General features: G+C 39.3%; 4 protein-coding genes across 6 annotated transcripts; all 4 read right to left on the bottom strand.

The window, feature by feature from the left end:
* Nucleotides 1–26,178: 26,178 nt before the first annotated feature.
* Nucleotides 26,179–35,785, bottom strand: TVP23C (trans-golgi network vesicle protein 23 homolog C). Of its 3 annotated transcripts, none has more exons than XM_058169657.1 (7): nucleotides 35,720–35,785; nucleotides 34,019–34,101; nucleotides 33,287–33,431; nucleotides 31,929–32,018; nucleotides 29,594–29,725; nucleotides 29,373–29,501; nucleotides 26,179–27,878 (listed from the first exon to the last, which is right to left on the bottom strand). In XM_058169657.1, the coding sequence occupies exons 1-7, from the start codon at nucleotides 35,729–35,731 to the stop codon at nucleotides 27,846–27,848; spliced, it is 624 nt and encodes a 207-aa protein (XP_058025640.1). In that variant the 5' UTR covers nucleotides 35,732–35,785; the 3' UTR covers nucleotides 26,179–27,845. The 3 variants fall into 3 exon arrangements, with proteins under 3 accessions (XP_058025640.1, XP_058025641.1, XP_058025642.1); XM_058169658.1 differs by having other exon boundaries at nucleotides 35,621–35,754; XM_058169659.1 differs by lacking the exons at nucleotides 33,287–33,431; nucleotides 35,720–35,785 and having other exon boundaries at nucleotides 34,019–34,089.
* Nucleotides 35,786–39,798: 4,013 nt separating this feature from the next.
* Nucleotides 39,799–69,156, bottom strand: FBXW10B (F-box and WD repeat domain containing 10B). Its single transcript, XM_058169660.1, has 14 exons — nucleotides 68,585–69,156; nucleotides 65,811–65,927; nucleotides 64,593–64,796; nucleotides 58,577–58,704; nucleotides 56,926–57,039; nucleotides 56,193–56,338; nucleotides 55,005–55,208; nucleotides 54,721–54,842; nucleotides 53,962–54,110; nucleotides 52,179–52,321; nucleotides 50,411–50,569; nucleotides 46,284–46,555; nucleotides 44,856–45,011; nucleotides 39,799–40,850 (listed from the first exon to the last, which is right to left on the bottom strand). The coding sequence occupies exons 1-14, from the start codon at nucleotides 69,123–69,125 to the stop codon at nucleotides 39,988–39,990; spliced, it is 3,318 nt and encodes a 1,105-aa protein (XP_058025643.1). The 5' UTR covers nucleotides 69,126–69,156; the 3' UTR covers nucleotides 39,799–39,987.
* A 7,776-nt stretch (nucleotides 69,157–76,932) lies between these two features.
* LOC131190557 (cytochrome P450 2C23-like) lies at nucleotides 76,933–100,502 on the bottom strand. Its single transcript, XM_058167894.1, has 10 exons — nucleotides 100,350–100,502; nucleotides 91,800–91,962; nucleotides 90,023–90,169; nucleotides 88,327–88,487; nucleotides 87,497–87,673; nucleotides 84,497–84,630; nucleotides 82,899–83,088; nucleotides 80,063–80,204; nucleotides 77,336–77,374; nucleotides 76,933–77,081 (listed from the first exon to the last, which is right to left on the bottom strand). The coding sequence occupies exons 1-10, from the start codon at nucleotides 100,500–100,502 to the stop codon at nucleotides 76,933–76,935; spliced, it is 1,455 nt and encodes a 484-aa protein (XP_058023877.1).
* Nucleotides 100,503–129,811: 29,309 nt separating this feature from the next.
* On the bottom strand, nucleotides 129,812–255,139 carry LOC131190556 (uncharacterized). Its single transcript, XM_058167893.1, has 25 exons — nucleotides 255,059–255,139; nucleotides 253,723–253,957; nucleotides 246,225–246,387; nucleotides 245,341–245,487; nucleotides 241,624–241,781; nucleotides 240,848–241,024; nucleotides 195,076–195,098; nucleotides 172,176–172,189; nucleotides 170,489–170,593; nucleotides 166,951–167,138; nucleotides 166,500–166,641; nucleotides 161,620–161,818; nucleotides 159,525–159,625; nucleotides 158,613–158,751; nucleotides 152,165–152,252; nucleotides 146,361–146,555; nucleotides 145,729–145,843; nucleotides 143,806–143,987; nucleotides 142,472–142,485; nucleotides 141,950–142,076; nucleotides 139,797–139,973; nucleotides 135,361–135,502; nucleotides 130,605–130,792; nucleotides 130,126–130,267; nucleotides 129,812–129,993 (listed from the first exon to the last, which is right to left on the bottom strand). Exons 2-25 carry the CDS (start codon nucleotides 253,897–253,899, stop codon nucleotides 129,812–129,814), a joined length of 3,285 nt encoding a protein of 1,094 aa, XP_058023876.1. The 5' UTR covers nucleotides 253,900–253,957; nucleotides 255,059–255,139.
* Between the last annotated feature and the right edge of the window lie 19,257 nt (nucleotides 255,140–274,396).

Raw genomic sequence — 274,396 nt, 5'->3', positions numbered from 1 at the left:
TGCCTTGTTCTCAGTAAAATTTGAAAACCATTTTTGTATATGTTTCCTTCGGCAAGGTACATGTCGTTCTTTTATCAAACGGTCCCACAAAGTTACCACACTCATTGTTTTCTCTCCAAAGATATGTGTCCCTTTGATTCAGTCTTGACTCTGGACAACTGCCTGAATTAAACTGCCTGCAATTTTCTTGGTAAGATTTCAGAAGCGGTTTGTCATTGCTTGCATCCTAGGGCTGAGAGAGGGAGGGGCTGGCCCAGGGTCACCCCATTGGCTCTGTGCCCAGGGTGGAACTAGAACTCGGGCCAAAATGGCTCCCCTCTTTAAATGTACCCTTTCCTTTACCAGTGCTTGAGCTTGCGGCCCACAGGTGTATGATGGAGTTTGTTTCCTGATTGCATTGATTGTATTCTTGGCTGCTATACATTTTAGGAGATACTTTGTATTTGGGTTTGTTATTTGTAATATGGTTAGCCATTCAGAGTCTTGTATTTTTATGAGCTTGTGATGGCTTTGTGTCTCCTTAGCTGCCCCCAAAATCTAAAATAATAGCCCTGAGATTTAGCCATCCTAGAAACAGACATGTGCATTCAGCAGCATCTCTGATGAAAACAGACCTTCTTGTGTTCAGCACTCCAATCTTAAAATAGCCTCAGTTCTAAAGGTTCCAAAACTATAACCAAATAAACGGATTCCGCATCTGCCTTCAGCTATCAACAACTTCTGCTTTTGGTATTGACATCCATCTAAATGAATGACATGTAAGTATAATTTGGGAAACACACATTATTTTGGTTGCTATTGTTTGACCTCAACATTTCAAGGTCAAATTTTATCCTCAACTTCAAATGTCAAAGATTTCAAAACTTTGCAGAGTTCATTTCAGCCTTAATTCAAGCTGATGGGGAAAAATGTGGAGCAGCTGAAAGTCCATTGAGAAAATCAGTTATCTATAAATTATGTTCAGGTATGGTAGCCAAAAAATGAATTTATAATAAATGTCCCTCTTTTTTATTTTTTTTTATTGAAAAAGTTTTACATAAATCTTTTCCCCCATACATCCCCCACTTCCCCCCCCAACCCTAACCCTTTCCCTCCCTCCTTCCCCATCCCTCCCCCAACTTCCCAGAGCAAATACAGGGTATCATATCTAACAATCATAAACTAAAATATGCTAATTAACATAAACTCCCATCCATCTTCTTGAACCCCAACTCCCCTTTCCATAAAAAAGAAGAAAAAGGAAAATATTAATACTAATACAATTACGTTCTGTTCATTTAAAAACTATTTAGTATTTTGTTATTTCAGTCCAATATTTTTTTTAAAAATCCCAAACCGTCTCCATTATATATATCTTTCAAAAATAAACTTTCAAATACACTGATAATTCTACCCTCTCATCTAAATCCATTAAATTTAAAATCCAATCTTCTGTAATGAACAATATCTCATCTTCCAATGTTGTAGTATCAAAAATTATTCCTCAGAATACCTTATAATCCATCAAATTTATATTATCCATCATACATAATAATAAGCATCATCTTTTTAGCTTATATATATTTAACATTTACCTCATATTCTTCCCCATATTCCCCACCCTATAAATTTCTAAACATTTTACAACCCATTTATCATACAATCCATAACTAATTATATTTCTTATCCCTACACAATATTACACTATCAAAGGGTTTCAATATATCTTATATTCCCTCAAATTTATATATCCATCATACCCTGAAAACTTTTATATTATCTAGTTTAACTATCCTTGCTAAAAGTAAATATGACTTATTCTTTCTACTTTTTATATTCAAAAATATCCCTTATAATTTACCCTATCCCATGAAAGGAAAGACTTTCCATTTGAAAATATTACTTCTTTACTCCTTGCTGTTTACGTTTAATAGTTACAATCATATTTTGATCCTCCCTTGCAGCTTTTTGTATTTCTTCTCCCAATATTACAGCCCCAATTTTAGGTTTTATTTCCTTTTTCCTTTTCCCCTTTTTTAACCATTCCCACCTCTCCTTCTATCTTAACTTCTAACAATGGCAAACTTCCAGCCTTTAATACTTTAGTATAAAAATCTCTTGCTTTAAAAACTGTATTAAGACAATATTTCCCACACTTATAGTTTACTGTTAATCCAGCTGGTACATTCCATCTGCACTGTATCTGGAGATTTCTAAGATGATCCACCAAAAAAGCATATTCTTTTCTATTTCTTAACATTTTAGGAGGAATTTCTTTCAATACCAATACCTCTTGTCCCAATATTTGAATTTTATTTTTATAAGAAACTTGTGAAATTTCATTCCTAATCTTCCTGGATGTAAAATAAATTACTACATCTCTTGGCAAGTGTCTCTGCTTTGCAACCCATTAATTAACACGGTAAATTTTTTCAATTTGGATTTCAAAGTCCACTGGTTTCTGTCCAATCAGCTGTGCAAAAGCCTCTGCAAAAATCTTTTTTAAGTCCTCTTGTCTATTTTCTTTCAGGCCTCTTACTCTCAATGCAGATTCCATAACTCTGTATTGCAATAAAACCCGCTCTTCTTCTGCTCTCTCCGCCTTAATCTGGAGCACCTCTATTTTATTTTTTAAGTCCAAATTAACTTGATTAATTTCTTCAACTCTATCATCCAATTGCTTTATAATCTCTGAAATGGCGTCTGAAACTCCTCTACTTTACTTTTTAAGTTCAAATTAGTTTGATCAATCTCTTCCACTTTTTCACCCAATTGTTTTGCATATTCAACCAGAGTCTTGATTGCTGCCTCCACAGCTTCTCTTATCTCTTCGTTCTCAGCTGCAACAGAATCTTTAATTTTCAATATTTTCTCCTCAATTTCCTTAATTTTTTTATCCCGAACAGCAATTTGAGCCTTCAGAAATTCCGTCAGCTCCTCTTATAGTTTATGTAGTTGAACTAACAGGGCTCCAACTTCCTTGAAGACAACAGGCTGTATTTGTACAGAAGCCATCTTACAATTTAAAACAAAGTCAAATCTTTTCATAAACACAGTATTTAAGATAAATTAGGTCAGTTGTATAATCATTCCAGCTTTCACTTTATAGTTTCTTCATATAAACGTATAATCCAGCAAGTTTAAGCAAAGTTACAAACGGTAACAATGTTAATAAGCACCTCTTTGTCTTTCACTTTCACACCCTTTATACTCAGACGCCATTTCCTTTCTTCTCAAACAGAATCCACACAGGGGGTTGATGTCTGGTACTTACATCTACCTTGCCTCCTGACATTGCTCTGTCTGGTTAAGTCAAAAATCCATTTAAATTCATTATTGATCACAGATGTGGACGTGGCATTTTGCTCTGCCAAAAAAAAAGACAGAGGCGTCCTGGATCTGGAGCTCTTCGGGCTACCAAGGGAGCTCTTCCCTTCAAGCCTCCAGGATCATTCCTGGAGCTTTGGGGGAAGCTCTATCTCCACCCGATTGCTCACCTTTCCCTCTTCACCTGGAGGAAAAGTTTCCAAGCCGCTAGACAGCTGATTTTTGCTGTCTTAGCAGCTCTACACGATCCAGGGCTGGCGGTCTAAAAATACCATCCTCAACGACCAGCGGAGCCACAGGAAGTTCAAATGTGCCTCTTAATATATGCAGATTGCTGTATTTATTTTCACACAGCATGTGGCAGCTTATACATCTCACAAAATTATGGAAAAGAGCTAGGGTAAACGATATAGGGTCTCCGGGGTTGGACTGGAAGACCTTCAAGGTCCCTTTCAGTTCTATTCTGATTGATTGATTGAAATATAATCTCACTGCAGATCTGCTTCTGGGAGAGGGAAAGATCATTCCCATTTCCCTGGAAAGTCCAAGGAAAGCAAGAAAAAAAAGTGTCCTGTTTTAAAAATATGATTAAAAGAAATAAGAAATACAGTCTTTCCCTCTTTTCAACAACTTACATTCCAGAATTGTCTTTATTCTACTTCATGGTCCTGTCTTTGGAAGGATCTCTGTATTTCTTATTTCAGTGTTTCTCAAACTTGGCAGCTTTCAGATGTGTGTACATCAACTCCCAGAATTCTCCAGTCAGCTTGGAGAATTCTGGAAGTTAGAGTCCATATGTCTGAAAGCTGCTAAGAGAAACACTATCTTATCTTGAGCTAACAACAGAAAACAAAACAAAAATGGTGGTTTTCACATTTCAGTACTTTTTTTCCCACTTAGACACTTTTTAAATTGTATTTAAAATTTAAAATGCTTTGCACAGTCCTATAGAAGACTACAGATGAAAGCATCAAAGGGTTATAAAATGGGTTTGGAAATTCTCTTCTGCCTTCTTTCACTGTTCATCAGTAACTTGGTATAAATAGGAGATACTGAAAGTAATCTATTCCAGTGATGCGGGACTGAATTGGGTTTCAAGGGACTTTTTAAAATTGCTGCTGTTGTTCTACGACAAGGGATGCAAAGTGACTACATAATGAAATCAATTTTATACATCAGGCATGAGTTTAACAGAGATGGTATGGTTGGTCATTTGACAGCCCATCAATAAAATTTTCTGGATTCGGAGAAAGGGAAGATGTTTTTCAGATGCCATTTATAATTAGAAAATTCCTTCCTTGGAAGAACATATAACACGGCCTAATTTAGCAACCATGAATATTAACATTTCGCAACAAATTACTTTTATTCTTTGATCTTGGCTTGAAATGATGTGGAACCCATTTATTCTGGTTGGTAAGAACAGTCTTGTGACTTAGAACCGAGTGAATTACATTAGGAGGCTTTCTGTGATAAACTACAATTAAATCAAACCATGTTTTAGTGTAAAATACTACATAGCCACATGTAAGCCACCTCCCATGCCCTGAGCATTCTTTTTGATCACAGAGACCTTTTCATTCTGTCCTGTTGGTGGTAGGATTGGATGAAGGCTAGGCATTATATACTCTCTAAATCAGGGTTATCCAACCTTGGCAACTTTAAGACTTGTGAACTTCAACTCCCAGAATTCCTCAGCCAGCAAAGCAAAGCTGGCTGAGGAATTCTGGGAGTTGAAGTCCACAAGTCTTAAAGTTGCCAAGTTGGAGACCCCTGCTCTAAATCAAGGGTGGGAAGCCTATAGTTCATAGATCCCTCCCAGATCCATTGTGTAATCCCTAGAACACCATCAAAATGTTTTGTGGTGCAAAGGTTTGCATTTGATAGCCAAATTAATGTACATAACAGATGTTGTTACCCTCTGTCAGGCTTAAGCCAACTATTTCACTCACCATAAATGCCTTAATGAAATCCTGTATGGAAGAAAGTCCAGTTGGATTTAGCATACAGGGCATAAGGTTTCATTGTAAATGAATATTTATAGGTCCCTTCAGTAGACTGATGCAAGGAAAAATGCAGTATTTGAACAAAAGAAAACCACAAGTATATTCATAATATAGATTCCATACTACTGAATCGAACATTCAGCTATGGAATTTTCATATATATACCACAGCATAAATGGTAACAAAGCCAGAAGGATGCTTGATGAATTGGATCCTCCTGTTAATAGCATTTTTGTGCCCAATCTAGTGTGTTATTTGCTCCCTAAATACTTTCACAGCACAAAATGTGTCACGGCTGAGTGGATTAGAGTAATTCCCACAATATAGTAGGTACCACATGAGACTCCTGTTACATTCAGAAAAAAAAAAGTCATTTCTAGCACCATTCTTGCAGGACTAGAGGTTTTCATCAGATGTATGAACAACATCAGAGGTTAAGAGTTGAAAATAGAACTACATGACATTCCAATTGGGAACAAATGCTCACCAATTTTGATCTCCCATATGCATATTTATTTCCTTCCTATAGCAAAATGGTGCAAAGCTCTGAACTCGAGTGTCAAACTTGATCGTGTCACCTGATGTATCATGATGTATCGTGACCTTTTTTGCCTTTGAGGAGCTGGGGTGGTTATGGCTTATGCGTGACACATCCGGCCCATGAGCCACCAGTTTGACAGGCCTGCTCTAGAACAGGGGTCTCCAACCTTGGTCCCTTTAAGACTTGTAGACTTCAACTCCCAGAAATCCTCAGCCTTGCTGGCTGAGGAACTCTGGGAGTTGAAGTCCACAAGTCTTAAAGGGACCAAGGTTGGAGACCCCTGCTCTAGAACATTACCGTTGAAATAATGGAGAAATTAAGTATTCTGTAGAAAAATAAACCTCTGGTTTTGCACTTTTTCAAGAGGTGGTAGGTAATATTCTCTACATGTGTGTTACTCACCCCACATTTTTTATTTTAAAACATCAGCCAAACTAGATCTCTAGATCTTCCTTTGCTAGGTTCACACAACTCACTGAAATAAGCTGAAATGGAGTTAGATAATTTGTTAATACAGAGTGTTGTAAGAACTGAAGCATTCATTAAGGATATTTTGTAAACAAGAGCATCACTTTAAGCCATAATGTTGGTTTGTGGTATGTTATAGTAGCTGTGTTAACAAAACACAGCTACTGTAACTTACCACAAAGCACATCCCATTGTGCGAACCCATTTCCAAGAAGATCCGAAATGGCTGAATTATTACTTGCCTGCATTTCAAAAAACACCTCCCTGGCAGAGAATGAAGTTCTCCATTTAATATGGAGCTATTTTTACAAAGATGGGCAAAGCAGACGGTAGAGCTTTCCATAGACGTAGCCTTGTCTGAGTTGCAAAGCATTTATTTATTTAAACCATTTATATCGTTTCCCCCAACTTATGAACAGCAACTCTGGGTAGTTAATGTAGGATTCAAGACAGAAAACAAAATAGCCAATGAACATTTTTTAAAATTACACAGTATAACACATGGAAGGCCAAACTGCAGTCATATCAACGTTCCCTGATCCATTTCAGGAGCCTGGCCCAAAACTCAGGGGAAACAGGTTTTTAAGACCTTACGAAAAGAGCAATAGCATCAGTGCTATCTTAATCTCGGCAGGAGTGCTGTTCCAACTGTTACCGATTTCATTGCATTCCTCCTCTTGCACCAGAGTAGCAATCCTAGCAGATGAGGATTCACTTCCAGCAACAATGTATTTGTACACTAGTCTATGTCTAATGGGACTCATAGATTCTTCTGGCATTCATTCTGCAATGCAGCTCCTTGCCAGCATTTCTCTTTCCATGAACTCATGCTAGAAACATTTCCACACACCCTTCCCTTGATGCAGGGTTCAACAGATCCAGGCAGAAGGGGGCTGTTTTTTCATTGACTGCTGCTGCTGAGGAGTAGAAAAGGAAAGCTTGGAGGGAGGGGTGTATTTTCTCTCCACCTAGCTTGTCCATCAACCGCAGAGATCAACTGAGCCCAAACACATAGCATTTTTCCCTAACTGGCTGTGCTTATTGTCTGAATGTGAAGGAAAGCAAAGGTTTTCTTCAGCTTTCCCTGGAAGATTCTATCTCAGTGAGAACAGAATAATGCCCGCCCCCATAACTGATCCATAATTCCAGTAAATGGAGGCATTTTTCTTATCTAATTCTTGTCTCGCAAAATAATCTAATCCCAGTCAGAGCCATTTCTATAACTGCAAGGAAACAAATACTGCATTTTCCTGAAAGACCGAGTCTCCTCTCCCCCTCTGCCTCCCCCCTGACATGCTTTCAACATGGATCATCTTAGCTTCAAAACAGCTATAATGCAAGCAGCTTTCTTGCTATTTAACCCAGTCTTTCATATCAAAACTTAGAGTTGATGCAATAACCATATATTAAAATTGACCTCAGTGGCAGGTGCGCTTACGGCAATGCTAATGAGGGTACAGCATCCTTCATCTTATCTGACAACAGCAAAGTAACAAGTTGAGAAGAGTTCAAAGCTCAGTTTCCAATGTGGAACATTTGGGATAGAGTGGTGTCCTTAATTTTGGGCATATTCTTTGATACTCAAACTCCAACAACAATTCATTTAAAAACAGGAGCAAGAACAATGGATAAATAGGTGTTTCTCTCTGCGTGTGTATGTTTGTGTATGTAATTTTTATTAAAGTTTTTTTAAAAGTAAAGGATTTTAAAAAAAATAAAAGGAAAGAAAGACGGAATTAAGTACAAAGAAAAGGAAAACAACTAAAGAAACTAAATTACTTTCAGCCTTCCTTTAATAGATATTAAGAAACTCACCATCCCCACTCCCTCTTAAACTATTCCGGATATCCTAAATCCATAAATGCTTTAACCTTTTTTCTTTTATCAAAAAATCCATAAAAGATTTCCAGATGTTCCAAAGAAGTATTTCTTGCTTTCTCCCGGACTAAACTGGTCAGTTTTGTCTTTTTTGCCAATTCTGACATTTTTCATAGCCCATTGGTCCATTGTGGGGATTTCAGTGCTGAATTTCAAGTGCTCTCCATCCTTGTGTGTATTATAGTGTATTGTGTCGATACCATATCCAAATTCAAGCTAAATAGCACTTTTGGTACAGCAAAACCTCTAATTGCCTGAGAGTAAAAATGTAGATTAACAGATCAAAGCAACATTCCCTAATCTGGTAACCTCCCAATCTGATGGGATTGCAGCAGAAATTCCCTCTGGTGGCACTGTGACATGGAATTCAGCACATCAATTCTGGAAGCAGAATTAGAACAAAAGTTGTACATCACCCATTTCCAGGAGACCTCTCTAGTGAGAAAAACATTCACATGTGTACATTCCATTCAGTTCAGCAAAGTTTTAAAATTATTTCATTAGATTATGTTTCTTTTTCCCCCACTGCCAAAATCCAGAGAGACTTTAACAACAATAAAATGTTTACCAGAATAAATGCATAAAAGATATTTCAGGTTTTAAAAAAATCTGCCTTTCTAAACACTTGTGGTTGAGGTATACTGTAAGTTACAAAATGAAACAATCCCCATGCTTTGTTTATTCAATTCAGTTTTGTTTGAATGCCTTTCTAGTGGAACTTTTAAAAAAAAATGAGGAAAACTTTTTTCACACAAGAGTTTTTGTCTCAAGAGACTAGTCTATTCTTCATTCTTCTTAGAAGAGAAACATAATGTGCATTTGAGTTCAAAGGATCAGGGTTACACAATGTTTGCTATTTAGAAAATGAACATATGGGAAATACTAATTTGAAAAAGGAAAAATAACCAGGGAATCTTTATTAATTTAAGGATACTCTAATTTACCAAAAAAGAGTAAATACTTTTTTAAAAAGGTAGAGAATCCCATAAAGGCAAACATTTTGAATAACCCAATTTTTCATAAGAACCAGGCAGACTGATCTTTAATGATAATTATTTTAATATTGTCATAATATTTAATCTAATAAATCATTCAGCCTTGGTTCAAATTGGTCCTTGCCTGCCCTTACCTCCTCTTCCTTACTGGATAATTTCTCTCATTATCTAACTCCAGGATGTCAAACATCCCAAAATTTGCCATGTACATTATCACATGATCAGTTGTGGTTGTGATGTTACCACTACTACCAATATCATCTTTGATTCTCTAGGAATTTATAACAATCAGAAATATTCTTTTAAAAAAATATTACAATGATCTCAGTCCACTTTGTTGTTGTTGTTTTTTTTAAAAAAGCCCCCAAATGGATACTACCATTTCATATTAACTGATGACTCAACTCAATCAAAAGCAGAATTGGAGAAATAGCAATAGCACTTAGATTATATACCACTTCACAGTGCTTTACAGTCCTCTCTAAGCAGTTTACAGAGTCAGCATATTGACCCAACAAACTGGGTCCTCATTTTACTGGCCTCAGAAGGATGGAAGGCTGAGTCAACCTTTAGCCTGGTGAGATTTGAACTGCCAAATTGCAGGCAACCGGCAGTCAGCAGAGGTAGCCTGCAGAACTGCACTCTAACCACTGTGCCACTACGGCTCAGAAAACAAGAAAAAAAAAGGCTCATTCATGACCTTATTTAGAGCAGCCCAAAGCTGTTTCTTTCCTCCGCTGCAATGAATTGGAAATTAAGCCATTTTAAGAATTTATTGTCCAGACTTCAGCTTTACAGATTTGGTAACAATACTGGCCAGATGTTATGTTCAGATCATTACCATGATTCCCAATTGGTAGATCCCCCTACTTATTTACCCCTTTTACTTGTGTTAGGAAAGAAAGGGCCAATTGTTTTCCTTTTTGTGGGCAGATCTTTGACCAGCTTGCAGTTTCAACTGATAGACTTCTTATGCAGAAGTTTACACTTTCTCCTTTGACTTCAGATCTGATACCAGGCGAATATCATGGTGAGAGTTCAAAAAGGTTTAACTTTCTCTTTGCTCCTTGAGCTAGAAGGTGAAACTCATAGGACGTCTGTAATTTCACCTTGAAACAAAGACTGCTCATGAATAAAAAATTTAAAAAAATAAAAGTTTAACTAGTCAACTGCTGAAACTGGTAAATAAAAGGCATCCAGTTATTCACTGATCTTCTCTGACCAGCTCTGGCTTGGCCTGATCACTATTACACTGATTACATGTGAGAAATTGGTAAACTACTGCTTCAGAGCACTGCTTATTGGATATGATTTATTTATATATATAACTGCAGAAAAAACAATTGCTACCAACTTGCCTTCCATTGAGGACCTGTATACTGCACGAGCCAGAAAGAGTGCTGTGAAACTATCTACAGACCCCTTGCATCCTGGACATAAACTGTTTCACTTCTTCCCTCAAGACAATGCTATAGGATTGCATGCCTGAACAACTAGACATAAAGACAGTTTTTTCCCACATGCCATCACTCTGCTAAACAACTAATTCCCACAACACTATCAAACTACCTAGTAGGGCTGTATTACTATTATCCTTCTCATCTTTCCTATTAGCTATTTCCTTATCTTCTTATGTGTTATGTATTAACGTTTGTACCTTTAAATATTTGAGCGGGAAATCAGCACGTTGCTGATTGGACGAAGCCTCCAGCAGAACTGTATAAAAGGAGAGGTTTTTCCCCCAGCCTGTTGCTGGGTTCACCCTATATTAAAGAGCTGTTGTCACTACCCTGGTCTCCAGCCTCGTTACTTCCAGAACTTAACATTGGCGACGAGGGTGGGATCTCGAGGCTGAGGAGAACCAGAACCGAGCTGAAGCACGATAGACCCGAACCCAGCAAATCCAGGGCAGAAAGGGCGAGATGGCCAGTTACACTCCACCCGCACCGTTCGACCCGGCTAAGGAGAAATGGGGAACGTATATGACCCGTTTCGAAAGTTTCCTAGAAGCCAACGAACTGCACGGAGTTCCAGACAACCGAAAAAGGGCTTATTTCTTAAGCCACTGCGGTCCGGAGGTCATCGACATCGCGGAAGCCCTGGCAGAGCCAACGCCGTTGCAGTCGGTGTCGTGGCCAACTTTACAGACTTTGCTAAGGAACCACTTCGCACCAACGCCGTCCAAATACGTGCGGCGGTTTGAATTTGGGGAGCGAAGGCAGATGGAGGGCGAGTCTATCGGTGACTACATGGCCGCCCTGAGAAGAGCGTCCAAGGACTGCGGATACCGTGACCTAGATGAGGTGCTCCTCGAGCAACTCATCCGAGGGGTCAAAGACATCCCCACGGCGACGGCTGCTAGCAAAGAGCAACCTAACGCTGGCCAACGCCTGGACGAAGCCAGAGCACATGAAATGTCATCCCAAGCGGCAGAGACGCTGCAGAAGCCGGTTCCACAAAAGGCGAGCGAAGGCAACCCCGTGCACCAGGAGGAGGTTCAGACCGAATCCGACGGTGAAGATGAGGAAGGGTCTGCCGCACCACGCGACAAAGGGGACCGAGACGAATGCGGAAGCTGCGGGGGTCAACACCAGCGCCAACGCTGCAAATTTAAAGACGCGACATGTCGGCGGTGTGGGAAGAAAGGGCACCTAGCTCAAGTTTGTCGAGCGGCCCAACCTTCCCGCCGAAAATTCAAATCGGCCAATCAGAGCGCGGAATCGGCAAGGCGACCCGCGATTGGCTCAAACAAAAAAGGCGCGGATTCCAACCAAACAACTGTGGTCATAGGCCGCGCCTCGACCAAAGTGGAGAAGAAGATCTTCACCAGGCCAAAAATAGAGGGAGTGCGGTGCCGGCTTGAAGTAGACACGGGATCAGCGATCACCATCATGTCCTGGGACACTTTGATGAAGTCGCTGCCGTCCGTCGCGAAGCGCCACCTGCAAGCACAACGACTACGAGTCCACGACTACCAGGGGAATCGCATCCCTGTTCGAGGGACCACCTCCGTCCGAGTCGAGTACGGCCCTCACAAGAAGACCCTGCCCATCACGATCGTCGAAGGAACTCTGCCCAGCCTGTTGGGGCTAGACTGGTTTCGTGCCCTGGGCATGGGAGTGACTGGCATCTACAGAAGTGACTGCAACTTGAAAGACATTCTCTTTAACGAGTTCGAAGATGTCTTCAAGGACTGCCTGGGCAAGTACAAGGGGACCCCTATTTCCTTCAATTTAGACCCCCAGGTAGCCCCCATTAGGCTTAAGGCGAGGAGAGTCCCTTTTGCCCTAAAACCGAAAATCGATAAGGAGCTGGACAAGCTCATAAATCAGGGGATTTTGGTGCCAGTCGATCACGCAAAGTGGGAGACGCCAATCGTCACCCCAATAAAGTCGGACGGGTCAATTAGAATTTGCGCTGACTACAAGGCGACGCTTAACAAAGCCTTACAGAAAAGCGCTTACCGGTTCCGTGGTGCAACACTTATTGCACTCTTTGGGGCAAGGGCAAGTCTTTGCAAAGTTAGACTTGGCCCAAGCCTACCAACAACTGCCAGTAGACGCCCGCACAGTCAAGCCCAAACGATTGTAACGCACAGGGGGCATTCAAGTGCACCCGATTGCAATTTGGGGTTAGTGTGGCACCAGGGCTGTTCCAAAACCTAATGGAACGACTACTGCAGGGCTCCCAGGGTAGTTCCTACTCTGAGAATTGGAAAACAGAAAAGAAATAAGTGGCATTTTGCTTAAAAGGCCTGTGATTTACTTTCTGGACAGAATGCAATAAATTCATCTCCAGAAAACATGATTCATTTCATGGGTGGAAATGAATTTCAAGAATTTATCTTGATAAATGGTTTGTATAAAAATACCTTCTTTAGTCACCTCCAAGCACCAGCAGGGTCTGAAAAGGAGCAAAACTCAATCAACTCTTTTCTGCTTAGAAGCTTGGAATGGCCAGTTTTTGTTTTATGAACTTTATTTATTTCCTGAAGTTTTTAATTTCATTGTGTGAGCTGCTTGTTCACATATTCCTATAGCGGCAAACAGAGGATACAAGATTCCATTTAAATCCCCTTGGACTGATTCAGAGCCTCTCCTTTTTTATACACAGCATAAAGTTCAGCCTCAACTTAGAAATCTGAATTTCCCCATCTATTAATAGTAGAAATGATTGGAATTGTTTCTCTCTCTCTTACAATGTTGATGACATTATCTGTAGCCCTTTATTAAGAATAATGTACAAAAAACTTCAGAGGAATAAATATGGAGAAGAGTCCTTTAAATTTTTATTTAAAAATGGGGAACATTGTAAGCATATTTTATCTTTCAGGATCAGGTGCGATATCCAGAAAGAAACAAGATAAGGTCCCTTTAATTGTTCATTTTGGTTCATGAAGCTGTGAACAAAGACATTAGACAAGATAAAAATATAATGGGATTAAAAAAGAGAGAGAGAGATAGAGATAAATTGAGAGCTTTTGTACCTGGCCGGATTTTGATTTTATTGGGTTCCTTAAAAGGGATTGAGTTTTTGATTGAAAAACTGAATGGCTTTGGCTTATTAGCAGGTGTTAGATTAAAAAACAGATTAATAAACAAAAAATAATGATCCTGGTGAAGTTCTGAATATACAAGTTCAAGAAGACATGATTAAAAAAAAAAACCTGGCTTTAATATTGAGAAAAGATTAAATATTTGGGTGTTACTTTGACTAATCTGAATACTATGTTATTTCAAAACGTGTTAAAATATGGAATGAAGTTGAAAAAAATATGTTGAGATCGGAAAAATTGCATTTGTCATTGCTGGGGAGAATTTTTGTGAACAAGATAAAAGTTTTACCTAGAATGTTATTTCTATTTCAGACAATATTTGGAATCGGAAGATTATGCACATCATTGGTTTTCCTATGTTCAGCTGATGGAAATATTTAAATTTGATAAGAACTATGGCTTTGAAAATGGGTAAGAATGAATTTGATGTGGAATTGTGTACAAATGAGGATCACATTACTGTTAAGATGTGTAAACTTTTATTGAAAATGAAAACAGAGGGTGAATAAATTAAAGACTGTATATAAGATGGGCAAAAAGTCTTGGAATTATACCTTGGTACCAGGGGTGAAATGTCCCGGATTGGACCGGATCAAGCGATCCGGTAGCGATGGCGGCTGCTGGTTCGGAGGACTGGTAGCAAAAATCCTTGGCCCCGCCCCCTGCCTCTGCTAAACCACACCATCAGCAGAGGGTTTTTTTTTACTTTTAAAAGAAGGTTTTGCTTCAGCATTCCTTTAAAAGTAAAAAAAAAGCCTTTGAGGATCCCGCCCCTCAGCTGAGATCGGCAGAGCCTTTAAACTTAAAAAAAAAATTTAAAGGCTATTCTGGGGATCTCACCTGAGTTCCTCATCAGCAGAACCTTAAAAAACATGTTTTCTGTAGAAAACATGTAGAAAAACTCTTTTTAAAAGAGTCTAAGACACTTACCTGATTACTGATCGACCTCATGGCTTTTTTCCCAGCCAGAAAGCCCCAGTTTCATTTTCAGCACCAGACAGAACTAATCTAACTTAGCTAATCTATTTCATCACTGAGTGATTAATGCTGGCTGGCTTTCCTGGCTGAGGAACTCTGGGAATTGAAGTCCACAAACCTTAATAATAAAATAAAATATTTGTGCAGCTTTCTGAGATTTGGTGTGTTTCTGTAGTGTTTCACTCTAACTACACAAACACACAAAATCTCAGAAAGCTGTATGTGGTATTGTGTGTGTGTCTGTGTGTGTGTGTGTGAGTTGTGTTGTGTTGTGTGTGTGTAAAGTGTGAAAGTTGGTTTTTGAGCTTTTTGTGGCTATGTGAGGTATGAAGTGCAGCTGCTTTTACATTGTATGTGAGTCAGTTTTGTTGTGTTGTGTGTGTGTAAAGTGTGAAAGTGTGTTTGGTACCTCATTGTTTTTTTATACTTTGTTTATTATTTTTATTATTTATTGTTATTGGCCACGCCCACCCAGCCATCTGACCACCAAGCCACACCCACCAATTAAGCCACGCCCACAGAACCGGTAGGGAAAATTTTTAGATTTCACCCCTGCTTGGTACCAATGGAAAAATATGTGAAAAAAGGGGTTGAAATTCACTTTGAATTATAGCCTTAAAGAGAATTTTAATAAAAGATATGTCACTGGTATTTGACACTAGATAAATTGTCAAAAATACAAAATGGAATTTCAAATATTTGTTGAAAATGTAATTAATCTGAGAGTACATTTTTTCATCTTTGGTAGACATGTAGAAAGCCAGAAAATATTGGAACCAAACAAGAACTGAAACCAGAAGTTTTTATTTTGGGTTAATGGACAAGCAGATTGAAAGATCTCATGGAACCTTGCTTTTATATATGATAATGATGACAAGATTCTATATAAATACACAATGGTGGAAGGACTTACAAATACCTGCATTGAAAGAATGGATGGCTAAACAGATAGAATTGTGGAGATGGAAAAATTGACAGCTTCAAATATTTAAAATTTAATAAATATTTTTTTTTAAAAAAAATCAAGTTACATTTATACATGGCAGGGCTGGGTTGCTTTGCCGAGTTATTTCAGCACTATTATAAATAGGTTCTTCTTTGAAAATTTCAATATAGTGTTTCAATCCAATAGAGGATTGTAAATGAGTATGTGAGCATGAAAACACTGATGTAACTTGCCTAAATCTCTATTTGCATGTAAACAAAAGTGCGACCTATTTTCGAATCTGACCTGACACTGTATTCATCTCCATCCTGAGTAAGATCACAGTAAGCTGTCCTTAGTTGTACTATTCTTACAGTCACATTTTCCCCTGTATTGTAACATTCTCCAAGAAGTGTCTCAAGGGGTATAAAGTCAATTAAGTTTCACTACCTGTTATCTTGGTAGCAATCAGGTGACCTGTTGCAGGTAGGATACCAGAGATGCTTATTGGGTGTTTGAGATTGATGCAAACACGCTGCTTCCATTCAGCCTCTTCTGTTGTCATTCAGCAATTCTTTCCCATAACATGTGGTCACAATTTGGGGTATGAAATATCACAAAACCTAAGAAATAATATTAGTGATAGGAAATTGTTTTATTGCAAAGAAAATGAAACAGATATGACTGTGTGGCTACCAGGATTTAAACTTAATTTAATCAAGACTTTTAGGTTACTATTTACATGCAGATAACAGACTGGAGTTGGGGGGGATTGGCCTAAATAGTGCAGTAATGCTAGACTCCACCAGCTTGCTTTTACTCTATAGCCTTTTCTGATTTTGCCCAAAGCTGAAAAACATGTAATACTGAATTGATGGAAAGAGGAGGAAATTCTAAATAAAAATCCTTTCTCCCAGAATAGGTTCTTCTATGAAAATGCTAATGATTCAGTTCCCTTCTTGATTCTTTTTCTTTTTTTACCTTTAATTCAATTTATGTTACAGTGTAGGAGGGACATACAAAGGAAGCTGGAGATGTAAAAAGGGAACAGCACATATTTATCGAACTCCACCCTCCCCTATCCCAGCTGTAATGTTATGATTGTTTGCCAACTCGGAAGATATGGAGGATGGAGACTTTGCTAGCAGAATGATGAATCCGCATACAGAAAGGAGGTCGAACGACTAGCCTCGTGGCGCGACCGAAACAATCTGGAACTGAACACACTCAAAACCGTAGAAATGGTGGTAGACTTTAGGAAAAACCCTGCCATACTTCCATCTCTCACAATACTAGACAACACAGTATCAACAGTAGAAACCTTCAAATTTCTAGGTTCTACCATATCGCAAGATCTAAAATGAACAACTAACATCAAAAACATCATCAAAAAAGGACAGCAAAGAATGTTCTTTCTGCACCAACTCAGAAAGCTCAAACTGCCCAAGGAGCTGCTGATCCATTTCTACAGAGGAATTACTGAGTCTGTCATTTGCACCTCTATAACTGTCTGGTTTGGTTCTGCAACCCAACAAGACAGACACAGACTTCAGAGGATAGTTAGAACTGCAGAAAAAATAATTGCTACCAACCTGCCTTCCATAGAGGACCTGTATACTGCACGAATCAAGAAGAGGGCCGTGAAAATATTTACAGATCCCTCACATCCTGGACATAAGCTCTTTCAACTCCTACCCTCAAAACGACACTATAGAGCACTGCACACCAGAACTAGGCACAAAAACAGTTTTTTCCCGAAGGCCATCACTCTGCTAAACAGATAATTCCCTCAACAATGTCAAACTATTTACTAAATCTGCACTATTAATCTTCTCATTGTTTCCATCACCCATCTCCTTTCACTTATGACTGTATGACTGTAACTTTGTTGCTGGTAATCCTTATGATTTATATTGATACTGATTGTTTCCTGATTGCTTATTTGTAGCCTATGACTATCATTAAGTGTTGTAGGATTAAGTTTTAAATTTGTACCCTATGACTATCATTAAGTGTTGTAAGTGTTGTACCTTGATGAAGTTATCTTTTCTTTTATGTACACTGAGAGCATATGCACCAAGAAAATTCCTTGTGTGTCCAATCACACTTGGCCAATAAAAATTCTATTCTATTCTATGCCATTATGCAGTGGTTCTGAACAGGTACAACAGAGGCACAATCCCAAGCAGTAATAGGAATAGGACAATTCATATTTTTTGGGGTGCACTCAAAGCTAGAGTGGTATCATTTTAATTCAGCAGTGAAAAAAGGCTATTAAGCTTTGAGATGAGATGCAGGCAGCTCCGAGCACTCAGATCCTGATTTAGATAATGACAACCTATATACAAATAATCATACAGCTATTGGACTGTGAGTCTTCAGAGCTTACCATAAATATTCGACTTTAGCTATGCCTGAATTTTCACATAAAATAAAACAAAGCGAACAAGCCATATGGAGACTGGTGAGTGAGGAGTAAGAAGTTCAGGTTGGCCAAAACAGAATTTGCAGTCCCAGGCTATGAAAATTGGGAATTCTGAATTCCTATTTCCACAACTGCAGATCTGCATCTGTTTCTGCTGAGTTAGATGGATTTTAAAAGCAGCTCCCTGGAAGATAACCAAGCCACTCTGGGAAATGCAGAGAAAATTAGCCCCCCCTCCCATTTTGCTGCTTGGTCTGTAATGAAAAAAATCTGGTCAAATAAGACTCCAGCCTGATTTTTTTTTAATAAGTCCTGTTAAGTAGGGAGCAGCACTCCTTCCTGAAACTGGACTCTTGGCACCTAAATGGGATTGAAAGCAGCTTGAAAGTCAAGCCAAACTGTAGGTCTCACCCTCACTTACACCCTTCTGGTCCCAATTCGCTTCTTTCCACTCAACCAGTAGCTCCAAGTAATAGTTCCACAACCATTTCCTGCTTTAGCCTCCATCTCAGCAGGAATGAGCTGGTCTTGGAGATGACAAGAGTATAAATAAAGACTATTTCTCTGCTTGGTATGCATTTCCTGTAACGTTCAGCAGCAAATGAGTGGGAATGGGATAGAGAATGCTAATACAAACCGACATATAAAGCAAAAACCGTTGCTCTCAAAGTAGCTACACATTTGTGTATGTCCCCTTTTTTCTGCAGCTCGACTTCCTCTGCTTCCCAGAGAGATAAAGTTAGGACTGGCATGATTGTCTTTTGACACTTTTCATATTTCAACAGATCTCTGGAGCCATGAGTGAAAGAAGGAAAAAGTGCCTTTGAAAAGTCTTTACAGTATAAAATGTCGCCATTTTCTAGCCTGCTGTGCCTGCAAGTTAGAATAGAAAGAAGGAATGTGGTTCCCCCTGCTGGTAAAGATTTTAAATGGCTCTGGATCTAATGTGATAAGGAATATACAGTTTCGAAATAAGAAGCCAAACAATAGTTTGCTTGTTTCTGGAATCCAGTCTACTCTGTTTCAGAAGTAGCCTTTTGCATGTCTGGAGACTCTCCTTCCCTTCCTCAAAAGATTGATCAAACAAATACTGTGCAGACCTGACTTAAGCAACATTTTGATACAGTTCTACAGAGGAATTATTGAGTGTGTCATCTGCACCTCTATAACTGTCTGGTTTGGTTCTGCAACCCAACAAGACAGACACAGACTTCAGAGGATAATTAGAACTGCAGAAAAAACAATTGCTACCAACCTGTCTTCCATTGAAGACCTGTATACTGCAAGAGTCAAAAAGAGGGCTGTGAAAATATTTACAGATCCCTCACATCCTGGACATAAACTGTGTCAACTCCTACCCTCAAAACGACGCTATAGAGCACTGCACATCAGAACAACTAGACACAAGAACAGTTTTTTCCCAAATACCATCACTCTGCTAAACAAATAATTCCCTCAACACTGTCAAACTACTTAGTAACTCTGCATTACTATTAATCTTCTCATGGTTCCCATCACCCATCTCCTCCCACTTATGACTGTATGACTGTAACTTCATTGCTTGTATCCTCACAATTTATATTGATATTGTTTCCTGATTGCTTATTTGTACCCTCTGACCAGTGGTGGGATTCAGTCAGTTTGCATCACTTGGGGGAACCAATTGTTAACTTTCTGAGCAGTTTGGTGAATGGTTGTTGGAAGAAATCATTAGGGCAGAGAACCAGTTGTTAAATTATTTGAATCCCACCACTGCCTATGACTATCATTAAGTGTTGTACGTTATGATTTGTGACAAATGTATCTTTTATGTACACAGAGAGCATATGCACTAAGACAAATTCCTTGTGTGTCCAATCACACTTGGCCAATAAAAAAATCTATTCTATTCTATTTTTACTTGATGGGCTGCAGTATGAGTTGGAAAGGTCAGAAGAGTAAATCTTTATAAACAGATTTAATACTTTTCTGAGAAGAGTGCTTCTCTTAATGATATATTTACTATTCTTGAGAGAATACTAGTTCTGTGCTACATAGGTAGATTGCAATTTGGAAAGAGAGCCAGGATCTGCTAGAGGTGTATTGCTTGTTGTCTTACCAATGAGTGCATTGCAGATTTTCCACTGCCTCTGTTGACATGTGGCTGTACTGATAATAATTTTATTACTGGATGGGAAGGCTGTCATTTAGCTCACTCTCATCCCATTGCCGCCTTCCTGAATTACTTACAGAAAGGTTTCCTTACTGCTCACCTTGCTATTCCTTTGCAGTACCTGTTGAGGACAGTGTTTGGTCTCCATTGATTGTTTCACCTCACACACACCCATTCACTTTTGATTGTCTATTTTTGGATGCAAAGTTAGCACTGTTTCAGAAGCACAGTAAACCGGTGTTCAGAAATAGCCTGACAGACAGGTAACAAGTGCAGGGCATTTCTATGCTTGTAATTTGTAAGTCAAGCCATTGACATGTAGTCCCACTAGTTCTAAGCACCTGGCTACATCCATCCATCCCTACCTCATCATGATTGATGGTCACTTTTTCCATGGCCAGATGTAATTTTCAATAGGAAGAGAAACAAAGCCAGGGGACCCCACCAATCACTTTCCTTAACATGTCCCACATTAAACCTGCAAATTGCTGGTTTCTTTCTGGGTTAGAAAGAGAGATCTGCAAAGAAGGCAGTGCCACTTCTGTCAACATGCTATTCTGCTTAATTCATGCTTTTTCTCACTAATTCAAAGATAGTATTTGAACGTGGCCACCAAGCTGTGCTCTTAATTTGTTTGATGCCAAGAGAAAATAAACAGTAGTAAACAGGAAGTTTTACTTTATGCTTTTTACATTGAACATCAACATTGCTTATTTTGTGGGGGTTTTTTACTTCTTAAAACTGCCAGAAGTCATTCTATTTGGGCATGATGATTCTTATACTCTAACAGATTGGACAGCATCCAATGGGATTAGCTGATGTACTGTAGTTTATTCCTTGCTTCACTCTTCCTCTATGTTGCTGCTTCTGATGACCACATAACGCCTTTGAAAGCATTGCTTCTGTTTCTATCATACCAAAAGTTCATCCAAAATCCTTTTTAATGTTTACATTCCATCAACTATCAAATTGGGTTGCAAATAAAGGCCACTGCATTCTCACATCATAATGGGATGTGTTGCTTCCCAATTGGCAAGAAAAGCAAGATTAGAAAAAGGCTATAATTAGCTGATGTTATTATTATGTGGGTGGGTTTTGTTTTTTGCTCTGAGGGGGAAAAAAGTACTCCTAAGGAATTAAGTAAACACCACCACAACAAAAGAAAGAGAACCAAAGCCCTTTCCAGCATGCATTCACAAGATTATACTATCATACTATTTACCGTATATATTTGCAAATGAATCCACCCTCGGATAAACAGCCCAATTTTCGGAGAATATTCTGGCACCTAAAATTCTCAGCTAATCTACAATTATCTCCAGGGTATTAAGAACATCCATAACGGGGGTCTACACGTTAGGGCTCTGCAAAACAGCTGCTGGTATTCTTTCCTTTCACATAATGGTATTTATGGTCATGTTACACATTTTTGGCACACAAATTCCCCAATATTGAATCTATTCCCTAAATTTAGCAGCTTCAGCCCCATCATAGAAAAAGTTTGCCAATCTGATATCAGTTTTACCAGAAGTGCTATCAATTTAATTTATATACCTCAATTCTTAAATGGAATATAATCATATTATTTATGCAGTAGTTTACAGCTGCTTAAATACCTCAGGGTTTCAGGGTCACCTTGCTAATTTGCAGTTCCCTCTTAAGAACTAGGCTCACTTAAATGAATTTAATCTGTCAATTCATTTTCAAGCACCAGCTTCTCTACCTGAGGTCAGTCCAGAATTCTACATCTTCAGCAGCCAATGATAGTAGGGATTGCTTTTTTTAATTTTGTAGAGGGGCAGCTGGCAGCACTTTGAAGGCCTCCAGGGCTGGCTATCCTTCCCTGCTACGAAGGTATAAAAAAAAGCAGGTGGTTGGAAATAAACTTTTTGTTCTTCTTAGCCATCCATTTTTCAAAATCTACCGTATTTTTCAGAGTATAAGGCACAGCTTTTTCCCCCAAAAAAGAGGGTGAAAATCTGGGTGCGTCTTATACTCCAAATGTAGCCTCACCCAGCCTCACAAATGGAGATTTCAGAGGCTGAAAGAAGCTTCAGAAAAGAAGCTCCCAAACAGAGCTTCAGAGGCTTTTTTTCTGAAGTTCTGTTTTGGAGGCTTTCAGAGGCAGAAAAAAGTTTTTTTCTGAAACAGTGTTTCAGAGGCAGGAAAAAAAAAAGGGGGGGGAAGGAAGGCACAGAGTTCACAACCAAGGAACCTGTTGTTAAAATTCACCTCTGGGAACAGCTGATTGTGGGTATTCCGGGAGGCCAATCCACCTGCCAATCAGCTTGTTGCTTATTTTCCTCCCCAAAAACTAAGGTATTTCTTATACTCTGGTGTGTTTTATACTCCGAAAAATACAGTAGATTACAGCAACATGAGATGCAAACATTCTAGAATATTTCCCCCTGCCCCCCCCTCATACTAGATAGAATAGAGCCGGGATGTTAAACTCAGGGCCTGTGGGCCAGATCCGACCCGCGGGGTGCTTAGATCTGGTCCGCGGGGCCACCCTGGAAACAGAAAAGGACCGGCCTGTGGTGCCTATACCAGAGAAAAGTCACGCAGCCCTCCCAAGCTCCGTTTTTGGCTGCAACAGCCTCCTGCAGCCGTCTGCCAATGAAAACATGTGTGGCCCTCCTGGGCTCCGTTTTTGCTAGCAGAGGGCTGCAGGATGTTGAGCTGGCCATGCCTACTCCAGCCACGCCCATTCCCCCCCCCCCCCCGGGTCAAACACAACCCTGATGCAGCCCTCAATGAAATAGTTTGACATCCCTGGAATAGAGGGTGTAAGGCTCAGTGGTTAAAGATAGCTGGCAAGCTGACAGCCTGGGTTCAAGACCTGAGCACTGCAGTGCGGTGAGCTCCCGTTAATTGCCTCAGCTCCTGCCCACCTAGCAGTTCGAAAGCATGCAGATGCGAGTAGATAAATAGGTACCAAAATAGGTCCCACTCAGGTGGCAAGGTAACAACATTCTGTGTGCCTTAGCGTATAGTCATGCTGGCCAAATAATCACAGAAGTGTTTTCAGACAATAGATTCCCTTATTTAAGAAACAGAGATGAACACCGTCCCTTAGAGTTGGACAAGGGAAACCTTTACCTTTACTAGAAAGTATATCACAAACCAAAGAACTGGATTTTATCTGAAAACTGTACCTTCTTTTAACAGAGAATTCTCAGCACACCTACCAAACTTCATGTCTTGAGAAATTAGGGAAAAGTCAAATCAATGGACAAATTTGACCATTATGAATTGAATAAGTGGATATATTCTGAGAACAGACTATAATAAAAATACTCTGATAAACAGATGCTCTCTAGAAAATTTGAACTACACCTTTTACAATGCCTTGCCATTTGTCATAATGGCTGGGATTATTTAGGGAAAATTCCTTTTTGTTAGAGAAAAATAAGGTGGAGATTTGTATGCATCTAATTCAGAAATTGCAGTTGGACAGACATACAGAAAGCATTTTTAAATGTTCATTTGTAGATGGCTATCTCACTATTATGCATACAAAATAATTTTTTTTCTGAAAGTGAACAAAACAGCTACAAACCTTATTTCCTAAATGATTTAAAATTTGAAACGTTTGCACACATATTTGAAAAGAACCTGAATTCTCAGAGAGGAGATTGGGGAAAAAGATCACGGTATCACTGCTGACATTAATTTCCTAACTCTATTTTATAAAAAGAGATTTGCCGTATGGCACCACTAGCATCTTGGACATACGTGCTTCTGTTACAGGGCTTTCCATGGGAAAAGATTGTCCCAGAACAGAAAGAAGACGGGATGTGGGGATGTTGACAGAAGAATAAGGCTGTCTGGATACTTCATCAAATAACTGTACTGAGGGAAGCATACATTGCGTATTAAGATGTCCATCTAGAAACAGCCAGAATGAAAAATGCTACCCATAATTATTGGAAAATGTGGTGAACCATCAGGGAAGGCAATAGTTTGTGTACAGGAAACACAAATGCATACTAATCTTGAAAAATTTCCAAAAGTAAGAATTATAGCAAAGCAACAATTATAGCTGAAAAGAAGCACAGCTTTGCCTTCTAATTTACAAATAAGAAAGGCAATTTAAACAAAACTGCTCATTTTGCAATGCCTTTATATACTTTCCAGGTGCAATTATCTTTGGAATACTATGTGCCAAGCCCCAGACTCTCTGCTAAAAGTATTATTGTAGAAATGGTGAAGGTGCAGAAAATGATTGTGGGTCTGGAACAGTTTACTTAAGAGGAAAGGAAGGTGACAATGTTCAAAGCTTTTTACATAGAAAAAAAAAGCTAAAGCAGGAGGTAATAAGAAAAATTCAACTCAAACTTGACTCAATGACTTCATGGATACAATACATCCACATAGTTGTCCTAGCAACAAATAGAAGCAGAAATTCAAATTATTGTTTGTTGTTATTGTTGATATCCTAATGTAGCCCACCTCTCTATTATTTCTGGGGATGGGGTCTCCCTTATAAGTAAGGGCTTAGATCTTACTTACAAATCTTGGCTTAGATTTTGGAAATCAACCAGATCAGCTGTGAAGAAGACATAATTACAGTGTAAATTTAGACATGCAGACTTCCAGGTTTTTCCCTTCAATATAAAAATTGATTCATTCCATAAATCTAAAATGTAGAAGAATCATGACAGAGAAAAGCATTCTACAAACATCTGTGCAATATAGTAGCATATAATACAGCTGGACAGTTAATTAACTTTAAAAAGCAACTGGGTAGATTTATACAGAATAAGGTTATCAATGGCTGATAGATATGCATTTATTATGTCAAACAAAGGCAGTCTGCTCTCTAAAATCAGGTTTGGCTGAAATCTGACCATCATTTGATGTATATTTGCTTGGCATCTGATGGGCAAGTTTGGAATATAGGATGATAGTTTATTTGTTTATTAAACTTATATATATCCATCTCACTATTTCAGCATGGTCCTTCACGTCTTACAACTATTGGGGAATTTGCCAGTAATTCAGTGTGCAATGTGAAAACTATTGCTGGGAAAGGTCCAGCAATGAAAAGTTCTTTGATATTATTAGATGACTTTGTATAGAAGAATAAGTGTTTTAAGAAGAAATTATGTTAAACTTTAGAAATGCAAAAAACAGAAAGATTGATGAGTGAGAAGATATGATAGGAAATATAAGCAGCAAAAAAAAAATGCAAAACTGGGAGATTCTCAAGAAGAGCAACTTGTGTAGGTTGTTACTTTAAAGCTTGAATACTGTTGATACAGTATAAGCAGAAATGAAACATCTCAAAGGTGATGTGATTCACACCCATGTAAGCACAACACTAACTTACTCTCTCAGTTAAATGGGTGAAAAATTTTCCTAGAAAATATTACATTTGCAGTGGTATGAATACTGTTTTTATGATATTCAATCTGTTGTGACTCTTTTTGGGTAATAATAACATTATTAGACTAGTTAATAAAAAATGAATTTGCCATATTAAGTCATTTACACTAGCGTTCACTGTTTGGGTAATCGAAGCTACTGAATACATCACTGAGGAATGCCAGCAACTAAAATGCTCAACTAGCTGCAGTGTCCAGCTAAGGAGATAAAGCTCAAGTTGATTTGCAAAATTATTAACGATGCACTTAAAAAAAGACTTGTGCATCTCTGAAACTACCGCAGCCTCTTTCCCAGAGAATGCAGTTGTGAAAAATGGAAATGGGCAGAACTCAAAAAGGCAAGGGAAACAAAAGACAAAGGGGGAGGACTATATCAGAGTACATTCAAAACATAAGCTTGTTAATCGACATGAAAATCACTACAGTGTATCACCTGAGGCACATGATATTGGCACACTAAATCAAACCCATTCAGAATTTTTCAGCTTTAAAAAAATATATTTCTTTGGAAAACAGGTTAAATTTGAAAGGTCCACAAACATGCACAATGCAAAGCAGAGATTTTAAATACATTATTTCTGTATTCCAAGAACCGTCACTTTTCATATCCAAATATGAACATTCATATAGAAACTTGCCAATCGCTTTTCCTTTTAAAAATGAACAATAAACCACCACTAGGCTTATATTCAGTCTGTTTATAATCAACACTTCTTTTCTAAGCTTAACTTATAAACTTCTGAACAGTAATTGTAATGCAGCTTCAACTCCTGTTTAAGCATCTTGAGAACTATACAAATTGATCATGTTTGAAATGAAGAATTGGATGTCCACCCAGTAAACAGCAGTAACTCAATAAACTTTAATTCTGATTTTGAAAACTATCTGTAGCACACCGTGACAAGCTAGGCCCTGTGCACAGGACTCACTCAAAGCAATGAATTTGCAGAAATCTACCACATTCTCAGTAGAGCCTAAATTCACTGAAGCATTGCTCACATTTGCAAAGAAATACTAGGCTAAATCAGTGGTCCACAACTTTTGCGGCTTGACGACAGCCCAGCTGGGGGAGGAGGAGGAGAAGGGAACTGGCCCACACAAGTTGTAGGCCAATGCACATGTGCCTGCAGCTTGACTTGCGCAAGCTGAGCTGCGCATGCATGTGAACATGCACCTGCCCACCACTCACACAGCCTGGTTCCAAATAAGTCATGGCCCGAAAGTGGGCCACGACCTGGGGATTGGTTACTCATGACCTAAATTATTCCAGTGGATCACCTGGGCTGATTTTTCTAGTAACATGAGCCGCCTAAATAGCTCAATCTCCTATTTCACCAGTTCTGAAGTTGCTTGTTCGGGTTCATTATGAATTGACACTAGCAATTTCAGAACAGTTCTTCTGTATCAGTAACTTGTTAAGTGGCACAAAGGGGCACACTCAAATCCTTCCTCTCTCTATAGGATGCTATGAATTGAGATCTACATCCTTGTAGGCTACGGTGGTTGTAGCCTGAGAATTCTCTTTTATTCAGATATTAAGCTGAAGGGAACTTGCCCTTGCTTCTCGGGAAATCTCAATATTCAAGAAGGTTCAGATCAAAACCAAACAAAATAGGAAAGTTATTTTTTGCCGATCAATAGGCATCAGTGTTTTTCTATTCTGATTGTGAAATTGGAACCCTTAGTTCTTCCTCTCAATTCCTGATCTTTAGCTGAAATTATCCAATTGTTCAAATTATCCAATTCAGATCTAAAATACTTGCTTAAAAATACCTGATCTTGCAATAATGTAGACATTAAGTCATCTAGGTTACATTCCATAGTTCTCACATGAGGAAAGATTGCTCAAGCCCTTATCATGAGACTTCTTGAACAAGCTGGATTTCAAACAGCAAAAATATTTGACTGCGAAGTTCCTGGGGACAGTTCTGGCTATTTCAGGAATGCAACGTTATAAATAGTCACAGATGTCATCACTATTTTTTTAACCTACTTTTAAGTGGAGAATTAATTAATTAAAGAGTCCAGCAGTCAGCTGAGTCAAGAAGAGCTCTGTAAAATCTAAGTTGTAAGAAATGGTAACAATTAACACTTCTATAAGATATTTAATTACAAAAATCCATACACAGATTATAAATTTCCTGTACAGAGCCCAAGAAATAGGGGTGTTTTTCCCCCCATTCTCCATAAGGACTGAAAATGGCAGGTAGTGTTTCTTCATGAACTTCAAGATACTGCTTGGTCATCCTTGGGCGTGGTCTGTAAAAGAAAAGTAAATAGCATTAGATCAGGACTCTACTGACTACACTTAAACTCTTTGAAAAATTGTGTTGTAGGCTGTACTTTATTTTTTATTTATTTATTTATTTGTTGAATACATATTAAATAATATATATAAGTATAAGATGAATTGAATACATAAAATGGATACAAATAAATGGGGACATTAGGACAGGGATGGTAGGCACACTGGTGCTCTTATGCACGCCCCTTACAGACCTCTTAGGAATGGGAGAGGTCAACAGTAGTCAGTCTAAGGCTAGAGTTGTGGGGGTTTGGTAAAGAAACCACAGAGTCAGATAGTACATTCCAGGCATTGACAACTCTGTTGCTGAAGTCATATTTTCTGCAATCGAGTTTGATGCGGTTTACCTTAAGTCTGTATCTATTATGTGCTCCTGTATTGTTGTGGTTGAAGCTGAAGTAATCATTGACAGGAAGGACATTGTAGCAGATGATTTTATGAGCTATGCTTAGGTCATACTGAAGGCAGCGTAGTTCTAAATTTTCTAAGGCCAAAATTTCACGTCTGGTGGCATAAGATATTTTGATACAAGCGGAGGAGTGGAGGACTCTTCTTGTGAAATATTTCTGGACACGTTCAATTGTATTAATATATGATATGCAGTGTGGATTCCAGACAGACAAGCTGTATGCGAAAATTGGTCTAGCAAATGTTTTGTATGCTCTGGTTAGGAGTGTAATATTACCGGAGAAGAAGCTATGCAAGATTAGGTTCACAACACTTGCCCCAATTCTGGAAAAAATATTCTCTGTACCACTTTCTGTGGGCAGACACAATGACTGGACCTTTGCCTAGAAAAGGCTATTATCAAAGCACTTGTAGAGTTTCTTCAAGGAAACAATACTGCCTAAACAGAAGATGGTTAAATGGAGTACATAAGGTTATTAAAATCATGAGGATCATCTAAGCCAGGGGTCCCAAACCCCTGGGCCGCGATCCATTACCAGACCATGACCCGTTTAGAACTGGGCCACAGAAGTGGGGGTAAGCACGCACGCAACTCCACTTGTGTGTGCAGTAAGCATGTACGCTGCTTGTGCAAATGGAGCTACGCACTCCCCTGCTGCTCACGCGGAACCATCCCCTCTTCCCCCTCCGCTGCTCCACCAAGCCGGAAAAGTTAAGAGACCGCTAGCCTAAGCTTCAGACCCTCAAATCAGATTTCTCAAAGATAAGCCATAGGTGTTCAAATTAACAGGAGAGAGCACTCTAAAAGCTTATGCAACATATTTCCTCAACAGGCCAAGGCAGAGCTATAACACATACAATCGAAACAAGCACCCATTTCATCTGTAACAGAACCTGAACAGATCAGTGTTGGATCTTGAATTATTTAAATCTCCAGGCCTACAAAAAGTAGCAAAATCAGGAAACACAAAGTTAGATAAGCACCAAGGCAAACGCTGGGAGAGGAGAAAAAAAGTTGCATAAATAAAATTCCGACGTACCTGCCGCAGGAACTGCCTTCCCAAGTAGAAAGTTGCTGCGCTGGTCAGGTTCTTCCTGCTACCCACTTTGCACCGAATATAGCCATAAAGATTAGCTCCTTGCAATGCTACACCCATAATTACCACTGCCTATAAAAGGAGAAGAAGATATGTAAGAGAAGCAAGGCCTCACTGTGCCCCAAGAACGAGCTTAGCAGGAAACAACTGAACATTTTACTCACCAGCCACTTAACTTTGAAAGAAAATAGGGCACTGAAGGCAAAAATCACCCAGAGTAAAGGACATGTGATTAATCCTAGCCAGAAGATTCTGGACTCTGCTTCTGAAATAGCTTTCCTCCCCTGACCAGATGCCTAAAAATGAACAGTAGTAGTATTTTACTTACACTGTATTTTATTTTTTTAATTAAGCATAAAGCAACATTACAAAAAGAGGACTTTAGTTAAATACTGAAAAATCTCACTGATATTACAGCTTCTGAAGCAGCAGAATCTAATTATTCTTTAAAGAAATCATGCAATAGAAGATTTTATATCTTTGAAATTGTATATTTCTTCAGAGTGGAAAAGAATGAAGTACCCTTTCACCAAAAAGGGGTATCAAGGGAGAGAGCCCTTCCTTGACCAACCCAGCACCATGTTACAAAGCCTCAGCTATCCCTGTCACCCTCTGCTCTGCAGGCCCTGCCATGCCCAGCTGGCCTTCACTGTCTTACTCCCACTGCCAACAAGACATGCCTGGTCTGGCTCTATGTGAGGCAGCCTCTGGCTTCAACAGGCCTTTCTCCCAACGCTGCTCATGATTTGGAGAATGGCATGAACAGCCTTGGAAAAAGGCCTCTCACAACCAGCAGTTGACTCACACAGGGCAGATCTCAACAGCAGTGGAAGATGGTGAAGGTGAATGTGGCAGAGGAATCTGGCCACAGTTTGGCGCTCGAGATGGCATTGGGCTGAAGTAGAGGCCCACACTCACCAGTGGTGCTGGCTGGCTGTCACTTCCGAAGGCCCCAAGCCACTACTTCAACCCCAGCATTGTTGCGTCTGCCAATAAATTTCATTGTGCAGGAGAGCCAAAAGGGCAGAGATGCCCCTGCAGTCATAAATGCAGGTAGGGTATTGCCAAGTAACTGAATTCTGATCATGTAACCATAACTTCAGGAACTGGGCCTAAGTACCAGTCATTCTCAAATACTTTGGCCACCTAATGAGAAGGAAAGACTCACTGGAGAAGTGCTTAATGCTGGGAAAGACTGAGGGCAAAAGAAGAAGGGGACGACAGAGAACGAGGTGGCTGGATGGAGTCATTAAAGCAGTAGGCGTGAGCTTAAATGGACTCCAGAGGATGGTAGAGGACAGGAAGGCCTGGAGGAACGTTGTTCATGGAGTCGCGATGGGTCGGACACGACTTCGCAACTAACAACAACAAACCAGTTGTTCAGTATCGCTGTAACTTCAGTCGTTGAAATGAATGGTTGTAAAGTGAGAACTACCTGTAAAGAACAGTAAATATCATTGCTTAAACAAGTCTTCACATGATGAAGACCAAAGGGAAACAAATATTTGAAAATTAACTGTAGCCTTTGTCAGCATGTCCGGAAACAGACAACACAAGAACTACAGTGATTCATCTTTACTACTTACTGTAGGATGTAGTAACAGAATCCTGGAAAGCCTGACAAAGTTTCTGGAGAACTGGTAGCAGAAATTTTGAGCAGTTTGGAGAACCAGCAAATACCACCTTTGGCTGCTCCCAGAGTGGGGTGGGAATGGAGATTTTGCAATACCCTTCCCCCAGGAGTGGGGAGGGAATGGGGATTTTGCAGTATCCTTCCCCTGGAATGGGGTGGGAATGGGGATTTTGCAGGATCCTTTGCATGACACGCCTACCAAGCCATACCCACAGAACCGTTAGTAAAAAAAATTTGGATTTCACCACTGCTGAGAACCTATCCTCAAACTCATATTAAAGGGAACACTTCATTTGCATTGGCCTGATGTATCTAAACATTTTCATGACTTAAGTTTGAAAAAACGATTCTCAGCGTGCCTAAAAACTGTTGCTTGTGTTTGGTTCTTTAACTTCATGTTGTTCCTGTACAGTAGAGTTTCTCAATTGTGACAACTTGATGAGGTGTGGACTTCAACTCCCAGAATTCCCCAGCCAGCTATGCTGGCTGGGGAATTCTGGGAATTGAAGTCCATACCTCTTCAAGTTGTCACAATTGAGAAACACTGCTGTACAGGAACTCTGAAATATATTGCTTGTATGATTTCACAATTTGATCTTACCTCATTCAATCATAATTCTTGAAAATAAGTTCAATAGTTTCATATAATTTATCTCACTGCAAATGAACATATTCTGTACACCTTTGTAGCCTAGTCCCCAAATCAGAGGTTAAAGCAGATTTCAAATGCACACAACTACTAACCCCAATAATTGTGCTGTGATTTGTGTGTAGTGACCTTGTATCCAATTCTGGAGTTAAAAGTGTTCTAAGCTGTACAGTATGCCATTCACAGCCATTCCCTCAGCAATAGGGGAGATATTTACCTTCCTGGCTTCAAACACCCAGTGACTTTTGCCATCATCATCAACCTGATTCCACCATCGGAGGCCAACCATCAACCTTCCTGTGACATTCTGGAGAGAGTTAAATACAGCATGAAAGTGCTTCCTGCAACAGCAATCATACATTTTGCTAAATAAGTTCCCCCAAATGCCGACACTGTTTTATACACAGAACTCTAATGAAACAAGAATCTCATTCCTGTTGTGCTGTTCAACAGTTTGACCATGAGCAGCTATTAGAGTCACAGTTCTAAGTGAGCTATCAATTGCTCAGCTTGCACTAGTATGCCCCTGGGCAGCATTCTTGGCAGTCCTATTAAGTTTACTGCAAATAGTTTCTTGGCAAGCAAAGTTATAATTTCACTAGTGACATGGAGACATGTTGTTACAAAGTCTCTTAGACCACTATCATGAACATAGGTTGTATGCCTTCTGGTTATTTCAAATGCCACAAGAATAGTTCACCATATGTCTTCCTGCCCAAATAACTCTGGAATGTTTATAACAAGTGCCTGCTTTAAAGATATAAAACAATTACATGATGGAAGTGCTTTTTCAAACATTTAAACATATTTGTAATATTATCAGGCATAAAAGTACAATAACACATATTTAACAATGTGAATAGTCCTACCTCACTTTGACATGCTCTCTAAAATACATTGTTATAACAATGATAGCATGACCAAGGAATAGAACTGGCCTCTATTTTGTATAAGGGAAAAGAGGCTGTTTTGTTCAATATCTGTAATAATGATGAGTCCTAAGCAAGCAAAGGGACAAATAACCCTATTTTTCAATTGGAACATATAGTGTACCCTCTTGAGCCCTTGTTAACACACAATCATGCTGTGTTAATTTCACTCTGAATTTAATATATAAATGTGCACAACTTCCATCTACAATGAAAAGTTCTTGCTTTTTCTTGCTTTTTCTGTTTTATAGCTCCATTCTGAGTTGTATAAATGCAAAAGAACTGTGCATGTTTTCCATAGGATTCCCATCCTCCCAGGTCAAAAACTCTGTAATAACTTATTATGCTTCTATAAAGGTTAGGAGAATAAATTTAAAAAGTGCTGTCTTCTTTGGTGGCAGAAACATCCCATAAACAGAACTCTAATGTTTCAATGAAAACATTAATTAAAATCCATAAAAAGTAGTTATAAAGTATTATAGAGAGCAAGCCTTCTGCATGTATATACAAGGATGGTAAAATGTCTACAAATAGAATAAAGCATAAAAATAGTCACCTGGTTATATTTGAATGTAAATGCAAATTTCCTTATATGTTAAGATGGAAATCACATTTTCGAATATCAACATCTTACAAAATGTCTTACCTTCACTGCCCAAAAGTCACACGACAGAAGTAAGATGATTGTCACCATACAGGCAATATAGCTGTTGCTTAACAATTCACAAAGTAAGTAGACAATTATTGCACTGACCCGAAAGAACAAGTGGAAAAAGGAAGCTATAGGGTGTCTGTAAAAGACATAGGAAGAAAATAATTTGGTTATCAAATTTCAGTGTTTAATCTGGTCAAATCAAGGTTTAGAATTTATGCTATTATTCCAATTTCATAAAGGCAGCAATGTTCTTATTAGCATTACTATATTATTATGATTGCTCACACAGTCAGCCTAGTTTAAACGGGATTTGGCATTTTTGTCCATCTATTGAGTTCTTCCCAAGGACCTGAGTTAGGTAGATGTTGTTTAATAGTGTTAAAGGTATTAAACATGAACAAACTAATTCTTTAACTTGAAACACCATACTCCACAACATCATTTTCTTGCAAATGTCTGCTGAAGGTAAAGAGATAAGTAAATATTGCAGTTCATTCTAGGTAAGTGTCCCGCTAGTTACGACAACGAAAGCAGAATCTATGCTGATATTAATGAAAATATTTTCAACCTATATACCTACACAGGATTTCACCATCATCATGGTTACTAAACCAAACTATATTTGCAGCTTCTTAGGAGAGTTAGGCCATGCCAGAACTTTTTTTCCCAACCATCACCCCAAAAGCCTGTTAAGACATAGCAGCCTCTTTCTTCCAGACTTACTTTATTTTTGATTTCTTGGGCTTTCTGGACATTTCGTCTTCTCCATCAAAAAGTGAAACATCTTCCGTCTCATCGTTACTATCCTAGAGAGATATACAGATTTTAAAAATGGGAATTTAAAAAAAAAAAAATCTATGCCATTTTGCAACAATTCAACAAAAAATTCCAACCTATGCTATTATGATGAAACGATGGGTGCCTGGAGGTGAGGGTAAGAGATAAGGGGGAGCAGATGATAAAACAAGCATTGTGACACAAGCTCCATAGCGGAACACAATGATTCTCCCAGGGTTATTATTGTGGGGAAAAATAAGAAGCAGGAGTATTAGGTATGTTCACAGGCTTGAGTTTTTATATATATTTTTAGTGGATGTGCGGTGGTGACATCCACCCAGAAAGCAGACCCAAACCCACACTGATCATGAAGCACGACCAAGGACCAGAAGCCAGACCGCAGCTGCAACATTAGCCATTTCAAACCCCTCCAATCCATACATGCAGCAGACTGACACCCACTATGAAGATGTAGCACCACCACAAAGCCAAACAACAGCTATGCAGCTCACCAGCTCAAATCCCCCTGCAACACAGACTAAATTGAGCACAACCAAGCCCCCACCCAAACAGGACACACCCCCAGCCAATCAGAGCACAAAAAACCCTCCATCCAATCAGAGCACAGCCAAGCTCCCACCCAATCAGTTCAAACCCCCACTAGCAGTTAAAAGGAAGAAACAGCTGCGATCACACATTGCTCCCAGAAGCACGAAGCTGAAGCCTGAAGATGACGAATGAGACTTCGTCGAAACGTTGCCAAGACATTTCCAATTTTACACGGGAGAAAACCCGAACAACCAAAGACCTACATACAAACACCTGCGAAAACCTCAGTGTATGTGTGTGTGTGTGTGTGTATATATATATATATATATATATATATGTTTTTTACTTTAAAACTCTATAGCAAATATAACTCTACAGCATTATAAATCAAAAGTTGGAAATATACCTAGTCAAATAACAGCTAAATAAAACTACTCTAAACTTAATGTCACGTATTCCAATTCACAGGCATGTAATACTGCAGCCAACCTGCTGTTTGTGTGATATCTTAAGGCCACCTTACTATATTTAAGTTAAAAATGACCAATGGGCACCAGCAATCGTTAAAAGAGTTCACTGTATGCTGCCGCCTTGCCGACCTCGGATTTTCGCACCCTGCAAGTCCTAGTCTTCATAATTTGCTAGAGTTCATCAGAGGATTTTATTTCGACAATTATACACAGTTTGATTTCAATTACACCCACATTTTATCGCCTGGGAGCCTTAGAAATGCAACTCCCCCACCCCAAATTAAAAGCAATATGCAAAAACATTTAACAGTTGGGGACAGGAAGAAAGAACTGCTTTGCGGGCATAAGCCCGGGCATCACAGGAGAAGGAAGGAAGGAAGATGAGGGCAAGAGCCAAGCTGGTCTTTCCCTCTTCTAACAAAGCAGCCACAATTTGTGCAGCTTGGGATGGGCTTCATCGCCATGGACTCATTTCCCGCAGCCACGACCTTGGCTTGGAAGTCCTCCACCAGGTCCTCTTCCAGCTCACCTCCCTCTCCAATATTAAATCGTCCCTTCAGTCCCGATGTGAGTAACCCACTCAGCGTCCCTGGCCCGCGCTAGGAAATAATAGCCCCTGAGCTCCCACCTGCCGCAACATCGCTTCCGCCTTCTGCCACGTCACAAGCAACTTCCCCAAGCATAGCAGTCTACGTCATCAACGTGCGATGGACGCCAGGCAATGCGGTAACATCTCCGAGTCCAATGAAAAGCCGTCAAGCGTTGACTGATAGATGTAGGGACAGATAGAGCGCCCGTCTCCGTTTGCGATTAGATTATCTCTAACCGGAGTACGAGAGGCTTCTTTAAGCCAGCTTTGCTGGCAGGGGAATTCTGGGAGTTGAAATCCGTAAGTCTTAAAGGGACCAAGGCTGGAGACCCCTGCTCTAAGCAATGTGTCTCAACCTTATCAGTTTTAAGATGTTGGGACATTTAACACCATGCAGGTCGTCCCTAAGGTTGATAAACACTGTTCCAGATCGATCCTCTAGAGCAGGGGTCTCCAACCTTCGGTACTTTAGGCCTGGAGGACTTCAACTCCCAGAAATCCCCAGCTTTGGGGAATTCCAGCTTTGCTCTAGAGAAAGTCAGGATTTAACAGGGATAAGATGGGGAAATGTGGCCCTAAGAATGAAACTTATTGCAATTAATCATTATGGTCTTTTAGCTCTTAAGCTTTAAGAATGGGGCTGCCGGCAGAGTGATTAGCTTTAATATATATAGATTATGTTAATTTAGCGCTATGCAGCTTTTGGTTAAACTCTCAAGACTGTTCTAATAGCAGTAGCACTTAGACTTATATACCGCTTCACAGTGCTTTACAGCCACTCTCTAAGTGGTTTACAGAGTCAGCATATGACCCCCAACAATCTGGGTCCTCATTTTACTGGCCTCAGAAGGATGGAAGGCTGAGACAACCTTCAGCCTGGTGAGATTTGAACTGCCAAGCTGCAGGCAGCCAGCAGTCAGAAATAGCCTGCAGTACTGCGCTCTAATCACCGTGCCACCACAGCTTCTAAATCTCCCAAACAAATTAGTTCATAGAGACAAATAATTGGTAAAGCAAAGGGAGAGATGTCTATGGAGATTCTCAGTCATCCAGGTCATAAGTGTCCCAAAGGTACTTTTTCACATTTCTTATAACTACTGGTGGGGTCTCTTCAGAGTTTCATATATACCATTGTCCTTCAGAAATTTTTTATTTATTTATTTATTTATTTTTGTCACAACAGTATACGTAAACATTGACATAAAACAACAACACATCATAAAAGAAAAAACATATGAGCAAAAGTATGCAACAACTATATTAATTTGATATAATGAAAGGGAACAATAGGACAGGAATGGTAGGCACTTTTGTGCTCTTATGCACGCCCCTTATAGTCCTCTTAGGAATGGGGTGAGGTCAATAGTAGACAGTTTTTGGTTGAAGTTTTTGGGATTTTGAGTTGAGACTATAGTTCACTTTGGCCTTTTAGTCATCTGTGTTCAGGATGAGTGTGCATCTTCCTTTATCAGCTGGCAGGATGGTGATGATTGGGTGTCTTCCTACAGATGTTACTGGTCTCCTTTCTTGAATTGTGAGGTTGGAAGGGGGTGTTTTTGTCTTGACAAAGGGACAGATGTTCTCGGAAGCAGTTTTTCTTTAAGGTTTTCCAGAGGTGAGTTTAGGTCTGTCTGTCTCTCCCTCCCCACCCCCTTAAGGCTAGGCCAGGAGTTTGGCTTCTATGTATCTGAAGGAACCAGCGATTGTACAGATGGAAGAGCAGCATGAAATTTTACTTACTTATCAAGGCTTTGCATCATTCCATAATTAGGTCTGCATCTGTATCAGTCTGAAAGCTGAGCTCCGTTATTTCTGGATTCATCCTAACACTGCACTTTTTTGAGGGAAGTTGCCTTTGAGTCAGTCTTCACTCCTGGCAATTGCCTGGATAGGTCCCTGCAATTTTCCTGGAAACGGGTTGCTCCTTAAACATTGCGATAAAGGTTGTTTCCATTTCACTCAGAAGCTCTGTACAGTCTCCGGGCTGGTCATTTCCCGATTGGCAGCAATTTTTTCTTCTTAAACTAACCTCCCTCCCTTCCCTGCAGATGTATAGGATTTGTAGTAGCATGCCAAGACTCAATTTCATCAGTATTTTTAATGCAACCAAGTATACAGATCTAGGAACTTTGCAGCTCTCTTCTTTTTCTTTTTTCTTTTCTTCTGTCTCTCTCCGTCTCTCTCTCTCTTTTTTGCTGCAAAGCACCAATGAAAGCACTGAACATGATTTAACAATATGGGAGGAGGGCCCTGATAAAATCAACTTGGCTATATTTAGAGTGCTGGATGGCCCCTACAATCTTCAAGGACACTGACAGATATAACAACCTATTTTTGTCTTTTTCTGTAATAATCTTGTTCCGTATTTTAGCGCCCAACCATTTATCTTCTGTGTAAAAAATCTGAGAAATGGATGTCTCTTTCTGTGAAAGATCTGAATAATGATGCAAACCATTGTTTTGTCATAATAATAGTGAATGCTAAGTATTTGAACATTTTTTTTCTAACAATCTGTGCTCTAAGGAAATATGTAGAAGAGTACAAGACCTATCTGCTACAATCTATTGGCAAAATAAAAGTTGTTTTTTTACATGACATCCCACTATGATGCCTATAAATGATATTTCTGTGCATACTATCTACTGCAGGGTTGTCAAACTCATGTTGTCAAGGCGGTGTCATGTGACGTATTGGGACTTTTTTCCCCTTTGTTAAACCAGGCGTGGACGTGGCCAGCGCGTGACGCATCAGGCCTGGGGGCTACGAGTTTGACAGCCCTGATCTACTGCATACTCGTGAAACATGAGAAAATAAATTTGCCTTTAAATATTTTCTATTAATAATTATATGGTTCAAAAAATAATGTCTTCCCTGCTATATATTTTTTTGTCCATGGCTACTCTCAAATAGTTTGCTTCATTCTTCCAAAACATGATTTTAACATTCTTAAGCATGATTTGCAGGCAAAATCCCCAAATTTGAATTATTATTTGAAGTTCTTTCCACAGTTTTGAGGAATGTAGCCAAATTAAACTACATGCGAGGAACAGGTAGGCTATAGAGATAGCTGACCTGATGCAGTGAAGTTGGGATTCAATCTTTCCTGCCAAGAGCCTCATCATTATTCCATCTGGGGCCACATGATGGTGGTAGAAAGGATCTTTGATAAAACGTGTTTAACTTCCATCTCATCTTTCTCAAAATGGTATCCATAGCATTTGCTCCTCCCATCTCCCATCCCCACTGCGCCCCAACAACTAGTCTGTGAGGTTGGGTGACCTGAGAAAATGTAAATAGGATTCTGGATCTCTCCAGTGCTAAATGTAAATAGGATTCTGGATCTCTCCAATACTTTAGCTTCAATACCACCCATCCTCCCTTGCCACCCAATTGCTATTTTTGAGGCCATTCTTCTCCTTCTGATCAACATATACTGGCTCGGAGTGATGTACAATACATTGCAGTGTTTTCCCAAGTTCTACCCAATTTTTGACTGTCCCAAGTCCCACCCAATTTTTGAATGTGTACCTAAGTTTTGATTGCATGTGTGCCTCAAAGGGGCAAAGCTTTGACAAATGCAGCAAGATCCTGCAGATGCTCCAGGTTTTTTTCATAATAGCTTCCCCCTCCCCTCAGGTATTAGGCTAAGAAAAAAGATATTGCTGGAAGTGTGATTTAGTTGCTCCCACTGAGCTTTTTATGTGAAGAGAAGGGTCACTTGCTGCAATTTTCTGTCTAGGAGCATGTGCAGTACTTCTACCCAACTGTGTCATTTGTGCAAATTATAATAAAAGCATTTGATTTTATCTCTGTTCTATTTTGCACCTAAGAACAAAGTCTGTAAAACAATGACTCTATAAGAAAGTATGGTACAAAACAAACACTACTAATTTCAAATTTTGAAAAATATGTTGTAAACATATAATTTTGATAACTTTTATAACTACACAGTGAAACAGTTACACTAAGATATCAGCCAAGTAAGACACCTCAGAAATGCACACATATAATTTATGAAGCAAAATTTATAAAAGGTATTATCAAACTTGTTAATAAACATTCATGAACAGAACAGGAACTTTAATAAAATGCAAATGTTGCAAACTGGAATTATTTTAGGAAAGGGAGAGAAACTTTTCATTTTTGAAAACAAAGAAGGTCTAATTGTTTGATATAGTACAGTTTGTCACAGTCTCCCAACAGAGGGAAATAGGACAAAGTTTCAGATCAGAGGAAATCAATAGTATATGTGCTGGAATTTGGCATTTGTTTTTTAGGGTTTGTCAGCTGTATTAAAGAAGTTAGCCTCAGATGAAAACATTATCTCCAAGTTCAGGAGCAGCAGTTCTGCCCTCCTTAGTGAAGTCATCTATAGGAAGACCTTTAATTTTCCTTACCCAAGCATTTTTACACACCTTTTCTCTATTTGCAATAACTTTTGTTTTGGTTGCCTGATACTCTGCAATCTTAGATTCTTCATATTCTTTCATTTGTTGTGTAGTCAGAAGTTGGAACCCAGAATTATAACGATAAGGATTTGCATTAAGGGCATAAAAATATTTTCTGCGCCGCAAAGTTACATTGGTATCAGGTTGGGCAATCTTCATTCGTGTTATTTTGATGGATTCAGCTGAAGTTGTAATGCCACCAATGATATTACTCTTAGCAACAGCTGGAGATGAGATGTTAAAATAAGCTTTTCTTCTTGACAAGCTGCTGCAAGACTTGGAACGTGTGATAGAGGGGGGAGGAATGAAGGATTTCACAGCACTCCCAAGCAAAGAATTCTTTGTGTTGAGCTGTAGCATTTTGGTTTCATAAGGTGAGGAAATCTTTTCCATACCTAAAGTGACACCAACAGCCTTTAGTTGTTTCACTTGGGTTGCTAGATCTATTGCCTTGTACTTTGAACTTTGAGAAGTTAGAGTTGATTTAGGCTGTAATTTCTTGGGCTGAACAGGTTCCCAAGCATCTTTAATGTTCACGTTGTATGCCATATTGGCACTGACATCATCCTGTTGATAGGCATGGTGTACTGTACTGACAGTGAGGAGTATCTGATCATTAGATATGGGACCAATAGGATGCCTCTTCTTTACGTGATTTAACAAAGCCTTGGTATTCTGACGAAATAAGGAAGCGGGTGGAGCTTCTGGTACTAATTCCTCATCTGTTTTAAAAAAGAAAAGAGAGAAAGGAGTTTAAAGCCTAAAATACTACCTACTGACATCAGGACGGAAGAGGACAGAACTTGAAGACAGAAAGCAGGGGAAACTCAGTAGAGCCCCCAACCTGGTCTTAAAAAACTGACATAAAAAAATACTTATAGAATTAGAAAAACCAGAAGCTTTATTGAAAAACCCAGGAAACTGATTTATTAATTTAATGAACGTATGGATCATCTTAATCACAGAGGATTATAAGATTTAAAAGCATCTGATAATGATAATAAAAAAATAAACATAGAAACCATCAACAGTAATACCCAATGGCAGGAAGAACAAAAATAAAACCCAATTAGCATTATAAGACAGGGATTCAACATCAGGGAACAAGTCATAGCTCACCCTGCCCCAGGCTCTATTGAGTGGCTGTATTTAAGCTGATGCCTGCCAAAGGAATGCATGTTCAATAATTCTTCCTATAGATATATATATGCTTATACCTCCTAATATTTACTCATATATATGTTTATATACTAGAATAGAATAGAATAGAATTTTATTGGCCAAGTGTGATTGGACACACAAGGAATTTGTCTTGGTGCATATGCTCTCAGTGTACATAAAAGAAAGAAAAGATACGTTCATCAAGGTACGTTCATCAAGGTACATTCATCTATATAATCTTTTTATATGATGTTGTGACAAAATAAATAAATAAATAAAATAAATGGCTACAGAATTATATACAGTAAGCAAACAATTCTGATATTTAAAGAACAGGAAATGCAAGGAATATGTTGCACTGAATTCATCCAGTCCAATGTTCCAATGCTTCTCTAACAGTTTCCTCAAATATCTATTTTTTTGGGAGGGTAATGCTTTGCAAATCATAATTGCAATCAGTGAGCACTTACCTATAGTAAGCTTATTGAATATGGTGAAGCTTATTTCCAACTGAGCATACATTAGGTCAGTGATGGCAAATCTTTTGGGCTTGGCCTGTCAAACGTCTGGAAAATGCCTGACTTGATTCTACTGATGTGTCATATCCCATACCCAAACAAAAAAGAATTCTCTATCTCCCCTTCATCTAGGCCTGGGGTCAGCAACCTGCGGCTCTGGAGCCGCATGTGGCTCTTTCACCCCTCTGCTGCGGCTCCCTGTGACTCAAAATATGTGTCACACACCGGCACGCAATTTATTGAGCTTTGGCCAACCATGGATAAATCCAAGAAAAGAAAAGTTTCAGAACATTTAATTCAACTACATGTGCTACTTTTGTGGCCACTCAAGAAATAGTCAGGCACGGGAAGTGTTTTGTGACTCCCGGTGTTTTCTTTTCTCTGGGAAACGGGTCCAAATGGCCCTTTGAGTTTTTAAGGTTACAGACCCCTGATCTAGGCTTACCTTGAACAATGACACTTGACAGCAGCACAAAGACTGGGCCTGAAGTCAAGGCCTGGGCTTTGACTTCAACCCTAGCATCACTACTGCTATTGAAAAAGAAAACCTTGTCCCGTACCCTAAAGCCTGTGAGCTTTGGGGAACAGTGCAATTTCATCATGGGCCAGAACTCCCACAGATTTACCATGTACTTTTTATCTTCAGTATTTTCTTTCTGTTGACAGCCTACTTGAGGCTGCTCTGGGTTGCCAAGGGCCTTCATTCTTGAAGTGGCTTCAGAGAAAGCACTTCCACATCCACTGCAGCCATTCTTGCATGACCTTTGCAGCCTCAAAAATCGCACAAGAATGGGGCAATAATATTTCAAGAATAGTTGTTGAGCATTGGTGAAAGCTGGCACGTCACTCAAAACATGATGTGTCATCTCTGACATGTATGTCCTAGGTTCTCCCTCACTGCATTAGATCATGGTGAAAGTCCACCATTTCATTTATAAAGTGTGAACTTGCCAATGCCTTATTTCTTTCTAAGATTCCTCTACCTCCCCATCTGCTCAATTTAGACTAGTTGTTCATCAAATTCCCAAGGCTATCCCAAGTAAAAGCAGTACTAATTGATATTAACATCATACTGCACTGTTCCTAAGATAAACTGCCATGCAACAAGCAGTTTAAGGTAATTTGGCTTGGTTCTTTATGCAGAGGTCAATAATAGGACCTACAGTAGTACCTTTATGGTTTGTCTGAAGCCTGAATTATATTTTGTGTATGATATAACATAATAATACATAATAGATTACTCTAAACATCAATCAGATTTTTGTCTTTGATAATGGTAGAAAGCTTTAAGCCTTGTGAAAACCCGGCAGACATTCAACAGGGCTCTTTATTTCTTTTGTCATTTTTTAAAAAGTGTGTCTATATTCACTTTTAAATACAATATGTACTTCTTGTGCCAAATTCTGTCTTTATCATTGTAAATAAGAATATTAGATAGAATAGAATAACAGAGTTGGAAGGGACCTTGGAGGTCTTCTAGTCCAACCCCCTGCTTAGGCAGGAAACCCTACACCACTTAAGACAAATGGTTATCCAAACTTCTTCTTAAAAACTTCCAGTGTTGGAGCATTCACAACTTTTGGAGGCAAATTGTTCCACTGATTAATCATTCTGTCAAGAAATGTCTCCTTAGTTCTAAGTTGCTTCTCTCTATGATTAGTTTCCACCCATGTCCTGCCCTCAGGTACTTTGGAGGATAGGTTGACTTCCTCTTTTTTGTGGCAACCCCTGTGATATTGGAACACTGCTATCATGTCACCCCAGTCCTTCTTTTCATTAAACATATTGAATTTCTTATATTCACAGTTGCCACAAAGGCAATAAAAGGCAATAAAAAGATCTCTTTGGCACATAGCCCATATCATTTTATTTATAATTCTAAAAGTTTTCATTCCCATTATGAGAACCTGGGTGCAGGGAAGGCTTGAATATCCATTTGGACTGAATGGTTCGTTTGGCATTGAATGGGGACAGCGCACATCGACATGGAGGGGAATGGAAAGAAAGCATAGGCACAGAGATGGATGAAGGTAAAGCTACAACAGAAGGGCCTAATGAATGGAATGAAGGGAGGAATAAAATTACCTTCCACATCTTTTAGCTGTTATTTGTTTTCTATTTTAAGGGAGAGAATTCAAAAAGGAAACAATCTGCGTATAGGAAGATGTGGGGTGAAAAGAGTTATCCTAAAAGGTTTTGATGAATGCCTCCAATTTCCACCTGCAAGACCAGACACGATGCTTAATACCCCCTGCTTCTTTAAGGGTATTTTCCATCATTAGCTGAATAATTAGTAACTTTGGCTTTGCATACTCAGGAATCCTAGCTTATAGCAGAGTGTTGGCAAATCTTTTTGGCACCGAGTGCCAGAACAGAAGCAAGCAAGCGCATTCGGGGGAACACCGGAAACCGGAAGAGCAGCTCCCCAGCATCCACATGTGGGAGTGCCAGAAACCAGAAGAGCAGTTCCCCAGAACGCATCCATGCGCTGGGCAGCTAAGCTTCTGGTTTCTGGCAAGCATGCGCACGCGAAGATCGGCTGGCCAGCACGCATGCATACACCAGAAACCAGAAGCTCAGCTTCCCAGCACGTGCATGTGCACCAGGGAGCTGCTCTCCTGGTTTCCAGCAGTCCCGCGCATGCGAAGACCAGCTGGCTGGAACCCAGAAGAGCAACGGGCAACGGCTGGTGTGCCATAGGTTTGTCATCACGGTTATAGCATAAAAATATATTGAAAAGAATAGTCATATTTTCTAGTTGCCTTTGATTTGGGAAAATCAGATAAGTCTATGCAGGCTTTAAGCCAATTTTCCATTTTTATTTTCTCCCAATTCTTTCTTTTCTTTTCTTTTCTTTTTTTAGAATACCCCACTTTGGTAAGAAATTGGGAGAGCATGACAGTTTACCCATTTTTTTTTTGTAACTTTCTATAATGTTGCCTATAAATTAAAAATGAACTTCATTCTGTTAAGGTATTAATCAGTAGCCTAAAGGTGGATATCAGTAACCATTATAACGTTTAAAAATAATACCCAAAAATTCTTTACCAGAAGTAATTTTCATTATTGTTGAAGACCGATGTTCCTTTAAAGTTTGATGGGCAAGTTCAGAGAGTCTGTGCTTTTGGTATGGATCCAGGGCCATGGCTGTCTTATCCTCTCTCTTCCGGGGTAAAGGAGTCTTCACAATTTCATAAACAAGGGCTAGAAGAGAATCGCATGGTTAACAGACCAAAATGTGATGCAAAAGAACGCCGTGGAATGATTCTAATTAAATATGGCCTCATAAGGTTAGAGGGTTAATTCCACAGTGGGATTTTGTAGAACAATGAGACTACATATTCAATGTATATTTGTGTGCATAAAGATCCTCAATAGGGCAAGTTTTGAAAAATATCAAATACCTTGGGAGAAAAGTTTACCAGATCTTTTCAGTCTTGAAAGAAATGTGAAAAGATAATTCATGGTGTTTGTAGATAAAACTTTTATCATACAGTTTTTCCGTTTCACTGCAGAATTTTATAAAAGATGAAACATAGGTTTTATATCTTTGGCTTGGAATCTATTTATCTTACTTTGTCTATGTTTTTTTCCCATTAAAATATATTACAGTATAGCAAAATAAAATACTTATACAATCGTTTAACTGATACTCCAAAAAAACCTGTCTGGAAGCATCTCTATCTTATAATTCCACTGTAATCTATTAAAACTTACTGAAATATCTCCATGAGAATTAAACAGGTGTAATACTTGGTATAAATAATGGGACCTGACAGAGTTCATTAAGTACAGAGCAGTTGTGGAACAGTGGTTAAAATGCAGTACCGCAGGCTAATTCTGCTGACTGCCAGCAGTTTGGCAGTTCGAGTTTCATTGGCTCAAGGTTAACTCAGCCTTCCATCCTTCTGAGGTTAGTAGAATGAGGACCCAGATAGTTGGGGGCAATATGCTGATGCTGTAAACCACTTAGAGAGGGCTGTAAAGCACTGTGAAATGGTATATAAGTCTAAGTGCTATTGCTAGTAAAACTTCAAAGTAATTCTACTTACTTTTGCTGACTTAGCAATTGCCCCAAAATATGCACAACTGCATCACTCTAATTATACTCATTCAGAACTGATTCACAGTTGTATAGAATTTGTATTGCCACTGGTTGGCAAAAACAGTGCATTAGTTACCATGTGATTATTTGGACGCTATAGTTCAATGTTTAGGTAATCAACCTGAATGCATTTTTCACTTTAACATAAGATGGAAGAACAGTCAGAGCAATCATATCATTTTCTTTCCTTCTAAGAGTACATTTGTAGATGGTATTTATCTTATTGATCCGAAGAAAAGACTTCCCGTTGACCAAGCATCCATTACCATCTGTTCACTCTGATAAAATTGTTGGCAGAAGGGATTCTTGTTGCCAAATTGCTATACAGTAGATACATACATATATAATTATACCTGCACAAATGTATATACCTGGGACACCTTTGGATAATCTTGTGGCATGCTGGGAAATATAATAGGAAAGTACTGTGTCATCAGCTTCTTTGTATAGCTTCCAATTTTTCTTTCTGGCTCTTTTCTCCCGCACAGATTTTGTATATGGAGGTGGCTTTATTTGGGCTGGTATGTCATGAAATTTGCTTATGACTGCTTGGTTAGGTATTTTATCAGAAAGTTGATTATGATCCCATTCTACTTCTTCAAACTGGAACAAGACCACGCTTCCTTCTGCGTTGATCAATAATCTAGGGGAGAAATTGGATGAGTGAGAAAACATTATGAAATCTGTTCACTGATTCAAGACAATGATTTGTAATGAAGTGGCTTCAGGTTGCTTACACAACTGTTCTTCCTTTCAATTAGGGCCCCCAAATTCTATTATTTAAAACTAGAAGGTCAACAATAATAACAATCATTGGAAGGGGAGGTTGGTCACTGCAAAATGAAGAGAAGGACTTTATTTTCTCCCCTTTTCTTCCTTGTCACAATCTAAATGAAAAATATTCCTCAAAAGCTGTTTTTGCATGGTCAAGGACATTTCCAGTACTTTCCTTCCAGTACTAACAGCTTTGGAGGATTTTTCAAGGAAAAGAGTCTTCTTCTGCAATTCCTATACACATTAAATAGGAATTAATTTATAGCTCACTTTTCCATAAATTGTCTTCTAAGGCAGCTATAAAAATGAGTATATAATACCAGATTGCTGTGTGAGTCACTCTAACACAATAGCAGTAACAGAAAACATCTTCTTGGTAGACTCAGGCTTGTCTAAGTAAAAAGACTTTGATATCAAAGGCTATCAAATAATCAGATAATTTTTTAATCAGAGAAATATTTTAATTAATTGTTATTGGGGACATTTTTACAGATTAAAAACAATACAAATTTAAAGAAAAGAGTAGGAAATAAAAGATGAAAGAACGAAAAAGAAAAAAGATATAATGATACAAAGATATAAAGAAACAGCTTCTAATTTTCTTTACAGCTATTGTAAATATATTGATATTTCAGTTCAGCATTAATATTTAAATTCTTTGTATCTGTGTATATTTTAATCTAATTTTTCTAACATTTTTACAAGTCCATCAGGCATTATAAAATGGCAATTCACATTTACCATATTTCCAGTATAAGTTTAGCACCTTTATACATTCCAGAAAGTTTTCCTGATGCCATGTATCAACAGAGCATTTTACAAACATTCTCTTTTAAATTGTAACATAATGTGAAGTTCAGTCCTTTCAACCACATATTTTCCCATTGATCCATCTGTATATTATAATTGAAATACTTAGCCCATTTTATCATACGCTCTTTAACCTGTTCTTCTCCTGTTTCAAATTTCAGTAAAACACATATATTTTTAGCAACTGGTTGGATGCCTGTTCTTCCCTACGAAACTATGTGATGGGGCTTGATAAATTGACACCTACAGCTTGACAATTAATGAGTAGTTACAATCGGCCTCTCCTCTCCCCTTCTCTCCCTCAGCCTTGCCCCACAGAAGCCTCCCCTATCCTATCCCTTGCTTGCTGCTGTAAAAGTAAAACTTTTGCATTTGGAGCAGATTTCTTTTCAGGTGGGGAGGGGGTGTAGAACTCCTCAGCATTAGACCGTGGTTTTTTTTTTAATTTACATTTATACCCCGCCCTTCTCCGAAGACTCAGGGCGGCTTACAGTGTGTAAGGCAATAGTCTCATTCTATTTGTATATTTACAAAGTCAACTTATTGCCCCCCCCCACCCAATCTGGTGTTAATAATAATATAGGAAATACTAATGCTCTGATGGTCATTTTGAAAAATCCTTTTTTAGTGAGCATCTAGAAGCCAAGAGGAACATACGTGGCAAATTTCAAGTTTGTAGACTTTACATTTCTGGAGATTTCGTGATTATGGTGTAAGTGATTTTTGCTTTTAAGTGTATAATGTTCATCATTTTCACATAATTCTGTTTCAAATTCTGTCTTTTATTGATCAGTTCCTAATATCCTTTTGTCTACTTTAAATCTTTCTCTTAACTCTACAGATGAAAACTGCTGGAAACTAAATCCTCTGTGTAGTCAATTCCTTCTTTGACCACATCTTATAAATTCTGTGCTGCTAATAACTCTCAATAGGTTAACCATTTCTGTCTGCTATTTCACAAAAGGCATTTTCCAGGCACAGCCTAAATTGTATCAATCCCATTTGTATGTATTCCATATCCTCAATAAGCACTTCTAATGTAATGATTGTTAAAATATACATTAACCTTAACTTTATCATATTATCAAAAATCATGCTATCCATATATCAGGTTGTGCTCTTTAAGTTCTAACATTCTCTTATTACTCAGGAACATCCATTCTTTCATTCAAACCAAACAGTAGGCTGCAAAGTGTAATTTCAGATCAGGCCATCCCAGTTCTCGCTTCTTTGCATCCTAAGTAAGTCTTCGTTTATTTCTTCCCATATGAACCTAGCTTTTTGCCATTGCTTAAATGGAACATCAGTTGTCAAAATTGGTATTGTTTAATACAAAAAAACAACAACATCACTCTAGGCAATGCATTCATTTTTATCCCAATGACAATTTTCCCCATCTTAACATATCCTCCTTGAATTCTTTCTTGAAACTTTAGTATAATTAGCTTGAAATAACATATACTGGTAATTCATTTTATTTTTTTCTCAATCTGAAAATCTCAATCTTGGTCTTTATCATTCTTTTTGCTCTCCTTTTTGTTAGCATCTTCATTTTATCATTATTAACTTTAATAGTTTAATTAGTTAAATAGATAAATAGTTTAATTTTTCATTAACATTTCTATTCTTTCCAAAGGGTCTTCCAAAATTATCACCAAATGCAATAATTTATATGTTTAATCTTCTCTCCAGCAATTCTCTCATCCCATTTTATGTTTCTATTTAATACTCCAAGGGTTAAACAAATAACAATGGTGACAAAGGATATCCTTGTCTTGTTCTGTTCAGGGAATTCCAAAGCCTATGACCTTCTCCCCACCAAATATACAGTACTTCAGCTTTTTGTGGGATGGAAAATCTCCTCTCAAAGATCTGGAACCAGGAAAATTTGGAGACCTGTAGTTAAATTGGTTCTAAATAGCTTTCCCCATAGCTACATTTTCCATAATGTGAACATGAAATGTAAATATGTAAGCTTAGCATGGGTATTTGTGATATGTAAAGGTAAGCGAGAGAGACTTCAAATGAAATTGGATGGCCTATTCATAGCAATAGCAATAGCAACAGACTTATATACCACTTCGTAGTGCTTTTACAGCCCTCTCTAAGCGGTTTACATTTTGCCCCCAACAATCTGGGTCCTCATTTTACCCACCTTGGAAGGATGGAAGACTGATTCAACCTTGAGCCTGGTGAGATTCGATCTGCCAAACTGCTGGCAGCTGGTGATCAGCAGAAGTAGCCTGCACTCTAACCATGGCATCACCTCGGCTCATATTAATAATAAGTGTAATACTGCTACACAATCATGGCAGCTATCTAAGATATGTACATTGTCAATTCTGTTAGAGGAAGAGTTATATTTTTAAGTTAGTTTGCAATACATTATGATTTTCTCCCTCTTTCTCTCAAAGAAATAACAGTCAAGAGAAAACAATACAAATGAAGGCAGGATTCAAGAATTTAGAAATCTACCACTTTTTCTTTAGAAATAATAGCTGTTGAAGGGAACAATGTTTAGCTATACTTGAAATCCCATAAAAAGTATTGTGGAAGCAGAAAACCCAAATTGACCTTCAATTTTACAGGAGAAGACTGAACTCCGGAACTTTTTATAGAAGGAAACAATAAATAAAAGATTCCCCCAAGACCTCAGTTTAAGTTACATTGATATGTTTTCTTTAGCTATTTTGTTTGAAAGTGTACATGGAAGGTCAATGCATCATTAACAGTCAGACTTTAAAAATATGTACCTCAGAAGTAACACCCATCAATTTTAACTTAACTTACTTTTAAGTATCTATAATTCAAGACTATGTTGCTCGGGGCAGGTTGGATTCATAGCATTTCCATATATCTCTTCTTTCATTGCCATTATTATTATTGAATTAGGAAATAAGAACTTTTAACATACCTGTTTTCTAAAATACAGAAGGACACCACTGGGTCACCTCTGCTGTTTCCTCTCATAACCCTCAGACAGATTCCAGAGAAAAAGTTAAATATGCGTATCTTCCCATCAGCACAGCCACTGATGACTCTGAGATAAATAAAGGCCAGCGATAGAACCTCCCTATAAACAAGATCAGCAATTAAAAACAAATGGTTGACTTTTTAATAAAGTTGATACATTATATTATTTTAAAGCAAATTTTATTGCAGTAATGTTTATTTAATATACTTAAAATTATCAACACTTATTTAAAAAGCCTACAGTATTGAAAGAAAAAAAAATAAAGATTCTTTCAGCATCACCATCTATCTATCACCATCTAGAACATAAGTATTAGGACAGGATTAACTTTTCATCCAAAGTTGAGTATAATTTTTTTTTACTTAGATGTGGTACAGAGATAGAACAAACTCTATGATAAAAAAGATGCAAAATTTCAGATTATGTTCTGAAATGGTTTCCTTATTTGATGAAGGAGAAAGCTATACAGCAGACTTACAAGACTGATGTCAGCCCTATTAGATAGACTAAAATTAACCCAACAGAATGGATAAAGCTACTTTTATTGAGATTGGCCATAATAACAGAATCTTCCAAGTCTGACTGTTCTAATTCCCTAATTCACTGAGATAAGGGTCTATATGAGACACTTCCAAATGTTATTAGATGTTCTAGACTTAAAAAATGTTTTAATACCTTTTACCTAGGCAACAAGACCTGAATATATCTCTGTTAGTGTCATCTACCTTACTTTGTACAGTGTGAAAAGCTAAACATTCATAACCCTTTAGGTGCCATCTATAATTCTGGTCCGCCCAGAGTCTGTTGGGAGTCCAATTCTGATCTTTCAGGTTCATCCTTCCTTTTTTTATGAATTAAAAAAATATTCAAAATCACTTGTCTTCACAAATCATTCTAAGAAGAAAAAGTGATTGTACTACTGTACCAAGAAAGCAATTGCTAGACAGAAATTTGGCATGTCTAGAGTGAAAAAATAACTACCAAAACAAATTGAATCTCTTAAATGAAAGCATTCACTGTATATTATGTGGGCTAAATAGGGAGCTGCCTGAATTAGGAATTTACATTAGTTTTAGTCCCATGTGCCAGTGGCATCTTATTCTAAATGCTAACAGCAAAAGGAGCAATAAATCAGAGTAGGGGGAAATGCGATGCAGAGAAAAGATTATTGCTGAAGCAAAGTGATGATAGATTAAAAGAAATATTTATCTCCTTCCTGCTTAGAGACCAATTAGTTATCAGTGAACTGTTCCAAGTGCGAAGTTGAAGGCAGGTAGATTCTAGTCAATGGTCTCCCAGCTTTCCTTGCAAAGATAATTTATATTTATTTATATTGTATATATTTATTGGCCATGACCTCCATCTGATTTTAATACTCCTAGATTGCAGGCCTCTTCTTCCAGGAACATTAGAACCATAATCAGAGTCAGGATTGGCATAATCCTTCTGAGCCTGTTCTTGTTTTTCTTATCTAGTTCCAGTCTCCAGTCTCTGGGTCGTGACCTTGACTGCATCTTTCATTCAGCCAGAATGAAGATAACTTCCTTCATGCCAGAAGACTATCTTTCTCACTGGTTTCAAGATTTATCTCCCTCTTTCATGGTTTCAAAATATCTCCCCCAGTGGCTTTAAAGCACACAATCCATTCTTTAATAGAGTGATTGGTAAGCTTTAAAATGCAAAATGTATTTTATATTAAAAGACTTACTTGGGATGTCTGAAAGCCATTAGACATCGCTTGTGTTTTCCCACCATGCTCCATGCCAAAATATATCCATCACTGCTTCCTGTCACAAGATGCCACTCATCAAATGACAAACATTTTACAGCACCTCGATGACCTTCTAAAACCTGTAAAAGGAGGATGAGGAAGAGAGGGGGGAAGGCTTCTCTTTATGTACTTTTGGTATAATTTCAGGCAGGGGTGAAATTCAGCAGGTTCTGGAGAACCGGTAGCGTAATTTTTGAGCAGTTTCAGAGAACCGGCAAATACCACCTCTGACTGGCCCCAGAATAGGGTGGGAATGGAGATTTTGCAGTATCCTTCCCCTGGAGTAGGGTAGGAATGGAGATTTTGCTGTATATCCTTCCCCTACCATGCCCACCAAGCCACACCAGGTCCACCAAGCCATGCCCACAGAACCGGTAGTAAAAAAATTTGAATTTCACCACTGATTTCAGGCATTCTTTTATTGTGGCTGATTGTTTACTTTGCCAGTAAATATTGAAGCTAAAAGTGTGAAAGGCTTTCCATAGATTTCTTTTGCTAACCCCCCACTCCCAAATATCAGTAAAGCTAGCCTCTTTATTGGATTACAAAATAACCAATGTAGTATTGTTTTTTCCTGCTCAGAAGTATACTGTATAAGAAGCATTTCTAAAGCTTTGAATGATTACTATTTATTGTGTGTAAAATGTTTATCTGATATTCTCTATACAAAATAAAAAGATGTTAGATATAAGATCCAGTAACAAACCTTTAAACTGGAATAAGAGAGTATGAATTACTGTTTCTCAACCTTGGCAACTTTAAAATATATGGACTTCAACTCCCAGAATTCCCAAGTCAGCAAGCTGCCAAGATTGGTGTACACTAGTATAAATAGTAATGCTGTATAACAATGGCCATAAGCATCTCTAGCCCATCATGATGTATTTCAGTTACAGATTTAATAAACAATATCCCCAGCAGATGTCTCTGAAGTGAACACATCCTTATTCCCACAGGAGTAGATGTTCCACATAAAATGAATTACATTTGAGAAGAATGAGCATTGCTAAAGAACAATGAGCCCTATCGGTAGGCATATTAACCACTGACTTTGCTAGAGAAAAAAAATAGAGAAGATAAAGCAATACTTTTGATTTCTCTTTGAGTTGGCCTTTCAGTTGCTGATACAAGAATGAAATTCTGTTTTTTTTTTCCTCCTTAAATATTTTTTTTTTTTGGAGACCCAACATTTTGGTCTTACAATACGTTAAGATTCCAAGATGAAACTTTAAAAACTTATAACTTGTTTGTGATAATCAGCTCACCAAGTTTTTTTTTTATTTATTTGGGGGGAAATTTGTTTGCTTTCTTGAAAACTTTTCTTGTATAAGAAGAAATCCTAGAGTATCATGGGAATCTCAAAACTGTACAAACAAGATCCCAATATTTCCAAATTAGTGATTTATACCATGTTATGGGACTATCCAGCCAGCTTTGTGATAAATAACAGTAATGAAGACAGACTTTATACCACTTTAAAGGGTACTGAATATGATTTAAATTACTAGTGGAGAATTGATTCAGGGCTGAGACCAATCTCTCCTGGGCATATCTAATTTATAGCATGATGCTTAAGTGAACTTTGCATTGAAATGTATTTTAAGAACTTTCTGTTTCTTCCAGTACTCCTGTCAGCTTGTAGGTACAATTGCACTGTTGGTTACTTATCTGAGTTTAAATGTGAAAGAAATGGGGCCAGACTCTTTTGGAAGATTCATACCTTGATTAGTACATACGACTCAGCATGCCAAACTTTCACGAGGCCCTTGTCACAGGAACTCACAATATGAACCTCATTCATTTTAGCAGCCCAAACATAAGCTTTGTGTGTGAAAGTTTTAACACATCGCCCAGTTTTCATGTCCCACACTGTAAGAAACACAAGAAGATGTAGTAATTTCTTAGCACGTTGCTCATCCTGTTTTCTCAGGAGTTGAGTTTCAATGCATTTAATGCAACTCAGTCCAACCTAGAAAAACTTCAGTAAGACTTGTCTGGGAGGTTATACATCAGAAACAGGTGAACAATGCATTTAGAAGAGGGGTTTGATTTATCTATTCAATGAAATTTGTTTTATTTTATTTTGAAAAATGCACTGCTACATTCCTTATACTGTGTTAAATCGTTGTAAGTGAGTGGTTCAGAATATGATGTCCAAATTGGCAGGGAGCAGAAGTAGCCTTCACTAATGCATTGCACCATCATGGCTGAACAATGAACCAAGTAGGATTTTTAAGCAAGGGAAATATGGCCTCACTGACTTTTGGGGTGTTGTTCTCAGCATGGTATGTCAAGCCTAGCGTAGCTCTTGGACTGAGAACATGCTTCTGTTTTATGTTGGAAAAAGTCATGATTGGCTCATTATCAGGTGAGTCTTCATTTATCATATAACTGACTAGTGTTCTTACTTTACCAACTTTAGCTGAGGTCATTGATTTTCCCCCCTACTCCTCTAAGAGGGATTAAAGCTGATATTCACATTTTGCTGTGCAGTCTTTGGATCCAGACACAAATCTGGTCTTGCACACATCCAAGCAAGTGATATTCCCTTTATGCCCCAGAAAAATCTTCACACAGGTTCCTTTTCTGATGTTCCACATTCTAAAAAAAGAGTTCAAGGGAATGGTAAATGAACACCATACAAACAGGAACAGAAAAAACTAGAATAAAACAAACTGGTCTTCACTGTTGCCCCAAATGGAAACTAACTGCTGAAAAAGGCAGATTAAACTGGGATAAAGAAAGAGCATTAAAAGCACTCACCTGATACTGAGATCATAGCTGCCACTCAGGAGGAATCCTCTGTCTTCATGGAGATACAAGGATCTGATACTACCAGCATGCCCAAAGAAGATAGGAGGGACACTTTTAATCTTCTCTATATCTAGAAAGCGGATTTTTCGATCTAAAGAACCAAAGGCCAATAACCTTCCAGCAGTGCTATGAATCACTCGGTTGGAATCCAGACTGAAGTAGAAAGCAAACATTAAATTAGGACCCTGATTTATTTTAACAGACATACTGTAATTTTTACATTCCCCTTTCCTTGTTTCCACTGGTGGGGTCTAAAATAACCCAAACTTACTGTTTCCAGACAAAGATGCTTCCACGAGCTTGGAAGGATAGTTCTTCCATGTGCTGTGGAGTTATATGTTTATGGGTGAGTTGATGAGATGTACTGTATCCTGATTCAGGTTTCAGCCACATACACACATGTAGTTTCTTGGGCATTTATCAGTTTTACTTTCAGGCAGCAGAGTTAACAATGTAGCAAGGAATATCAAGCAAAGCAATTTTATTTTCAAAGTGGAGTGTGCAAGTTAGTTCAAGTTTCAAAGTTTCAAAGGACATGATGGCTCAATGGTTCAATTCTGAGCTTGTCAGTTGGAAAACTGACAGCCCGGATTTGAGATCCGAGCACCAGGGTAAGCTCTCATTACTTGCCCCAAACCTAGCAGTTCAAACCAATTAAATGTGAGTAGATAAATAGGTACCACTTCACTCGGAAGGTATCAGCATTCTGAGTACCTTGGTGTATAGTCATGGAGGTCACATGACCAGGGAAATGTCTTCAAATAATGTTGGCTCTCTTGGTTAAAAAACAGAGATAAGCACCACTTCCTAGAATCAGACACAACTTGACAGGGAAAACCTTTACCTTCACCATTTTAAGAGCCAGGTCAAAGTTGTCAGCTAGTCTAAGGATTTAAAGTCCAAAAGTAGAATTCCTACATGGGATTCATACAGGAGACAGGAAGGAAAAGAGAAGCAAAGCAAGTCTCTTATATAGGCAGCAGCCAGATATCACTAATTAGAATGTTTAGTCCCTTGGCAAGTCACCTAATAGACTTTCTCTGTTCTGTTTTCCCTTCTACTCATCCAGAACCTGGCTCCATGACAAGATGAATGAGAATTGGATGAGGGTAAATAAATTCTATTTTAGACACATACCTGTTTATTAGAATACGAACATTGTAGCCACTGCAGAAGACATTCCTTTCTTCTAATTTTATAGTGTCTGTCTCCTGGCCATGATATGCTTTCTGCATGTATTCAATGTCTTCACTTTGACTTGCAGTTTGCTGCGGTTCATAATCCTTCAAGCAAAGCAAGCAGTGACAGTGATAGATGATGAAAAAGGGAAAGCAAATAGCATATATGGAAATATGTGACTTCCTAGTTAAGCTGGCAGAAGTGCTGGATTTCTTTCTCTCCCCAAATCTCCTCCTCCTTAGCTGCATAACCAGAACAAAAAGATCTACATATTCCCATAATTACACATTGACATTTCTCCCTTTGGAAAGAGAAACAGTACAGTTGAGGGCAGCAAAGCTCCACCTTTCTATGTTTGATAGTTTCTATCTGCCACATAGCAGTGAGAAATTATCATCAAAATGCCTTGAGTCTAATGTGCTGAACTCATTCATGAAGGTTTCTGGACAATAGCACAGAAGTAATTTGCCACTCAAATCTGCCAGGATTTGGTTTTCTGGGTTAATCTGCAGCCTTAGAATTCTTTGGTGATCTCTCATGCAAGTAAAAATTAAATTTATCCATCCTGAGCTCCCAAGCCCAGGCACAATTAACTAGGCTCTGCCTTCCATATATAATAACTATGTAAAATCCCAGAATTCCCCATCAATCAGTTCTGGAATTCCAAGAAGGAAAAACATCCACAATCTACCTTGAATTGCTTCTTAGTTTTGGTTAGGATTATATCACCATTTGCTGTTATGCGAGGAATAGCAACCTTTACTATTTTGGCATAGGTGGAAATTGCTCCTTTAGGACATAAGCCCTGCAACAGATAGCAAAATTGCAAATTCATAATACTGCACAGGATATACAGTTCCTTAAATAAGTATATTCCTGAAAAGGTAAATCCAAAATGCTACAAAAATATAGTAAACATTAAATACAGTAGATTGAAGAAAGCCATCTCTGAATTTGACCTTTCACAAAGGTCAAATTTAGAGATGGCTTTCTTCAATCTACTGTATTTAATGGTGCAGGGAGATTTTGGCACTGATATCATTTTGAAACAAGCCATCTAATTCAGAGCAAGAAAACAAGCAGTTGGGGACTAAGGTATAATTGTGGCCTCATCAAGTTTTCCACGTCACATTTACTGTAAGAGAGACAGACAGATTCAGTTGGAATAATGGCAGATGACTGGCAATAAAACAGAACCCTCTGACACACTTGAAGGGAGCATAGTTAAGATAGCCTTTTCTTCCTTCGCTCTTGCTCTTTGGAACATCGTACCTTTCGATGCAAGATCCACACCCTCCTTTTTGACCTTCCATAAGGGCCTGAAAACCTGGCTCTGCCAACTGGCCCAGAGCTCCAATGGGAATGCACCCTTCTAGAGGTGGTTATTGGATTAGGAAACACCCCACCTCTCCCCATGTATGTTGTGTTCCCCTCCTACCCATCTTTTAACAACGTTTATTACCATAATGGTGCAATGGTTAGAATGCAGTATTGCAGGCTAATACTGCTGGCTGCCAGCAATTCTATTCTGACCGGCTCAAGGTTGTCTCAGCCTTCCATCCTTCCACCGGTGAGTAAAATGAGGACCCAGATTGTTGGGGGCAATATGCTGACTCTGTAAACCACTTAGAGAAGGCTGTAAAGCATTATGAAGCAGTATGTAAGTTTAAATACTATTGCTATTGCTATGTTTTCTTTATTATTTTAATGTGTGGTAGTTTTAATGTTTATAAACCACCCAGAGTCATTTTTGGACAAGATGGACACCTCATAAATTTAATAAATAAAATTAGAGAGGGGAGAACTGATTGTTGCCTGAGCCAGTTGCTTTACTCTGCCTAATAGTAAAACTAGCCCTGCAATCATAATTTCCATTGTTAATTGGAGGAAGGAAATACCCACACTAGAGAATAAAATCATTGTAAATTCCTTTTTATGAACCTATAATCTCTTAATTCAGGGCAGAGTCGGGGCAACTGGATGGAGCTGAGCATTTATAAGACCCTACAATGCAAGGCAGATCTTTCATTGGGAATGAATACAATATTCATATGAATAGCAAGTCATTGAACATTTGCTAGATATAAACCCATTAAGTCAGGCAGATGTGTTCCAGGGAATACTCTTCCAGGTGTTAAGCTGATCAGCTCTCAAACTTAAAAGTTGCCTTCTCAGATGCAGCTTGAAGGAAGAAGAAGAGGACAATAGTGCTAAGTGGAAAGGAAGCTCTTTGGGGCCTGAAAGCTAAAAAGTCCTGTTCTTTTGTGAGGTAATCACAAGGAAGGAATTTTCTCCATGCATGTCAATGCTTGGGTAAGAGGAAATGAATCTACTATACATACCTGAAAAAAGGAAATCTGACTTCGGAGGGCATAATTTGCTATTACGTCACATTTAAGTTGTTTGACCAAAAAGTTCCAGTGTGGACTTACAGAGGCACATCGTGCTAAGGTTTTCATGTCTAACATTCCTGGAAAATCCAAAAGAAAAACATATTGATTTTGACCAAAATTACTATTTCTCTCTTTTTTTTCATCAGTTATGAGCCCCATCAGCTCAGTTGAAGAGCAGAGTAGCAACTGAGATTGCCAGTTTGTTCCCTGGTTACAATAATTTAAAAATGGTTTGATTATAGTAAAGCAGAATCCTCCCAGATTTATTAATCAGAGGCTGTTAATAAAGGAATTAGCTTAATAAGCAAGCAGCAAAATGTGTTCTTGGGATCTCTGAGACTTTAGAGCAGGGCTGTCAAACTCAAGGCCTGTGGGCCGGATATGGCTCATGGGATGCTTAGATCTGGCCCACGGAGCTGCCCTGGAAAGAGTGAAGGACTGGCCTGCGGTGCCTCTGCCAGCAAAAATGGGGCTTGGGAGGGCTGCGAGCAGCCCTTGCAGGCTCCATTTTCACCGCAGCAGCCTGTTGTGGCCGGAAACAGAGCTTGCGAGCCTGTTTGCACTAGCAGGGCACTTGGGCCACAACAGGCGCCCCCGACACGAGTGATGTCAAGCTGGCCCTGCCTACCCTGGCCCCCACCTACCCCAGCCCCCGGAGGTCAAACATAACCCTGATGCAGCCCACAATGAAATCAAGTTTGACACCCCTGCTTTAGCGCCATAATAACGAAAACAAAACTGAGATAAACATAGTAGGCTTCAGATTCTAAATTGAAGACTGATTCCATCTGCCATCAACAGTTTTAAAACAACAAATGCAACTATTAAAACTAGCCATCACTCTTACAAGCCTGAACAGTTTTCACACTTTCTCAGACTCAGCAGGGATGATTCTTGATGCTAGAATATTTTAGGGCTTCCATCAAGAAACAACTTTAAAGTCATGGCTGAATAGCTGGGCTCATACTGTAAATAATTCCTAAACCTCCATGTAGCTTGGATTATTTTTATCTTGGCAAACCTTGTTCCTATATATCTTATCTTTGCCCTGTTAACCTCTTTTACCAATCTCCTGTGTTGTCAATATAGCCCTTTTAGATCTCTGGATCTGGGAGAAATACTGGCCAGTTCACTCCTTGCTTTTCCTTCTCCAAGTCACCTTTGATTGCTTTGTTTATCTACTTGCATACTTGTTAATTTCTGAGGAACATGGAACATTTATAACTTATTCAGCACTGTTGCAGTCAGCTAGGAAGCTGGGTTGATTGAATGGGCTCCTGCAAGGAAAGTGTAATGTATTTGAATTTTAGGAGGGAAATTTGGGCGGGAAAATGCACGTTGCTGATTGGCTGATGCCTCAGCCAAAATACTATTTAAAGAGGGGTTTTTGCCTGTTGGGTTTCGCTGGGATCACAATAAACTACAGAGCTGTTGTCACTTGTATCGTCTCCTGCCTCGTCATTGCCCGAACCTAACATTGGCGACGAAGGTGGGATTTTGAAGGCAGTGAGACTAGGAAAAGAGCTGAAGGAGCGAATTAGTTTAAAAACCCAGCCAGTATTAAGAGCAGATACATAGCGATGTCTAGCTATACGCCGCCAGCGCCATTCGACCCAGCCAAGGAGAAATGGGGGTCGTACATGGCTCGTTTCGAGTGTTAACGAACTGCAAGGAGTATCGGATAATCGGAAGCGCGCTTACTTCCTGAGCCACTGTGGGCCAGAAGTCTTCGATACCGCCGAATCGCTGTCGGAACCAACGCCGGTACAGTCGGTGCCATGACAAACGCTACAGACGATGCTACGAGCACACTACGCGCCGGTGCCATCAGTTTGTACAACGGTTTGAGTTGAGGCAAAGAGTTCAGCGAGAGGGCGAATCGATAAGTGTGTACATGGCCACATTAAGGAAAGCCGCAAACCACTGTGAATATAGAGACTTGGAGGACTCTTTATTAGAACAACTCATTTGTGGGGTCAGGGACATCCGACTACAGAGGCGGCTGCTGTCGAAAAGCAACCTAACCCTGGCAATAGCCCAGGATGAGGCCAGGGCACACAAGATGTCCACCAAAACGGCGGAAACTTTACAAAAGCCGAACATGCCGAATGCCGCGGCGAAAGCAATGCCAGTCCACAGCGAAGAAATCCAGGCCGAATTGGACGGTGAGGAAGAGGAAGAGGTTTTCCACACCGGGAGGCCGGAGAGAGGTGACCGGGACAAGTGCGTGAGTTGCAGAGGGCAACACTAACGACAGAATTGCAGGTTCAAAGACGCGATTTGTTGGCGGTGTAAAAAGAAAGGACACATAGCTCAGGCCTGTCGAGCCTCCCAACCTCCCCGCCAAAGATTCAAACCGGCCAATCAATAGGGCGCCGGTTCAGCGAAGCGGCCAGGGATTGGCCAATTCAAAAAAGGTGCGAAGTTGAATCAGACCACTGTGTGAGTGGCCACACATCGACACGGCTAGAAAAGAAAATATTCACCAAGACATACATCGAAGGAGTGCAGTGTAAAATGGAGGTGGATACCGGCTCATCAATCACGATTATGTCTTGGGACACAATCGCAAAGGACCTGCCAGACCAGATGTCGCGAAACGCCAGCTGCAACCCCAAAAGCTGAGAGTGCAAGACTACCAGGGGAACTGAACCCCTGTTCGAGGAGTCACGTCCATCAGAGTGAAATATGGACAATTCAAGAAAACCCTGCCGATCACCATCGTAGATGGAAACCTGCCCAGTTTGCTAGGTCTGGAGTGGTTCAGAGCCTTGGGCATGGAAGTAACCGGGGTTCACAGAAGCGGAGTCAACCTGAAGGACGAATTGTTGAGAGAATTCGAGGACGTTTTCCAAGACGGCCTGGGCAAGTACGTGGGGACCCCCATCTCATTCAATTTGGACCCCCAGGTGGCTCCCATTAAATTAAAGGCTAGGAGGGTCCCATTCACCCTCAAACCCAAGATTGACAGGGAACTAGACAAATTAGTAAGCCAGGGAATACTAGTCCCCGTCGACCATGCAAAATGGGAGACACCAATAGTGACCCCAATCAAACCGGACAGATCAGTCCGGATTTGTGCTGACTATAAGGCAATGCTTAACAAAGCATTGCAAAAGAGTGCTTACCCCATTCCCGTAGTGCAACATTTGTTGCACTCGTTAGGGCAGGGACAGGTCTTTGCCAAACTCGATCTGGCTCAAGCCTACCAACAATTACCGGTAGACAATGGAACGGCTGAAGCGCAGACAATTGTCACACATCGGGGCGCTTTTAAATGCACTCGACTTCAGTTCGGAGTTAGTGTAGCCCCTGGGTTATTCCAAAACCTAATGGAGCGACTCCTACAAGGTCTACCAGGAGTAGTTCCATATTTCGACTATGTACTGGTATCGGCAGAAAACTTGGAAGAATTAGGGGTCAAATTGCGGAAGGTTTTGGGCATTTTCAGGTCTGCGGGGCTTAAGGTTAAACTCAACAAATGCCAGATAGGAGTTGAATCTGTAGAATTCTTGAGTTACCGGATAGATAAGGAAAGCATCCACCCAACGGAGAGCAAAGTGCGAGCCATTAGAAAGGCCCCAACCCCCAAAAATAAAACAGAATTACAAGCATTTTTGGGGCTTGTAAATTTCTATGCGGTATTTTTAAAAAATAAGGCAATGGTAGCCGAACCGCTACATAAACTGCTAGCGAAAAAAGCTGTTTGGACTGTTTGAGGCTAAGGCATTTGAAGGAGTTAAGAATCTATTGTCCAGCGATAGCCTTCTTATTCAGTACAATGGGACATTGCCACTAGTACTAGTTTGTGATGCATCACCCTATGGGGTAGGGGCTGTCCTCTACCGCCCCTACCCCATAGTTACCGAACGGTTCAGAAGCCCCTATTGCATATTTTTCCCGTACGATGACCGCAGCGGAAAGGAACGATAGCCAACTAGACCGGGAAGCCCTGGCTATAGTTTCTGGGGTTAAAAAATTCCACGAGTACCTGTTTGGGCAGCAATTTGAAATAGTCACAGACCACAGACCTTTATTGGGACTATTGGCGGGGGACCGTCCAACACCGGTTGCATTATCACCCAGGCTGACCCGTTGGACTATTTTCCTGGCAGCATATTCGTACAAACTGTCTCACCGACTGGGCAAGGATTTAGGACATGCGGACGCTTTAAGTAGATGCCCATTGCCAGAGACTATTGAAGACCCGAGCCCAGGGACGCCCGTCTTGTTAATTGACTCTTTGGACTCTGGCCCAGTCACATCTACGGAAGTGACTAGGGCATCTTACAAAGACATTGTCATAAGAACTGTGATTGGTTGGGTGCAGAGGGGATGGCCCACTGCACCGGGGGATCGTTTCAAAGAATTTACAAAAAAGCATTCGGAACTGTCGGTACAAGGGGGCTGTCTGTTATGGGGGGATAGAGTGGTTATTCCGGAGAAATTACGAGGGCATGTGTTGGAACTATTACATGTGGGCCACCCGGGGATTGTAAGGATGAAAAGCCTAGCGAGAAGTTACGTGTGGTGGCCACAATGGATAAAGACAGTAGTGACCAGGTAGGGAAATGCCAAGCATGTCAAGAATCAAGGCCACTACCCCCAACAGCCCCCATAAGGGATTGGGAGAAACCCCAGGGTCCTTGGTCCAGGATCCATATAGATTTTGCCGGGCCGTTCCATGGGCAGACCTTCTTAATTGTGGTAGATGCCTACTCGAAGTGGTTAGAAATTTTACTTATGAAAACTAAAACAGCGGAAGCTGTAATCACAGTATTGAGACATCTATTTGTGACACACGGGTTGCCCGACACTCTAGTATCCGATAATGGCCCACAATTTACGGCCACCCAGTTTGAGGGGTACTTGGCAGAAGAGGGCACTCGACATGTCCTCTCAGCGCCTTTCCACCTGGCGACGAACGGACTTGCAGAACGTTTCGTACGCAGTGCCAAGGAAGCGCTATCTAGAATTAGCCCAGGAGATTGGCAATCCAAAATTGATACCTTCCTGGCAGTCCAACATAGAACTCCCTGTGTGACCACCAGCCGCAGCCCATCGGAGTTATTAATGGGTAGAAGACTCTAGTGCCCCCTAGATCGGTTAAACCCAACATACTCCCCTGATGGGTACCAAGGCACAAAGGAAAAAAACAGAACAATGACAACAGGTGACCCGGTATGGGCACATAACTATAGTGAGGGCCCAGTGTGGCTAAAGGGAACAATTGTAGGAGTGACGGGCCCAAAGTCATACATAGTGGACATGGGGGATGGCCGAGTGTGGAGACGCCACATAGATCAATTACGAAAAAGAATACAAAACAATCCAGAAACCAAACAGCCAGACCCTGACTACCCAATATTTGAACCAACAGCTAAATGAATCAACTCCGAGGCGATCGGAGGACTTAGCTGAGTCTAAAGAAATCCAGCGACGCCAACCGGCTCCTCCAGAGGACAGCAGGCACGACTCTGCCAATAATCCAGGGCCGGATGGCCCAGAGGAGGAGCTGGGAGGAACAAACAGTCCCTCCGACCAGCTCGACTCACTCCCAGGGAATGAATTGCGCAGGTCAGAACGAGTTAGGAGACGCCCTGTCTACCTGTGTGACTATGTGGAAAAATAACATGCAAATGTTATGCAAAAAACTATGTAAATATGGTACAATGTGTTCTGGGAGGGGAGGAGTGTAATGTATTTGAATTTTAGGAGGGAAATTTGGGCGGGAAAATGCACGTTGCTGATTGGCTGATGCCTCAGCCAAAATACTATTTAAAGAGGGGTTTTTGCCTGTTGGGTTTTGCTGGGATCACAATAAACTACAGAGCTGTTGTCACTTGTATCGTCTCCTGCCTCGTCATTGCCCGAACCTAACAGAAAGCATCCCAAACCGGATGAGTGGGGAGGGTGGCTATTGAAGATAAGCCCTAGAAAGGTTGAAGAGATATAAGATCCTTACTCAAAATGGATTTTGATAAGTGGATAGGCAGATACCGGATGAAATCTCTGGATTTGTTGGGGGACTGCTGCGGAGAAGCAGGTGGAATGGTTGGGTGCAAAGTCAGCACTGCAAAGTAGTTAGTCTCATTTTCCAGATCATTCAGTGCTTTTTTGAAGACATTTTCTGATTGTTTGGACCACAACTTTTGTACACGGAGATTACCTGTGGTAAGGAAGGGGAAAAAAACAAGGTACAAGTTATACTGTGCAGGGGCAATAAGACATCAATGAACCCAAATGCAAAACCTGAGCAATTCCTAGATGAACTACTGGATTCCACATTGTTTACCATGTGCAATAGAGAAAACTGACATAGGCCTATTCCTCTTAGAAGAGAGGTTGAAGAGGCAAGCAAGCTAGAACCCTTCTTCCAATAAACCATTATTTTTTCAGTCTTGACAACTTTAAGATGCATGAATTTGTACTCCCAGAATTCCCCAGCCAACCTTCCAGCCCTCAACCAGTCCACACATCTGAAATTACCAAGTTTGAAAAACACTGCAAAAAGTATCACATTACACTTGTGTCAAATACCCGGAAAGCACTTCTGGGTTGAAAAAGAATTAGCTGGTGACATCATCATTGCTGATACACACCAATTGGGGGCTCTTTTCATGTCCCTGAAGGAGTTGGAGTGAAGGACAGGCACTCACCCTGCTCCACGGCAGCACTCGGGTCTCAAACAAACTTGTTGCTTATCAAAACAGTGTCCTAACTACACAAGCCACTGTGCTCCTCATAAACTATCCAAATCCATAGTCTTTGTCACCTTACTTGCTAATGCTTATTATCATTAAATGTTAAATCTATGTTAAGGGAATGTAAGAGGTATGTTTCTGGGGAGAAATATGCTGCATAATTCATTTCCTCTGCACAGGCTTTACCTGTACATGTGCAGTAATCAGCCATTGTTGGAACAAGTTATATACAGGTCTTCAATCTAATCCAAAATAAAATTTCTATTTCCTTATGAGAAACTCATGCTGACAAATAAAAAATATCCAGAAGTGGGCATAGATTGACCACACTGCACTGGGCATTTTTATTTTCATTTATTCAATATAAATAATAGTGTTATTATCCATATAAATGTGTTCACATGAAGAAAACTGCATATTAAAAATGACTTACATTATATATTGTATATGCTATACAGTAAAAAAAAATCAAACCATACCAAACACGCTGCTTGTTTTTGAAAGAAACTGGGCTTCAGCCATTTGGGAAAGCGTAGCAGATTTCACTGGGAGAAGAGGACGCATGTCAGATTTGCTCCACTTTACATAGTCTTCTTCTGTCATAGATTGAAAGATGAAAATAATTGAGCAAGAACAAAAGGAAAGTGAAAGCAGAACAATTTCACAAAAATATGGCTCCATATGGGAAGAGAAACCAACTTCTTGTTCTTCAGCTATTTCACTGAGATTTGGGCATTTAGCAAAAGCAATAGCACTTAGATTTATATACCACTCCATAATGCTTTACAGCACTTTGATAGGAAAAAATAATCTGATACCGTTCCAGACCCAACTTTCAGTCCCAGACAGTATGTCAGGCACAAGGAACGAGAATGACACCGTAAAAAGTTGCTTCTTTATTGTTGCTTACTTATTTATAAGCATCTCCCTAGACTAGTTGTGTTCTCTTGGGAACAGCCAGATAAAGGCTTCTAGTTGTGATTGGACATGTGGCAGAAAATGGAAATAAGGATGAGCTCACCACAGAACAGTCTGGCAGAAGTTCCCCTCGTAGGAGTTTAGAATAGAATAGAATAGAACAGAATTTTTTTGGCCAAGTGTGATTGGACACACAAGGAATTTGTCTTAGTGCATATGCTCTCAGTGTACATAAAAGAAAAGATACCTTCATCAAGGTACAACATTTACAACACAAATGATGGTCAATATATCAATATAAATCATAAGAATTGCCAGCAACAAAGTTACAGTCATACAGTCATAAGTGGAAAGAGATTGGTGATGGGAACGATGAGAAGATTAATAGTAGTGCAGATTTAGTAAATAGTTTGACAGTGTTGAGGGAATTAATTGTTTAGCAGAGTGATGGCCTTCGGGAAAAAACTGTTCTTGTGTCTAGTTGTTCTGGTGTGCAGTGCTCTATAGTGTCGTTTTGAGGGTAGGAGTTGAAACAGTTTATGTCCTGGATGTGAGGGATCTGTAAATATTTTCACAGCCCTCTTCTTGATTCGTGCAGTATACAGGGCCTCAATGGAAGGCAGGTTGGTAGCAATTGTTTTTTCTGCAGTTCTAATTATCCTCTGAAGTCTGTGTCTGTCTTGTTGGGTTGCAGAACCGAACCAGACAGTTATAGAGGTGCAAATGACATACTCAATAATTCCTCGGTAGAACTGAATCAGCAGCTCCTTGGGCAGTTTGAGCTTTCTGAATCCTTTTTTGATGATGTTTTTGATGTTAGCTGTCCATTTTAGATCTTGCGATATGATAGAACCTAGAAATTTGAAGGTTTCTACTGTTGATACTGTGTTGTCTAGTATTGTGAGAGGTGGAAATATGGAAGGGTTTCTCCTAAAGTTTACCACCATTTCTACGGTTTTGAGTGTGTTCAGTTCCAGATTGTTTTGGTTGCACCACAAGGCTAGTCGTATATATTGGTATATACCTTAAGGAATGCTGAACATAAGACAAAATATGGAAATAAAATTGTGAAAATAATACATTTTTTATTTATTCATTTATTTTTTCAAATGTATGTAGCTGCCCATCTCACAAAACAAGTCACTCTGGGTAGCATACAACAAATGTATTTTATTGTGGGGCCCTTGACACTCTCTGAATTTGGCTATTTTCTTGTAGAAATTTCATTATCCAATAGCAACCTCAGAAAGCACCAAGGACCCCATAGTTCAACCTGAGCTGCAAATATTCTCTTCAAAATTATTTATGAAACTCAGCAGTAGACAACATATGAACAGACTCCCTCCCAGAAATCCAGGTGGCACCCGCCCTCCCAGTATTTAGGAAGGTAATAAAAACGAAGTTCCCCAGAGCTTGTAAGGATTAGAAATTATCAACAGGAGATCCCTGTGAGTGTAATTTTGTTAATTCAACACAGAATAAAAGGCTGAAATGTTAGGAAAGATGGAAGGAAAAAAGATGAAGAGAACTATCAACAAGGTGGATGAACTCAGTTCCAGTAGCAATGGATACATTGTTGGGAGACTTAAAAGAACAGGTTGGGGATATATACTGGTGAATAAAATATATCTTTGTGGTCGCTAGGAGTAAAAAATAACTTGATGGCACACAATTTTATTTTTTGTATTGTGTTTTATGCTTTGCAGGAGTCTGGTGGGTGTGTGGTGTTACAAAAATTGAGAACATAAATTATTACAGGTAACTGCAATCCACACAATAATTTTCTGAATATCAATTTATGCTGCAGTCACATGATATATACAGTATATATCTATTTCCCATGGAATCATTCCGTTTGCACTCAGTGTATTTTTCCTTGAACAGCAGATATAGGATGGTATTATAGGTATGATACACAGCAATGCTGCAAGCTAACTGATGATCATTAGATATTCTGAGTGATGAAAATGGGATAATGCCTTGGGTGAACTTCATTCTTCATTTCTTTATTAGATTTTAATCCCATCTTTATTATTTTTATAAATAGTTCAAGGCAGCAACCATACCTAATAGTCTTCCCTTCTCCTATTTGCCCTGCAACAACAACCCGGTGAGGTGAGCCCAGAGAGTGTGACTGACTCAAAGTCATATTTTAGGCTTGCAGCTGCAGCCTAAATCAGGACTAGAACTCAGTCTCCCAGTTTTCAGCCTGGTGCTTTAACTACTAGACCTGATGGTGGAACATCGACAACTAAAACACTGGCCGTCCCCCCACCCCACCCCTCTCTGAATGCCAAAAATAGCTCCTACAGTTCTGGCAAATAGTGAAATTTACCTTTTTCCGCGTTTTCTGACATGGCATTCTCATGTTCAGTTAAGAGGATACGGATCAGAGTAGCAGCCATCAGCAACAAATGTGAATCGCACATTTGGAGCAAGAGAAGTATGTAGTTTGCTTTGGTCCAGAAACAGGCGCCCTCGAACCATCTCCAAAGATCCGCCATGGATTGCGCCAGTTTCTGTGGATCCATTGCCCGATCCAGAGAAGAAGAGGCTCTGAAGGTGGAGCTGACGCTGGAACGGGAATAGTTAAAGTCCTTGGTATCGATAGCCTGTAGGAGGTTCCATGAGTATTTCAGGAGGTCGTGGCTTTCGAATCGGTTGATGATCCCCAGCACGAACGACCTCTGAGTTGCTTGGCTGGCACGAACAAACCACTCTCGGGTGGAAAAAATCTTCCAGGACAAGATGCAGGATTTGCAGCGATAGCAAACCGGAACCAAGTCTGTTTGCTTCTCGCATCTTAGATCAGGGGTATACTTTAATTTATACTGTAGGATATCGGGCTCATCCTCCGCAACTGATGATGTCTTCATGGCAGCAATCTCTGATTCACGAAGGAAGTAAAATGCAACCAGCCTCCTTAATCTCCCCTTGCCGAACTCTAATTCTGTGCCAAGCAGCAGCAAGCCAAAACTGTCAATAAGAGTCCTGGGTAGTTTCTGTTGGTGGAACGCTTTTTTAAAAAACTCCTAGGAGACCCAGTTCCTACCGTAATTCTCCTAAAATATGCCAGAGTGGATACTTTTGCGGTAAGCATAGCATGTAAATTCCATTAGACAAAGAGCATCAACCAATTAATAGAAAGCAGGAAATGGAATTAAAAAACGACCAGCTTTAGAATTTAACGCGGTCAGATTGTCTGTTAACCATTTACTATCTGTTAAATGTCAGATAGATGTTGAAGATCGAAAAGATGGCTGTTAGATAACTGGGATAAATATTATCTTGGAAATCCTAAAATCCTTTGGGGAGAAGTCTTGGAAAGCCAGTACTATCCATTGATTCATTGTCTATAAATGAACAAATGGGAATTATTTTTTTCTCCCTCTGTCACATTCATTTCATGTCTTCTCTAAGGCAAATCAGAAACAAATCAGAATTGTCTCAGATTTACGGTTTGATGGTAGCAACAGTTCAAGATAGAGCCATTAAAATTATATCAATTTCAAAAAAAAGTATTTTTCCTCCCCCCTCCCCCCCTTTAAATGGGAGAAAGACCATTTAAAAGAGTAAATAAGGATGTTTCCCTTTGGAGAATCTGGCTGGCAGCAAGTAGTGGCTGAATAAGAGAAAGGCTTCCTCCATGAAATTGACATAGTTTTGATCAGGTACTGAGAAACTGGTCATATTACACCCTAACAGTACTGAGTACTAGTACTGAGCTCGCTGTAGTGTCTTTCTTTCCAAATTCTTAATCCCACATTTCTTATTACCTGCTCTCTTTCCCACAATGAGCCTCTCAATATTTTAACTCCAGTTTCTCTTTTGCTTCCCTTTCTTCCCCTTAAAGATCCCAGCAATTAATTAATTGGGGATCTGCTCTCTCCCATAGATTGACCATCACTTTTGATCTGACTTCTCACAGATTTATATCAATTTGGAATAGATTAATGTGGAATAGATGGTAAGATATGCTTTCACACAGGTGTATTCTAACTTAAAAACTCAACTCTAGCACAAGTTATCTGGTACCAATGTATTAAATACAGAACTATTGAAATGTTGTGACTGGAGGGGAGCAGCACAAGTGAAGTTCAACCAGAAATCCATCCATCACTAGAATGTCAGTTTTTCACCTCTGACATCATTCAGAAAACAATGGCTCACATTTAAGACTCTTACCATTAACAGTCAAAGATTAACATGTTATGACTTCACCTTGTCTATGATGCATTTTCTGCTTCAATTTTCCTCTGCACATCTATTATGTCTCTGAACGCTTTTACGAATAAGCATCACTCTGTTTTTATATGGCACCTAATAAAATTATGATTATGGTTTTGTTATGGGGCTACGCCCACATTTCAGTTGAAGGAGAAAGGACCATGAAGGATTAGAGAAACAAGAATTATTTTATTTATTTATCTGCGCAAATAGGTACAGACTTCCACTCATGTGGAAAACAAAGTCTGGACCCCTAGCACCACCCAAGCATATTCTTTTATAGTAACTGGTAGAGAAAGTAGCAAAACAGGAAAACACGAAGTTATACATAATTGGTTCAAAGTTAGGTTGACTATACATGGTAGTTTCATACACCTTCCAAGACATGAGACATCCTCTGACACGCGTCACTAGTCACCTTCAGTACCCTATTCTTCATTACCCTATTTTTACCCAGTATGTTCCAGGGGTTAAGACGTAAACAGTTACAGTATGTAGAAATATTCCTTCAAGCTTACAACACATGCCTCTGCCAAGCAAGATAACTTCTGCTTTTACATAAAAGTAATTTTCCATAAATGATTCAGAGTTATATGATCAGAGAGAAATTACCAAGAGTGTATCTTTTGGGGTTCCGGGTTACACAGGTATTGGGGTCCCTCTACAGTTTCTTCCAACTGTTTATTAGTTTTTCATATAAATAATTCACAATTAGTCTCTCAGAGATGAGTCCTTTTTATTAATCATTTCCAGTGGGGGTGGGGAGAACTATCTTCACATTTCTGTTTAAAATGTTCATCTTAGTATGAATTCAGCTTCATCCCTTTTGAGATTTTTTTTCTTTAGTCACCAGGTTATAAAATCCTGTAAAGTCGTTTGAAAAATTGTAGGTGTAGCTTTAGAAATTTCTGCTACGTCTAAGGTTGAGGAGATATCTGTAAGTTTCATTTTGTTCATATTGTTCATGCTTTTGGTTAAATAAACAAGCACAATGAGCATTCAGGTCAAAAACTTTTATTTGTTTTAGATAATAGTAAGAAGATACTCTCAGATTACATTTATTTATTTATTTTATTTTATTAGATTTTTATACCACCCTTTTCCCGAAGGACTCAGGGCGGTGTACAGCCAAGAATAAAAACTCAATATATATACAATTAAAACCAAAATTTAAAACAAAGCAAATTACAAAAAAGGCCGACATTAAAATTTGAAAATTTAAAAACCCTAAAACCAAGTAAAACCCAATTTAAAATTTAATAAAACTATTACGCCAGTCCCGCTTGAATAAATAAGTGTGTTTTTAGCTCACGGCGAAAGGTCCGAAGATCAGGCACTTGACGTAGGCCAGGGGGAAGTTCGTTCCAGAGTGTCGGAACTCCGACAGAGAAGGCCCTGCTCCTGGGGCCGCCAGCCGACATTGTTTGGCGGACGGCACCCTGAGAAGACCCTCTCTGTGAGAGCGTACGGGTCGGTGGGAGGCATAAGGTAACAGCAAGCGGTCTCGTAAGTACCTGGGTCCTAAGCCATGGAGCGCTTTAAAGGTGTAACCAAAATCTTGAAGCGCACCCGAAAGACCACAGGAAGCCAGTGCAGACTGCGTAGCAGTGATGTTACATGGGAGCCATGAGTGGCTCCCGTTACTACTTGCGCAGCCGCATTCTGGACTAACTGCAGCCTCCGAGTGCACCTCAAGGGCAGCCCATGTAGAGAGCATTGCAATAATCCAACCGAGAAGTGACCAGAGCGTGAGTGACCGTGCATAAGGCATCCCGGTCAAGGAAGGGACGCAACTGGCGAACCAAGCGAACTTGGTAAAAGGCCCTCCTGGCGACGGCCGCCAGGTGTTCATCAAAGGACAGCCGTCCATCCAGGAGGACACCCAAGTTGCTTACCACCTCCTTTGGGGCCAGTGACTCGCCCCCAACAGTCAGCTGTGGATGCAGCTGACTGTACCGGGGTGCCGGCATCCACAGCCACTCCGTCTTGGAAGGATTGAGCTTGAGTCTGTTTCTCCCCATCCAGACCCGTACGGCTTCCAGGCACCGGGACAGCACTTTGACAGCTTCGTTGGGGTGTTCCGGGGTGGAAAAGTACAGCTGAGTATCGTCAGCATACAGATGATAACTCACCCCGAAACCACTGATGACCTCCCCCAGCGGCTTCATATAGATGTTGAACAGGAGAGGCGAGAGAATCGACCCCTGAGGCACCCCACAAGTAAGGCGCCTCGCGGACGACCTCTGCCCCCCTGTCAACACCATCTGCGACCGGTCGGAGAGATAGGAGGAGAACCACCAATAAACGGTGCCTCCCACTCCCAATCCCTCCAACCAGCACAGCAGGATACATTGGTCGATGGTATCCAAAGCCGCTGAGAGATCTAATAGGACCAAGGCAGAGGAGCAACCCCTATCCCTGGCCCTCCAGAGGTCATCCACCAATGCGACCAAAGCCGTCTCCATACTATAACCGGGTCGGAAACCAGACTGGAACGGGTCTAGATAGACAGCTTCATCCAGGTACCGGGGAAGTTGCCATGCAACCACACTCTCTACAACCTTCGCCACAAAGTGAAGGTTGGAGACTGGATGGTAATTCCCCAAAATAGCTGGGTCCAGGGAAGGCTTCTTGAGGAGGGGTCTCACCACCGCCTCTTTCAAGGTGGCGGGGAAAACCCCTTCCAACAGAGAAGCATTTATAATCCCCTGGAGCCAGCCTCGTGTCACTTCCTGAGTAGCCAGCAGTAACCAGGAGGGACACGGGTCCAGTAAACATGTAGTTGCATGCAACCTCCCCAGCAACCTGTCCACGTCCTCAAGAGCCACAGAATCAAACTCATCCCAAACGACCTCAACAAGATCTCGGTTGGATCATCGCAATTTTGGTCCAAACTATCCCAAAGCTGAACGATTTTATCGTATAGATAACCGTTAAACTACTCAGCTTGTCCTTGTAAAGGGTCATCCCATCCCTCTTGATGAAGGAGGGAACGGGTCACCAGAAACAAGGCGGCCAGGCAGTTATCTGCTGATGCAATGAGGGTGGAAACGTAAGAACGTTTCGCCTCCCTCATTGCCACTAGGTAGGTCTTAGTAAAAGACCTCACTAGTGTCCGATCAGCCTCGGAATGGCTAGACCTCCAAGTGCTCTCTAAGCATCTTCTCTGGCGTTTCATCTCTCTCAGCTCCTCGGAAAACCAAGGAGCCAATTGAGATCTACGCCGGGTCAGAGGCTGCAAAGCCCCAGCTGCGGCCCGTTCCCAGGCCGCAACTAGTTCTTCAGTCGTGCCGTGGGCAAGATCCTCAGGGAACGGCCCAAGCTCTGTCTGGAACCTCTCCGGGACCATCAGGCGCCTGGGACAGAACCAACGCATTGGCTCCGTCTCCCTGCGGTGGTGGGCGGCGGTCCGAAAGTCTAGGTGAAGAAGAAAATGATCTGACCATGACACCGGTTCCATCACTCTATCTCCTAATTCCAGATCATTAACCCACTGACCGGAGATAAAAATCAGGTCTAGTGTGCCTCCCCCAATGTGTGTAGGGCCATCAGTTACTTGAATCAGATCCAAGGCCGTCATGGAGGCCTGGAACTCCTGAACTACCGTTGACAACAAGCTGACCGATGGCAAGTTGAAATCCCCCAAGACCAAAAGTCTGGGAATCTCAACCGCCACCCCAGCAAGCACCTCTAGTAGCTCAGGTGGGGCTGTAGTCATGTAGCAAGGAGCCAGGTACGTGATCAACAGACCCATCTGATTCTGATGGCCCCACTTCACAAGGAGGGATTCACAACCAGCTATCTGAGGTACAGTGGACTCCCTCGGCTCCAGACTCTCTTTAATCACAACCGCCACCCTCCCATCCCTACCTTGGGCCCTCGGCTGATGGAATGCACGGAAACCCGGAGGGCACAGTTCAACCAGGGGTACACCCCCCTCTGTGCCCAGCCAGGTCTCCGTAATGCCCATAAAGTCCGCTGACTCCCTCTGAATCAGATCACAAATCAGGGGAGCCTTATTAACCACGGACCGGGCATTGCAAAGCATTAGCCGCAGACCCAAGCTCTGAGGGTCCTGACCACCCGGGGAACGAGTAAGGACTGAGGGACCGGAGCACGTGATCGCTTTTAAACATCGAACACATGCTCCTAAAGAACGATACGGCCCCTTGCCTCCGCCATATCTGCCTCTCCCACTTACCGTACTGATGGAGTAACACTCTCTGCTCTGCACATTCCACTCCCCCCCTGTCTTCAGACCAACTAAAGTAATGCCGTGAGCACGTGCTGGGACTGGACATCCCCCCCCAATGGGTTTCCCCCAACACCCGCCCTTACCCTCCCTCCCCTTAAAAATTCCCTATTTAAAAATCCCCAAAGGCTCTTTCTCAACGCATGCCACCTCTGTGGGTCCCAAGACCCGTCATTGAGGCCGGCCCTAGGTAATGAGGCGGGCCATTCCTGCAAGGCGTGGGCACCTCGCAGGCGCAAGAGTTCATGTGCAGAGTATCGCATGAAGGAATAAGAGCGAAAGATAGTCATATCCTCAGATAGGCAAGGCAAAATTAATTGATGTTCCATCCAGTGGAAAGCCCATTTGTCCGATGGTAAATCAAAAGGGGGGTAAACAGTCCCATTGGAAACACTGAAATCAATTAAAAGTTATATTACATATCATTCAAATTATGAAACTCATTCTGTACTACGGCATCTGTGTACTTCAACAGAGACAAGAAAGTATTGATTAGATTTTGGTTACCAGTGTCACTAAAATGCTTTCATAAAAGGCTGCCAAACGGCTTTTTTTTTTTTTTTTACAGATTTAAAGAATAGATTTTATTGGCCAATGTGATTGGACACACAAGGAATTTGTTTTGGTGCATATGCTCTCAGTGTATATAAAAGAAAAAGAAAAAAATACCTTCCTCAAGGTACAACATTTACAACACAAATGATGGTTGTACAGATAGACCTTAACTTATGACCACAATTGAGCCCAACATTTATGTTGCTAAGCGGGACATTTGAGTTTGCGCCATTTTACGCCTTTTCTTGCCACATTTGTTAAGCGACATCACTGCAGGTGTTGAGTTGGTAACACCGTTGTTATGTGAATCCGGCTTCCCCATTGTCATTCCCCGGCTTGTCAGAAGGTCTTTTCCGGGCAAAATTTTTTATTTTCCATAATAATTCCCACAATTTGACCAGTGTACAATACAATCACTTATCCAACAATCGATCCTATACTCAAATTATGCTCAATCAGGCCTGCTCGACCGCTACTCCCTCCCTTAATCCTTTCTACCCTTCTCATCCTTCTTCTACTTTCCCCACCATCCTTCTCCTCGCTTTTCTACTTCCCCTCCTCTTTCCCACTTCTCACTACCATCCTTTCTAACCCTCTATCTTCTCCTCCTATCCTTTCTTCTCCCTCCCTTCTTTCCTACCTACCTACCTGCCTACCTACTTTCTTCCTTCTTTACTCCTCTTTCCTTACCCTTTCCCTTCGGGAGTAGTTACCGAGCAGTCCCGACTTTACACCATTCCAACTTGTTTAATTCTACCATTATTCCTGTACAATGGCAATCAATCAATTTATAATCTTCCGCTTCCCCCCTCCATTACCCCCCCCCGAGACTTCCCAGAACAGAATACAGGGTATTGTAACTAACAAACATAATCTAAAATATAACATAAAACATATTCCATTTCACACCATCACACTATCAATTCCCTTCTTTCTTAAACTCTCATACATAGCAATTCCTAACTTCACTCAAAAACTAATTGGTATTTTTTAATCTGATACTTATTTTGAATATAATCGATCCACTTTCTCCATTCCAAAATATATTTTTCTTGTGTACAGTCTTTCAAGTAGGTAGAAATTTTTGCCATTTCTGCTAAATTTGATACTTTACTAATCCATTCTCCAATTGTAGGTAAGTCTTCTTTCTTCCAATATTGTGCAATCAATAGTCTTGCAGCAGTTATTAAATTCAAAATCAGTTTTGTCTCTATAACAGTACAATGCCAAACGGCATTTTTAATGACATATTTTTAAAATAATTCTTAAATGTTAACTATTTTTAATTTATTTTAATTACATTCAAATGGAATAAATCTTAATATTTGGCATGGTTTCACTCAGTCTAAAATTGGTGGTTAAGGTCCTGTCATACCACTGAAAGGTTAAAAGCAATCTTTAGCCTGAAAATGTTTGTGCTTTTGTGAATCAGATTCTCTGGATGAAATCAAAATTCAAACATCAGTAGAAGTAATAGTAATGGTGGTGATGGTAATATTTGATATGTTCAAATGATATTTGAACATTTACTGAAATATATTTCAAAAGCTTTTACTTTTCAGCACACATTCATTTCTGAAACTTTGAACACAATATTAGAAATTTAGGGCTGGGATGGAAGAAAACATATTTTTGAGACAATTGTTAATTTATATTTTACATTTGATGGCCCGAATGTACCGATGCTTCCCAACCTGTCTACATCTTATAAACAAAGTATTTAAATCTATCTCTTTAGGGTCCATAGTCAATTCAAAAGTGAAGTTCTGGAGCAGATTGGTAAACAATATGAAGATTTTTTTTGTTTTGTTTACATTTATACCCCGCCCTTCTCCAAAGACTCAGGGCGGCTTACAGTGTATAAGGCAATAGTCTCATTCTATTTGTATATTTTTACAAAGTCAACTTATTGCCCCCCCAACAATCTGGGTCCTCATTTTACCTACCTTATAAAGGATGGAAGGCTGAGTCAACCTTGGGCCGGGCTTGAACCTGCAGTAATTGCAGGCTTTGTGTTCTTAATAACAGGCTGTACCAGCCTGAGCTATATTTCCACTATAGCCAGTGACTCTCCTGGACATACTCTCTTCCCTGTAAAAAGAAAAAAAGAAGATAAATAGGTGGAGAGAGTGTTGGCTATGTTCTCCATCTTGAGTTATTTCTAAAAATAATAAAGGGGGGGAATACAAATAAACAAACAAGTTAATTTTCCACTGTCTTTATGCTACCCAGAAAGTAAGGCTTCTTCTCAGATTAGTAGATCTACAAGAAAGACCAAATGAAGAATATAAAAGTGACATGGAAAGGCAAAGTATTACATGGCCAGTACATTAAAAAAAAAAATAGATGGCAAAGCAAGTAACAAGAAGACCTGACAATGACTAACAGCAGAAAAATTGAAGAAAGAGACTAATTCTGATTGCACAAGAACAAATGCATACCAAGCAAGAACTGAGAAGATGGCACAGACAGTAAATGCCAGCTCTGTAAAGAAGCTGAAGAAACAGTGGACTGCTTAGTTATCTGACGCAAGAAGATCACATTCTGTTCATGGAGTAACAGAATAGACTGATTACAAACAGTGGCATGACAAAGTAGCAACAAAGGTGCATTGGAAGATCAGGAAAAAATACCATTTATCTGCAAGCAAGAATTAGTGGGACCATAAAACAGACAAAGTAATAGGAAATGAAGACATTAAATTGCTTTGGGACTTTAGAATTCAAACAGATAAGCACCTGCCACAAAACACTCAAGAGGTGAGAGTTATTGATAAGAAAAACAAAAAAAAAGTCTTGATAATAGATGTAGCAGTACCTTGAGACAGCAGAATAGACCTGAAGAAAATCATGAAGTATAAAGACTGCAAACAGAACTAGAAAGTCTTGTAGCAAAAGAAAGCAAAGACCATAACAATGGTAACAGGCACCTTAGGTGCAATCCCAAAATAACTAGAGCACCATTTGAACACCATTGGCATTGACAAAAACATCATCAGTCAATTGCAAAAGGCAGCTTTACTTGGAACAGTTTACATCCTGCAATGATGCCTTTAACATTATCAGAAAAGAACATCTACCAATCCAAGGCCCTTGGGAAGGAATCAATAAGTGGACAAGAATGTCAAATTCAGTCTAAATACCTGGCTGACTGTGCAACCAACCATGATAATTAAAAAGGAACACAGAAAAACTTTCTTAACAGGCAAGACCTAACAATATTACCCAGACAGCTACCCTGTAGACCTAATATGATTTATATTCATGCTGGCAAAGAAAATTGTGCCATGGAGATGACATAATCTGGTTTCCTGAATCTTCCTGGAATCATAAAAAATAGGGAAGAGTGGAAGACTACAGCACTGGGAACAGGCACTAACTCTCTGCCTCAATTTCTCCACCCTGCAATAGGTGGAGCCTCTCCTCATTGCTTCATGGAGTAACAAAAACTAAGAGTAAGAAATGAGGAACTAGAAACAAGTCACTGAAATTTGTTTTTATATATGACAACTGCAGCAAAACTACTATAAGCCAAAAATTGGAAACATTACCCACAATGGAGGAATGGTTAGTGAAGATGATGGAACTTGCAGAGATGGCTAAATTAATTTCTTTGATTAGAAAAAAAGACAATAGCTATATTTATGGCTGTATGAAAACCTCTTATAGTCTTTTTTCATGAAAGAAAGAAAAAACTTACGGTTTCAATTATTTAGGAAAAAATGGATAATAGAAAAAAGTGAGGGTTTTTTTCCCAATTTTTAAGGAGGTAATTATAATCATACTTGTATATGCTGCAAAAGAAATTGGAAGCTTTTTAAAAATTTCTTTTCATTTTTTCTGCACTTTTGTTTTTTCTTATTTCTTTCTTTTTTCTTTTTAGGCTGTATAAACTTTTTTTATGTTATCTTTAAAACTGTTAATAAATGCTTTTATTTACAAAGAAAGAAAGAAAGAAAGAAAGAAAGAAAGAAAGAAAGAAAGAAAGAAAGAAAGAAAGAAAGAAAGAAAGAAAGAAAGAAAGAAAGAAAGAAACAAACAAACAAACAGTCAAAGGAATCATGATCAGGAAAACTGAAAAGAAGAAAATATTAATGTGCTTTGGTCCTATCATGATCTGTATTTATCTCCTTGCTCTATACTACTTGTGGCTTTTCAAAAAAAACAAAAAAACCCTCCTTTCAATAGAGGAGTTGATTAGCAGTCACTATGTATCTTCTGGTTCTAAAAACTTCACAAATTTTCCTTCATGATTGAATCAGATTCTCTCAGTGATTTCACCATTTACCTATGCATGTCCCGGACAGGCTCATCTTGAAACTAATACAGATAGTGGCAAGGGCAGGCAGGAAGAACAGCACCCATCAGCATAGGTGAAGTAACAGTTCAGCAGCCTTATAGGTCAGGGGTCTCCAACCTTGGTAACATTAAGACTTGTGGACTTCAACTTCCAGAATTCCTCAGCCATCAAAGCTGGCTCAGGAATTCTGGGAGTTGAAGTCCACAAGTATTAAAGTTGCCAAGGTTGGAGACCCCTCTTAGAGGTAACTGACCAACCTTGAAGATCCCAGATCACTAAATCAGCCATTTAATGATTAAATCAACGTTTAGGGGCATGTATAAGAGCATAAATGCCTACGGTCCCTATCCTAATTTCCCTTTAATTGTATTCATTTTATGTATTCAATTCATGCTTATATATATTATCTAATACGTACTCGATAAGTAAATAAATAAATAAATAAATAAATAAATAAATAAATAATAACCCCTCTGTTACCTGCAGAGAAAGGGAAGAAGGCATCCTTCTTTTGGAATTCATCATGCTTATCCAGGAAATGAGCTGGATCAAACTTGTCAGGATTGTCCCAGCAGAGAGGATCAAAATGCACTGAAGCCCACAATGGAAGAACAGTTGTGCCCTTCAAGGAGACAAGAAGATACAAAGAACAAAGGTGGGTTTTTTCCCATAAAGAAACAGGCTGCTCTTAATTCTTTCAAAAATGTGAATTCTTGGAAGATTAAAAAAAATAAAACATTGATGCAATTTACAAGGTTTCTCAATACCTGCTGTTGACCACTGCATATTCATATGTTTAAGACTTTACAGGGAATTATATTACTTGTATTAAGAACATAACAAGACTGAATTGTCTTCTATGTTTCACAAACATAATCTACATTTATCCCAATTTGTATTATTAAATTGTACAACTTTCAGATTATAGGTGGAATTCAGGGTAATTCCTAAATTCTGAAGTTTCACTGTTATGATCTAAGTTACCAAAACAAATCTAATCAAAAGTTGGAGTGATGGTTTTTTGGGTTTTTTTTGGACTCTTGGACTCTTAAATTGGAAAAACGTGATACTGGGAAGGCATTTTAAAATGCTGGAATTATTTATTTATAAAACTTATTCTGCTTTTATAATTGATTTATAACTAAAATGATAATTGCCCAGTGGTAACACTGAAATTTAAGTTGAAAGCACTATCTGCTGACAAAAGGAAAAACTATAAGTCTGGAAATACTTAAGAGGAGGACTGTGAAAATATCTATTGGATTATTCCAACTACCTCAGGATTACTGGAGATTTAAATATGAAAATGGGCAAGCTACTTAATTAAAGGGACCCCTGAAAGACTTCTGATAACCCCTGGGACTATTCAGAGGGAATTGACTGTTTACATTTGGGATATAAAGAACTGCGATCAGCTCACCTCTTGAAGGGCAACCTAAGGACTGAATAAACTGCTCTTGGACAGTTGAACAAAAGTGGAATTCTTTAAAAAAATAAAACAAAATAAGATGCTTTATAAGGAAGAAACAAGTGAAACATTGAAGGGGATCGTGTTATTTTTGCAAAACACAAAGGACATTATGGAGAAAGGATTTAAGGAGATTGTGTAAAAAAAAAAGGGAAATGCTATACAAGGGATGATGAGCAAAGATCAAGATGCCCAGGAAAGGGAGGAGCTAACAGTAGAAATGGAGGAAAAGAATCGGAGAATAAAAGAAGAAAACAAAGAGGAGAGAACAAAGAAAATAACAGTGATTGATGAATTGATGAATAAACCAGGGGAAAAAATATATTAAGTGGGTCGAAAAGAGAGTTGGAGATACAGGAAGGTACCTTTGAAAGGGAGATAGGGGCATGGGCAGAAATTGTGGAAACCAGGCAGTGGAGGAGGGTGGAAGTGGGAAAAATACTCAGATTGAACAGCCAAGAAGCAGATGTAGAAAGAGATAAAGATTTTAGAGAGGAATATGGGAGACAAGTCAAAAACAAAAAAACAATAGCAACTAAAGTATTGAAGTGAACAAAGGATGATGGATAGACGATTTTTTTTTCGGTGGTGTTTTGATTTGCTTTCCTTTCCTCTCTCTTTCCTTTCTCCTTTTTGTAGGTAGGTGACATGATTAGAAGTTAGCTGGATAGAAAGAAAATGTTTTTTGACAAAGGATGACATGATTAAAAGTTAGAATAAGAGATAGAATTAAGAGAAAATGGGAATATTAGTGTATTAGTGTATACACATATCTTGCGATATGATAGAACCTAGAAATTTGAAGGTTTCTACTGTTGATACTGTGTTGTCTAGTATTTGAGAGGTGGAAGTATGGAAGGGTTTCTCCTAAAGTCTACCACCATTTCTACGGTTTTGATTGTTTTGGTTGCACCACAAGGTATATGCAACACATATAATATAATATAATAACAAGAGTTGGAAGGGACCTTGGGGGTCTTCTACTCCAACACCCTGCTTCGGCAGGAAACCCTACACTACTTCAGACAAATGGTTATCCAAAACCTTCTTAAAAACTTCCACCAAACTATATAGAAAAATATTTTTATTGAATATAAAATTTTAACTATATTTTAAAGATTATATTTTGAATGTGGTTTTGGCAAAACTGTTGAGGGAGGGAAAGCTACTTCTGTAGGAATATATTTTTCCATACTCATTTCCATTCCATGTATGTATGTATGTATGTATGTATGTATGTATGTATGTATGTATGTATCTTCTCTCAAAATTAATTACCTGTTTTAAAAACTGGAAAATTTGCCTAAATTTATTATTCATTTTGGAAACAAATTATTAAAAATGCCTGCAGATATAAAAATGAACAACAGATTCAGTACTCCAACAAAACATTACTTTTCTTCTATCAGGGGGGCAGAATTTTAGAATCCAGTAGAGGCAAGCTAAATTCATTAATCCATCATTTTTACTGATAGTTTTGCATCCTTTTTCCATTCTGGGAGAAGATTTCCATAATTATATTATGAATAAAAGTTTAATAAGAAAACCATTAACCACCTTTCTAAATATCCTTAGTACCTTGGTGCAAGAAGAAAAGAAATAATTTTTATAACTAAGAACCTTAAGAGAAATCAATGAAACTCCACAAGATGGAAACTGTCTAGAACCATGAATAATATTTGCCTTTGCAAATAAGTAGAGTGTTCTGTAAAACCCAATGGCCTAAAATTCAAAAGATATTCAGAAAGCATATACAGCAATTATAGCAGAAGTTTAATCGTTCTGCAATTATAGATACATATCTATTGTATGTGCAAAGAGGATCCCAGACTTCAGGATTTTTCATACCTGAGGGATGACGTGTCCCTTGAAAATCACATTCTGGGTGGTTGTACGTGGGAAGGTCTCAGTACTCCCAGGTTGAAAACATAGAATCTCGTGAACAAATGTGTTGGTGTAGGGCAGCTTCACCTTATCCTCCATTGAGGGCTGGCGGTTTGGTCCCACAACATCATCGATTTCCTGCTGTATTTTTGCTGCAATGAATCATTGTTAAAGTAAACAATATTATTTTTAAACTATTCCAGTCCTAAATCATACTCAATCTTATATAGTAGATAATCAAAGATGCACAATGTGCCCTTAAAGAATACTTAAACAGGTTATCCTGTGCCACTATCCATTTACTTCTCCACTTTATACTTAAGGACAATGACTAGCAATTTTCTCTGGCTGGATGTAGAATTTAGGGAAACCACCACCAGTTCCTATGCAGAATGTGGGCTAAGCTCGTTGGGTGCTTTGAAAGTTCATTTTCTCACCCAATCCACTTCCCCACCTGTGGTAGAAAACATTTAGCTTATTGACCACTAGGTAAAGGTTTTCCTGTCCAGTTGTGTCTGACTCTAGGGTGCGGTGCTCATCTCTGTTTCTTAGCCAAAGGAGCCAATGTTGTCCAAAGACATTTTCTGTGGTCATGTGGCCAGCATGGCTATATGCCAAAGGAGCACAGGCAGCAAATCCTTCATCTCTTTAACTGTAAGGTAATGTTCATCCAAATTTATGTAAACTGGATGCAGCTGCTCCATAAATGTTCTTGGAGTCAGAGATCAAGAATGGTACTTTGGTGCATGAAAGAGGCTTGTTTTCTGCTAGTTCCACACAGGTTCTCCAAATGACTGCTCTGATCATAGAAAAAGGTAGGAGAAGAAAAAAAAAGCTATATTTTGAAGTTTTATCTGTACCATGTCACTTTCAAAGATGCACCCCATACTTTTTGAACCAAATTATGTCAGGAGAAAAACTGTGGAACCCCATCTTCCCCAAGAGCAGTGATGGCCATTAGGAAGGGAATTCTTTTCTGCCCAGTCTAGACAAATGCAAGACTATCACCTTTCAGGTACATTTTCTATTAAATGGATAGGCTAGTCAATTTCAGGGCTTCCATATTTCTCCAAAATGATTATTGACCTCTTAACCCCTAGAATGGCTGCTACAAGCTAGGGCAGAGCACAGGTAACATATCTAAATGATTTGCAACCTTCCGTGCCAGTTTGCCCTCTGATATTCCTTGTGGGAAGATGACAGGGAAGGTTGTAAATCAAGGGACTAAAGGACCTTACAACCATAATAAGAGTGAGCCAGTTGCCAAGTGTTCAAATCATGGTCATGTGACCAAGAGGTTGTTTGATGGCTGATCCTTGCTTTGAGGAGTGATTGTAAGTACCATTTGTTTATCTCTATCATAACTTTAATGGATTCTGAATGAGTCCTTGTGAAATGAGAATATCAGTATTTGAACTACGGCATGCGTTTTCAAACATTGTTAAAATTATTTCAATTATATTCAATTTCAGCATAAATTAATGGGGGATTGATAAATACTTCTGGTCCTCAAATTACCACATAAATTTTTGATGTGGAGGCCTTGTGGGTTATATATAACTTGAATTTCTGGGAACCTGGCCAGAAGGATAATACCATATGAAATAATATTGGCTGTGGTCTCTGTTCCAGCAATTAACAGCTCAAACACAGTCATGACCAAGTCTTCCATACAGATAATGCTAGAATTTTGTTCCTCTGTAAGGTAAGGTAGAAATAAAATAAAAAGCAAAAGTTCATAATTATGTCATCAAATTGTCCACCTACTTCTTCTCACTTTATTTTTTTTCTAGACCGATTTAGAGGGGAGGCAGGGAATAATCCAATAATCCTTCCCATTCTCTATATTAATTTGAATATCCAATGCAACTTAATAGATATTTGGATCAGATAGATCAATGTTTAAATGAAAGAGAAACAGCTAAGATGCAAATGAAACAGATAAGGTCTTTTTCTCTCCTGTATCATCAACTTTTCCCCAAACTCCTTCCAGTTATGCAGCCATTGTAATGCAAACGTTTCCTCTTATCTTCTTGCCATGGAATCTCCCCTGCATCTCCATCTCACAAATGGAGCTTTTGAAATTTGGCTCTGAAGCATTACCAGCATCCCAAACCAGCCATTCTGTCACTATTCAGCCTCTGAAATGTTTTTCCAAAGTTTGCCACTGAATTATAGTTTAAGTGCAATGATTGAATGACTGACTGACTGTATAACTAGGTAATTATTTAATTTGTTTGAAGGTAATTAATTCATATTCGGTTCTTGTCCTGGCTCCAATCATTTTAGGGAGCACATCAAAAGCCCATTCTCTACAGAACTGTCAGCCCCACAAAAGATAACATTCCTTTTCTCTACAGTTTACATACTACCAAATTGGCTTTGCTAACTCATGAACTAACTAACTAACTTGGACTGCAAGACGAACAAACAAGTCAGTTCTAGAGGAGATCAACCCTGAATGCTCTTTAGAAGGCCAGATCCTGAAGATGAAACTGAAATACTTTGGCCACCTAATGAGAAAGAAGGACTCACTGGAGAAGAGCCTAATGCTGGGAAAGATTGAGGGCAAAAGAAGAAAGGGACGACAGAGAACGAGGTGCTGGATGGAGTCACTGAAGCAGTAGGCATGAGTTTAAATGGACTCCAGAGGATGGTAGAGGACAGGAAGGCCTGGAGGAATGTTGTCCATGGGGTCGCGATGGGTCGGACACGACTTCGCAACTAACAACAAAAACTCATGAAATGATATAGACATGGGCTATGGCACCTCCTTAAGTGCTGAAAAGATCACTACAGGCAGATCCACACAACAGTTTCTTAAGGAGTTAAATTGTTTGTTTACAAATATAATTATTTCTAGAAGACCACTATTCCTAGCAGCTGTGTATTTTAATGCAGTATTTGTGGCACAGGAGAGAGACACCATATTTTTGCTTTCTGATGTCTTGTCTCAGCAGTACAAATTGTTCCCATCCTCAGAGGATGGGACCAGTAGTGAAATCTAAATTTCTTTCCTACCAGTTCTGTGGGTGTGGCTTGGTGAGCGTGGCTTGGTGGGGAGTCATGTGACTGAGTGGGTGTGGCTATGTGACTGGGGGATAAAAAGACAGAAATTCATTAACAATGTCCCGCTGGAGCAGGGTTGAACTAGATCAGGGGTCACCAACCTTTCAGACCTCAGGGACCACTAAATTCACAATTTTAAATTACGCGGACCACTAATACGATCTGCCTAATGACCGGCTGGATGGGCGCAGCTAGGTGGTCATGTGACTGGATGGGTGTGGCTAACTCAATGTCACTTGTGTCAAGGGGCGCCTCACTGGCCTCTTCTTGCCCCTCCCCTCCCACCCACTCATCACCTACCCACCTGGGCTCCTTAGGGCCCCAATAGGAAGCAGTTGTTGGAGCAAAGCAGCCACCAGGAGAAAGAGTTGGCAAAACAGCTCAGTTCAAATTGAATTTGACCGAGAAGGAGGTTCAGCAGAAGCACCTCACTGAGGACTAGAGCATAGGCTTTCCAAGCAGAGGGAAGACCTGTGGGAGTGCTAGGCCAGGTATCGGTGCCTGGAGGCTCAGCGGGCTGAGATGGTCAACCAGTTCCAGGCCATGATGCTGGAACAAAGCCCTCTGCCTCTTCACCACCAGCGGTGCTTCCCTCCAGCCTTAGCCCAAAGCCCCACACCAAGAGGTTGAAGCAGACCTCAAGTCAGAATTTCTCCCCCCACTGACCCCCACAAAAAGACCCTGAAGGGGGAAACTCTTTGCGGCAACACAAGCGTTCATTGCACATCTCCAGCCCAGGAGCCTTAGTTTGAGGACCCCTGATTTAGTGCAATATAAAAAATATTAATATTTTTTCTGCGAACCACCAAAATTTTTTCACAGACCACCAGTGGTCCACGGACCACCAATTGGTGACCACTGGACTAGATTGCCTCCAGGTCCCTTCCAGCTCTGGATTATCTTCTGAAGCTGCATCTAGTGCCAGGTTTGTAGTGCTTCCTTCCTCTCCTTTTTCCTTCCTTCCTTCCTTCCTTCCTTCCTTCCTTCCTTCCTTCCTTCCTTCCTTCCTTCCTCCCTCCCTCCCTCCCTCCCTCCCTCCCTCTTTCTTTCTTTCTTTCTTTCTTTCTTTCTTTCTTTCTTTCTCTCTTTCTTCTCTCTCTCTCTCTCTCTCTCAAATGAACCCCCCACCCCCCCATTTTTGCTTAGCAGGGTTCAGCTTTCTACCTTTAAAAAAAATGTTTTTAAAAGTAAAACAAAAAGCCTCTGACGATCAGGCACCTCAGCTGGGATCGTCAGATCATCAGGCAAAGAGATTGTTAAAAAATGCTTTTAAAAGTTAAAAAAAATGCTCTTATAATCATGTGGTTCAGCTGGGCATGGGGGGGTAGGTGCAGGGATTTTTGCTCCTGGTTCTCCGAACCACCGGCCACCATTGCTACTGAATCGGATGATCTGGTCTGACCCAGGAACATTTCACCTCTGGATGGGACACAAGTGCATAACTGAAGCTCTGCCCCTTTTGTACTTGTGCGCAGAACATCCTTGCAATATACCTTTTCTAATTTAATAAGGAAGCAATCAATATAATCTCTGGGATTGTCTGGATCCAGCGTCTTCTTGTGAGAGTCCACTCTAGTCCTTATGTAGTCACAAATCTTGTTCCAGTCAGAGACAATTCTATTGTGAGGTCCGGGAAGGAATTTCATGACATTTGGCATAGCGGCATATATCTGTAACATGGTGATAGTAAATGTTAGCCTTTCTCAGTTCATCTCTTTTGCTTTGCCTTCTGCGCATCTGCACAGAAAAAAATGGCTTCCCTATAAAGTGTCCCCTTAGTTCTATATTTAAAAAATAAAAATAAAATGCAAGACCAGTATAAACATTTTCACTGTAATGTGCAGTGCCTGCTAATCAAATGAATATAAAATATAAGGCTCATGGAACCAAGCCTATTTAGTTATATTTTTTTTCTCTTTAGTTATAGCTCCTCAACTGCTATTTGAAAAATAATGGAATGAAAGCTGAGGCGTTATGGAAGACTTAAAAAACAATTAGTTATGAAGGCCTCTGAAATGACAATAGTTAGAGCTTTGAGTAGTTAGCTGAGGAGAAACCAGGCTGAAGCTTTATGCATCTTGAATAACTCTAGAAAGAATCACTGCTAAGTCACAACATGTGAACTGATCAGGAGTAAGACAAACAGTCATTTGAAGAAAAGATGCAGGCGGATTCTCACAAACACATCTTTTAGGTCGCTTAAAAAAACCTCCAATTTTTGTAAGTTACTAAACTTACAAACTGAACTTACTAACTGAACCAACCCTCTTAGTCGTAAACAAAGAGAAAACTCTGCATGTAGAACAACATAAAGATGGCATACCGTTCCAGGAACACTCAAAAAAAAATTTAGGAATGCCTTCAAAATGTCCAATATTTGAATGAAGATTTTATCATTGTAAGAGAATTGTTTCCCAAAGACAATAGCACATATCACATTAGAAGCTGCTGTTGTGATGGTTGGGATTACATCGAAAGGCTGATCTGCAACAGCAAAAAGAAAGAAGAGATGATGTGACTGTGTTTTGCATCCCCCAAATCTTTTTCTCTAGTGACTTTGTGAATTTCCTTTACACTATATTCTGTTTAGACTTTATACACTTTTGGAATCTTTATGGTTCCAATGATACCTGGCTGGAAATTTCCAGTGTACAGCCTGGTTCTAATATATTATATCATGGTTGTAATTTGTGCCTCTCTGAAAGACAATGAGAGTGCAGATGGGCCATTTTCAGGAATTTCTCAATCCAATGAACAGACTCTGAAAGTCAGGATTCAAGACACACTATGTGCCATCCAGGGAGATTCCAACCCACTTTTTAACTTCAGAAGTATAACCAGAAAGGCAGAGTATTAATTCAAAAAAAAACAAGCATTTGTTTCTGAATTTAAAGATGAATAAATAAATACACCATCTCACAGTTTTGTTGTGTAAGCAATACAATACAATGCAATACAATGCAATATAGCTACTCTTCAAAAAGACCTTGACTTTGTGTCAGAATGGTCTAAAACCTGGCAACTCCAAATCTCAACCAGCAAATGCTCTGTCTTACACATTGGGAAAAAGAATCCAAACACTAAATACAAACTCAATGGACATTACCTTACAGATGACCCCCACCCAGTCAAAGACCTTGGAGTTTTCATATCCAATGATCTAAGTGCCAAAGCCCACTGCAACTACATCACAAAAAAGGCTTTAAGAGTTGTAAACCTAATCTTACGTAGCTTCTTCTCCAGAAACACTACACTACTAACCAGAGCTTATAAAACATTTGCTAGACCAATTCTTGAATACAGCTCGCCTGTCTGGAACCCATACCACATTTCAGACATCAATACAATTGAACGTGTCGAGAAATATTTTACAAGAAGAGTTCTCCACTCCTCTGAATATAACAAAATACCTTATGCCATCAGACTTGAAATCCTGGGTTTAGAAAACTTAGAACTCCGCCACTTTCGACAGGACCTATGTTTAACTCATAGAATCATCTATTGCAATGTCCTTCCTGTTGAGGATTACTTCAGCTTCAATCACAACAATACAAGAGCAAACAATAGATTTAAACTTAATATTAACCGCTTCAATCTTGATCGAAGAAAATATGACTTCAGTAACAGAGTTATTAATGCTTGGAACACACTACTAGACTCTGTGGTATGTACTCAAAATCCCCAAAGCTTTAACCAAAAACTGTCTACTGTTGACCTCACACCATTCCTAAGAGGTCTGTAAGGGGCGTGCATAAGAGCACAAACATGCCTACCGTTCCTGTCCTACTGTTTCCTTTCATTATATCCAATTTATATAGTTATTACATACTTATATATATGCTTATATATTATATAGTTACTTCATGCTTATGCTTATATATACTGTTGTGACAAAATAAATAAAATAAAATAAAAAACAAATGGAGGCAAGAACATTATGTACACTATGTTGTGCTTTACGCATAAAAGTGGGAAATAATTCTATAAATCAATCAAAATTGTTTGCAATGTAGGATCACCTTCAAAACTTTCTATCTTCTCCACCAAATAGCGAGCTTCTTCTGATATCCGTTCAGCCATCAATTTATTTCCCATTCCAAAATTCTTCAAAGTGGTGAGAGTAAAGCGACGCAGAATCTTCCATCTTTTTTCTTTACCAATAATCCCTGAAAAGATAGAAATTGCAGTAACAAACAACAGACATGGCAGCATTTTTTTTAAAGAACAAAAAAAGCAATTTGCCCAGTAGTCTCCTTTACCTACAAAAATCTGCCCTTCTCAAATGTAAAAGTAAACATGCATTTATTTTTCCTTGAGTTATTGATAGTTTGGCAAAAGGAAAAAGAATTCCATTTGCTCATGAGTTTGCACTCTACTTATTCAGATTATATCTTGAGCAATGTTACAAAGTATTATGATATCTATATTGAATATTTTAAAGGGATAGCTTTCTTTTTTCTGAATATTCCTGTTTACCTGCTTCCTACCAGCAGACATAAACAAAAGCCATATTTGAAAAACAAAAGTCCTATTTTCCGCTTCTTCAATATTTCCTGAAATTTGACATCTTCAATTCTGGAACTTGACAATAACTGGATGAGAACTGAATTACTGGATAAAGTTTGAAAAGGCCTCCTGATTGCAACAGCTACCTGCAAACTTTTAAGCTTAAAAGGTTTGAGTCTAATTTATAAAGTTATGCCCAACTTTGAAAGAGTGCCTCAATTCAACAATTTTTCAGTTAATTCACTCTCAAAGTAGATTTGCATATTAGTGAGATGAATATTTCAAGCAATAAATAGTATCTAATGGCTTCAAAGTATTTTGTAGCCTTTTGAAAAACCTTAGAGGTTTGATAATATTCCTAAATATTGTAGCTTTGGTATTGAAATGTATCTGAAAAATGGTAAAGTTTCCTGCCTCCCTCATTCCCATCTCCTTCCTTCCTTCCTTCCTTCCTTCCTTCCTTCCTTCCTTCCTTCCTTCCTTCCTTCCTTCCTTCCTTCCTTCCTTCTTTCCTTCCTTCCTTCCTATAAAACACTACTATTCCTATATTAAAATGTACTATTTGAGCTAAAATATATATAAAGTGATTGGAAGGCATCTAGTTGAAACTTGATAAAGTTAATGTCTTCTAAAAGATCCATCATTCCTATTATTTTTTATTATCTTTCAGGTTCAGGGATTTTACAATTTCCTCAAGATAATTGATGAACATTCCTTCCTAATCTAATTTTAAAACATTTTGAATCAGATTAGACTGCTGCTGAATCTGTCATCAAATTATGCCTGTGAAATTTCTAAAACAAATGTGACTAGCATTATCTGAGGCATTTTAAAGTGCATTGCTAGAAGTTTCTGTTGGTTTCTGACTGAATTTTTTTTACTATTTAAATTTTGCACTGGTCTTGTTTTAACTAGTTCATTTTTAAAGTTGCCTAAAACAGGACACTATAGCTGAGAAATCTGTTGTTTGTGAAGGGATATTGAATATAAGGTATAATTTCCCCCAGACCACCCAACTAGCCACCATATTATTTGGATTCTAATGCCAATCAGCTGAATGTGGAATAAATGACTTCAGTTGTGCTAATGTTTCTTAGGTTGATACTTTATCCTCTAACCAGAGTTTTGATTGAACAACTTTTCAAGTACCTCCAGGAGGTTTAGTGTTTTATTTTTCATTACTTTAAAAAAAATTACCACATCACTTTCTTAGAAAAAATGATATTTTTATCTTTCCTCTAGCAATTGGAAACTACATCTCAAATTAAAGTGAAAATAATCTGTACTCACGGTAGCCCTTGGTTATTTCATCGATCATAGGTATAGGAGATCGTCCTCCAAATTCCTCACTATGAGTTATCAGGGCATCTTTCACAGCCTCGAATCCACAAACTACAACCAATGGATTTGGTCCTAGCCAGATAGTAAAAACTGGACCATACTTCTTAGAAAGCTTAGGACAAAAGACATCAAATCAGTAAGTCAGTGAATCAGTAAGATTTAAGATCTCACTTTTGGATATCTGATTCAATTAATAGCTCTGAATACATATTCATATTTATCACTTAACTTTAAAAAGTTATTACCAATGTAAAAGGTAAATGGATAGACCTTTTCCTAATCTAACAAAAATAATTTCAAAGTACTATGTTATTTTTTATAGCCATTAGTATTAGAAATATCCTTTGGATCGAGGCTCCAGTGACGTCACCGCTCCTGCTGGGTGCTCTAACAGAGCACTCCATGTTAGAAGTTTGTAAAAGTCAGTGAAACAGAAAAAATCACTGTTCACTGAGCTTAGCATACCCTCTGGGAAAAAGGGGGTTATGCAGAGTTGTGGAAAAGTGGCAGGTCTGACAGGGGGTTTGCTCTTAAGAGCGAATTTTCCTGGATTTATGATCCCACCGAATTCCACTCCCTCCAACTTCAACACCCTCCTGTTTTTTATCAGGAAAAAGGAGTGGAGAGTCGCTTCTGCTCAAAAGGACTTATTAAATTGATTGATTTTCTAAGCAGACGGGAATTTCACAAGCGTTCGATCTTTGATGTAGAATCAGCACGGCAAGTACCGACTCCCTTTCTGAAACCTGAAACCTTTCTTTGTCTTTGATTAATTGACTTTTAAAATGGCGTCTGAAAGTGAAAGTAAAATTTTTTTAGTACGATAAAGTAGCGTTATTTGTGGATTGTTACAAACGGAGTTTTTTTATACTGAAAGGAGGGAAGGAAAGTTATTAAGTTTAAATTCCTGATTCTTTTGAAGACAGAATGGCAGCTAAACCTTTAAAGCCTTCTGGAAGAAGGGGATCTGAACCAAGTCTTGAGGATATATTGAAAGAACAATTAAAACTTTCTGAAGATAGGCAAAAAGAGATGATGGAGAATTTTAATGCAAAAATAAGAGAAGATATTCTCATGGCAGTTCAAGGACTGAGTAAAAAAATTGAGGGATTGGAAGGGGAAATGCAACAGATCTCTCAGTCAAATAAGCATTTAGAAGACAAAATGAAAGGTGTTCAGAAAAAAGTGGATCAAAATGAAGATCAGGTTGTGATATTACAATATAAACTTATGGAAGGAGCTCTTAGAATTCGTGGTATGCAAGAAGAGCGAGGAGAAGACTTAAGAAAAATTATATCAGAAGCATTGGCTGAATTTATTGAAGTGGAACCCCAAGAGGTAGCTTACCAAATTGATAAAATATATAGAGTTAACTCCTGGATTGCAAGACAGAGAAAGCTTCCTCGGGACATTGTGGTTTATTTTGTGAAAAGGACTATGAGAAATCAGATTCTGCAAGTTTCATATCAGACACCTTTAAAAATTGGAGAACAGGAGCTGAAGGTGCTGAAAGAGATTCCTTCAAAGATGTTAAGAGATAGGAAAATGAAAATAATACAGGACTCACGGGAAAGAGGTGGTTTAAGAATGCCTAACTTTAAACTATATTATGAAGCAGTAACCCTTTCAGTAATAAGTGACTGGTTTAACTTAACAGAGGAAAGAATTTTGAATATAGAAGGTTATGACTTATTATATGGATGGCATGCGTACTTATTTTATGAAAAAAAAGTGGATAGGGCTTTTAAGAATCATGTGTTGAGAAGTGCTCTTTTGCGGGTCTGGAAAAAATATTCCTATAAATTAGATTACAAGATTCCTATATGGGCGAGCCCTAGACATGCAATAGAGAATATAAATATAGAACAGAAACAGGAAATGATTACTTATAAAGAACTTTTGTATGCTGAAGGAGGTAGATTGCAATTAAAATCATTACAGGTATTAAATGAAGAAGGGAGGAATTATACTTGGTTTCAATATGGGCAAATAAGTGCTAGATGGAAAGAAGATCAAAAAATTGGTATAATGCAAAGGGAAGAAAATTTAATAAAGCAAATTAGAAATCAGACCCAGGAGCATATAAAGAGATTGTATAATGTGTTGCTTGAAATAGATTCGGAAAAGGATTTGGTAAAGGATTGTATGATAAAATGGGCACAGAATATTCAGGAACCAATAATGTTGGAAACATGGGAGAAAATTTGGGTTAGAAATGTTAAGTTTACACAAGCACAGAATTTAAGGGAAAATTTTTATAAAATGTTTTATATATGGCACTTAGATCCCAAAAAATTATCATGTATGTATCCTAATATCCAAGCGAAATGTTGGAGGTGTGATTGTGATGACGCTACATATTTTCATATTTGGTGGACTTGCAAGAAAATTAAGGTCTTTTGGATAAGAATTTGGTGGATTATTCAAAATGTACTGAAGAAGAAGATAAAGTTCCTGCCACAATTTTTCCTTTTGGGAATTATAACGGATTGTACAGGGATTGAGACTAAATTGATTCTGAATTTAATAACAGCAGCAAGACTGTTGATTGGACAATACTGGAAGAAAGAAGAGATACCTACAATAGAAGAATGGATACTGAAAGTTATTAATTTGGCTGAGATGGCTAAAATCTCAGCTTTTTTAAAAGACAGGAAAGATATTTAATTGAATGGAAAAAATGGATTGATTATCTACAAAATAGATATCAGATTAAGAAATATCAGATTGCCTTTGAATAATTAGAAAGTTATTTTATGTAATGGGGAGGGGGTTGGGAGATGAAAAGCTTTGGATGTGGTTATTTGGATTGGAAGGGAAAATTTTATTCTATGTTTGGTTTATGTATAACAATACCTTGTGATTGACCCGGGAAGCCGGGGGGGGGGGGAAGGGGTTTTTTTGGGAGGGAGGGGGGAAAAAGGGGGAAAATGTTTTTGTTTTTTAAAACTCTTTCAATAAAAAAAAGAAAAAAAGAAATATCCTTTGGATCAAGTTTTCCCAACTTGAAATTTTTCCACTTGAATTTTAATTTACTATAGTTAAAAACCTTGATGGCCAAGAATTATGGTAGCTGGTCCAAAATGCATGGTTCAAAAATGGTGCAGAATAAATTCATTGTGATTAAAAGAAACAGATTCATATTCAAAAGTGAATATGCTTTTACATTAGTGCTTCATTCTGGGTTCTCCATTAAATGTCACAAGTGTGACATTCAAATATCATGCTACAACATGCATTGTTTAATTCTGGTTTGTTTGTTTATTAAATTTAACTATCAAACTCTCAATAACTCTGTGCAATTTACAAGTAAAAATAAGGAAACACAAGAAAAAAATGCAGCAAAAAAAGTGACAAAGTTAGAGGAAAATGATCAAAGGAACAAGCATGAAAGAAAATGGGATTACATAAACCAAAGGGAGCTTCCTTGTCAAATGTCTAGGCAGAGAGGCAGATCTTTAAGGGCCTTTGAAATGAAGGCCATTTAGCTCTGAGTATTCCAGAGGGCAGGTAGTGCTACAAAGAAACATGACTGGAATGAGTCTAGATAATTGATTTCCTCTATGGTTCATATCACTTGCAAATTACCCATCATCTCAACAACCTTCTCCAGAAAGGGAACATTGAAAATATTGGATCTAGAATAGAATAGAATAGAATAGAATAGAATAGAATAGAATAGAATAGAATAGAATAGAATAGAATAGAATAGAATAGAATAGAATAGAATAGAATAGAATTTTTTATTGGCCAAGTGTGATTGGACACACAAGGAATTTGTCTTGGTGCATATGCTCTCAGTGTACATAAAAGAAAAGATACCTTCATCAAGGTACAACATTTACAACACAAATGATGGTCAATATATCAATATAAATCATAAGGATTGCCAGCAACAAAGTTACAGTCATACAGTCATAAGTGGAAAGAGATTGGTGATGGGAATGATGAGAAGATTAATAGTAGTGCAGATTTAGTAAATAGTTTGACAGTGTTGAGGGAATTAATTGTTTAGCAGAGTGATGGCCTTCGGGGAAAAAACTGTTCTTGTGTCTAGTTGTTCTGGTGTGCAGTGCTCTATAGTGTCGTTTTGAGGGTAGGAGTTGAAACAGTTTATGTCCTGGATGTGAGGGATCTGTAAATATTTTCACGGCCCTCTTCTTGATTTGTGCAGTATACAGGTCCTCAATGGAAGGCAGGTCTAATGGGGCACTATTGCCTCTTTCAAGGCAGAAGTCCCCTCCTCCTCAATCAAGGATGCTGACACCACACTAAAGACCCAACCATGAGAACACAGAATAGGCCCAGATGCCAAACTGATGGCAAAGAGAACTTTGCCAGGAAAACAAATACCAGATCATGCTGCCTCATTGTGGCAGAGACAGTTCCTTGGAGGGATGAACAAAGAATGTTGTGAGCGTATGCCAAACTATATATTTTCAGCAAAGTCATCCAAGGTGTGAAGGTCATTCCAGATGTCCAGCTAAAGCAAAAGGGCTCCAGTAAGATAGGAAGATCCTAGAGGCTTTTGTTCACTTTAGTGAGAAGGACAATTCATACTGTGTGGGATAATGCAATGGTAAATTACTTCTGCATTTTTATCAAGAAAATCATATCAATTAAAAAATATATAAAACGATTGACCATATACGCCAGATGATGGGCCCCTCATGTTATTGAGGAAGAGTTGAGGATCTTTCAGGGTACTAACGGTGTTTATGACATGACTAGATTAAAGCCTTCAGGAGTCTAGTTGCTGAAGTTGCCACACAGGAAAAAAAATCCAAATGTATAGAGACAGAATTACATAGGAACATAGAATGTAAGAAGCATGAACTTGGGAAGGCTCAACACAGGAAAAAATGAAATGACTAGAAATTGACATTTTAGGCATCAGTAAATGAAGATGAACTAGTTCAGAAATTTTTAGTCAGAAAATCACATTGTTTATTACACAGTACATGAAAATAAGAAGGGTCTTGCTTTTATTATTACAAAGTTTATAGCAAGAATATATCACACAACCAATGCCTGAATATTTATTAGACTTTATGGACAACTCTTCAGTATGACGATCATTCAAATTTATGCTCTAACTACTAATACAGAAAAAGAGAAGATTAATGGTTTTTATGATCAAGTTCAGCTGGAAACTGACAGAATATGAAAGTAAGATGTGCTGCTGATTGAAGACAGAAATGCCAAAGTTGGAAATATGAAACAGAAAAACATAGTTGGAAACTGAAGTGAAGAAGAAGATCCACTTATCAATTTATCCCATTTTAATGAATTCTTAGATAAGATTCAGTTAGTTAACAACCAAAAATGACACTTCTACACATAAGCATTACCAGATGGAGTATATAGCAATTAAACTGGGTATATTATAGCTAAAATGAGGTGGAGGAGCTGCATAATTGAAAAAACCAAAGAATACCAAAAAGAAGGATGTGTCTCATTGTTTATAGAAAGACCTTTAATAGTGTTGATCCCATCAAGCTGTAAAAAGTGTTCAGAGAAATGGGAGTTCCAGAATATCTCATTGTCCTCCTAAGAAACTTATATTCAAGTCACACTTGATAGATCAGATACAAAGGCCTTCGGAAAAATATTCAAATGCTGTGCTGTAGCTATACTTATCAAGATCAAACACATGTAAGCCATGTTGTTCTCTGTAATACTCTACATAAATGAAAATTTGACTTTGAAGAAGCAGATTAGGAAAAGTATTGATAATTTTGATGTTGGAGAAGATATCTGAGAATATTATGGACAGACAAAAAACTGATCATTGGATCACTAAACCAATAAACTCAGACTTTTCATTCAAAACATAAATCACCAGGCTCAATTTGTCCTACCTCGGCCACATTATGCAAAAACATAGCTCTCTGGAAAAGATTCTAATATTGGGAAAGATAGAAAGAAAAAGAAGACTATATGATCTCTAGAAGTTGAAAATGACTTGATGGCACATAATCAATCAACCAGTAAACTTGTGTTTACTTCAAGTCTTCTTCTAGTGATGTTCTAGGAGACTGTTCTGGTATTTCATTTCTCAGAGGTCCATAGTAAACCATGGTGCACAGGAAGGATTGGTGCAGAGGAAAAGGCCACATAGGGATTATATGCAGCTAAGAATATGGCCTCAGCATAACTGACCACCTCGAGGAAAAACTCAAATTTTCTCTGAAACACTAGATCAGGATGGGTCAATTCAACAGGAAGGGATGACACTCTTGAAACAAAATCAGAGAGTGATCTGTGTATGGTAATGGACCAGCGTCAATGACCTACACTTACAGATCACATCTCAAATTTCTCTTGACCATAAACAGATCCAATATGTAGGTGCCAGTATGCATCCGTCTACTGATATCCAGTTTCTTTCTTTCTTTCTTTCTTTCTTTCTTTCTTTCTTTCTTTCTTTCTTTCTTTCTTTCTTTCTTTCTTTCTTTCTTTCTTTCTTTTTGTCAGCAAGTACAAGGAAACAAGTAACAGTATAGATGTAGACATAGACTTTTTTCATGGATACATGAAAAAGATTGGTGCAAATAAAAGGAAATAAATAAGCAAAACATAGCCATAAACACATAAAATTAGTACATATAAATAGGAACAGTAAGACAGGGACAGTAGACATGCTGGTTACTTCTGCACGTCCCCTTAGGGATCTCTTAAAAAACATGTAAGGTACACGGTAGACAGTTTAAGGTAACAGGTATGGGGATTAGAGACACTAAGAACAGGATCAGGTAGAATGTTCCAGACATTTACTATTCTATTGCAGAAGTCAAGATTAGAGCGAATTACATTGAGTTTGAATCTTATGATAGCCCTTGTATTATTACAGTTGAAATTAAAGTACTCATTTACAAGTAGGGCATTTTGATAAATAATCTTATGAACTAAGCTTAGGTCAGAACATAGACAGCGTAGTTCCATGGTTGCCATCGAGGTTCTCCAATATGCTTGATCAAAACTAAGTCAGCCACATGATAATAAGTGATGAGAAACTAATCCAGGCATTCATAGTCCTTTAACAACAGTTAGGTCCCTAGATATAATTCACACAACTCTTAATGATTTTACAGATACGTTTCTTCAATGATGACCAAGTTTCAGAACTGTTTTAAAGTGATATTTTTAATCAAAAGGTAATTTTGGCTCTCTGTAAACAGAACAACGAAAAAGTTAATATAGTAGTCCATGCACCTACTTCTCTTGGAATTATTCTCAGTTTATCACATACAATTTATCACTGTATAAATTGTAGATTTGTGAATATAAGATTGAAAGATTAAAACAGATGCAAACTGAGATAAACTTGGCTGAGGCCAGAAAATATTTTTCAGTCATAGTACTGAAGTTACAGAACATTGTCACCATAAAAATTGGAAACTGGGCTCTTCAGTAATGGTCTCCTAGCAACTGGTGAACTCCAAACTTTGGTCAAGAAGGACTGAAAACTGTCACTCATGCATGAAACTATTATTGATATTATTGTTAAACTGTAAATGAATTTTTGTGTTACATTATCTGCTGAGCATAAACTGTTTAGGGGATTATACACTGTGAGGTTTTAATTTTTTATGACAGTTTGATAGTGCTCTAGCTATGAAAATCTGGAAAGATTTGTCAGCTCATGACATTATATTATAAATGAATACATACATAAGGAGTACTTGTAGAAGTGGGCATTTAGAGAACAGGGAAAGAGCATGTCATATAATTCACACTTTTATTACCATGGTTTGTTGAATAAACTAGACCTCTCTGGATTCCAGCATCTCATGAAGCCAAAACAATGATTTAATCCATGCTATTTGGGTTCATCCAAAGCAGGGGTGTCAAACTCACGTCATCATGGCAGCATCACGTGACGTATCAGGACTTTTTTCCCTTTCACTAAACCAGGTGGGGCAGGCCCAGCACATGACGCATCCTGCCCATGGGCTGTGAGTTTGTCACCCCTGATTCAAAGCCACATACAAGTCATCTATAGACAAACCACAATGTATGAATCCAAATTGTATGTGTTTTAGCTATCTTAAAAGGATGTAAAAATCATTAATAAAAATCAGACATTCTATTTAATGGTTTCTGAGATACTTCCCAGATTGTCCACTGATGTTGAGCATGGAACAAAAGTCTGATTTATAGATTAATCTAAATAATGCTGTGAAAGAACAGTTGCTATAAATTAACTAGTAATATTATATTTATTTTGTCCTGTACAGCATTGTGTTCCTCTTAATTATACCATTTACTTTCTGAGAAAAAATGTTTATGCTTAAACCTGCAACCAAAAAACAAAACAAAACATGCCAGATAGAAATGGAGTTGGAAGCATCTTTAGTAGGGGTGGAAATAAACCCAACATTTGAAATTCCTGTTTTACACTATATTCTCAAAATATGGGAGATTGTTACTCTCTCAAATGATTCTTAATATCTCTCCCACTAAGAAAGGAGTCATATCAAAGAAAGACTGTCTTACCTTTGGGTAGGATTTAAACAGAGGCAGAACATCTTTTTGCAATAGATTCCCCAGAAACAACCAGGGTGTAGGGCCAGGAGGAAACCTGTTTCTTTCTTGCTGAAACCGGAAGACCGAGAAGGTGAGCAGAAAAAGAATGAACAGTATTATCATCCCAAGGATCAGTGCCACCTGCATGTTTAGTCTTCTTGCCTTGATGGAGTGAAAGAGATGAGACTTACGGTTTGGAAAGGAGTCTGGGACACGGAGTGAAAGACCAGAGGCGAAGTCAATGTGATTGGTTCTTTAGCTTTCTCCCTTCCATTTGCCAATATGTCTTTGCACTTTTGCAGCCTATCAATCATTCCAGAACATGAAATGCTGTTGTTAAGTATTTGTTTTGATACCATGAGCAACTGAAGGATTATTCTAATGATATGTTTCTAACTAAATAAAGGTTATTTAATTTTCTAGCATGAAACAGGTAATCTTCTGATTGTGGGTAGACTTTGAATATAAAATGCAGCTAAATGGTAGGAGAGCAAGTATGAAGGGGATAGCATTGGACAATCACAATCTGGGCAAGGAGCTGAACTTGATAGATTTCTACAGTAAGAAAACTGTGGTGACTAAGCCAACTGTTGACAGTTCAGCCAGCAAAAGAAAGAAGTAGATGTACAAATGGGCCTATCTGAATAAGCACTGTGGGGAAAATTTATACATTTATATAACTATTAGAAATATTGTATAGGAAATCATATTAGTTAACATAGGTTTCCAAAACAGTGACTGATTAACAGCCTCTGAAATCTTTTTAAACTTACACAAACATAAGAAATATACAATTATTTCAAATTGTAAACATACATAAGTTAACACACAAAACTCAATTAACACAATGTAAACATAAACATAATTAGAATAGAATAGAATTTTTTATTGGCCAAGTGTGATTGGAATATGTAAACATAAACATAATTATAACATAATTCAAGTGAAAAGACCCAATCACATTACTTGATTTAATCAACTCCTTCTCAGGGGTCACATGCCCCTCAAGTTTCACACATCTAAACCCCTCAAGATCCACACCAAGGACAAGCTGCCTCTAAAACAACCTTTCTGTACAACGTTTCTTCTGTAGCTACCCCATAGGCAAATGTCTTTGCTTTTGTCTAGTCATTCAGGTCATGGTTGTCCCAAAGGTGCTTTTTCAAGAAGCAACTGGACTTCCTCTGTTTTTCCTTGAAGATATTTTGCTTCTCATTCAAGAAGTTGAAGTGGTCTCTTGCCTCTTGCAAAAGCATCTATGGGACCCTTTGCTTTTGAGAATAAATAATTCTCCTTTTCTCAGAACTGTCTGAATTTCATTTTGATTTATTCTTGCACAACCCCAGTTTGAGTTGGAAACCAAAATATTCTTCTGACAGCCTGCAAATAAAACTATCTTCTGCTCTCATCCTCTACAGTATCAGCTGGGCAGATAGTGGAGACATAGGAGAAGGAACAGCCTTTTGCACTTTCCAGATATTTGGAGTTCAGTTCTAAGATTGCATAACTAGCATAGTCAGTTTGGTCTAATGGTTAAGACACCAAGTCAAAAAGCAGAAGATCATGAGTTCTTATCCCGCCATAACCATGAAAACCAGCTGGGAACTGCTTATGTGCAAGCCTCTTCTGGCTACTGAAACTGCAGGATGAAGTTCCAGAAGCAACATGGAGCATCTCACCGAGGCAAATCACATCCCATCTGTTTCATGGCAACAAAATTGTGTTGTTTTTCATTTGTTGAAACAAAATTCAGTCATGTCACATAGGCCTTGAGCATTTGTTTTTTCAAGCTGTCTCTATGAATAGTCACAGAATCTAGTCAAGGGCAATACGCCATAGATTTGCTTTAAAATAACCCATGAACAATACAACAACAACAAAATATTTTTGTGGTTATTAATTTTTTTTACTCATTCATATGCAGTGAGCATATTTCTGCATGTAACAAATTGTCAAAACTATAGCAAAACAAACAAGCAACCAAAGCAATACGATTTTTGAATTTATCTTGAAATTCAACCTAAAGTTGTACATGCATGCCATGCATATACTAATTTTTTGTAAGCAACAGAGAAACATAATATTGCATTACATAATGCAATCTGAAATCTCAATAACATTAATGACACCACTTGTCGAATAATCATAGTGTACATGCCACATACCTTTCAGCAATCCGCTTCAGTCTTGTCCTCCACAAAAATAACCCCAAATAGTTTCTCTTTGCATGAACATCTGGTTTTATACCCCATGCTCTCCCTAATCTCCTCCGCTTCCTCTTTGTCCCAGCCAATAGTAGCAGAGGTAGAACTTGATGTTTGAACTTGAACTTCAAACATCATAAACAATCCCCCTGAAACAGCTCCATTTTATCTGGAATGTAGTATTGTAGAATTTTTTTTTTTTTTATTGGCCAAGTGTGATTGGACACACAAGGAATTTGTCTTGGTGCATATGCTCTCAGTGTACATAAAAGAAAAGATACGTTCATCAAGGTACAACATTTACAACACAATTGATGGTCAATATATCAATATAAATCATAAGGATTGCCAGCAACAAGTTATAGTCATACAGTCATAAGTGGAAAGAGATTGGTGATGGGAACTATGAAACGATTAATAGTAGTGCAGATTCAGTAAATAGTCTGACAGTGTTGAGGGAATTATTTGTTTAGCAGAGTGATGGCCTTCGGGAAAAAACTGTTCTTGTGTCTAGTTGTTCTGGTGTGCAGTGCTCTATAGCGTCGTTTTGAGGGTAGGAGTTGAAACAGTTTATGTCCAGGATGCGAGGGATCTACAAATATTTTCACGGCCCTCTTCTTGATTCGTGCAGTATACAGGTCCTCAATGGAAGGCAGGTTGCTAGCAATTATTTTTTTATTTATTTTATAATTATTTTATATTTTATTTTTTGTATTGTGATTTCAAAACTTTTGAAACAGTTGTTTTGTTCTGAGGTCATTAGTTTTTGAATTCCAACTTTTATGAACTTCTAACTTATTAATTAACTGTGCGTATATCTTTTTTCCTAGCAAAAAAGTTGATTTTTGACAAGGAAGCTCTTAATGTTTTTCAGGCAGAAAAATGGAAGAAGTATCAGTTAAGATCTTGTGCTAGTTGCTTAACAGTTGCTGAGCAACTTTAGCTGAGAATTTTACTACCTTGGACAAAGTTGTTTATCTATAAGACCATCTATTCTGCAATATCATAGAAGTTAATATATTATCAACATAGTAGTTCTAATGAACTTGGACAAAATGAGAAAGAGTTGTAATTCTCTCGCTTTTAGGAGATAAGCAATTAGACAGACATTTTTGCATGAATAAAAAACAATTGCACACATACTCGATAGAGAAAAAGAAAGCACAAGCCTATACAAAATAATTAGATTTATAGGAAAAAATGAAAGCTTGCCAAAATTTCTGTGTTAGTTTGATTGTACAGATTTTCAATAAAGGTACCACATACTATAATTTTGCATGGATTTTCTGTTGCATTGATGAAACAGTAATTAAAAACTCCAAGTGGGGTAACAGAGTCAATTTATTGTAGTGAAAACAGAAAAGCATGTTTTGCATAACTATTTAGTTATTTTGAAAAAAATTGGAATAAAAGAATAAATTTGCTACTATAAAATTGTGTTCCTTGTTAATTTACAATATTGCAGCAAATGGTCACAAAGCTTTTAGCTATGCTATTTATGATGTTACTGCTTCATTCATGTCAGACTATTTAATATCTAATGAAGGTAATATAATACTTATATTCTTCCAGGAATATAAAATGAATAATTTTATAAAGAAAAGGGTCTATCTTCTGGTGACTGGATGGACAAATCATAATCTTGAACTTTTTCCATTATACATGTGGTGGATGTATGTGTGTGTGAGAGAGAGTGAAATATAAAAATAATCAGTAGATAATACTCCCCTCCTTAAGTAACTATGGGTTTATCAAAACAAATTAATTGGGTCCATTATAACTAATTGATACTGAACATAACAGGATTCTTTCAACTTTTAGTCCAAATTTCAAATCATGAAATGATTTCTTATCTGTGCAGAGATAGCCCTAATAATCTGACCTTCAAAATATGAGTGTTCTTCTGTGAAAATTGCTTTCTGCTCTTTAAATAATTTAAACTGATCTTTAAACATTTAATTCCACTACTAATACTTGTAACAACTCATCTCTTTCAAATGGATCTGATAGCACTTTTCCATAGTTGTTTCCTATCCCATAGTCTATTTGGTTCAGATCAGCGGTGAAATGCACTTACCTTCACTACCAGTTTGAGAATGGGAGTGCGCATGCACGCTCGCTATGCTCACACCCACTCTTCTGTGCATGAGCAAACCCTTCTGTTTAATTGCACAGAGAGTCAAAAATGGGTCATAATGACATCCTGCTGGGTGGGCGGAGCCTCCTGCCACTGGTGCTACCGGTTCAAAGAAGCCGGATAGATCCGGCTGGATTTCACCTCTGGTTCAGATATTTGTTTATTTATTTTATTTTTATTTATTTTATTTTGTCACAACAATATATGTAGGTATCATACAAAAAGATTATATAGTATATAAACACATATATGAGTAAATATAAGGAGGTATAAGCATATATATAGGAAGAAGAAAAGAAAAACAATAGGACAGGAATGGTAGGCACGTTTGTGCGCTTATGCACGCCCCTTATGGTCCTCTTAGGAATGGGGTGAGGTCAATAGTAGAAAGTTTTTGGATAAAACTTTTAGGATTATGGGAAGAGACCACAGAGTCAGGTAAAGTATTCCAAGCACTGATGATTCTGTTACAGAAGTCATATTTTCTGCAATCTAGATTAAAGCGGTTGACATTAAGTTTAAATCTATTAGTTGCTCTAGTATTATTGCAATTAAAGCTGAAGTAGTCTTTAACAGGAAGGACATTACAATAGATGATTCTGTGAGTTAAACTTAGGTCTTGTCGAAGGCGACGGAGTTCCAAGTTTTCTAAGCCTAGGATTTCAAGTCTGGTGGGATAAGGTATTTTATTGTTTTCAGAGGAATGGAGAACTCTTCTTGTAAAATATTTCTGGACACGTTCAATTGTATTGATGTCAGAGATGTGGTGAGGGTTCCAAACAGGCGAGCTGTATTCTAGAATTGGTCTAGCAAATGTTTTATATGCTCTGGTTAGTAGTGTGGTGTTTTTGGAAAAGAAGCTACACAAAATTAGGTTTACAACTCTTAGAGCTTTTTTTGCTATGTAGTTGCAGTGGGCTTTGGCACTTAGATCATTTGACATGAAAACTCCAAGGTCTTTAACGGGATGGGGGTTGTCTGTAAGGTAATGTCCATCTAGTATGTACTTAGTGTTTGGGTTCTTTTTTCCTATATGTAACACTGAGCATTTGCTGGTTGAAATTTGGAGCTGCCAATTTTTAGACCTAGCGGTTAGATGATCAAGATCGTTTTGAATGATAGATGTATTGTCTGTGGTGTTAAATAGTTTGACATCATCAGCAAAGAGAACACAATTACTTGATTGTCTTACCCAGTTCAAGATTTCCAGTGGATTCCAGGGTCCTCCAACTTTAGCATTCCTATCACCCTTAGTGGTATGTGAAGGTAGATGCTTACAGTGCTGAGATAGTTAGAAGTGCACAAGCATAAACGATGTTTCTTTGCAAGTGATCAACAGAAGGAAGATGTGCAGGCAAACAGAAAAAATGTGCAACATAATAAATCCCTATGTTCTCTATGTATAAAACTTTAATGAACTGAGAAAAAGAAAGAAATTGCTGTTGTCAGTGTATATTTAAGAATTTTTCAAAAAATGTTTGGAATATGTCTTCCTCTATTTTGTAAGTCTCTTTTTGGATTCCATATGTCTAAGCACATACTAGTAATGAGAATGACATGGACTTTCATAAAATTGGACATAAATGGACCAATGCTTTTCAAACATTCCAACGGGATGGTGTGTTATGGAAATACAGTCAAAAAGATTTCCCTTGAGATGAAGTATGAGGGGAAAGTGAGGAAATGTGTGTTGTAATGCAGAAGTATAAAGTCTGCCACTTATGTACTTGTGCTGGAAATTTTGTCATTTTGGCAATTTTTACCAATGTACTTTTGATATGTGATTCAAGAAAAAGTGTCCCCAATATATAAAAGTACCTCAAATCTATGCTGGAGATGTGGACAATATGAAGGATCATTTTAGCATGCCCAATGAATAAAGCCAGGAAGTTTTGGTTTCAAATGCATATAGTGATACAAAGGCTTTTAAAGATTAACATTCAACTGAAACCATAAGTTTTTTGTGGCACTAGTGGATAGACAATTACAAAAAAGTAATGGAACACTGCTTTTGATAACTGCTGTGAGACTATTATATCACAAAAATGCAAAGATTCTGAAGTATCCACAATATAGGAATAGTTGGTGAAATTGGCAGAATTGGCAGAGATGGCAAAGTTGACTTGACAACTTTGAAAAAAGACAAGAACCAGATTTATTAGCAATCGGAAACTCTTTAGACGTTTTGTGGAAGAAGAAAACAAGAAGAAAAGAAATATTTTATTTTTTTCTTAATTTCTTTATTTTTCTATACATTATTTTTCACTTTATTTCTTTTCAAAACTTTGTATTGTTTTTATCTTGTAAAAATTCTTTAACAAAATTTATTTTAAAAAGAAAGAAAATGACTTTATGGCACATAATCAATAAGGAAACAATAAAAACAAATATACATAATTCTATGTTAAGAACATTTCATTGTAAATAGCAGCCTGATGCTGTGAACCCTTGTTTAAAAAAATGGTACTTGCTTTCTTTTCATTGTTAAATTTCATTTATTCCTATGTAAATAATGTTGAACATTACAGCATGCTGCTTTAGCAATAGTGTGACCCAAACTAGCAGCTGACTCCATTCTTTCATGAGCTTTCCAAATGAAATAAATTTAAAAGATGTTATCTAACAATGAATGAGCTGAAAATTAAACAGTACCTGCCAATCAAACAGCAGCACTTGGGAGTTGAGGAGGGACAGAGAAGTTGAAGGATCTATTTTGGATGAAGAGACTGAATAAACACAACCAAAGCTCAGGAATTAAAGTAAAGAACTAGAAGAAATGGGCGACTAGCAAATTAAAAAAAATAAAATAAAATAAAATAAAACAACTAAAATAATAAAATAAAATCTCTTTCTCCTAAGAAAGAGGCAGTAGGGAGGAGGCAGCATCTTAGAAATTTATTTATTTATTAGATTTATATTGCCGCCTATTTGCCCATGGCGACTCAAGGCGGCTTACAGAATATAAAAAACCACATTTAAAAAACAGTAAAACTCATAAAAAATCAAATAAATTAACGTAATAAAATCACCTCTGACCCCCACCTCCCACCCCAGTGACAGTGATCACACAAACCATTTAATGGGCTCCATCCCACTCTGGGTTCCCCAGGCCCACTGGCAGAACCAGGTTTTCAGCACCTTCTGGAAGAGAATTAGGGTGGGGGCCGTTCTAATCTCTGGGTGAATGATGTTCCAGAGAGAGGAAGCCACCACAGAGAAGGCCTTCTTCTGGGTCCCACCAGGTGTCTCTCCCTTGGGGATGGGACCAATAGCATTCTCTACCTTCCCACTATAATGGTTCAGGTAGATGTGACCGGCAAGAGATGGTCCCTCAGATAACCTGGTCCCAAGCCATGAAGGCCTTTAAAGGTGACAATCAGCACCTTGAATTGCACCCAGCAGCAAATCGGCACCCAATGCAGCTTCCACAGGAGAGGTGATATATGTGCATACCGGGGTCTGCACAAAACGATGCCGACTGCTGCATTTTGCACCAACAGGAGCTTCCAGATGCTCTTCAAGGGCAGCCCCATGTAGAGACGGGAAGTGACTAAGGTATGAGTGACTGTGAGTAGGGGTTGCCGGTCCAGGAAAGGGCATAACTGGGGCACAACTTGCAGTTGTGTGCCACTTGGGGAGAGAGAGAGACTTTTTTTCTTCCCTCTGACATGAAAAGTTATTCCAGCCATTTCCCTTAGATGGAGCCAAGATATAGAACAGGAGAAGAGTCATGAAGCCCACCCAGGAATAAACAAGCAGGAAAGACAAAGAAAAAGTAAAGACTTTGATAGAACAGACTGGCTATGGCAAACTCCTTCCCAGGCTGAAGGTAATCAACAACTGGCAGATGACCTGAATGAGTTTTACTGCAGGTTTGAAAGGAAACTACAGCCACCTGTCTCCACAACCCCCATCTCAGACACACCAACAACAGCAAAGCCTCCTACAACTGACCCCATTTCATTGGGTTCAAAACTCCTAGTGATCACAGAAAAGGAAGTGCAGGACCTATTTCACAGACAAAAGCCAGGAAAAGCTCCAGGCCCAGACAAGATAACTCCTTCTTGCTTAAAAGTCTGTGCTGACCAATTGGACCCCATCTTCACCCATATTTTCAATAAATCACTAGAGATGTGCTATTTTCCTTCTTGCTTCAAACGCTCTACTATCATCCCAGTGCCGAAGAAGCCCACTATCAAGGAACTGAATGACTACAGACCAGGGGTGAAATGCTCCCAGTTCGCACCGGCTCCCCCGATTAGGTAGCGATGGTAGCTGCTGGTTTGGAGGACCGGTAGCAAAAATCCCTGGCCCTGCCCCCCTGCCTCTGCTGAGCGCACCATAAGCAGAGGGGTTTTTTTTTATTTTTAAAAGTTTTTCTTCAGCTGAAACATGCCTTTAAAAGTTTAAAAAAAAAAACCTCTGATGATCGCAGGGCTGAGCAGAGATCAAAACCCTTTAAAAGTTTTTTTTAAAAAAACCCTCTTCAGCCGAAGGGGGGAAAAAAAGAAAAAAAACCCAGGATTTAAAAGCCTCGTCTGGCGATCCCAGAGGAGTTTCCTGATCCTCACAAGCTTTTAAACTCACTTTTTAACAGCCCCCACTTACAAGAGCCCCCACCCATGCCCAGCCAATTCTCCCTCCTCACTTACCTATAATTACTGCTCCTTTCCGGCTGCAACTGCATGCTTTTTTCAGCTACTGAAGAAACAAAAAAAAGCTTGCTTTGATTTCCTGCTTTGCTAGCTGAGGAACTCTGGGATTTGAAGTCCACAATAAAATAAAATAAAATAAAATAAAATAAAATAAAATAAAATAAAATAAAATAAAATAAAATAAAATAAAATAAAATAATAAAATAAAATAAAATAAAATAAAATAAAATAAAATAAAATAAAATATAATAAAATATTTGTGCAGCTTTCTGAGATTTGGTGTGTTTCTGTAGTGTTTCACTCTAACTACACAAACACACAAAATCTCAGAAAGCTGTATGTGGCATTTTGTGTATGTGTGTGTGTGTGTGTGTGTGTGTGTGAGTTGTGTGTGTGTAAAGTTTGAAAGTTGGTTTTTGAGCTTTTTGTGACTGTGTGAAGTGCAGCTGCTTTTACACTGTGTGTGAGTCAGTTGTGTTGTGTTGTGTTGTGTGTGTATAAAGTGTGAAAGTTGGTTTTTGATACCTCTTATTGTTTTTCATACTTTGTTTATTATTTTTATTATTTTTTGTTATTGGCCACGCCCACCCAGTCATCTGACCACCAAGCCACACCCACCAATTAAGCCACACCCACAGAACTGGTAGGGAAAATTTTTAGATTTCACCCCTGCTACAGACCAGTTGCTTTAACATCTGTAGTCATGAAAACCTTTGAAAGGCTAGTGCTTTCCTACTTGAAAACCATCATGGATCCGCTGTTAGACCCCTTGCAATTTGCATACGGAGCAAATAGATCAACGGATGATGCTGTTAATATGGCTCTGCACTACATCCTACAACATCTTGAGTCTCCAAAGACCTATGCAAGGGTCCTTTTTGTAGACTTTATTCAGCATTCAATATCATCATTCCAGACACTCTTCTAACTAAGCTAAACCAGCTACAGGTACCAGAACAGACTTGTAAGTGTATCACAAGCTTCCTAACAAACAGGAAGCAGCAGGTGAAGCTAAGCAAGATCACATCAAATACCTGTACAATTAGCACAGGGGCCCCCCAAGGCTGTGTGCTCTCCCCACTTCTCTTCTCTCTGTATATCAATGACTGCATCTCCAATGATCTATCTGTTAAGCTACTGAAGTTCGCAGATGACACAACAGTGATTGGTTTCATTCGAGACAATGCCGAATCCGCATATAGACGAGAGGTCGAACCACTAGCCTTGTGATGCAACCAAAACAATCTGGAACTGAACACACTCAAAACCGTAGAAATGGTGGTAGACTTTAGGAGAAATCCTTCCATACTTCCACCTCTCACAATACTAGACAACACAGTATCAACAGTAGAAACCTTCAAAGCACGAAGCTGAAGCCTGAAGTTGACGAATGAGACTTCGTCGTAACGTCGCCAAGACACTTCCAATTTTACGCGGGAGAAAACCCGAACAACCAAAGACCTATATACAAACACCCGTGAAAACCTCAGAAAACATATATATATATATATCTTCAAGATATGTTGTTTTATTTATGACAATGTTTGTGTATACTGTTGTGACAAAAAGAAATAAAAAAAAGAATATCAGTTAAGATCTTATGTTAGTTGTTTAAGTGTCGCTGAGCAGGTTTAGCAGAAATAGTTTGGTCTTTAAAATATGAGTGTTGTTTTGTGAAATTGCTTGCTGTTTTTCAAACAATTTCTACTAGTCTCCTTGAGAAACTTTTGCTTATGTCCCAAATGAAAACCTCTCAAAAAAGCCTACAAAAGATTTCAGAAGCTTAAAACAGCTATCATACAGTACTGAAACAGGACACTCTATCTGCACTGCATTCTCAATATATTCAAAGTAATACACTGTAATGCCCTCCCCCAACCATTTCATCCTACTATTAAACCCTTTCAATTGATAAAAAAGAAGTTTTAGAAGTTTAAAGCCTTGTATTTTCCGCTTCCCATTCAAGCATCTAATTCCTAATGCTTTTAGAACATCTTTTCTGCCTTAATGTGGTAGGACATGGTGGCATCTGTTGAGCAAAGGCTAGGCTTGTTTTACTGTAAGAGAATTAGAGAGTAGTAGGGGCTACATTTACATTCTGACTGCATGTTCTTGAATTCATATTTTGATAATGCATATAATCGGTAATTTACTTTTTTTTTCCATTTCCTGGTTTTTTTCCACAATCCATAGCTGGAAATGTCCTGTGTGCCTGGATTTGTTTCCTATTCCATAGTCTGTTGGGTTCAGATATTTGTATCTGATAGTAACATGTGAAAGTCTGAGTTTACATTGTTTGATGAAGATGTGGGCAATAAATGAAGTGTTTGTCTTAGCACAACTTTATTAACTTATGTCAGAAGAATAATTTCCCTCCTGAATGATTGTTTTACCCAGTTCAAGATTCTCAGCAATTCTAGGGCTCTCCATTACACCAATTTTGCATTCTTATCACCCTTAGTGATCTGTGAAACTAGATGCTTACAGTGCTGGGATAGTTGGAAGTGCACAGACATAAACAGTTTTCTTTACAAGTGATCAACAGAAAGAAGGTGAGGAGGGTAAAAAAAAAAGTGTTCGGCACACTAAATAACCCATATGTCCCCTATGTATAACATTTTAATGAACTGACAAAAGAAAACAAATTACCGCTCTCTGTATGTATTCAGTATTTTTTCCCCAAGAATTTTTGGCACATGTGCGCATCTACTTTGCAAGTCTTGTTGTGACTTCCATATAACTAAGCACCTATTAGTAATGAGAATGATACAGACTTTCACAAAATTGGACATAAATGGACCTACCATTTCCAAACATCCCAATGGGATGGTATGTTATGGAAATACAGTCACAGAGATATCCTCTTTAGGCAAGAACTGGGGTGTGTGTGTAGTGAGGAAATGGGCTTTGTGATATGAGGATAAAAACTCTACCACTTTTGTAGTCATGCTGTACATGTTGCCATTTTGGCATCATTGTGGTTTGAGAGACAGACACCAATGGATATGTACCATTTGTTGGGTCCCATTGTCAGCCTGAGAGTAAATAACTTTATTTTTGTGCCAGAACCATAATGCTGTTATCCATTCGTTATTTTTGTATTGTTATTATCTAATATGATTTTTGCAGGAGGAGTTAATCTTTTGTTTACCACCAAAGATCTTGCAATGCAGAAATAGTGCAGATACTGCTTAAGTCAAAATCATGTGTAAGGAAGAGACATAGAAAAGCAAGTATAGTATTGCTGGGGACCAATTTTTGTTTCTTTGTTTACATATTTATATGTGGATGTGTATAAGTGCATAGGGGTGACAGATTAAAATAGAATAGAATAGAATAGAATAGAATAGAATAGAATTTTATTGGCCAAGTGTGATTGGACACACAAGGAATTTGTCTTGGTGCATATGCTCTCAGTGTACATAAAAGAAAAGATACGTTCATCAAGGTACAATATTTACAACACAATTGATGATCAATATATCAATATAAATCATAAGGATTGCCAGCAACAAGTTATAGTCATACAGTCATAAGTGGAAAGAGATGGGTGATGGGAACGATGAGAAGATTAATAGTAGTGCAGATTCAGTAAATAGTCTGACAGTGTTGAGGGAATTATTTGTTTAGCAGAGTGATGGCCTTCGGGAAAAAACTGTTCTTGTGTCTAGTTGTTCTGGTGTGCAGTGCTCTATAGCGTCGTTTTGAGGGTAGGAGTTGAAACAGTTTATGTCGGATCCCAAATCGTTACTTAACCTCTGTTCTATTGCCCTCAGTAAATTTTCAAGATGACTGGTTATGTAATGCTTACAAATGAAGAGTGAAGGTATGTGCCCAAAGGGAATATTTCCTTGTTCCCCAGCCTAGGCACTAATTAGCAGATCTATTAAATATATAAAAAACTATTGCTTTTTTTACTGTTCCTCAAATCTTAAACTTCTGCGTATTTTCTAGTATTTTGATGTAGCTATCTTTGAATGATTGAATGAATGGTCATTAAATGAGGGTCACCTCTACAATAGTTCTTGTATTATCTAATCTACTTCTTTTGGATTTACAGTTTAACATTTGTAAGACTTTGTAGATGTTTCTAGACTACAAACTAATTAAAAAAAAAAACCTGTTATGTTTTTCCATACAGTTCCTGGTACTTAATAGTTTTCTCTAAACCAAGGGTGTCAAACTCAAAGCCCGGGGACCAGATCCGGCCCACAAGGTGCTTAGATCTGACCCACAGGGCCATCCTGGAAACAGCAAAGGACTGGCCTGCAGTGACTCTGCCAGCGAAAATGGAGCTCCATTTTTGCTGGCATGGGGTTGTAGGAGGCCGTTACTGCTGAAAACAGAGCTCAGGAGCCTGTTTTCACTGGCAGAACGCTCGGGCCACCAGAGGCTCACCCGACACAAGTGATGTTGATCTGGCCACACACACACTGCCCCCACCCCCCAGGTCAAACACAACCCTGATGTGGCTCTTAATGAAATCAAGTTTGACATCCCTGCTCTAAATCAACTGAGCTACTCATTAGATATAAAATTTCTATATAGATTACAAAGTATATGAATGTTGTGAAACTAAAAGAGAAACCCCAATATAGATCAAGATCAGATATTACCAACTTGTATAAAAGTCAACGTGTCACTTAGAAAGCAGAAGTATACCATTGGGCAGGTATATGGTGTTGCAAGCTTTCAGGAAAGTGCAGAAATATTTCTACAAACTGTTCTTGTAACTATGTGGCAAAGAGGAGGGGGCATCAAGAGTAACACGTGTATCCAGAAGGTGTATGATAAGAGTAGACCATATATGGGCTTTTGTTTATTTCAACCAATTAGGATAACTTCTTCTTTTTTCTTATTTTATTTATTTATTTATTTATTTATTTTATTTTATTTGTCGTAACAATATATACAAGCATTGCATAAAGGATTATATAATATATAAACATATATATGAGGAGAAATGAGGTACTATAAACATATATATACATAGGGGAAGAAACAATAGGACAGGAACGGTAGGCACGTTTGTGCTCTTATGCACGCCCCTTAGAGTCCTCTTAGGAAAGTGGTGAGGTCAACCGTGGATAGATTTTGAGTAAAGCTTTTGGGGTTATGAGAAGAAACCACAGAGTCAGGTAATGCATTCCAAGCATATACAATTCTGTTACAGAAATCGTGTTTTCTGCAATTTAAACTGGAGCGGTTGACATTGAGTTTAAATCTGTTGGTAGCTCTTGTGATATTGTTATTGAAACTAAAGAAGTCTTGACAGGAAGGACATTACAACGGATGATTTTATGAGCTAAACCCAGGTCCTGTTGAAGGCGACGAAGTTCCACGTTTTCTAGACCCAGGATATCAAGTCTGGTGGAATAAGGTATTTTATTGGTTTCGGAGGAGTGGAGAACTCTTCTCGTAAAATACCTTTGGACACATTACCTTATGGCAATGTCTGTAACCAAAAAGTATAAAAGATTATGTTTAAGCCATGCTCGATGCTCAGACCTTTGTTTTCCACCCGAGTGGGGGTCTGTGTCCTATTTGCGCAAATAATAAATTAATTATTGTTTCTCAGATCCTTCGTGGTCTTGTCTCCTCACTTTAAGACGTAAGTTTCCTACAACAAAACTAATTATGATTCTCTTTGGAAACAATTATACCAAATATGACTATATATTAACTTAGGGTAAGATTGCAGCAATTAAAATATCTCCTTTTTTAAAACTGCTATTTTTATTTCAAACTATTTAATTTACATTGTAAACATCCTAAAGTTCAGTGACAGAAAAATAAGCTTCTCTGTTTTCATTCAAAGTGGCCTGGAATAAATACATTTAATATATTTACATTTTAATATTTTTATTCCAAATCAGAAATTTTATCTGAAAGTATTTCAGCATAAATGCATGAAGACACTTTTAATATTTTGATAGCAAAATAAATATTAATTTTAGGAATGTTTTGCAGTTTTTAAATCAGACATATAATTTTGAGAGAGAAATATCAGAACAATCAAAATTTGTATGAAAATATCTGCTCCTAGTAGCTTTCCCTCCCTAACAGTTATGCAGAAACCATTCTTAAAATATCGTCTTTAAAATATAGGTAACATTTTATATATAATAAAAAAAAATTTCTATATAATATGATGTTATAAAATTATATAAGAAGGAAAGCAGCAATCACCTGCCTTATTTATGCCAGATTATGAAAGCTATAAATATAACAAAACATAATATGAAGGCTACCAGATGTGAAGTTGAAATCCCCAAGAACTGACAGCCTCAAGTCTCTATTGTCAACCCAACATATTCAGCAGCTCAAGGAGATATGATGCTGGGCAACTGGTAGTATACAAGCAGCAATCACAATTGTTCCCTTAAACCCAAATTCAACCAACAGCCTCACATGCAGTTTGCACCACAGGCCTCCAAGCCCTCAATTTGCATATGATAATGCCCAGCCTTTTCCCTCTTTCTAAAGTTTGAGCCATACACCCAGGAGGCACTTTTCCAAAAGAATAACTTCCCACTCTTCCCATTCAGGACTTGGTAATGCAAGCCAGGGTCGTTGCCACATACAGAATCAAATTTGGATGAAGAAAGATATATTGCAGATGGATTTGCCAATCAGCAGAAATAGCTGGATTCCAGGGCCGACAAGGGTCTGTCAGCCGTTCAAAGCAGATCAGACCACTTATATCAGACTATTGTGCAGATTGCTGTTCTTCCTCCTGTCTTACTACCCATTACACTTTCTCAAGTTTTATTTCTGCCCTGGACTCAGGGGAGGAGAGGGGAGGGGGGGTGAGAAGAGAGGAGGGAGGGAGGAAGGAAGGAAGGAAGGAAGAAAGAAAGAAAGAAAGAAAGAAAGAAAGAAAGAAAGAAAGAAAGAAAGAAAGAAAGAAAGAAAGAAAGAAGGCAAGCTGGCACTCATAATGACCTCAGCTTTTTGCCTTGTCTTGATTAGAATAGAATAGATTTTTTTTTTAATTGGCCAAGTGTGATTGGACACACAAGGATTTGTCTTGGTGCATATGCTCTCAGTGTACATAAAAGAAAAGATGCCTTCATCAAGGTACAACACTTACAACACTTAATGATAGTCATAGGCTACAAATAAGCAATCAGGAACTTGTCTTAATTATTTAACATGTGTCCACTGAATGTTTAATGTCTCGTATAAGGCGGTATTGATTCTTATTTTTGAAGTCCATAAACAAAGACTTTACATCTATGTCTTTGGTGTCCCCATCCTGATAGAAGGTGAACTTCTGGAGCAAGATGCTGAAGAACAAGAGCTCCATCCTAGCCAGGGCCTCTCCCGGACAAGCTCTCTTCCCTGCAATAGCAAGCAAAACAATAAGGTTTTATTTTGTAAAAGAAAGTTAGATGTATGAAGGCCAGAAAGACTTGCTAACTAGAAGCAGAATAACAGAGTTGGAAGGGCCTTGGAGATCTTCTCCTCCAACCCCCTGCTCAAGCAAAAGACTCTATACCAGTGATGGTGAACCTTTTAGAGACCGAGTGCCCAAACTGCAACCCAAAACCTACTTATTTATCGCAAAGTGCTAATACGGTGATTTAACCTGAATACTGAGGTTTTACTACTTAAAATAATGATAAACAAGGCAGAGTTCAGCTAATTGTTCTAAGTAAAACATGATAATGCACTTTTATGCCCCTTTATTTTTTTCTACTTTTGAAATATTACATTTAGCAACAATAAAAAACCCTTTTGTAATATCATTTCTCTTTCACTCCCTCTCCCTCTCTCTCTCCTCTCTCTCTCTCTGTTTCTCTCTGTTTCTCTCCCTCCCTCCCTCTTCCCCCCTTTCTTTCCCTCTCTTTCTGTTCCCCTTCCACTCTCTCTTTTCCTCCCTTTCTTTCCCTTTCTCTTTCTCTCTTTCCTAAAGTGACCAGATTTCAGCGATGGCAAAGTGGGACACCATTGACGGGGGGGGAGGGGGGGCTGCACATGCGTGCTGAGTCTTGCCATCTGCCTGAAGGAGGAGTAGTGGCTGCTGCTTCTCCACTCTTCCAGGCAGGCTCGGCTCTCCTCTCGGCTCTTCTCTTCCTCTCGGGTGAAGTCAAGCGGCGTCTCTCCTCCCTCTCGCGCCCCCTTCTCTGCCACTCCCCCTTCTCCGCCTCCTCCTCTTGCGTTGCCGCCACCCATTTTCAGAATGGGAGTGAAACAAAAAAAAATTGGGACTTTTTGGAATTGCCGCGGGATGCGGGACAAATTATTAAAAAGCGGGACTGTCCCGCCAAAAGCAGGACATCTGGTCACTATACTCTTTCCCTCCCTCGCTCTTTTTCCCTCCTCCTCTATGCCTGTTTCTCTCTCTCTCTTTCCCTCCCTCTCTCTGTTTCTTTCACTCTTCCCCCCCTTCTCTGCCTCCCTCTGTCTCTGTCTCTGTCTCTGTCTCTCTCTGTCTCTGTCTCTGTCTCTCTGTCTGTCTCTCTGTTCTGTTTCCCTCCCCCAATACTCCCAACAAAGAGTCAGTCAAAGGCCTTCTTTTCAAGTTTATTTACATAAATAAATGTTCTGGCCACGTCTACCCTCGCGCCTGCCAAGTCTCTGGAGATAACTAGGAAATTATAGATAAGACCAGAGTTACTTACGAATATATTCTTCCCTCCATTGAAACAGTTTGCCCGCACAAATTCACTGCTTTGTCCAAGACAAAAAGCCAGGAAGTCCCACCTCCTGCTTTATAGCCCCTGTGGGTGTCACTCCGTGACTCATCATTCTTTGACTTTGTCCCAATGCCTCCTCTGCTGCGCGCGCCGGTCATGTCTGCGCAGTCTTGCATCAAGCCAAGATTGTTCTTGGGGCGTTGCCAAATCAGAAGAAGGCCCGGGGGAATCAGGCCTTGCCAGCCCCTCCTTCTCTTCCTGGGTGGGTGCCAGGGAGGGAGAGGGCCCAGGGAGGGAGAGTCCCCAGGGGAAGCAGGCCTCTTCCTCACTTTCTGAATCATCCTCATCCAGGAGTCCGAGTCCGGGAACCTGGGTCACAACACTCTCTCTCTCCCACCTGAGGGGCTGGGTGGTGGGTGGTGGGAATCTGAAGTCTGGAGGCCAACAAGCTCAGGAGCAGCACACCGAACCTCAGCTGGCCGGCAGGGAATCCCAACACAGGCAGCTCTGCAGGAAAAGCAACTGACCAGCTGTCAGTTGCTTTTTTTTTTTTTGTTTGCCGAGCGAAGCCAAAGCAGGGTCGCATTGTGGCTCCGTGTCATAATGGGCTTCAAGAGGAGGGGATCCCATCTCCCCCGTCGTGAAGCGTGCAAGTGAAAAAGTTCAATCAATTCCAACTTTGCAAGATCTTTTTCTTTCGCAAGAATTTGGAATTGATTGAGTGAAATTTTTTTTTAGTCTCACTAACATTTGTTTTCCTGCAAATGATGGCGGGAAACATGACAGAGAAAGACAATGGAGCTGGGCTGAGGGAACGGCGCATGTGCCCACAGAGAAGGCTCTGTGTGCCACCTCTGGCATGCATGCCATAGTTTTTCCACCACGGCTCTATCCCATTCCAGACAAGTGGCTGTCCAGTTTCTTTTTACAAGCCTCCACCCACAACTTCTGAAGGCAAGCTATTCCACCAGTTAATTGTTCTTACTGTCAAGAAATTTCTCCTTAGTTCTAGGTTGCTTCTTTCCTTGATTAGTTTCCATCCATTGTTTCTTATTTTGCCTTCTAATGCTTTCTAAAAGAAGTTGGCCTCCTCTTCTTTGTGGAGCCCCTCAAAGATTGGAATGCTATCATGTCATCCTTAGTCCTTCTTTTCACTAGATTAGACTTACTGAATTCTTGCAACTGTTGTTCATGTTTTAGTCTCCAGGTCCCTAATCAACCTTTGTTGTTCTCTTCTGTACTATTTCCAGAGTCTCTATATTTATAATATGGTGACCAAAACTGGATACAGTATTCTAAGGCTTTATAAAATTCTACTAATACTTCACATGATTTTATTTCTATCCTCCTTTTAATGCAAATTAGGATTGCATTGGGTTTCTTTTTGGCTGCTGCCGCACAGCTTCTGATTCATATTTAACAGATTGTGCACTAGGACTACAAGATCCCTCTCACAGTTATTGCTATTTAGCCAGGTACATTTGGTGTTTCTTGCCTAAGGGTTAAAACTTTATGTGTCATGTAAATATAGTCTGTGAATAATGTCAGCAGAGATTCTGCCCAAGATAGGAGAGTTGTCTGGTCCAGCAGGCAGATATAAGCTATCTTCTTATCCTGGTTGGAAGCGGGGGTGAGGTTGAACCCCACCAAGCCAAGCTTTATTAAGTCTTCATCTGCTCACTTTTCAATTCTGTTATTTTTGTTGTGAAATATCCTAAACTTGTGGAAAAATGTTCTTCCTTCCAGGGGTGAGATCTTTTTTTTTTTGCTACCGGTTCTTTGGGTGTGGCTTGGTGGGTGTGGCTTGGTGGGGGATCATGTGACAGGGTGGGCATGGCTATGTATCCATGTGACTGCAGGATCAAAAGACAAAAACTCACTAACAATGTCCTGCTGGGAGCAAAAACAGACTCCCCCCCCACCGCCCCATTTTTTGGCTAGTACCCAACTGAGACGCGCGATCATCAGAAGCTTTTTTTTTAACTTTTAAAAGCATTTTTTTGGCTGAAGGAAAAATGCTTTTAAAAGTATAAAAAAAACACCTCTGATAATCGTGTGGCTCAGCTGGGCATGAGGGGGGGGAGGGATTTTTGCTACCAGTTCTCCCAACCATCTGCCACCACCACTACCGGATCAGGCGATCCAGTCCAAACCAACCTTCCTTCCTTCCTTCCTTCCTTCCTTCCTTCCTTCCTTCCTTCCTTCTTTCCTTCCTTCCTTCCCCCCTCCCTCCCAACTAAATCCCCAGTGGATGGCTGGACTAAATCCAGCCATCCGCTTTTTGGAGAGTGAGAATTTCAACTTGTATCTTACACTCGAGTTGCAAGCTCGTTATTAGGCCCTAGAGAATAGTTTAGAGATTAGGCCTTGACAGTACGCCCTAGAGAATAATTCAAGATGCTTATTTTAACCTAGAAGGAGCTTATGTAGTGTGATTTGAAATGTCCATATGGGGATGCTAAAGTTTCATCTTTGCAAGAAATTCAGTGGAACAGGCGAATTGTCAATTCTTTTCTGTGGCAGCTCCTACACTCTGGATCCAGGAGATCCAGGTAGCACCCTCCTTCCAATATTTAGGAAGGTGATAAAAATAGAGTTCCAGAGAACTTGCAAATATTAAAAGTTATGAATAGGATATCCCTGTATTAGTGTAATTTTGATCATTCATCATAGTCCTACATAAAAGGCTAGAATGTTAGGAAATTCAGATCTGCAAGCAAAGTTATAACCAGAAGCCAACATGGGTTTCTCAAAAACAGATCAGGCCAAACAATATTTTATTTCATTCTTTGACCAAGTGACTAAATTAGTGGACCAAATGCTGTGGACATTATATACTTGGATTTCAGTAAGACATTTAGCAAAGTAGACCACAACTAATTTTCAGTAAGTTAGAAAAATGTGGGACAGACACATTTGGATTTGTAATTGACTAACACTCAATCTGCAGTTTTTAATGGAGCTACATTTACATGTAGGGAAGTAAGCAGGGGATCCAAGGTTCTGTCTTAGGTCCCGTACTCTTCAATATTTTCAATTTAGATGAGGGAATAGAAGGGGAACACATTAAACTTGGAGACAACACCAAGCTGGCATAGCCAACGTCCCAGAAGATGGGCTCACAATCCAGAAGGATCTCGATAGACTTGAAATCTGACCCATATCTAACAAAATGAAATTTAATGGTGAGAAAAGTAAGCTTTTGCAATTTTGCCCAAACAAATGTACAGTATAGAACAGGTGGAACTGGCTCAATAGCAGTTAACTGCAAGAAGGATCTTGGAGTCCTAGTGTCTGCGTTCCAGAAAACCCTCCTTGCAGAAAAGACTCTGAAGTAAACATTTTTTACAGTTCTTTTACTAGCATAGATAAGCTGGCACAGTTGGTGAAAATCCGAATCTGGGGATCCGGGTTCCTCCCTCAGTAATACAAACCCTAAAATCCCCACCCTCATGACCCCTCTGCCGATCACATGCTTCAATCTTCAACCATCCCATCTCGAGACATCACTCCAGCCACTCCTTCCCCAGATGCGAGCCCAGCCTGACCTTGACCAGCAGGAAGAATGCAGTTATGTCTAATAATCTCTTGTACCACCACCACCCTGTGACAGCGTGTGGAAGCCTTTGGCCTATTATTGCTTCAAAAGCTGACACCTAATGGATAATCACTTAGATATGAGCCAACAGTGGGTTGCAGCCACCAAAAAAACAATGCAATCCTAGGCTTGCATTAATAGAGGGATAGAATCAAGATCATGTGAAATGTTAGTACTGTTTTAGAATGCCTTATTTATTTATTTATTTATTTATTTATTTATTTATTTATTTATTTATTTATTTATTTATTTATTTATTTATTTGATTTTTATACCGCCCTTCTCCCGAAGGACTCAGGGCGGTGTACAGGCAAAAATAAAACAGATAATACAATATACAATTTAAAAAGCAGATTAAAAAACTTATTTTAAAATTAGCCTGATAGGTTAAAATATACCAGACTAAAAAACCCCATTTAAAATTAATTAATAAAAATTTAAAATTAATAAAATTCAATTCTTGATAAGAATCACACAAACTGCATCCAGTTTTGGGTCACCACAATATAAAAAAGATGTAGAGACTGTAAAGAGTGCAGAGAGTGCAGAGAAGAACAAAGATAAAACATTTGAGGAATGGTTTTAAGAATTGCCTTTGTCTAGTCTAGTAAAAAGAAGGCCTGGGGGTGACATGATAACAGTGTTCCAATATTTGAGGGGCTGCCACAAAGAAGAGGGGGCAAACTCCAAAGCACTAAAAGGATAAGAAGAAATGGTTGGAAACTAAACAAGGAAAGAAGCAACCTAGAACTAAGGAGAAATTTCCTAACGGTGAGAACAATTAAACAGTAGGACCTGCATTCATAAGTTGTTGGTGCTTAATCATTGGAGGTTTTTAAGAAGAGATGGGATAGCCATTTATCCAGAATGGTATAGGTCTCCTGCTTGAGCAGTGGATTGGATTAGAAGACCTCCAAGGTCCCTTCCAACTCAGTTCTGTTATTCTGAAACACGGAAGGAAAGAGAAGAGAACTTCGCAAGGTGGATAAACTTAATTACAGGGCCGATGAATGCATTGTTGGGAGCCTTAAAACAACAGGTTGGATTTTTTTCTATGTATTTTATTGATGAACTGGAAATACTAATTTAATTGGAAGATTCTGAAGATTTTAGGAGTGGAATGGACTGATATATAATGGACTGGAAGAAGAATGTACTTTTTTGTTTCTGGAAGGGGAGTTAAGGTCTTAGAGAGAGGAGTGACTATGGATTATGACTTATGTTGTATTTTAATTTATGATTGTTAATTTTATACCCTGTACTTTGTTCTGGGAAGTCTTCGGGGGTTGGGGGGGGGAAGATGAAGGATCAATGTAAAGGAATGATTGAAGATATGTAATTAAGAAATAGAAATAATTTGAAATGAAAGTGGGGCTGCTCAGCTGCCATTTCAGAAGGGAATGGAAAGGGAGAGGAGTGAGTGAAGGAAGAAAGTAGGTAGGAAAGAGAGAGGTAGAAAAGGGGGAAAGGAGAGGAAGAAGAAAGGGGAAAGAGAGAGGGTTAGAAAGGGTGGAAGAGAAGAGTAGGGAAGGAGGAGAGGATGTAGAAAAGCGAAGGAGAGGAAGGATGAAGAAAGTAGAAGAAAGTAGAGAAGGGAGGAGGAAAGGTTTGTTAAGGAAGGAAGTGGTAGCTGGGCAGGTCCGAATAAGTAACAAATGAAAGTTAATGACTAATGTTGAATAAGAGACTATATATTGAATAGGTTGTTGGAAAATGGAAATAAAACTTTTTTAAATAAAAACAAAACAAAACAGGTTGGAGATAGATCATAATGGAGAAAATCTATCTCTGTGGTCACTAAGAGTAAAGAAGGACTTGATGACACATAATCATGTCTGAAATCAATTTTAATCATAATTAATTTTATTTTTATTTTATATTTTATACTTTACAGTCCATCACCAGGAGTCTGAACAGAGTCTGATGTTATAAAATGTAAGAACATAAATGATTCTTAGAGATAACTATAAATCACACTGTAACTTGCTTTCTCAATAAGTCTGATATCTTATGCTGCAGTCACATTATACTTACACCTTGGAATAGCTCCTTTTGCATTCACAGTATGTTTTCCTTCAATAGCAAGAACAGGATTGTAATGGGTTGTCTGCAAGAAAACAACAAAGCTCAGAGAGCGACAAGGACCCCTCATTTCAACCCTGCAGCTACAAATATTCTCCTCTATTGATTGTACCATTAAGCATCATACTTTTAGGATGCATGCACGTCAACTATAAACACCACCAGATCATCAGATAATTAGGGTGATAAAAACGGTTACAGTCCCTAGGTTTTTAATTAAATTCCGATAGTTGAATATCAAGATGCAGCGCATTCTCCCCCACCCCCAGACCCAAAAGCATTTCAGTGGATGCCAGTAATAGCACTTGCACTTCTGCCGAGATTGCGAAATTTACTTTTTCCCGTGTTTTCAGACATGACACGTCCGTGTTCACCTAATTAAGAGGATACTGATCAGAGTAGCCGCCATCGGCAACAAGTGTGATTCGCACATTTGGAGCAAGAGAAATATGCAGTTTGCTTTGGTCCAGAAACAGGCGCCCTCGAACCATCTCCAAAGATCCGCCATGGATTGCGCCAGTTTCTGTGGATTCATTGCCCGATCCAGAGCAGAAGAGGCTCTGAAGGTGGAGCTGACGCAGGAATGGGAATCCTTGGTATCGATAGCCAGTAGGAGAATCTATCAGTATTTCAGGTGATCGTGACTTTCGAATTGGATGATGATCCCCATTACAAACGACCTCTGATTTGCGTGACTAGCCTGCACAAACCATTAACTAGGACAATCTAGGTAAAAAGCCTCCGTATCTCCCCTTGCCTAGCTCTAATGCTCTGCCAAAACTGTTAATAAAAGCCGCAGCTCTTGGTGGAACGTTTTTTTTTTAAGCTCCTAGGAGAACTCAGATGCTACCGTAATTCTCCTAAAATGTGCCTGAGTAGAAACTTTTGCACTAAACTTAGCATATAAATCCCATTAGACAAAGCACAAGAAGGAATTAATAGAAAGCAGGAAAGAGAATGGAACAACAGTCAACTTCCGAATTTAACAATGAGATTAAATATCAGACAGTTGAGAAAGATTAAAAAGTTGACTGTTAGATAAGTGGGATCAATGTTATCTTGGAAGAAATTCTAAAATCCTAGATGCAGAAGTCTTGGAAAATCAATAATACCCATTGATTCATTTTCTGTATGAGAAGCTATTTCTTGAACAAAGGGAGAACACATTTAACCATCATTTCCCCTCTCTCTGTGTCACATTCAATTCATGGCTTTTCTAAAGCAAACCAGAAACAAACAACATAGAATATTTATTTATTTATTTATCCATCCATCCATCCATCCATTCATTAGTTTGTCAAACATGTACAAGATAGCAGGTATGAATATGAACATGGATATGAACAAAGGAAATGAATACAAATAAATGGGGACAGTAGGACAGGGACGGTAGGCACGCTGGTGTGCTTATGCACATCCCCTTTAGGGACCTCTTAGGAATGGGGTGAGGTCCACAGTAGACAGTTTAAGGTTGAAGCTGTGAGAGTTTGAGGATGTAACAACGGAGTCAGAGCATTCCAGGTGCTGACCACTCTGTGGTTAAAGTCGTACTTCCTAAAACGATTTGTACCCAGACAACACACTGTTCAACTGAGGTTGGAATTTTTATATACTATAAAATAAAATAAAAACTTATTACAAAAAAGAAAATAAATTTCTCCTTAGTTCTAGGTTGCTTCTTTCCTTGATTAGTTTCCATCCATTGTTTCTTGTTTTGCCTTCTAGTGCTTTCTCAAATAAGTTGGCTTTCTCTTCTTTGTGGCAGCCCCTCAAAGATTGGAATGCTGCTATCATGTCATCCTTAGTCCTTCTTTTCACATGTGTCAGAATGGTCGAACAATTGGCAACTCCAAATCTCAACCAACAAATGTTTTATCTTACACAATGGCAAAAAAAAAATAAAAAAAAATCAGAACACAAAATACAAGCTGGGCGGATATGACCTCATAGATGACCCTCACTCTGTCAAGGACCTAGGAGTACTCATCTCTAATGATCTAAGTGCCAGAGCTCACTGTAACAGCATTGCCAAAAAGGCATTAAGAGTTGTTAACCTAATATTGAGAAGCTTCTTCCCTAATAATATTGTGTTGCAAGCTAGGGCATACAAAACCTTTGCTAGACCAATTCTCAAATATAGCTCATCTGTCTGGAATCCGCACTGCATATCAGACATTAACACAATTGAGTGAGTCCAGAGATATTTCACAAGAAGAGTACCCCACTCCTCTTCTTATAACAGAATACCTTATGCCACCAGGCTTGAACAATTTAGAACTATGCCACCTTCAGTCTGACCTAAGCGTAGTACACAAAATTATCTGCTACAACATCCTACCTATATGTTATTTTATACATGTTCAACAAATAAATATTTTTATATATATAAAAAGTCTAAGTCTATTAAAGACTGTATATAACAACGCACACTGTTAAAGGGAAGTTATCTGACGATGGGCTCCAGCATGAGTCTGAAAGCTCAGAAGACAAAACCTCTGGTCTTGGTGTCTGACCCAGACTGGATTCTGCAACATTATCTTGGGACACATATTTGCCTTCATTCATGAAAGCTGATGTCCTCTCATTTGGTGTAAGGATTTTAATTTAATTTATTGTAATTAAAATCCTGACACTTTATACCATGAGGAAGATTCTGAAAGTTATTCAAGTGATTTATACACTTATATGTTGTTGTTTTTACCTTTTGTCAAAGAAAATAATGTTATCTAATACATGCTTGACAAATAAAATAAATAAATAAAATAAAATAAATAAATAAAATTCTGGTCTGGTTCTGAACCAGGTTGAGGAAGAAATACATTGGACGGGCTGTTTGAAAAGGAGGTAAGTTTATTTGATACCATAGAAGACAACAATTGAAGTTAGCTACAAATTTGAGGCAACGAGGCTGTTAATATTTATAGGAAAATTGGTCCTTGGTAAAGTGAGTGAATGTGTGTGTCATTTGAAATGTTTACTCTTGTGGATGATCTGTTCTGGTGGTGGGAAAGATGTCATATTCCCACCTGGCTGGGTATGTGGATTCTTGCCCTATTGTGTGTGCCTATGTGTGGAATCTGCAGAGCCACATGTTCAGAAAATCTCTGTGTTCTGAAGGCATTTCAATTTAATTAAGTTGTCAGTGTTCGCTATTTTTGAGGCAAAGTGTGTTTTTATCAGTTTCAGCATAAACTGACGAAAGGAGCATAAAGTGGACTTTTGCAACATTGTTTCTTCTAACTTGCAACCTTGTAACTTCTGGCTAGACATAGTTTATATTTTAGGACTGAAAAGTGTGTCAAGTATAATTGTCCATGAATATACAGTATGTCTGTGGAGATTCTCAGTTACCCAGGTCATAGTTTTCTCAAAGGTGCTTTTTCAAAAGGCAACTGAACTGCTTTTTTTGTTGAGGAAAAAGAAGACATCTTGCTTCTCATCCAAGAAGCTTCATTGTCCTTACCCTGGGCCCTTTTCTCCATAGGTCTTTCCTCTTCTCTTAAGTTAGAAACATAGAAGATTGATGGCAAAAAAATATCTAGTGGCCTATCAAGTCTTTGAATTTTTCTTGTGGTGTTTTTCTTTTCCCTTTTAATTTATTTACTTATTATCTTTCACTTTTTTTTCATTTGTATTTTATTTTTAATTTTGGTCGGATGATGAACATGTGTTTATCCCAAACATGATTAAACATAGTTACTGATGATTAACCTCCTACCTCCACTGCTCTTTCTGTAAAGTAATACTTTCTAACTTTACTTTTGAACTTCCTTCTCATTTATTAATTTGTTCTTGTTAAAATCGATATTCCTTCATTTCGGAGACTGAAATCTCAACTCATTAATCAGCATCGATACATTCTAATTTTGTGTGAACTAAAAAAAAATCCCCAAACCTGAGAGAGATGGGTAGAAACCCCTAAAAAAATGAATCGATTTTCTATGGACTATTTCTTCTGCCAAAACAAACTTGGTTAATAGTGAACATTCATATATCTGACCCTGTATAAAGATTTATTGAAAGTTTAAACTCTCTATAAGAATTTGAATTACTAATGTCCAAAGGAAATTGGCAGTAGATAAGAGTGGAAGGAATTCAAGGTGGGCTGGACTTAAATCTCTTTTGGGTGCAAAGGGACTCATGACACATATGACCCCTTCCTTTGACTCTGTCTGGTCTCATCTCCTACAAAAACTCAACACACACTAATTAAACCTTTTTTTTTTCTTTTGAAGAGAAGCAGTCCTTTGTAAGCACAAAGAACCGGGGTGGTAACTGCTGTACCTCTTGTTACACTTACTTAGCTGTAACTGCAAGGCTGGCAAAAAACCATCTGCCTCCTCTCATGGGCAACAGGCCCTGCTCAGGACCTTCTGCTAAGTTTTATGGAACTTTCTGGAGTTTTATGCAACTAAAGACTCAGCCTATGGCCCACTAGATAGTAAATGAAAAACCCAAGCTCCCCCTGATACCCAGCATGTTTCATCCACCTTTTTTGGGCTGATTGAACAGGTCTTGGGTCCCCATGAAATGAGTGAGACCAGCAAACCAGAAAGCCTCCAGAGAATGATTTTACCATGACAATAGACTGATAATGGTGTTCTCCAAAACTAGATCTATTATACCTGTCATAAGAAAAAAAGGTAGTGTGTGGTCTCTAGTAAGTGATTTGGATATGTCCAGTGATGGGATTCAGCCAGTTCGCAGCACTTCGGGAGAACCGGTTGTTAACTTTCTGAGCAATTGGTAAACTGGTTGTTGGAAGAAATCATTAGGGCAGAGAACCGGTTGTTAAATTACTTGAATCCCACCACTGGATATGTCCATATTTTCCATGATGGCCATAAATCCATGGACTTCATCAGACTCAAGGCTACCAAATGCAAAAGTGGAATCCTCATGAATCAATAGCCTCAGGATCTCTATTGTCAACCCAGCAACAGATCCAACAGCACAAGCAGGTATGATTATGGGCAATAGGAAATATGCCAGCAACAATCAAAATGGTTCCTAGACCCCAAATTCAACCAGGGGCCTCACATCCAGTTTGCACCACACACCTCTAAACCATCAATAACTTGCAGATGACAACTGCCAATAGGAGGTTCTTCTTCCAGTTCATCAAGTTTGTTCCTAGTGCCCATTACAGGATCCTATAACCTGGCCTTAAAGGAAGATAACTGAAACTAGACAATTGGATCACTCTCAACCAGTGAAAGTGACATCACCAGGTGAGGATCAACTCCAAGATCCCACCATATCTTCCCTTCCCCATTATATCCCAGTGTTCCTGCTCAGCCTCTCTCCCCAGATCTCCCACATCTGTTGCATCCTTAGGGTTAAGCCCTAAGGCTTAATACAAAATAAAACCAAGCTGTTGTGGACTAAAATGAAAAATGAATGGTCAGCCAGATGCTATTTGCTAAAACTGGAAGAGAGGAGCTAATAGGTCAACGCAAGTTCAGCATCCTGTTTCAAACATAGGTTATTCCACAACATAGTTTTCTCATAATACTTCTAAATGAGAATCTTGAATGTAAGTTGAAATCTTAAGTATGAATTATACATTGGTTACTTGCAGAACATAGCTTAGACAAACTTGTATGAAATATTTTAAAAATATTCTTAATTTGCCCATAAAACATTATGAGAGCAGAGGTAAGAATAATTATTTTGTCATAAAAAATAAAGTGTCCTTCACAATCATTGTCCCTGTATTCCATATCAGTTTTAACATTGCCTTTCAGAATAAAAGCTATCCCACATGCTTTATCTGAATATTTATTAATATAGGTCAGCCAATCCAATTTCCACATGTTAAAAGGAGCAACTTATAGGATACAATACGTGCCAGGAAAGAAGGGGAAGGAGAAAATGGAAATTGAGGGGAGAGGAAAAAGAAAAAATAACAGAAGAGAAAAGAGGAAGGAAGGAAGGAAGGAAGGAAGAAAGGAAGGAAGGAAGGAGGGAGAGAGGGAGGGAGGGAGGGAGGAAGGAAGGAAGGAAGGAAGGAAGGAAGGAAGGAAGGAAGGAAGGAAGGAAGGAAGGAAGGAAGGAAGGAAGGATGGATCTTGACTTCTTTCCTTGTCCTAATTATTGAGCACAAGGTTCCATTTAACGTTTAACAGCTCGTATAAGAGGGTATTGATTCTTATTTTTGAAGTCCATAAACAAAGATTTTACATCTGTGTCTTTGGTGTCCCCATCCAAATAAAAGGTGAACTTCTGGAGCAAAGTGCTGAAGAGCAGGAAGAGCTCCATCCTAGCCAGGGCCTCTCCTGGACAGGCCCTTTTCCCTGCAATAGCAAACAAGAAAACAAAGCTTTTTTTTAGTAAGTATACCTTCTGGAATTGTGCCTGATAAAAAAAATAACATGGATCAGGCCAGCATGTGGATTTGTAATACTATCTGTCCTAAAGGACTGTACCTGCTGAGAATGGCATGAAAGCATTTCTTTTCCTGAATTGGCCCTTTTCATCCAAAAAATGATCCGGATTGAAGTTCTCTGGAGTTTCCCAATGGAGAGGATCAGAATGTACTGTGGAAAGGACTGGCACAACAGCCATGTACTAGAAGAGGGAGGTGAAGAAATAGATGACATTAGTTGGTTTTGCTTCATGCAGAGAATAAAAAGCCTCATTTGCCACAAATAAAATAAGCCAGCAGGGGGCAATCTGCAAACATTCTGAAATGGAGTGAAGGGAAAGAGATTTTGTTTAACTAATTTATTTATTAAATTTATATACCTCCCACTATCCAAAGTGACTCTAGGCTTACAATTCCATAAATAAGGCATATTAATACATATTTACTAAACTGCCTTGAATATCATCTCTGGCTACTAACAGTCATCTTTTTCTTCTTCTGCACACTACCTTGATTAGTAGATTAGTATTATTGGCACACCTTAGGAATGTCGTAACCATGGAATTTTACATCACAGGTTGTTGCCCGTGGAAAGCTCTCAGCAGTCCCAGTCCGATAACGTTGAGCCTCATGGACCACAGCATTTGTGAAAGGCATCTTCAACCGGTCTTCCATGCTTGGAGTTTGATTTGTACCCACTGCCTCATCAATCTCCTGTTGCACCTTAGCTGTGAGACAAACATATTGAGATGAGATTGACAGCCTTTTACCAGGAGTGAAATGGTCCTGGATCGGACTGGCTCGCGTGATCCAGTAGCGATGGCAGCTGCTGGTTCGGAGGACCCGTAGCAAAAATCACTGGCCCCGCCCCCTGCCTCTGCTGAGCCACACCATCTGCAGAGGTGTTCTTTTTTTTACTTTTAAAAGCTGGTTTTGCTTCAGCCGAAACATGCCTTTGAAAGCAAAAAAAAAAAAAGCCTTTGAGGATCCCACCCCTCAGCTGAGATCAGCAGAGACTTTAAACTTTAAAAAAAAATATTAAAGTCTCCTGTGGCAATCTCACCTGAGTTCCTCATCAGCAGAACCTTACTTGTACTCTTACTTGTAGAAAACATGTTTTCTATAAGTAAGAGTAGAGATTCTAAGGCACTTACCTGATTACTGATGAATGCATGGCTCTTTTTCCAGCCCGAAAGCAGTTTCACTCTCAGCCAGACAGAATCAATCGCTTAGCTAATCTATTTCCTCGGTGATCAACTGGCTGGCTTTGCTGGCTGAGGAACTCTGGGATTTGAAGTCCACAATAAAATAAAATAAAATAAAATAAAATAAAATAAAATAAAATAAAATAAAATAAAATAAAATAAAATAAAATAAAATAAAATAAAATAAAATAAAATAAAATAAAATAAAATAAAATAAAATATTTGTGCAGCTTTTTGAGATTTGGTGTGTTTCTGTAGTGTTTCACTCTAATTACACAAACACAAACACACAACTACACAAACACAAACACAAACAAAAGGTTGACTCAGCCTTCCATCCTTTATAAGGTAGGTAAAATGAGGACCCAGATTGTTGGGGGCAATAAAAGTTGACATTGTATATAATATACAAATGGAAGAGACTATTGCTTAACACAGTGTAAGCCACCCTGAGTCTTCGGAGAAGGGCGGGATATAAATTCAAATAATAATAAAAAACCACACACACACACAAAATCTCAGAAAGTTGTATGTGGCATTTTGTGTGTGTATGTGTATGTGTGTGTGTGTGTGTGTGTCAGTTGTGTGTGTGTAAAATGTGAAAGTTGGTTTTTGAGCTTTTTGTGGCTGTGTGAAGTGTGAAGTGCAGCTGCTTTTACACTGTGTGTGAGTCAGTTGTGTTGTGTTGTGTTGTGTGTGTGTAAAGTGTGAAAGTTGGTTTTTGGTACCTCTTATTGTTTTTTATACTTTGTTAATTATTTTTATTATTTATTGTTATTGGCCATGCCCACCCAGTCATCTGACCACCAAGCCATGCCCACCAATTAAGCCATGCCCACAGAACCGGTAGGGAAAATTTTTAGATTTCACCCCTGCCTTTTACTTTTACTTTCTCATGCTGAGCATCTGCAGTCAGCTACCACTTGAACAGAAACATGTTTTCTAAAGCATATTTAGGGAAGACTCTTTTAGTCCACTAAGACTCATTTCTTAGTGGAGATCACTTTAATTTCTGTAGTGCAAGAAGAGGAGATTCTTATTGTGTATCTCTGTCTTGTGTCTTTCTTGATAAGCTGAAAACCAGCAAAGTGAAAAGTATTTCCCTATGAGATTTTAGAAGATTATAGTCCCTTCCCCCCAAAGTTGGAATAAATAGTAACCAGGAGAAAAAACTAATGTACTTAAATTAATTTCTTAAACTGTTACTATGTTATATGGGTAAATGAATTCATGGATTATGTCGTTGAACATGTATATATCCAGAAGGGTCTCCTAAGGTGAACAGGTCATGATGGATACTCCAGACTAACATTGATCACATCTGCCAACTTGCAGTAGACTAGTGTGTCAGAGTATAGTCTATTCCTTCCACATGCCCATATAATCTCAAAAATGTCCCTCATTCCTCAGATGCCCTAGGGCAACTACCACAGCAGCAGGAAGACCTGCCCAAAAGGCAGAGGGTGCTAAGAATTACCAGGTTAAATCAGGCCGACTTTGGACTTTGGACATAGGAATGATCAACATTCGAACAATGAAAACGGATGCAAGAGTAGAAGTAAAAAAGTAGAAGAAGTTCAATGCCAATTGAACTCAACGATATGTGTTGGGATATCATTAGATTATGTGAAACATGACAATAAGGCAAACATTTAGCTGAACTTGATAGGACTGGGCATTTACTCTACACTAGAGGTACTGAAGATGGACAATGTGGCGGAGTTGGTTTTCTCGTCAACCAAAAGCTGAAACACACTGTAGTAAAATTTGAAAATATATCAGAGTAGCCCAATGCATTGTTCAATTGAATGAACAATACAAGTTTCAAATCATCCAAGTTTATGCACCAACAATAAGCTATAGTGACGATGAGGTCAAAGACGTTTATGGCAATGTGGCCTGCCTTAAAGACAAAGAAAAATTCCAGTACAAAATACTAAAGGGTGACTTTAATGCAAGAATAGGAAGAACAATAATTGAAGAAAAGGTGACCGGCCCATAGGGAAATGGTGAACAAGTTAATAGTGGTGCAGACTAGTAGATTTTGCTGAAGGACAGGACCTTTATATCATGAACTCATTTTACAAGAAAAGGCTAGCAGAAAATGGACACAGAAATGTCCATCTGGGTATGCAAGCGAAATTGACTAAATCATGCCAAGTGGTAAAACCATATTCTGCAATTGTACTGTCATCAATCATTTTAATGTTGGAAGTGATGACAGTTAATGGTATGAGCTAAAATAAAGATAGACTATCGAAAAGAGCATATGAAAATGATAAAGATATAACAAAAAACAAAAATAAAGATAAGCTGTTAGAAGAGAACAGCAATTTTGAGATTAATCTATCAAATCACTTTGCTCTATTGCAAGATTTGGAAGAGATGAATATTATGGACCAAAATGAACCAAAAAGAACAAATAGTCAAAAACTCCTTGAACTATATATATAGCACAAACTGGAAAAACAGTTTGCACAGTCAAAAAACTTCAATGAAACTATCGAGTTAATGAAAAAAACAATGGACAGTGAAGAATACCGGAAGTTTCACTAATAAACTGAAGTACGCTGAACTTTGCAAGACCACAAAATATCCAAGAACAAACGCATTAATTTAACATGAAGCTTGTAAAAAAGGCAATTGAAGAAAACAAAGGGATTAATAGATCAAATGCAAGCTTATAAATACAAGAAACAAAATTTTTGCATTAAAACAGGAAGATGGCTCTGTGTGAAGAACAAGACAGGAAATGTTAAAAATAATTCTAACAGAATTATTAGATTATTAATTAATTAGATTAAGAATTAATAGAAATAAAATTCTATTCAGAGTTATGCAAAGATCAAGCTCACTCAAAAGTAACAACACCCATGAAAGAGGAAATGCCAGATATGCTAGTCGAGGAAGTATCAAGTGCCATAAAATTAATGAAAAATGGCAAAGCTTCAGGAAATGGCTGTGTTACAGTTTAAATCATGAAAGCTGGTAGCCACAGTTTATAGAAGGTACTAAGAAAACTGTATTTGAGATGCCTCAGAAAAGAAAAAATACCGAATACATGGAAAAATGCTGAAGTGATTCTTATTGTTCTGTCCCCCCCACCTCAGTCCGGGAGACACGTGAACTGACTCAATTAGCCAGCAATTTAGTCCACGGGAGCTCTCAGCTCTGGCAGCAAACTAGCGATCGTCTGCCAAGGTTTTCTTTATCTTCCCTGATGCCGGCGTCACAGAAGCTCATTACTGGAGCAACCAGGAAGTCAGGAACAAACAGCAATCCAGGCCAAATGCTCAGTCAAATAGTTCAGCTCAAGTTTTCTCCAGTCAGTTTGTTTTGTCCATCAAAAAGTAGTAGAGCAGCCCCTCCTGCTTTTATACCTTGTGGGTTGTGGCTCCATGACTCAGCACTCTCTAGGCCTGCCCCACCCCTTCTTTTGTTGTTCCCGCCTCTCTTGTCTATGAAACCTGGGATCTAACCAGGACTGATGGTCCACAGCTGGGTCTGGAAGCATTGCCTGGGCAGGGGGAGATACAGTCGTCACCTCCTCCACCTGGCCTGCCTCTGGCTCCTGGAGCTGAGCCAGAGAGGCCGGCCCTGCAGAGTGGAGCCCTGATGGCCCTTCTCCCTCACTCTCTGAGTCACTTTCTGGCAGGGGGCCAGGCCTGGGGGGGGAGCTGGAGCCACAACACTTATACAAAAGAAAGGGGCCAGTGATGATTTAAAGAACTATCATCCAATAATCCTTTCAGTCATCTACAAGGTTTTCACCAAGTTAATAAGAAAAAGAATAGTGAGAACATTAAACGATGGCATAACCAAAGCAGGAGGCAGCGTTCAGAAATGGCTACAGTAGAATGGATCGCATCCAGGTTTTTAAGCAAATCATTGAAAGGCACAATGACCTTGCCTTTGTGCATGGCTTTCAATGACTACAACAGGCATTTGACTCAGTATTTCAGCAAGCAATAAAGCAACTGCAATGAGTTGTACTGTTGAGTACAGCAGTTATTTAGTTTATTTTTTCCATGATTAACATTGAAAGCTCTAAGAGTACCGATATCTTTATATATTTCTGGGTATTTCTCTACCTTGAATGTGTTGCAATTTAGCCATTGCTAGGAGGCTGCAGAGCAAAGTATTGCTTGTAGTTACTGTCCCAGCAGTAAAGAGACCAAACACAGTGAATACAAGTTCTTCAGGAGAGTAGATACCCTCAGATGAGTTCTGGTCCTGAAAAGAAAATAGAAAGGAAACAGGAAGAATATAAATTCTACTTGGAATTGCATTAAAGTAATTCATGAAACTCTTCTTATTCATGAATTCATGAAACTCTGTCTCTTTCAATTAAAGAAAACTTCGCGGACTTCCGGTTTGGCACCGTAGGTGATGGCGGTGATCTGGATTATGTGGAATCGCTAGGACAGCTTAAATCTGCTGTCCAGCGGTTCGGAAAACCCCCTCTTCGGGAGAAGGAGAAGGTGGTGAGCTGAGGGCAGAGGTTGAATTTCCCTAAAGCCCCTGAGAAAAAAGGGGTTTGAAGGGTTAAGTTCCCTCCAGTAACCCGAAGTGCTCCAGATCCGAGGATTCTTCTGCTTTGGCGGAACCAATCACCACGACCAAACGCTGAGATTTATTTTGGACAATAAAGGATTATACCGGACAGAACGAAAGTGGGAGAACTTTATGCAAGTAGCCAAGCCGATTCCCCGTTACTTTGTAACAAGCTTGAAAACAGTAAAAAAATGGAGGCGAATTGTTAACAAGTTAACGAGTGGAAAGCGAAAGTGATACTTTCAGCGTTGCCGTCTGCAGTTGGTAATTTGCATGTTACTTGCTGCTTTTACTCTTTAACTCTTTGCTGCCTGCTGATAGAATCTAGGGGAGATTTTTAAATACTGCTTTAAAAGACTGTGTTTCTTAGAGGTTAAGAAGATTTAAAGTGAATATTAAGTTGGAAATAAATAAATAAATAATTTTATAGAAGATGGCAGCCAAACAATTAAAGTCTACTGTAACAAAGAGCTCTGGAACTTTATCAGCTGGTGCCTCTCTAGCTCATACAGCAGAGACTAGAACATTGAATTTAGAGGCGTTACAAGAGAACTTAAAAGGCTTTATAGAAGAAAAGTTTAAAGTAATAACTGATGAGATGTTTGAAATGAAAGAGCAGATATCAGAAATTAAAGTGGGAAATAAAGAAGTTAAAGAAGGATTTGTAATGGCAGTACGAAGTTTGGCAACGAATGTGATTTTATTGGAAGAGGAGGTTGAAGAAATTAAGCAACATAATTTAAAATTAGAAAATAAAATGGATGAATTTCAAAGTAAAATGGAAAAAACAGAGGATGAAATAGTTTTGATACAATATAGAAATATGGAATTTGCTCTTAGAATTCGAGGTTTGAAAGAAAATAAGGAAGAGAATTTAAGGAAATTTTTCTGAAGTATTTGCTGAGATATTAGCAGCTCGTCCAGCAGATGTGGCTTATCAAATTGATAAAATATATCGTGAATTCTTGGATAGCAAGGCAAAAAAGTTGCCAAGGGATGTTGTTATTTATTTTACAAACAGAACAGTGAGAAATCAGATTTTGCAAGCTTCATATAAGGGAGAAGATTCAGATTGCTGGTCAAGATATTTTGATATTAAAGGAAATTCCACCAAAATGTTAAGGGCTAGGAAGGAATTTGCCTTCCTGGTGAATGAACTTAAAAACATCAGATTGAATATAGATGGGATATTCCAACTGGTATAATAGTATATTATGCAGGAAAGTACATCGTTTCAATACAGTTGGAAAAGCAAGAGAATTTTATGTTGAGGTATTAAAAGTTGGAAGTCTTCCCCATTGGAAGCTAGAAGAAGGAGGCTGAAGTGAAGGAAAGAGAAGTGAAGCAGGTACAAGAACAGATTGTGATGGAAGAAGATTTATTACAAGTGTTGGAAATAAATAAATAAATAATTTTATAGAAGATGGCAGCCAAACAATTAAAGTCTACTGTAACAAAGAGCTCTGGAACTTTATCAGCTGGTGCCTCTCCAGCTCATACAGCAGAGACTAGAACATTGAATTTAGAGGCGTTACAAGAGAACTTAAAAGGCTTTATAAAAGAAAATTTAAAGTAATAACTGATGAGATGTCTGAAATGAAAGAGCAGATATCAGAAATTCAAGTGGGAAATAAAGAAGTTAAAGAAGGATTTGTAATGGCAGTACAAAGTTTGGCAACGAATGTGATTTTATTGGAAGAGGAGGTTGAAGAAATTAAGCAACATAATTTAAAATTAGAAAATAAAATGGATGAATTTCAAAGTAAAATGGAAAAACAGAGGATGAAATAGTTTTGATACAATATAGAAATATGGAATTTGCTCTTAGAATTCGAGGTTTGAAAGAAAATAAGGAAGAGAATTTAAGGAAATTTTTCTGAAGTATTTGCTGAGATATTAGCAGCTCGTCCAGCAGATGTGGCTTATCAAATTGATAAAATATATCGTGTGAATTCTTGGATAGCAAGGCAAAAAAGTTGCCAAGGGATGTTGTTATTTATTTTACAAACAGAACAGTGAGAAATCAGATTTTGCAAGCTTCATATAAGGGAGAAGATTCAGATTGCTGGTCAAGATATTTTGATATTAAAGGAAATTCCACCAAAATGTTAAGGGCTAGGAAGGAATTTGCCTTCCTGGTGAATGAACTTAAAAACATCAGATTGAATATAGATGGGATATTCCAACTGGTATAATAGTATATTATGCAGGAAAGTACATCGTTTCAATACAGTTGGAAAAGCAAGAGAATTTTATGTTGAGGTATTAAAAGTTGGAAGTCTTCCCCATTGGAAGCTAGAAGAAGGAGGCTGAAGTGAAGGAAGAGAAGTGAAGCAGGTACAAGAACAGATTGTGATGGAAGAAGATTTATTACAAGTGTTGGAAATACCTACGACGGGTTTAGATTCAAAAGAACAAAGGTTGACAAGAGCTGCTGCTAAACGCAAGGAACAAGAGATGAAGGCACAACAACAACTGGCAACTACTACAACGGAAACAGTGGGAGGAGCAAGGCCTAAAGTAAAATGTGATCTGCGGCTGGTGTTCCAAAAGTTTCCTTGACCGATAATGGCAATTAAACTATTATCTTGGAATGTTAATGGCCTGAATTCATCGCAGAAGAGAAGGAAAGTATTTCATTATTTGAAACAATTTAAAAATGACATTACCTGTTTACAAGAAACACATATTAGATCTTGCTAAATGTTGGAGATGCGATTGTGAAGATGCTACTTATTACCATATATGGTGGACTTGTAAAAAAGTTAAAGCATTTTGGATTAAAGTATGGTGGATCATGCAGAATATTTTGAAAAGAAGATTAAGTTTACTCCAGTTCTTTCTACTAGGAATAATTATGGACTATACAGCTATAGAGACTAAATTGATTTTGAACTTAATAACAGTCATAAGACTTTTGATTGCTCAGTATTGGAAGAAAGAAGAATTACCTACAATCGAAGAATGGACACTCAAAGTATCAAATCTGGCAGAGATGACAAAATCTCCGCTTACTTGAAAGACTATACACTAGAAAATATATTTTAGAATGGAAAATGTGGATTGATTATATTCAAAATAAGTATCAGATAAAAAAATATCGAATAGCATATGAGTAAATTTAGGAAATATTTTGTATTAGATATATTTTTGAAGGAGAGGGGAATTGAGAGTGTGACTAAGTGTGGTGTGACTAGAGATTATAATTTAGGAATTATTTTGGATTATGATTGTTAGTTTTGATACCCTGCATTTTGTTCTGGGAAGTCGGGGTGGGGGTGGGGGTAAGGGGAGGGAATTGGGGGTTTGGTAGAGATGGAGTGATGGTTAATGTACAGGGATTATTGAAGAAATATAATTAATGTAGGGTCGGGTCTGCATAGTTACCATTTTAGAACGGTGAGGGAGAAAAGAGAGAGTAGGAGGTAGGAAAGAGGAGAAGAGGAAGGAAGAGGGATAGTAGAGGGAGAAGGAAGGTGTAGGGTGGAGGGAGGAGCGGATGTAGATAAGAGAAGGAGAGGAAGGTTTGGAAAGTAAAAGAAGGTAGAAGAGGGAAGAGTGTTAAAAAGGGTGGTGGTGACTGGGCAAGCCCGACTAATTGTATATAACTGTACATGAATTATTTGGATGAATTATTTGATATGATTGTAAAAATAAAACTTTTTATAAAAAGAAAACTTCGCAACTAACAACAACAATAATCCTAGTAGAAATTGCTCTTCCAAGATCAATAATTGTATAAATTAGCATGTAAAGCAAATTTCTACAAATACACATTTTTTGAAGGGAGAAAACTTTAGAAACAATTATATCAGAAATAGTAATTTATGTCAACAAATGGCAATTTAAAGAAAACAAAAAAGAAGGGGGGATTCCATATTTCCATATTCTTTCATATGCAGTGAATTTATTTCATCTTAGATACACATTGGAGATATTTAGACAGTTATGCAGAGATGGTATCTGTGCCTACCTTCTCCAATCTATGAAGGAAGCAATCAATATAATCACGTGGGTTCTGAGGATCCAACGTTTTCTTGTGCAATTCTACCTCCTCACGTATATAATCGCAGAGTTTTTTAATCTCAGCAAAAATCTTGACATGTTTCCCAGGAAAGTATTCCATTATTTTTGGAAAAGTATTGTAGATCTGTTGCAGAGAGGAATAGAATAGAACAGAACAGGGCAGAGCAGAGCAGAGCAGAGCAGAACGGAACAGAATGGAATAGAATTCTTTAATGGCCAAGTGTGAATGGACACACAAGGAATTTGTCTTTGGTGTATATGCTGTCAGTGTACATAACAACACAAGATACATTCATCAAGAATCATAATGTACAACACTTAATGATAGTCATATGGTATAAATAAGCAATCAAATCATACTAGGAAACAATCAATATCAATATAAATTGTAAGGATACAAACAACAAAGTTACAGTCATGCACTCATAAGTAGGAGGAGCTGGGTGATAGGAACGACGAGAAGACTAATAGTAATGCAGACTTAGTGAATAGTTTGACAGTGTTGAGGGAATTATTTATTTAGCAGAGTGATGGCATTCAAGAAAAAACTGCTCTTGTGTCTAGTTCTTCTGGGGTGCAGTGCTCTATAGTGTAGTTTTGAGGGTAGGAGTTGAAACAATTTATGTCCAGGATGTGAGGGGTCTGTAAATATTTTCACAGCACTCTTTTTGATTCGTGTAGTATACAGGTCTCAATGGAAAGCAGGTTGGTAGTCATTATTTTTTCTGTAGCTCTAATTATCCTCTGAAGTCTATGTCTGTCTTGCTGGGTTGCAGACAGACTCAATAATTCCTCTGTAGAACTGTATCAGCAGCTCCTTGAGCAGTTTGAGCTTCCTGAGTTGGCATAGAAAGAACATTCTTTATTGTGCTTTTTTGATGACATTTTTGATGTTAGGTGTCCATTTCTAGATAAAATCTAGAAATTTGAAGTTCTCTATTGTTGATACTGCATTGTCTAGTATTGTAAGAGGTGGTAGTATGGGAGGGTTTCTCCTAAAATCTACCTCCATTTCTACAGTTTTGAATGTGTTCAGTTCCAGATTGTTTCAGTTGCACCACGAGGTTGATGTTAAAAAGTATACTTTTTTTAAACCATAACAGTGGAAGCTTAATGCCCCAAATATTCAGAGAGTAGCTTTCACTCTGATATTATTAACTATCAAACCTCAGCTAGGTGCCAAGACCAAGAAGACAAGTACCAGAAAAATTTCAGTAAGCTATCTTTAATTCTAGTGTCGAGTAAATACAGTGTCTTGGAACTACTGTATAGTAGGAATTTTTATTTATAATAAGTTAATTAAAGATGACTCGCTTTGAATACCGTTTCCCCCAAATATCTCCTCACCTAGGCTGAGTTCCTGGTAGGAGACCTTTTGTCAAGGGACTTGCCTGCTACTTTCCGAGCCTCCCCCACATCTCTCCCATGAAAGGATAATGGTGAAAATGGTGATAGTTCTTGAAGTGGAAGAGAAAGAAACTGGCTGTGGACATAAAGATAGGGGAAATGTCTAAAAACACCATGGTAAGAAAAGAGGCCCCTGTGCCTAATTTGATATGATGATTAGTACAGCTAATATTATTTATGGTTAAATGTGTAGCATTATACTTTTTAAAATATTATAATAGTATACCTTTTAGTTTGATTGTAATATTGATATTCTCCTTATACCACTAACCTAATGGATTGGGGGATAATAGATACTATTGTCATTTGTTAAAAATTACAACATGGAACAATGTTTGAGAACTAAAGGTAACTGTGCAGTCAAGGGGTGAAAAACTACAGTGACACATTGCTATTAGGACGAATCAGCCCATCCAACAAAATTTCATATTTGAACCTCCCTGACTAATTAAGAAATAAGTGAGTCCTAGAAACAATCAAGTGAAGGCCAAAATTTGTTATGAGAGAAGGATATGGTCTCCTGGGAAATAAGCCCAGCCAGGAGATGTCTAAATTTGGTTTCTTCTGCTTAGTAGCGCATTACATCTAATCTCCACATCTTTTATTTCAACATTTATACAGAGAGAAGAAGAAAAAACCACTAGTAAAAATGAATGTTTATGGCAGGAGGAGGATCAGAGAGAAAAAACATACCAGTCCTAGGAAACTAGTAAGAAATCTTATTTGAGACTTCATAATCTGCTGGTTCTCTATGAAGGTGTGATCTTTGTAATCAAATCGATTGCCAAAGACGACTGCACAGATCACATTAGAAACAGCACTTGCAAAATTCCTTCTTGGGTCAAAAGGTTGCCCTGCAACAAAGGCCACAGAAATTTATGAGAGGAAACAAAGAATGGGGATCTTCCCTTCCATAATTCTCATCACAAAACTGCAATAAAAATGGTTTGGAACAAACAAGTTATTCAAAAGTTTTAGTGGTAATTTTTGTTAATTAATATTAAGTAGTGGAGCTTATATGTAATTAAATTAAAACCTAGATCTTTAGGGTTTCTTCAAAAGCTTATTGCTGTTTTCTTCTGTCAAGAATTGTTTTCTACTCCTTCCTCTGCCTTTTTCTATTCATGGTGGGCTTTTCTTCCTTGATCCTTTCCTTCTTCACCTCAGAAGGTTCTGCTTCCAGTTTTAAGTCTCCTGACCCTCTCTCCCTCCCACCTTCTAATTTTGTTCTTTCTTCTATATATATTCTTTCTTTTTAAAAAATAATTAACCTATTCCTTTTTTTCTATTTCTTTTCCCTTCTGATTCCAGAGATTTGTCCATTAAAGATTAAATTCAAAGGAGCCACAAATCTCTAAAGGAATACTATTTATGACCATTTAATTCAGATCCACAGTGGATTTCAGTTCTCCACCCTCATGAAAACTGCCTACTGTTGTCTTTCCACGCCTATAAGAGCAAACGCTATTACCTATTTCATTCATCCATAAATTCCTTTGCTAGCTTCTGATTTTGCCTGATATATAATTATGTTGAAATGTATTTTTTAAACACGTTTTTCTTTTAACTGAGCAGTCTATTCCCTCAGCACTTTCTCCTTCTAATCTATCCAACTTGTTTTTAAAATAACCCGTACATTTGTCTATTTCTTTCTTTTAATCTCCTTCCAGAAAAGACTTGTCCACAGAAGATGGTTTTCTAAGGCATTACAATTCCTGAAAAAAAGTCAATTTTTAGCTGTCAAGAACCAGGAAAATCAGGAGATCCAGACAGTTCAAATGGGTATAAAAATTTGTTATAAGCTTAAGCTTTCTACAAGAATCTGAACTACTAACGGTTAAAGGAAATTAGTGGGAGATAAGAGTAGAAGGAATTCAAGGTGGGCTGAATTTAGATCTCTTGTGGGCCTGAAGGGATTCATGATTGATGATTTGTTTGACCCCCAACCTTGGGCTCAGCCTGGTCATCTCCTATAATAGTCTTAATTTAAATCCATATCACATCACAGATTTCCATCACTCATGCAGCCGATTCTTATCCATATTTTGCTTACCTCACTTTGTTTACCTATTTCCTTTATACATAATGTGTTTTGCTGATTGCTGAATTTGCTTGATACATGATTTAACATTATTTTCAAACCTTTAACATAATCATTCTAAAAAGAATCCAGGACTAATATGGTTTTTTATACATATAATTACTAATTTAATTAATTTTCTATTATCTACTGCATGATCCTTCAGTTACTACAACTACAATAAGATTTCACTTATTCTGGGCAAATTTTCAATGCCAAGGGCTGACACTGTATTGAAAAAGAAAGAAACTGCTTGAAAGCTTTATATTTCCTGTCTGTATTTTTGTCTTTTCTCTTGAACAACACTGTGTAAAGGGGCCAGGGATACTCATTGCCTATCTAAGTTTTTCTTTATTTTGTGCACTTAAGTGCAGAGGACTTGAGTTTCAGTTCAGAATCTAGTTTTTCTGTAACATCATACAGTGCAACAAACCCCTTTCCATTTTCATGTTTTAAATACACTTCCTACTATGAGAACAACTTTCAGTTTCTTTAGAGAACCTTTTTTGGCAGCTATTTCCTCCACCAGGCAAAGGGCTTCCTCCTGCACCCTTTCAGACATTCTTTTCTTCCCCATTCCAAAATGTCTCAAGGTGGACAGTGTGAACCGTCGCAGCTCCTTCCATTTCTTCTCATCAGTAGTATCGAGTCCTGAAATAAAAGACACCAAAAGGATCACAATGTCCGTCAAATCTCAGCTTTGGTGAAGGAGGATATTTAGATATAATGTGATGTTTCAGGTACTTTCCTTTTTCAACTCTTTGTCTCAATTATGTTTGAAACAGGGCACCGCATTGCAATAAATTATGCACCACAGAATGTTCTTTCCTCATATTTAATGTAAACCAGGCTTGATGTTTGAAATACTAACAAAGCAAACCACAGTTTCCATAAGTGCACCTGCATGCCTACCATCCCTGTCCTAATATTCCTTTTTACATACTCTTTTCATGTATTCAAATTATGTTTATACTTTTACCTCTTATCTTATATATGATTGACAAAATAGATAGATAGATAGATAGATAGATAGATAGATAGATAGATAGATAGATAGATAGATAGATAGATAGATAGATAGATGGTTGTGCTTTTTCAGGAGGCAACTGAACTTTTCTTGCTTTCTCTTTGAATATGTTTCGTTTCTCATGAAAGAAACTTCTTCAGCTCTGACTGAATGGTGGGGAATGGAAACATTTATATTCCTTGCAGACAGCTAGTCATCTGCGTCCTTTTAGAGAGTTGTTGAGGTTTATCTGTATCCTCAGGGTCACTTGAATAGTGCAAATGTTCCTGTAATCTACAATGTTTTTCTCTGGAAATCCGTTCATATTCCCACACATTTTGAACGGTGTTCATTCCAAAGTGCATGGCTAAAAGTCTATGGAGATTCTCAGTCATCCAAGTCATGGTTGTCTCAAAAGGACACAGATAAACCCCCAAGTGCCTCAACAAGTCTCTAAAAGGATGCAAATTACCAGCTTTCTCAAAGGAATATAAATCCGTTCATTCTCCACCATTTAGTCAGAGCTGAAGAAGCTTCTTGGTTGAGAAGCAAAACGTCTTCAAAGAAAAAACAAGAAAAGTCCAGTTGCTTCCTGAAAACGTATCTTATAGGGATAACCATAACCTGAAAGTCTGAGAATCTACATAGACTTCTATACTGAGATGCAATTTTCAGTAAGCAGAAGAAAATGGGAGTCGTTTTGAGTTCTGGATTTTTTTTTCTGTAGAGGCTTAATTGACAAAAATAGGTCACTTCCAATGACTTATCTACTTGCTTGCTTGTGTGCCAACAAGTTACTTAGCACTTAGTTACTAACACTTAGCAACCATAAGATTTCCTCCAACACAACCTATCCCTAATCTAATTCTTCAGGATTTGTAAGGGCACATTTGTCATCATTTTAACTGAGTCCATTGATGTTGCAGATGGCCATCCTCTTCTTTCCTTTCCTTCATCTTTCCTGCCATTATAGCCTTCTCTAGGGAGCTAGATTTTTGCACAATCTGTCTGAAGGATGATCATTTGACTCTGATCATTTCTGTTTTGAGTGGGAACTTTGAGTTGATTTGCTCAATGAGCTATTTGTTTGTTTTTCTTGGCTGTCCACAATATTCTCATCAAAGGTCAGAAGGATCAATATTCTTTCTATCCTCCTTATTCGAAATCTAAATCACCGAAATCTCCTCTTTCAAAAGCTTTTTGTGTCCCTCCAAAAGGAACGGTTTAGAGGTGAGATTATTCTTCTTTCATGTAAGGAACAACCACAATAGATTTCAGACGTGACCAGTGGAAGCGAAATGGTAATTAATAACAAATAAGAAATAAAAGAGAATCAACCTTTATTTTGGAATACTCATCTGTTAAAAGGCATATCAGATCGCCCACCAAATTCTTCTGCTTGATTTATCAAAGCATCTTTTACCACCTCATATCCACAAAGAGCAACCATTGGTTTTGATCCAATCCAGACAGTAAATATAGGTCCATACTTCGCTATAAGCTAAAGATAAAATTAGATGGAAACCAAGTTAATTAAATGATAAAGCATTTTTTGGTGGAATTATTCTAAAGCATGCTTGAAATAGTTCTTAAATTCACTATAGAGAGATCATGTTGAATCAAAGCTTTAATAATTCTTAAAACCTACAGAGTACATCAATTAGATTAGCTACATTGCTAGCTGATGAGGTGATGGGAATGAGATAATCAAAATTTCGACTATATAATACATTTCTGTAAGTAATCGGGTTCTTCAAAATATATGGTAACATGGTTTTCTTGTTACCACATATTTTAATCAACTTTGTAATCTCCATTGTGTGTTTATCATTGTGTGTTACAAGTTTATCAAACTGTTACAACTTTAAGTTAAAATTCCTACTGAAGATGACATAAGCAGCCAATAAAACTGGACTCTTATAGAATAAATCAAATTCCTTAAATTAGGAAAACGTGCATATATCTTTCAAAACAATAACCTGAAGCAGCAAAGAAGTACAATAGTTACCCAATCTTACCTTTTTAGAGGATTTATCTAGAGGTAAAACATCTTGCTGAAAGAGGTTCCCCAGAATAGGCCATGGAGTAGGTCCAGGGGGCAACTGCCCTTTTTTCTTGTACATTTGGAAAGATGAGAAAAGAGTGAGAATTATCGAGAGAAGAAGCAGAGCTCCTGCCCATGTCAGCTCCATCCTCTTCTGAGTTATTTTGCTCTTCAAAAATCCAAGAAGCTATTTAAATGAGGGAAAATTGAAAGAAGGAGCCAACTGGATCCCCAATCACATCTAAATTCTTCACTTCCCCTAATCTTTGCATAACTTTCTTGTTTACATTCATCTCAAATGGTTCTTTCACCTCTATTAGGATAGGAAAGTTACTTATCAACATTCTTTCCTTCGGACTGTGGACAAAGATAAGTTACAGTTTGTTTTGAGGGAAAATATGAAGTGTTTGTCAATTAAAAGTTGGACAGTTCAGCGGTTCGAATCCCGGGGTGAGCTCCGGTTACTTGTCCCAGCTTCTGCCAACCTAGTAGTTCAAAAGCACATAAAAAATGCAAGTAGAAAAATAGGGACCACCTTTGGTGGGAAGATAACAGCATTCCGTGCATCTTTGGCATTTAGTCATGCTGGCCACATAACCATGGAGATGTCTTCGGACAGTGCTGGCCCTTTGGCTTTGAAATGGAGATGACACCACCCCCTAGAGTCGGAAACAACTAGCACATATGTGCAAGGTGAACCTTTACCTTTATGAGTGCATATAGGTTGAGTTCAAAATATGGACATTTGCCTTTTATATAATTTTTCAAATTGTGTCCCCTTCAGAAGAAAAGCAGTGTCCATCAACAGTAAAGAAACATTCTGGAAGATTCTGAACACAAAAATGACAAAAATACATTATTTTGACACTGCCATTTAGAATTCAAAGTACATCCAAAAGTAATTTTAAATCTCATTATTGGGAAGAAAATATCTAATGCTGGAATAAATGGAAATAAGAAAGGAATTTACTAATTCCAGAATAAACTGAAATGGGAAATTCAAATATCTCTAACATAAATGACCTTCAAGGATTCATATGGGAGACTTCATTCTGGATTCCAGGGATTCTGTGGTTCACATAGCTCACCTCACAAAATAACCTAGTCTTGCAGTTTGAAGAAGAAAGATTTTTAATAAAATCTTTATTTTCTTATTTATCTGTGATCTTGGAATTTTTCCACCTTGGGTTAAATCTTTAAATAATAATTCATTTTAAGCATTCCCTCTTCTTTGCTGACTATTCAGCAGCACATGAAAAAGTAATTAATTAAGTTTTGCTAATTGAGCCCTGTGGAACTTAAACTTTTTCTTTCACTGGGTTGTCATGGCCCTGAATTCAATAATGATCATAAGTAAATACAATGACCTTTAACAGGGCGAAATGTACTTGTCCTGGAATAATGTCTGGGTCACCTGTATCTCCTAATGTCACATTCAATGTCTGGATGAGCCCACACTGTAATGATGGCCAAAAAGACTTTTGCACCTGTAGTTGATTTGGCTACGGTGGCACATTCCTTGATTTCTTTCTTAAGAAACTCATTTAATAGTACTTGGAAGCTTCAGACAATCCAAAATACTGGAAGAATGTTCTACTAAATTAAAACCATTAGCCATTATTTTGGGCGAGCCAAGGTTCTATTAGCATTCACCATACATCTACTGTATACCCAGTAGTGCCAAGCTCATCTCCATGGACATTTTCCAAATCCATTCCTGTAGCTTTCTCAGTTGTGCTCAGCAGCAGGAAGGTAGGTTCTTGTTTCCACATGTGGGAGTCAGACCTTCTCACTTGGAGATTTCAGCTGCACAGACTAGGTGAGTTGATTGAAATCTAGACTGGCTTAAACCAAATTGGTTTCCATTCTTTTAATGACTCAATTGGGAGACAGATTAGCTGTTAAAGAGACTTCAAGAAAATTGATTGAGGTTCTGATTTGGGCTGTTTGCAACCTCATAATTTGAAAAGTCACCAGCCTTAGGCTTCTGCCTTGTTGCTACAGGGTCCAGAAAAATTTCAGATGGAGGAAATATCTACCATAGCTTACTAGAACTTAAAGTGTTTGTCATAATTCCACCATTTTTCTTTTTTCCTGTTGGTAAAGTGAATAGTTTAATGTCAAAATTCAAGAAGATATTAAAAGAAGAACTTACAATGTAAGAGATGAAAAGGTTCCAAATGTAATTGAATAATTTAAGTTAACCACAGATGATTCTTGAGTGTTATTAATTACATAATGATGCAATGTAAGATGAAGGTGCCCTGGTGGTGCAGTGCAGTATTGCAGGCAAACTCTGCCCATAGCTTAGAATTGTCTCTGATGGGGATCATGGTTGGCTCAGCCTTTCATCCTTCCAAGATAAGTAAAATGAGGACCCAGATTGTTGGGGGCAATATGCAAATAATGTTCTACATTGTAAGCCACCCAGAGAGTGTTGTAAAGCACTATGGGCCATATAAAAGCCTAAATGCTATTGCTATGAAGCTGCTAGGCTGATTTTTACTGCCCTAAAAAGACAAACTAGGGGAGGTTAGCATAGGAGAGCATTGTCCCAGAAAGCAGGGCCCCATACTGTAATTGAGCTATTTGCATTCATCTATACCTAAAGATAGGACTTGGACTGTCCCTTTTTAAGCTGCAAAGGATTAAATACTTTCCTATTCCTTAATAATTTCCCAGAATGAGATACTGCAGAGCTGGGAGGGTACATAAGAATGTATTTGTTTATTTTCTGGATTGCTTCCAGAGCCAAGATTTGGATTTTTTCCCCTTGTTGCAGATAGACTCTAACTGTCCATTAAGGCTCTATTAAACATTGCCAAACCTTTTTTCTTCCTCCCCTTTCACCCTTATCAGATGTCATGTTAAAACCCAGTAAGCATGTTCTCATGACCCAGTTAGGATTATTAAAGGTAAAACACACATGTAAAAGGTGAAAAGTCACACAAGTTTAGATTTTTCTTACTGGACTGCATGGACATGCCCGGATGTTTTTGTGCAAGGCAGATGATGGGATTACTGATAAAGCCTGAAATGCAATGTTGTCTTGGAGGTAGCATAGCAAGTTAGGCAATTTGCTTTGAAAAAGCAAAAAATGTGCCTTTTTCCTAGGGCTAAGAGAAAATGATTTGCCCTAAGTCACCTAGCTGGCTTTCATGGCTAAGTTAAGACTTGAACTCATATATTTTTTACTTTCTAGACTGGTGCCTTAACCGCTAAACCAAGCTGTCCCTCTTATAAACGCTTGCCTTTTCCTTTTTTTAATTTTTTAATTTGCATTTATATCCTGCCCTTCTCCGAAGACTCAGGGCGGCTTGCACTATGTTAGCAATAGTCTTTATCCTATTTGTATATTTATATACAAAGTCAACTTATTGCCCCCAACAATCTGGGTCCTCATTTTACCTACCTTATAAAGGATGGAAGGCTGAATCAACCTGTTGTGTCTTGCCCGCCCTCAGAGCAGCCGGGGCCTTCTTATCTGCTCCCGAACACGGAGGAATGTATGCCTCCCGGCCCCAGTCCTGGCTCCATGCCCAGACAAACTGCAGAAGAAGGAGCACCTCCCGGCCCCAGCCCTGACTCCATGCCCAGGCAAACGGAGCAGCTAGACCCCTCCCCCTCCTCCACAGCATGTGAGCCTGAGGAGGGTTTATTACCAACAGCTGATTGGAGTGACCCTCGCATCAGAAGATTGGATAGGCGGAGGCAACAGAAGGAAGGGAGGGGCAGGCCTTAATGAGTGCTGAGTCATGGAGCCACACCCCATGGCCTATATAAAGGATCTGCTTTCTGGCAGTCTCTGAGTCAGGCAAAGTCGAACTTATCTTGCTGAAGTCACTTACTGGTCTCCTGCCTGCTCTGAGGACTTTGCTAGGACTTTGGGCAGAGCTGCAGAGGCAAGCCTGATTCGGATTTCCCTGACCCGGCCGTCAGCGGAGGAGTGGGACACGACACAACCTTGGGCCTGGTGGGACTAGAACCTGCATTGCAAGCAGCTGTGTTAATAACAGACTGTCTTACCAGTCTGAGCCACAGAGGCTCAGACTGGTTCCTTGATTCCAAGGAAATGTAAAACAAATTTAATATACAAATTTTAAGAATCACTTCTCATCTTTGATTCTGTCTAAACCTGGTATTCCTTCCTCAAGTCCGCTTTCTACATATAGTTACAAAATATTAACTTCCTTACAAGCAAAGCATATACAATTATGAAAATCAAAGCTGTAAGCATGGCAGCTCTGCTTATCCCTACATGCTGCTCATCCCTTACAATGCAGTGTACAAATACAAAAATGTTATGACCTTCTAAGTAATTCTTAATTGTGCAAATGTATCCTTTCTTAGCAAAAAAAGGTTGAAACTGCTCCTTCTTTTGACAAAGAAGCCCTTAGTAATTTTCACGAGAAAAAAAAAAATAAGGAAACTATAAGAGTTCCCCACTCCCCTCTCCCACTTGTTTCCTTCTCTGGATGTATTTGGAATATATTTAAACTTTAATGATTATTAATTTAAAAATGGAAATAGTATTAAACTAACAAATATGGGCCTTGTCTAGCTCAAAACTCAACAGATATTAATTAATTTTTTTTTTTGAAGAAAGACACTCTTTTGTGAGCAGGAGTTGGGGTAAATAACTGGCATGTCTCTTGCTAGAGCTAATTGGCCATAACTGCATGGCTGTGAAAGAACTACCTGCCTCCTGTCATAGGTCACAGGCCCCACCATCAGGACCTTTTGCTAAATGCATATTATGGTGGGTCGTAGTGACCCACACTACTACAGTTCAGCCAAAGTGGCCAGCTTGGGGAGGAATTCTTGAAAGCTGGAGTTTTATGGAACTTTATGGAACTTTTTTTCCAAGTAAGACCTCAGCCAGATGGCCCACTAGATCCTCAGTGAATAACCCAAACTCCATCTGACACCCAACAAGGTCCATCAAACACCTTGGATGGGCTGATTTAACAGGTCCCTGTCTTCCAGTGAGGTGGGCTGATGCTAGCAAACCAGAAAGTACCTAGAGAATGATTTCATAATGGCAATTGAATGAAAGTGATGTTCTCCAAAACTAGATATGTCACAACTGCCACAAGACAAAAATTAGTGTGTAGCCCCTGGTATGCATTGGATGTAATGATTTCGGGCAAGTCCATTTGTTGTCATGATGGCCATAAACTCCTGGACTACCTTAGACTCAAGGCTACCAGATACAAAGTTAAAATCACAATGAAGCAACAGCCTCAGGGTCCCTATGGTCAACTCAACAACAGATCCAGAAGCTCAAGCAGACATGATGTCGATCAACAGGAAATATACTAGTAGCAATCAAAATTTCTTCCTAAAGCACAAGTTCAACAGAGGGTCTCACATCCAGTTTGCACCACTGGCCTCCAAACCCTCAATAACTTGCAGATGACAACAGCCAATAGAAAGTTCTTCTTAATTTGCCCATAGAAAGGGAAAGGAAAGGAAAGGAAAGGAAAGGAAAGGAGAGGAGAGGAGAGGAGAGGGGAGGGGAGGGGAGGGGAGGGGAGGGGAGGGGAGGGGAGGAGGGAAGGAAGGAAAGAAGGAAGGAAGGAAGGAAGGAAGGAAGGAAGGAAGGAAGGAAGGAAGGAAGGAAGGAAGGAAAAGAGGAAGAAAAAGACCTTTAACTAGTCATAATCCTGACTTCTTTCCTTGTCTTAATTATAGAACACAAGTGTCTACTGAACATTTAACAACTTGTGTAAGAGAGTATTGATTCTTATTTTTGAAGTCCATAAACAAAGACTTTACATCTGTGTCTTCAGTGTCCCCACCCAGATATAACATGAAGTTCTTGAACAGGAAGAGCTCCAGGGCCTCTCCTTGACAGGCCCTCTTCCTGCAATAATAAACAAGAAACTAAAGCTTATTTAGGAAGTACACCTGCTGGAATTGTGCCTGATAAAAAAATATCATGGATCAAGCCAGCCTGTGGTAACACATCAAAATTGTTTCAGAAGAATGGTATGAAAGCATTTCTTTTCTTGAACTGGCCCTTTTCCTTCAAAAAATGATCTGAATTGAACTTCTCTGGAGTCTCAATATACTGAGGAGAGAACTGGCTCAACAACCATGTACTAGAAGGGGGAAGTGAGAAATCAGATGACATTAGTTGGTGTTGCTTCATGCACATTAGAAAGAGCCTCACTTGCCTCAAATAAAATAGGCCAGCAGGGGGCAATCTGCAAACATTCTGAAATGGAGTGAAGGGAGAGAGATTTGGTTTAACTAATTTATTTATTAAATTTATATACTTGCCATCTCTCTCTCCAAAATGACTCTAGGCAATTTACAATCTCATAAATAATGCATATTAATACATATTTCTTCAAATTGCCTAGAAAGATCTCTGATTACCTAAATAATCTTTTTTCCTTCTGCAGTCATCTTGATTAGTAGTTGTTACTGGTACATCTTGAGAATATTGTAACCATGGAATTTTATGTCACAGGTTGTTGCCTGTGGAAGGTTTTCAAGGCCCACAGTCTGATAATGTTGAGCCTCATGGACCACAGCATTTGTGAAAGGCATCTTCAACCGGTCTTCCATGCTTGGAGTTTGTTGATTTGTACCCACTACCTCATCAATCTCCTGTTGCACGTTAGCCATGAGAAGAAAAAAAAATCTGATGTGATTGACAGCCTTTTACTGTGTCATGCTGAGCATTTGCAGGCAGCTACCATTTGAATAGAAACTTGTTTTCCAAAGCACATTCAGGGAAGACTCTTCCAGTCAGGAAAACAGCTCCTCCTCAAAGTCATTTCTCAGTGGAGACCATTTCAACTTTTCTAATCCAAGAAGAAAAAATTCTTTTTTTTTAATTTTCAAAAAAAACTTTATTAAAATTTAAAATATTAAAATACGAATACAAATATATCTGTAACAAAAATATGTCCATGATAGTTGTACAATTCAACATCGTTCCAACAGTACAGAAATCTTGACTCTATTCATATATTCTCAGATATTCCTTGATCAAATATATGTAAACACAATTTATGTCTTATTTTGATCTATAAATTTCCTATTTTTATTTTCTCTCCATTGATACCAGTTTTCCCAGGTTGAGTAATATTCTGAGTCTTCCTTGTTATTTAATTCTATAGTAAATTTGTCCATTTCTGCACACTCAAAAATTTTCTGGATTATCGGTGTAGTGGACATTTTCCAGGCTTGTACGAGAACAATTCTCGCTGCTGTAATAATATGAATGATCAAATATTTAATCTCTTTAGGATATTTTCCCTTAATGATCTCCAGAAGAAACAGTTCAGGCTTCAATTCTATTTGGCAATGTGTAATTTCATTTAACCATTTTTGTATTTTAATCCAGTATTTTTTTATTTCTGGGCAAAGCCACCATACATGAAAAAAGGTACCTTGTGCTTTTTTACATTTCCAGTAGTTAGGGTTTAGATTGGCGTACATTTTTGCAAATCTTTTTGGGGCTAAGTGCCACCAATAGAACATTTTATACTGATTTTCTTTATATGCGGCAGATTTTGTTAATGTATAATTTTTCTTCCAAATTTTCCCCCAATCTTCTAACTCAATATTGTGTCCCACATTTTTAACCTAAGCTATCATTGGCCCCTTTACGATTTTCTCTTCCAAATCAAAATTTAATAAAAAAAATATATTTTAGATAGTAATTTTCCTTCCGGCCCTGTTAATTTATCTAGTTGTGTTAAATTTGGTTCAAATCCAAATTCCTCTATATCTTTTTTGTATATCAGTTGTAGCTGGAGATAAGGCCACCAATCTATAATTATTTCCTGCTCCTTTAATTCTTGGTTGGATTTTAATCTTCCCCCGTTATCCAAAACTTCATTATATTTTACCATTTTACCAATCTCTAATGGGTTAAGGTGAATCATTGCCTCCATAGTGGATAGCCAGCCCGGTATTTTAAAATAGTGCTTCTTCCTAATTCCCTCCCAGGTCTGTATCAGCGAATTTCACAATGTATGTCTATATAAATATAAATATTTCTTGTTTCTGGCATTCCATATGAAAGCATGCCACCCCATCTGAAGATCGTGTCCTTCCAATGTTAGAATTCTCCTGTTCCTTAAATTTATCCATTCCCTAACCCAAATCAAACTTGCTGCTTTATAATAAGCCTCCCACACATGGAGTCCAAAGCCACCTCTACTTCTCCTATCCTGAAGTGAAATTAATTTTCTCCTCACCTTTTTTCCTGCCCATACAAACGTCATAGTCATCTTATTTAATTCTTTTCAAAAAAATTCTTGTCTAGTTTTATGGGGATCATTTGAAATAGATAGAGCAATTTTGGCAAACTATTCATTTTAATTGTTGCAATTTTCCCTAATAATGACAGTTGTAACTTCCCCCACCTTTCAGATCTTTCCCTACTTGTTATATTAATTTCATATACCGTATATACTCGAGTATAAGCCGAGTTTTTCAGCACGTTTTTTGTGCTGAAAAACGTCCCCTCGGCTTATACTCGGGTCTATACGGCTTATACTCGAGTTTTTTTTTTAAGCCCTCGGCTTATACTGATATATCCGGCTTATACTCGAGTTTTTTTTTTCCTTTTTTTCACATTTTACCGGACGGCGCGGGGAAGCCCTGCCGGTGCAGTGAGAGGGCGGGGCGGGGGAGCCGCCAGCCTTCTCAGCTGAGGGAGGGAGGGTTTCCCCAACCGGTAGGTGCCTCATTTCCCACCCTCGGCTTATACTTGAGTCCCCAGTTTACCCCAGTTTTTGGGGTAAAATTGGGGACCTCGGCTTATACTCGGATCGGCTTATATTCGAGTATATACGGTAGTTATCCTTTTTTAATGCTGAGCATCTTGCTCTTAGCCAAACACCTAGATATTTCACTTTTTTTTACAATTTGAAGCCCCATTCTTTTCTCGAGTTCCCCCATTTGTTTCTCCGATAAATTCTTGACTAACATTTTAGTTTTTTCTTTGTTAATTGTGAATCCTGCAACCTCCCCATATTTCTCTATCTCTTGCAATAATATCGGTCCAGATTCCAATGGGTCCTCTATGACAAATACCATATCATCTGCAAATCCCTGCAATTTGAATTCTTCCTGTTTAATTTTAGTTCCTTTTATTCCACATTTAGTCTAATTCTTTGTAGTAGTGTCAGATCAGGATAAAGATCAGGATAAAGAGAAGAGGCAACCTTGGACAGCCCTGCCAAACTCCTTTCATTATCTTAAATAGATTTGTGGTCCCCCCATTTATTATTACCCTTGCCTTTTGAGTAGAGTAAATTGACTCAATCATCTTTTCAAATTTATCACTGAATTTCATGGCTTTAATTTGTTGGACCATAAATTCCCAATTCATGTTATTGAAAGCTTTTTGAGCATCCAGGAAGACAAGGGCAGCTTGTCTCTCTACATCGTAATATTCCAGTATATTAATTATTATTTTATTATTATTTCTAATTTGTCTCATAGGGAGAAATCCGTTTTGGTCTGTATGTATCTTCTCATTTAGAATTTTTTTATCCATTCCGTCATAATATTCATAAAAATTTTATAATCCGAATTTAACAGTGAGATTGATCTATAATTCCTAATTTGTTTATTGTCAGTGCCTTTTTTAGGGATTACAGATTTATAAATGTATGCCTCTTTCCATGATTCTGGTATCTTTGCTTCCCTCATTACATATTTCCAATAGTAATAATTCTATTGAATCTCCTAAGTGTTTATAAATTTCCCCTGGCAACTAATCTGGTCCTGGGGTCTTATTACTTTTTTGCTTCCGAATTGCTTCTTTAAGTTCAAATAATGTTATTTCTTTGTTTAGTACTGCCCTTTCTTCTTCTCTCAATGAGTATGCAATTTCTTCCTTCAAATAATCACTTATTTTCCCCTGTACTGTTTCTTCCTGTCTATAAAGCCTTTCAAAGAATTCTTGTGTAATTTTCTTTTTCTTCTCCATATTATTTTCCACGGTTCCATTTTCATCCTGTAGCTGATGTATTATTTTTTTCCTGTTTCCTTTTTTAATTGATAATTTTAATTGAATTTTAAACCCAAATCCCTGGTTTATTAGCATATTTAAAATAATTTTGTTTTGCAAATTTTAAATTTCTTGCCAATTCTTTTTGGTCCAAAATATTCAATTTATGTTTAACTAGGGCCATTTTATTTTTAGTTTGTTCATCCCCAGGATCTGTTTGCAATTGGTTTTCTAACTTTTTAATTTCCTCAGACAATATGTTAGATTCCAAAAGATTCCAAGAAGAGGAGATTCTTATTGTTTATTTCCATCTCTGTACCTTACTTGATATGCCGAAAACCAGCAAACCTAAAAACATTTCCACTTGAAACTTCTGAAGATTATAGTTCCCATCCAAATTTGCAATAAATAGTAATCAGGAGAAAAACTACTGTACTTAAATTAATTTACTAAACTGTTATTAAATATACACATTAATTAATACTTATGCCAACAGAATACAAATGACTTATTCCCTAAAAAATGATATATGTAGGATATGACCAGGTTGAGCATAAGGGTGGGGTCAAATGTATCATTAGTTTGGAGTCTCTATGCCCTGGAAGAGACCAAGTCCATCCTCCCTTGAATTTTGTTGACTCTTATCTGACACTAATTTGCATTAACCATAATAGACCAGTTTCTTGTAGAGGTAGCATGAAATAAACTCACAGTGCATTTTGAACTCTATTCTGCCTCTTGGCCTCTTGTGCCTGACAATATGTGAGAGAAATAAGTTTGGGGATGTTCTAGTTGCTTCAGTGTTACTGACTGTTGCTGGGCTGCTGGGCTACTTCTGGGTCACATGATCTTCATTTTTAGCATTCTTTTTTTTTTAATTTACATTTATATCCCACCCTTCTCCGAAGACTCAGGGCGGCTTACATTGTGTAAGGCAATAGTCTCATTCTATTTGTATATTTACAAAGTCAACTTATTGCCCTCCCAACAATCTGGGGCCTCATTTTACCTACCTTATAAAGGATGGAAGGCTGAGTCAACCTTGGGCCTGGTGGGGCTCGAGCATGCAGTAATTGCAAGCAGCTGTGTTTTAATAACAGGCTATCTTACAGCCTGAGCCACCCACGGCCCTGTGACAATTTCTGTGACAATTTCCTAACCAATCTCACAATCTCTCACTCCTCCTCCCATCCAGCAGCAGCAATTTACCCACCTGCTGAGAAGGGAATGGAAGGAGATTTCCAATGCTTCCTGCCACGTTCCCACAAGGAAACTCAATGAGGAAGCCAGCAGGTTGTCAGAAATCACACCTGCTCCCACCATTTTTTTTGCCTGCCCTTAGTCATTCTGTTTCTCTCTTTAAGTAAGGACATATTTCATAAACAATGACACAAAGGGGCACAGATTGTCTAGTGCTTTAATCTATGTGACTTCCAGGAAGATTGACAAGGCTACTTCTGGACTCTCATCCCAATTGGACTCTCATCCCAATTGCTATATACTGGACTGTCATTGAAGAAGACATGGACACTTCCTATTCCACTTTCCAAGTGATGTGATCAGAGAAAGGTGATTGGAATAGACCTCCTTAACTACTTGTTGAGATGGCCCACTAATATGATGTAGGATTGTTTTTACTTTTTTTGACACCAGTGGAGTCATCAACAAACAGGGTAGTTTCAAGCAGGAATTCCCTTGAAATATTCACTTGGTTTGGTGCTAATATCAAACTGTGTTTGTAAAGTACACTCTGCCCCACCACATAATGGAAGGCATACTTTTCCAGGTGATTTATATCCATGTCTATTACTGGAAAACCAACTGGGGGGAATTTGTATACCACCTCATTATTGGTTAGATTTTAGTATTGGCAGAATGGCAAAACCCAACAACACTGTTTTATTTTACTTTACACCTGATTCACTAATTTTGATGTTTTCTTAATATTTTCACCCATTGGACAAGCTGTGTATTCCTGGCTCTATCATTAGTTAATCTACTCTCTATTAAGTGCCTGATTTGATCCAGTCAATACAAATATTACAATTCTGTATCATGTTAGTATCACCTGCATGTTCCATTATTTGGAAGAATTGGACCTTCTCTTACAAGCCAATAGATGAGCTCTCTGCCTATCCTATGGAGAATTTTGTCTCATGGATGTTATGAGTCAGACTGATATGTGAAGAGTTGCATGCAGTAAGTCAGGAAAATATTGAGTTCTTAGGAACAGGCCAAACTCACCTGTATCGCTTTTCACAGGCTTTAGTGATGTTCAAAAAGACCTTTGCACATATAATAACTGATTTGGCCACAATAGTACATTCTTTGATTTCTTTCATAAGGACAGCAATACATTTAATAGTGTTGGAAGCTTCAGGCACTGCAAAATATTGGAAGGATGTTCTGAGAGATCTTACATAGTCTCTCAAAATTTACTTTATTATTTCTTTATTACTGAAATTTAATAGCAGAGAAACTCAGCAGAAAATTAGCTGTTCAATCCCACAAGAAACTAAATCAATGAGCTAACGCTGTCTTCATTAATTGATCTCATCTGTTATCAGTTATCTCTTAATGTTATCTGAACTTTTCCAGATAGAAATTTCAAAATAGAAATCAGCTTCTTTTACCCCACTCCCTAGATGTGGATATAGAGTCCCATAATTTCAAAGTCCAGGTCAGATTTTTCACGTATCTAACTAGATAGATTTTGGAAATGATCCATTAAAGTTTAACATATAGTGTTGTGACAATTAAGAATGTATAGCAGAGGTTAGATTATGGGGATTGGGGGGAGGACAGCTTCAGGAACAGTCACAACCACAAAAATGTGTTTCTTTGGTTTAATGTCAATCTTTCATTGGGTTTTACGTGTACATTATGTTAGAATGTTTGCAGACACATAACAATTCTAGGCTAAGACTTCTCTTGACTCTGCCCTTCTTCTCCTATACTGGTTTAGCATATACTCTCAAAATACTGGAAACTAATAATTTCCTAAACTATTCTTTAATCTCTCTCCCATTAAGAGGGGAATCATATCAAAGATTGTCTTACCTTTGAGTAGGTTTTATACAGAGACAGAGCATCTTTTTGCAGTAGATTCCCCAAAAAGAGTCAGGGCCTAGGGATTTAAAATCCCCTGCCTCTTACTTGGTGAAACATGAAGACCCAGCTTCACCTGCACATTTATTCTTCTTGCCTTGATGGAGTAGAAGAGATAAAATTTTGGGGTTGGAAGTAAGCTGCCAATTCTGAGATAAAGAGAATGACAGAGGCAAAGTTGTTTCTCTAATTACAGATTACAGATTAACAGAGTTGGAAGGGACCTTGTAGATCATCTAGTCCAACCTGCTGCCCAAGCAGGAGACCCTACACCATTTCTGACAAATGACAGTCCAATCTCTTCTTGAAAGTCTCAAGTGATGAAGCTCCCACAACTTCCAAGGGCAAGCTGTTCTCACTGTCAGAAAATTTCTCCTTATTTTCAGGTTAAATCTCTCCTTGTTCAATTTCCATCCCTTATTCCTTGTCTGGCCTACAGTGCTTTGGAACAAGGGTCTCCAACCTTGGCACCTTTAAGACTTGTGGACTTCAACTCCCAGAATTCCTCAGCCAACAAAGCTGGGCGTTGAAGTCCACAAGTCTTAAAGTTGCCAAGGTTGGAGACTTCTGCTTTAGAAAATAGCTTGACCTCTTCCTAATTTTCTCCCTTCCACTCCCCAAGTTGTCCTTCCTCTTTTGTTGATATGCCAGCTATCAGTTGTTCCAGAACATAAAATGCTGTCTTTAAGTATTTGCTTTGGTGCCATAAACACACTTGGAGGAACTGAAGAAGTACTCTGATAACAATGTGACTGTGATTTGCAAACTTTTTTACTGGTTTCCATCTATAGTGTTTGCTTTTGCAAGCTGTTTACACAATAACCACAATCCAGGCAAGAGCAATTCCACTGATCCACTTTATGTAACCCACAGAAAATAGGAAATAATATAACAATAGGAAATAATACATTTCTTTGGATATTAAATTTATGTTTGCTAATTCACAAGCAACATAAATTGCTTGTGGTTGCTTGTGAATTAGCAAACATAAATATTTGTGCATTTAGTAAAACTACAAGCAAACCAATCAAGCAACCAAAGAAATACAATCATTACATTTAAGCTGAAGTTCAACCTAAAGATATTCATACATGCCCTACATTTATTAATGTTTGGTAACTACAAAGAAACCTAATATTGCATTTGATTCTATAACTTCTGCTTTCTTTACCTAATCCCCTCCTCTCCCTCTTTGTCTCAGTCAAATAGCAGCAGAGGTGGAACTAGAGTTTACTTGTTTCCTACATGAGAAATAATATAGCTCAAAAGAGCCACATTTTTTATTTTATTTGTTTTTATTTTATTTTATTTATTTATTTACATTTCATATTTCTTAACCATCTGTCTCCCTCAATAATCTGTCTCCCTTCCCCATTATATCCCAGTGTTCCTGCTCAGCCTCTCTCCCCAGATGTCCCACATCTCTTGAATCCTTAGGGTTAAGCCCTTAGGCTTAATACAAAATAAAACCAAGCTGCTGTGGAATAAAATGAACAATGAATGGCCAGCCATATGCTATTTGCTAAAACTGGAAGAGAGGAGCTAATAGGTCAACGCAAGTTCAGCATCCTGTTTCAAACGTAGGTTATTCCACAACATCGTTTTCTCATAATACTTCTAAATGAGAATCTTGAATGAAGTTGAAATCTTTAGTATGAATTACACATTGATTATTTGCAGAATATAACTTAGAGAAACTTGCATGAAATATTTCAAAAATATTCTTAATTTGCCCATAAAATATTATCAGATCAGAAATAAGAGTAATTATTTTGCCATAAAAATAAAGTGTCCTTCACAATCATTGTACCTGTATTCCAATCAGTTTTAAGATTGCCTTTCAAAGTAAAAGCTATCCCACATGCTTTATCTGAATATTTATTAATATAGGTCAGCCAATCCAATTGCTTAAATTGCTTAAAAGGAGCAATTTGTAGGATACAATATGTGCCAGGAAAGAAGGGGAGCGAGAAGATAGAAATGGAGGGGAGGGAAAAAGAAAAAATAACAAAAGAGAAAAAAGGAAGGAAGGAAGGAAGGAAGGAAGGAAGGAAGGAAGGAAGGAAGGAAGGAAGGAAGGAAGGAAGGAAGGAAGGGAGTTGTCACTCATCATGATCCTGGCTTCTTTCCTTGTCTTAATTACTGAACACTAGTGTCCACTGAACGTTTAACGGCTCGTATAAGAGGGTATTGATTCTTATCTTTGAAATCCATAAACAAAGACTTTACATCTGTGTCTTTGGTGTCCCCATCCAAATAAAAGATGAACTTCTGAAGCAAAGTGCTGAAGAGCAGGAAGAGCTCCATCCTAGCCAGGGCCTCTCCTGGACAGGCCCTTTTCCCTGCAATAGCAAACAAGAAAACAAAGCTTTTTTTAGTAAGTATACTGTAATGTATCTTTAAAAGTTTTGGAGGGAAATTTGGGCGGGAATTAGTACATTGCTGATTGGCTGAAGCCTCAGCCAGAACTGTATATAAAGAGGGGTTTTTGCCGCTTGTGTTTGCTGGGTTCACTATAAACTAAAGAGCTGTTGTCACTCATCTGGTCTCCTGCCTCGTTATTGCCCGAATCTAACACTGGCGACGAAGGTGGGATTTCGAGGCAGCGAGGTCACCCAAAAGAGCTGATTTAACCAGGAATTAACGAACCCAGACAGTAAGGGGCGGAAAGCAGTGATGTCCAGCTACACACCGCCCGCGCCATTTGACCCAGCCAAGGAGAAATGGGGGTCATACATGGCTCGTTTCGAGTGCTTCCTCGAAGCGAACGAACTCCAAGGAGTCTCGGACAATCGGAAGCGAGCGTACTTCCTAAGCCACTGCGGTCCGGAGGTTTTCGACACCGCAGAATCGCTTTCAGAGCCAATGCCGGTACAGTCGGTACCGTGGCAAACTCTGCAAACGGCACTTCGAGCACACTACGCACCAACACCCTCAAAGTTCGTCCAACGGTTCGAGTTGCGACAGCGGCTACAACGCAAGGGTGAATCGATTAGTGTGTACATGGCGGCGTTGAGAAAAGCCGCGAACCATTGTGAATACAGAGATTTGGAAGACGCATTGCTCGACCAGCTCATTTGTGGGGTCAGAGACATCCGTCTGCGATGGCGGCTGCTGTCAAGAAGCAACCTGACGCTGGCAATAGCCCTGGACGAGGCCAGGGCTCACGAGATGTCCACCAAAGCGGCGGAGACCCTGCAAATGCCGAACGCGCCAGGGCTGGGCGAAAACAACCCGGTGCACAATGAGGAAGTCCAGGCGAATCGGAGGGTGAGGAAAGGACGAGGTTTTCCACACGGAAGGCGGAGAGAGGACCGGAGCGAATGCGTGAGTTGCGGGGGCCAACACCAACGACAACACTGCAAGTTTAGGGACGCGGTTTGCCGGCGGTGCGAGAAGAAAGGCCACATAGCGCAGGCTTGCCGAGCCCCCCAACCTTCCCGCCAAAAATTCAAACCGACCAATCAGAGCGCGGGAGCAGCGAAGCGGCCCGGGATTGGTCCATTCAAAAAAGGCGCGAAACTGAACCAGACTGCCGTGCGAGTGGGGCACGCATCAACGAAACTAGAGGAAAAGATTTTCACCAGGACATACATTGAAGGGGTGCCGTGCCAAATGGAAGTGGACACCGGCTCATCGATCACGATTATGTCCTGGGACACCCTCGTAAAAGACTTGCCTGCCATCGCGAAGCGCAAGCTGCAAGCCCAGAAGCTGCGGGTGCAGGACTACCAGGGGAATCGGATCCCTGTTCGAGGGGTAACGTCCGTCCAAGTCAAGTATGGACAGTTCAGGAAAACCCTGCCAATCACTATAGTTGACGGAACCTTACCAAGTTTGTTAGGACTGGACTGGTTCCGAGCTTTGGGCATGGGAGTGACCGGGGTCTTCAGGAACGAAGTCGACCTCAAACAAGAACTTATGAAGGAGTTCGAGGACGTCTTCAAGGACTGCCTGGGCAAGTACGAGGGGACCCCTATTTCTTTTAACCTAGACCCACAAGTTGCCCCTATCCGGTTGAAAGCTAGGAGGGTTCCCTTTGCCCTTAAGCCCAAGATCGACCGGGAGTTGGACAAGCTAGTAAGCCAGGGGATACTAGTGCCCGTTGATCACGCAAAATGGGAGACACCCATAGTCACCCCAGTCAAACCGGACGGATCGGTCCGGATTTGCGCTGACTATAAGGCAACGCTTAACAAAGCATTGCAGAAGAGCGCATACCCCGTTCCAGTGGTGCAACACTTGCTGCACTCGTTGGGTCAAGGGCAGGTTTTCGCCAAGCTAGATTTGGCCCAAGCCTATCAGCAGTTACCCGTAGATAGCAGCACAGCTGAAGCGCAAACAATCGTCACGCACCGGGGTGCTTTTAAATGCACCCGGCTACAGTTTGGGGTTAGCGTGGCTCCAGGGTTATTCCAGAACCTAATGGAGCGGCTATTGCAGGGACTATCCGGGGTGGTGCCCTACTTCGACGATGTCTTGGTATCTGCTGACAATTTAGAGGAATTGGGAGTACGGCTGAGAAAAGTTTTGGGCATTTTCCGGTCTGCCGGACTTAAGGTTAAGCTGAACAAATGCCAGATCGGGGTAGGGTCAGTAGAATTCCTGGGCTACCGGATAGACAGGGAAGGGATCCACCCCACTGAGAGCAAAGTACGGGCCATCAGGAAGGCCCCCGCTCCCAAAACAAAGCGGAATTACAGGCATTCTTGGGCCTGGTAAATTTCTATGCGGTGTTCTTAAAGAACAAGGCAACAATCGCCGAACCGCTGCACAAATTACTAGCGAAGACAGCTGTGTAGTCATGGGGAAGGGCGGAAGCCAAGGCATTCGAAGGAGTTAAAAACCTCCTATCCAGTGATAGCCTCCTCATTCAATACAATGGCACGCTGCCCTTAGTGCTAGTTTGTGATGCATCTCCCTACGGGGTGGGGGCTGTGCTCAGCCACAGATTGCCAAATGGGACAGAAGCCCCTATAGCGTATTACTCCCGAACAATGTCTTCGGCCGAGAGGAACTATAGTCAGCTAGATAGGGCAGCGTTGGCTATAGTCTCTGGGGTAAAGAAGTTTCACGAATATGTATTCGGTCGTGACTTCGAGATAGTCACAGACCATAGACCCCTACTAGGCCTATTGGCAGGCGATCGCCCAACGCCCGTGGCTCTCTCACCCAGACTGACCCGATGGACTATCTTCCTGGCGGCCTACTCTTACAAACTGCTTCACCGGCCAGGAAAGGAGTTAGGGCATGCGGACGCCCTGAGCAGATGCCCGTTACCGGAAACCATCGAAGACCCTACCCCGGGGGCACCCATCCTGCTGATTGACTCTTTGGACTCGGGCCCGGTCACATCCAAGGAAGTGGCCAGGGCTTCTTACAAGGACATTACGATAAGAACTGTAATTGGTTGGGTACAAAGGGGATGGCCCGCTGCGCCGGGCGAGCGTTTCAAGGAATTTGTAAAGAAACGAGAGGAGCTATCGGCTCAAGGGGGGTGTCTGTTATGGGGGGATAGGGTGGTGATTCTGGAGAAATTAAGGAAAAAGGTATTAGAACTTCTGCATGAAGGCCACCCGGGAATTGTGAGAATGAAGGGTTTAGCTAGGAGCTATGTGTGGTGGCCCTTGATGGACACGGAAATTAGTGACAGGGTAGGGAAATGCCAGGCCTGCCAGGAGTCTAGGCCACTACCCCCTACGGCCCCAATCCGTGAGTGGGAGAAACCCCAGGGGCCATGGTCGAGGATTCACATCGATTTTGCCAGCCCGTTCCACGGGCAAACCTTTCTAGTGGTTGTCGATGCCTACTCCAAATGGCTAGAAATCATCCTTATGAGATCCACGACGGCCGAGTCCGTGATCTCAGTCCTGAGACACCTGTTTATTACCCACGGTTTGCCCGACACCCTAGTTTCCGACAACGGCCCGCAATTCACGGCAACCCAGTTTGAGGGGTACTTGGCGGAGGAGGGCATCAGACACGTCCTCTCGGCGCCTTTCCACCCGGCGACGAACGGACTTGCAGAACATTTCGTTCGGAGCACAAAAGAAGCATTATCCAGGATAAGGCCAGGCGATTGGCAAACAAAAATAGACACATTCCTAGCCATCCAACACAGAACCCCCCGTAGCCCAGCAGAGTTGTTGATGGGCAGGAAGCTCAGGTGCCCATTAGACCGCCTAAACCCAGCCTACACCCCAGACGGGTACAAGGGGGCAACCAGTAAAACAAGAGAAATGGCAATAGGCGACTCAGTATGGGCACACAATTATAGCGAGGGCCCAACGTGGTTAAAGGGGACAATCCTTGAAATAACCGGGCCCAAATCATATCTGATAGATATGGAGGATGGCCGGGTTTGGAAGCGCCACATAGACCAAATAAGAAGACGAATAGTAAGTAATGCAGAAACAGATCAGGCAGGCCCTGACTACCACATGTTTGAATCCACAGCTGACTCAAACCGAGAAAAAACGCGGGACTTATCTGGGTCTGACGAAGTCCAGCGACACCAACCGGTTCCTCCTGACGACCGCAGGGATGACGCTGCCAATAGTCCAGGGCCGGATGGCCTAGAGGAGGAGCTGGGAGGAACTCACAGTCCCTCCGGCCAGCTCGACTCACTCCCAGAAAATGAACTGCGCAGGTCCGAAAGGGTTAGGAGACGCCCTGTCTACTTGCGTGACTACGTAGAGAAATAAGATGTTAATGTTATGTAAATATGGGTACAATGCGTTCTGGGAGGGAAGGAGTGTAATGTATCTTTAAAAGTTTTGGAGGGAAATTTGGGCGGGAATTAGCACGTTGCTGATTGGCTGAAGCCTCAGCCAAAACTGTATATAAAGAGGGATTTTTGCCGTTTGTGTTTGCTGGGTTCACTATAAACTAAAGAGCTGTTGTCACTCATCTGGTCTCCTGCCTCGTTATTGCCCGAATCTAACATATACCTTCTGGAATTGTGCCTGATTAAATAATCAGGCCAGCATGTGGATTTGTAATACCTTTCCCAAAGGACTGTACCTGCTGAGAATGGCATGAAAGCATCTCTTTTCCTGAATTGGCCCTTTTCATCCAAAAAATGATCTGGGTTGAACTTCTCTGGAGTCTCCCAATGGAGAGGATCACAATGTACTGAGGAGAGGACTGGCACAACAGCCATGTACTAGAAGTGGGGGGCGTGAGGAAACAGATGACATTAGTTAGTGCAGATTAGAAAGGGCTTCACTTGCCACAAATAAAATAGGCCAACAGGGAGCAATCTACAAACATTCTTAAAAGGAATGAAGGGGGAGAGATTTGGTTTAACTGATTTATTTATTAAATTTATATACCTCCCACTATCCAGGGGCAACTCTAGGCAATTTACAGTTCCATAAATAATGTATATTAATACATATTTAATAAATTGCCTTGAATATGAAGGATCTCTTCTTCTGCAGACAATTTTGATTAGTAATTATTACTGGCACACCTTGGGAAAGTTGTAACCATGGAATTTTACATCACAGGTTGTTGCCCGCGGAAGGTTCTCAAGGCTCACAGTCTGATAACGTTGAACCTCATGGATCACAGCATTTGTGAAAGGCATCTTCAACCGGTCTTCCATGCTTGGAGTTCGATTTGTACCCACTGCCTCATCAATCTCCTGTTGCACCTTAGCTGTGAGATAAACATATTGAGATGAGATTGACAGCCTTTCACTTTCTCAGGCTGTGCACCTGCAATCAGCTATCACTTTCCAAAACACCTCCAGGGAAGACTCTTTTAGTCAGGACAGTGGGTCCTCCTGAAAGTCATTTTTTAGTGGAGACAATTTCAATTTTTGTAGTGCAAGAAGAGGAGATTCATATTGTTTATCTCTGTCTTGTGTCTTTCTTGATAAGCTGAAAATCAGCAAAGTGAAAAGTTTCCATATGAGATTTTAGAAGATTATAGTCCCCACCAAAGTTGGAATAAATAGTAATCAAGAGAAAAAAACTATATAACTCAAAAATGGCCCTCATTCCCCAGAGGCTCAGCAGTGGGAAGACCTGCCCAAAGGCAGAGGGTGCTAAGACTCGCCACATTAAATCAGGCTGCCTTTGGACTTTGGACATAGAAACGGCCAACATTCAAACAATGAAAAAGGATGTTCAAGTAGAAGAACTGCTGATTGAGCTCAATAATATGCGTTGGGATATCATTGGATTATGTGAAATATGACAAAATGGCAAATGTTTAGTTGAACTTGATAGGACTAGGGCATTTTCTCTAGACTAGAGATAGTGAAGATAGATGTTGTGGCGGAGTTGGTTTTCTCATCAACGAAAAGCTCAAACACTGTAGTAAAATTTGAAGGTATAACAGACAAAGTAGCCCAATGTATCATTCAATTGAACAAACGATACAAGCTTCAAATCATTCCAGCTTATGCACCAACAATAAGCTATAGTGATGATGAGGCTGAATAGTTTTATGATGTTGTGGCCTGCCTTCAAGTCAAAGGAGGACAGCAATTTTGAAATTAATCTATCAAATCACTTTGCTCTATTGCAAGATTTGGAAGGGTTGAACATTATGGACAAAAATAAACAAATAGTCAAAAACACCTTTAACTATATATATATAGCACCACCGGAAAAACATTTTCTACAGTCAAAAATCCCTGATGAATCGATTGAGTTAATGAAAAAACAATGAACAATGAAGAATACTGGAAGCTTCACTAGAAGAAACAAATTAGTTTAACATGAAGCTTGTAAGAAAGGCAATTGAAGAAAACAAAGGGATTAATAGAGCAAATGCAAGCTTATAAATACAAGAAAGAAGGTTTTGCATTAAAAGAATAGAAGAATTGAATATAATTTTTATTGGCCAAGTGTGATTGGACACACAAGGAATTTGTCTTGGTGCATATGCTCTCAGTGTACATAAAAGAAACATTCTCTTTGTCTAGAACTAGACAGGAAATGTTAAAAATACCATGTTTTTCAAGTCTTATTTTCTTTTAGACTTGAAAATAAGCACTTGGGCTTATTTTCGAGGTGGTCTTACTTTTTTTGAGGTGCAGAAGGCCAGACTCAATGAGCTGGATGCACTGTGGATGCACCACTGCCTCCATTCTGAACTTCAGCATTCAGAATGGAGGCTTTTTAGTGAACGGGAGGAAAATGGGGAGGCGGATTTTCCTGCCTGCCATCCTTCCCTCAGTCTGTGCTGAGCTTGAAGAATAGATGACAGGCTGGAAAATCTCCCTCCCCATTTTCCTCCCGTTCGCCAAAAGGCCTCCTGCGAGCCTCCAAAAAGAGGGAAAAAGCAAAGCAACTGGCTGCAGAGCTGCTGGCTTCGGGGAAGTGGCCCAACAAGCAGAAGTGCTGCGCCCAGAAAGAAGGGCAAAAGTGGCATTTGCGCTGCCCCAAGGGGCTTGCGGGCTGCAGCTGCTGCCAGACAATTGCCCCCCCCCCACGCCCATGCCACCCCTCGTGCTGGCCATGCCCATCCCTCTGGGCTTATTTTCGGAGTAGGAGCAATATTAGGCCCACCCCAAAAATATTAAAGTTGGAATTATTATTGGGTGGGTCATGTTTTCAGAGAAACACAGTAATTCTAACAGAATTATTAGCTATCCTAGTGGAGAAAGTTTCAGTTGCCAAAAATCAATGAAAAATGGCAAAAGCTTCAGGAAATTACTGTTATGGTTGAAATGCTGAAAGTTGGTGGCTACAGTTTGCAGAAGATACTAGCAAAACTATACTCAAAATGCCTCAGAAAAGAAAAAAAATACCCAATGCAGGGAGAAATGCTGAAGTGATTCTTATACTTCAGAGCCAGAGATGATTTAAAGAACCATCATCCAATAAACCTTCTTTCAGTCATCTACAAGGTTTTCACCAAGATAATAGCAAAAAGAATAGTGAGAACATTAAATGGTGGCATAGCCAAAAGACCAGGCAGAGTTCAGAAGTGGCTACTGAATGGATCACATCCAGGTTGTTCAGCAAGTCACTGAAAGGCCAATGGATCTCAATGGAAGGTGATACAATAAGGGAAATTGAATGGCATGTTAAATGTGGTTGGTAGACATTTGGCAATCTAAGCATAATTTTTAAGAACAACCTCCACTTCTGGCTGAAGAGAAAAGTTTTCGATCAGCATGTGCTACCTGCTCTAACATATGCCAGTGAAACATGGACATTAACCTCACAATTGATACAAAAGGTCTGAGTGGTGCTTGTCATTGCTTGAAGCAGTATGGTTCAAATGTTAAGGATGATATCTTGACTTAAAAGATGTGGATTTATACTGATGCAATAATGATCCTTAAGAAAAACTATACTATATTAATTTAAAAATTTATACTAGGACTCCGTAAAGCAAGTACTCAATTAAAGTAACTGGTTGATCTGCTCTATGGCTGTGTGGGGGGAAAGGTTGCTGTTGTTAAAGCATTCAATCATATCTGCCTCTTCATGATCTAATGCAGTGATCCCCAACCTCTGTGGCTTCACGGACCGGCAACAGTGGCAGTGGGGGTGACAGGGGGGATTGGTTTTTCATGCACAACTTAGCTCCCACACTTTGCACACTTGCCCACCACTTCTGTGGCCTCATTTCCAAAAGTACTGGATCGCTGACTAAGGATTTGGGACCACTGATCTAGTGGATATTACTTCACTAGAATTACCTTCAAGTAATCTCAAGATTTGATGGAAGGCCCAGGTGTTCCAAGGGCATGTTAGATAACTAGAGAAATCTAAAAGTAAAACTTTCCGTAAGAAGATGTTGGCAAAACACTTCTCAAAATTTCCCAGGAAAACTTCTGAAATGCAACTGCAATGAGTTCACTTTACTCAACAGCATCTTTACTTTATTTTTTCCAGGATTAACTGTGGAAGCTCTAACAAATATACAAATAGAATGAGACTATTGCCTTATACACTGTAAGCCGCCCTGAGTCTTCGGAGAAGGGCGGGATATAAATGTAAACAAAAAAAAAAACTGTATTGACACATTTGTGAGTATTTCTCTACCTTGAATGTGTGGCAATTTAGCTATTAGAAGGAGGCTGCGGAGCAAAGCATAGCTTGTAGTTACTGTCCCAGCAGCAAAGAGAGCAAACACAGTAATCACAAGATCTTCAGAAGAGTAGATAACCTCAGACAAGTTTTGCTCCTGAAAAGAAAAAAGAAACGGAAAGGGAATGGTGAAAATTCTAATTTTCAAATTAGAAAATCTGAATCTGATTCAAATGAAATTCTTCATAGTGTCTTTTTCAATGAAAGGAAACTTAATTCAACCAGACTGACTTTAGAATATACAAAACCTTTTCAATTCTAAGGTATTTCTCAGATCAACATCTGATACGTGGAGGAAACAGCTTGCCTGTCTTGTCTACTCATCAAATATTTGCCACAAGAAATGCCCAGAATTAAAGACTGGACACTCTGAATTTGACTAAGGTTGTTATTTAGAGCTGGACTAAAGCAAGCCTTAAACTGTATGGTTGGGAAAGAAGATTAGATCTGAGCACAGAAGCTTGAATGTTATATCTGAGAGACTAATCCTAATAGAAATTGCTCCTGCAAGATCAATAATTATCTTTATATCACCCATTAAGAACGTAGAAATTGTGTAAATTAGCATGTAAAGCAAAGTTCTGTATGTAGTCATCCTCATAGAAGGGGGATAACTTTAGAAACAACTATGTCAGGAATACATGTCAACAAATGGCAATTTAAAGTAAACAAAAAAGAAGGGGGAAATAAATATTTTCATATTCTTTCATATGCAGTGAACTTATTTCATCTTAGATACACATTGGAACAGAGGTGGGTTTCAGCAGGTTCCGATCAGTTCTGGAGAACCGGTAGTGGAAATTTTGAGTAGTTCAGAGCCGGTAGTAAAAATTCTGACTGGCCCCGCCCTCATCGATTCTCTGCCTCCTGAGTCCCAGCTGATCAGGAGGAAATGGAGATTTTACAGTATCCTTCCCCTGCCACGCCCACCAAGCCATGCCCACCAAGTCATGCCATGCCCACCAAGCCACACCCACAGATCTGATAGTAAAAATATTTGAAACCCACCACGGCATTGGAAATATTTAGACAGTTATGCAGAGATGATATCTATACCTACCTTCTCCAGTCTATGAAGGAAGCAATCAATATAGTCACATGGGTTCTGGGGATCCAACGTCTTCTTATGCAATTCCACCTTCTCACGGATATAATCACAGAGTTTTTCCAGCTCAGCAAAAGTCTTGGTATATTTCCCAAGAAAGTATTCCATTATTTTTGGAAAAGTATTGTACACCTGTTGCAGAGTTAATGTTAAATAGTATACTTTTTTTAGACCATAGTGGTGGAAGTTAAATGTCCCAAATATTCAGTGATATTTAATATTTCACTCTGGTATTGTTAATTGTAAAACCTCAGCTAGGTACTAAGACCAAAAAGACAAGTACCACAAGAATTTCAGGAAGCTATCTTTAATTCTAAAAGGTAAAGGTAAAGATTCCCCTCGCACATGGTCATTCCCGGCTCTAGGGGGCGGTGCTCATCTCTGTTTCAAAGCCAAAGAGCCAGTGCTGTCTGAAGATGTCTCTGTGATCATGTGGCCAGCATGACTCAATGCCAAAGGCGCATGGAACACTGTTACCTTCCCACCAAAGGTGGTCCCTATTTTTTTATTTGCATTTTTTACGTGATTTTGAACTGCTAGATTGGCAGAAGCTTGGACAAGTAATGGGAGCTGACCCCATTACGCAACACTAGGGATTTGAACTGCTGAACTGCCAACCTATCGATCGACAAGCTCAGTGTCTTAGCCACTGAGCCACTGTGGCCCATCTTTAATTCTAGTGTCGAGTAAATACAGTGTCTTGGAAACTAGGTATAGTAGGAATTTTTATTTATAATAAGTTCATTAAAGATGACTTTCTTTGAATACCATTTCCCGCAGATCTTTCCTCACCTAGGCTGAGTTCCTGGTAGGAGACCTTTTGTCAAGGGACTTGCCTGCTACTTTCCTAGCCTCCCCCACATCTCTCCCATGAAAGGATAATGGTGAAAATGGTGATAGTTCTTGAAGTGGAAGAGAAAGAAGCTGGCTGTGGACATAAAGATAGGGGAAATGTCTAAAAACACCATGGTAAGAAAAGAGGCCCCTGTGCCTAATTTGATATGATGATTAGTACAGCTAATATTATTTATGGTTAAATGTGTAGCATTATACTTTTTAAAATATTATAATAATATACCTTTTAGTTTGATTGTAATATTGATATTCTCCTTATATCACTAACCTAATGGATTGGGGGATAATAGATGCTATTGTCATTTGTTAAAAATTACAACATGGAACAATGTTTGAGAACTAAAGGTAACTGTGCAGTCACGGGGTGAAAAACTACAGTGAAACATTGCTATTAGGAGGAATCAACCCATCCAACAAAATTTCATATTTGAACCTCCCTGACTAGTTAAGAAGTAAGTAAGTCCTAGAAACAATCAAGTGAAGGCCAAAATTTGTTATCAGAGAAGGATATGGTCCCCTGGGAAATAAGCCCAGCCAGGAGAGGTTTTCTGAAAACCAGTTTATGTTTTGCTGGATGTCTAAATTTGGTTTCTTCTGCTTAGTAGCTCATCACATATAATCTCCACATCTTTTATTTCAACATTTACACACAGAAAAGAAGAAGAAAAAAACCACTAGTAAAAATGAATGTTTATGGCAGGAGGAGGATCAGAGAGAAAAAACATACCAGTCCTAGGAAACTAGTAAGAAATCTTATTTGAGACTCCATAATCTGCTGGTTCTCTATGAAGGTGTGATCTTTGTAATCAAATCGATTGCCAAAGACGACTGCACAGATCACATTAGAAACAGCACTTGCAAAATTCCTTCTTGGGTCAAAAGGTTGCCCTGCAACAAAAGCCACAGAAATTTATGAGAGGAAACAAAGAATGGGGATCTTCCCTTCCATAATTCTCATCACAAAACTGCAATAAAAATGGTTTGGAACAAACAAGTTATTCAAAAGTTTTAGTGGTAATTTTTGTTAATTAATATTAAGTAGTGGAGCTTATATGTAATTAAATTAAAACCTAGATCTTTAGGGTTTCTTCAAAAGCTTATTGCTGTTTTCTTCTGTCAAGAATTGTTTTCTACTTCTTCCTCTGCCTTTTTCTATTCATGGAGGTTTTTCTTCCTTGATCCTTTCCTTCTTCACCTCAGAAGGTTCTGCTTCCAGTTTTAAGTCTCCTGACCCTCTCTCCCTCCCACCTTCTAATTTCGTTCTTTCTTCTCTATATATTCTTTCTTTTTAAAAAATAATTAACCTATTCCTTTCTTTCTATTTCTTTTTTCTTCTGATTCCAGAGATTTGTCCATTAAAGATTATATTCAAAGGAGCCACGAATCTCTAAAGCAGGAGTGTCAAACTTGATTTTATTGATGGCTGCATCAGGGTTGTGTTTGGCCATGTGGGGCTGCGGTGGGATGGCCAGCATGACGTCAGTTGTGTTAGGGGGTGCCTGTAGTGGCCCAAGCATTCTGCCAGTGAAAACGGCTCCTGAGTTCTGTTTTCAGCTGTGATGGCCTATTACAACCTTCTATCAGCAAAAATAGAGCTTGGGGGTGGGGGTGCATGTGGCCTCTCAAGCTTCATTTTTGCTGGCAGAGGCACCTCAGGCTGGTCATTCACTATTTCCAGGGTGGCTCTGCGGCCTTGAATTTGAGACCCCTGCTCTAAAGGAACAAATCATCAGTCATGAATCCCTTCAGGCCCACAAGAGATCTAAATTCAGCCCACTTTGAATTCCTTCTACCCTTATCTCCCGCTAATTTCGTTTAACCGTTAGTAGTTCAGATTCTTGTAGAAAGCTTAAGCTTATAACAAATTTTTATACCCATTTGAACTGTCTGGCCATTTAATTCAGATCCACAATCGCTTTCCGATCTCCACCCTCATGAAAACTGCCTACTGTTGTCTTTCCACACCTATAAGAGCAAAAGTTATCCACATTTTCCTTCCTGCCCTTAAATTACCTATTTCATTCATCTATAAATTCCTTTGCTAGCTGCTGATTTTGCCTGATTATGTTGAAATGTATTTTTAAACAGTTTTTTCTTTTAACTGAGCAGTCTATTCCCTCAGCACTTTCTCCTAATCTAACCAACTTTTTAAAAAAAATCCCGTACACATTTGTCTATTTCTTTCTTTTAATCTCTTTCCAGAAAAGACTTGTCCACAGAAGATGGTTTTCCAAGGCATTACAACTCCTGAAAAAAAGTCAATTTATAGCTGTCAAGAACCAGGAAAATCAGGAGATCCAGACAGTTCAAATGGGTATAAAAATTTGTTATAAGCTTAAGCTTTCTACAAGAATCTGAACTACTAACGGTTAAAGGAAATTAGTGGGAGATAAGAGTAGAAGGAATTCAAGGTGGGCTGAATTTAGATCTCTTGTGGGCCTGAAGGGATTCATGACTAATGATTTGTTTGACCCCCAACCTTGGGCTCAGCCTGGTCATCTCCTATAATAGCCTTAATTTAAATCCATATCACATCACAGATTTCCATCACTCATGCAGCCGATTCTTATCCATATTTTTCTTACCTCACTTTGTTTACCTATTTCCTTTATCCATAATGTGTTTTGCTGATTGCTGAATTTGCTTGATACATGATTTAACATTATGTTCAAACCTGGTTTAACATAATCATTCTAAAAAGAATCCAGGACTAATATGGTTTTTTATGCATATAATTACTAATTTAATTAATTTTCTATTATTTACTGCATGTTCCTTCAGTTACTACAACTACAATAAGATTTCACTTATTCTGGGCAAATTTTCAATGCCAAGGGCTGACACTGGATTGAAAAAGAAAGAAACAGCTTGAAAGCTTTATATTTCTTGTCTGTATTTTTGTCTTTTCTCTTGAACACCACTGTGAAAAGGGGCCAGGGATCCTCATTGCCTATCTAAGTTTTTCTTTATTTTGTGCACTTAAGTGCAGAGGACTTGAGTTTCAGTTCAGAATCTAGTTTTTCTGTAACATCATACAGTGCAACAAACCCCTTTCCATTTTTATGTTTTAAATACTTTTCCTACTATGAGAACAACTTTCAGTTTCTTTAGAGAACCTTTTTTGGCAGCTATTTCCTCCACCAGGCAAAGGGCTTCCTCCTGCACCCTCTCAGACATTCTTTTCTTCCCCATCCCAAAATCTCTCAAGGTGGACAGTGTGAACCGTCGCAGCTCCTTCCATTTCTTCTCATCAGTAGTAACGACTCCTGAAATTAAAGACACCAAAAGGATCACAATGTCCATCAAATCTCAGCTTTGATGAAGGAGGATATTTAGATATAATGTGAAGTTTCAGGCACTTTCCCTTTTCAACGCCTTGAAAAGGAGTTCATGTTTGAAACAGGCCACTGCATTGCAATAAATTATGCATCACAGAATGTTCCTCCCTCATATTTAATGTAAACCAGGCTTGATGTTTGAAATACTAATGAAGCAAACCAGTTTCCATCTTTCCATTCTTGACTGCTGTCATATGAAGAGAAGAATGAATGAGGCTATGAAAATCATGTCACAAGTTTCTGTATGTATGTTTTAGATAGAAAGAAATTCCTACACTAGATATGGAACTCTATATTGAGATATAATTTTCATTAAGCAGAAGAAAATGGGAGTCATTTTGAGTTCTGGATTTATTTATTTGACAAAAATAGGCCCCTTCCAATTGCTTATTTACTTGCTTGCCTGATTGAATACTAACAATTTTACTCTCAACTCTTAGCAATATTAGATTCCCTCCAACATGATCTATCCCTAACCTAATTCTTCAGGACTTGTAAGGGCACATTTGTCATCATTTTAACTGAGTCCATTGATGTTGCAGATGGCCATCCTCTTCTTTCCTTTCCTTCATCTTTCCTGCCATTGTAACCTTCTCTAGGGAGCTAGATTTTTGCACAATCTGTCTGAAGGATGATCATTTGACTCTGATCATTTCTGTTTTGAGTGGGAACTTTGAGTTGATTTGCTCAATGAGCTATTTGTTTGTTTTTCTTGGCTGTCCACAATATTCTCATCAAAGGTCAGAAGGATCAATATTCTTTCTATCCTCCTTATTCGAAATCTAAATCGCCGAAGTCTCCTCTTTCAAAAGCTTTTTGTCTCCCTCCAAAAGGAATGGTTTAGAAGTAAAATTATTTTTCTTGCATGTAATGAACAACCAGAATAGATTTCAGAAGTGAGCAATGGAAGCGAAATGGTGAAAAAAAAAGTTTTCCTCCGTCTTCAAAAAGCATGGCCAAATCAACATTTTGACAAAACTTCATTTCGAGTAAAACTTTCATAATTATCAGTATTAACAGCATTCAAATAATTTAAAATAACTTACAGAAAATTGAAGACAGCAATAACAAATAAGAAATAAAAGAGAATCAACCTTTATTTTGGAACATTCGTCTGTGCAAGGGCAGATGAGTTTGCCCACCAAATTCTTCTGCTTGATTTATCAAAGCATCTTTTACCACTTCATATCCACAAAGAGCAACCATTGGTTTTGATCCAATCCAGACAGTAAATATAGGTCCATACTTCGCTATAAGCTAAAAATAAAATTAGATGGAAACCAAGTTAATTAAATGATAAAGCATTTTTTGGTGGAATTATTCTAAAGCATGCTTGAAATAGTTCTTAAATTCACTATAGAGAGATCATGTTGAATCAAAGCTTTAATAATTCTTAAAACCTACAGAGTACATCAATTAGATTAGCTACATTGCTAGCTGATGAGGTGATGGGAATGAGATAATCAAAATTCTGACTGTATAATACATTTCTGTAAGTAATCGGGTTCTTCAAAATATATGGTAACATGGTTTTCTTGTTACCACATATTTTAATCAACTTTGTAACTTCCATTGTCTGTTTATCAGACTGTTACAAGGTGACTTTAAGTTAAAATTCCTACTGAAGATGCACATAACCCATAATAAAATTAGATTCTTATAGAATAAATCAAAGTCCTTAAGTTAGGAAAATGTGCATATATCTTTCAAAACAATAACCTGAAGCAGCAAAGAAGTACAATAGTTGTTGTTGTTATTATTGTTATTGTTGTTGTTGTTGTTGTTGTTGTTATTATTATTATTATTATTATTATTATTATTATTATTATTATTATTATTTATTAGATTTTTATAGTTACCCAATCTTACCTTTTTATAGGATTTATCTAGAGGTAAAACATCTCGCTGAAGGAGGTTCCCCAGAATAGGCCATGGATTAGGTCCAGGGGGCAGCTGCCCTTTTTTCTTGTACATTTGGAAAGATGAGAAAAGAGTGAAAATTATCGAGAGAAGAAGCAGAGCTCCTGCCCATGTCAGCTCCATCCTCTTCTGAGTTATTTTGCTTTTCAAAAATCCAAGAAGCTCTTTAAATAAGACAAGATTGAAAGAAGGAGTCAAGTGAATCCCCAATCAAATCTAAATTCTTCACTTCCTCTAATCTTTGCAAACCTTCTTGTCTATATTCAGATAAAATGATTCTTTAACCTCTATTAGGATAGGAAAGTTACTTATCAACATTCATACCTTTGAACTGTGGACAAAGATAAGTTACAGTTTATTGTTTTGGAGGGAAACATGGAGTGCAAGTAAGTTGAGTTCAAAATATGAACATTTGTCTTTTATATAATTTTTCAAGTTGAGTCCTCTTCAGAAGAAAATCAGTGGCCATCAACAACAAACAAGATTTCTGGAAGATTTTGAACTTAGAATTTAAAGTTCATCCAAATGTTATTTTAAATCTTGTTATTCAGAAGAAAATGGCCAATGTTGGAATAAATGAAATAAGAAAGGAATTTACTAATTCCAGAATAAACTGAAATGGGAAATTCAAATATCTCTGACATAAATGACCCTCAAGGATTCATATGGGATACTTCTTTATGGATTCCAAGGATTCTGTGGTTCATATAGCTCACCTCACAAAAGTCTTGCAGTTTGAAGGAGAAAGATTTTTAATAAAATCTTTATTTTCTTATTTATCTGTGATCTTAGAATTTTTCCAACTTGGGTTAATTCCTTTAAATAATATTTCATTTTAAGCACTCCCTCTTCTTTGCTGACTATTCAGCAGCACATGAAAGAGTAATTAATTAAGTTTTGCTAATTGAGCCCTGTGGAACTTAAACTTTTTCTTTCACTGGGTTGTCATGGCCCTGAATTCAAAAATGATCATAAGTAAATATAATGGCATAATGATGCATCATGGGGCAAATAAAGGCAAATGTACTTGTCCTGGAATAATGTCTGGGTCACCTGTATCTCCTAATGTTACATTCAATGTCTAGATGAGCCCACACTGTAATGAAGGCCAAAAAGACTTTTGTACCTGTAGTTGATTTGGCTACAGTGGCACATTCCTTGATTTCTTTCATAAGAAACTCATTTAATAGTACTTGGAAGCTTCAGACAATCCAAAATACTGGAAGAATGTTCTACTAAATTAAAACCATTAGCCATTATTTTGGGTGAGCCAGGGTTCTATTACCATTCACCGTACACCTAGTGCCAAGTCTGATATTGAGTGCCCACCTCCATGGGCATTTTCCAAATCCATTCCTGTAGCTTTCTCAGTTGTGCTCAGCAGCAGGAAGGTAGGTTCTTGTTTCCACATATGGGATTCAGACCTTCTCACCTGGAGATTTCAGTTGCATAGACTAGGTGAGTTGATTGAAATTCAGACTGACTTGAACCAAACTGATTTCCACTCTTTTAATGACTCAATTGGGAGAAAGATTAGCTGTTAAAGAGACTTCAAGAAAATTGATTGAGGTTCTGATTTGGGCTGTTTGCAACCTCATAATCTGAAAAGTCACCAGCCTTAGGCTTCTGCCTTGTTGCTACAGGGTCCAGGAAAATTTCAGGTGGAGGAAATATCTACCATAGTTTACTAGAACCTGAAGTGTTTGCCATAATTCCACCATTTTTCTTTTTTCCTGTTGGTAAAGTGCCTATGAATAGTTTAATATCAAAATTCAAAGAGATACTAAAAGGGTGAATTTACAATGTAATGGATGAAAAAGGTTAGGATTAGATACACTCTGATAGACTGTCTATTGAGGCTCTATTAAATATTGCCAAATCTTGTTTCCCCCTCTCTTTTCACCCATATCAGAGGTCATGTTAAGGGACAAAGTTGAGACTCAGTAAACATGTTCTCATGACCCAGTTAGGATTGTTAAAGGTAAAACACACAGATAAAAGGTAAAAAACCACAACTTTAGATTTTTCTTACTGGCCTGCATGTACCCTACAATGCCAGGATGTTTCTGTGCAAGGCAGATGATGGGATTACTGATAGAGCCTGAAATGTAAAGTTGTCTTGTAGGCAGCACAGCAGATTAGATATAACAGCTGAGAAAGAAAAATGTGCCTTTTTCCTAGGGAGAATGATTTGCCCTAAATCATCCAGCTGGCTTTCATGGCTAAGGTAAGACTTGAACTTACATATATTTTATTTTCTAGCCTAGTGCCTTAACTGCTAAACCAAGCTTTCTCTCTTATAAACGCTTGCCTTTTCTTTGGTTCCAAGGAAAAGAAAAACAAATTTAATATACACATTTTAACAATAACACCTCATCTCGTGCTGTACTAAGGAGTTCTAAATGCATTATTAAGGATAAATCCAGTCTAAAATACAAAAATTATTCCAACATTAACCCAGTCATCTTGATTAGTAGTTATTATTGGCACACCTTGGGAATATTGTAACCATGGAATTTTATGTCACAGGTTGTTGCCTGTGGAGGGTTCTCAAGGCTCACAGTCTGATCATGTTGAACCTCATGGATCACAGCATTTGTAAAAGACATCTTCAACCGATCTTCCACGCTTGGAGTTTGTTGATTTGTACCCACTACCTCATCAATCTCCTGTTGCATGTTAGCTGTGAGGGGGAAAAATATTTCTTCTGATGTGATTGACAGCCTTTTACTGTGTCATGCTGATCATCTGCAGGCAGCTACCACTTGAATAGAAACGTGTTTTCCAAAGCACATTCAGGGACGACTCTTCCAGTCAGGAAAACAGCTCCTCCTCAAAGTCATTTCTCAGTGGAGACCATTTCAACTTTTCTAGTCCAAGAAGAGGAGATTCTTATTGTTTATGTCCATTTCTATACCTTACTTGATATGCTGAAAAGCAGCAAACCTAAAACCATTTCCATTGGGACTTCTGAAGATTATAGTCCCCACCCAGATTTGGAATAAATAGTAATCAGGAGAAAAACTACTTAAATTAATTTACTAAACTATTATTAAATATACACATTAATTAATATTTATGCCAGCAGAATACAAACCTATTCCCTCAAAAACATTTAGGCCCATTTCCAAAGAAGGAGGGTAGAGCTATCAATCAATTTGGGGGGTATTGTAGATTAATATTTACTACATTGTCATTTTTGGAACCAGTGTGGTTTAAATATCAGGAATGATATGTTGAGTTAAAAGAGATATGGATTTACACTGATGCAAAACTGATCCTCAAGAAAAGCTATACTATATTAATCATTTAGAGTTTTTCAACTGGACTTTTCGTTTTTTCTTTGAAGACATTTTGCTTCTTATCCAATAAGCTTCTTCAGCTCTGACTGGGTGGTGGTAAATGGAAGAATTTATATTCTTTGCAGACAGCTGGTCTTTTGCATTCTTTTAGAGAGTCATTGAGGCCACTCAGTGGTGGGTTTCAACCAGTGTTACCACCCGTTCGCTTTGCACACGCGCTTCATGCAAACACATTGAATTTCAGAACAGCTGAGGCACGGCAATCTGCTCTGCCACGCCTATGAGCTGGGCTAAAAACGAATGAATATAGGTAGGTGTAATGCTGCATTCACCACCACTGCCTCATGGCCTGCCCATTGAGACCCAACTCGCACAGCTGCCACCTCTGTTGCTGTTGCCGCCTCATAGCTGAAGTGTCATGCCTGCCGCTCTCACAGTGCCTTGCGTAGCACAGTGAAATTTAGTGTGCTTCACAATGGGGGAGATTGGGTCTCCTTCTCCTCCTGGAGCCCATTACAATGCAGAGGCACAATGCAACCCTACCCTACTCTCCCCTCACAACAGCAGCAGCAGTGTGTTGGGTCAGCATGCAGGTGACCATGGCAGTGACCACAGCAGACCAGTGTCTCGGGGCAGAAAGCAGGTCGCCTATCTCCCTGAGCAATTGAGGCATGAAATAACTGGAAGTAGCTACCCGCTGTTTCCTGCTGCAAAAATATTTTTTTTAAAACCTGACTGTCAGGCGGCAAGACCCAGCAAGAGATGAGGCATTGGAGAATCAGACCTAGTCAGTTCTCTCTGCTGCAAAGCTTCCCAGACGTGGTTCACAGCTCTGAGCCCAAAGCAGTGGAAAGCGAGGGCTGCCTTGAGTGCAAATGTACTGTGATGAAAGCGGAATGCTGTTGCTACACAAAGGCAAGTACAGGGACGCTTTGCTCCCGCACTAAGGCTCTGGGTCAGCATTCCAACTAACTCCTCATTGCAATTCAGAACTCCAAGACAAAGTCCATCAAAGTAAGATTTTATTAGAGAAGTCATATTGGCACATCTGGGGAAAACCTGAATCTGAAATCCTATGTTTTCCCCCACCCACATTAAAACTCTCAACCTGCCCTGTCCAGTGACAGTCACATCACATGCCCCAATCACTCCCTTGTCTTCAGCTGCCACCAAACTTCGGTCACTCCCTTCCAGGTGCCAGAAGCCTGACCTTGATCTCATGTGAAAGAATGTTGTTATGATACATTCCCTTCGCTACTCTCCCATTCCCACTGTGGCAGCCCTGTAAGAAGAATCCAGGGCTGACATTCCGGCCATCGCCACTGCTGCTTCGGCTCACATGCACCAGCCCACCTTGCCACAACAGCCCACCTTGCTGCTATACTACTCCTTGTACCACCCTCTGCAGTGGAGATTTCCAGCCCTACCTGGAGAGAGTCTCCCTTCCCCAATGTTGCCCTTACCTTCTCAGGCCAGTCAAGGAGTGACTGGGACTGGCGAGAGATGGGGCCAGCCAGTGGTGAGATCAGCTGGTTCATCAAACTGCATAAAAAGTTAACAACCGGTTTGGTTGAACTGGCATGAACCAGCTGAATCCCACCACTGGATAAGCCCAGTCTTTAGCAATGGCCAAAAACACTTTTGCACACAACTAATTAGGCCACAGTGGCACATTTCTTGTTTTATTTCGTAAAGACAACAGCAATACATTTAAGATTACTGCAATGCTCTCTACATGGGGCTCCCCTTGAAGGGCATCCGGAGACTGCAGTTAGTCCAGAATGCGGCTGCGCAGGTGATAGAAGGAGCCCCTCGTGGCTCCCGGGTGACACCTATCCTGCGCAGACTGCACTGGCTACCTGTGGCCTTCCGGGTGCGCTTCAAGGTGTTGGTGATCACCTTTAAAGCGCTCCATGGCATAGGGCCGGGCTATTTATGGGATCGCCTTCTGCTACCGAATACCTCTCACCGACCCGTGCGCTCTCACAGAGAGGGACTCCTCAGGGTGCCGTCAGTTAGGCAGTGTCGTCTGGCGACACCCAGGGGAAGGGCCTTCTCTGCGGGGGCTCCCGCCCTCTGGAACGAGCTCCCCCCAGGACTTCGCCAACTCTCGGACCTTAGAACCTTCCGTCGTGAACTTAAAACACACTTATTCAGGTGCGCAGGACTGGATTAGATTTTTTAGCTTTTAAATTTTAAATTTTAAATTTTATACTGATTTTAATTGGTTTTATTATTTTTAGTTCAATTGGCCGGCTAAATATTTCATTTTAAAATTATTTCAAATTCATTGTCTATCTATGTATTTTAATATGGCTGTACACCGCCCTGAGTCCTTCGGGAGAAGGGCGGTCTAGAAATTTGATTAATAAATAAATAAATAAATAAATAAATAAATAAATAAATAAATAAATAAATAAATAAATAAATAATGGTGCTTGTAAATTCCAGGCAATCCAAAATACTGGAATAATACTGTGAGAGGTTTTGAAATTTACTGGTATTTCATTTCTGAAATTTAATAGCAGAAAAACTCAGCAAAAAAATTAGCTGTTCAGTCCCACAAGAAACTCTGAATCAATGAGGTAAAGCTCTTTTCATTAATTGCTCTCATTTGTTAGCTATTGTCTGTTATGTTATCTGAGAGAAGGATCTTGGACTCCTAGTAGACAATCACTTAAATATGAGCCAACAGTGTGCTGTAGCTGCCAAAAAAACCAATGCAATACTAGGCTGAATTAACCAGAGAGATAGTATCAAAATCATGTGAAGTATTAGTAAGGCCTTTTATAAGGCCTTGGTAAGATCACACTTGGAATACTGCATCCAGTTTTGGTCACCATTATATACAAAAAGATGCTGAGACTCTGGAAAGAATGCAGAGAACAACAAGAAAGATGATTAAAGGTCCGGAGATCAAAACATATGAACAACAGTTGCTAGTGGCTAGAACATATGAAGAATGGTTGTAGGAATTGGATATGACTAGTCCAGTCAAAAGAAGGACTCGGGGTGACATGATAGCAGTGTTCCAATATTTGAGGGTCTGCCACAAAGAAGAGGAGGTCAACTTATTTTCCCAAGCACCAGAAGGCAAGACGGGGCAGCCATTTGTCTGAAATAGTATAGGGCAGTGACGGCAAATCTTTTTTTCCTTGGGTGCCGAAAGCGTATGAGTGTGCACAACAGCGCATGTGTACATGCTGACACCCATAATGCAATGCCTTCCTGCAGACCCTGCCCCTGTGCATGCATGAACAACCCCCCCACTCCCCCCACGCAAGTGCGCCCCCTTCCCCCGCCTCGTGCATGTGTGTGAGACTCCTGCTTTTGTGCTAGCAGGCCCCCCTGAAGCCTCCTGAAACCAAAAACAGGGAGCAGGGGGAGGGGCCTGCACCCTCCATCCCTGTGCATGACCCCCCATCCTACACATGTGGATGTGTCTCCCGGCAGAGACCCAAAAATCAGCTGGCTGGCAGGAGGTGCGTGGGCATGCATGGTGGAGCTGACCTGGGCATCAGCTCCTGTGCCCACAGAAATGTCTCTGTGTGACACCTGTGCCATAGGTTCACCATAATTGGTATAGGGTCTCCTGCTTGAGCAGGGGATTGGACTAGAAGACCTCTAAGATCCCTTCCAATACTGATTATGATCTATGTCCTACGTTATCTGATTTTTTTTCAAAGAGAACCAAGTTTCTTTTTTCTACCACATGCCTCCCACCGACCCGTACGCTCTCACAGAGAGGGACTTCTCAGGGTGCCGTCCGCCAAACAATGTCGGCTGGCGGCCCCCAGGGGAAGGGCCTTCTCTGTGGGGGCTCCTATACTCTGGAACGAGCTTCCCCCAGGTTTACGCCAAATTCATGACCTTCGGACTTTCCGCCGCGAACTGAAGACACACCTTTTTATCCGCACGGGGCTGGCTTGAATTGAATTTTAAATGTCAAATTTTTATTAATTTTAAATGGGGTTTTTTAGTGTATGGTAAATTTTTCAAATTTTCAAATGGCATTTTAAATTGTACTTTGTATTGTTTGTTTTATTTTGCCTGTACACCGCCCTGAGTCCTTCGGGAGAAGGGCGGTATAAAAATCAAATAAATAAAAAAATAAAAAAATAAAAAAATACTGCCTGGATATAGGGTTCCACAGTTTCAAAGTCCATGTCAGATTTTTCATGTTTGTTACTAGGCAGGTTTAGGAAATGATTCATTCAAGTTTAAGAAGTAGTAGTGTTGTGAAAGATGAGAATGAATAGCAAAGAACTAAGTATGGGAGTTGGGAAGAGGACAGGTTGAGGAGCAGCCACAACAATAAAAGTAATGTTTCTTTGGTTCAATGTCAATTTTTCATTGGGATTATTGTTAGTACCTTACATTTTCATCTTTTGTTATTTGCATTTCTCTGGATTCTATCCTGCCATGTCGAAAAACTCTGTACAAAATGTGTGTGTAAATGTGAATCGCTAACAAAAAGTATGGATTAAGTAAAATGCATATTTGTACAAGAAACCATGATAATAGATGATACTATCATGAAATACAAATATGTAGGATGGAACAACCTAATATGGGAAAAAGGAGAAATTGAGAATAACCAATAATGGCTAGTTTATTTACCACTAAATATAATCTATTTGGCAGGAGATTGCATGCCTATGATTAAGGTATACAGGTAGTTCTCAATTTACAACAGTTCATTTAATGACTATTCAAAGTTACAACAGCTTTGTAAAAAGGGACTTATGACCATTTTTCACACTTATGACCTTTGTAGCATTCCCATGATTATGTAATCAAAATTCAGATGTTTGACAACTGGTTCATACTTATGACCGTTGCTGAGTCCCAAGATCATGTGATCACCTTTTGCAACCTTTTAACAAGCAAAGTCAAGATTCACTTAACAACCATGTTACTAATTTAACCACTGCAGTGATTCACTTAACAACTACGGCAAAAAATGCCGTAGTTGTTAAGAAGTGACGTTTTTGTTATCCACAGCCTCCAGAGCCTCTCTAGGAGTCTCTGGAGACTGGGGACAGCAAAAAATGTCACTTTCTGTCCAACCAGAAATGGGCCATTTCTGGCCTCCGGAGGGCCTCCAGGGAGATGGGGAAGGCCATTCTCCACCCCACCCCACCCCAGACTCATAGAGAGGCTCTGGAGCCAGGTGAGAGAAAAATGGGCCTACCAGGCCATCATGTATCAGGAGCAGGGGGTGGGAGGCAAGAGTCCCATGCACAGAGGCTGGGCACATAGAATTATGGGTGTGGGCACGTGTGCGCCCCACCCCACTCCCCGCGCATCCCCCTTCTGGCATGCGATGGCAAAAAGGTTAGCCATCACTGTGCTAGGGGCTCAATTCCTATGGGAATGATTATTATTTTGTTATTGTTATGCTTACCTATTTGCTCGGGGAGGGGGTGAGTTCTCTTTTCCATCACTAGTGAAGTCATTTATAACAAGATCTTTAATTTTCCTCACCAAAGCATTTTTATATACCTGTTCTCTATTTGCAACAACTGTTATCTTGGTTGTCTGATAGTCTGTTATCTATGGTTTGTTTTTTTATCTATATTTTTATTTTATTCAAGAGATGGTTAAAAAAGAAAATACAAAACTCCAAACAAAAAGTCCCACAGAAAACAAAAAGAAAAAGAAAAAAACGGGACAAAAAAACAAAGCAGTCCTCAGAAAAGGAGAGCTTAAACAGATATAATTTTAGATTTAATTCTAAAAGTCTTCCTCTCATTTCTATTATAAATCATGGGTGCAGAGAAGGCTTGAATATCCATTTTGTCTGAATGGGAACAGTCTGAATCTAAATGGAGGATGGAGAGAAGGAATGGGCACCGTGATGGATGAAGGTGAGGTTAAAACAGAAAGCAGGGCCTAGGGAATAGAGTACAGGAAGAAATGAAATCATCTTTCAAATTTTTGAAATTGATTTTAGCCAACAATTGTTTTTTTTTTTAAATTAAATTTTATGGGGGAGAATTCAAAACTCAAACAATCTATTATAGCAAAAAGTTGTGTTAAAAGAGTTATTCTAAACAGGCTTCTATGATAGAGTCTCACTCAAAAGCCACAAACTCTCAGTCCAGATCTATTATCATGGAGAGATCAAAATTGTTTAAATCCATAATCTAAATAGACTATTACTCTCAGGTATAACTGAGACTGTTGTGAAGGGCTGAATCAAAAGGACTGCTGCTGCAGCCCTCGCCACTCTCCCCTGCTGTTCCTTTTATGAGGAGGATAGGTATAGCCAAACCTATCCTGGTAAAACTTTGGGCCATAGAATGCCTAGGTTTCTTCATTGTCATGGTTGTCATCGTGTAGCAAAACAGCATAGACTTATATGTTACTATATAAAACATGGAAATGAGAGAGATGCTATAAAAGCCAATTGTAATGTGTGGTTATGATCAGTGTAGGATCCAATCATATTTTCCTGTTTCAGGACATATCTATAAAGGGTTTCGGCACTGCTCCAGAATCAACTCTGCATCTTGCTCATTAATGTCACCACATGATGTAACAGATATGTGGTAAAGACCTGGGGAAGTTTGGGGGGGACTATTCCTAGGGAATAGTGAGATAAGAGAGGCCATAGCCCACAGCTGCATAATGGGCAGGGAAAGACGCTCAGAGAGGACCCTTCCTAACTTCTCATGCCGTAAAAGAGATGGCAAGAGATTTGTACTATCAGACTTGCAAGACTGATGTCTGTCTTGTGTGCCCAGAGAGGGAACACAACCAGGTGAGCTGCTACTACTTCCCAGGCTACCTTAACAAAATCTTCACTTAAATGTGTTTTCTTTTGGAAACAGGTTTGGGAAATAGGAACAGATCTTCCTTCACTGCTACCATAATTTAGAAAGGTTGCTGAATAAACACTTCTAAGTCGAGGACTGCCTGTAATTTTTTAAAAATAAAAAAGAATGAAGTAACATTTGTTTAAGCAAGGGAAATATAACTCCACTGATTTTTGGAATGCAGTTCCAAAAGCTAGGTAAGTCAAGCCTAGTGTAGTCCTTTTATTTTGGAAATGATGATCATTCTTTCACGTGACATTTTTTTCTTCTTCTGATTCTTTTCCTTTCTCCTGCTCAAGCAAAGGAAACAGCACCAACAACACCAGGGCAGGGATGATGATGATAATGATGATGATGATGAAAGTCCAAGCACATCATGCTCAAGCTGCCCCTTCATCCGTTTTTCCTTGCCTCTCTAGAAATCTGCTTGATGGTTCTGCTTCCTCTCTAGGATTTGGCCTGATGTTTTAACCCTCAAGAAACCAAGATGAAGCCAATCTCCCCTAGGAATCTCTTTGATGCTGCCTGCATCTTTAATGAGGAATGAGGAGAGTGTTCATACAAATGGGTATGTAAAAGCGAGGAAGAGTGATGGAGGAGGAAGGGAGGGGACGGGGAGGGGGGAAGAGGGAGAGGAAACAGCTGAAAAAATGAACAGTGGAGGAAAAGGAAGGGGGAAGGAAATGTTCTGTTACTCTTTTCTTCTTGTTCCCTCCTGTTCCACTGTTCATTGCCAGGTGGAAGGCACACATGCTGTTGGGGGTGGCGGGCAGGGGAAGGGAATTGGCACTATGCACCAGTAGTGGATGGACTTCTGGAAAAAGCACCTCCCATTTCTTTGTTCCTTTGCAAACCTATTTCAGAATCACAGGTGTCAGAGCAGACAGAGAGCAGTAGTGTAAGGAGGATGGGTGAGGGAGGCCTTGGGAGGACCAGCAGAGGCTGCGTAGAAGTATTTCTCCACTCAGACGCTGATAATCTTCCCTGAATTCAAAGTCAAAGTGGATTCACTTTCCACGGAGTTTGTATGTGTGTGTGTGTGTGTGTACATATGTGTGTACATGTGTGGGTGTATATGTGTGTGTACATGATGTTTTATGACAGTTGGAGGTACTTTACAGGCCATAAAGAATCCTTTCCAAGGCTATCATAACTTTGAACTGTTGTTAAATGACAGGTTGTATGTTAAGGACTATCTCTTTTTTAACATGGCAACCAAAACAAATATTTCTACTTTTCTGATTTCATGGATTTCTGATATGTTTATTTTTTCTAATAATTTTTATTGAAGAATACAAATGCAAAGGTGAAAAACTAATGCAAACTAAGAATATAAACAGGAAAAAATAAGAATTGCAAAGAAAAACAAATGCAAACAACTTCAGTAACTTATCACATTCTTTGGTGTTACAATGAAAGATCTCTTCTTTCTATTCTCAGTTTTTTTTTAATTCAAAAAGTTTTACAGAAAATTTTCCCCCTTTACCCCCCCTTCCCTCCCCCTCCCTTCACAACCCCCCTCCCACCCCCCGAGTTCCCGGAAGGAGCACAAGGTATAGTTAAAAATAAAACAAACATATGCTAAAAAAATTTCATCCCGACTTAATTGTACCCCTACAATTTTCATCAGTTCCTAACTTCGAACTGATTGTTCCGAAAACAATCAAAAATAATACATCATAATCATTCAAAAGCAGTCTGATAACTCTTAGTCTGATATCTACTTTGAATATAGTCAATCCATTTTTTCCATTCCTTTAAGTATCTTTCTTGCATATTGCCTTTCAAAAAGGCTGATATTTTCGCCATCTCAGCCAAATTGGCAACTTTCAATATCCATTCTTCTATTGTAGGTACTTCTTTTTTCTTCCAGTACTGTCCTATTAGTAATCTTGCTGCTGTTATTAGATTTAAAATCAATTTAGTCTCAATTACTGTACAGTCCGTAATAATTCCTAACAGAAAAACTTGCGGCAGGAACTTTATCTTCTTTTTCTTTTTTTTTTCTTCTTTTTTTTTTATTGAAAAAGTTTTACAACAACAATTAAATTTTTCCCCCTCCCCCCCTCCCTCCAAAACCCCCCTCCCCCCCCCAGACTTCCCGGAGCAAACACAAGGTATAGTTCCTTAAACAAAACAGTCATACATTAAATTTTTAAAATCTAACACAATTATAATCTTTCTCTCTCACATAACCTGACTTCTTCCAATAAAATCAAAAATAACATCCTTCATTCAAAAGCAATCCGAAATTTCTTAATCTGATATCTATTTTGAATATAGTCAATCCAGTTCTTCCATTCATTTAAATATTTTTCTTGAGTACTGTCTTTCAAGAAGGCTGAGATTTTAGCCATCTCAGCCAAATTGGAAACTTTCAATATCCATTCTTCTATTGTGGGTAATTCTTTTTTCTTCCAATATTGTCCAATCAACAGTCTTGCTGCTGTTATTAAGTTCAAAATCAACTTAGTCTCAATCACTGTACAGTCCGTTGTTATTCCCAAAAGGAAAAATTGCGGTAGGAACTTTATCTTCTTCTTCAGAACATTCTGCATAATCCACCAGATTCTTATCCAGAAAGACTTAATTTTCTTACAAGTCCACCATACATGAAAATATGTAGCATCATCACAATTACATCTCCAACATTTCGCTTGCATATCTGGATACATACATGATAATTTCTTAGGATCTAAATGCCATCTATAAAACATCTTATAAAAATTTTTCCCTTAAATTCTGCTTGCGTAAATTTAACATTTCTAACCCAAATTTTTTCCCATGTTTCCAACATTATTGGTTCTTGAATATTCTGTGCCCATTTTATCATACAATCCTTTATTAAATCTCTTTCAGAATCTATTTCTATCAACACAGTATACAATCTCTTTATATGCCCCTGAGTTTGATTTCTAATTTGTTTAACCAGATTTTCTTCATTTTGAATGATACCAATTTTCTGATCTTCTTTCCATCTTGCCTTTAACTGTCCATATTGAAACCAAGTATAATTCCTCCCTTCTTCTTTTAATGTATCCAAAGATTTTAGTTGTAAATTTCCCCTCTCATTGTATAAAAGATCTTTATAGGTAATCATTTCTTGTTCCTGTTCTATATTTATATTCTCTACTGTGTGCCGAGGACATACCCATATAGGAATTTTGTAATTTAACTTATAATAATATTTTTTCCAGACACGCAGAAGAGAAATTCTCAACACATGATTCTTAAAAGCTTTATCTACTTTCTTATCATACAATAAATATGCATGCCAACCATATAATAAATCATAACCTTCTATATTCAAAATCCTTTCCTCCGTCAAATTAAACCAATTATTTATTACCGAAAGAACAACTGCTTCATAATACAGTTTTAAATTAGGCATTTTAATCCTCCTCTTTCCGTGTATCTTGCATTATTTTCATTTTGACTCTCGCTTTTTCCTTCCCATATAAATTTATTAATTCCAATCTGCCATTCATCCAAATTTTTATCTTTCTTAATTATTGGTATCATCTGAAACAAGAACAAGAATTTAGGCAAAACATTCATTTTTATAGCTGCTATTCTCCCTAACAAAGATAATTGTAATTTTTTCCAAGTATTCATTTCCTTCTGAATTTTTTTCCATAACACATCATAATTATTCTTATACAATTTTCCATTTGATGAAGTAAGAAAGACTCCTAAATATTTAACCTTTTTTACAATTTCAAATCCTGTTATTTCTTCTAGTTTTTCTTTCTGGTTCTTAATCATATTTTTGGTTAACACTTTTGTTTTATTTTGATTCACTTTAAACCCTGAGACCCTTCCATATTGATTAATTACATCCAACAAATATACACTCGAATTTATAGGCTGAGTCAACATAACAACCAAATCATCTGCAAATGCTCTGACTTTATATTCATATCTTCTAATTCTAATACCCTCTATCTCCCTTAACTCTCTTATCTTATCCAATAAAGGTTCCAAAGATAAAATAAACAATAAAGGTGATAAAGGACACCCCTGCCTTGTTCCTTACGCAATTTTAAAACTATCTGTCAAACTACCATTAATTATTATCTGAGCTGTTTGCTCTCCATAAATTGCCCTAAGTATTCGTATAAAACCATTTCCAAATTGCATTTTGTCTGTTAATTTAAATAAAAATTCCCAATGCAAACGATCAAAAGCTTTCTCTGCATCCAAGAATATAAACGCTGCGGAATCTGATTTTTCTTTTCCAAATATTCCAATAAATTCACTATCTGCCTAACGTTATTCCTCATTTGTCTCCCTTTTATAAAACCAGACTGGTCAGTGTGAATCCTTTGTTGTACAATTTTCCATTAACCTATTTGCCATTATTTTTGCAAAAATCTTATAATCATTATTCAAGAGTGAAATCGGTCTATAATTCCCAGGCTTAGTACAATCCTGATCCTCTTTTGGTATCAATGAAATAAAAGTAGTCCTCCATGATGGTGGTACTCCTCCTCCCATCAGTATCTGATTAAATAACTCCATAAGTGGACCAACTATCTCATCCTGTAACATTTATAATATATTGCTGTAAGTCCATCTGTGCCGGGATTTCCCTATTTTTAATTGTTTTATTACCCAAATAATTTCCTCAGAAGTTATAGGCCGATTCAACTCTTCCCTTTGTTCATTAGTTAAACCTTTAACCTTATATTCTTTCAAATATTTATCAATATCCATATTCAATATTGTATCTCTGGCATATAAATTTGTATAATATTCCAAGAAAGCTTTTTTAATTTTATCCTGTTGAAATCGCACTTTACCCTTGTATTCAATTCCTTCAATAATACGTGCTTTCTGTCTTTTCCTTAACATATAAGCCAACCACCTCCCTGATTTATTGGCATTACAAAAAGTATTATGTTTAGCATATTGTATATTGGTTGCCACCTGATCTGCCATTAACATATTAAATTGACTCTGTAGTATCTTTATCGCCTCAGTAGTTTTTAAATCATGTGGATTATATACCAATAATTGTTGTTTCCTCTGAATTTCCTCTTCTAAATCCCTACGCTGTTTTTGTAGTTTTCTCCTCTGTCTACTATTAATATATATCAAATTTCCTCTCATAAAGGCCTTGCTTGCGTCCCACACCATTTCTATCAAGTTCCTTACCCAAATTATAATCAAAAATTCTTTCATTTGTTTTTACATTGATTTACATTATCCTCATATCTAAACAAATTTTCATTTATTCTCCATGATCTTCTTCCACCTTCATATTGCAACTCCATCCATACCGGACTATGATCAGTTAAACACCTTGGAAATATCTTTGTTTTCCTAACCCTAGAAAGCAAGTCATTGGTAATTAATATAAAATCAATACGTGAAAAGATTGATGCCTATCCGAAAAATAAGTATAATCTCTATCATCAAAATTCTGCCTTCTCCATATATCTTTCAACTCAAAATCTTCCATCAAATCAAAAAAGGATTTAGGCAATTTTGCATGCATAGGAATTTTCTTAGAAAGAGTTCTTTTATCTTTTCTAATGTCCATTACACCATTCCAATCCCTAATATAATAAATGTTTTATAGTCCCAAAAGTCAATTTTTCATGTAACAGTTTATAAAATTTTCTTGTTGTTGATTAGGTGCATATATGCCAATCACAAGTGTCTTTTTTCCTTCTAAAATCAATTCAATAGCAATATATCTTCCTTGAATGTCCGTTTCAATTAATTTACTTGATATATTTTTCTTCAAATATATAACTATGCCATTTTTCTTATTCGGAGCAGAAGAAACAAAATGATTACCTAATTTCGAATTAATCAAATATTTCTGATCTGATAATTTTATATGTGTCTCTTGCAAACATATCACATCATTTTTAAATTGTTTCAAATAATGGAATATTTTTCTTCTTTTCTGTGCTGAATTTAAACCATTAACATTCCATGTCAAAAATTTATTTGCCATCACTGGCCTCTTGAAGCTTCTGAGCAATTAGCTGAAGACCCTCACTCTTCGGCTTGGCTCCTCCCACAGCTTCAGTAGTAGAATCCGTTCCTGTCTTTGAAGTCGTTCCTCCATCTCCTTACGCCTAATAGCTCCCTTGTCACTCTTTGTTCTTGAGATTGTTCTTGAGGTACTGATATCACAGGTGCAGTTTCAGCTTCCCCACTCTGTTTCTCTTGAAGACTTTTATCCACTGTTTCTACATCCACTTTCAATACATTAAAAAGAAAATCTTTTGCTTTCAATTCAGTATCAATTCGATATCTCCTGCCTTGAAAAAATACTGTTAAACCAACTGGAACCTCCCATCTATATTGAATCTGATGCTTCTTAAGCTCTTGTGTAAAAAACCTAAAATCCCTTCTATCCTTTAACATTTTAGCAGGGATCTCTTTCAAAACCAACATCTCCTGTTCTGCTATTTGCAATTTCTTTTGGTATGTAGCTTGCAAAATCTGATTTCTTATTGTAGAAGTTAAAAAATAAATTACAATATCTCTTGGGAGCTTTTTCTGCCTCGCTACCCAAGAATTAACCCTATATGCCTTACCAATTTGAAAATCAACTTCTCGAGGGTCCATGCCTAACATTTCAGCTAAGGCTTCTGATATAACTTTTTAAAGATCTTCTTCCTTCCGGTCTTGAAGACCCCTAATTCTCAAAGCCTTTTCCAACGCTCTATATTGCAATACCACCACATGATCCTCATTTTTATCCACTTTATTTTGAAGCTCTCCAACTTTATTATCCAAATACTGATTTGCTTGACTAATTACTTCTACTTTATCCTCCATTACTTCCAAATTCTTTGCCAAACCTTGAAAAACCATCAATAAATCTTCTCTAATTTTTTTATTAGTCTCTTTAATTTCTTCCCTAAGTTGATCCTTCACACCATGAATATTATTCATAATTTCTTTAAATCGCTCTTCAGAAACTCTGTTCTGTTCCTTTAATATATCTTCTAAATTAGTTTCAGACCCCCTTCTCGTCATGGGAGCTTTTGGTGGCTTAGAAGCCATTTTATTTTAAGTAAAGTCTCTAATTAGAATTATAAAATCTCAAAGTCTCAAAAAGTCTCCAATTAAAATTGTAAAATAAAAACTTTCACCTTGCCTCCTATGGAAAGCTTCTATTCAGCTAAAATCCACAAAGACGAATTTTGCTTTCTCTCACAAGCAGCCTCCAATCCACTTCCTCTCAGACGCCATTTCTTCCTTCACTAAGTTCAAGTGAGAAAAAGTTTTCCCCTTTTTTAAAAAGAAGTAGAAGTCAGCTCTCTTCTTGCTTCCCCAGTAATCGATCACTTGTATTTGTCCCGTCTGCTTTTAGTTATTCAAAACGGAATCAATTGAGCAGAAGTGGGCGTTTTCCTCTTGTCCTGCCTAATTAGCAGGATCGAGCCGAGTCTGGAGTATGGCTGGGTTAGGCAGGCACCCCTCCGAGACTCTGCATAAGAAAGCAGAGCCCCTGGGGCAATCTTCTGCTATCCAGCCGCTCTTGCTAATCTCTTTCACCCAGAGAAAAGCTTTGAAGCTGGCTAACAGCCGTTCTCCGCTGTTTACCAGCTTTTACAGAATCTCAGTTCGGGACGCCATTCCAGACGTCCTCCGGGGAAAACGAAACCACTGGAAGCCCTAACTTTATCTTCTTTTTCAGAACATTTTGTAGAATCCACCAAATTCTTATCCAAAAAGCCTTAATATTTTTGCAAGTCCACCAAATATGAAAATATGTAGCATCATCACAATTACATCTCCAACATTTTGCTTGCATATCTGGATACATACACGATAATTTCTTAGGATCTAAATGCCATCTATAAAACATTTTATAAAAATTTTCCCTCAAATTCTGTGCCTGCATGAATTTAACATTTCTAACCCAAATTTTTTCCCAACTTTCCAATAATATTGGCTCCTGAAAATTTTGTGCCCACTTTATCATACAGTCCTTTACCAAGTCCCTTTCAGAATCTATTTCAAGTAACACATTATACAATCTCTTTATATGCTCCTGAGACTGATTTCTAATTTGCTTTACCAAATTTCCCTCGTTCTGCTCTATACCAATTTTCTGATCTTCCTTCCATCTAGCACGTAGTTGCTCATATTGAAACCAAGTATAATTTTTCCCTTCTTCTTTTAGTACGTGCAAAGATTTTAATTGCAAATTACCTCTTTCAGTATACAAAAGATCTTTATATGTAATCATTTCCTGATTCTGTTCTATATTTATATTCTCTATTGTATGTCTAGGACTTGCCCACATAGGAACCTTATAATTTAGTTTATAAGAGTATTTTTTCCAAACATGCAGAAGAGCAGTTCTTAACACATGATTTTTAAAGGCCTTATCCACTTTTTTGTCATAAATTAAATATGCATGCCATCCATATAGCAAGTCATAACCTTCTATATTCAGAATTCTTTCCTCCGTTAAATTAAACCATCACTTATTGCAGAGAGAGCAGCTGCTTCATAGTATAATTTAAAATTGGGCATTTTTAAACCTCCCCTTTCCCGAGAATCTTGAATTATTTTCATTTTAACCCTAGCTTTTTTACCTTCCCATATAAATTTGTTAATTCCCATCTGCCATTCCTCAAGATTCTTATCTTTCTTAATTATTGGTATCATCTGAAAGAGGAATAAAAATCTAGGTATAACATTCATTTTAATAGCAGCTATTCTCCCCAGCAAAGATAATTGCAATTTTTTCCAAACAATCAACTCCTTCTGAACTTTTTGCCATAAAACCTCATAGTTATTCTTATACAATTTCACATTTAATGATGTAATATAAACCCCTAAATATTTAACCTTCTTTACAATTTCAAATCCTGTTATTTCCTCTAGTTTTTCTTTCTGTTGTCTGGCTATTCTCAGCTCTTATCAATAAAAAATGATAAAATAGCACTAATCAGGAGAAGCCATTAAGATTTATGAGAAATAATAACATACTGTATATATTTAATCAAATCAGTCTTGTATTCCTTCTTATATCTTGTTTGTTATCTATAAACAAACCTTTAGAGCCTCATCATTTGGCCCAAGTAAAAAATAGTCCATTAAGAGCTACCAGGAAAAAAAAACATATATTTTAATCTTGCAAAATAAGTCCCCTTTCTTTCCTTCCATTTATTTTTAAGATGCTTGATCTTTAATCCCTTCAAATAGGATCTTACAAGTTGGTTTCTTATAATTTTCTCTCTCTCTCAGAAACTATTTCACACTTTTATGACAGTTTTTTTGTTAATAAAAGATTTAAAAAACTGCTCAAGTCACTCTTCTGATTTATTATTTTTATGTCTCCTTTAATTAATACATCAGGCAATTTCATTCAGTTTCAGTGTAACATCATTTACCATATTATTCCTGTAGCCTGACATTTTAAAATTTATTTATTTATTTATTTATATTTATTTATTTGTCAAACACAACAAGTATAAGTATAAGCATGAAATAACCATACGAATTGGATACAACCAAAGGGAACATTAGGACAGGAACAGTAGGAACGCTGGTGCTCTTATGCACGCCCCTTACAGACCTCTTAGGAATGGGGTGAGGTCAACAGTAGAAAGTTTTTGGTTAAAGCTTTGGGGATTTTGGGAAGAGACAATGGAGTCAGGTAGTGCATTCCAGGCATTAACAACTCTGTTACTGAAGTAATATTTTCTACAATCAGGATTTGAGCGGTTCACTTTAAATTTAAATCTATTGCGTGCTCGTGTATTGTTGTGGTTGAAGCTGAAGTAGTCTTCAAGAGGAAGGACATTGTAGCAGATGATTTTGTGAGTTATACTCAGATCATGCTGAAGGCGGCGGAGTTCTAAATTTTCTAAACCCAGGATTTCAAGTCTGGTGGCATAAGGTATCTTGTTGTGATCAGAGGAGTGGAGAACTCTTCTTGTAAAATATTTCTGGACACGCTCAATTGTATTAATGTCCGAAATGAAGTGTGGGTTCCAGACAGGCGAGCTGTACTCGAGAATTGGTCTAGCAAATGTTTTGTATGCTCTGGTTAGTAGTGTAATCTTTCTGGAGAAGAAGCTACGCAAGATTAGGTTTACAACTCTTAAAGCTTTTTTGGCGACTTCCGGTTTGGCTCTGCTTCGTGCAGAAAGCAGCTATGATTTAGCTGCTGACTCCCTAGTCTGTAAAAGCTGTTAGGACATCGTAAATCTGAGTCCAACAGCTTGTATTCTTTCCTTCGGGCGAAGGAGGAAAGCTGAGCAATTAGATTTGAGGTTGAGATGCCCTAATCTGGTGGGAAGTTCTCCTTCTATAATCTGATAAGCTCCGGGCTAGGAGAGGCACTTGCCTTCATGGCAAACGAACGAAGCATCCAACCGCCACGACAAGAATTGATTTAATGATGGATTTAAACGTGGACGGAGCAAAAACTGGAGTTCTAACATCTGCTTGTAAGAAGATTGTGAAACCCTGAGGATTTATTGGCTGCGAAGATAGGAGAGAAGAAAGCAAATGGCGGTTTTGTGGAATGTGTGCTCTGAAAACGAAAGTAGAAATGCTTACTAACAGCTAGTGTTGAAGTAGAAGAAAGAAGATACATAGAAACATACTGACTAAACGGAAGATATGAGAATTTTATGATTTATATTTTTTCTCTTTTTGGGCTTGACTTGTTATATATATTTTAAATGGCTTTTAAGCAAATAGTGCCAAAAGTGTGTTGAAAAAGAAGATATATAGGAAGATACTGACTAACTGGAAGAAATGAGAATCTTATGATTTATATTTTTTCATCTTCCTTGGGATTATAGATTTAAAAGATAGGGTTTTTTTTTGAAATTTTCTTTTAAATTTTTTTTCTTTCTCTTTTTTGGTTTATTATTAAGCTATCCTTTTTTTTTTAAAATGGCCTTTAAGCAAATAGTGCCAAAAGTTATTAAAAACTTTGAAATTTCAGCTGAAATTTCTTCAGCTCAGATTCAAAAATTAAAAGAAGAAATCAAAAAGGAAGTAAGAAATTTTTTACAGGAGTTTTTGGAGAGTCATTTTTTAGAAATAGATCAAAAATTTGATGAAATAGAGAAAGAGATGTTGGATTTTAAGGAAATGGTGGAAGAGCAGAAGAGGGAAATGAAAATGGTAAAGGATGCAATTGCGCAAATATTAAGTTCTTGTATTCAGATGCAGGACGATCTTGCAGAATTTAATAAAACTAATTTAGAGCTGCAAAGGAAAATAGAAGATATTCAAAAAAATCAAAACAATTGGAACTTAGATAATAAGATGGAAGATATAAAGGCAAAGGTAGATAGGGCAGATGAAGAAAGAGTAATATTACAATATAGATTAATGGAATATGCTATAAGGGTGAGGGGGTTGAAACAAAATAGGAAGGAAAATTTAAAGGAGATTTTTACGCAAGCCTTTGCACAGATAAAGGGTGTGAAGCCAGAAGATTTTGAGATTAATATTGAAAGAATTTATCGTGTTAATTCTTGGTGGGCAAGACAAAATAGAGTACCTAGGGATGTGGTTATTTATTTTACAACTAAAAAGGTTAGGCATGAAATCTTGCAAGCCTTTTATAAAAATAAATTTCAGATATTGGGACAAGATATAAAAATGATGAAGGAAATTCCTCCTAAAATGTTAAGAAACAGAAGAGAATTTGCTTTTTTGGTGGATGAGCTTAAGAAATATCAGATATATTTTAGATGGGAAGTCCCAATGGGTTTGTCACTGAATTTTAGAGGTAGAAAGTATTTTCTTAATTCAGTTATGAAAGCGAGACATTTTTATATTAATGTTTTAAAGAGTGGGAATCCTTTGTTGTTAGATGCTAAGTTAACTGGTTTGGAAATGATGCAAAATAGAATGGGAGAGGGGAGGAATGTTTAAGATGTGAATATGATGATTATGGTTAATTTTTGGAATTGATTTGTTTAGGATATAAATTACAGGATTTTTGTTATTTGCTATTTGTATGGTATAAATCTATGGGATGATATTATTCAATTGTGAAGGATGGAAAGTGAAATTTATGAATTTAGATAATGTGGATGTAATGATTTTAACTGCTTACTGTTATATTGTGGATGTAGTTTAAATGATTATTTATTTTAATTGATACGTTTATAGATAGTAAAAGTTATGAAGTTAAGCTGGAAATATTATATTTGAGAGATTTTATTCGAAATGATATTTGATTGATGGAGTAGTATTGGAAGATTGGATATTAAATCTTGACAATTGAAGAAATATATAAGTGATGAAAATTTGAATTTGAGAAGCTGGATTGTAATTTAAGAAATGGACTTATGAAATTTGAAGGAATATATAAGTGGGTGAAAAAAATTGAACTTTAGAAGATGGACTAATTTTAAAATGGACTGTAAGAAGAACGGACATTAAATGTTATGGCAACTGAAGAAATATATAAGTGATAAAATTTGAGTTCGAGAAGATGGACTGTAATTTGAGAAATGGACTTATGAAATTTGAAGGAATATACAAGTGGAAAAAAATGAATTTGAGAAGATGGATTAATTTTAAAATGGACTGTAAGAAGAAGTAATATGTGAAGTTGGTATTGCTTCTTTTTTTCTTTTTATTATTCTTTCCTATCTTTTATTCTTAATGTGAGGGATCTAAAGTTTTAAATTTTAAAGGTGGGAGGTTATGTATATTTTGCATACTTTAGCTTGTGATTGTTGGTTATAATACCGGTATTTGCTCTGGGAAGTCTGGGGGAAGGGGAAGAGGGGGAAGGGGAAATGATACATGGATTGATTATTAATGTACAGTAATTTTGAAGATATGAAATTAAAAAAATTAAAATGATATTGGGGATGCTCGACTGCCATTTCAGGAAGAAAAGGAGAGGAGTAGAAGGAGGGAAGAAAGTAGGTAGGAAAGAGTAGAGAAGGAGGAGGGGAATAAGAAGGTTAGATAGGGTGGAAGAAGGGTGGAAGAAGGGAGGAGTGGAGGAGGAGAGGAAGTAGTAAAGTGAAGGAGATGAAGGATGGGAAAGTAGTAGAGGGTAGAGAGGGAAAGTAGTAGAGGGTAGAGAGGGAGGTTGTGTAGAAAGGAAGTGGCAATCGGGCAGGCCTGAATCAGTTATAAATAAAAATTAATGATTAATGATGGATAATAGTTTGTACATAAATATGATGTTGGAAAATGGAAATAAAAATTATTCAAAAAAAAAAAAAAGCTTTTTTGGCGATGTAGCTGCAATGGGCTTTGGCATTTAGGTCATTTGATGTGAAAACTCCAAGGTCTTTGACGGAGTGAGGGTCATCTACAAGGTCACGTCCATTAAATTTCTATTTAGTGTTCTGATTCCTTTTTCCAATGTGTAAGACAGAGCATTTGTTGGTTGAGATTTGGAGTTGCCAAATTTTTGACCCTACCAACACAAAGTCAAGGTCTTTTTGACTTTGTGTCATTTGCAAATCCATTTGCAGATCATCTTTCAAATTAGCCACAGTCTCTATTTTATTACTAAAATCTGTTCCTTTTCCACAATTTATTTTGAATTCCATTTTTATAGCAACAATTCTTAAGAGTAATTTCTGGGAGAATTTTCCCCAAAAATTCTTTAATTCTTCCACAAATAAGACTACTTCATTCTGTATTAATTGTTCACTTATAAATATAATCTTTCAAGTCTCTCTTGTTCCCTCTAACCAACCTCCTTATCTATTATAATGTAGGGTATTTCTTCCCTAATCAACAACTTTTTCTTTTTCTTTTTCTCAGGAAGATTTCTTACAGTTTGTTTCAAAGTTTTCATATATATTTTTGTACAATTTTAAACAATCCACAGGAAATATTCTTGTAATTAATTTCAAAAAGTTATTTGAAGCCTGTCAGAAGAATAATTTGGAGTTCCAACTCCAGCTGGAGTTGCTCAAGAACAAATCAAAATGAAATCAAGACAGCTGTGAGGAAAGGAGATTTATTTATTCCTCAAAGCAAAGAGGTTTGCCTATGGGGATAATTACAGAAAAAATGGAGTACAGAGAGGTGGTTTTATAAGGGACTAGTCCACAGACTTGAGGGGGTGGGTGTATATACTGCTGGTTCTATTGTGTGACAGCAAGCAATGTAGACTGAGTCCTATGGTTGAACTGTGAGTGTTAAAATTATATTTACATTATGTTAATTGAATTTTGTGTGCATTTACAATTTGAAATAAATGTTTAATTAATTTGTATCTTTGCTGTGAGTTTAAAAGATTTTGATATTATCGCTTGCCAGCTTTTCCATGCAACGTTTGCAACTTTGTTTCATTAATCAAATATTTGTTGGAGACCTGGGTAAGGGAGCATATGATTCCCTATTCAATATTTCTAACACTGTTATATAAATTTATAAATTCTTCCCACAAGTATTTCAGGTCCCTTAATGCAAAGGTTTCTGATACTTTTAGGACCTTATATCCAGCTTTAGAATTATAGATTTGGGCTGGTGAAAGTTGAAACAATATTTATTTCTGTTGCTCATTTAAATTTTACGTTTGATGGCCCGTAAGTAGCAATACTTCCCATTCTTCCTACAGTCCTTAAACAAATCCTCTAAGTCTACCTCTTTAGGGTCCATTGTCAATTCAAAAGTGAAATGCTGGAGCAGAATGGTAAAGAACAGGAAGACTTCCATATCCGCCAATGCCTCTCCTGGACATGCTCTCTTCCCTGCACACACACACACACACAAAATAAAGAAGATAATTAGTTAATTGTCAATTAATTAATCAGTGACTCATTGAGAAGGGCAGCTATAGCAATCAATTAATCAAACAAATATCCAAATTATTTATGCTACAGGAATAAGAGATATTATCTCAGAAAGAAGAAAGACATAGTGAGAAAGACATAAACTTTTGTTGAATGTTGCAAAACCTGTTCTGTTGTTTAATATTTTTTTAAAAAAAAATAACACAAGATTGAATCAATAGACAATAGCTTCCAGGGAAGATGTCCAACTGAAGACAGCTCCACAAAATAAGGAGCCACTTAGTAGGTTGCTTCCTACAACCCTCTCAAGATTGCCTAGGCTGTTTTTCCTTACAGCTGCTCCTTGCATTAAAAAAAAAATCATGTGGGAGGATGGAAATTGGGAGACAAGGGCATTTAGTGTATTGCCTCCAGCTGCAAATGGAGTCTTTCACAAGATGTTAAGTTTGTACTTCCCTTGCTAACCACTTTGTCTATTGTCTATTATTGCCTATCCACTGGAGAAGGAAATGGCAACCCACTCCAGTATCTTTGCCATGAAAACCCCATGGACAGTACAAAAAGGAAAAAAGATATGATGCCGGAAGATGAGCCCCTCAGGTCGGAAGGTGTCCAATATGCTACTGGGGAAGAGCAGAGGGCTAGTACTAGTAGCACCAGAAAGAATGAAGCGACTTTCTCAAAACAATCAGTCACATGGTCCAATGACGGCGCTATCTGATTGCCGGGTGACATCACTCCGCCTTCCCCTAACCAGGTGTGAGAATGTCCTTGGTTCCCAAAAGAAGGTATTTTGTTTTGGCTACAAGATCCCAGCTATCTATAATCTCTCCCTATCCCTATCCCTCAGCTGCAGTGTGGCAACACTGAAGCTGTCAAAAATCGCTTTAGTCAGGTCAGCTTCAGGGTTCAGTAGGTCCATGCAAATATTTTGGAGCCGCCCCTCCCAAATGATTTTGCAAAATTTTAGTGCCGAACTAAAAGCAAAAAACAAAAAAAAATACCATCGTGATCAGAGGCACCTCGTGAGATGCTGAATATAATAGCTAAATTTAAAATAGAAACCCTCTGGGAGGGAGCTGTGTCATCGCTGCATTTCCTAACGTTTCCAGACTGATCCAACGGTTGCTTTTTGTGGCTGCGTTTCGAACAAGTCTGCAATAATGTTGAAGCCAAAGGCTGTAATGTTTTAGCGCATCTCTTTTTTTCCTGAACGCATTTCATTCCTCCAGGGCTCTCTGCAGATTACAAATACCAACATTTGCAGAAGCCTAGCGTACATCACGAGGATGAGGATTTAGTGAGAGGACAACCCAAGCCTTTTGCATAGCAGTGTATTTAAACACACACACACACGGTTCATCTCCACTATCCATGGATTATATATATTTCTACAGGCAGAAAATGTCTATTCCTACTGATTAGTGTTATGGTCCGCCAGCAGCTTGAAAAGCTGGCAATGGAGTCATTGTATCTGGTGGTGAAAGGAAAGTCCGATGCTGTAAAGATTTTTTTCTCCATAGGAACCTGGAATGTAAAATCCATGAATCAAAGCAAGCTGGATGTGGTCAAACAAGAGATGACAAGACTGAACATCGACATCTTAGGAATCAGCGAACTAAAGTGGACAGGAATGGGCGAATTTAACTCAGATGACTTTCAGGTATACTACTGTGGGCAAGAATCCCTCAGAAGTAATGGAGTGGCCTTCACAATCAATAAAAAAGTAGGAAAAGCAATACTGGGGTACAATCCCCAAAATGACAGAATGATCTCAGTCCGAATCCAAGGCAAACCATTCAATATCACAGTAGTTCAAGTCTATGCCCCAACCACTGGTGCCGAAGAGGATGAAATTGACCGGTTCTATGAAGCCCTACAGCACCTGATAGAATTAACACCAAAAAATGATGTCCTTATCATCATGGGAGATTGGAAAGATTACCAGAATAACAAGCACGTTTGGCCTTGGAGTACAAAATGAAGCAGGGCACAGGCTGATAAAATGCTGTCAAGATAATACGGTGGTCATAGCAAACACTCTTTTCCAACAACCTAAGAGACGACTCTACACATGGACATCACCAGATGGTCAACACAGAAATCAGATTGACTTATGTGCTCTGCAGCCAAAGATGGAGAAGCTCTATACAGTCAGTAAAAACAGGACCAGGAGCTGACTGTGGCTCAGATCATGAGCCTCTTGCAAAATTATGCTTAAACTGAAGAAAGTAGGGAAAAGCACCAGGCCACTCAGGTATGAACTAAATCATATCCCTGATGAATATACAGTAGAGGTGACAAATAGATTTAAGGAATTAGATCTGATAGACAGAGTGCCTGAAGAACAATGGACAGAGGTTCGCAACATTGTACAAGAGGTAGCAACTAAAACCATTCCAAAGAAAAAGAAATGCAAGAAAGCAAAATGGCTGTCTGAGGAAGCTTTGCAAATAGCTGAGGAAAGAAGAGAAGCGAAAGGCAAAGGAAAAAGAGAAAGATATACCCAGCTAAATGCAGAGTTCCAGAGAATAGCTGGAAGAGATAAGAATGCATTCTTAAATGAACAGTGCAAAGAAATAGAAAAAAAAATAGAATAGAGAGGACCAGAGATCTCTTCAAGAAAATTGGAGATATGAAGGGAACGTTTCATGCAAAGATGGGCATGATAAAGGACCAAAATGGCAGGGACCTAACAGAGGCAGAAGAGATTAAGAAGAGGTGGCAAAATTACACAGAAGAACTATACAAGAATGAGCTTAACATCCCCGATAACCACGATGGGGTGGTCACTGACCTTGAGCCAGACATCCTAGAATGTGAAGTCAAATGGGCCTTAGGAAATCTGAGTAACAACAAAGCTAGTGGAGGAGACAGTATTCCAGCTGAGCTATTCAAAATCTTAAAAGATGACGCAGTAAAAGTGCTACACCCAATTTGCCAGCAAATTTGAAAAACTCAACAATGGCCACAGGATTGGAAAAGATCAGTTTACATTCCAATTTCAAAGAAAGACAATGCCAAAGAATGTTCAAACTATCGCACCATTGCACTCATTTCATATGCTAATAAGGTTATGCTTAAAATCCTACAAGCTAGACTCCAGCAGTATGTGGATCCAGAACTACCAGAAGTACAGGCAGGTTTTCATAGAGGCAGAGGAACTAGAGATCAAATTGCCAACATATGGATCATGAAGAAAGCTAGGGAGTTCCAGAAAAATATCTACTTCTGCTTCATTGACTATGCTAAAGCCTTTGATTGTGTGGATCACAACAAATTGTGGCAAGTTCTTAAAGAGATGTATGTACCAGACCATCTTATTTGTCTCTTGAGAAACCTGTATGCGGGTCAAGAAGCAACAGTGAGAACTGGACACAGAACCACTGATTGGTTCAAAATTGGGAAAGGAGTCCGGCAAGGCTGTATACTATTACCCTGTCTATTTAACTTATATGCAGAGCCCATCATGAGAAAGGCAGGGCTAGATGAAACAAAAATTGGAATTAAGATTGCCGGGAGAAATATCAACAACCTCAGATATGCAGATGATACCACTCTAATGGCAGAAAGCGAAGAGGAACTAAAGAGCCTCTTGATACGGGTGAAGGAGGAGAGTGCAAAAGTTGGCTTGAAACTCAACATTAAGAAAACTAAAATCATGGGATCCGGCCTTCTCAGTTCCTGGCAGATAGATAGGGAGAAATGGAGGTAGTGACAGATTTTATTTTCCTGGGCTCCAAGATCACCGCAGATGGGGACTGCAGTCAAGAAATTAAAAGACGCTTGTTCCTGGGGAGGAAAGCTATGGCAAATCTAGACAGTGTACTAAAAAGCAGAGACATCAACCTGCCAACAAAAGTATGTATAGTCAAGGCTATGGTTTTCCCAGTTGCAATGTAGGTCTGTGAAGGCTGGACCATAAGAAAGGCTGAGCGCCAAAGAATCGAGGCCTTTGAACTCTGGTGCTGGAGAAAACTCCTGGGAGTCCCTTGGACTGCAAGGCAAACAAACAAGTCAGTCCTAGAGGAGATCAACCCTGACTGCTCTTTAGAAGACCAGATCCTGAAGATGAAACTGAAATACTTTGGTCATCTAATGAGAAACAAGGACTCACTGGAGAAGAGCCTAATGCTGGGAAAGATTGAGGGCAAAAGAAGAACGGGACAACAGAGAACAAAGTGGCTGTATGGAGTCACTGAAGCAGTAGGCATGAGTTTAAATGGACTCCAGACGATGGTAGAGGACAGGAAGGCCTGGAGGAATGTTGTCCATGGAGTCGTGATGGGTCGGACACGACTTCGCAACTAACAACAACAACAACAAACCTAATCTTGTGTAACTTCTTCTCTGGTAATATTGTACTACTAACTAGAACAGTGGTAGTCAACCTGGTCCCTACCGCCCACTAGTGGGCATTCCAGCTTTCATGGTGGGAGGTAGAGGTTTTGTCCGATGCTGAAACACTTTCCTTTTTTTAAATTTAACTGACTTTTTAAAAAAAAATTCATACCATTATTTAAAAACATTTTCATTAGGTTTTCATAAAATTCCCCATGACAATTTAAATTTCTGAAAATATACTATTTGTATCACGTGTGCATAAGTTTAGTTGACGTTACTTAAGTGAAACTAAATGGCGCTATAGCACGACCACAAACAAAAGAGCCTTGTCCCAGGATAGCTTGCGCATCTCCCCCCACACCACCCAGTTGTAACAGACAAGCAGAGCTGGTAACCAGCGCCCCCCCAACCCAACTCATGATGTGCGAGAGGCATGTGCAGATGCCAATACACGGCGCATTACTGTGGAACTGGTGGGCAGTTAGAAAATTTTACTACTAACAGAGATACAAAAGTGGGCAGTAGGTATTAAAAGATTGACTACCCCTGAACTAGAGCATATAAAACATTTGCTAGACCAATTCTTGAATACAGCTCATCTGTCAGGAACCCGCACTGCATATCAGACATAAATACAATCGAGAGAGTCCAGAGATATTTCACAAAAACAGTCCTCCACTTTTCTGCTCGCAATAAAATACCTTATGCCACCAGACTCCAAATTTTGGGTTTAGACAATTTAGAACTACACCGATTTCAGTCTGACCTAAGCATAGTGCATAAAATCATCTACCACAACGTCCTACCTGTCAATGACTACTTCAGCGTCAACTACAAAAATACATGAGCAAATAATAGATACAAACTCAAGGTAAACTGCTCTAAACTCGATTGCAGGAAATATGACTTCAGTAACAGAGTGGTTAATGCCTGGAATGCACTACCTGACTCTGTGGCTTCTTCTCCAAATCCCCAAAACTTTAACCTTAGACTGTCTACTGTAGACCTCACCCCATTCCTGAGAGGTCTGTAAGGGACGTGCATAAGCGCATCAGCGTGCCTACTGTCCCTGTCCTCATCCTTTTTTTTATTCATATCCTTTACATGTATTTATAATTATGTTTACACTTGTATTTGTCATAAAATACATGCTAAACAAAATAAATAAATAAAATAAAAAAGAAGCAATGGGTGGAAACTAATCAAGGAGAGAAGCAACTAAGGAAAAATTTTCTGACAGAACAATTAATCAGTGGAACAACTTGCCTCCAGAAGTTGTGAATGCTCCAACACTGGAAGTTTTTAAGAAGAAGTTGGACTACAAGCATTCACAGATGACTTGGTTTTTATCCTAGAGGATCCATTAGAATCAATAAATATATTGATTGATAAGATAGGAGAATATGGCAAGGTAGCAGGTCTGAAAATAAATAAAGAAAAAACAAAGATTTTGACAAAAATATGTTAACAAAATACAAAGATGAATTGGCGGAAAGATCAGGGATGCAAATTACTAACAAGGTTAAGTACTTGGGGATACACCTGACAGCAAGATGTAGTACCTTGAAAGAAAATCAAGATCACGTGAAGTGTTAATACCACTTTATAATGCCTTGGTAAAGCCACACTTGGAATATTGCATTCAGTTTTGGTCGCCATGGTGTAAAAAAGATGTTGAGACTCTAGAAAGAGTGCAGAGAAGAGCAATAAAGATGATTAGGGGACTGGAGGCTAAAACATATGAAGAACGGTTGCAGGAACTCGGTATATCTAGTTTAATGAAAAGAAGGACTAGGGGAGACATGATAGCAGTGTTCCAATATCTCAAGGGTTGCCACAAAGAAGAGGGAGTCAAACTATTCTCCAAAGCACCTGAGAGTAGAACAAGAAGCAATGGGTGGAAACTAATCAAGCAGAGAAGTAACTTAGAACTAAGGAGAAATTTCCTGACAGAACAATCAATAAGTGGAACATCTTGCCTGCAGAAGTTGTGAATGCTCCAACACTGGAAATTTTTAAGAAAATGTTGGATAGCCATTTGTCTGAAATGGTGTAGAGTTTCTTGCCTGGGCAGGGGGTTGGATTAGAAGACCTCCAAGGTCTCTTCCAACTCTGTTGTTGTTGTTGTTGTTGTTATTAAAATAATTATGTTAAACTTAAGCAGCAGATTGTGTTAGACATGACAAAGTGGGAGAACTTGCAATTATCACTGATTGGAAGAATAACAACCGTCAAGATGAATATATTGCCTAGAATTTTGTATTTGTTCCAAACAATTCCAATTAAATTGGGGAAAGGATATTTTGAGGACCTAAATAAAAAAATATTGAAATTTATATGGCAAGGTAAAAAAGCAAGAATAAAATTGAAACTATTGCAAGATGTGAGAATCAGAGGACGCTTTGGACTACCTAATTGGGATTTATATTATCAATCAGCTAGTTTAATGTAGACCAAGGAATGGATAACTCTAAGAAATAATAGAATATTGACTTTGGAAGGACATGATTTGTTGTTGGGATGGCATGCTTTTCTATGGTATGGGGAAGCTAAAACACAGGGTCATTTTAAAAGACACTTTATAAGAGAGGCATTATTGTTAAACTGGGAAAAAATTAAAAAAAAACACTATTTAAAAATTCCAGTTTGGGTATCAACTATTGAGGCTTTTTCATATTCAGTAATATTCAGGAAAGAACAAATTGTTAGATATTGTGAACTGTTGAATGAAAAGGGTGAACTAAAAACGATAGAGGAATTAGAATTACAAGGTATAAAAATGAATTGGTTTTCTTATTTGCAAATTCATTCCAGATACGATAAAGATTCCAAAACAGAAGGAATTTATAATAATATGATTAATTTAGATAAAATTTTGACAGGTGCTGATGACAACCTAATTAGGAAATTATACTGTTATCTATTAGAATTTAAGTTAGAAAAACAAGTTAAAGAGACAATGATTGCTTGGGGGAAAATCTTTGGACATGGAATTGACTTGGAGGTGTGGCAAAAACTTTGGACTCAAAACTACAAAATGACAATGTCTACTGCCTACAAGAGAACTTGTACAAGATGTTTTATAGATGGCACCTACCCCCGACAAGAATTGCTAGAATGTTTAAGAATAAATCTGAAAAATGTTGGAAATATCACCAGACACCCGGTTCATACTACCATATGTGGTGGACATGTGTAGAAGCTAAAAGATATTGGTCTAAAATCCACACATGGTTGGAAAAGATGATTAAAAAACATATTGATTTCAAACCAGAAGTTTTTTTATTGGGAATTATATCTGAAACATATAATAGAGAAGTGAGATATTTGATTGTAAATGTTTTAATAGCAGCTAGGATTGTATTTGCCAAAAATTGAAAAAATGAAAGACTTCATTTGCAAAATGAAATTATCATGAAAATGTTGGAACGTGCAGAAATGAGTAAATTGACATTAGAAATTAGAGAACAGGAAGACAAACAATTTTATAAAATATGGGATCTCTTTTATCAGTGGTTAGAGAGATATGTTAAAGAGATTTAAGTAAGATTGTATAATGGAAATGTTAAATTATATAATTGAGTCTAGGGAATGAGATTGGAGATGTTTAATACTAAATTAAGAAAGCTGATTAGAATAGAGAAAATGAAATGTTATTCCCAATCGAGATTAATTGATTAAAATTTATTTATTTATTATTTATTTATTATTTAAATTTCTATACCGCCCTTCTCCCGAAGGACTCAGGGCGGTTCACAGCCAAATAAAATACACAATAATGTTACAATATAAACACAATTAAAATACAATTAAAAAACTTATTCAATTGGGCCGAAATTAAAAATTTAGAATAAATAATAAAAACCCAATTAAAACCCATAAATTTAAAAAACTAACCCAGTCCTGCGCAGATGAATAAATGCGTTTTAAGCTCGCGACGAAAGGTTCGGAGGTCTGGAAGTTGACGGAGTCCCGGGGGGAGTTCGTTCCAAAGGGCGGGAGCCCCCACAGAGAAGGCCCTTCCCCTGGGCGTCGCCAGACGACACTGACGTGCCGACAGCACCCTGAGGAGTCCATCTCTGTGAGAGCGCACGGGTCGGTGGGAGGTATTCGGTAGCAGTAGGCGGTCGCGTAAATAGCCCGGCCCTATGCCATGGAGCGCTTTGAAGACGTTCACCAAAACCTTGAAGCGCACCCGGAAGGCCACAGGTAGCCAGTGCAGTCTGCGCAGGATAGGTGTCACGGAGCCACGAGGCTCCCTCTATCACCCGCGCAGCCGCGTTCTGGACTAACTGAAGCCTCCGGATGCCCCTCAAGGGGAGCCCCATGTAGAGAGCATTGCAGTAATCCAGACGAGACGTCACGAGGGCGTGAGTGACTGTGCACAAGGCATCCCGGTCTAGAAAGGGGCGCAGCTGGCGCACCAGGCAAACCTGGTGGAAAGCTCTCCTGGAGACGGCCGTCAGGTGGTCTTCCAAAGACAGCCGTTCATCCAGGAGAACACCCAAGTTGCGCACCCTCTCCATCGGGGCCAATGACTCGCTCCCAACAGTCAGCCGTGGACTCAGCTGACTGTACCGGGATGCCGGCATCCACAGCCACTCCGTCTTGGAGGGATTGAGCTTGAGCCTGTTTCTCCCCATCCAGACCCGTACGGCTTCCAAACACCGGGACAGCACTTCGATAGCTTCATTGGGGTGGCCCGGTGTGGAAAAGTACAGCTGGGTGTCATCAGTGTACAGCTGGTACCTCACACCGAAGCCACTGATGATCTCACCCAGCGGCTTCATATAGATGTTGAACAGAAGGGGCGAGAGAATCGACCCCTGCGGCACCCCACAAGTGAGGCGCCGCGGAGTCGACCTCTGCCCCCCCGTCAACACCGTCTGCGACCAGTCGGAGAGATAGGAGGAGAACCACCGATAAACGGTGCCTCTCACTCCCAGTCCCTCCAACCGGCGCAGCAGGATACCATGGTCGATGGTATCAAAAGCCGCTGAGAGGTCTAATAGGACCAGGGCAGAGGAACAACCCCTATCCCTGGCCCTCCAGAGATCATCCACCAACACGACCAAAGCCGTCTCAGTGCTGTAACCGGGCCGGAAGCCGGACTGGAACGGGTCTAGATAGACAGTTTCCTCCAGGTGGAGGGGAAACTGATATGCCACCATACTCTCTACAACCTTCGCCGCGAAGTGAAGGTTGGAGACCGGACGATAATTACCTAAAATAGCCGGGTCCAGGGAAGGCTTCTTGAGGAGGGGCCTCACCACCGCCTCTTTCAAGGCGGTGGGAAAGACTCCCTCCAACAAGGAAGCGCTCGTAATCGCCTGGAGCCAGCCTCGTGTCACCTCCTGAGTGGCCAGCACCAGCCAGGAGGGGCACGGGTCCAGTAAACACGTGGTGGCATTCAGTCTACCCAGCAACCTGTCCATGTCCTCGGGAGCCACAGGGTCAAACTCATCCCAGACAATATCACCAAGACCGCCCTCAGACGCCCCGTCCGAATCGCCACAATTTTGGTCCAGACCGTCCCGAAGCTGAACGATTTTATCGTATAGATAACCGTTAAACTCCTCAGCATGTCCCTGCAACGGGTCATCCCGCTCCCCCTGATGAAGGAGGGAGCGGGTCACCCGAAACAGGGCAGCTGGGCAGTTATCTGCCGACGCAATGAGGGAGGAGGCGTAGCAACGCCTCGCTTCCCTCAGTGCCACTAGGTAGGTCCTAGTATAGAATCTAACTAGTGTCCGATCAGCCTCTGAGCGGCTGGACCTCCAAGAACTCTCTAGGCATTTTCTCTGGCGTTTCATCCCCCTCAGCTCCTTGGAGAACCAAGGAGCCGGTTGGGATGTGCGCCGGGTCAGAGGCCGCAGAGGCACGACACGGTCTAAAGCCCCAGCCACAGCCCGTTCCCAGGCTGCGGCTAGTTCCTCTGCCGTGCCGTGAGCCAGACCCTCAGGAAGTGGCCCAAAATGCTGAGAGATGTACTATATTGATAAAAAAATAAGATTAGATAAATCAGTTGCAACAAATATGGTGATCTGCACAAAGACTGGTAATCAACCCACCGACGCAATGTATTTGAATTGAAGATGGTTTTATGTATGTGTGTTTGTAAAAAATAAAAAAGTTTTTATAAAAAAAAGAAGATGATGTTGGATAACCATTTGTCTGAAGTGGTGTAGGGTTTCCTGCCTAAGCAGGGGGTTGGACTAGAAGACCTTCAAGATCCCTTCCAACTCGGTTATTCTATTCTATTCTATTGTAATCTATTCCGATGAACTGCTAATACTTTCCAGGCTACTTAAACAAACTCTTCACTTAAATGTTGTTTTCTTTTGGAAACAGATCATAAGTCTCTTCCTTCACTGCTATCATAAATTACAAAGGTTGTTGAATAAATGCTTCTAAGTCAAGGACTGACTGTAGTTTTTAAAAATAAAAATGAATGAAGCAACATTTTTTTAAGCAAGGGAAATATAACTCCACTGACTTTTGGAGTGCAATTCTTAGCTTGGTAAGTCAAGCCTAGTGTAGCCCTTTTATTTTGAAAATGGATGGTGTGACATAAGGGGAATATTATTCTTTCAGGTGACATTTTTTCTTCTCCTTCTGATTCTTTTCCTCTCTCCTGCTCAAGCAAAGGAAACAGCATCAACACCATCAGGGCAGGGATGATGATGATGATAATGATGATGATGATGATGATGATGATGAGTCCAAGCACATCATGCTCAAGCTGCCCCTTCACTCACTTTTCCTTTCCTCTCTAGAAATCTGCTTGATGGTTCTGCTTCCTCTCTAGGATTTGGCCTGATGTTTTAATCCTCGAGAAACCAAGGTGAAGCCAATCTCCTCTAGAAATCTCTTTGATGCTGCCTGCATCTTTAGGAGTCTGCTCAGGAATGAGGAGAGTGTTCATACAAATGGTTATGTAAAAGCGAGGAAGAGTGATGGAGGAGGAAGGGAGGGGAGGGAGAAGGGGGAGGAGGGAGAGGAAGCAGCTGGAGATCAAAGAAAAAAATGACAGCGGAGGAAAAAAAGGGGGAAGGAGATGTTCTGTTACTCTTTTCTTCTTTGTTCCCTCCTTTTCCACTGTTCATTTCCTGCCATCCAAGCGGAAGGCACAAATTTTATTTTTTTATATTTTTTATATATTTTATTTGTCACAACGGTATATATAAGCATAAGCATGAAATAACTATACGACATATAAGCATATATATAAGTATAAGCATGAAATAATTATACGAGTTGGATACAATCAAGGGGAACATTAGGACAGGAACGGTAGGCACGTTGGTGCTCTTATGCATGCCCCTTACAGACCACTTAGGAATGGGGTGAGGTCAATAGTAGATAGTCTTTGGTTAAAGCTTTTGGGATTATGGGAAGAGACCACAGAGTCAGGTAGTGTATTCCAGGCATTAACAACTCTGTTACTGAAGTCATATTTTCTGCAATGAAGATTGGAGTGGTTCACATTAAGCTTAAATCTATTGTGTGCTCGTGTATTGTTGCGATTGAAGCTGAAGTAGTCTTCAACAGGAAGGACATTGTAACAGATGATTCTATGAGTTAAGCTCAGGTCATGCCGAAGGCAGCAGAGTTCTAAATTTTCCAAGCCCAGGATTTCAAGTCTGGTGGCATAAAATATTTTGTTGTATTCAGAGGAGTGGAGAACTCTTTTTCTTTTTTTATTTTGTCACAACAGTATATGCAAACATTGACATAAAAACAGCAGCATATCATATAAACATATAAACATGTATATACGATAAAATCGTTCAGCTTCGGGACGGGTTGGACCAAGATTGCGGTGACTCAGGTGAGGCGTCCGAGGGTGGTCTTGGTGACATTGTCTGGGATGAGTTTGACCCTGTGGCTCCCGAGGACATGGACAGGTTGTTGGGTAGACTGAATGCCACCACGTGTTTACTGGACCCGTGCCCCTCCTGGCTGGTGCTGGCCACTCAGGAGGTGACACGAGGCTGGCTCCAGGCGATTACGAGCGCTTCTTTGGTGGAGGGTGTCTTTCCGGCCGCCTTGAAAGAGGCGGTGGTGAGACCCCTCCTTAAGAAGCCTTCCCTGGATCCGGCTGTTTTAGGTAATTATCGTCCGGTCTCCAACCCGCTTGGCGAAGGTTGTAGAGAGTATGGTGGCATATCAGTTTCCCTGCACCTGGATGAAACCGTCTATCTAGACCTGCTCCAGTCCGGTTTCCGGCCCGGTTACAGCACAGAGACGGCTTTGGTCGTGTTGGTGGATGATCTCTGGAGGGCCAGGGATAGGGGTTGTTCCTCTGCCCTGGTCCTATTAGACCTCTCAGCGGCTTTCGATACCATCGACCATGGTATCCTGCTGCGCCGGCTGGAGGGATTGGGAGTGGGAGGCACCGTTTATCGGTGGTTCTCCTCCTATCTCTCCGACCGGTCGCAGTCGGTGTTGACAGGGGGGCAGAGGTCGACCCCGAGGCGCCTCACTTGTGGGGTGCCGCAGGGGTCGATCCTCTCGCCCCTTCTGTTTAACATCTACATGAAGCCGCTGGGTGAGATCATCAGTGGTTTCGGCGTGAGGTATCAGCTGTATGCGGATGACACCCAGCTGTACCTTTCCACGCCGGACCACCCCAACGAAGCTATCGAAGTGCTGTCCCGGTGTCTGGAGGCCGTACGGGTCTGGATGGGGAGAAACAGGCTCAAGCTCAATCCCTCCAAGACAGAGTGGCTGTGGATGCCGGCATCCCGGTACAGTCAGCTAAATCCGCGGCTGACCATCGGTGGCGAGTCATTGGCCCCGATGGAGGGGGTGCGCAACTTAGGCGTCCTCCTGGACGAACGGCTGTCTTTGGAAGATCATTTGACGGCCGTCTCCAGGAGAGCGTTTTACCAGGTTCGCCTGGTGCGCCAGTTGCGCCCCTTTCTGGACCGAGATGCCCTGTGCACAGTCACCCACGCACTCGTGACGTCTCGCCTGGATTACTGCAATGCTCTCTACATGGGGCTCCCCTTGAAGGGCATCCGGAGGCTGCAGTTAGTCCAGAATGCGGCTGCGCGGGTGATAGAGGGAGCCCCTCGTGGCTCCCGTATAACACCCATCCTGCGCAGACTGCATTGGCTACCTGTGGCCTTCCGGGTGCGCTTCAAGGTTTTGGTGACCACCTTTAAAGCGCTCCATGGCATAGGGCCGGGTTATCTACGGGACCGCCTACTGCTACTGAATACCTCTCACCGACCCGTGCGCTCTCACAGAGAGGGACTCCTCAGGGTGCCGTCAGCGAGGCAATGTCGTCTGGCGACGTCCAGGGGAAGGGCCTTCTCTGTGGGGGCTCCCACCCTCTGGAATGAACTGCCCCCAGGACTTCGTCAGCTTCCGGACCTTCGGACCTTCCGCCGCGAGCTTAAAACATACCTATTTAACTGCGCAGGACTGAGTTAGATTTTAGTTTGTGGGTTTTAACTTGGGTTTTAATTTTTTATATTTTTAATTATTAGGCTTTTGAATAAGTTTTTTAATTGTTTTTAGATTGTATTTATTGCTTTTAAATGCCTGTAAACCACCCTGAGTCCTTTGGGAGATAGGGCGGTATATAAATATAAACAATAAATAAATAAATAAATAAATAGGCTAAAATATATATAAAATATAAAATATAGGCTAAAATATGTATATATATATATAAGCAAAGTATTAATTTGATATAATGAAAGGGAACAATAGGACAGGAACAGTAGGCACTTTTGTGCTCTTATGCACGCCCCTTATAGTCCTCTTAGGAATGGGGTGAGGTCAATAGTAGACAGTTTTTGGTTAAAAATTTTGGGATTTTGAGATGAGACCACAGTGTCAGGTAGTGAGTTCCAAGCGTTAACAACTCTGTTACAGAAGATTTTCTGCAATCAAGATTGAAGCGGATAACATTAAGTTTGAATCTATTCTTTGCTCTTGTATTATTACGATTGAAGCTGAAGTAGTCTTTAACAGGAAGGACATTGCAATAGATGATTTTGTGTGGTAAACACAGGTCTTGTCGGAGTCAGCAGAGTGCTAAGTTTTCTAATCCCAGGATTTCAAGTCTGGTGGTATAAGGTATTTTGTTGTTTTCAGAGGAGCAGAGAACTCTTCTTGTAAAATATTTCTGGACATGCTCAATTGTATTAATGTCTGAAATAAGGTGTGGGTTCCAGACAGTCGAGCTGTATTCAAGAATTGGTCTTGCAAATGTTTTGTATGCTCTGGTTAGTAGTGTGATATTTCTGGAGAAGAAGCTACGCAAAATTAAGTTTACAACTCTTAGAGCCTTTTTTGCAATATAGTTGTAGTGGGCTTTGGCACTTAAATCATTTGATATGAAAATTGTATGCTGGTGACAATCTTTAAAGCGCTCCATGGCATAGGGCCGGGCTATTTACGGGACCGCCTACTGCTACCAAATACCTCTCACCGACCCGTGCGCTCTCACAGGGAGGGACTCCTCAGGGTGCCGTCAGCTAGGCAGTGCCATCTGGCGACACCCAGGGGAAGGGCCTTCTCTGTGGGGGCTCCCACCCTCTGGAACGAACTCCCTCCAGGACTTCGTCAACTTCCGGACCTCCGAACCTTTCGTCGCGAGCTTAAAACACACCTATTCATCTGCGCGGGACTGGATTAGATTTTAAAGAAATTGGTTTTAAGGGGTTTTTACTATTTATATTGTTTTAAAAATTTGGCTATAGAATAAGTTTTTTAATTGTCGTTTTTAATCTGTATTTATATGTATTTTAACTGCCTGTGAACCGCCCTGAGTCCTTAGGGAGATAGGGCGGTATATAAATATAAATAAATAAAAAAATAAATAAATAAATAAATAAATAAAACTCCAAGGTCTTTAACAGGGTGAGAGTCATCTACAAGGTAAAGTCCATTAAGCTTGTATTTAGTGTTCTGATTCTTTTTTCCAATGTGTAAGGCAAAGCATTTGCTGATTGAGATTTGTAGTTGCCATATTTTTGACCATTCCAACACAAAGTCAAGGTCTTTTTGAAAGGTAGACGTATTGTTGGTAGTGTTAAATAGTTTAACATCATCGGTGAAGAGAACACAGTTACTTATAATATGGTCACAGAGGTCGTTAATGTATAATATGAAGAGTGTGAACACTGCCTTGGGGGACACCGCTATTGTTCAGATATGAACACTGCCTTGGGGGACACCGCTATTGACAAGAACAGGATTTGATAGGGCACTGCCTATTTTTACCACTTGTTGTCTGTTTAACAGGAACGCTGTAATCCAATTATGGAGGGGACCAGAGATGCCGTAAGATTTTAGTTTTAGAAGAAGTTTGTCATGTACCACTGAGTCGAAAGCTTTACAGAAGTCTATGTAAATTGCATCTATTGCTTTGCTTTGATCAAGATTTGTAGTCCATATGTTTTTGCAGTGAAGAAGTTGTAAATTACAGGTTAAACTTTTTCTGAAACCAAATTGTTTATTAGAGAGTAGGTTGTTTGTTACTAGGTGGATGGTGATGGATTGGTTGATGATTGATTCCATTACTTTGCAGATGACGCAGCAATGTGTTAAGTCGTTGTACTCATTGTTGGTACGATTGAGGAATATCGGATATGAGCCATTACTGTTGACAAAGACTGAGCCAAAGAATGTGTTAAAGAGGTTTGCTTTAACTGTTTCATCGTTACATTCTTTACCATTTGATTCTTTTAGGGGTGAGACAGATCTCGAGTCTTCAGGTTTGTTGTTCACAAAATTATAGAACGTTCGATTGGATTTTGTGCACAGAAGGTCTTCTTCTTGTTTGATGTGGTAATTGGTACATTCAATCTTTATTTGGCTGCATATATTTTTGTAGCAGTTTCTGAAGTTGGCTACATAGCCAGTTTTGTTTTTTTGCCAGAGGGATTTTTTTTTTGATTGGAGCTTTTTTATTGATATGGGTAGTTTGTTTTTCTTGATTTTGGTGGTGGTTTGTGGTACGTATAGTTTAATAACTCTATTGATTTCAAGTAGGAAAACTTTATAGTGGTCTTCAGCAGTGGTACAGTTAGAGGATAGATGTTGCCAATCAAGAGATGCGAGGTCAGTGTTTATAAGATCATAGTTGGCTTTTTTGAAATTATATTTTGGAATGCCGTTATTATGAAGATTATTGTAAAGGCGTATATTGAGACGAAAGTCTATCATGCTGTGGTCACTGTTGGAAAAAGGTTCTTTTATTTGTAGTCCGTAAATTGAATTTGAGTTGTTGCAGAAGATGAGGTCAAGGCAGCTGTTGAGTCTCGTATTGTTAGTTATTAGTTGATCAAGACCTAGATTTGTAGCAGCATTGTACAGGGTAGTATGGATGGGTTCGATTGTACATTCATTTGTTATCCAGTTAAAAAGAGGCAGGTTTAGGTCACCCAGGAAGATGAGAGGATAAGGGCAAGAGGAAGCCCATGTTAGTAGTGCGGTTAACATGTTTGCATGTGCAGTGTCGTAGTCGGGGGCTCTGTAGCATAGCAAGAAGCGAAGTGTGATGTTAAGGGACAGTTCACATACAATAGTTTCAAGAAGAACAAGTTTATGTGCAACTTGAATATTTTTTAGATTCAGTGATTTTTGGTAAAAGATAGCCACTCCACCTCCTCTGCAGGTTTTGCGATCAGACCTGAAAACATGATACTCTTTGTCTGAAATAATGGAGTCAGACAGGGATGAGTTCATCCATGTTTTGCATACAAATACAATGTTGAATGTACCAGTATTTAACAATAGGAGAAATTCAAGTATTGTGTTTACAATCCTTCTTGCATTTATTAGTTTGCATTTAAGTTCTGCAGTGGTTGGTGTAGAGGAAATTAGAGGTGTGTGTACCTAGTTTTGGATGATGGTTGGTTGAAAGTTCTGTACATCGGATGGTTGGATGCTTTGCATGATGGGGGGTTGGATGTTTTGGGTGATGTGGGGCGTTAGATGATTGGTACTTGATTGTACATTGAGTTTTGGATGACAGCTGATTGAAAGTTCTGTACAACGGCTGGTTGGATGTTTTGGGTGATGGGGGGTTGGATGGCGGGTACTTGATTGTAGGTTTTTCTTTTTATGCAGTCAGCACGGAAGTCAATGTATAGGTTGGATTCGCCTTCGTCTTGCTGTTGTTTGAGTTCTGTGTGGAGTTCACGGGAACGTATCCTTTGTAGAAAAGATAGATCAGGCCGTGCTCCAAGTTTGCTGTGGATAGGGTTGGTTCTGGCGATTGAGTTTATAGTATAAATGAACTTTCTTTTGCTGGTCTCATTTATGCAGATGACTACAGAATCTAGGCGCCATTGATCCATCACTGTTTTTATATTATGGTCCATCTCTGGAAACTGCAATTATTTTGTCAGGAGAGATGGTTGGTGGATTAAGATTTCCTATGATGTTACGTACCTTGGTGATATCTGGTTCACTGGTGTTTTCTAATCCAAATAGTATAGCATTTTGACATTTTTGTTCTCTCCCGATGGTATCTTTTATTAGTATGGCTACGTTGTCTGGTTGGTTGGCAGATATTTGTGGTTTAGGTTGTGTATTAGGTGATGTTTGTTGGATTGGGAAAAGATTTTGATCTGTTAAGTTTTCAGCTTTTTGTGCTGTAATTTTTTTTTCCAGATTTGAGAAACGTGGTTCAATACATGATAGTATTCTTCTTTCTAAGCTTGTATCAATGGAGTTAATGATAGATTGTTGTGACTTTATAGTTGTTTCCAAGGTAAGGACTTTATCAGACATGGTAATTAAGTGGTCGAATTTTGGAAAACAAGATGGACATATACGGATAAATGTAGGATCTGATTGTAGGATGTTGACTATCCGTTTGCTTATTTTCAGGCAGGTGTGGTGGGCATACTTGGTACATAAACGGCATTTTTTGGATTCATCACAATCGTTTATGTATGTGTTACATTTATAGCATATTCCGGGGTCATTTGGGTCATTGTTTGTAGTGATAATTTTTGTTTGGGTAATTTTGTTTGGCAGATCTGTTGGAGTTTTTGCCTGGCATAGTTGATGTTTCCTTAAATATTTTATGAAATTAATTAGCTGATATCAATAGTGAAATAGCAAATAAAAAATAGTAGATAAAATAGTGAAATAGTAATAGTGAAATAGTAATTAGAAAGTACATTAGTTAATATAAAACATAGAACATAGAATATAGAACAGTAAATACTGTCTGTTTACTATTGAGTTGTTAATAATTAACTAATTTGGTTATTGGATATTCATCTATTCTTATTATCTATTGAGTAGTTAATAATTAACTAATAGATTATTGGATATTTGTCTAATTATACTTTCTTTCTCTCTCTCTCTCCTTAGATCACAAATCTCACTCTCTCTCTTTCCTTAGATACTTTTTACCTCCTTAGATTTATCTAATTTATATTTCTAATCACCTTAGATTTATCTATACTCTCTCTCTCTCTCTCTATCCTCAGATCACAAATCTCACACTCTCTCTCCCACGGCCCAACCAAGCACGCTCCATCCTCCACGAAGCTCTCCTTGTGAGTTTCTCTATACTCTCTCTCTATCTCTCTCCTTAGATCTCAAATCTTTCTCTCTCACACACAGTGGCATTGAGCACGCTTGGTCCTTTTGCGAAGTTTTTGTGGTCTGGAGAGTAGCGACAGCGATGGCAATGGAGGTTTGGAAAGTATCTGTGGCAACGGTGGTGGTGGAGACGGCTGGGGAAGGGGGACTTTGGTTTCATGGTCTGGAATGTATCTGCGGCGATGTCGGTGGTGGAGGTGGTCTGTAGAGTATTTGAGATGGTGGTCCAATTCGGCAATGGCGGTGGTGGTGGAGGCGGTGGGGGAAGAGGGACTTTGTTTTCGGGTCTGGAAAAAACAAAGGGTGTTGTGGCTCCCGCCCCCGAACCTGGCCCCATGCCCGAAAGTGCCTTGGAGCCAGGCCTGCTGCCAGAAAGTGACTCGGAGCCGGGCCTTCTGCCAGAAAGTGACTTGGACAGTGAGGGGGAAGGACTGTCAGGACTTACCTCAGAAGCACCGGCCTCCCTGGCTCAGCTCCAGGAGCCAGAAGCAGGCCAGGTGAAAGAGATAACAAGGCCTCCCTCCCCTGACTCTTTCCCCCCCCACAGGCCACGCCTGCAGACCCAGCTGACAGCAATCAGGCATGGCTGAATCCTAGGTTTCGTAGGCAGGAGAGAAGGGAACAACAGAAGCAGGGAAGAGGCAGGCCTAGGAAGTGCTGAGTCATGGAGCCACACCACACAGGATATAAAAGGCAGCAAGAGCTGGTGTGTCTCTTTGTATCAGGCAAATCCACTGATTCACTAGAGCTGAAGGTTGTGACTCACCAGCGTCTTGGCAGCTAACGAGGGCTCTTGGCAGACACTGGCTCTTTTACTGCCAGAGCTGATAAGAGCCGGCTAATTAAGCCATCGTTCGGACGGAGGTAAAGAGGACAGAACAAAGGGGGACTTTGTTTTTGGGGTCTGGAGAGTTTGTAGCTCACTCAGCAGGCAGGCTTTTTAAGTCCACAAACCCAATTCAGCGACAGCGGTGGGGGAGGTGGAGGGGGAAGGGTTTGGAGAGTTTGTAGCTCACTCGGCAGGCAGGCTTTTTAAGTCCACAAACCCAATTTGGCGACAGCGGTGGTGGAGGCAGTGGGGGAAGGGGGACTTTATTTTCGGGGTCTGGAGAGTAGCGGCGGCGTGGTAATGGTGGAGGCAGTGGCAACGGTGATGGTGGAGGCAGCAGGGGCAATGATGGTGGAGGCAGCGGGGGGACTCTGTTATCAGATGCTCCCGATAGGAGTTAGAAGTTAGAAGTTCTCCTCGCCTAGGTCTCTCTGAGTTCGCACAGTTCTTTCAGTAGGGCTTTTAAGTCCACAAACCTAACCTGTGAAGCTTGATTTATGATTTTTTCGCTGCCTGGAGAGTAGCAGCAGGAATGGTAATAATGGAGGCGGTGGGGGAAGGGGGACTCTGTTATCAGACGCTCCCGTTTGTAGAGTCTCTGACCTCTGCTTCCCCGATGTTTTCATTTAACATAACATAACATCAGAGTTGGAAGGGACCTTGGAGGCCTTCTAGTCCAACCCCCTGCCCAGGCAGGAAACCCTACACCATCTCAGTCAGATGGTTATCCAACATTTTCTTAAAAATTTCCAGTGTTGGAGCATTCACAACTTCTGCAGGCAAGTCGTTCCACTGATTAATTGTTCTAACTGTCAGGAAATTTCTCCTTAGTTCTAAGTTGCTTCTTTCCTTGATCAGTTTCCACCCATTGCTTCTTGTTCTACCCTCAGGTGCTCTGGAGAACAGCCCAACTCCCACTTCTCTGTGGCAGCCCCTGAGATATTGGAACACTGCTATCATGTCTCCCTAGTCCTTCTTTTGTTAAACTAGACATCCCCAGTTCCTGCAACCGTTCTTCATATGTTTTATCCTCCAGTCCCCTAATCATCTTTGTTGCTCTTCTCTGCACTCTTTCTAGAGTCTCAACATCTTTTTTACATCGTGGCGACCAAAACTGGATGCAATATTCCAAGTGTGGCCTTACCAAGGCATTATAAAGTGGTACTAGCACTTCACGTGATCTTGATTCTATCCCTCTGTTTATGCAGCCCAGAACTGTGTTGGCTTTTTTAACAGCTGCTGCACACTGCTGGCTCATATCTAGATGGTTATCCACTAGGACTCCAAGATCCCTCTCACAGGTACTACTATTGAGCAAGGTACCACATATAGTAGCATGCTACTATACTGGTGCATTTTGTTTTTTTGGCCTAAATGTAGAACCTTACTTTTTTCACTGTTGAATTTCATTTTGTTAGATAGCGCCCAATGTTCAAGTCTGTCAAGATCTTTCTGTAACTTGAGCCTATCTTCTGGAGTGTTGGCTATTCCTGCCAGCTTGGTGTCATCTGCAAATTTGATGAGTTCCCCATCTATCCCCTCGTCCAAGTCATTGATGAAGATGTTGAAGAGTACTGGGCCTAAAACAGAGCCTTGGGGTACTCCACTGAGCTGTTTGGGTGAATGGTATGCTCTTTTGCAGAATCCTCAACCTGTGGATTTCCCCCCACAAGATCGCGGCTGAGGAGCGGTTACTCACTGTGCTCCATGCCGGTCGCCAACTTCAGGAGATTTGCCAAATGCTGTTGGAGGTTGGGGGGAAGAGGATTGGCATCATGCAGCAGTAGCAGATGGAGCTCTGGAAAAAGCATCTATTTCAGAATCACATGTGTTAGAGCAAACACAGAGCAGTAATGTAAGGAGGATGGTTGAGGGAGGCCTTGGGAGGACCAGAAGAGGCTGCGTAGAAGTATTTCTCCACCCAGGTGCTGAAAATCCCCCCCTGTCAAAGTCAAAGTGGATTCACTGTCCAGGGAGCATGTGTGTACATGTGGGTGGGTGGGTGGGTGGGTGGGGGTGTGTCAGTGGTGGGTTGCCCCTGGTTCTGTCCCGTTCTTGTGAACCCGTAGTAAAAGCGGCGGGAGGCTCCACACACCAACCCTGATGTCATCATAGACGATCTGCACATGCACAGAAGTGTGCACACATGCTCCCATTGCAAACTGGTAGTAAAGGTAAGTAGAAAGGTAAGTGGTGTGTGTGTGTGTGTGTGCATGTGTGTGTGCATGTGTGTGTACGTGATATTTTATGACAATTGGAGATACTTTACAGGCCATAAAGCATCCTTTCCAAGGCTGTCATAACATTGAACTGTTGTTAAATGACAGGTTGTATGTTAAGGACTATCACTTTTTTAACATGGCAACTAAAACAAATATTTCTACTTTTCTGATTTCATGGATTTCCGATATGTTTATTTTTTCTAATAATTCTTATTGAAGAATACAAATGCAAAGATGAAAAACTAATGCAAACTAAGAATATACAAAAAAGAAAAAAAATAAGAATTGCAAAGAAAAACAAATGCAAACAACTTCAGTACTTATCACATTCTTTGGGGTTACAATGAAAGATCTCTTCTTTCTATTCTCAGCTTTTATCAATAAACAAATGATAAAATAGCACTAATCAGGAGAAGCCATTAAGATTTATGAGAAATAATAACATACTTGTATATATTTAATCAAATCAGTCTTATATTCTTTTTCCTTTTAACGCAGTAACATCAGATTCTCTAAAAATAAACCAAAAAGCCCCCTTCTTATATCTTGTTTGTTATCTATAAACAAACCTTTAGAGCCTCATCATTTGGCCCAAGTAAAAAATAGTCCATTAAGAGCTACCAGGAAAAAAACCATATATTTTAATCTTGCCAAATAAGTCCCCTTTCTTTCCTTCCATTTATTTTTAAGATGCTTGATCTTTAATCCCTTCAAATAGTGTCTTACAAGTTGGTTTCTTATAATTTTCTCTCTCTCAGAAACTATTTCACAACTTTATGACTTTTTTTTGTTAATCAAAGATTAAAAAAAACATGCTCAAGTCACTCTTCTGATTTATTATTTTTATGTCTCCTTTAATTATTACATCAGGCAAGTTCATTCAATTTCAGTGTAATATTGTTTTCCATATCATTCTTGTAGCCTGACATTTTAAAATCCATTTGCAGATCGTCTTTCAAATTAGCCACAGTCTCTATTTTATTACTAAAATCTGTTCCTTTTCCACAATTTATTTTGAATTCCATTTTTATAGCAACTATTTTTTTTTATTGAAAAAGTTTTAACAAACAAAAACATTTTCCCCCTTTTCCTCCCCCTCCCCCCCACAAAACCCCTTTCCCCCCTCCCTCCCCCCCCCCAGGCTTCCCGGGTCAATCACAAGGTATTGTTATACATAAACCAAACATAGAGTAAAATTTTCCCTTCTAATCCAATTAACCTCATCTAAATCTTTTCATTTCCCAACCCCCCCATTACATAAAATAATACTTCCTAATTATTCAAAGGCAATCTGATATTTCTTAATCTGATATCTGTTTTGTAAATAATCAATCCATTTTTTCCATTCAATTAAATATCTTTCCTGCGTATTGTCTTTCAAAAAAGCTGAGATTTTAGCCATCTCAGCCAAATTAGTAACTTTCAATATCCATTCTTCTATTGTAGTAACTCTTTTTTCTTCCAATATTGTCCAGTCAACAGCCTTGCTGCTGTTATTAAATTCAGAATCAATTTAGTCTCAATCCCTGTACAATCCGTTATAATTTCCAAAAGGAAAAATTGCGGCAGGAACTTTATCTTCTTCTTCAGGACATTTTGAATAATCCACCAAATTCTTATCCAAAAGGCCTTAATTTTCTTGCAAGTCCACCAAATATGAAAATATGTAGCATCATCACAGTCACATCTCCAACATTTCGCTTGGATATCAAGATACATACATGATAATTTTTTGGGATCTAAGTGCCATCTATAAAACATCTTATAAAAATTTTCCCTTAAATTCTGTGCTTGTGTAAACTTAACATTTCTAACCCAGATTTTCTCCCATGTTTCCAACATTATTGGTTCCTGAATATTCTGTGCCCATTTTATCATACAGTCCTTTACCAAATCCTTTTCCAAATCTATTTCAAGCAACACATTATATAATCTCTTTATATGCTCCTGGGTCTGATTTCTAACTTGCTTTATTAAATTTTCCTCCCTTTGCATTATACCAATTTTTTGATCTTCTTTCCATCTAGCACTTAGTTGCCCATATTGAAACCAAGTATAATTCCTCTCTTCTTTATTTAATACCTGTAATGATTTTAATTGCAATCTACCTCCTTCAGCATACAAAAGTTCTTTATAAGTAATCATTTCCTGTTTCTGTTCTATATTTATATTCTCTATTGCATGTCTGCGGCTCGCCCATATAGGAATCTTATAGTCTAGTCATCTATAAACTATAAGAATATTTTTTCCAGACCCGCAAAAGAGCACTTCTCAACACATGATTCTTAAAAGCCCTATCCACCTTTTTTCATAAAATAAATATGCATGCCATCCATATAACAAGTCATAACCTTCTATGTTCAAAATTCTTTCCTCTGTTTATAGCAACTATTCTTAAGAGTAATTTCTGAGATAATTTTCCCCAAAAATTCTTTAATTCTTCCACAAATAAGACTACTTCATTCTGTATTAATCAGTCACTTATAAATATAATCTTTCAAGTCTCTCTTGTTCCCTCTAGCCAACCTTCTTATCTCTTATCATGTAGGGTATTTTTTCCCTAATCAACAACTTTTTCTCTACAGGAAGATTTCTTACAGTTTGTTTCAAAGTCTTCATATATATTTTTGTAAAATGTTAAACAACCCACAGGAAATATTCTTGTAATTAATTTCAAAAAGTGATTTGAAGCCTGTCAGAAGAATAATTTGGGGTTCCAAATCCAGCTGGAGTTGCTCAAGAACAAATCAAAATGAAATCAAGACAGCTGTGAAGAAAGGAGATTTATTTATTCCTCAAAGCAAAGAGGTTTGCCCAGTGATGGGATTCAAATAATTTAACAACCGGTTCTCTGCCCTAATGACCAGCTGGGTAGGCGTGGCTCGGTGGTCATGTGACCGTGTGGACGTGGCCAATTCAACGTCACTCATGTCAATGGGCGCTTCGCCTTAGCTGTTACAATGTAATAAGGGTAAACCAGAGAGGCAGTTTCTGTAAGCAGGGCAATAAAGATTAGGCTAGAAACACCACCAGAATGTTTCCTTCCTGCCTTCCTGTAAAGCAAAAAAAACAAAATAAGATTTCTTCCAACAACTGGGTCTCCAAACTGCTTAGAAAGTTAACAACCGGTTCTCCCGGATAGGTGCGAACTGGCTGAATCCCACCACTGGGTGTGCCTCATGGGATATGATGCAACGTTCCAATGCAACGTTCCAATGGGATATGATGCAACGTTCCAATGCAACGTTCCATGCAACGTTTGCAACTTTGTTTCATTAATCAAATGTTTTATTTGTTGGAAACTTGGGTAAGGGAGCATATGATTCCCTATACAATATTTCTAACACTGTTATATAAATTTATAAATTCTTCCCACAAGTATTTCAGGTCCCTTAATGAAAAGCTTTCTTATACTTTTAGAACCTTACATCCAGCTTTAGAATTATAGGTTTGGGCTGATGAAAGTTGAAACAATATTTATTTCTGTTGCTCATTTAAATTTTACGTTTGATGGCCCGTAAATAGCGATACTTCCCATTCTTCCTACAGCCCTTAAACAAAGCCTCTAGGTCTATCTCTTTAGGGTCCATTGTCAATTCAAAAGTGAAATGCTGGAGCAGAATGGCAAAGAAAAGGAAGACTTCCATATCTGCCAAAGCCTCTCCTGGACATGCTCTCTTCCCTGCACACACAAACACAAAATGAAGAAGATAATTAGTTAATTGCCAATTAATTAATCAGTGACACATTGAGAAGGGCAGCAATAGCAATCAATCAATCAAATAAATATCCAAATCATTTATGCTACAGAAATATAAGGTATTATTTCAGAAAGAAGAAAGACATAGTGAGAAAGACATAAACTTTTGTTGAATGTTGCAAAACCTATTCTGTTGTTTAATATTCTTTTTAAAAAAAATAACCTAAGATTGAATCAAAAGACAACACTTCCAGGGAAGATATCCAACTGAAGACAGCTCCACAAAATAAGGAGCCACTTAGTAGGTTGCTTCCTACAATCCTCTCAAGATTGCCTAGGCCATTTTTCCTTACATCTGCTCCTCGCATAAAAAAAAATTATGTGGGAGGGTGGAAATTGGGAGACCAGGACATTTAGTGTATTGCCTCCAGCTGCAAATGGAGTCTTTCACAAGATGTTAAGTTTGTACTTCCCTTGCTAACCACTTTATCTATTGTCTATTAACCCTTTCATAGAAGTTAGACACCTTCAAAGATGCAAGACTACAAACTCCATTAAATTAAGAAGGAAATTAAATGAAAATCCCAGAGAACTGGATTTTTTTTTGCTCGATTTATGAAAGAGACTGTATTGAAGTAATTTGTAGCATTGATCAATAACCGTCTGAATGGATTATAGAGAAATATTGTTTTGTATACTAAAAAAAGGAGTAGAGTTTATTACACCAGGGTAAAGTGTGAGATGTGGTTATTTTGAATGACTCTCTTTGGATCTACTGATATCTATTTTAACTTTTTCATATTTTAAAAATATTGTAAAATAAGGTATATTGAAATATTTGAATTCTAATATTCTAATTTCTCATTTTACCCTTTGTAATTTTACTTTTTACTCTGTTAGCTTTTTTTAAAAAATCTTTGTAATTCTAAACTTCAATAATTTTATTACCTAAAAAAGCAATCACCACATCTCTTCTGGTTCAAAAAGACTGAACACTCTCCTTCATGTGTCAATCAGATTCTCCCAATGATTTTGCCATTTACCTAAGTGTTCTAGGAATGCTTGTCTTAAATCTGGGAGCAGGTATAGCTAGCGGCAAGGGCAGGCAGAAAAAACAGCCCCATCAGCACAGGTGAGGTAACAGTTCAGAAACATTATAGGTAATTTTTGGTCTTTGCTGAAGACCCCAGCACACTAAATCAGCCATAACCCCTCTTTTACCTGCAGAGAAAGGAAAATAGGCATCCTTCTTTTGGAATTTACCCTTCTCATCCAAGAAATGATCTGGGTCAAATTTCTTAGGATCTTCCCAGCAGAGAGGATCAAAATGTGCTGAAATTCCTAATGGAAGAACAGTTGTGCCCTTTATGAAGACAAGAAGATATGGAAAGCAAAGGTAAGTTTTTCCCCATAATGAAACAGATTATTCTAATTCTTTTAAAAATGAGACTCCTTGGAAGGTATCAAAAGTAACTTTGATGCAATTTAAAATATTTCTCCATGTTTTGTGTTTGACCAAGTCATGTGATTAAAGTCCTTACAAAAATTATGTTATTTGAAACGTAGAGCATTTTAAAGTTATTTATTCAACAGCTTACTCCTTTCCTCCAACCAAAGAAAAGCCTTATTTTGAATTATTTTATAAATTCCGCCTAGTTGTGTTAATATTGTATTGCCTGGGTACATTAGCATCATTTTTCTTTAGAGGCTTTAACACATGTCTATATGGTGTTCTTTATCCAGAATGAGGTCATCCCAAATCAACACAGAAGATTTGGACAGAGACAATAGATGCCCACTTAGTTCATTACAAGTAGTCCTTGACTTACAACGGTTCGTTTAGTGAGTGTTCAAAGTTACTGAAAAAAGAGATTTATGAATGTTTTTCATATAAATGTTGCAGCATCTCCAAGGTCACATGATCAACATTCAGAGGCAACTGATTCATATTTATGACTCAGTTTCAGTGTCCGAGGGTCATGTCATCACTTTATGACAAGCGAAGTCAATGGGAAAACCAGATTCACTTAACAAGCATGGCATTAACTAATAATACATTATTATTGAATGTATTATTTAAGAATACAACAAGCAGCGAATAATGATTTAATAATACCACAATAAGCAGTGATTCATTTAACAACTGTGGAGAGAAATATCATAAAATGGGGCAAAATTCACTTAAAAATGTCTCACTTAGCAACATAAATTGTTGGGCTCAATTGTGATCATAAGTCAAGGACTACCTGTCCAGTTGCTCACTGATAATGTCTTATGTGTCCTTCACAATTCTCTGACAGACCTTCCTTTCAGTTTGTTTGTTTTCTTGCAGGCATTTCATTACTAGATTAATAATATAATCTGTGCTCTAAAATGGGAAATGATGTTGGTTTGCTGTTTACAGCCTTGTGTGGATTTGGGGAGATTTTTTTTCTTGACTGTTTCTGCTTATTTGAGTGTTGTTTGGAGTATTGGTTGGAGGATGTATGATGATTTATAAATTAGGTTTATTACTATATGTCTGCTAATTTTTCAGTGTGCCAAACTTTTAGGAATTCTGTTCCATTCTGCCTCTGTCTTGATGTAAGAAATCTACAGTTTCCCAACTAAAATTCTAGTTCAACTTGGCTGTGCATTGTAAGTTTTAAAAAATTTAATCATGGCGCAGACAATTGAAAGATCCATTTTGCTTCTGCTGAAGTGAGCTATTGCTATTTCCTTACTAGGGCTGAGAGAAAGTATCACCCAGCTAGCTTCATGTCCAAATTGGGATTAGAACTCGCTGTCTCCCACTTTCTAGCCGGCTGCCTTAACCACTAGACTAAACTGGCTCTGTTTTATGGTTGATGAAAAGCAAATGTAAATAAAAAAACATATTTGATACTCCTACTTTTCCACTATCAGGAAGGCAGAAATCTAGAATCCAAAGGAGGCAGGCTAAATTCATTAATCCATCATTTTTACTGTGCTTCCTTTTTACATTCAGGGGAAAGATTTCCAACTTAATGTTGGGATACATGTTCATGTATTTTACGCAACAACTACAGCAAACCAATAGATGGCAGAGTTTATATGTTTGCAGCTATGGCTATACTCTATGTCCTTTTGTTCCCAGTAGAGTTTCCTGTTTCCTGCCACAGCTAAGCAGAAAGGCACATCTGGACTGTACACTTTGTTTGTTTGTAGGGCTATATAAAAAGAATTTTTAACAGGTTATGGGCCCAGTCATAGCAAATAAGCAAGATACAGCAAACAAGTGCAGGATACAGCAACAGAAAGAAGACTGCAACAGAATAAAACAGAATAAAAGAAAATGGCCAGTAACACAACTGCAACAAAACATTCATTTGCAAATCTGACAAACCAGAACTACCAGTCATACATGGAAATATATAAATGAAGTTAGGCTAAGACTGTAATCTGGGACATTGGCTCTCCAAGATCGTCAAGCAATTGATGTAACCACACATCTTCTTGACTGGCATAGGCAGCAGCAATATATTCTGCCTCTGTAGAAGACAAAGCTACTGAGGTCTGCTTCTTGCTGGACCAAGATATAGGACTGTTTCCTAATGTGAACAAGTAAACAGCTGTGGATATGCAAGTACTTAGGTCACCTGCCCAATCAGAGTCCACATATCCTACGAGGTTCAATATTTGCAGAAATACCTTACAGACTCAAGCAATCAGCTCAAGCATGGAATTTAAAAATAAACAAAGTCTTGTTAGATGACAGATTCATATGAAGCAGAGCTGATCCATGTCTATACTCAAAACATGTAGATTTGGAATATATGTATATTTTACTCTATGTGGATGGCTTGATTGTTGCTCACAAAAAAGATGAGAAAATTGCAAAGTTGACTGCAGTGTTTAAACTGCATTTTGAGACTAAAGATCTTGGAGATGTGACATATTACCTAGGAATTAACATACAGTGTAAAAAAGCCGGTGTGAGTGAACCATGTCAAAGACACTGGACATCATTCAAAAGAGTCATGAGATATTTCAAGCAAACATAGGACTTGAGTCTGAAGCTGTCTGCAGTTTGTGATTTGAATATCATAGGATATGGACTCTGATTGGGGAAGTGACCTAGGTACTCACAAATCCACAAGTGGTTACTTGTTTAAATTAGGAAACAGTCCTACATCTTTGTCCAGTAAGAAGCAGACTTCAGTAGCTTTGTCTTCTATATATTTCTGCTGCCTATGCCGGTCAAAAAAGTGTGGTTACGTCAATTGCTTGAAGATCTCGGAGAGCCAATGTCCCAGTCTACAATCTTATATGAGAACAATCAAGGATGTATCAAATCTGCCATTAATGAGAAGATCAATGGAAGAACAATGCACATTGATGTCAGGCATCATTACATTCATGATCAGGTTGATCAAAATGTAATTGTGCTTATGTATTGTGAAATTAATAATTTGATTGCAGATGTTTTGACAAAACCATTTACAAGAAAGAGATTTATAGAACTGAGATCCAAAATGGGACTAATATAAGGAGTAGTTGTTGAGTGGGGGTGTTGGAATACATGTTCATATATTTTATGCAACAACTACAGCCAACCAGTAGATGGCAGTGTTTATAGGTTTGCATCTATGGTTAGGAATGAAAGTTGAACAAAGTTTTCTTATTAAACATCCTCAGGTCAGTGATGCAAATAAAAAAGAATTAACTTAGCTAAGAACCATAATAGATATCAATGAAACTCGACAGGATGGGAGATATGTAAGATCATTGATGACATTTGCAAATAAATAAAGTATTCTATAAAATCCAATAGCCTAAAATTCAAATGATGATCACAAAATATAAGCAACAATTATTGGAGAAGGTTTATAGTACTGCAATTATAAACAGAAATCTACATGGAAGGTGGATCAGAGACACTGATCTGATTTTTCACACCTGGGGGATGAAGTGTCCTCTGAAATTCACATCCTGGGTTGTCATACGTGGAAAGTTCTCAATGCTTGATTGCGGAAAACGTAGGACCTCATGAACAAGTGCATTGATGTAGTGCAGCTGCATTCTATCCTCTATGGAGGGACTACGGTTTTCCCCCACAATATCATCTATTTCTTCCTGGGCTTTTGCTGCAATAAATCATATTTTTAAAGCAGAAATATTAATTTAAAAATATCCCAGACTGCACTGATCTTTAGATATGGATCATCAGAAATAGACATTAGTTTCTTATTTCCCAATTTCACAGTTGTTTGAGCTCATTCACAAAGATGTTTGCCATGTTTTGCTCCCATCCTGGAATTGGGGAAAAAAGTAGATCAACATAAAATTGACCCTTTTGCGCATGCCCAAGATGGCATGGTGGTGAGTTAGCGCTTGGAGAGTGATGGCCTTTTCCTGGCCGGACCGGACCGGGCGAGGCCGATTTTGACCTCTCCGGTCCCTGGCCCGGTTGGAGGAACATCTTGCCAGCCTGGAAGAGCGAGCCTCATTTGCTGGTAGCAAATGAGGCTCGGGGTGAGCTGTGGCCCGTTGGTTTGGTCGGATGGTGATGGCGGCGGCGGGTCGGCATTTTGGCGGCGGCGGTGGTGTCTCATCCCACAGGACCTCACAGAGCCCCCCATGAAGCCCTCTCGAGGTTTGGGGCAGCTGTGCCACCGCGTTGGTGGCTGCCGCATGTATGGCATCATCTTTTGGCGGCGGTGGCTTCTTCTTCCTCTTTGGGGCCCGGGAGGCCTGGGCGGCTGGATTGGGCAGTGGCTGCGGCAATGGTGGTGGCGGCACCTTCTGTCTACGGAGACATTTTTTGGGGCAGCGGCAATGGTAATGGCTGCGGCGGCAACGCCTTTCCCTGCCTTGGGTCTTCTCGAGGTTGAGTGATTGCTTCGTCGCCGACTAACATTGCTGAATAATCTGGCGCTCAGTATGGTTGGCGGAGTCACCTTTGGCAGTGTTCCATCCTTGCCTGGGTGGGTGCCCGCCCAGATGACCCACCATCCCGGGACATCATTCCCACCTTTGGAACTTAATTTATCATCCAAGTTTGTTCCCGGCCGGAGACTGTTGTTTTACCATCTGGACTGGCCGGGATGAGATCATCCGTCACTCTCTAGAACATTGATGTACTCACCAGTGCAACTTCTTGGTCTGCGAGACTCCCCCCTCTTGCAGATTTGGCCCTCCACTCTATCGAGGGCCTACCTCGATGATGGAATTTGGAATCCTGAGAGGTGGCATGTGGCAAAGAAGGGGCTTAGGAGTTTTTTAAAATTGTCTTTTAAAAGGTTTTTAAGGGGGGGAGGTTTAGGATGGGTTGTGGGGGAAACCCATCAGGGATAGGGCTAGGCCCTGCTAGGGCTCGCGGCACAGAGGTTACAGGTTTGGAGGTGAAGGAGGAGGCTGGAGCTCGACCTTATAAGGGCTATTCCATTGGCACGGTAAATGGGAGGGGCAGATAAGGCGGAAGCGGGGGCCCGCATCATGTTCGGGGAGTGCGCGCTCGCTGCTTACGAGCGATTGCGCACTCCAGTCCCTCTGGCTTTCCTCGTTCCCTGAGTGGCTGGAATCCCCAGAGCCTGGATCTTCGGCTGATGTTATGTAATGCCAGGTCCGTGGTGAATAAAGCCCCCCCTTATTTTTGATCTTATACAAGAGGGGGGTGCGGACCTGATGGGTATTTCAGAGACCTGGCTGGGCATGGAAGGAGGGGGTGCCCCTTGTTGAAATGTGCCCACCGGGCTTCCATGCATTCCATCAGCCGAGGGCCCAGGGCAGGGGTGAGAGGGTAGCGGTTATTATTAACAAAGGTCTGGAGCTGAGGGAGGTCACTGTGCCGCAGATAGCCGGATGTGAGTTTCTCTTTGTGAAGTGGGGTCAGGGGATGCAGGTGGGCTTGCTGATCACGTACCTGGCTCCTTGCTGCGTGACAGCAGCCCTGCCTGAACTGCTCGAGGTGATAGCCGGGATGGCGGTTGATACCCCCAGACTTATGGTTATGGGGGATTTCAACCTGCCGTCAGTAGGTGAAACATCGGCGACAGCTCGGGAGTTCATGGCTTTCATGACAGCCTTGGACCTGACCCAGTTAGTTAATGGTCCCAGTCACATCGGGGGAAACACTCTGGATTTGATTTTGTCTCGGGACAGTAGTTGAATGATCTAGAATTAGGGGATTTAGTTATCAAACCCCTGTCATGGTCAGACCATTTGCTCCTTCAACTTGACTTTCGAACCGCTAACCCACACCGCAGGGAGACGGAGCCGATTCGTTGGTTCAGTCCCAGGCACCTGATGGACCCAGAGAGGTTTCTGACGGAGCTTGGGCTGTTTCCTGAGGATCTAGCCCAGGCTCGGCTGAAGTCACCGCCTGGGAAAGGGCAGCGGCAGGGGCTTTGGACGACGCTGTGCCTTTGTGGCCTCTGACCCGGCGCCGATCTCGACTAGCTCCTTGGTATTCTGAGGAGCTGAGAGAGATGAAGCGCCGGAAAAGATGCCTAGAGAGTGATTGGAGGACCAGCCGCTCTTAATCTGTGGTGATAAGAGCGGCAAAACATGAGTATTTTTCCGCTCTTATTGCATTGGCAGATAACCGCCCAGCCGCCCTATTTAGGGTGACCCGCTCCCTTCTTTTACAGGGAGCTCGGGAGGACCCCTTACAAGGGCACGCTGAGGATTTTGGACAATATCTGCACGATAAAATCGCTCGGATCCGGGATGGTTTGGACGCTGATTGGGTAGATTCTGGTGGGATGACGGAGGTAGTTCTTGAGAATATTATCTGGGAAGAGTTCGATACTGTGGCTCCCAAGGACATGGACAGGATACTGGGGAGGCTGAATGCGACCACATGTTTATTGGACCCGTGTCCCTCCTGGTTGGTACTGGCCACACAGGAGGTTAAGCGAGGCTGGCTTCTGGGAATTATCAATGCTTCTTTGACGGAAGGTGTCTTCCCTACCGCCTTGAAAGAGGCGGTGGTGAGGCCCCTCCTCAAGAAGCCCTCCCTGGACCCAGCTGTTCTAGCGAACTATCGTCCTGTCTTCTACCTTCGTTTTGTGGCGAAGGTTGATGAAACTGTCTATCTAGACCCGTTCCAGTCCGGCTTCAGGCCTGGAGACGACTTTGGTCGCGTTGGTAGGTCTTGGGACAGGGGTTGTTCCTCTGTCCTGGTCCTATTAGATCTTTCAGTGGCTTTTGATACCATCGACCATGGTATCTTGCTGTGATGGCTGGGGGGTTTAGGAGTGAGGGGCACCGTTTTTCAGTGGTTCTCCTCCTATCTCTCTGACCGATCGCAGATGGTGTTGGCAGGAGGGCAGAGATCAGCCGCAAGGCAACTCATGTGTGGGGTGCCATAGGGGTTGGTTCTCTCACCTCTCCTGTTCAACATTTACATGAAGCCGCTGGGTGAGATCATCCGTGGTTTTGGGGTGCAATGCCACCTGTATGCTGATGACACTCACTGTACATTTCCACCCCTAACCACCCAAACGAAACCATTGAAGTTATGCCCCGGTGTCTGGAGTCTGTGCGGGTCTGGATGGGGAAGAACAGGCTTCAACTCAACCCTTCCAAGACTGAGTGGCTGTGGATGCCAGCTGATTCCATCGCTGACTCTTAGGGGCGAATCATTGGCCCCTAGGGAGAGGGTTTAGGCATTCTCCTTGATGTACGGTTGTCTTTAGAAGAACATATGACGGCTGTCGCCAGGGGAGCTTTTTATCAGGTTCGCCTGATACGTCAGTTGCGTCCCTTCCTAGACCAGGATTCCCTATGCATGGTCACTCATGCCCTTGTCACTTCCCGCCTGGACTACTGCAATGCTATCTACATGGGGCTCCCCTTGAAGAGCATTCTGGAGCACTGGATGGGTAATAGAGGGAGCAACACAATGCTCCCATGTAACACCTCTCCTGCGCAAGCTGTACTGGTTGCCGGTGGTCTTCCGGGTGCAATTCAAGGTGTTGGTTATCACCTTTAAAGCGCTCCATGGCATAGGACCGGGTTATTTACGGGACCGCCTACTGCCGCCAATAGCCTCCCACCAACCTGTGCGCTCCTATAGGGAGGGCCTCCTCAGGGTGCCTCAGTCAAACAATGTTGACTGGTGGCCCCCAGTGGGAGGGCCTTCTCTGTGGGGGCTCCTGCCCTTTGGAATGAGCTGCCTCCGGGGTTACGTCAACTCCCTGACCTCCGGACCTTCAAACGTGAGCTTAAGACCTTTTTGTTTTATCGTGCGGGGTTGGCCTAACGTAATTTTAATGTGGGGCTTTTATTAGGGTTTTATGACATTTTTAACTTATTTTGGCCAAATTAGAAAAAGATTTTTAAAATGTTTTAATTTTTGTCTATGCTGTTTTATTCTGGCTGTAAACCGCCCTGACTCCTTTGGGAGAAGGGCGGTATAGAAATTAAATAAATAAATAAATAAAATACACTGCCCCACCATGTGCCCTTAAAGGATAGCTAAAGAGGCCATTCTGTACCACTGTCTATTTAGCTTGGGTAAATCCACCACCAATTCCATGCAAAATGTGGTCCAAGGTGATAGATGCTTTGAAGATTTAGTCATTCCATCCAATTATTTCCCCACCCAGGTATCTTCCCTGCCTCCCTAGAGGACAGTTAGCCTATTGATCACTAGATGACAGCAAATTCTCCATCTCTCTAACTGCACGATAGCGGTCATCCAGATTTGTGTAATCAAGATGCAGCTGCTGCATAAACATTCTTGGACCCGGAGTTTAAGAAAAGGATTTTGATACACGAGAGTGATTGTTCTCTGCTACACAGAGAATTGCAAGTACAGGGGGGCTGAGGGCGACTGCAGCCAGATGGGAAAAAGGTATATGGGTTGCTGGCAAGGTACGGCATAGCTGTGCATCTGCTGTGTGAGAGGAGGCAGCTGGTGAGATGCAAGCATGATGGGGTCAGGAGTGGCTTCTGCCAGCAGGGGGGAGTGAGATTTACTGGAGTAAATCCAACCTTTCAACTTTCCCATTTAGTTTCCCCATTGACTTTGGTTGTGGAAAGCCAGCAGGGAAGATTGCAGATAGTGATCACATGACCAATGGACACTGCACTGTTGGAATTGCAAGCTGGTTGCCAAGTGCTCAGAACAGGATCATATGGTTGCAAAGTTCCTGGGACAGCCAGAACTTTTAAGACTACTTGTATTATCACTTGTTCAATGGTATTGTAACTTTGAACGGCTGCTGAATGAAGGGTTGTTAAATGAGGACTACCTTTATTTTCAAAGATTGTTAAAATCAATCACCTATGACACGTGACTCCTGTGGAATTGAAATTTGGCAAATTTTATAAATCACAGCATGAATTAAACATTTCCTCTGCTGATGTTTAACTGTGCCATTCAGTTTAATATGGGCTGTGTTCAAGGCAGATACACTGCTGAAAACACTGAGGAATCTGCTAAGGATATATCTCTGAAAGGATGATGGGATGGGATGGGATGGGATGGGATGGGATGGGATGGGATGGGAAAGGAAGGGAAGGGAAGGGAAGGGAAGGGAAGGGAAGGGAAGGGAAGGGAGATTTCCAATCTCAAGCTTCCCACAAGGAGATCCAATGGGGAAGGTAAGAGAAAGTTGGAAGTCACTCCATCTCCCACTGATTTTTCACCTGCTTCTGTTGATTCTATTTTTCTGTTTAGGCAAGAAAATAACTCTGAAATGCTGACTGTGTGGCAGGGTTGTCTAGTGTTTTTTTAAAAACATGATCTAGGGGACATGGAAATCACTGTAAACAATGCTTAGACCATTGTAACATTTTTATTAGCTTCCTATTGTTTGAAATCTCTTGAAAAGAGTAATTGAGAAGCGGTCATTAACATGTTGGATTGTCACTAGAAATATATGGAAACAGCATAAAAAATGGTAGGAAAATGCCAAATTGTAGTTTTTCTTTGTATCTCAGAATCCGTATCTAAGAGAAAAAATATAAACAAATATTATCACTTCACATACCTTGGATATTTGGGAACGTGGCTAGAAGGTTAAGGCCAAATGAGATGATACTGCTTGTGCTTTCTGTCCCAGCAATGAAGAGCCCAAACACAGACATAACCAAGTCTTCAGTAGAGAGAATAGAAGAATCTTTTTCCTGTAAGATAAAGCAGATATAAAATAAAGAGGCAGCAGTTTGTAATATATACCTTCATCATCATGTTGTGAAAATTCTACCTACTTCTTCTGATTTTACTTTTCTTTCAGATCAATTTATAGGGTAGGTAGGGAATAATCCAAGGTAGAGTTTTCCATATTCTCTATTTTAAATTGAATATGAAGCTAATGTGTGGTTGGGTCAGATGGATCAATGTTTAAATAAAAGAAAAACAGCTGAGATCATTTGGAAAAAGAAGTAGGCAGCTTCTTTTTCTGTCCTGTATCATCAAGTCTCCCCTAGAATATTACCCGTTTTGTAGCTATTGTAACACAGAAATTTCCTCCTATCTCCCCTTCATGGAATAGAACATCCATTTCCATCTCACAAACTGAGCTTTTGAAATCTTGTTCAGAAGTATTACATTTCATTTATAGACTTTTGTTTACTGATGTCCCCTTTCATATTTCTAAATAAATAAATAAATAGAGTTCTAAGTAAGAGCCACAAGGCTTTGCTCCGCTTAATGTTCAATGGGCATTTGCTATCTCATGATTCAACAGCATCCATCTTACTCTTTCACTGAATGTTTTGCTAGCCACAATCTAGCAACCCGGCACAGTGTTGCACTTTTTCTGAGACTGCCAAGTATCCTAAAACATAAATAAGAGATGGGTAATTTCCCTGTATTGGAACAATAGTCTCCTTTGAATAGGAATCCTTTGATAGAAACATTCTCCTATTTCCACATTTTAAAAAGTTCCAGAATCATACTACTGATTTCATGGGTCTTATTTTCTGTGATTTGAGGTGGATTGGAGGATTACAGGATTGAAATAGGAGACTGCAATCCTCTGAGTAGCTCCACTCCTATTCTAATTTTGGCACAAAACAAAACTAAACAAAAAAACTGTATCCAAAGCTGGCATTCTTTCACCTTGTAGCCCCTTGTAACTTCTTCAAAGTTGCCACTGAATTACAGTTAGTGCAAAAGATTGAATGGATGGGTAATTATTTAATTTTTTTAAGACAATTAAATCGCTCTCAATTTTTGTCCTGGCCCAAATCATTTTAGGGAGCACATCTTCAGGACTCTCAGCCCCCAAAAAGATAACTTTTCTCTGTTCTGCAGCTTTACCTACTACCAAGCTGGCTTTACTAATGCCTGACCGGATGCAGATATGATCTATGTGCCTCCTTCAGTGCTGAAAGGACATTACAGAGCAGATCCATGCAACCATTTCTTAAAGAGTGAGTTTGTTTGTTTATAATGGCCACTACTAGAAGGCTTCGTTTAGCATTTGTGGCAGATTGGGAGACATCCGTTCTTTTGCTTTCTGCTGTTTTGATAGTACAACTTGCTCACCATCATGGGCATCTCAAGAAAATGGGGCACAAGTACATAACTGAAACCCTGCCTGTTTTCTTTTTGTGTGTGAAGTAGCCTCGCAAATAAAATATCCTTGCTATGGTACCTTTTCTAATTTAAGGAGGAAACAATCAATATAGTCTCTAGGATTGTCTGGATCCAGGGTCTTCTTGTGAGTGTCCACTTCATTCCTAATGAAGTCACAGACCTTGTTACAGTCAGAGAAAACTTTCTTATGAGGTCCAGGAAGGAAGTTCATGATATTTGGCAAAGCGTTGTACACCTGAAACATGGTAAAAGTAAAGTTAACCATTGCCAGTTCATCTCTTGTGCTCTGCTTTAAGAACTACACAGAAAAACACATAAGTGCCCTTTTATTTCTATTCGTTAAAAATAAACATTATGCAAGATCAGTTATTGATTTTCTGCAGTGCCTGCTGACCATTCTCTCTTTGTTTATAAATCCTTAGTTGCTACTATGAGAAATAGTAGAATGAAAGTAGAGTAGTTTTGGAAGACTTAAAAAGCAATTATTTATGAATGCCACTCTGAAATGGGTAGTAGAATAGTTGGCTCAGAAAAAGCAAGGCTGAAATATTATGACAATAGTAATTAGATTTATATGTGCTTAGACTTCACAGAGCTTTACAGCCCTCTCAGGATATTTCCCCCAAAAATCTGGGTCCTTGTTTTACCGACCTTGAAAGGATGGAAGGTTGAGTCAACCTTGAACTGGTGAGAATCAAACTCTGAGTCAGCAAAATTAGCCTGCAATACTTCATTCTAACCACTGCGCTACCATTGCTCAATATATTCAATAACTGGCAAGAATCACTGATAAGAAGAAATCTCTGCTTGCAGAAGTACATACAGTCAACATACCGTTCCTGAAGGACTCGTAAATAATCCTGAGAATGTCTGTAAGATATCCAATAGTTCAGTGATTTTGGCTTCATAAGAGAGTCGATTCCCAAAGACAACAGAGCACGTAACATTAGAAACAGCAGATGTGATAGGTGAGAGTATGTCAAAGGGTTGACCTGTAATATCAAAAAGAAAGAAGAGATTGTGTGACCACATTTACATTTCCAAATCTTTTTCTGTAATGACTTTGTAATAATTTTTTAAAACAGGTAATAAGTGACCAGTTGCTAAGTTACTTTTCAATGTTACTACCTATTTGGAAAAAGGGAGTTATAACCTGATTCTGAAGGTCTGAAAATCTCCCACACACCACCAAATCATATTGCAGGGCTACGGGGGGGGGGGAGATCTAAATGAAGCCTCTGAATTGTTTCTGGTTAGAAAATTAGACCAAAGCCTGCCCTGCCTGCAGCTTTGCTATCCCTCAGCAACATGGATGCCACATGGATCCACAAATGCAGCAGCAATGGCTTGGACCATGTCGCCACCCCTATCCCGCTGCAATCGCGTCAACATGGTGCCATTGCTACAAGTTGCTTTTAGCACCCCCCACCCCACTGTGATCACTTCTGCGAGGCCAGATGGAATGGGGTGAGTTGAGGCCAACAAGTTGGCACTGCCATCCCCTGAATGCTCCCGCCTCCTGTGTGAGCACCCGGGCATATCTGGCCCGTGACGTGGTTAGTGTTATGGTCCATCAGCAGCCTACGGAGTTGGCAATGGAGTCAGACAGCGACGAGGTTGACCTCTGGCCATCGGGAAGTGAAGTGCAGACTCCAGAACCTCCAAAGCCTGATAATAGTGAGGAAGAGGAACAGGAGGAGCCTGTTCCTAATGCATGCATGAGAAGAGCTGCCAAAAGGCAAGAGCAGCTCAAGCAGAGAGGACAACTCAGGAGTAGGGCCAAGAGATGATTGGCCCTTCCCATAAAGCTTAATAACAGACCAGCACCGGTGTTTCAGCTTGCCGGAAAACAACGCTTCATGTATGTCTCTGTTTTTGTGGCTTCTGGATATTTGCCAGGAAGGGCCTTTGGCTGTTTGCCTAATTGGACTAACTGTGATAACTGAAGAATTTGTGTTTGGGAGGCATTTGTTTTACTCTGAGTTGAACGATGCTGGGAATGAAGTAATTCCCAGCTGTTCGAATAGAGTTTATTTTTACACGGACTGAGTTTGGTGCTACCTACTTGGGTCTGGGTCACAACAGTTAGATCTGGCCTGGTCTGGAATTGGCAAGGGGCCAGCCCCCAAAAGTTTATCACCTCGTGTGCATGCTGGGCCACGGCCAAGACCACTGGGGCTGGCCCCTTGCCAGTTCCAGACCAGGCCAGATCTAACCACATTGCAGGCCTTGAATTTGATATATCTGGCTTAGAGCTATATGCTTATTCTATTCTATTCTATTCTATTCTATTCTATTCCATTCCATTCCATTCCATTCCATTCCATTCCATTCCATTCCATTCCATTCTTTTATTCTATTCTTCTACTCTATTGCAAGCCAACAGACTTTTATAGTTCCTAGAAACACCTCTTCCCAACTTTGGCATTCAATGTCCATTTACTTTATAACAGACTTGACACCTCTGCAGGGTTATACATCCATGTTGATGATGGTGGATCTTTTCATATCAAATGATCTAAATGCCAAAGCCCACTGCAACTACATAGCAAAAAAAGCTCTAAGAGTTGTAAACTCACGCACTCGTTACCTCTCGCCTAGACTATTGCAATGCTCTCTACATGGGGCTCCCCTTGAAGAGCACCAGGAGGCTCCAGCTAGTCCAGAATGCGGCTGCGCGGTAATAGAGGGAGCACCACATTGCTCCCATATAACACCTATCCTGCGTGGCCTGCACTGGCTGCCGGTAGCCTTCCGGGTGCAATTCAAGGTGTTAGTGACCACCTTCAAAGCTCTCCATGGCTTAGGACCGGGTTATCTACAAGACCGCCTTCTGCCACCGATAGCCTCCCAACGACCTGTGCGCTCCCACAGAGTGGGCCTGCTCAGGGTACCGTCGACCAAACAATGTCAGTTGGCGGCCCCCAGAGGGAGGGCCTTCTCTGTGGCAGCACCGGCCCTTTGGAACGAGTTACCTCTGGGATTACGCCAACTCCCCGACCTCCGAACCTTCAAGCGGGAATTGAAAACGTTATTATTTAATCGTGCGGGACTAGCCTAAATGCATTTTAATTATAGTTTTTAAATTTTAAAGGGTTTTATGTCGGTCTTGACTGTTTTAGTAAATTGGCCAATTAAATATTTGTTTTAAATCTGTTTTAAATTTGTTATTTATATTATGTGTATTCTTGTGTTTTTAATACGGTTGTAAACCGCCCTGAGTCCTTCGGGAGAAGGGCAGTATAGAAATTGGATTATAAATAAATAAATAAATAAATAAATAAATAAATAAATAAATAAATAAATAAATAAATAAGTAAGTAAGTAAGTAAATCAATCAATCAATCAATCAATCAATCAATCAATCCTAATCTTGCATAGCTTCTTTTCCAAAAACACTACACTACTAACCAGAGCATATAAAACATTTGCTAGACCAATTCTAGAATACAGCTCGCCTGTCTGGAACCCTCACCACATTTCTGACATCAATACAATTGAACGTGTCCGGAAATATTTTACAAGAAGAGTTCTTCACTCCTCTGAAAACAACAAAATACCTTATAACACCAGACTTGAAATCCTAGGCTTAGAAAACTTAGAACTCCATCGCCTTCGACAAGACCTAAGTTTAACTCATAGAATCATCTATTATAATGTCCTTCCTGTTAAAGACTTCTTCAGCTTCAATTACAATAATACAAGAGCAACCAATAGATTTAAACTTAATGTTAACCGCTTCAATCTAGATTGCAGAAAATATGACTTCTGTAACAGACTTATCAGTGCTTGGAACACATTACCTGACTCTGTGGTCTCTTCTCATAATCCCAAAAGCTTTAACCAAAAACTTTCTACTATTGACCTCACCCCATTCCTAAGAGGACTATAAGGGGCGTGCATAAGCGCACAAATGTGCCTACCGTTCCTGTCCTATTGTTTTTTATTCTTATACATATATGCTTATACTTCCTCATATTTCCTCATATATATGTTTATATACTATATAATCATTTTATGTGATGCTTATGTATATTGTTGTGACAAATAAATAAATACATCAAATAAATACATCAAAATGGTACATTTTATTTCTTGCTCAGATATTTTTTTGATCATTTCTTTCATTATAGAGGAATGGAGTGGTGTCAGATTGCAGAAATCAATTTACTTCCAGGTTTTGGAGGATACTGTCCAAGCTTTTGAAGGTACAATTCAGTTTGTCATCTGCCCATCCCACCGCTGCAAAACTAACTAGATGTTGCAACAATATTTGACATGTTATTGGACTTACAGCCAGGACTACTGGCCATCACTGCTGCCCCTCACAGAATTTGCATATAATAATCCAGTATATAAGGCAGAGTATTAATTCAATAAAAACAAAGTATTTGTTTCTGGACTTATATATAAACAAATAAACCATCTCACAGTATTGTTGTTGCGACGCAAATAGAGGCAGGAACATTATGTACACTACCTTGTGTTGTATGTCTAAAGGTGGGATATAATTCTATAAATAAATAAAAATCTTCTGCAATGTAAGATCACCTTCAAAGGTTGTTATCCTCTTCACCAAATAGTGGGCTTCTTCCAATATCCTTTCAGCCATTGACTTCCGTCCCATTCCAAAGTTCCGTAGTGTGGTGACAGTAAAACGACGTATAACCTTCCATTTCTTGTCTTCACTAATAATCCCTGGAAGGATAAAAGTTGGCAATAACAGATAATAGACACTAGAACATTTGTTTTAAAGAATAAAAAAGCAACTTATCTGATATTCACTCCCATCCAGAAAGCATCTACCCTGCTCAAATAAAATTTTATTTCTTCTTTCAGAAGTCATTGATACTTCGGCAAAAGGAAAAGATATTCGATTTCATTATGGGCTTGAACTTTTCTTATTCAACTTTATACCAACATACCCACCAACATACATAAACAAAAGCTATATTTGAAAAACAAAGTGTTATTTTCTATTGCTTCAATATATCCTGAAATTGACATCCTCAGTTTTGGAACTTGACAGCAATCTTATGAGAACTGAATTACCAATATCAGTAGATATTTCTGTTGGTTCTGACTGAAAGTTTTTCACTATTACAATTTGGATTTGTCCCTATTTAATTAGTTCACTTTTAAATTTGGCTTTAAAAAGGCCTGAGGAGTGACAGTTCTGGAATCTGTAGTTTCTAAGCAGATATTAAACAAAGGTTTCAGTGTACTGCTCTTTTTTGTTTTAACACTTTATCCTTTAATTGGCATTTTGACTAAACATATTTTCAAGTACCTCCAACAGATTAAGCTATTTCATTTTTTATTCCTAAAAAAAATATTGGCCACCATCACTTGCCTGAAAAAGTTAATGTTTTTTTCTTTCCTCTAGAAATGAAAACTACATCTGAAATCAAAGTGAAAATAAGCTGTACACTCACCATTGCCCTTTGTTATCTGATAGAGGAAAGGTACTGGAGGTCGTCCACCAAATTCTTCACTATGAGTTACCAAAGCATTTTTCACTGCCTCATATCCACAAATCACAACGAGTGGCTTAGTTCCTATCCAGAGAGTAAAAACTGGACCATACTTCTTACTGAGCTGAGGACAAAATCCATCAAAGGTGTGAATCAGTAGAATTTGAGATCTCCTTGTTTTATATCTGATTCAGGATATCTCTAAAATTCTGATATCTGATTCAGGATATCTCTTTTAGACAGGATCTCTAAAATTTATTAAATTTTAAACAAAAAAGATAACTTACAGAAAACAGTATTAAGATAAAAGAAAGAAGTACAGAAAAAAGAACAAAGCCAAATATGCAGGAAAAAAGAAAGAAGAAATAAATAGAAATTGACTTCCCATTTTTTTTCAACCATTACAAATTTGCATTAAACTCCTAATTTATGGTTGCAATGTAATTTTCATTTTTTTCCTACCATCGATCATTTATAATCATCAAATCCACATATCATAATTTCATTTTTTTTGTTCCATGAACAATATTCAAAAATTTAATTAGTATTTTTTTCCTCTGATCAAGGCATCTCTCAAGCTCCATCATCTTTCCATTGTTGTGCATATGGAAGAGTTACTGCCCTTATATATAGAAATAAAAAACAGAGTTGGAAGGGACCTTCTAGTCCAACCCTCTGCTCAGGCATGATATCCTATTCCATTTCAGACAAATGGTTGTCCAATCCCTTCTTAAAAACTTCCAGCATTGGAGCAATCACAGATTCTGGAGGCAAGTTGTTCCACTGATTAATTGTTTCAACTGTCAGAAAATTTCTTCTTAGTTCTAGGTTATTTCTCTCCTTGATTAGTTTCCTTCCGTTGCTTCTTGCCCTGCCCTCAGGTGCTCTGGAGAATAGCTTGAGTCCCTCTTCTTATGAGCACCAAGACAAATTCCTTGTGTGCCCAATCACACTTGGCCAATAAAAATTCTATTCTATTCTATTCTATTCTTTGTGGCAAACTCTGAGATATTGGAATACTGCTATCATGTCACTGCTAGTCTTTCTTTTCATTAAACTAGAGATTTCCAATTCAGCAACCAATGTTTATATGTTTTAGCCTCCAGTCCCTTAATCATCTTTGTTGCTCAGCTCTGCACTCTTTCTACATCTTGACATATTTTTTACATCATGGCAACCAAAACTGGATGCAGTATTCCAAGAGTGGCCTTATCAAGGCATTATAAAGTAGTATTAACACTTTACATGATCTTGACGAAACACCTCTATCTTCATCTATACATATTCATCTTTAAAATATTCTAAATTAACATGTGTATTTTGATACAATTGTTTTCAGCATTTTACAAGTGTACAAAGATTGATAAAATGTTCCTTCTTCTTGTTCACTATTCCAGGATAAATTTGGAGTACCTTTAGAAATTTTTCCAAATTTCTAAAGATACAAATACCAAAAATACATTTTATTTAAAAAATTGTTAAGATTCATCCACGTATACTCCCATTGTTGGATTTGTATGTTATAACCATTTCCCCCCACTATGCCACTTTATTCTGCACCAGATGAAGCTTCCAGGTCAGTGGTGGGTTGTTCCGGTTCTCACCGGTTCGGGAGGACCGGTAGCAGTAATTTCGGCTACTTCAGAGAACCATTAGTAATTGCTGGCTGGCCACGCCCCTGATTCAGTTCCGCTCGCTCACCCCAGCTGCCCAACGCTTGCTCCCCCCGCCCTCTTCCAACCAGTCACTCCTCACTTACACTGTGTGGGTTCTCTGCATGCCCAGCTGATCCATGCATCATCAGAGGGTTTTTTTTCTTTTAAAAGCATTTTATCTTCAACCGAAAAAATGCTTTTAAAAGTAAAAAAAAGCCTCTGATGATCGCGTGGCTCAGCCGGGATTATCAGAACCCTTTAAAAGCATTTTTTCTATAACCTCTTTGGCCGAAGTGCCAAAAAAAGTGCTTTTAAAAGGCTCCTCAGGCGATCCCAGCTGAGTTGCCTGATCATCAGAGGCTTTTAAAAGCATTTTTTAACAACCTCTTTGGCCAAAGAGATTGTAGAAAGAATGCTTTTTAAAGTAATTTTAAAAAAGTTGGCCACACCCACCCAGTCACATTACCCCCCACCAAGCCACACCCACAGGCTTTCTGAAGGTATTGTAATACTTTTTCTTATGTTTTCAATATGTTCCTCTTTTTTGTATAATTTCTTGTAAAACTCATATGTTACGTTTCTTTCCCCTTTGTTTTGGTATGTTATCTTTCCCTCTTCATTGCTTAATTTAATCCATCTTCTATCTTTCTGTTTTTTCAATCTATCTGCCAGCCAGCCCCTGGTTTGTTCGCGTTTTCAAAACATTTTTGTTTGGTACATTTCATTTCCTGTGCCAAATTTCCTTCTCAATAATATTCAGTTTGTGTTTAATTAAATCTATTTGTTGTTTCAATTCCCATCTTTGTGGTTCATTTTTTAATTGTGTCTCCAGTTTACTAAATTATTCTAGATTTTTTTGTTTTTTTTTTGTTTATTTTCCTTAGTCATATAGGCAATTGCAATACCTCTCATATAGGCTTTTTCCGTACCCCATAAGTTTTGATTATTTGTGTCTTCTTTCTTGTTTACCTGAAAGAACAGACACATTTGTTCTTCCATTTTTAGTTTAAACTCCTTGTGGTTCAAAATTGCTCTTTTAATATATGCCACAATTCCTCCTCTCTTCTGTTGGGATAATGATACAAACATATTCCCCAACTTGGGATAGTTTAATAAATATTGATGCTGCCTTTCTATATGTGTTTCTTGTAATATTATTATGTCCAAATTCATCTTGTTGAGTTTATTAAGATTTTTTTTTCTCTTTGATGGGGAGTTTAGACCGTTAACATTCAAAGACAGAACCGCTATTTCTTCCTGCAAGTCTCTACCTATATTTAGATCTCTTGCTCTTGTTGGTCTAGCCTCTTTGAATTCTTTGAGTCTACCATCATCATATTTTCCATTATCCACTTTTTCTCCTCTCCCACTTTCCTTTTCTCTAGCTTGGGGCTCCTTTGCTTCTATGGCCTTCGCTTCTGTGCTCTTATTTTACCTTCATCGCTTATCTCTCTTTCTTCTAACTCTTCATCATCACCAAAATTCTGCCTATAAAACTCTTCTGCTTTATCTATCATGTCTAATTTGAATCTTTTTTCTTCCCATGACACCATAATTCCTTCTGGTGTTAGCTATCTAAAATGGATATTTTGTCTCATCAATTTGGAAGTTAAGTGTTGGTAAGGCATTCTTAAGTCTCTCACCCTTCTAGGTACTTGTTTGAGTACAACTAATTGTCTTCCTCTATATTCTAATGGTTTGTCTCTGGTTCTATGTAATATCTCATCCTGAATTGATTTCTTAACAAATCTAATATGGACTTCTTTGGGTAGGTTATACTTCTTGCATAATTGGTGTGAATCCTATAAATCTCATCCATCACATTAGCCATCTCTTCTTTTCCAGTTCCTAAGGTTTTCGCTAGTAAGTCCACCATCATCTCCGGCAGATCTTCACTTTTATCTTCTCTCACATTTTGAAAGCGTAGATAGTGGACATTCTTTTCTGTTTCGAGGAAGATAACCATTAATTCTAATTCTTTGTTTGCTTGTATTAGTCTTTCATTCATTTCATCTAGTCTTTTTTCCTCTTTTCCCATTCTCTCCTCTATCTCTTGTAGTTTTTGTTCATTCTTCATGATTTGTTGTTGAAAGCATTCGAATTTCCCATCCATTGATTTCATCTTTGCTTTGAGTTCTCCAGTATCATGCCTCACTTACCCTGTCTCTTTTTTCAACTCTTCAGAGTTTTTCAGCATTATGTCTTGCATTGATTATAACATTAGTTGCAAATCTTTGAATGAATTCATTCTTTTTCGTTGCATCATCTCTTCTATGGACCTTTGTCCTGCTGGATTCAGTTCAACTGCTGTGGTTTGGGCTGCCTGTCTCCTTCCAGTATCAATTCTTGTTAGATTAGAAATACTTGTCATCCTTAACACCATTTTAAACCAACCCTCCCACTTGTTTACAATCCTCGTATTTCCCTCCAGCACACCAGAGTTATCAGTTTGGTCTATTCCATGCTTACTTGCATCAAACTTTGTATTTTATCTGTATTAATAAATTATGTATTGAATATATTAAATTTTATGATACTAAACCATGTAATATATACTACAATAGATATTGCTAAATATAAAACACTGTTAACTAGGATAATTAAATGGCTTGTCCATTTTTAAATACTTATATCAAATTATAATCCTAAATCACCTATCTATTATAACAATCAATAGCAAATATGAATTCATAAGGAAATATATTGTAGAATCACTTATATTAATAATTTCCTCTTGCCATAATGACCACCATCATACACACACACACACACACACACACACACACACACACACACACACACACACACACACACACACACACACACATATATATATATATATATATATATATATATATATATATATATATATATATATATATATATATATATATATATATTTGTTTTCTGAGGTTTTCACGGGTGTTTGTATATAGGTCTTTAGTTGTTGGGTTTTCTCCGTGTAAAATTGGAAGTGTCTTGGCGGCGTTTCGTGAAGTCTCATTCGTCATCTTCAGGCTTCAGCCGTGCACGAAGCTGAAGCACGGTTGAAGCCTGAAGATGACGAATGAGACTTGAAACGCCGCCAAGACACTTCCAATTTTACACGGAGAAAACCCAACAACTAAAGACCTATATATATATATATATATATATATATATATATATATATATATATATATATATATATATATATATATAGAGAGAGAGAGAGAGAGAGAGAGAGAAAGAGAGAGAGAGAGAGAGAGAGAGAAATATAACAAAGTCAACAGGTATAGAAAGTCTCTCACCCTCACAGTACAATCAATTTCTTGTTTTTCTGTAGCTTCTATTAGCCCTTTGAGTCAACAAGTTCTTATTTAGTTACTGTATTTATTTTTGTAGACAAATTAGTTTTAACCAACAGTCTTTCCTACTTTCTAAGTTCTTTTGTTTCTTTTATTCTATTTTATTTATTTATTTTATTGTCTTTTTTCCTCTATTGCTTGTTTCTATTTTCTTCTTGGCCAGCAGGTATCTCCCTTGCCTCACTCTGTGTTACTCAGCATTCAATCCTTATTCAAAATGTCCAACCCCTCCAATTTATCAGCACTTTTTACTTTCCAACTTTAAGTTATTCTAGTATCTTATTATAAGTTCTTTATAAATAAAAGAAACCACCCTTGATCTTTTTTCTTTCTCTGCCAGTTAGGTCTATCATGTTGCAGTAAGCCCTTCCATGCCCCCACTTGCCTTTTGGCCCTATTTCACGGAGAAGAACTTTCTTCTCTCCTTCTTCCTGGTGGTCCTTTTCTACTCTTCCCTTATTGGAAATCCTCCAGGAAGTTCTCTCACCCCAGATCACTCATGTGGAGTCGCTGAGATCCAAATTCCACCAAATCCACCGCACCATTATCCCACTGTCTCATTGCTGTTCTTCATCCAGTTGTCAGCTGTCATTTCTTCATGGCCTCCATTGTGGGCCGTCTCCTTCCCCCATCCGGCTTCTCCAAGGGTTTCCTGCTTCTCCCAATCCCAACTGCCATCAAGGACCATTTTGCAGGGTGCCTCTTTCTTCCAGTCCCCCTCTGAGGGACCTGGGACTCCATAAAGTCCGGCAGGTGATTGGAAGAAGCTGCAAAAGTGGCTCTCTGATCCGGAGAGTCGTCTTGCACAGCTGTTCTCTTTGACAGCTGGCCCCACCCCCGTCTCTAGCAATAGATTGATGTCAGTGACCTCCATGACTAGGACTCAACAGTCCAAAGACAAAAACTAGATGCAATATGCAGCTGTCAGTATGCATCAGGCTGCTGACATCAACTATCAAGCACCAACTACCTTTGAGCAGGGGGCTGGACTAGAAGACCTCCAAGATCCCTTCCAGCTCTAGAATATCCCTTCTAAGATATTCTATTGTCAACTCAGCAAAAAATAAAATAAAAAAATCCATCAGCTCAAGAGGGATGACAGTTGGCAGCAGAGGATGATACTCCAGCAGCAATCCCAACTGTTTCCTTCAGGCCAATTTTAATCAAATACCTTGCATCTAATTATCTGCAGAGCCACTGAAAACTTGCAACCATTATAAATAAACTTGCTGGTAAATCCCAGTTGCCAGGTACTTGGAATTATGTGCTCGTGGGGATGCTGCAACAGTCATAAGTGTGAAAAATAGCCATAAGTCCCTTTTTTCAGTGCCATTGTAACTTTGAATGGTCACTAAACAAAAGGTTGTAAGTCGAAGACTTCTTTTTCCTAGCATTATGTAGGTCGAAGACTACCTATCTAATTAAAACACCATTGCTGATAATACAGCCTTTTGATCCATACATTATGGGTTGTTAAGCAGAATGGCTGTTAGAGGTTCTCCAATGTACTTTCACAAAACTAAGTTAACATTATGATAATGAGTTAGGTGAAACTAATTCAGGCATTAATATTCCCTTTACAATATTTGGAGTGCTAGACGCGATTACAACATGTAGAATTCAGAAGTAACTTGAAATATCTAGCAAAGACAGCATTATTGTGTATGAGAAGGTAGTTCTTTTAAAATATACATCCATATACACAACTCTTACAAATTTTATAGGTATGGTAGGTATTTGGTCATTTATGACCAAATTTCATGGCTATTTTAAGTAAAAATTCGAAGTCATAAGCTAATTAATATGAACAGAACAATGAAAACAGACCAAATATGTTATAACCACAGCATTTTTCTGATCCACCGATTTAATCACTTTATCAGAGGAAGATACAAAGTTTGCCTGGCATGATCTCTTTTTAAGAATCCCATGTTGGCTTCTAACTAATGACCTTGTTTATTTCTAGATGCTCAGAAACCCTGCATTTGCTTATCTTTTCAGGGTTTTCCCAGGTATTGATGTCAAGCTGATTGGCCTATAATTTCCTGGATCCATTCCCTCCACTTTTTCTATATTGGGACCACATCAGCTCTCTTCCAGTCCCCTAGTAGTTCTCCTATGTTACAGGAGCTTTGAAAGGATACATTCAGTGGCAGAGACATTATATCTGACAGCTCCTATAGAACCCTCTGATATAAACCATCTGGTGCAGATGATTTGAACTCATTCAGAGCGGTTGGGCATTCTCTTACTATTTTCTTGGCTACTTTGACTTGTTCTTTGCCTATTCTATCTTTCTCAGTGGTGTTTTTGAGAGGTTGGGCTATGTCTTCCTTTTGGGTAAAAACAGATGCAAAGAAAGAATTAAACTCTCAAATTATGGATAACTGGTAATCTCCCAAATACTTCTTAATTTCTCTCCCACTATGAAAGGAGTCATATCAAAAACTGTCTTACCTTTGGGTAGGTTTTATACAGAGGGAAAACATCTTTTTGTAGTACATTCCCTAGAAAGAGCCAGGGTGTAGGGCCAGGAGGGAGCCTGCCTCTTGCTTGCTGAAATCGAAAGGTCCAGAATATGAGCAGAAAGAGAATGAACAATATTATTGTCCCAGGGACCAGATCTACCTTCATGCTTATTCTTCTAGCTTTGATGTAGCAGAAGTGATGAGAATTTGGGGTTGGAAAAAAGCTGCAAAGTAACATGAGAATGAGAGAAGCAAAGTCAATGTGATTGTTTCTCTTGTCTTCTCCCAACTACTCCCCAAATTGTCTTTTTTCTTTTTTTCTTCTATCTATTTTTTGGGAACATAAAGTGCTATATTTGTCCTATTGACATAAACAAACTTGGAGCAACCGGAGTACTCTAATGGCATCTAACAAATGTTACATAATTAATCTGATTTTCTGAATTGAAATAAGTATATTCTGATTGTGAATAGATTTAGAATGTAAAATGTAGCATCTACAGCATGGGTATCCAAACTTCTGGCTTGCCTAGGCCACACTGAGTGAAGGGGAATTCTCTTGTGCCACATGTAAAATGTATTATATAGTTAATGTTTATAATAATGTTAAACATTTATGATCTTATGGAGCTGCATTACTTGCTGTGAAAGGCCGCATGTAGCCCATGGGCTGTGGGTTGGATACACCTGATCTATGATATCAGTTGAGCAAACAGTGGCAAATAGGAACAGGAACAGCAGCCTGGCACTTTCCAAATATTTGGACTTTATTCTAAAACAGCATAATCAGCAACTAGAGACTGAGAGAGTTTCAGCTGAAAAATTGATCAATAGTAAAAAAAAAACAACCTATGTCCATATACAAAGATTCAGTTTGATTTATTACTCAAAGCCTATATGCATATGAATATTCTCATCTAATGGTCAGCATCTGATTAGATAAGGGTCAATGGCAATTAGGGTGAATTAGAATTAGTTTATTTGTGGTTACATAATAATTCAAGACTGAGCTTTCTTTTCATCCTGGCTAACCTTCCCCGATAATTGTTTACCAACCCCTAGGTCTGTCTGTTCCTAACTCACAATAATTGGACATATTTAGGCATTTAGCAATCTGCCAAAATGACAGCAATCCAATAAAGCAACCAAAGCAATAACATCTTTGCATTTAGCCTGACGTTCAATCAAAAGATATGCATTCATGCCATCATTTACTAGCTTTTGACAAAAATCAGTGAAATATACATTTGCATTTACAAGACAAACAGTCTGAAATCTCAGTAACATTATTTATGCCATTTGTGGAATGATCACAGTGCACATACCTTTCAACAATCTACTTGAGACTTGTCCTCCATAATATTAGTCCCAAATGTTTCCTTTTTCCATGAACATCTGGTTTTATACTGCTGCTCTCTGTGTCTAATCCCTTCTTCATCCTCTGTGCCCCACCAAAGCTGCAGGGCTAGAACTGGATTTTCTTGTTACAGATATCAGAAATGGTGCAGGTCAGAACAGGTCACATTTTTAACTTACTTTTTTCTTCCTTCAAAACAAATTTAGCTATACCCTTCTGCCACTGTTAAAATGGTGCATCAGTTATCAAAACAAGAATTGTGACATTGTTGTTCAGCCTGTTGACCTATGACTGTTGTGCAAGGTTTGCTACTAACCATATAGTGAAATATGTGGATAAGGCCCACTAGTTATTTGGGATGACGGTGATGGTGCTTACAGAGAGTGTAGAGCAGAGGTGTCAAACACGCATCATCATGGCAGCTTCACGTGATGTATTGGGACTTTTCCTCCCTTTGCTAAACTGGGCATGGGCATTGCCAGCATGTGATGCATCCACCCCATGGGCCAAGAGTTTGACAGCTGGTGTAGAAGGATTGAACTGGTGAACTGGTGTAAAATGAACAGCTTGGAAAAACAAGAGATCATCATCTATTTCAGGAAAGGCAGGCACAGCCATATACCTCTGTGTATTAATGATTCAACTGTGGAGGTGGTTAGTAGTATTAGATTTCTGGGGGTGCAGCTAACAAGAAGTTTAGCTTGATCACTTAACTGTGAAACACTGGTGAAGCAGGCACAACAATACCTGCATTTTCTGAGTTGCATTAGAAGAGCACATCTTATTTCCCTTGCCTTTACCATTTCTATAGAGGGATGATTAAAAGCATTCTGTCATATTGTATTACTGCTTGTTTGGAAATATTACTGTTTCGAACAGGAAGGCTGTGCAGAGACTGGAAAGGATGGCAGAAAAGATGATTGGATGTTCACTTCCTTCTATATAGGACATGGCATATAAGTGCTACTTGACCAGGGTTCATGGTATTGTTAGCAGTAGCAATAGCACTTAGAATTATATACGCTTTACAGTGCTTTACAGCCTGGTTTACAGAGTCAGCATATTGCCCCCAACAATCTGGGTCCTCATTTTACCTGCCTCAGAAGGATGGAAGGCCTTAGGATAGTGGTTCACAACCTTTATAGTGCTGCGACCCCTTTAATACATATCCCCACAATGTGGCGACCCCAACCGTAAAATTATTTTTGTTTTGAATTTATCGCGCCTGAAGCCGTATTGGCTAGCGATCTGAACTGCTTGCGATTGCCTTGAGGACGGAGGCATTAAAGCAGAGACTCCTCCCCTATTAAGTTTATCACGCCTGAAGCCAGATTAGGCTAGCGATTGGGAGTGATTGCAGCTGGCTTGAGAGGGAGACATCAGAGCAAAGATTTCTCTCTTTTTTAATTCATCGCGCCTGAAGCCGAATTTGGCTAGTGATTTGAAGAGCCTGCAGCTGGCTTGTGGAGTCAACCATTGGAGCGCAATTCTTCGACTCGCAAGTATACTTTCCATATTTCCGATGGTCTTAGGCGACCCCTGGCAAATCGTCATTCGATCCCCAACGGGGTCCCGACCCACAGGTTGAGAACCGCTGCCTTAGGAACTCTACACATCATGACTGGTTTTCCTTGTTTCTTTTTGGAAAGAAGTTTCATGGTATCTGAAGCAGAACAACTAGATTCTATAATAGCTTTGTACATGTAATATCAACCTTGTAAATTCTCAAGACCCCTTTTTCACTATGTATTCAAAATGGACTTTGATATACACTGTGATTACAGAATTATTATTCTCATTATTATTATTATCCTTGGAATGGTGACATTGCTTGGTGAGTATTTTTTTTCCTCTCTCTTTTTCCATTTGAAAAGCAGTGCATCAGAATTTCATTTTAATGTGTTCCATTAAAAGAACCCAAACACTAAGTACAAGCTTCATGGACATTAACTTACAGATGACCCCCACCCTGCCAAAGACCTTAGAGTTTTCATATCAAATGATCTAAGTGCCAAAGCCCACTGCAACTACATAGCAAAAAAGGCTCTAAGAATTGTAAACCTAATTTTGCGTAGCTTCTTTTCCAAAAACTCTACACTACTAACCAGAGCATACAAAACATTTGCTAGACCTATTCTTGAATACAGCTCACCTGTCTGGAACCCATACCACATCTCTGACATTAATACAATTGAACGAGTCCAGAAATATTTTACAAGAAGAGTTCTCCGCTCCTCTGTAAACAACAAAATACCTTATACCACCAGAGTTGAAATCCTGGGATTAGAAAATTTAGAAGTCCGCCGACTCCGACAAGACCTGGGTTTAACACACAGAATCATCTATTGCAATGCCCTTCCTGTTAAAGACTACTTCAGTTTCAATCACAATAATACAATTTTTAGTAGTTTTTAATATTTGGATTTAAATTTTATGGGGTTTATATTTTAAATGAATTTTAATCTGGCCTTATATTTAATAAGTTTTTTAATTAATTGTTTTATTGTGCACTTTCTACTGTTTTATTTGGCTGTGAACCGCCCTGAGTCCTTCGGGAGAAGGGCGGTATAAAAATCTAATAAATAAATAAATAAATAATAAATAAGAGCAAACAATAGATTCAAACTTAATGTTAACCGCTTCAATCTTGATTGCAGAAAATATGACTTTTGTAACAGAGTTGTTAACGCTTGGAACACACTACCTGACTCCGTGGTCTCTTCTCAAATTCCCAAAAGTTTTAACCAAAAACTGTCTACCATAGACCTCACCCCATTCCTAAGAGGACTATAAGGGGCGTCATAAGTGCACAAAAGTCCCTACCATTCCTATATATACGCTTATATGTTGTATAGTTCTTTCATGCTTATGCTTATATATACTGTTGTGTTAAAATAAAATTGAAAAAAACATTATACCACAAGCTATGAAAAGGTTAACACTGCCATATATCAAAAACAGCTGAAACAGATATAATTTAAGTTGCTTTACTTAACTTGGTGTGTTAAAGAACTGAGTAAAGCTTTCATCAAGCTCAGCTTACTCAAGGAATCATAACATGAGGATTTTTTCTTTTTAGCAGTTGCCACCACAGCCAAAAAATAAGATAAAAACACAAGAATCGGGAACAGCAATAAAGGTAAATATCAATTCAGGTTTTTTCCAATATTTTGATTATAGTAAAGCAAAATTCTAATAACAACCCTGAATATATACCTATCTTCTTGGACCTGCTAAGGAAACAGCCACCATAATCACAATTCAGTGGTTCCAATGTCTTCTGGTGGAATTCCACTTTCTCACACAGATTTTAAGAATTAGCTGAAATCTTGCTATGTTGCTGAGGAAAGAATTACATTACTTTGGAGAAAGAACTCTATACCTGCAATGACAACTATATTATAGAGCCTTTAAATAAAAAAACAGGTCACCGGAAATTGAACATGGCACCTGATGGCAATGAACTCTCTGAGGATCTGAAAAAATGAATTCTTGCTTTACATAAAGATGGCCTAAGCTATAAGAAGATTGCCAAGACCCTGAAACTGCAGCATGGTGGCCAGGACCGTACAGTGGTTTAACAGGACAGGTTCCACTCAGAACAGGCCTTGTCATGGTTGACCAAAGAAGTTGAGTGCCCATGCTCAGCATCATAAGCAGAGATTGGCTTTGGGAAATAGATGTATGAGTGCTGCCAGCATTGATGCAGAGGTTGAAGCAGGGGTGCTATTCAGCTGCTTCTGAGAGATTCTGGAGAACTGGTAGCAGAAATTTTGAGTAGTTCAGAGAACCGGCAAATGCCACCTCTGGCTGGTCCCAGAGTGGGTGGGAATGGAGATTTTGCAGTATTCTTCCCCCAGGAGTGGGGATGGAATGGAGATTTTGCAGTATCCTTCCCCTGCCATGCACACCAAACCATGCCCACCAAGCCACATCCACCACACCACGGCCACAGCTCCGGTAGTAAAAAAAATTTGAATTCCACCACTTGGTTGAAGGGGAGGTAGGTCAATCTCTCAGTGCTCAGACCATACACTGCATGCTGCATCAAATTGGTTTGCAGGTCTGTCATCCCAGAAGGAAGCCTCTTCTAAAGATGATGCACAAAAAATCCCGCAAATGGTTTGCTGCAGACAAACAGACTTGGGACATGAATTTCTGGAACCATGTCCTGTGGTCCGATGAGACCAAGATAAACTTATTCGGTTCAGAAGATATCAAGCATGTGTGGCAGCAATCAGGTGAGGAATACAAAGACAGGTGTGTCTTGCCTACAATCAAGCATGGTGGTGGGAACGTCATGGTCTGGGGCTGCATGAGTGCTGCCAGCACTGGGGAGCTACAGTTCATTGAGGGAACCATGAATGCCAACATGTACTATGACATAGTGAAGCAGAGCATGACTCCCTTCACAGACTGGGCTGCAGGACAGTATTCCAACATGATAATGACCCCAAACACACCTCCAAAAGGACCACTGCCTTGCTAAAGAAGCAGAGGGTAAAGGTGATGGACTGGCCAAGGATGTCTCTAGACATAAACCCTATTCAGCATCTGTGGGTCATCCTGAAATGGAAGGTGGAGGTGCGCAAGGTCTCTAACATCCACCAGCTCCATGATGTCATCATGGAGGAGTGGAAGAGCACTCCAGTGGCAACCTGTGAAGTTCTGGTGGACTCTATGCCCAAGAGGGTTAAGGCAGTGCTGGAAAATAATGGTGATCACACAAAATATTGACACTTTGGGCCCCATTTGGACATTATCACTTAGGGGCGTACTCACTTTTGTTGCCAGCAGTTTAGACATTAATGGCTTTGTGTTGCCTTATTTTGAGGGGACAGCCTCAAAATAAGGCAACGCACATTTACACTGTTATACAAGAATGTATTCTCACTACTTTACAAGTGTCATTTCTTCAGTGTTGTCACATGAAAACACATATTTAAATATTTACAAAATGTGAGGGGGTATACTCACTTCTGTGATATACTGTAAGTAGAAACCTCTGGCTTTCATAAGGGGTTGCCCAAGTAAGTAAGTGACATATCCTCCCACAGCATTTCCAAAACATTTTGGAGAAGAGTGTCAGGGGAAACAGAGTATATGTTCTTCAGGAGCAACTTCTGCCCAAAAATCTGTTCGAAGAGGGGCTATGAAACAAAGCCAAGTCAAGCAACATTTTATTCTGAGAAGTGAAAAGGCCTTGATGCTTCATGAAAGAATTTTAAGGGAGAACCATTGAAATCACTTTGATGGCTGGGAATGAAAAAGACTTAAGAAAACTCTGCTTGAAGGTTAACCTAAGAACACAAAATCTACTCCGCTATTTAATATGTTCCCCCCCCCCGACTCCTGGCACATGATGGCCTGGTAGGCCCATTTTTCTTTCTCTCTAATAAGTATTGTGAGTCGGTGGGCACAGACTGAAGCAGGCAGGCAGGATCACAATGCAACAAACTTTATTAACAGTGCAACAACAGCAACAGCAACGGAACAACTCTCTCTGAGGGAGAGCCATCTGACAGCTCTTAAATACCCGGGCTGTCAGATGGCTCCTCCACTAACAGCGCCTCGAGTTTCACGCTTTTCTTTGGCTCGCGTCTCAACCAATCAGCAGCGATCTGCTGTTGGTGAGGCAGGAGCCTCGGTCATAACTCCAAGGACTTAACACTCACCTGGCTCCAGATCCTCTCTATCCATTTGGGGAGGGTGAAAACTTTTTTCACTCTAGGAGTTTCTGGGAACAGCAAAAAACAACACTTCCTGTCCCACTGGAAGTTGGGAAGCGGGCCATTTTGGGCCTCCAGAGGCCCTGGGGAAGACTGTTTTTTTTTTATTGAAAGAGTTTTAAAAAACAAAAACATTTTCCCCCCTTTTTTTCCCCTCCTCCCAAAACCCCTTCCCCTCCCCCCCCCGGCTTCCCGGGTCAATCACAAGGTATTGTTATACATAAACCAAACATAGAATAAAATTTTCCCTTCCAATCCAAATAACCACATCCAAAGCTTTTCATCTCCCAACCCCCTCCCCATTACATAAAATAACTTTCTAATTATTCAAAGGCAATCTGATATTTCTTAATCTGATATCTGTTTTGTAGATAATCAATCCATTTTTTCCATTCAATTAAATATCTTTCCTGCGTATTGTCTTTTAAAAACGCTGAGATTTTAGCCATCTCAGCCAAATTAATAACTTTCAGTATCCATTCTTCTATTGTAGGTATCTCTTCTTTCTTCCAGTATTGTCCAATCAACAGTCTTGCTGCTGTTATTAAATTCAGAATCAATTTAGTCTCAATCCCTGTACAATCCGTTATAATTCCCAAAAGGAAAAATTGTGGCAGGAACTTTATCTTCTTCTTCAGTACATTTTGAATAATCCACCAAATTCTTATCCAAAAGACCTTAATTTTCTTGCAAGTCCACCAAATATGAAAATATGTAGCGTCATCACAATCACACCTCCAACATTTCGCTTGGATATTAGGATACATACATGATAATTTTTTGGGATCTAAGTGCCATCTATAAAACATCTTATAAAAATTTTCTCTTAAATTCTGTGCTTGTGTAAACTTAACATTTCTAACCCAAATTTTCTCCCATGTTTCCAACATTATTGGTTCCTGAATATTCTGTGCCCATTTTATCATACAATCCTTTACCAACTCCTTTTCCGAATCTATTTCAAGCAACACATTATACAATCTCTTTATATGCTCCTGGGTCTGATTTCTAATTTGCTTTATTAAATTTTCCTCCCTTTGCATTATACCAATTTTTTTATCTTCTTTCCATCTAGCACTTATTTGCCCATATTGAAACCAAGTATAATTCCTCCCTTCTTCATTTAATACCTGTAATGATTTTAATTGCAATCTACCTCCTTCAGCATACAAAAGTTCTTTATAAGTAATCATTTCCTGTTTCTGTTCTATATTTATATTGCATGTCTAGGGCTCGCCCATATAGGAATCTTGTAATCTAATTTATAGAATATTTTTTCCAGACCCGCAAAAGAGCACTTCTCAACACATGATTCTTAAAAGCCCTATCCACTTTTTTTTCATAAAATAAATACGCATGCCATCCATATAACAAGTCATAACCTTCTATATTCAAAATTCTTTCCTCTGTTAAGTTAAACCAGTCACTTATTACTGAAAGGGCGACTGCTTCATGGGAAGACTGTTTTTGTAATGTATTTGAACCTTAGGAGGGAAATTCGGGCGGGAACAAGCACGTTGCTGATTGGCTGATGCCTTAGCCAAAATAGTATTTAAAGAGGGTTTTTTGCCTGTTGGCTTTTGCTGGGATCACAATAAACCAAAGAGCTGTTGTCACTTGTATCGTCTCCTGTCTCTTCATTGCCCGAACCTAACATTGGCGACGAAGGTGGGATGTTGAGGCAGTGAGACTAGGAAAAGAGCTGAAGGAGTAACGGATTCTCAACCCAGCCAGTATCAAGAGCGGGTACATAGTGATGTCTAGCTATACGCTGCCAGCGCCATTTGACCCAGCCAAGGAGAAATGGAGGTCGTACATGGCTCGTTTCGAGTGTTTCCTCGAAGCAAATGAACTGCAAGGAGTTTTGGATAATCAGAAGCGCGCTTACTTCCTGAGCCACTGCGGACCAGAAGTCTTCAATACCACCGAATCGGTGTCAGAACCAACACCGGTACAGTCGGTACCATGGCAAACGCTTCAAACGACACTACGAGCACACTACGCGCCGGTGCCATCAAAATTTGTTCAACGGTTCGAGTTGAGGCAAAGGGTTCAGCGAGAGGGCAAATCGATAAGCGTGTACATGGCCGCATTAAGGAAAGCCGCGAACCACTGTGAGTACCGAGATTTGGAGGACTCTTTACTAGAACAAATCATTTGTGGGGTCAGGGACATCTGACTACAGAGGCGGCTGCTGTCCAAAAGCAACCTAACCTTGGCGATAGCCCTGGATGAGGCCAGGACACATGAGATGTCCACCAAAGCGGCAGAAACCTTACAAAAGCCAAACACGCCAAATGCCGGGACGAAAACAACGCCAGTACGCAGCGAGGAGATCCAGGCCTAATCGGAGGGTGAAGAAGAGGAAGAGGTTTTCCACACCAGGAGGCTGCAGAGAGGCGATCAGGACGAGTGCGTAAACTGCGGGGGCCAACACCAACGACAAAATTGCAGGTTCAAGGACGCAATTTGCCAGCGGTGTGAAAAGAAAGGACACATAGTTCAGGCCTGCCGAGCTCCTCAACCTTCCCGCCAAAAATTCAAACCGGCAAATCAGCAGAGCGCCGGAGCAGCAAAACGGCCTGGGATTGGTCCGTTCAAAAAAGGCGCAAAGTTGAATTAGACCGCTGTAAGAGTGGGCCATGCATCGACACGACTAGAAAAGAAGATATTCACCCGGACACACATCGAAGGAGTGCCGTGTAAGATGGAGGTGGATACCGGCTCATCAATCACGATTATGTCTTGGGACACCATCGCGAGGGACCTGCCGGACGTCACGAAATGCCAGCTGCAGACCCAAAAGCTGAGAGTGCAAGACTACCAGGGAAACCGAATCCCTGTTCGAGGAGTCATGTCCGTCAGAGTGAAATATGGCCATTTCAAGAAAACCCTGCCGATCACCATCGTAGATGGGAACCTACCCAGTTTGCTAGGTCTGGACTGGTTCAGAGCCTTGGACATGGAAGTAACCGGGGTTCACAGGAGTGGAGTCAACCTAAAGGACGAATTGCTGAAAGAATTCGAGGACGTCTTCCAAGACTACCTGGGCAAGTACGTGGGGACCCCCATTTCATTCAATTTGGACTCCCAGATTGCCCCCATTAGGTTAAAGGCTAGGAGGGTCCCCCTTAAGCCCAAGATAGACAGGGAACTAGACAAACTAGTAAACCAGGGTATATTAGTCCCCGTCGACCATGCAAAATGGGAGACACCAATAGTGACCCCAGTCAAACCGGATGGATCAGTCCGGATTTGCGCTGACTATAAGGCAACGCTTAACAAAGCATTGCAAAAGAGTGCATACCCCATTCCTGTGGTGCAACATTTGTTGCACTCGTTAGGTCAGGGACAGGTTTTCGCCAAACTCGATCTGGCTCAAGCCTACCAACAATTACCAGTAGACAACGGCACAGCCGAAGCGCAGACAATTGTCACACATCGAGGCGCTTTTAAATGCACTCGACTTCAGTTCCGAGTTAGTGTAGCCCCCGGGTTATTCCAAAATCTAATGGAACGACTCCTACAGGTTCTACCAGGAGTAGTTCCATATTTCGACGATGTACTGGTATCAGCAGAGAACTTAGAAGAGTTAGGGGTCAAACTACGGAAGGTCTTGGGCATTTTCAGGTCTGCGGGGCTTAAGGTTAAACTCAACAAATGCCAGATAGGAGTTGAATCTGTAGAATTCCTGGGTTACCGGATAGACAGAGAAGGCATCCACCCAACTGAGAGCAAAGTGCGAGCCATTAGAAAGGCTCCTGCTCCAAAAAACAAGACAGAATTACAAGCATTTTTTGGGCTGGTAAATTTCTATGCGGTATTCTTAAAAAATAAGGCAACAGTAGCTGAACCGCTAAATAAACTGCTAGCGAAAAAAGCTGTTTGGACTTGGGGCAGGGTTGAGGCTAGGGCATTTGAGGGCATTAAGAATATCTTCTCCAGCGATAGCCTCCTAATCCAGTACAATGGGATGCTGCCACTAGTACTAGTGTGTGATGCATCACCCTACGGGGTAGGGGCTGTTCTCAGCCATAGGTTACCAAATGGATCAGAAGCCCCTATAGCATATTTTTCCCGCACAATGTCCTCAGCGGAAAGGAACTACAGCCAACTAGACAGGGAGGCCCTGGCCATAGTTTTGGGGGTTAAAAAGTTCCACGAGTACCTATTTGGGCGGCAATTCAAAATAGTCACAGACCACAGACTATTATTGGGACTCTTGGTGGGGGACCGTCCAACACCGATTGCACTATCACCCAGGCTGACCCGTTGGACTATTTTCCTGGCAGCATAATCATACAAATTGTCTCACCGCCTGGGAAAAGAATTGGGACATGCGGATGCTCTAAGTAGATGCCCGTTACCAGAGACTATCGAAGACCCAACCCCAGGGACGCCAGTCTTACTAATTGACTCTTTGGACTCAAGCCCAGTCACATCTACGGAAGTGACTAGGGCATCTTACAAAGACGTTGTCATTAGAACTGTGATCGGTTGGGTGCAGAGGGGATGGCCCACTGCACCGGGGGATCGGTTCAAAGACTTTACAAAAAAAGTTCGGAACTGTCAGTACAAGGGGGTTGCAGAACGATTCGTTCGCAGTGCCAAGGAAGCACTATCTAGAATAAGACCTGGAGATTGACAAGCCAAAATCGATACCTTCTTGGCAGTACAACATAGAACCCCCGTGTGACCACCGGCTCAGCCCATCAGAATTATTGATGGGTAGGAAACTCAGGTGCCCCTTAGATCGGTTAAACCCAACATACTCCCCTGATGGGTACCAAGGTATAAAGGAAAAAGCCAGAGTAATAACAACAGGTGACCCAGTATGGGCACATAACTATAGTGAAGGCGCAGCATGGCTAAAAGGAACAATTACAGGAGTAACAGGACCAAAATCATATGTAGTGGACATGGGGGACGGCCGAGTGTGGAGACGCCACATAGATCAATTAAGGAAAAGAGTACATAACAATCCAGAAACCAAACAACCAGACCCTGACTACCCAATATTTGAACCAACAGCTAACTCAACCCCGAGGCAATCGGAGGATTTATCTGAGTTTGAAGAAGTCCAGCGACGCCAACTGGCTCCTCCGGAAGACTGCAGGGACGACTCTGCCAATAATCCAGGGCCAGAGGGCCCAGAGGAGGAGCTGGGAGGAACAAACAGTTCCTCCGACCAGCTCGACTCACTCCCAGAGAATGAATTGCGCAGGTCAGAAAGAGTTAGGAGACGCCCTGTCTACCTGCGTGACTACGTGGAAAAATAACATGCAAATTCTATGTAAATAGTGGTACAATGAGTTCTGGGAGGGGAGGAGTGTAATGTATTTGAACCTTAGGAGGGAAATTCGGGCGGGAACAAGCACATTGCTGATTGGCTGATGCCTCAGCCAAAGTAGTATTTAAAGAGGGGTTTTTGCCTGTTGGCTCTTGCTGGGATCACAATAAACCAAAGAGCTGTTGTCACTTGTATCATCTCCTGCCTCTTCATTGCCCGAACCTAACAGTTTTCACCCTCCTTAAATGCCTAGAGAAGATCTGGAGCCAGGTGAGAAAGAAAACGGGCCTTACCCACCCACCACAGGCCCTCCGGAGGCAGGAAACAGCCTGTTTCCCTATTTCTGGTGGCCCAGAAAGCCCGAATATCAGCTGGCTGGCATGCACATGCACGCTAGAGCTGAGCTGGTGTGCTCACTGATATGGCTACACAAGCCACCTGTGGCATGCGTGCCATAGGTTCGCCATCATGGTCTTAGAGTAATATTACTTTTACAATCATATTTGTATTTGCTGCAAAGATGCAAAGGAAATAAGCATAAATTCCTTTTTATGCTTATATTGGCACTTTTGGGGGGGTGTTCTTATTAATTTATTTGTGTATTAGTTTGCTATTTTTTATGTTCTCTTGCAAACTTTAAAGAAAAGAAACTACTGTAAAGAAAACTGGCTCAGGGAAGCAGTAAAGTGGAAATTTTAATCTCCCCCAGTGCATTCATCCTACCATAATCCCTACTTTTCTTATTGCTCTATCACTATTTGTGGCTTTTCCAAAAAAAACAAAAACAAAAAAACAAAAAAACAACCTCCTTCCCTAAAGGAATTGATTAGCAGCCACCAAGTCTCTTCTGGTTGCAGGAGACTGAAAATTCTCCTTCATGGTTCAATCAGATTCTCTCAGAGATTTTGCCATTTTCCAATACATGTTCTGGGGATGCCCAACTTGAAACTAATTCAGATAACGACAAAAGCAGGCAGGATGAACAGCATAGCTGAGATAATTTATCCGCCTTACAGGTCATGGGCTAACATTGAAGATCCCAGATCACTAAATCAGCCACAGTCCTGTATTACCTGCAGAAAAAGGAAAGTAGGCATCCTTCTTTTGGAATTTACCCTTTTCATCCAAAAAATGACCTGGGTCAAACTTCTTAGGATCTTCCCAGCAGAGAGGATCAAAATGTACATTAAACCACAATGGAAGAACAGCTGTGCCCTTTAAGGAAACAAGAAGATAGAGAGAGTAGAGATATAAAAAAGCAGGGTGTTTTTAATGTTTTCAAAAATGAGACTCCTTGGAAGGTATAAAAAGTACCATAGATGCAATTTACAAGATTGCACCAAACTGGAGTTTGACCACTGCATCTTCATGTTTAAAAACTTTACAGAAAATTATGTTAGTTGGAATAAAGAATATAACAAGACTGATTTGTCTGCTATGTTTCACTAATGCAAATTGCACTTATCTAAACTTATAATATTAATATCAAACCCTGCCGGGGTTTGCCATACCTGGGGAGAGGGATATTGGGGAATTGCAATGGCACGACAACCAGAAGCAAATGGCAGCAGCAGTCCCAGCCTCCTGGAACAGCTGATCGGTGGCGTGTTGGGGCCCCTGAGAGCCGGCTGCTGACCAGCTGTTTGGCAGTGATATCTCCAGCACCTACCAGGCGAAGGCGGAGCGAGATGGCGGTGTTTCCAGTCACCTGGCCCAGCTGATCAGAGGGGCACCGGGATGCCAACAACCAGCTGACTGGTGGCTCAAAAAGCAGCGATGGCCCAGAGAGTGGAGCCCTGGAAAACTGGTTGCTGGGGAAGGAGATCAGAGCCCTGGAAGACTGGTTGCTGTAAAGATACTAGCTGAAGAGGGCCAGTTGGCTACCAGATGGTGGCTGAATGGCTGGGGAGGGCATGTACCTTGCCTACAAAAGATGCTGGGAGGCATCCCAGAACTGACTTTAAAATGGACTTACACGTGTAACTGAACTCAATTTGTGCCGAGGCTACAGCCTGAATAAACTTGGGTTCTATTTCACGGTTCCAGAGCGGTTGTGCTTCTGTGTTGGCCAGGTCTGGAGCTTGGACCATTGAGAATTAAACTTTCAGATTGCAAGGAGAATTCAAGATCGTTTCCTAATTCTAAAGCCGCACTGCCTAAGTTAACAAAACAAATCTAGTCCTAAGAAATTGCAGAGTTGATATTAAGAAATGCTTGAGAACTTTAAAGTTATCTATTCAACAGATTATTTCTATTCTTCATGTTTAAATAATTTTTTAAATAGTTAAATAGTTTTTTATGTTATGTTAATATTGTGCTGCCTTGGCACAGCAGCACCATTTTTATTTAGAGACTATGATACATTTCTATAGGGTGCTCTTCATCCAGAATGAGATTGGAAAGTTAAAACATCTCAGACCATTACAGAAGGCTTGGAAAGAGTCAATGGTTGCCTGCTTAGGCCACTATGGTTGCTGACTGATAATGCTGTTCTCGACTTTCACCAATTCTTGGTAGACCTTCTTTTCAGCTTAATTTTTTTCTTACAGACGTTTTATTACCACATGAATAATGACATTTGAGCGTTGGTTAAAGGGTGTGTGATGGGGAGGACAAGCTCAGGGCTGTTGCTTCTTGCTTTCTCCTTTGATTGTTTCTTTTGAATTATTGCTAGATTAGGTTTATTACTATATATCTTCTGATGGCTAACTTTTTAGAATGCCAAACTTCTGGGAATTCTGCTGCATTCTGAATCTTCTCTTAATGTAAGAAGTCTATAGCTTCCAATTTAACTATATGGTACTTTAACCAAAGTGAGAATGATACATGCAAGAGTCACAAATCATTGTGAAAGTGAAACACTTTTTTAAAAGTACTTACAGTATATGAAACACAGTTTTAATCAGAAATCCAAAATATAGCAACACATGTTCGGGCAAAGCCTTTTTAGAGAGCAGGTTCTAAAATATAGTGACCAGATGTCCCGGTTTTGGCGGGACAGTCCCGCTTTTTAATAATTTGTCCCGCATCCCACAGCATTTCAAAAAAGTCCCAATTTTTTTCCCCCACTCCCATTCTGAAAATGGGAGGCGGCAACGCAAGAGGAGGAGGAGGAGGAGGAGGAGGAGAGGGAGTGGTGGAGAAGGGGGCGCGAGATCGCCCGCTGCCTGGACGAGCCAAGAGGAGACCCGAGGAGAGCCGAGCCTGCCTGGAAGAGCCAAGAAGCAGCAGCCGCTCCTCCTCCTTCAGCCAGGTGGCGAGACTCAGCGTGCATGCGCAGCCCCCCCCCCCCCGCCCCCGTCAATGGTGTCCCGCTTTGCCATCACTGAAATCTGGTCACTTTATTCTAAAGCATAGTTTTATGGTTCCCCCCCCCCTTCCATTCAATCATTTCTGATTCTTGGAGATTGTGAGGACAAATTCTTGCAGCTTTCTTGGCAAGGATTTTCAGAAGTGGTTTGCCATTGCCTCCTTCCTAAAGCTGAGAGAAAATGACTGGCCCAAAGTCACCCAGCTGGCTTCTTGTCCAAGGTGGTCTCCTGATATCCAGTCTGATATGTTAACCACCACACCAGACTGGTTCTCTAATATTACTATTATAACATTACTCCGCCGCCTTCGACATGACCTGAGTTTAACTCATAGAATCATCTGTTACAATTTCATTCGAAGACTACTTCAGCTTCAATCATAACAATACATGAGCACACAATAGATTTAAGCTTAATGTGAACCGCTCCAATCTCGATTGCAGAAAATATGACTTCAACAACAGAGTTGTTAATGCCTGGAATGCACTACCAGACTCTGTGGTCTCTTCCCAAAATCCCCAAAGCTTTATTCAAAAACTATCTACTATTGACCTCACCTCATTCCTAAGTGGTCTATAAGGGGCGTGCATAAGAGCACCAACGTGCCTACCGTTCCTGTCCTAATGTTCCCTTTGATAGTATCCAATTTCATATAGTTATTACATACTTATGATTATATATATGCTTTATATAGTATAGTTATTTCATGCTTATACTTATATATACTGTTGTGACAAATAAATAAATATAAATAAATAAAATAAATAAAAATAAAATAAAATATAACAATTCTAGCCTGAGTTCTCTTTTGGTTCTGCCTCTTCTTCTCTTACTGCTTTAGCATGGTATTCTCAAAATACTCAAAACTGGCAATTTTTCAAATTACCCTTGAGTCTTTCTCCCACTAAGAAAAGAGATGTATCAAAGATTGCTTTATCTTTTGGTAGGTTGTTTTTTTTTTGTTTACATTTATACCCCGCCCTTCTCCGAAGACTCAGGGCGGCTTACAGTGTATAAGGCAATAGTCTCATTCTATTTGTATATTTTTACAAAGTCAACTTATTGCCCCCCCAACAATCTGGGTCCTCATTTTACCTACCTTATAAAGGATGGAAGGCTGAGTCAACCTTGGGCCGGGCTTGAACCTGCAGTAATTGCAGGCTTTGTGTTCTTAATAACAGGCCTTACCAGCCCGAGCTATCCGGCCCCGGTTTTATACTGAGGCAAGCATCTTTTTGCAGTAGATTCCCAAAAAGAACCAGGGCCTGGCATCAGGAAGGAGCCTGCCTGTTGCTTGGTGAAACTTGAAGGCCCAGATATCTATATTAAGAGAAAGTTAAAGAAAAAAAGTATTGGCTTAAAGAGAAGTTTAGTTTTAAAAAGGATATATACAAGAAGAAGAAAAAATTTACGAGGGTAACTTGGAGGCAGTGATTTTAATTTAATGTGTTAATTGGAGTTAGTTGGAACTTTAAATATAAAAAGAAGAAGTATTAGAACTTTTGGATCTTAGAAATGTTTTTTTAAAAAAAAGATTAGTGTTTTAAAATAGATGAAAAATATTTTTCCCTTTAAGGTTAAGAAATCTGAAAGAAACAGTGAATTTTGTTACTATAAATTTTGATAGTTTATAAAGATTATTAAATACAAACAGAAACATATATTATTTCCACAGCAAGAAAGAAAAAGCAGAAATGGTTAAAATGATTGCTTTATTCTAAGAGGAGAATATATTTAATTATATTTTCTATTTAGAAATGACTTCTGGATTTTATGCTTATGATGAAAAAAATGAAACATTGACTGGTTTTGCCGGTTAGATAAATAAGTTGTTATCTTTTACTGTGCTAAAAAGAATTGGAAGTCAATGCTTTTTTTTCCCCTTTTGTATTCCTTGTTTTCTTTCCCCTTCCTTTTTCTTTCCCCTAATTTCCTATTTTTATTTTTCTTTATATTTTATACTTGAATGAAACAATAAAAGTTGGAGTTAATCAAAGGGTTTAGGAAGTTAAAAACAGCTATCCTACAGTGCTGAAGCAGGACAGTCTATCTGCTCTGCACCTTCAGTGTATTCAAATTAATATTTGTATACCCCCTACCACTGCCACATTTATATCTGAAAAAATGAAGTTTTAAATGTTTAAAAGCATTATTTTCTCCTCTTCTCATTCAGGCACCTAATCCCCGTTGCTTTAGAAGATATTTTCTGCCTTATGTGGTAAGAGATGGGAGTGTCTACTGGACAAACTACAAGGAGACAGTTTTTTTTCACTGTAGCAGAATCAGAAAGTAAGGGTGACATTTACATTCTGACTGCATGTTCTTTAGATCATATGTTGATGACACATTCACATTTATTCTTTTCTTAATTTTAGCTTGAACATTTGATACCAATAATTTAGGGACATTTCCAGAATGTGCAGCTGGAAGTGCACAATCTGACTGGATTGTACTTCTCTACAGTTGTTTCCTATTCCACAATCTGTTTGGTTCAGATGTTCGTACCTGATAATGTGATATCAGGTCTGTGTTCACATTGGAGGTGTGGAGGTCTGTGTTCACGTTGCTTGATGAAGATGTTGGCAATAAATGAACTATTGTCTTAGCACAACTTTATTAACTTACCTCTTCTATAATTGGCTTACCCTGTTCAAGATTCTTAGTGATTCCAGAGTCCCTTATCACTCCAATTTTGGCATTCCTATTACCCTTAGTGGCATGCAAAGCTAGATGCTTACAGTGTTGGGATAGTTAGAAGTGCACAAACATAAACAAACGGGTTTCTTTACAAGTGATCAACAGAAAAAAGATGAGGAGGACAAACAGAAAAAGCCTGCAGCACAGCAGATGACTCCTAGGTTCCCTTTATAAAACTTTATCAACTGAGAAAAGGAAACAAATGGCTGATTTCTATACACATTCAATATTTTTTTCAATAACTTTTGGAATATGTACTCTTCTACTTTGCAGGTCTCATTGTGGCCTCTGTAATGTATTTTGAACTTTGAGAGGGAATTTTGGGCAGGAAAATTGCACGTTGCTGATTGGTTGAAGCCTCGACCAAAAGAGTATTTAAAGAGGGGTTTTTGCCGGTTATGCTTGCTGGAGTCACAATAAACTAAAGAACTGTTGTCACTCACTGGTCTCCTGCCTCTTCATTGCCCAAACCTAACATTGGCGACGAAGGTGGGATGTTGAGGCAGTGAGATTGAAAGAAAGAGCTGAAGGAACCAGGAATTCAAAAAACCCAGCCAGTTCTCGAAGGTGGAAAATAGCGATGTCCAGCTACACGCCGCCAGCGCCATTCGACCCAGCCAAAGAGAAATGGGGGTCGTACATGGCTCGCTTCGAGTGTTTCCTCGAAGCAAACGAACTACAGGGAGTCTCGGACAATCGGAAGCGAGCATACTTCCTGAGCCACTGTGGTCCAGAGGTCTTCGATACGGCGGAGTCACTCTCAGAGCCAACGCCGGTACAATCAGTACCATGGCAGACACTACAAACAACACTTCGAGCGCACTACGCACCGGTACCCTCAAAGTTCGTCCAACGTTTCGAATTGAGGCAACGGGTACAGCGAGAAGGCGAATCAATAAGTGTGTACATGGCCGCATTGAGGAAAGCCGCAAACCACTGCGAGTACAGAGATTTGGAGGATTCCTTACTCGAACAACTCATTTGTGGGGTCAGGGACATCAGACTACAAAGGCGGCTGCTGTCTAAAAGCAACCTGACTCTAGCGATAGCCCTGGACAAAGCCAGAGCTCATGAGATGTCCACCAAGGCGGCGGAGACCTTGCAAAAGCCAAACGCGCAGGGTGCCAGGACAAAGACTACACCGGTCCACAGTGAGGAAGTCCAGGCCGAATCGGAAGGTGAGGAAGAGGAAGAGGTGTTCCACACCGGGAGGCTGGAGAGAGGTGACCGGGACGAATGTGTGAGTTGTGGGGGGCAACACCAACGGCAAAACTGCAGATTCAGGGACGCGGTTTGTCGGCGGTGTGAAAAAAAAGGACACATAGCTCGGGCCTGCCGAGCCCCCCAACCTTCCCACCAAAAATTCAAACCGACCAATCAGAGCGCGGGAGCAGCGAAGCAGCCCTGGATTGGTCCATTTAAAAAGGGCGCGAAGTTAAACCAGACCACTGTGAGAGTGGGCCACGCATCGACACGACAGAGAAGAAAATATTTACCCAAGTCTACATTGAAGGGGTGCAGTGCCCCATGGAAGTAGACACTGGGTCGTCAATCACAATTATGTCCTGGGACACCATCGTGAGAGACTTGCCAGCGATCGCTAAACATCAGCTACAAACCCAGAAGCTGAGAGTGCAGGACTACCAGGGGAATCGGATCCCTGTTCGAGGAGCCACATCCGTCCAAGTCAAATATGGACAATTCACAAAGACCTTGCCGATCACCATAGTAAACGGAACTCTACCGAGTTTGCTAGGGTTGGACTGGTTCCGAGCTTTGGGCATGGGAGTGACCGGGGTCCACAGGAGCGACGTCATCCTCAGAGACGAACTACTGAAGGAGTTCGAGGACATATTCAAGGATTGCCTGGGCAAGTACGTGGGGACCCCTATTTCTTTCAACCTTGACCCCCAAGTCGCCCCCATCCGGTTAAAGGCTAGGAGGGTTCCATTCGCCCTAAAGCCTAAAATTGACTGAGAATTGGACAAGCTAGTAAGCCAGGGAATATTAGTCCCCGTCGACCATGCAAAATGGGAGACACCCATAGTAACCCCAGTCAAACCGGACGGTTCGGTCCGAATTTGCGCTGACTACAAAGCAACACTTAACAAAGCATTGCAGAAAAGCGCATACCCCGTTCCAGTGGCGCAACATTTGCTACACTCATTAGGGCAAGGGCAGGTCTTCGCCAAACTCGATTTGGCCCAAGCCTACCAGCAGCTACCTGTAGATAGCAGCACAGCTGAGGCGCAGACAATTGTCACGCACTGCGGGGCTTT

Source organism: Ahaetulla prasina, chromosome 2 (assembly GCF_028640845.1).
Source record: "Ahaetulla prasina isolate Xishuangbanna chromosome 2, ASM2864084v1, whole genome shotgun sequence".
NCBI classification, from domain to species: Eukaryota; Metazoa; Chordata; class Lepidosauria; order Squamata; family Colubridae; genus Ahaetulla; species Ahaetulla prasina.
Note: the sequence above shows the minus strand (reverse complement) of the source record. Positions and strands in the feature narration are given on the sequence as shown.

What these genes read in the sequence shown, in the direction of transcription:
- LOC131190557 (XM_058167894.1), bottom strand. Translation starts at nt 100,502, where the DNA reads ATGATAATACTGTTCATTCTTTTTCTGCTCACCTTCTCGGTCTTCCGG. An exon ending in TGTTTAAATCCTACCCAAAG is followed by an intron (nt 91,963 to 100,349) that starts GTAAGACAGTCT and finishes TTTTGTCCTAAG; the next exon opens with CTTTCTAAGAAGTATGGTCC. An exon ending in CTTCTTCCCTTTCTCTGCAG is followed by an intron (nt 77,375 to 80,062) that starts GTAACAGAGGGG and finishes TTCTTTTTACAG; the next exon opens with GGAAGAGAGTATGTCCAGGA.
- TVP23C (XM_058169657.1), bottom strand. An exon ending in GTGACTTTTGGGCAGTGAAG is followed by an intron (nt 32,019 to 33,286) that starts GTAAGACATTTT and finishes AACTCTCTCCAG; the next exon opens with AATGTCACAGGAAGGTTGAT. An exon ending in GAAGGCAGTTCCTGCGGCAG is followed by an intron (nt 27,879 to 29,372) that starts GTACGTCGGAAT and finishes TTTCTTTTACAG; the next exon opens with ACCACGCCCAAGGATGACCA.
- LOC131190556 (XM_058167893.1), bottom strand. Translation starts at nt 253,899, where the DNA reads ATGAAGGTAGATCTGGTCCCTGGGACAATAATATTGTTCATTCTCTTT. An exon ending in TCAGATAACAAAGGGCAATG is followed by an intron (nt 245,488 to 246,224) that starts GTGAGTGTACAG and finishes TTATCCTTCCAG; the next exon opens with GGATTATTAGTGAAGACAAG. An exon ending in TAAATTGCAACACATTCAAG is followed by an intron (nt 130,793 to 135,360) that starts GTAGAGAAATAC and finishes TTTGTCTCACAG; the next exon opens with CTAAGGTGCAACAGGAGATT.
- FBXW10B (XM_058169660.1), bottom strand. Translation starts at nt 69,125, where the DNA reads ATGAAGACATCATCAGTTGCGGAGGATGAGCCCGATATCCTACAGTAT. An exon ending in CAAAGACTGCACAGCAAAAT is followed by an intron (nt 54,111 to 54,720) that starts GTGAATATCAGC and finishes TGTTTCTTACAG; the next exon opens with TGTGGGACATGAAAACTGGG. An exon ending in ATGGCTTTCAGACATCCCAA is followed by an intron (nt 50,570 to 52,178) that starts GTAAGTCTTTTA and finishes TCTTGTTTATAG; the next exon opens with GGAGGTTCTATCGCTGGCCT.